We start from the raw sequence: 288358 nt of genomic DNA, 5'->3' as shown, positions 1-288358 counted from the left end.
GTGAGAAAGAATTTGGCTGCTTATTAGTCTCAATCCTAAAATGTGCTGGTTTGTTGGTAAAATAATAAATTGAGGCGGTATCTTTAGGATTTATGTATTTATATATGCAGAAGTATTAGTAATTATTTAGATCTTTATCATGTTTGTGGTCCTTCCTGGCGGGGGGGCGGGGGGGGGACATGGTGAAGTCACTTGGATCCAACTACATCAGTCTCTTGAGCTAGTACAATTATGCCAAATTTCTCTAGCTGTATATTTTTTGTAAAGAGAATTAGCCTCAGGTTTCTGTTTTAATGCTTTGAACATTTAAGATGACTATTTCTAAAACATGTATGTTCTTTTTTGTATCAAAATGAAAGAGATAGCACTTCAAAATAGCATTCTAAATTACATTGCGTATCATAAATCTTTTAAGTAAGCAATAATCTTCCTTATTTTGCGGCTATACTTCTGGTTTGCTCTGTAATGCAGTGTGCTTTATGCAAATTCACACTGTAGTCAGCTCCTAACATTAATTATTTCAGATTGTTGCTAACAAAGGTAGTAAAATAGGTTTAGCAAATTTGGTTTGAAGGAACAGAATGATGTATGTTGAAGATGAACTGTATCAGTCTTACCTGAGTCCTAAAGTGCAAGCTAATTTTTACAGTGCCTTTTTCTTGCATCTTTTGAAACAAAGAATTTTCTTCTACTTCCTTTTAGAAAGGAAATTCACTCTTACTTACACTTATCTGCAAGGTTTTCTTCTGGTAGTTGCTTTATACACTGTTTTCCTTAATTTCTTTTTCTCCTGTTCTTTTCCTTTTATGATAAGGAATAACAGGTCAATCACACTGTGTGTGGTACTGGGACAGGTTAAAACTGATTTCTGCTTTCCTTACTAAGGCACTGAGAAAGGACTGAATACCAGAATTCTATGAAGTCACTAAAATAACTTGAGTCAGTCCACACTGCAAGATTTTTCTCATCTCACTTAGGTATACCTTTGCCTTTTATATTCCAAACATTTTGATTTTGACACTCCAAAGCTGCTCCCACATCTCTTTCCATTCAAAAGTTTTCAGTTCTGCAAGAAGAGATCATAAAATATTCAAGGAAAACATCCTTGCAGGGGTATTTGTTTACTCAATCCTTCTTTCACTTCAACAATGTTCTGCTGAACCTGAACAAGGAAACTAATGAATTATTTAAGTGAACCACCACCAAAATCTCATGTCACTGTGTCATAGATTTACGCTCCAGATTTCTGCTGTTTCTATTTTGCCAGAGGATGAGACATTGGAGGTCTGCACGCTTTCTCTTCCAGGATCCTCACTAAGGCAAGCTCCGCTAGCGCAGCTTTAGAGAGAAAAAAATTAATGAATAGAGGTTATTGCCCTGTGGGTCTTGCCAAGCCAAAAAGGCTGCTTTTTTTTTTTTTTTTTTTTTTTTTTTTTTTTTTTTTTTTACTCAATGGCACTTTGACAAACTAAAGACTAGATTATGGCCAGTCTTTTGGAAAGGTAGTTTCTGATGTACGTCAATCAAGAGTATAATTATATTCATCTGTGAGTTACTTAAAATGACTGTCTTGAAAAATGCATGGACTCTGGAAGTTGTCTCTGAGAAAACAAAGGACGATGGAAAGGGAAGCCTAGTTTTGCTACGATGCTCGAGTTGGCTGCTCATTGTGGCTCTGCGGAACGCCTGGTATGAGGTGCCGATTGTCGCCGCTCACTTCTATTGACTAAACTAATGTTATTTTAGAAATAAAACAGTAGTAAAAATAGCAAGTGTATTCTGGGATAGCACTGATATATTTTCTTTCTTTCTGTCAAAAAAGACAAAAGACTGAGTCATTCAGGATTAAGGAACTCTGTCTCTCTATATATCTATGTGCCCTTTTTGTTTTTGTTTATAAAAACCCAAGGAGAACATAAATCTTCAGAATTCAAGGATGACCAAAACTTAGTTCAATGAAGTTTATTCCAAATGTTGACATCTTATTCTTCTCGAGAGTGACTTGGCCTTGTTCTCTGACTAATTTAACTAAATGATGTAACAAATGCAGGGTTTTTTATATCTTTTTCCTTCATTTTTGGAAGCATGCAGTCTTGTACACGCTTTTCACTGAGGATATACTACTGGCTTGTTCACTTACCTCAGGAAGGAAATAGCAAGGACCATCCAAAGAAGAAGTACAAATAGGTGTCCCATTTATAGACGTTTTGTCATCACCAAAATTCACAAAGTTTAATACAATGCATTTTTGGCATGTTCTACTCTTCCTTGTGATAGTATCTGTTAACAGCAGAATTAATTGTGGCAACTGTTACTTTTATTTTTAGAAAACTTTGTTTCCTAATGTTATTATTTGGATCTCCGTATGCTTTCCTTCTAATCATCTTTGCTGGGAAAAGCAAAGCACAGAAGATTTGGGAACTCTGGGAGGGAACTGTTATGCTTTTCTGTCCTTCACAGGACTTAGACAGGAATTCCCATACTGACTCGGATCAAAAATCTACCTTGTTTGGTATCCTGTTTCTGGCAGCGATCAGCATCTCTTATTTCAGAGGAAAGGCCAACAGGAAAGCATCTTGTTGGCCATGTTTCCAGCACCTCCTCGAGGATATCCTACCACTTGATCTGACTAAGCAGCACTGAAGTCCTGCAGGAGGGATGGCAGTCAGCTTCAGAAAAATCAATCTTCAGGTTCACAAATGCAGAGTTGAGTCACTTGAGACAGAAGTTTCCAAACGACTGCTTTTAGCCAGTTCAAAACTCTGGGGTAAAGTGTGCTTAAATGAGTCTAGGAAGGGAAAAAAAAAAAAAAAAAAAAAAAAAAAAAAAGACCCTCTAGAACTGATCTTATGATTTTCACTGAAATCCCTCATAACTAACATTAGGAATTTGACTCGTAATCTTATATTCACATTTTGGCACCAATGTTGATTCCTTTCTTTCTGTGTAGCTCATTTTTCAGCTTCACAAGGTCTGTTACTCTCATTCTTCGTGACCAGAACATATTCTTCTCTCCCTCTTGATTTACTGAATATAGAGCACTTGAAACAGTCTTCCTCTCTGCTCAAATTCCTAACTTTTTTTCCTGACCTTTGCACAAAGGTAACTTTTCTCATCTGTCCATCAACACTTTTGATTTGGTTTCAACTCACTTGTGACTTTTCACTTCACATTGAATGTCTATTTTTTATTTTTAGCATCTGTTTTCTCACTCATTCCTTTACACCTCTCGCTTTTGGAGTGATAACTATTCCCAAGTATAACACACTTTAAACATCCATCTTCAGTTCCTTTCTTAAAACCAATTGTTAAACTTTAAGATACTTTCAGTACCTTAACTTTTCTTACCCCGCTCTTCTAATACTTTGACTTGTCTCTCAATAATAAGACACTTTGTGACTTTCTCTGCTGGTGCCAATGGCATGATCCTACTGTTGTTAATTATTTCCATTTCTTTCATGCTTTCCTTTTCTAGCTTAATCTTCTTTCAAAAAAGAAAAAAAGGAGGAAACTGTTATCCGCTCCTTTTTTTAAAAGTCTGCAAAATTGTATTTTTAATACATACTTTCTGTGAGGAGAACTAAAATAAGGAGGGGAGTTCGAAGTTGGTATTTCTAGGCATTTTTTTGTGAGTGCAGTTGACAAAACTACACAAGATGTGATATGATGTATGCCATCTATATAAATTTGAATGTCTCCCATAATAAGGAATTTTCTCTGGTATTAGGCAATTTTTTTGAAAAATGAGATGTGAAGAGATTGAGGAGCCTCAATTAACTAAGCACTAAAGCTCCTTCTTGTTTTGCACAGCTATGGGTCCACTTAGCATTTCTGGAAAAATAGGTCCTGACTGATGTGCCCAAGAGCTTGAAGGAGCCGGTGAGCCGTAAACTCTATAAAGCTGCTTGTGGATTTCTAATAAAGTAAATAAATAGCAAACATATTTTTCAGTTTTTCCCCAATTGTGTTATTAATTTGGCATGTCTTACAAAGCTTACTGGATGTAATTCAGCAAGAATAAAATATAACGCTCTCTGCTTCTAGACAGGAAAGATATTTTTAAGGTATCAGCAATGTCTTTTCATAAAATGGTAAGAATACACACGGAATCAGCATATGCTCTGTGAAGTCCAAAGAGAAGTCCAGTATTGGAGTGTGAGCACCATTTTGATTTCCAAGCGGTAAGTGTGTTATCCTTCGTCTTTCCAATTTTAAAAGTAGGCACACCAAGGGCAAGGTTTCCTGCTGCTGTAAAGCTGAGAACAGCCGTTCGTTCCCCCCCTGTTTGTTTCAGCTGGGGCATTTACCTCAGACTTGTAATGCAGACATACATAATTTTTAATCCTGTAGAATATTGCCACAGGGAAATTCAACTGTGTGCATAAAAATTGTCTTGTCTGAATCGTATAGTGAAACTCTTGTGAGAAGTCACTTGGAGGGAGGGAGGAGGCATACACAGACAATTCCACTGGTTTTCCATCAGAGAAAGCTTTTGGTGCAATAAAGTAGTCATTTACTCATCTTGCTACATTTTAAGTGTTAATCTATCAGTTTAAAAAAATCATAAGGCAACTTTAGCTATTGCAAAGGAACAGTTGAAGTGAGTTGCAAAGAAAGATTTTTACTTTAAGGGTTTTTTTATAGAAATGCAAATTGATTTGTTTGGAGTAATGCTTGCAGATAGCTCTGCAGAAATGACTTTGTAACTAACAGCTTAGAGTGGAAAAAACGGTTTAGCTGTTTCTCCTGAAAAGATGAGGGAGAGAACCAAGGAATCTCTTGGATGTGCCAAGCTTGTGGCAATGTGCTTTTTGAAGCATTTTTACGTGGTGATTTGAGATCTTGTTAAAACCTGGAACAACTCACAGTGCATATATACATATGTTGACTTCTTGGAGAACAGATTGGGAAGGCGACCGCCTGGCGCTGCCAGCGCTCCTTTGTTCGCTGCCACGCGTGCCATGTGCGAGCGAGACAAAGGTGTGGGTGCGATCCAGGCTTTGGGTGTGGAATGACAAGTAAGACGTAATCATGCGCCTAAATGTTCCCTTCTGGCTTTTGAGAAGATATTTAAAAATAAGGGATATAAAAACCAGATGAATGTTACAAACATGAAGCTACCACACATTCCAAGTTGACTTGTTAGCTTTGTTCAAACTTTGTCCTCCAAAAATAGTTCTGATGGTTGTGCCACAAGTTTAATGATGCCATGGGACTCTTTTTGTCACCACGCAGGGCAGCAGGGCAAAAGTTTTCTCTTATTCATCTTTTCTTTCTAAAGTAGGAGAAAAAGCCCTAAATGTGCTGTTCAAACACATGAAAGAATGCACCATCTTGTTCCTTAATTAGCAAAGGTTATGCAGGCTTGTTCTGCAGCACCAGCTTTTATTAGTAAAGCATTGGGATTTTTTGTAACAAGTCAGAGCAGCTACTTGTTGTCAGACTACCTGAGTAGAGCCCTGACCAGAAGTTTCCTTTCATTACACAGACAGTTAGTATTAGGAAACATGATCCCAATAATGTTTGAAAACTTGAAATAACTGTCATGAACCTGATAAGAGGCTGCAAAGTTTTTAAGGACTTTCCATCCAATGGTATATTTTCCATACAAAGCAACTACCAACAAGCCAGCCCCTTTCCTCTATTCTCTAACAAAGCTTCCAGCATCCAAATCAGCTCCAAATGTGCTTTCGTTCCTCACGCTGAAGATGATGATCAGATGTGAACAAAAGCTACTGTGCAGAGCTCTCAAGAAATCCAAACAGGTTTTGGAAGAACTTTTTATAGCAAGGGTTTGAGTGTTTAGACTCAAGCTGATAATTTTGTTCTCAAAAGTGGAATCCCACTATTGTCTCTCATTTTCCACTTGCCATTGCAGTATGAATTACTTTTTGACACCCTTTATAACTTTAAAAAAATTCTCCAAAGGACCAAGACTCCAAGTAGGAGTACAGATAACTCCTATTGATAGTTGCACGTCACGGGAGAAGACCTGGCTCCTGAAGTTGCTGCTGTGTGAGTAGTCATCTTGGGCAGCACATTGCTAACACCACAGCGTAGCACCCACCGCTGTCTAAAGCTCTTGTATTTCTCGTTGGCAGTGTGTCGCGTATCTAAATTTTCCTATGAAAGGGATACGGAGCGGCCGGGCTGCACAAAGTTCTTTGTTTTCCCCTTCCGCGCTGGCACGCACCAGCACTGGCTCTGAGGCTGCTTGTTTAAGAAATTCTGGGCCTCGGGCTGCATTCCTCCGTGTCAGCCTCGGGTAGCTGCAGCACAACATTGGGATGTAATGTAAGTTGAAACTGCAGTCCTATTGACTTGAATGTCAGTTAACGCTTAAAACATTCTCCGGTAGATAGTAGTTGCGCAGCATTGCTATACTACAAATACACTACACCTTGAATTTAAAGTTCCCTTGTTCATCATTGCTTCCTGAAACCTTAATTCCATCAAAAAAACTTATTTGATTATATTATAATATATAAGGTATTTCAAATCTTATACGGAGTCACACACAGTAAGTAAGTATCAGAATTTAGTCTTTAAACATGGGTAGTTGCAGAAAGATTAAACTATCAAGAAATTATGAAGGTAAATTTTAATTTGGCCACGTTCTTGCAGCATAGGCTTGGGCTAAAAACTGATATCGGTATTTCAATGTGCATAGCTAAAATAAAATATCACGAGGTCTAGAGGGAAGAGTTGTAAGCTTAGTCATCTCAAGAAGGTTTGACCGCTTCTTTCACAAAGGTTTTGTTGTATGGAAATAAATAGTGAAAATTACATCCTTTAATGACAGAATATGGACATCTCCTGATTAAAGATTTTTTTTTTTTTTTTTTTTTCACAAAAGTGTAAAAAAAAATAATCCACAAAATCCCCTGTTAGAAAACCAGTAGTTAATGGGTTTTCAGGGAAGAGAACTGGTTAACAATTACCATTAACAAGGACTTTTACCACCGGTGTTAATAGAATTTTTGTGGTTCTTGACAGTTTTTTCATTATAAATGCCTTTGCAATTCTAGCCTAGAAAAGGGACAAGGATTTGCCACATACCTTTTAAGACAATGGCATTTTTTAATTACTTTACCAGCCTTTTGCAGATGGAACATACAACTGTGGTTTTTATTTAAATAAGGAAACTTGATATAAGTCACTTCTTTGATGCACGTGTTGCATTTTAGAAGTTATCTTCAATTTTATCAGATTCAATGACACAATGAGCAACGTGGGCCTTGGATCCTTTTCGTCTTTGCATGTGTTCATGAGTAGTGTTTCTTAGTACAACAGTATCAGGATCCTGAATGTACAGGTACTACGTGGTAATGCTGCAGTACATGTTAGCAAATCTTTGAAAGAAAACTTAGAATTTCAATAGAACAGCTAAACAAAGGACTTTCTGCTCCACAGAATTCAGTCAGGTGGCATTTCCTGCAGAAACTGGACACTGCATTGAAAGAACAGCATTAGCGACTAAGATGTGATGAGATATTTCTTCATCTTTACTGCTTCTGGACAGTTTAATATATATATTTAGCTTGGGCACAAGTTAGCACTTATAAGGAAAATCATCAGACTTGACTGTTGATGTAAGAGTGTCAACTAATTAAACATTAAAAGGTAATTTTTTAATCATATTTGTTTGTGAAAGCTATTTCTCATAGTATCTGGTTTGACACATAGCATTGTTATTTACATCATGTATGTTAAAAGCTACTACATTAGAAGGTTGTGCCCGTCTATGACTACCTTTGCATTTGACAAACCCCGGAGAATCAGGTGTAATATGTAAAAGCTGACAACTTGGTCAGTAGTTGGCTTAGCTAAAAAATAGGCGAAAGTTGGAGGGTTTATTACTTCAGCAGCCATATTCTGAAATTACTAAGGGTGTGTGCGAACACAGATTACCTTTTACATAGTGCACTGAATCAAGGCTGCTGTGATAGTAGTAGTACTATTTCTATATTCTCCCATTACTTAGAAACCATTAGTAGATGTGACTGCAGCTTTTTTCACAATGGTTAAATTTGACACAGCGTTCAAATGGGAGAGCTTCCACAGAAACTGGGAGGCGGTGTGCCAACTTAGGCTAGGAAACACCTGGACCTTAAGTTTTGACTTCCTTGTTTAGTCTTCAACCTTTCCCATTTGGCCTCTCTCATGCTGTTTCTGGGCTACTGATAAGCTCTACATTTTTTTTAAAATAAGACTTTTTTTTTTTCTTTCTTTTTCTTATCAAACTGTGGCAAATTTATTCAGAATGCAGAATTTTCCCCTGGCTGAATTTGGTATCTTAATGTGGACTTTTTAGGACAAAAGCTGGAGAGTGGTAAGAAAGCTACCGTCTGTTGATGGTGAGGAAGCACATCTTCAGCACTGAAAACATGAATCCAGTCTCCGTAAGAAATGAGGCTGTTATATGCATGTCACTGAGACTCTGGAATCAATTATTAAAAATAAATCAGCATTGTGTCACTTAGCTAATGAAATATATTGCCATAAATTGCTCTTTTTTTATTTTATTTTTTTTTAGATGCTGGAAGTCCTTTTTGATTTACTTTACCAGAAATGACTGTGCTAATATGGTGGGTTAGAGACATTCAGCCTCTGTTCTTATCATGCAATCTTTCTGCAGAACATAAAAATGATCAACATAGGCATAACTTCACGGCTAATTTCTTTTCATGTTGTGTATTCCTCTATCAATAACCTTTCTGACTCCCTTTCTACTTCATTAACATGATGGAAGATTTTTACCTTGAAATATGACAATACAGATCAATAAGTACTGGGTAAAATGTTCTTTGCCTGTTTTGATTTCTGTGTTTGCAGTATCATTGATTCCTTTCTCTATACGAAAAGAGTGTTGTTACAAGAAACAAAAGCTCAGCCTTTGCTTCCTTGAAATCTTGGAACAGCGAGTTTCATACTCAGCTTATCTGTAGTACAAACACGGCATTTTCCAGAAGGTCAAGTTTGGACTAGCTAGCTATGCAATGTCCGAGCCAAGCAGAGTCTAAGAGAGAGAAATGAAACTGGTACCCTCGCTCAGAGAGGGACTATAGATTTTTGTGCATTAGTGGTCCCTGCTGTTCACCGGCTTCTTTGGAGTCCTTTGGGGTTTTTTGTTTGGTTTGTTGGGTTTTTTGACCTTAAACTTAGCCTCGAGGAAATCTAAGGAAGCTGCTTCCACCAAATGGATGCAGTAACTTAGAGTTTTTTTAATGTTTTCTCTTATTAGTATTATTTTCACCCTCAATGCTCGTATTGCAACTACTGTGTTGTGATTCTCACCTTCCCTAGAGGGAATTTGAAATAGAGAAATGATGTGATTGATAGTTCAACGCACCCTCTTTAACATGAAGAATGAAAAGAAACACTCATCCTTCCAGGGTAATTTTATTTTCTAGCAAAAAATCTTTTTGGATCAATTCTGAACTTCTGCTGCAGTTGCATGTAATCTTTGTATAGCATTGTCAATAAAAGACAAGTTCTTTAAATGTATACAAACATGGTTTGTTTACTATTTTGTTTTGAACTTATTTAATTTGCATGATCCACAACAATCACCTATTAGGCTGATTTTAATTTTCAGCCTAAGTTATAATGGCTTGATATGTATAACTGATTCAAAAGGTAACTGACCTGCTGTTTTGGGAGGCAAGACAACAAGGTGGACCCACCTCTCCCAATGTGCCTTTTCACTGCCCCACGTTGCTTTTCTGTGTTCTTCCTCCACAGTCAGTGGTGGTGTTCTGAAGGCAGGGAAAAATGAGAAGGCTTCTTTACATCTTCCAGGAATAGAGGGGTTTTTTAGGATCATACCAAGAATGTGTTTGGCGACGACTTGAGAAGGTGTAGGTGCTCGTGGGGGAAAGGTGTCTCCTGGAGTAGTGCTGAAGGACCAAGCTAGGAGTACGCCGGTGGCACGGTACCACTGAAATTCTCGGTTGGTAATCGCTGACCCGCATTAACTTCTGAATAGTGCAAGGGATTTGTTTGGGAGTACCATTCAGCATGCCAGAGACTGTTCTAATAACTTACTGTCTTCCACATTAACAACATCATAACAAAGACCATCACGTGCTTCTGCCAACAGTTGTTTAATTTGCTGGTAGAGACGTGGCCGTAGAACCTCAGTGTGTTGAGGCTACACAGAAAGTATGCTCATTCAACCAAAATGTCATTGGCAAGTGTTCTTGTTGAATTCCTAGTCTAGAAAGGATAGAGAAAGCAATTATAGGGACTGGGGTTTGCACTCCGAAAGGCTGCTGATGGGACTTTGCATGTTTTGTCCCGTGTGCTACATTTTGTACTGCTTAAGTTTGGCGCGTGGGGGAGGGGTTTTTTTACATTAACAGCTACTTTTCGTGAGATAGACATACTTAGCATTTATCTACAGCATTTATAATATGACAATAAGGCCTTGGAGAAACAGATCTTGACACTGTACTTTTCATGCCAGATCTGTTCCCCCAGAAATTGCCAGATGGGATTTCTTCCTGGAGGATTAACTGCTTCTTCCTCTCCCTCATCCTATTCTCTTAAACCAAGTACTTAAACAACCCAGGAAGTTTGACAAACCCCAATTCTTACTGAGTAAGCGTTATGTTTGTCTTATACTAAAGTCTTGCTTAAGGATGGTTCCATAGCATCTGGTTAAAGTTAGCCTTTTCATTTCCAGAATTTCGGATCTAATGTTTGTGTTAATACATTCCCGCTTCACAATGGTCAGATACCAGAGGGATTGAGTTAGAACTCTTGTTCAAATCATCTTTTTCAGATTAAAGTGGATTTGCTTGTTTTCTCACTACCACCCCAGTCTTTGTTTAAAGTGATCTGGCAGTTCCTACTCCATAAACTGAAGGACTTGCTTGTTTAACCTGAAGGTAGAATCTATTGAAGGTTAAAAATGTAAATGCAGTAGTTCAATGGGAATTGAATATTTAGGTGTTTTGATTATTCCACTCATGCTCATTTTAGGGACCTGAATAACTTGAGTTAATCTCACTCTTATGATTAAAGATGTAGCTGCATTATTAAGTGTTTCAGGGAAAAGCACAGGGCAGGTATATAGTGTATTACCTGCCCTGGTAGCTGCTTATCTGCACGTTCTTCCTCTGCACTACCCGCTGCACTCTAGCTGCAAATTAATCATCTTCTCTGTGATCTGAATGTGTACATGAGCAGTTACCACTGCTCTGCCCTACGTGGTTTATTCAGAGTTTCTCGTGTTGATTTTTTTTTCTTAACACCAAAAAGTTTCAAAAAACCCATCCCTGCTTTCTGTCTCTATCTTTTGATTTGAGCAGTAAATTGGAATAACTTCTCTTTAAAAACTTGAAGATTAATATTTTGGAGAAAGATTTATTTTTATCATTTAAATGCTCTGCAGAAGGATTTTTCTTGTTTCTTTTGTTTGGTTTGTGTGGAGGGGGTTTTGTCTGATTTTGAAACTATGTATTTATTTGATAGTATAAATATTAGCCTGAGTAGTCTCAGGTATCTGCTGCATAGAAATTATTTGTTTTTACAGTCTTAACCTTGGCTTATTTCCTTCTATAAAACTCAGCTTTTGTCTTGATTTAAAATGATCACACACTGCTTTCATGCAAGTTTCAGTCTTCTGGTAAAGTTAGTCATAAAGATGAAAGCACAAAATTCTGTCAAGTTCCTTACATCTACATGAAGTGGATCCCTGGTTGCTAAACACTCAAATCCCTCCCCCTCAAAAAAAATTGTCTAAATAGATTTCATAAGCCTTAACCTTTTCTGAATCACTCCTTGTTACAGATATTGATACATTTCAATGGCCATAATTTATCAACAAATTAAAATAGCTATTATAAGTTGATATGTTTATTATATTGGGGGAATTTTTTCATTAGATCTGCCCACCTTCACCCATCTTTGGTGTTGGTATATTTTGGTATATTTTGATTACACACCACAAGGAAGTTTGGACAAAATTTATGCACTTAATTTATCAAACAGACTAGATGTATAAACTCATACTTTTTCATACTTTCATAACAGTATTCAATATATTTTGTTTGACTGAGTTAATATAAATTAATCCTAACAGAACAATAAGTTGTAGTGCACTCTGTACAGGGGGAATCAGTACTTAGAGACAGACAATCCCATTCAGTAGAAGAATAGTAAATGCTAAGATATGGTTGGAAAGAATGAACGTTGCCAAAGTGGTATATAGTGTTGTAAGTATATGTTATGGCATGCTTTCTGTTGAGCTTAAGCAATATGCAGGAAAGTCATGGAGAAGCCTCATATTTAGGATTGCCAATGTTTGGAAAACAAGAAAAAAAGGGACTGTTTACGTTTTCTTCATTTTTTTGAAGTGCTCCAAAAAAATCCAAAGTACTTTTTAAAATGAAACTTTTTTAATTAGTTTTTTTGTCTAAGAAGCAAAATTACAGATTTTCTATACCTTTCTAAGTAATAAAAGAGGGAGATAGGAAGCCTGTTAGCAAATGGAAAGGCTTTTATTGCATCCATGTCGTACGGCTACCTCGCAGAGCAAAACACCTCAGTTCTTCTCTTACTACTTGTATTCCCAACTGAAACGAATGAGTCTGAACAAATACAACCACTATGACAGCACTTCATTTTACAATTTTTATCATACATTAGTCCTGTTCCCAGGCTAACGTTTATTTGAAGCATGTATGTCTGTTCTTGACTGCACCGTTGCCTCCAGATATATATGACTACAGGCTGTGAGGGGCTAACGACAGTCCCTGTATTAAAGAAAATGTGTTTTGTAATGTGTTTTGTCTAGCTCGCTATCAGTGGATCTTGATCATTTGTCCCTGGAGGCCCTTATGGTGGCCCATAAAAACATTACTGGCAAAGACAAATAAAGTGGTGCCAAGAATTAAGATGCTGGAGGGACACTGGCCCAAGAAGCGTAGTTTTAAATTTGAATATATTTGATCATATATACTTGATAATATCATTAATGTAATTTTTTCGTTGACTTTAGTTTGGCCTGCAGTTCTTTAAGTCACAGAGACATCTTTCTCACAGAGAATTTTTCTGGCTCCCTTTTGACACCAGAAAGTAATACTTTGCACTGCAGGATCTCCATCAGCCTTGACTGTGTTGTATTAGTCAATGCTTAATATCTAACACTATAAATTAAATTGATTAAAACTTGATTTTAGTCAAGTTTTAAAAGTTTTGTTTCTAATGGTGCTAAATGATGGCTTCTAGCATTTTGATATGCACAAATGAGAACTGAAGAAGGGAGCACTCTCTCATTCTGTGGTGATAAACCCATACTAGTTTTGAAAACTTGAATACTCTTCCTATGGCAACTTGGAATAAAACGTGCAAGCCATTTATCTGAGGGGGGGCTGGCGAAGGAACAAAATGAAAGCCCACAAAACTCCCCAGGTCTTTCGCAGATGAGATTTTTTGGTTATCTTGCGTTTTGAAGGTGAAACAGAACAAAAATAGAATGATGATAGTTTTTGGCAGAAAAGGTTGCCCTATTTATTAACATGTTCCACATTGTTAGTTTTTCTTTTCTGATAAGACATTCTGGGAGAACGTCAGAATATGGTTATATGTTTAAGTCCAATCTAAACAGACCTTTTCTTCACATCACAATAGGAATTTTTTTTCTTCTTCCATGTGGCTAAAAAATAATGTCGTTCTAAACTTTTGCCCAAGTGATTGGCTTTCTTCTGTATAGCCCACCCTTGTGTGCTACGGTTCTGGTGTTCCTTGACTAAACAGCAATTTAAGCCAGCGTCAAACTCAACTGTGGTTGATTAACACATGGCACTTTTGCAGAAGATCGGATCTCATCTGTAGTGCTCTGCTTGGCTCACGTTTGTCTGAGATCAAGTGGTTAGGTGTCTAAAAAAGACAAAGGAGTGCTTTACCATATCATTTCTGTATTGTGGTAATTGGTTTCGTGGTTCACATAAACTGATTTTAAAATGCTATCTTTTATGCTATCTTTCATCTTTCAAATGCTATTTTAGTGACAAGAATGGTATTTTAGGATGCCTATGCATCAAGGTGACTCAGTTTTATTGTTCAGAACAAGTTTTAATTCTAAAACCTGGCCTTTGTTAAAATTTTTAAAGCATTTTCATGTGATTTTTCTGCAGTGTACAGTTCTGTAACTTTTAATATTCTATTTACTATAAGCAAATTTCATTGTTTCCCTAACAGCAACCTTCCTCCACAAAAGGGATTTCAAAGCTATAATTTCACTAATATCTTTGTAACTAAATTACATTTTAGACAAGTAGATCTCACGAAGTAATAAAAAGTGTATTTTCAAAAATTTAAAAGGAATTTGAAAAAGTTTTGTGGTGCAGGACTGATTTTCTGGACTGAAAGCTAGATTTTCTTTGGAAATATTTGGGGTGCCAGAAAAGCTCTTTTCAATATTTTTATTACCACAAATTTCAATTTGGTTTCATTCCAGTGAGGCACAAGGCAGTTAATGAGTATTCTTTTGAACCTATGCCTTTAAATTCTCTATTTCCTGCACATAGTATGAATTAGCATTATTTATTGCTAGTTGCCTTTTTTTAATAGCATTCTCTTTTTGAAAGAGGAGTTCATGACTGAGTGACTTATGGTTGAAGACCATTACTTTAACTGACTACCTTGAGACTGTTCATGTGGCTTTCTCTCTCGTGTTGCTTTGGAAACATGAAAGCGGCATTAAAAAGGATGGAAAGGGTTCAGAAGGCTGGCTGGATGTCACCTCAGCTATTGCAGGACTGACCTGAAGTTTCGTTACTGCCCCTGCTCTTAGTCCTTACCCCAGGAGAGACCTTGACCAGACATCACCGGCGTTTGGCTATTTTCAGGCCCCAGGAGTCAATGTGACAGTAGCCTGAAGGAACAAATGGTGGAACTCGTTAAAAAAACCTGTCGTCCTCAAGTTCTTCCTGACCCAGATGCCAGAATGAAATGACTAAGAATTTCTTGCTAGGGTGTAACTGAACTTGGCTTGACAGATGTCATATTTCAAAAGCCTGAGCCTGTCAACGGTTGATAAAGTGCTGTCTCTGCCTTTAAAATAAACAGAAACTCTTCTGTGTTTAGTTCTTGAAGGGAAGAATTGAATACAATTAACAGTTTATGCATTATGTAAACCACATGTTAACCTTTTAAACCTAAGGTTTGCAGACTTTAAACAGTCTAGAAAATTTCTCAATAAAATTATCTGCTTTCTTTCACAGTACGTAGAATGCAGAGAGATAATTTTCTCCAGGGCACCGTTCTTCTTTCCTTGCACGCTTGAAGCCTGAGCTTGCCAAACCGAGCTTTTCTGCGGCTGCAACCATGCAGGACCTGCTTGTCGAAGCCGCTGCCCCAGTACAGCTTGGTGCTCCAGTAGCACCGTGTCCCAGGGACAGAGTCCTCAACTGGGCTGGAGCTCACCCTCCGGGGAAGCGTGTTACCTCTTGGTAGCATCAGGAGGCTTGGGGTTAAAGTATGGTCTGCTACAAACAATGCCCCAGTGAATTCAAAGCCATCAATGGGCTTTGGATGAGAGCCAACGTACATAAAAGGCAGCCAGCAATGATTGATGATGGGATGGAAAAATTCAAGAAATCCCCTGCCGTCTGGTACTGTTGATAGTTTGCTGGCATGGTGTCTTGCAGATTCCTGTACAGGCTGCCTTTGAGAATGGGTGTAAATATTGGTCTCTGCCATTATCAATACGAGATGTAAATACGTTTGGGAGGAAGGGTGTAACAATAAACTGACCAAGATCAGTTATGTGCAGAGAAAAAGAAAGCAAGCCCTACTTCGAAGTAACCTGTAGCTATTATCTATTAACAATTACAGCTTCGACAGTTAACTGTTGACAATACTTGGTATGTAGCGCTGGTTACTGCCATTTTCCTAATGGGATTACATGACCTTCGATTTATATTACCACACTTTCAGCAAGGGCTATTCTGAGTTAACAAAAAAATTCTGTAATCTCTCTAGCTAATCCAAGCATAACTGTGTAGAGCATGGAGCAACCAAGGGTAAGAGATTGAGTTTTATAGGCCAGGGTGCAGCTCTTCTGTTTTTGATTGTGTGAGCCTTTATTATGATTTTACTAATTGATCAAAAAATAAAATAAACCAAAAGATCTCTGAATCGGATGGAAAACTCCTTTCCAAACTCCGATTATATGAAGATTGATTGCTGCTTCATGCCTAGCTTTTTGCCTCGGTGTTTGTAGCAAAAGGCTCATGCATACAGAAGAATTTCAAATTCAGAATAACACGACAGTTTCTGAAGTCAGAATTACTTCATAAATTGAGTGGTTTCATTACTACTGACAGCAGGCTTAAAATGCTCATTATCGTAGTACAGATGTATGGTGTGGAACAGTTAATGTGACTAATACAATTTGTACCAAACCTACCTGACAAATACCAAGTGCCAAGTTCAGTAGCAAACAACTTTTAATCATTTCACCATGCTACATGCTTTGAAAGTACATATAATTTATGCTGCAGATGTGTTTTCCTCTATGAAGCACTTCTGAGGAGAGGTAAAATGTGTGGTACAGATAGGCCAAACCAGATGTTTAAATTATACCTTTACCAAAACCACCTGATGAATGATGTGTGTCTGTCATCCACGAGTGGTAGTTGTTGAGTTCAGATTACTCTGCATGTGTAGACGGCAGTGAAATACTTTTAAGGACGCCAACGAAGTTTTGTGAAAACAGATCTATCCAGTGTACCAAAACAGATGGAACGTGCTGTCCAGTGCTTCAAGTTCATGAAAGAAAGTTTCCCAGGTAAAAAAAAATCTAGTGTATGCAAAATGAAACAATTGCAACAAAGTAGGCAATGAAATGTTGGAGGTCTGTTTATTTTGCATTTATTTTGAACTTGGCATTTTTCATTATTCTGTAGGAATGGAAGTTTGCATTGGTGCTCATATGCATGTATTCATGTACCTGTTTACAGCTATTTATGCTGTCAGTTATGAATTGGGGGAAAAAAGTTAGTCCCCTTCATGGATTTATACCACAGCTGTAACTTCAACACAGCCACCGGTATTGTCAAGCTGGGTAGAATACAGATTTTCTTTCTGGGGAAAAAAAATTCAAAGGACATGGGGTTGCCTTATAATGTTTAGGGCAATAAAAATTGTGTGGTTTTTTCCTAATGCAGAAACTAGTAGTTAATATTTTCATAACAGTCATAGTCCATTTTCACTTTGCAAAATTAATTGTGCACAATTTTTCTACAGAATTGAGTAATTCATTCTAGATGGTATTTCTTTTAGTAACTGATGAACTGTAGTATCTGTGTACTTGAATTTTATGTGTGGTAGTAGTGGTGATTTGTGCTCTGAAACATTTTGTGAAGCCTTGGGGTTAATCTGTGTTCAATTATGTCTGTCACCATGTAAGATGACTGGAATGTGACTGTACAGGAATATTTGCTTTCATTTTTAGAGTTTGCATGGTCAAAATTTCTGTTCACTTCTCTGAACTGACTTTATAGAACACAGATAAGGGTTCACTTAAACCAAAAACAAAACAACAAACAAACAAAAAAACCCAAATTCCTTAACAACAAGCTCTTGGTATGTTCAGCTCTTATGACCACTGTGTTCACACAGCTGTACTATCTCCTTATTAGTATTTTTAGGTGAACTCTTGTAGTCTTGGATAGAAAGTCAAGTACTTTGAAACATCAGCTCCAATGATCTAGAGATACGTAGGGAAAATGGTATGATATGTTCTCCCATAATAATTCACTGGTATTTGTGATTCAACGGATTTATTGGAAACAAAATGAACTTTATGGGAGCTTAAAGTTGGCTATTGCATATAGTACTGTAAAAAAATCTTTCATAATTTTAATTGTGCTTGGAAGCAATGAAGCCTCTAAATTTGGTATTTCCTCTAAGAATATTATGATCTCAGGATAATGTCACTAGAACTATTCCCATTTCTTTTTAATCCCGTATAAGGGAAACAAAAGAAAACTAAGACTAGTAGTATTATGTAAGCTATCCAGACTAAAATTCATTCCAAATGCTTTTCAATTCAGCAAAGCATTCCTTTCATCTACTCAATGACAATTAGAAGTGAAAGCTGTGTAGTTTATTTGAAAGCCATCTAAGCAATGTCCAAAAATGTTATAAGCAGTGATAGAAATGAGATTTTTTTTTTTTTTTTTTTTTCCCCCTGCTACCAGCTACCCTAGTATTCTGCCTGCTTCATGTTACTTTCTAATTTAGCAACTCAGATATTTCAGGTACATTTACTGTGAAAAGGAGTAGCAACAACACTGTAAAATCCTGCATGTTAGGTTTTATTTTATTATTACTTTTTAGGTGATGTGTGAAAATAAGATGCCTCTTTAAGCAATTGCTTTGGAATGAAGACATTGATAAAACAGAAAGATTTCCTCAGATAAGGAGTAATAAAACTCTGCATCCTTCATTCAAGCAAAAAGTGCCTGAAGCATCTCAAAAAAACATTAGAAACGTTAGCCAAATTGAGTCTTAGACTGTGCCCGGATAATAGTGGTTAACTGAATACAGAGCCTAGGATTTTGCATAACATCATGGAATAAGATGATGATGATAATGACAACTCTACCCTTTTGATTGCACAATTCATTCAGGTTTAATAGTAGCAGTATTAACAAACATAAAATTAATGAAAGCTCAGTATTCGTTCATCTGGCAAAATGCCAATGCCTTTATAGAGAAGAACGATCGCGCTCTATCCTGCTAAACGTTTGGGGCCTGATTTTCCAACATGAAGAATTTAGATTGCCTTTTTATCACTAAAATAACATCACTAGAATAATATAGGTAGCACAGTTATGTTTCCCTCTCTCTATAACTTCATTTAATGCGTTGCAGCATCCTATCCTTTGGGACTTTCTAGATTGCTGAGTCAAACCGCAGCGCTGTTGCGCTTCCGATGCCTAGATGAAGATACTGGGAAAGGATGTAGTTTGAGTCAAAGAGTATCTCCCAAAACCTAGGAAACATTTAATGCACTCAGAAATACTGTAGGAAGTATCTGGAATACTTCTAAGACATAGCAAAGCTACTAGGTAGAAAAATATACCTGTTTTCTTTATGAAGGTTTTTCCCACTATTCAACTGAAGCGTGTATTTCAAACTTTCCCATTAACTCACACACAATTTTAATATTAAGAAACATCCTCTTAGCAGAAACGGAATTGATGCAGACTAGGTATTTCCATGGCAAATGGTCTGTGTTCTGTGGTGGGCTTTATGCTGTCTAATGGCTTTTTAAAAATGAAGGTGTATTTAAAACAAACCAAACCACAAATGGTACCCAAAAGGTATGTTATCTTGAAAATATCTACCACCTTTTGGTATTTGGAGGGAGTTCAAACCTTCAAGACTGTTTCTCTCTTGATATCCGTAAAGACTCATCTCTGTCTTTGAACACATGAGGGCATGCGCTTACTTTTGCATTCATTTTTTCTGTAGCTTCAGACACAGCTGGCAGGGTAGCTGCCAGCTCCCTCTGCTAGGCTGAGACTTTTTTTACTGATCTGTCACATACTGCTCCCTGAAAATGGGAGATACAGGACTGTGGCAAGGGGGCAACACCCAGGTCTTTTCATTTGTGCTTATTAAATTCTGACTTTGGATGTATGACACTTTGGCTTTGGGTTTTTTTCATATTTTTAGCATTTTGGATTTCCTGTCATATTCATGTCTTAATCTGTCACCGTAAGGTACTGTTTCAGGTCACTTGATTTTCTTTTTGCTTAACAAATTCCAATTCTCTTGTCTGAGGTGACACAGGCTCGCTGTCACGGAAGGTCAGCACTGTTCCCAACACAACTGTTTGCAAGCCGAATGGAAATGGGTAGGTGAGAGATGGCTGCAAGCCTCATTTCCACGATGAATGTTCAGGCTTTCCTAGGCTACATTAAGTTCTCCAATATTTTTTAAAGAGAACCATGCCTTTTCCTGGGGCTAAATGCTGATGTGTACGTGAATGTTAGTATCCTCTCTCTGATCTGCTGAGCTACATCGGGTTTATGTACTATACTAACTTAAGACATTAAAGAAAGTAGAGGATTTGAAATAGGAATTACTGACTCAATTTTTCAGTGTTTTTTGAGCCTTTTCCCCAGCCATGCTTTTGCTTGTTTAACTCATGTGGTTTCTGCTATAGCCAAGTGTTCAGAAGCAAATGCAGTGAGAGTTCGTAGCACCAGCAGTATTTTAGGAAAACACTGATGCGATAAGTTTGCGCGAGCTTGCTGGACTATAGCTGTGTTGATGGCTTTGAGTTTAACGGCACGTTATGAAAGGAAGGCACGTGGCCTAGTGATTAGACCAGGGCATTGGGGTTTCTCAATTCTCTTTTCAACAGTTCCACCGTCTTGCTCGGGTGGCTTTGAGTAAATCAGTTGAGCTTTTTGAAGCTCAGTTTACTCATTCATAAAACTGCTTTAATACCTGGGATCTAAGGTTGCTGTGTGCCTTCTGCTATTAAAATTAAAAACTTAATTGCCGTATATTTGTATATTGCTATTATTGTTAATTATCAGTGCGTTCAAAAACTGAGAGAGGGAATCAAGTTACAAAAATGGGCTACTGGTATCAGAAAATAACACAAAATGTAATTACAATTACAGATAATTTTGACAGTGAATGAAGTACAGTACAAACTGCCAGTGGTACATAACTGAATGTCCAAATCAAGAGAAACTATAGGGCTATCTAGAATAAAAATAGTTAATAGCTATTTATTATAATTTTCTTTGCACCAGTAAAACTGGTGTTGACCTTATTTTTGGAAGTTTATTGTCATTCTATGTAAGTATAGGTCAGTCCATTTGAAGGGGTATGGCAGAATTCACTGTCTTGAAATACATTTGGCTTTTATTATTAAAATGAAACGCTATTGACCTTGGAGCTACTCAGCAAAAGTTAAACTGCATCCGAAAAGCCTAGCAAGCCATATACAAAATAATTTTGCTTTTGCAAATATATTTTCTTTCTATATTTTTCTGGCATTACGTGGTATTTTTCTGTTCTCCGATTTAATACATCGGGAACGTGGATTTCACAATGACGTTAAGGTTATAAGGTGACATGCCCATAGGACTTGTGACTTTGTGATTCTGGTGGGTTATCACTGAAGTGAGCAGCAGCCCAGTTACAGCAGAGAGGCTATTCTCGCTCCCCTTCCCTCCTGTTCCCAGCGTTTGCTCCCACATCTCCCATCTGCGTTGAGCCCTTTAGTGAGCTGCTTCACCATGCAAACCCTGCAGACAACCCTTTCTTTTTTTTTTTTTTCCCTGCTGATTTAATTTTTTGTTACGTTAACTAACTGAAATGGCCCAGAGAGGAATCTGATGGATGCCAGAGCAAAAGCAAAGGAACAGGCAGGAGCGTGTAGCTGGAAGAGGGGGGAGCAAGTTTGGTGGGGTGCAGAAGCAAAATGCTTTTGTGACCAGCTGGAATGACTTACTGCTGCCAGAACTGTATATAGCTCGTTCTCTTCCAATCGGCAGTTTCTCATTTTGTGGCAGATGTCAGTGTTGACAGATTTTGGAGTCTCTTTCCTTAAGTTTGCAAAGAACGTTTTTTTCTTCTTTCTTTCATTTTGTCTTCCTTATTTGTTTTTTTTGTGTCTTTTTATTGTGACCATTAAGTAAAATGATGATGCAGGTATAACAGAGTTTATTTAATAATCCCTTATCTATACACAAAGGCGCTCCTCTCCTCCCACTTTCTTCATACCATCCATAATCTCCAGAGGGAACCCTGTGGTACATCATTTCAAGTGGGTGGTCAGCCTGTGCATATTTGAGCCCTCCCAGATTTGCCTGTGGAAGCTGGAATGTCTGGAGTGTGGGCTCTATTGTTCTCCACTTTCTAGAGACTTGTGAACGACTGCATGACACAATATTAAAAATATTCCCGACTATTAAACATTTCTTGACTTTTTCGACTCTATTGGATTTTGAGCTATTTCCACTTCTTAAGAATTTTCTACATAAATGGCAGGCTAGATAATCACTTGAGCACTGGGCTATACTTGGCCTCTTTTTGCTGTCTCTGTCCATAAACATGGGTTAATCAGGTGTGACTTGCAAGGATTTGCAGAATCTGAAAGATACAACAGCAGGGATGGAAGTTTCCCCATAGAAATGCTTGAGCTCATATGACAAAGTAACTGTTTTTATTAGAACTGCACTTAAAAAGAATAAGTATTGCAATACACTGATTTATGGGGCAAAGCGTGACAGAGCAGTTGGCCACATTTTTCTGTTACGCTTTTATCTTTTTTAAACTTTAATGGCACTTCAAAACATGTTTTCTTGTTACCCTTGTACAAGCCAAGGGTGAGTCCAGTACCATGTAAATCCAGTTTGTTGTAATCTGATGCCGATACTACGTAGAAGTTTCTTACTCGGTCTTTCTTTGTGTCTCAGGTGGTGTTAAAAGTATTTTCTCCCTGATAGCCTGAAAGAAGCAGAAAGAGCTGTTACCCTCTGATGCTTTGACCATTAACAAAACACTCACCATGACCGAGAACTTTTATTGTCAATACATCCAAGCACAGAGATGAAGAACTTCATTAACTTATACGGTACTGTTGACTCTGCGCTGTTTGCGGCTCAGTCTAGCGTGTAGGAAAAGTCCTGGTGAAATCTATTTGCTTTGTGCTTCTCTTCCTTACAAACTACCACACTTGCTCTCTATGAATGGGAAAGCTGAGATTTTTATTGTATTCCTGCTGAATTAGAAAACGTTGAACGGTTCAATCTAGGGGAACATCCACTGTCCTTGCAGAATCTTGGATCAGGCAATACATAAGGATACTCAGTCCTTCAACCTTCAGGTTTTTCAGACTTCTCAAATCTTTCATAATACAGCAAAGTGAGTAAAATTGCCAGTTCAGCCACCACAAGAAAGATACTCTACTTCCAGTTTGCAGTTTTAAAACGTGTAGGGATTAGATACGCACCTCTTCATGAAAAGATATTGCTAATATTTTTCTGTCCTTCATTCTACAGGAGATACGTGCTTTTTGTATGAATATTTTTTCAAATGTTAAACTACCCATTTGTAGAGCATTGATATTTTCTTTCAAAGCAAGTTCTCCTAACCAAGCAATGGCAACGTCCATAAAAATCTCTTGAGGGCTTAGTCCAATTTACGCTGGCAAACTCAGCGTTACGCATCTGCTTCCTGAGAAGACATGGTGCCAGCGACCATTTCTTTTAAATGTGTGCTGACATTAGTCTTAAATCCTTGCCTTTAGGTTATTTTCACTTAAATTACATTGGACTGTCATCCATCAGTTTTGAATATCTTAATTAAGGACATTATTAGGCACATCTGGAGGCTGAGTAATGCGGGCTGGCTGGGCCCTGGGGAGGTCTCTTTCCCAAGACGATGCTGTCAGTCGGGCTGCCCGCCGGGACAGACCTGGCATGTCCTGAAATCCCCCAAGGATGAGAGCCCCTTTGGGCAACCTGATTTACCACCCGACTGCCCTCATGGGGAAAATGTTTCTCCTTCTACCGAGCCTAAAACTCTGTCATTTGAAACTTGTCTTTTTTCCTACTTCCACGCACCTCCACAAAAAGCCTGGCTCCATCTTCTCCATCTTCTCCATCTTCTCCATCTTCTCCATCTTCTCCATCTTCTCCATCTTCTCCATCTTCTCCATCTTCTCCATCTTCTCCATCTTCTCCATCTTCTCCATCTTCTGTGAGGTGCCTCCAACGCCATCCCTTCTCCAGGCTGAGCAAGCCCAGCTCTCCTGAAGCCCAACTCCCAGGGCATGTGCTCCAGCCATCTGACATGCTGGTCCAATAAAGCTGCTGCAATCGGTGTTCTGCTTACTAAAAGTTTCCTGATTTTTGGTATGTACTTGCCGTGCCCCTACTTTGTAGCTGTTAATTTCTATAAGTGTTTATGCAATGTTGTTGCTGTTCAACGCAACAGCTAAATACCAAAAACTATTGGATTACCTAATGGATTACCTCGAACTACTTCAGTTTCTATGGTGATAAATGGTGCCTACCCGTATTATGCAATTCCTGTGGAGAAAAGTGTCATCTGTACGATGCTATATTCTCTGTGTGGTTTTGGGGCATGCAATTGGCTAAATACTGAAAATATAGAAAGCTTTGTGTGGTACCTTGAAAACATAGTATCCCAGGTATTCCTTATGGTATTATGTAGTGACAATTTTTTTAAAACTTTCATTACTCAATTTCATATCTTAAATTTTTTCAAATTATGCTCTGAGATGTAAAGTTTATGAATTTTTACACTGTAAAATCTGCATGAATATTTTCCAGGGTATTTTTTTCTTCATTTTACATGAAATCTGAAAGGTAACAGTGATGATTTTGTATTCTACTCTGCCACATGAACAGATTATGGACAATATTTAGGTCTTTGTTAAAAGTATATTAAAGAAAGTGAGAGTCAGCCTGACTGCATGCACCCTAACACAACTGTTGATTTAACCAAAAAGCTATTGTGTACAAATCAGATTATTTGCTTACTTAAACTTAGTCTTAAAACTATTGTACAACTACTGCTTGACCAGCTCCACGTGTGGATAATGGTCAAACACGGATAGCTTGGATTTTGTACTGGAGGGACTCCAGCCATTTGCATCATTTGACTTGTATTTGTACATGCATTCGTATTGACCAAGGTATTGTTTTCAGTCTCTTTTATTTAGAATTTATTGACAAAAAAACCAAGAAAACTAAAGTAATAATCATGTACATATTGAAGTGAAAGAAAATGTAAAACAGCTAAATTTGACCAGTGTTTCAAATTCATGCTCTTTGAAAAATTGAAGGTCAACATAAATATATTATCAGATGCACATTTGTAATAAAAAAAATGCTTTTATCCCTATCAAAAAAGTAGCTAGCAGTTTGAAGATACATGAGGTTTTATTGTATACATCTAAATCCTTTAAGAGAGCTAATCTGTATGCTTTAGATGGTGAGATCTAAAAATATGTTTATTCAACAGCTAGAATATGCTTCTACTGGAAAGAAAAAGGAGTAAGAATTTTGGTTGTTGAAATGCCCTTTTTTCTTTAATTCACATAGCTTACCAGAGCTTTTCATGTCCTTTTAAAGCCAATGAATGTTCTGGGGAATAATACCTCTTGCTTTGAACTGTCCAGATGAAATATCGGACTTCAGATAAAAAAGCTAAAGTCTGCCAGAGAAGAAATCAATAAAATCCTGCAGCTTTATGGTACAATACATGCATGAGTTGAGGTGGGTTGGAAATAAAGGAAGGTGAGGTGGACTTGAGTATTTCCAGAAATATCACACAACGGATGGTACAAGCTTTACTGTTTTCCTCTATCTCCTATATCTAGCTGTGTGTGTGCCAAACGGTATTTTTTTCATCGTGTTGTTCCAAGTAAGATGAAGTCGGTTGCACTTTCTGAAGTGACTAATTTACCTGGTGAATAAAGGGCTTTCTGCTGACCAGTACTTCAGTTTACCATGTAAGGAAACCTTTCATCTGGTCTAATGGTGTTTAGTACAGCTTAGTAGTCTTGGGCCTATGACATCATCCACTACACCATATAAGGCTTTCTTGGGTAGAATTACTCATTGACATTTTGTTCTGTTACTGCTTTGCAGCGATACTGACTATTTGAAGATTTTAGCTAATTATTTGTCTTCGACTTAACTGTAATAAAAATTGTAGTCAAAAGTTAAGTTTCTTATGACGATGCTGAATTGCTTATCTGACATAGTGAACACTAAAAATAAGAATTCAGTAATCTAATCATAAAGGATGGTTGAGTTCGCTTTACTATGGATAACTTCAGCTATCATTGTTCTGTCTCGCTTGATAGTTTTCATGAGAAAAGGGGAAGCCCCATTTGTCTGCCAAATTAACTGTATTTTTTTTGTTCACACCTATCTTTATTTTCTATTCTTCAAAAATTATTTTGGTAACTCCTGCACTTTTTAGATCCTGTCAGGAGCACAGCAATCGCCTCACATCACAAGTCTTACAGGCTTTAATCCATGCATTAGAAGAGCTCCAAAATCAGTATCTAGCGAACTCCTTCCCAAACCTCGCTTGAGCAAAATACATGAGAGAAGTTCACCTTGTAATGATAGCACAGTTCTGGCAACCAGTTTTACAGTTTACTTAGCCTTTTTATGAACATGGTTTTGTTTGGTTTAAACCCATTTTTGAGAACTAGGTAGAGGGAGAAAAATGTTTCTGTATCGTAATGCATTGTTCGTATCAAATTGGAAATTCAATGCTGAATTTCACCTCACGTTTTTTTTTACCCAGTGACTCAGCACCATGAGATCATTCTGCAGTTCTTCCTTCTTTGTCCTTATAATTCTGTGAATAATTTATTATCAGCAACAAATGCTGTTACCTCACTGTTCACTCTTTTTTTCCTCCTCATGTACAAATATCTTGAGCGGCTTAGCTCCCAGTACATTATCCACTAATAATTTTTATGCTGTTATGAAATCTATCCATTTCTTATCTTTTGTTCCTATCTTTTAAATAGGTATTAAACTATAAAGAAAAACTTTGTGTGTTATAGCACCTTAGCTGTTGGGGTTTTTAAAGAAACTTTGAGAGAAATTGTTGAAAGGTTTTTTGGAAACAAATATATGCTATACCGGGTGCTTCATTCTTGGTCATGTGCTTGTCTGTTTCTAGTAGCTTTGAGAGGTGATTTTTATGCTTGAGGGTCATGGGGTTTTCTGTATTTAATTATCTACACATCTACAAAGTCTAGGTTTTGTCTCATTATTGGCAATATATCAGACTAGGAATTCATACTTATTGCTTCTAGGGTGTACCAGGCAGATGTGTTTAAATAGCAGTCACCTTTGGTCTCCACATCTGTCGCATGTCGGCCATTTCAACTGATGGAGTAAATCACTACAAACAATCCTCCAGTTTATTTACCTTTCTAGAAAACCAAACTACAGAATATGCTATTCTACTGGTGATTTTTTTACAAAACAAATTATCATCAAGATATATATTTGGGGGTTTTAAGGTTGCAATTATTTTGATGCTGAACACTATTCTTAGCTCTGCTTCGCTGAATATATCAAAGGCTTAGAAATATGGGCTTACTTTTTACTATTAACTTTTATTCTTTTTATTTTGTGTTATTAGTCCAATAAAAAAATAACACTGTAAGGCACTATCTCATTTGAAGCATGCAAATAATTCAGATTCAGTGAAATGATGAGCGCCCTTAGAGATACGTTTGTGCATTTTTTGCATATGAATTTTGACAGATAAGATTGGTACCCTCTCCATCTTTCCAGTGGTTTTATGGCATAAACTGTGCATCATGAGTTGTATACCTCCCCAAAATATGAACTACAGATCTGTACAGGACTTAAAGCACTTTGAGACCAAAATCTGCTTAGCATCCCAACTTAGCTGGGGACTTCGGTTTGGTATTTTGTTAAAGGGTACCCCTTATGTTGCTCTGAAATTTTTCCTGTGTAGAGTCCTGCTACCAATTGGAAAAGAATCTGGTCAAATGAATATTGTTTAAAAAAATCAGACAACTTTCAGAGACTCAAATTTCTAAACAATTCTGGCATGCAGGAGAGAGTTCTGCTTTTTCCTCAATTGTATTTACACAGAACGGTCACATACCCCATAAAAAACAGATTGTGTCTTTCTCTTTAGGAGAGAGTGATTTCTCCCTTTTCAAACACATAAATCTTTGAATCTTCCCGATTCCACAAAAACCGCTGTGTACCGCAGTACAATTAGAGCCGTAGGGGAGTTAATTTTGTAAGCAGCAGGCGGACAGCGCGAGCGAATGGCTGTGTGCTCTGTATTCCGCTGTTGTCCTGGCACAATGTTCCTTGCAAACGGCGGATCAAATGTCACTTCAGTTCAGCGAGGACAGTGGAAAGCAATGTTAAAAGAGATTTCAGTCTCGGCTAACCTGATGTTTTACTTGTGGGTCAAAAAAATGTTCATTCAGGTTTGAATCACTGTAAGATAGGAAAGGATGGTCATAAAAAAAATGCTGTTACATTTTAAAAATAACTTGGGAGGATCATAGAGTAAAGAACCCCCATGAACAAGCCAGGTATGATATTGTAGTCCCAAGTGTCTGCTTTGTCCTTTTGTGAGCTCACACTAAGTTAATGGAAGTTTATATGCATATCTCTGAGTTCTCATATTATGTTAAATTAGTAATGAGCATGCTCAGATAAACCAAAAATCTCCCCAAACCCTTGGCCAAATACCATAAGCAACAGATTTACAGATTCGGGAAAGAATACGACTTCATTATGGTATGCTGTTCCGGGATTTTTTACAAGTACTTTCCTTACTGTGTTGTGACATGTATCTGTAGCATTACAAAAAATAAGCTAAATGCGAAATACAAATAAGCAGCTCATGGGATCAGGACTTCAAGTATTTATCACTCATTATCTCAAATTATGGAAACATACAGGCCACCCAGAACATGTGTTGTCCATATGGGCAATTTCATGCTAAAATTAAAAAGTAATGTCCTCTACCCAGTAACTTTGTAAATTAGATACTACATTTTTGGTAGGAACAACTAAAATCCTAATTACAAGGCTTAAAAGATGGGGATATTTTGGAAAATCCCTGCAAAAATCAAAAGGGGTTTTTTTTTTCATAATATGTAATACGTATGTGAACACTTCTGGCAGACCTGGAGCAACATACAGATCTGGTGGGTTGTATTTATATATGGTTAGACCTACCAAGTCAGTTATTTACTAGCAGCTAGCTGGCAGAATCTTGCTTTTATAGTAGATAAATTTATGAATGACATGAAAATGATAGGACCAATCTTATGCTATTGTTAATGTGCCAGTGGAACTATGCCAATTTTTAAATCAGCTGAGGATTATCCTGGTCGTTTTCTGTTGTTCAGTGTTTCTTTCTGATGTAGTTTAGAATTTTCAGGCTCTGAAGAACAAAAGGCTAAATTTTTAAACACGATTCAACAGGAGCAAAAGGATTTGTTGTATCCTTCAGATTAGTCGGATAAATCTCTGAAGCTGTAACTTTGGCTTTATGTCCTAAAATGCCATTATTCATTGTCTTCCCGTATTTATCAAGTGCAGTGAAATCTAGAGTACTACTTAGGGTGTGGGACATCTCTTACCACTGCTAGGAAAGGTGATCAAAGAAACAAGATGACTGAAATGAAAAGAGATTATTACGGTAATGTTTGGTGATATACAAAAGTTTATGTATATGAAAGGTGAAAACACCTAAAGCTAATAAGCTAAAAAATAAGCTAAACTTATTTAAGGTATGGAAAAAGAAGTATTGAAGACTAGAGTAAAAGAAATATTCTATTTTAACTAGCTATCTTTTCTGATGTTGATCTTGTCAGCGAGAGTTAGGACTAAAAACTGAGCTGACATATGACTATTACAAAAACAATTTGTGTTTATTAGGTGCTGCATGTTTGAATTAATTTGTAGCTACTGATTTTATTGGTACTATGATTTGAAATTTAACTGTAATTGAGCATATTTTAAAATGTTGATGGGTACCATGGGACAAAAATGATAACACAATCTTTCTGGAGCAACCTACAGATGACTTTGCGCAGCGTGGTGCTAGCAGTCTGACTGCCTGGTTTCTCAAACCAAAGTCATGCGCAGAAAACAGATTGAGAATTTTTGCGGAAAAAAAATTGAGAACCAAACAGAAAGCATAACAAAGCCATGACGTAAAGCACTGCGTGCAGCATCCTCAGTCTGCTGTGTGGGCCTGGATACTTCACCTGAAATACAGCACAGCAGAGCTAGACGTACCTGGGAAAGGGCCGGGATCAGAGAACGGCCGCTGTCCCAGGGAGAAAGCAAATGGCTAAAAGTGGTCGGACTGGGAAAGAATCCATCAAACTAAGACTGGAAAGAAGATTGCAAGCAGGGATCCATTATTTACTCCTTTGTATAACCCAGGGATTGGAAGATACTCCGTGACAGGATCAGATGAGCAGAAATAAGGCAAAATGAAACACAGAAGGACACGCTTTGCCTTGCTACTATGTGTTGTAGAGCTCGAGATTTGAAAGGGGGGTAAAGAACCGTGAAGGATGTGTCAAGGGCAACAGAAAACCTGGCCCTCGTGTTGGAGCTCTCCGGGCCATGCACCTCGGGAAGCCGGCAGGCCTTGCTAGCAGGATAATCAGTCTCCATCCCACCTTTTTCCAGTAACCCTATAATGATATCCTTCAGAAAGATGGTATTAGGCTAGACAGGCATTTTCAAGAGCCAGTACGTCCTGGCTAACCAGGTGAGGATTGATGCTACGTTAGGTCAGCTTGGCAATGGCTGTTCCTTTAAGTCTCACATCCCCCAGGATCTTCCTGCCTGCCCCAAAGCCTTCGGTGTCACCAGCGGTCATTGGAAGACATTTGGTTGTCCCCTTGCTTCTGTGTGACCGGTTCCCCATACGTTGATCTAGACGAAATGGGGGTCCATGCCATTATCTTCTACATACGATGCAAGACAGATGATGACAGCATTTATTCAGGTGTCCTGGGTGTTTCGTTTGGAGACATACTATGCTTAAACAAGGAATACTTTTTACCTTAAATGACACTTACGGCAGGTTAAGGTAAAATGTTAGCAAAGACACTCCCTCACAGTGAGGTCAGCTGTGCTTGTGGGAGTTTTGCTGTTCAGGTGCAGCACAGCCAGGATGCCACCTTGCTCTGCTGCAGAGGACAAGAAAGATGGGTCAGCTGTTCCTCACTGTGAGGCATTTGTGAGAAAAATGGTGCGATGGAGCTCTATGCTTGCATCTCGGGGAATTCACAGCGAGTGAGCAAACGTGCCTGAAAAGAGGGGGAGCTTGTACACGTTAAGCCGCATGCCCTTCTCAACAACGTCTGCACCAGGACAGCGTTCTTCAGGGCTGATCCCGAGCAGTCCCACCAGCAGCTTCTGGGTTTTCCTCTCGCTAGCGGGATGAAGGAAAGCGTAGATTCACAATAACAGAGCATGTTTTTTTTGCTTACAAGTGTGACAGATGACTGGACTTAAAGGTCTTGCCCAAAGCTTTCTTGAAATCAATGTAAGAAATGACATGAATTTAAATAAGCTTTAGCTAGAGTCAATGCCTCTGCATCCTAAATTCGCGTGTCATACAGGAGACAGACACCAGCAACTGCGAGTGAAGACAATCCCCCAGACATCTCCCATATATAAGGAAGGATTCTTTTTCAAAAGCATATTGATATAACTAATAATGCATATAAAAATTAATCGGTCATATTTCAGAGTCTTTTATACCAGCTTTTTACGCTTTTATTTGATATTACTCTTTTTAGAAGAAATGAGCTTATACAATGCAACTTAAAATCATCTGAGAGTACAACTCTAATAAATCCCCCTGTTCTGGCTTTGGCTGTAGAAATGAGATGGAGGCATCTCTGGAGCCGTAAGTTAATTTCAACTGACATCACTGACATTTGCAATTTGAACGACTGAGAATCTGAATTTCCCATGGGAAAAATCTTCCTTTGGAGAAGCTAAGCGGGCTTGGCCCGAGTGAGCTTTCTGACTTCTGCTGCTTACCTAATCTTCTGATGTTTATACTTGTCTTACAGAACCACAGGAAGTCCTCCTACACCATCTCTCTTTGTTTTCTGTCTTTTACACATGATATGAAGTAAAAAGAGGCTACCCACTTAAATAGTAGTGTATGGTTCTTATCAGGCTAGACTTTATCATAAGGTATTTGTTCATATTAAACCAAGGTAAACTCTAAGCACAGATCTTTAACCAGATATGGCAAATCTTGATCGATAATCAAAATAATCAATTGGTAATCAACTGATTTAGTTTGGCTATATCAATACTCAAGACACTTTGCATAAACGTTTGTTATATGTCTGTTCCCTTTCTTATGAGTCGTGATTCATATTCACTAATAATGGGACTGGAAGAGGTTAAATAATTTGCTTTACTGTGCAGCATGTTCCTTGCAGAACCGGGACAGGACTTCAGACGCCCCATCTTCCAGAGTCACTGTAGAATTAGTCCCTGCGTTAACATTCAAATAAAGATTATAAAAAAAATTTTATGAGAAAATAAAATGTAATGTCAAGCACATCTATCAGTTTAATCGTCTACTACATGAGTTTTCACTGTTAGAATGAAGAAACTTCTCTGTGTTTACTGTAAATCATATTTATGCATTCCTTTCTAGCCCCACAAATGCCATAATTGACCTTTAGAGGAACTGAAAGGCTCCTTATTTGTTAAAGCACCGGCTTGCATATCTGGTTTTTGCTGCCTCAGCTGACAGTGGTTGTAACATTAAATGTGTTCACAGACCTTCAGTCTTCACGCTGGTGATGCTGTTTTAAGATACCATTACCATGTTAAACTTCATTTTGTGTTTGTTGAATAAATGAGAGTAGAACTCATCTTTATGAATAAATTTCACTCTGCATTCATTTTATTAATTATCTGAGAATTTAAGTAGTTAATATCACTACAGTTCACTGTGTTGGGATAAATTTTCAGTCTTTCCTCCAGACTGAATAAATTTTGTTTGAACTATAAACCAATATTTAAAAAAAAAAAAAAAAAAATCATAGCAGACATCAGAGTTTTACCAATAATGAAGACAACTCATACAGCAATCTTGTATTTTCTCATTGCTTGGAGAGGAAAACAGAAGGAACAGTCTCCAGTAAAGTTTCTTTGTTTTCATATGAAATTAGCTAACATATTACTATAAATATGATTTCAGATTTGTGACGGGGAGTTTAAAGATGTTCTTCTCTGAGTGCTCAGATATTGGCTTTTTTTCATGCTGAAAGGTTTGATCTTATCTAGTCTCTCATTCTGATCACTGTAGTGTTGTGGTACTTAGGCATATTTTATATCTAGAAATTGCCATCTAGTCTGGATTTAGGTTGATTATTAAAATAACTATTCTTCATGGCAACAACAAAGCTAGTGTCTCATTGGGTACTGTTGAGTTTTCATTAAAATCAGAATAGCTGTTAGGTTTATTTTTTATATTTAATGCTATTACCTCTAAAATGCTATGAGAACAGCTTAATGTCAAACCCGTATAACAAAAATGTAATGCAGAAATAAAAGTATATTGATTAAATTTTTTTTTAATGTAATTATAGAATTAGATGTGTTAAACTTGTTTCCAAAAGACAACAGTGCTGGAAAGGCTGCATCTGGTCTACTTTGGAACTGTAGGGTCAAAATAATTTCATGATCCATTCCTAGTAATTATCCCATGATAAAAGATTTTACTCTGAAGAATTTCTATTATGATTTGTTAGGGACGAAAATATACATCCCGCTTATCCTAAATGTACAGGTGTGTAGTGAAGACAAACTTAATTTCAATGAAGACGGGTTTTGTTGTGAAACAAGTGGCTGTGGCACTGCGATGGCCAAGGCAGAGAGTCAGTATGTTTTTACGTGATTGAATTAAAAATACAAATTTAAAAGCTTATGTTACAATAATTTTGCAAAATCAAAATGTCCAAAACTTTAAAAATTGTGCTTCTGAAGTTGACAATGAAAAAAAATCTTCTTCTCTGTGAGATGAACCTTAATTGCATAGAAGGCAATGTTTTTGCCCTACATGAGTGAAAAAGTACATGCTGCTATGTAATTGCAGACTGTGTCGTAACAGATGCAGAAGATGCTAATTCAGATTCTACAAGTAGCTCTAAAGTTGCCGTTCCCAAGTGTTCAGGTACTTGATTTTCCAATTACCATAAAGTTGTTCAATAGAGTTTTTTGTGAATTTTTTTTTTTTTAAATTGAAGGTATGTGTCAAATGCAGTACTAATCCTAATTTTTATCAGCTGCCTGAAAAGTATTTCAGGATCTCAGCAGTACTGTGAGAAATGCAGGCTGTATAATAAGGACACGCAATTCTAAATTTTGTGAGACTTTAAATGAAAGCAAACTGCACAGACTGTAAAAATAATCAAGCTGACTAATGCAGGTATATTCCTAAAATGCATCAAGGGTTCAGAAGTACTGAAGTATCTGCTGCTTCTTGTGGTACTTCATTTCAACACTTTTATTCATTCGGGATGCAAAAATAACTCAGGAGCTGATGCACTTTTTATCTTTTTAATCTGAAGTATGGTCAAGGACCACTCTAGAGCTGAATTTGGGTTGTTCTGTCTGTATTTATCTATGTATCTGTCACAGTAGAAATTATTTTTCTTTATTTTTCAGTTTCAGAAATTCCTAGAAGGACTGTAAGCCTTTAGCACTAGTGTGTTGAAAGATTCTCTCTTTTCAGTTTTTGAGTTGATGTGACAAATATAAGGGGAACTGTTGGAGCTATGCGGTGAAGTAGAATCATGCTGTCAGAGCCTACCGCTAAGAAACAGAAGGGAAGGAAATGATGAGAAAATGAGCTGTGGGGAAATTTAGCATTTATGGCTTTCATTTTTTTCCCTATATTTTTATCTTTGGTGTTCCAGAGGGCCATTGAGTTTCCTGTTAATTTGCTCCACTTTTAGGTGGTCAGATGGTACTGTCGCTAGAGGACATAAAAATAACTGTAGGTCTTATCAGAAGCAAAACCTAAGCTGAAACACAGGTTGAAGTTCGATTTTTAGCTTAATTTACAGGTCTGCTTGAGTACAGCACTGAAAAATTGAAAGTTAGCAGAGCTCATGGCTAGAAAAAGGAAGAAAGTTGTAACAAATGCACCTGCTGGGTCATTTTGATGTTCTCCAATCCTCAGTTTACAAGTGCTGAAGGACTTAAAACCTTTGTGCTACAGAGGAAAGCAGAACTAGAATTTTTTTAAGGTGGATTTAGTTAGCCAATAGGAAAATGGTTTTATATAATACACTTAAAGATATTCAGTTTGAGACGTTGAAAACTAATTCTATGAGACAGTATGTTACTGTCTATGATGAAATTTGTATGTGAGGTCAAAGGAAAACTGGTCATCTTAACGATATTTCACAGTTTGATCTGTTTTTTTTTTCCCTGAAGTATCCTAGGGTGTGGATTTTGCAGTCCGGCCACAATCCTGTAGCTATTTGTTAATACATGAGAATAAGAGATTGAGATGCTTGGAAAAAAATAAATAAATAAAAAAAAATTGACCCTTTAATAGTTAAAATGCCTTGTTTCTGAGTCTTCAAAGAATGGTGCTTAGATGGTATCGCTGGGAAACAGCCACTGTGCCTCACCATTTCCTGGGGGGGGAAATGCTCCCATTCAGCAAGGGCTTTTCCCTGGTTAGCGTGTATATCTTGTGTGTGTTTTGTTTTCTGGTTTCAGTCTTTCTCATGTATATGCATAATGAAAAAAACCCCACAACATAGATATGAAAGTATGAAAGCCATAATCACAAATTTCTCTGGTCGCATAGGTGGCTGCGTGGGTTCACCTCCTGAAAACGACACACTTAAATTTCTCTTGAAGCCAAGTAACCTGCACAAGGGTCTAGATTTCAGAAAGGTATTCGGTCAATGCTGACAAGGCTCTCCTAATAGATTGCAAGAATTAGAAATTTCTATTAATTCAGTATCACGTGATGGGGAGCGCGAGCTCTGATTAAATGGTAAGTGATCTTTGTACATTCAGTAGCTATTAGGCCATATGATCATTTCTTTTGGGCTCTGCTTCTCAGAGGTTACAGTGAAAATCTGCTTTTTCCAGAAATGAGGATGAAGAAGGATAGTGATGGGCAGTTTTTTGACTGATGGACAATTCTTCTACAAATGTGTTCATCATCAATCCTTAATACAAAATTTTGAAGCCTAAACATCTCAAAAGTCATTCAGATTAATGAGGTTTATAAAAAAATACATTGATTTCCATAGTTAGAATTACATTACTTCCTTACCTCTGAATCTTTCTACATAGACTCCTGTTGTACCTGCTCTGGGTGACATAAGAAGCAGTAATTTTCTTTTTTTATTTTTTTTTATTATTTTTTTATTTTAATCCTTGGGATTTGTTCAGAGATGCTCCAGCCTTTCACCCTTAGCATCCTCTGCTCAAATGTTCTGCAGGAATATCCTCTAACATGTCAGCAGTGCAGCCTGCTCAGGAACTCGAGCAAACCTTGTACTATAACCTGAAGAAGACAAAGTGCAGATTTTTTTGGTGTGTATTCCAGAAAGATGATTCTCAGTCCAGGAGCTGCTGTTCAGGCAGCTCTGCCTCGAGTTCTCTTTAATTAGCTGTCTGCTCTTATTGCAAACTGCTGCTGCAGTGAGCCTGCAGATGGAAATTTTCTCTAAGACAGCGTTGCGTTGCTCCAGCGATGTTTTCTGGCTAGAGCAGAGCTGCTCTGCCAAAGCCCTGCTTGGGAACTCGGGACCAGACACGGGGATGGAGGGACAAGCCCTGCTAAAGCAGCTTAGCTGTAGAGTCAGTGTACCACTAAGTGACTTATTTTTTATTTTCCTCTTTTCTTTCTTGTGTCTCTGCAAATTGAAGACATATCTCTGACAGAAAGATGGCATTCGGAAAGAAGCAGCAGCTTCCTTAGTTTAGGGAATTTTAGGGTGTCTGAATATCTGTCCCCAGGGAAGCCCTGGAGCTGCTCTGAACACATCAAGGATGAGCTTAAAGATACATCGGTCGCTCCTTTCTCCTAAATCATGTCTACTGTAATACTTGTTAGCCAAGGTCTAACAGAAAAAAGTGTTGTGTAAAAATCATGACAAAGATGTGTTTGGTAGGACTGGGGAACAAGTACTGGTCTTGCACAACTTCCTATTCCATTTTGCAGATGATGCTAGAAAATCTGTGTAATAGTTGAAATATGAATTCATTGGAATTCAGATTATTTGATTACTTAGCTTTCTGCGAGTATTTAAACTTAAGGGATATGGTATTAAAAAAAATTTTAAAAAACCACTATCAGGAATGATTAAATACATAATCCCATCATATACTGTATTTCTGTGAGTCCCTATTAGATTTCCTTGGCAAATCTGGGATTCTCTCCCACAGCAACGTTCTGTGTTATGGTGGCTATAAAATGTCATGTCTTCTGGCTGAGGCAGTGTAAAAATGAAATGAGAGGCCTTGTCTCTGAATTATGGGGGAATAAAAAAATAAATAAATTATCCAAAGAGGTAGCAAGATTCTTGTAATCTTTCACGACATCCCATGAATACTGGAGTGAATCTGTGGGTTGGTTTGGGGTTTTTTTTTTCATTTGATTTGCTTAGTAAAGTAATGGGATAAAGAGGAAAATATTTAAGCTGTTAAAACTACCAAAACAAATTATGAGATCCCATACATGCATGCTTTCCTAGTTATAAATAAACTCGGAGCTCCCTCTAGTGAGAGTTCAAAAGACAATTATGTGTTTTTTTCCTCTGTGTTAGCAAGTTTTAAAGTAAAATCGAACATTCCATTAGTGCATCAAGCACAAATAATTAAACAAATACGGATAATGAATTTAAATAATTTAGGAGGTGCAAGATTGTGGGAACGTTTCCTCTGCAGTTCCCTGTTTCTCACCCCCCCAAAATGTTGTAACTGATTTCCAGTCAGTGTGTCTCACTGTTTCTTTCCTCTTTGACTGCCTTCATGGGCTATTTATAAATGAGTTCCATAGTTCAGGTTCAGCTTGGGAATCATAAGCCATTTTTTTTTTATTCTTCTGAAGTACAGTATCTCAATGATTTGAGCCTGTACACTTGCCAGATGTGTTTTCTCATGAGTTTTCCATTATTTCCTGCTCCCAGTCATTAGCGTGTGAAATGCCTTTCCTGTGATATTTTGGTGCTTCAAGGCCTGATTGCAGTAGGAATATGAAGAAGCATTGACAACTGTGAAGATGAAGAATTGTCAAGGAGTCCTTCAATTAGGTTAATTTTGGATTTGCTTTGAGAAATGGGGGGGAAGAGAAGGCTCAGATTGTCAGTTGATATAAATAAACTCTATTTTAGGCCCAAATCAGCTCTGTCCCAAGTCACTTAGGGGTGAGCAGTATCCGGTCTGCCTATATCTAGTCATCTTTTTTCACTCTGTCAATGCCCAGAGAGCCCAAACAAAATCAGATGCTCGCTATAATAGGAAAGGCTCGTACATATTGTATGAGAAATCACCAGTGCTCCAAAGTCCTCATGAGCTAAATATAACATAGATAAGACCTAGGAGAAAGGAAAGCGGTATTATCCCATTTGATAGAGGGGAAAAAAAGTTGCTACTATTTCCATAAAGGAATCAAGGATTTGACCTCGCTGTTGGGTAGAGGTACGTATGGGCTCGCTCTACCTAGCCCTGAGCTTCCTTGCCCGAAATAATAAAACCTACTGGGAGGAAAGGTATCTCCGTTGGCGTACAGTCCTCTGTCAGTGTGTTGAAGTCTGCGGGTCCACAGCAGGCTCTTGTTTTGCTGCCTCAGAAACAGATGAATCAAGGTGTTTGTTGGCTGCGTCTGCCTTGGATGCCCCTCTCTGCTAATAGGCATTCTTCGGGTTTTATGCTGCCAACAATTTGTAGCCTTAGCTTAAGGCTGAATCCAGACAAGCTTATTTCTAGCTGTCTTGACTGTAGGCTTTGACCATGCTGGCATTCATTAAGCATGCTTCTCCTACTCAAAAACCTCAGTTCAGACTTTCTTAGGGAAGTTCAGAATTTAATTGCAGCTAGTAAATGCTATTCATCCCTGAAACTGCATAAGCAAACACCTTCTAGAGTTCACTTTTAAAATGAAATACTGAAAAAGTTTGGATTGACTGAGGGCCTGTGCTGAATTAACTGTTTGAGGGGGACAGAAGGTATCAAGAAGAGGTTCTGGGGTTTTTCTATGTATTTTTTTTTTAAAGAAGTACGTTAATTTTTTCTCTACAGGATGTTCTCTCTTAAGTTATCTACCCTTAGTTAGCTTCACGAAGCTAGTCCGCATTCACTGTGTTATTAACTGATGCTTTCAGAGTCATTTCTGCTTGAACTGATTTATACGACTCCCTAATCATATCACATCTCTGCGGGATAAGCAGAGCAGTGCAGCTCGGCCATGCTGATCTTTGACCCCAGTGTATCTTTATGTCAGAGAAATGGAAATACCATTTCCAGTAGCTGTTTCTGGGAGATTCGTTGCAGTACCAGATTCATTCTTTTAGGGAATTTTTGTTTGGATATCTGCAGGAAGACTTTGGTACTTCTTTATTTCCTATGTGATTCAGTCAGACATACATCTGACTGAATCAACATTATTTAGGCTTCAGCATGTGATGCTTTATAGGCGCGCTTTTTTTTTCTCTTTCATAGTCTGCACATACTCTGGGAAGAACATCTGTAAAGTTGATGGGTTTATGATATGTTTTCCTTAGGAAGCATATAGCACTTATAATGAAACTGGCCTTTGACTTACATTCTTTGCCTTAAGTTCATTTTTAAGGTCGTTTCTTGTACGAGAGTTTCACATGAAATTTTTTTAGTGGGCATTTCCCAAATGAACTCTATGAAGAACTGGTGCAGACTGCAGAAATAAACAGTTGTATTGGGGATAGTTGTCAGGACTTTGTCCTACTGATTTCTTTCCAAAGGTGCCTTTGAGGACCCTTTCTATAAGGTCATGACATTTAAATGTTCGTAGTTCTGACTACTATTTTGGTGTCCTATCCAAAGAATTTGTAGGAATAATGTTACTGCAAACTATCTCTCTAATTTATTCAATAAGGAATAAATAAACCTGTGTTATTTAAATAGAAAAATTTAGAGAAATTTTGGGAAGAAGTTTTTCAGCAGTTTTCTTTCATGCTATAATGCTATCTCTTGGATAAGGGAACAAGAGTGTGTTATTTAAGTAAAAAGATCATAGAAAGGTTTGAATGTGGTTTTTGCAAGCTATTTTAATTTATCCAAAATGAAATATCTTTCAATAAACTTCTGCACAAAACCAACTTTCTGGCAGACTTCCCAGGAGAATGGCCTTTGGACTATTTTAGGTGAAATAAGTCAGCTTATGTAATGTTGAAATAATAATTAGAAAATGCACAAAGGTGATGTTTGTTGCTTACATCTGGAGTGATGTTTTCGTACATTTTACAATGGCGGAGTTCATCTTTTGACTCCTGAGAATCCAAATGACAATGGTTGAAATTAAGACTTTTTTCTGTCTACATATGGTATCACGAGGAAAAATATTGTTGTTACTGAGCCAAATATCCTGCTAACCAGAGGCAGCAATTTTTCCCATGGTAACACAAAACCATGAAGAGGAGCTGATGTTTTCCATTAACACCAGTGAGGGTAGAACTGTTAATTTCGTTTGATGTTTTGATCTGCTGCTGTAAATTTTGTGACAGAAAGTTGCTCTAAAATTTTCCTTATGTGCTTATTGGCTAAATAAATCAGAGGCTGGTAAAATTATGATCAGATAATCATGCAATCGAAAAAGAACACGTACAGAGTACAGAAGATCAACATTTGTCTTCAAGCGCGATTGAACTTGTACGTAAAGTAAAATAAAAATGTGTTTCTATTTCAGATTAATAAAGTAAGGAGATCATTTAAGTTGATGCCGTTGAAGTGACAGTAAACATGAGAAAAACACAAGAGCATGCTGAAGAGCCGTTCATTCCCCCTGAAGCTGGAGTCTCACAATTTTCCATCCAGCTGATTGGAGAGTAGTAGAAATCACTTGGTCTTGAGGCAAGATAACTCTCAAATAGTAATAGTTCAGGTGTTCAAGCCAGTCTTGTTCATTTCTAACGATTACTGGCATGAGTGAGCCAGTTTTAAAACTTACACTGTTCCCTGGAAATTCATTCTGAAATAACCATTATATTCCCATTTTACTTAAATCATTTTTCCTTTAACAGAATAGTGTTTCATACTTCTTCATTTTCATACCATTAGTCTACACATTGAGAATAGATTCAATTATCCTTTTGGGTGTCTACATTTAGATTTAAGTTGTAATTGTGATAATGGATATTATCAATCTTTCCATTAGTTTCAATGCTTCTAAAAAATATCCAAATGAATGTATGGGAAGATTTAATGAAAACTGGAGTGTAATCTATCCAGATCAAGAATGGTACATATGACAGTAAACAACATCCTTTACTTTTCTGTTCTTTGACATTATCACTTTTGACCGTATCACCTGGGCACATCCTCAAAACTGCAGGTTCACACATAGAAGTTAAACTCATATGGCTGAAAAGAATCTCATGGAATTCAGCATATCATAGTTTCTTATTCCACTTTGTGTCACAGGCTTTCTGGTTTGCCAGATTGTCAGCAGCTCCATTGCTACTGCCCTCCCCCAGATAGAATTATTTAAATGTTATGATCTTCATACGAACACTGCAGAAATTATTTTCCCGATAATATTATTAACAGAACTATCCAAGGGAAACATGCCATTGCTAAAGGAACCAAAATTTCTTCCATTGGAGATTTATTATTTGCTCTAATAAATTATGCTAAGGTAGTATCTTTGACTCTAGCTTTTATCATCCTAGAATGATAATGTATGTCATAAATCTCAAACCACGTAAAGGAGTGTGCTTTTAATAAGCCTGACTGCTTCCACTGGAAGTCTACCTGAGCTTCTACAGTGTTTTCCAAAGTCCTATGTTTGCTGATGTTCCGACCTATTATTTTGATTTACTTATTTAATAGAAATGAAGTTCTTTGAGAATCCTGATTTTATTCCAATATGTTGTTCTTCAAATTATGAATGCTCTCTGCTAAAAGTGAACAATTAATAATTACAAATGCTGGACACACCTCCAAGATGGTCCTTTTCTAAAATGCTTATCTAAACAGACATTTCTGTTTCGGAGGGGGGAAAGCTGAAGCAAAGAGAGAAGGAAGTGTCATATGAACTGCATGGATTCAAGTGAGCTGTTTGATACGCTTCCAGTACTTCCCAAGTCCCAGGGCTAATCATAGAATGATAGGGTGGTTTGGGTTGGAAGGGACCTTTAAAGGTCTTCTAGTCCAACCCAGCTGTAGTGAGCAGGGCCATCTTCAACTACATCAAGTTGCTCAGAGCCCCGTCCAGCCTGACCTGGAATGTTTCCAGGGATGGGCCGTCCACCACCTCTCCGGGCAACCTGCTCCAGTGTTTCATCACCCTCATCGTAAAAAATCTCTTCTTTGCATCTAGTCTGAATCTACCCTCTTTTAGTTTAAAACCGTTACTCCTTGCCCTATCGCTACAGGCCCTATTAAGAAGTACTAAATAAGAGAGGAGGAAAGCATTACTGCTATACTTTTGATCTATTGTTTGCGTTTTTTAAAAAAATGTTTATTGCCCAACCTTGAGAAGAGCTCCTGATGAAGCAGCTAGAAGGGACCTTCATGCTGACTTACGCAACATTTTCCAATGTTAGATGTGCAAAACCATGTGCTCTGTGTGTGTATGTGTACATACATAGGCAGTCCTAAAAAACTTCCATTGGTGATATATGGAGATTACTCAGTCTTCTTTCTGACTGTTCCCACTGGCAGTATAAACCATGATATTAATTTGTCTTGGAGTAAATTATTTCAAAGTATCTCTAAAAGACTGTTATTTGAAACCCCTTTTCATATAATTTTGTATAAGTGAAATCTTTATGTGGAAAAGGTCAAAAAAAATCTTAAATGCTCTCTAAGTGTCTGTATTTATTACAGATAGCTACCTGCTTTTACTTTCTCCTGTGAGCTGACTTTTTTGTGGGATCGATCCATGCAGTGAGTCAGTCTGTACCCCATGATTACAGGACTGGGGAATTTGTTTCTTTTTTTTGAACAGTTTTGTGTACTCAAGAGTAGGGGAACAAGGGAAAAAAAAATCTGTGGAGAATATTTAGTGATTTGATACACCTTTAGAAGTCTCTTAAAAAGTAAATACTTCGAGGTGCTTAATTTTGGGGAGTTCCTGGTAGACACTGAGCTGGTTTTGTATTTCCCAACACTGTCCTCATCCAGCTAATGACAGTCTGAAAGAGCCAGTGTTTGGGAGCAGCTGTAGAAATACCCATTTTAGAATCTGTAAAAAATAGGACGGGCAGAAACCAAAAGGGACAATTTAGATGTTCCCTCTTTTTATCATTTTTAGGAACTGGTTCTATAAATGTCATGATGTTTTAAGGATTTAGAGATGATACAGTTGCATACCAGAACATATCAGGAAAAGAAATCTCTGGAATTGCTACCTTTTAAAAGAATTGTCTGTTATTTCTGGATGAGGGAACCTGGAGTGTAGGAAAGCAACTGTATTGGAAAGTATTTTTGCTGTGATAAAAATGAAATATTTAATTTTAGAAACTGGAAAATAGAGTTAGATCTTATATTACTGTTAGGAACTGCGTAGAAGGTTGATTTAAATGACTGACTTAGCATCACAGAAGACTTGTAAGGGAAAAGAGGGGTATTCTCCAGTACCATATGTACTTACACAATTAGGTTTTAGACCCCTAATATCCTTTTTCTTTCTCCCAGTTTCATTACTGTTATTCAATTTCTGCAATTAAATAAAGGGAAGACAAATCTTTGTTACTGTACAATCCCAGTTCAGCTCTAGAGAAGATCAAGCCTAAGAACATGATTCCCATTCTCTGCCACCAGTGACTTTCACTAATTAAATTGTATATAATCCCTTTTCAGTTTAGGTCTGACATTTTTTTTCTCTAGATACTGGCATTGTAGATGCTTGAGCAGTTACATATAACCTCAGTATAAATATTTGCCCCTACTCCAATTTTTCCTTAGTGTTCTCCTTATAAGTGAGGTTCGAGTTTATGAAACCACAATTTATGAAAACTCCTTTTTCTTTTTTTATTGCTCTAATCTTTCAGAAGAGTTTAAACTTGATGCATTCTTCACAAAGGAAGAGGCTGTTTGCCAATGGCTTTGTTTCAAGAGTCACATTACACCATGTTTTCCAATTATTCGAAATATTAAGAAGCATATAGAGGGCAATAAAGTCTATAAAAACCTCTTACTTGCCTTTCATTTATATATATATGAATTCTGTTTTCAAATCTATTTTCCCAAGTATTTAGTTTCTTCTTCACACTTTTTTATATTTAATGTCATATAGTTTCCACATCTTACCTTTTTTCTTTCCCCTTTGTTAATTGCCACCTGTGTATTTGGAATCCACCTCAATTCTTTAGACTTACAGGATATCAGGGCTGTGCATGAATTTGCATGTCAGTGAGTGTGTAATCAACTTTTGCTAGTAATTACAGATGATATTCAGGTAGCTTACCTTTTTTTTGCTCTCTAAACGTGTCTTTCTTTTGGTAGATGCTTACAGGAAACATGGTGTTGGAGAGATGCATGGGAGATTTTTGCAAAGATATGGCAGATAACTCAATTGAAAATGGAAGTTAACCGCCTTTCAGACTTTGCGGATCTTCTCAGCACCACCTGTGGCCTGAGTCCAGCTGAGTTCCTGCCCCAGTTTCCATTTCTGTGAGCAGACATACCCCAGTCAATCCCAGTCCCGCCCGTGGGCAACCCCACGCTTATTTTATTGCTGGAGCCTGGTGCTGTCGGCGTGTTTACACAGCCCCTCAGCTGAATGTAACTCACACCCAGCACAGCTACTCAGGGAACTTTTTTTAATGCTTTTAGCATGTACGCACCAGCATTCCTGCTTCAGCAAAGCAGCTGGGTAGGTCATGGGCCGGGAAAAGAAAAATGTAGAAGCTGTCATAGCTGTCTGTGATAGCAGGGGGACAACACCGTGTTCTTAAAAGTTTCATTGAGTGCTATGTCTCGGAGCACGTAGTGGAGTGTAAACCTCCCAAATTCCAGGTGTCTTCTATCTACCAGATGTTTCCTTTTGCTCTTACCAAAGCTGTTCTAGGAGGCACTGGTTTGTATAAATTATTAAGTATTTATCATAGCAGCAATTTTCACCCAGCTGAAATCACATGCCATCAAATACCTTCTCCTGTGGTGAGATAAATATTTAATTGGTGTGAAATGGGCTTGGGGAGAGCAGAGATTTGAATTATTTCTTACACTTTGTAGAAGAACATTTATCATGATGCTCATGGCTGGCTGGCACTGGTAGATGTAGTTCCATTAATAACCAGGGGAAGGGGGAGGAAAACCTAGGACTGAATGCCCAGGTGTCGGTAGGGCGCAGACAGACGGGTCCAAGGTAAGGAAGGCATAGAAAAGAAAGATTTTAGTTTCTTTGAAAATTACAATATCCTTAATATCTTGTTTGTCCCTCATTCTACTGCTTCTTAAAATAGTGATAACAGCACTGTTGTTCCCTAGAGGACAAAACTCATGGATCATAACAGTATGTGGTTTTTAAGTTGTTCCTTGCAATTATTTGTAACTGGATTATTTTTATCACATCTTGGTTGTGAATTCTGGTTTCAGCAGCTTCTGTTTCAAAGAAAAAAAAAAAAAAGGTGAGCTTTTCACATACTGGTATCTCTCTCAAAATACAGAGCTGTGGTTGAAAAACAAGAACCAATAACAGTGGATGGTTCAGTATTTTTTAAATAAGGCCAGATAAGGCAACAGAAGCAGGGCTCCTTCATGGAGGGTGGAATAGTTCCTACCAGCCCCTGCCTTCTGCAAGTGATCATCTACTTCAGCCCACCTAGCAACAGGAAAATCTGCATCCGTGTTATTGTCATGCTACCTCTGTGGCATCCGTGTAGTCCTCTCGTTTCAGGCTTGTAAGGGAAGCTACGTCAGTGTACTTCATGGGCTGCTTCAAGTCCTGTGTCTTACCTGGTTTTGAAAATAAATCCATCTGTGTGCCTAAAACGCTTTAGGTGCTCGGGGGATAAAGCTGCACCAGCACAGAAGCAGCGCGAGCTACCCCTGGAAAGGGAGAAGAGCAGTAGCTGTCAGCTGTTCTCTGAGAGGGCTAATTCTTTTATTTTTATCACTCCTGGTTGAGTTGGTTTTCACCAAAGGGAGGACCCCATGGCACAAATAACTCAGACAAATCATTAATTGATTTATCTGAAATAAATCTAAGGCTCTCCAGGAAGTTGCAGCATGCTTCCTCCTCCTGAGGCCTCTCCCAAAACCTGCATCTCAGACAAAAGCAGTGGCATAAAAATGACAAGTGCCTCATATTCAGACAGCTGTTGCAGGGAGATATCAGCGAGCATTTTCCTCCCACCATACCTGAGCATTGTTTTGCATGTTTAATTTCTCCAGTTCTGACAGGACAGACATGAAAGTCAGAAAAAAGTTCAACCATCCAAGCCCACATTCCTCGTTTACCTCCCATTCTCGCCTGCTGCTCTTTTCTGTGAACACAGGCTCCTTTTCACAGTGTAAACAGTTTCCCCGTTGCTACTCCTTTCCTGCAGAACAATTCAACAACACCAAGATTAACTGATTTATGTTATTACCATTTTTCCTGCCACATGTCACCGGGGTGGTCCTCCCTTTTAAGCCCAGGAAGAGGTCCAGATACACAATGTTTGTAGCAATAGAGATTGTCTTTAAATGTGTACATTCCTAACAGGATAGACAGTTTGCAGAGAGTATGCTGTGATTTTTCTTGGGTGGGAAGGGGGGGGGAAAGGATGCCAGAGCCATAATTTTTAAAGGAACAGTGAAAAACTTTAACTCCACTTAACCATTCTTGACAGCGTTAGTTGTGAAGCTAGATTAGTTCTCTCAGGCTTATTCAGTTTTTGCAGCATTTTACTCAGAACGTGAATACGTCTATATATTGTTTTTATGCACATTTTCCTTTTTTGCTCCTTTTCCATTTAGTTCTTCTATGAGCCATCAGCAAACAGGAAATGGATTTACAATCTTTCTTTTCTCTAAATTTTACTTTTACCTGGTTTCTCACACAGTTTACTTCTGACTTTCTTGCACTGTGGTTATCTTGCAACCTCCTAAGCTTAAACCATCAGCTGATCTTTAACAGGGTGTATTTCCTCTGCTCCTCACCCTCCCTACTACAGATACATGATTTGTTCTTGCTGTGGTTTATCGTGTTAGTATTATTATGCTGTTATGATACTGTCATTGTCACTGGTTTAAATTTGCCTTCATAAAAAGGGAATCACTTTTTTGCAATATCCAGAGTTTAGTTCAATTCTAAAATGCCAAGAAATTCTACTTTATTATTTTCTTGGTGACTGAATGACAGAAAAGCAGATGTCTTCAGAATAAATAAATATCTGCTCACCGTTACTAATTTTTTTTAATGAAAATTTCTCTTCAGACTAGTTTTGTTTTGCTGCTATGTTCGATTTAGGGGGTGGTTGTTATTATTATTATTATTATTGTTGTTGTTGTTGTTGTTGTTTTATTTCCTTACCTGAGGAGACCAGGTCTAAATGTAAAATGTGTGGTACTACAGTACCATAATATCTAATATAGTCCATGTTTCACTGGACATCGAACAGTCAGATTTATTTACTTTAATCCTAAATAAATCTTTTTAGGTGTTTAAAGTCCCTATCAGTTTGATAACCAAGTCCTATTCAGCAGAAAATAACCTGGCGCTATTTACATTGGCCAGTGGATGTCACTGTTCCAATGCAAATATAACTAAAAAGTGCCATGGATAAATTTGACTAGTGATACCAATGAATTGAAAAAAAAAAAAGGCTATGTTTCTTAATACGCCGTTATTGCTGTGAATCATTAAAGTTGGGGATAAGAAAAAAATATAGGCAATTAACCTATTCCACCTCTTGGTTGGGATTCCTTACTCTGGTGTGCGCATCCTGCTGCTCAGGGCCGTTAGGGATAAGGTAGAAACAGGCTGTGGCTGAGGGAGCCCCTCTGGCAATCTTCTCCTTACAGCTCCATCATCCTGATGTGACTTGGAAGCATTTTTGTCATGTGCATCCAGTCATGCGACGGGAGCCATCTTTTATTCAGAAGCTACATTTACATTCGAAAACATGGCATTGGATGCTATTATAAACTCTATTCCATAAATAATGGGCAATAAATTTGTTTGTTAGGGTACAGAATCAGCATGGGGTACTAGGCTCGCATATTTTCTTGGCATCTTTTTTGCTGCCTTTTGTCAATCAGCTACTAATCACATAATTTATGGCCTTCATTGTTCATTGCTGTTACACCACCAGTTACTATAAACAGAATGATCACTTGGAGTGATGACAAATGTCTCATACGCACATACACACATTTTTTTAATATATATACACACAGAGATATGTATATATCAAAAAGTATGTTTTTGTCCCAACTACCACTACATGACTCAAAAAGTGGAATGCTTGGAGATGGAGAACTGGCAAAGAGTGGTCAGAAAAAAATCTATGACTTTCAGGGGGCTCTGAGGATTATTTTTCTCCCTTCTCCTTTCCGCACCTCCACCTGCCTTTCCCAGAAGAACCTTGACTCCCTACACAATGCCCCGCTGCACTCTATAGCACAGTCTGCTAAAACCTGCTATGTTACTGTCATGCTTTTCCTGGAAGAAGTAGTGAGAAACATGCATATGTATACTTGTACATATATATTTGTGTAAACGGGTGTATACATATAGATACAGATATACAGAGCTTGACTCGCTAAAAATTTGCAGAGGCAGCCTGACCTATCCTACCCAAGCCTAGCGGACAGTTTTCAGAACCCCATGGATTCCTCTAGGCTGTTCTTGACTACAGGGTTTGCAGCCGTAAAGTTTCCCAGGTAAAATTCTCACCTGATGTCAAATTGAGCTTTGTTTGACTTGTAAGACTGTTAACAGCAGAAACATGGGAAAACAGGGGGCTTTTCAATTGGGGTAATATTTGTTTAAAGCGAAAACTGCTAATAATGTGCCCTACTTCTTTTAAAATGTTCAATTTGTAGTGATCGTGCTTCCTCTCCATAAGCACGTCTCCATTTGTCATCTGAGGTTCTAGCATGTCTTGCTTCAGTCACACCAGTTAACTGAGCTAGAAACTTAGGTTTTGCCAGTGATCTGGCAAAATATTTTCCTGAAGCAGTTAAAAATATGATGCTGCTTCTCTGAAGCTTAAAATAGATGGTAGAATGGCTGAAACCTACCTACCTACTGGCTTTTCCTATGTGCGTGCAGGCTGGCAGAAGTGGTATATTTGCCAGGTTACCCTCTTTTTCTCTACACACGCTGTATTGGGGACCTATCCTTGAGCGTTCTGCTATACTGTTTTGGGGAACCGAAGGATCTGGTTCAAGTGACCCAGTCTACGCTTGCAACTGTGATGCGATCTTACTGGAATGTGATTTCTTTACACTTCTAAAGGAAAAAAGGGAAGGAGAATGCTTCAATAATAATTTTAAATAAATGTTTTGCCACTGTTCTTAAACCTCTGAGTGCACATCATAAAGCCATCAAGCTCTTCTGCAGCGCTGACCGTATGTGCTTTTGAGATAAATGGTGAAACAAGGAGCATGTGACAGACGGAGGTGAACTGGCATTTTCATTCTGAGCAACTGCAGTCCTCGCATTTGGACAACAACACAGAAAAGTACTATATACCTCTTGTTTTCAGTTAGTAGAGGGAAATGATAGCTATTGATTTCAAGTGCAAAGCTTTTGTATGTATTCTAAAAACAAGAAGTTCAAATGAGTATGTGAAAACAATGTGCAGATTTTGCCTTGGGTGCATTGAGACTGACAAATATTTTTCTGCTCTTGACAGCTTACTTAATCTGTATAGTTCTAAATGATGCTGAAATAAGATACAGTATAGTCAGTCAGTTCATGTTACTTCTGCAGTGGTAATAGTCAGGAACAACACTCACTTAAAGAGCAGCACAAACCGCTGAACACCACTGAACAGGCTGTTGAGATGTAGCATTTTACAGCATGCAAAAACAAAACGCTATACACAAGCAAGAAGTAGGTATGTGCTGATTTTTTTTTCTATTTTCTTTTTGTGATGATCATGGAAATAGAACCGATTACCCACGTGTCTTCATGCACTACCAAATATATGTTTTTCAATAAATAAAATGCATGCAAATAAATTGAGAGATCAAAACTGCTAGTGTCTTACAGATGAGCATTTTTTTAAAGTTTTTAATTTACAAGAATATATTTTCAGAGTAACTAGCACGGATAACTTACTAAGAACAATGAAGCATTGTGTAATTAATCAGTAAAATTCCATATTAACATAACAATCATGAATATATACATTACAAAAACATTGCTATTTCTAAAGATTTTGAATGGCTAGAATCCTACCTAATTCAAACAGAAAAAGTAGTGTTGGAAAGCTGTGTCTGTGCATACACTATTATTACCTTAATTTACAACCATCTTATTAGTTAAAATAAATGCAATTCCACAGTGTGCAATTCCACTTTGAAAATAATCAGCCTTTTTGGGGGTTGTTTAGAATCAGGTATTGAATAGCTATTAAATTTATTTCACATGAAAGCCTTTTAAAAATGGATTTGGAAATAGAGTCCTAAATTGTCCTACCAACTTAAAGGTAAATAACCTGTTATACTTAAATTGAAGATATTTATTATATACAGTGCTTCCAGCTTTCTGTTAATTCAGGCCTGCAAGGTAGCATAAATGAATGTAGCCAGTAGGATGAAGCAAGATGGAAAAATTGGCCTGAATTAAAATAGATTATAGATTCAGTTATTCGGTAGCTCTATTTACGTATATAATTCTGTCATTTGTGTTAAATGAAATGAAGATAGTTAACCATTCTTAAGGAAGATAAAAGCCTTATGAACTTTTATCCTAATCTTGAACTGCAAACATCTCAGACGTTCTTAAGCTTCTCCATCAACGCAATCCCACCTCAAAAGCTAGTAACTATAAAACAGCATAGTAACAAATTTCTCAATAGGTTTAGCAATCCAAACTGTCGAAAGTGGGTTTGGGAAGAAGCATCCATTATCCCTGTTTCTCTCTTGAAGTCAGATGGAATTTGAAAGTCTCTCTTCGCCAGTGTGGGCCCTGGCAGCAAGCTGGTCCGCTTACTGAACCCAGGAACCTGTGGGAATGCCTTTCCTACTTTATGTCCTATATAAAGTCTATAGGCTATACATAGAGAGAGATATACAGATAGTGCCTGTATGTATTCCTTCATGTTCTAAATGAAAGTACATCATATTTCTTGCATAGATGCCTTATAGGGAAAAAATGAGAGGAAGGGAGGCAGAACAAATTCTTTGCTTACTATTTGCTTTGTCTAAAGAACATCATGTTAAAAATGCTTTATGCCCTTCCATCTGCTGTAAAAGCTAAAAGAAAAATGCCATTCTTCCCTCAGGAATAAAAAAATATATTTTATCCTTTGCACTAATATTTGCACACTTTCACAACTTCTCCAATCTCAATTGAAAAGGAGAGGAAAAAAGAGAAAGCTAAGCTAGAAATATCCTCTTCAGAGAAGAAAACCTTTATTTCACTGTAATAGCTTAGAAAATTATACTTAAAGGTATATGAAGCCAACTGCATTTTTGTATTCATTCTGTGGCCACACACAACTCATTTTTTCAATGTATGACATCTTTTAAATGCAAAAGATTCAGGATAAGAAAACTAAAGGTGTAGAACACTGCCTGAAACTGAAAAGAATAATTTAAGTTGGAAAAGGAGGAGGAGGAGAAAAATTAAGAAGAAATCTGTTTTTTTGTTAACCCTGATTTACATTCTGGTTTTGCAGGTGTGTCTGGTGAATCGTCCACAAGTCCCAGCATTCATATTCCTCTTTATTATTCTTTAACAGTATATGCTACATGTTCCAAGATTTTTTTTTTTTTTTTTTACAGTATTTGGCATGTAATTACTATTTTTCTGGGATACAAGTAATATACAAATATCCTGTCTGCAGTGAGTTCATTTGGCTCATGTAAGAGTCATAGAAATAAATATATCTTCTGAGGGTAAGCCATGTTTTTACAGACTAATAGACTATCTGTGTGTGCATAGGAGCAAAATGTAATCTAGAGATCTTTTAAAATAAATCCTTGAGAATATTGACAGCTGATTTGACTGGAGTCCTTTTAGCTCATATGGAGCCTATGATATTGCCATTAAATTAGTCTGGTGTTTGTAGAGAAGGAAAGTGATCCTTTCCCATCATCCACTTCCTGACGTCTATTTTTTCCTCAGCTATCGTGCACTCCTGCATTACTTTGACTTTCTGGGTTGCAAATCCAACAAGACAGTATTCAAATTCTGAAACATTTGTTCTTCATGACTCTTTAAAACAGAAATATATAAGCTTTTTTTATTATTTGAAATTTCCAGAGACATTGATAAATCATGACCAAATTAATCACAAAGCTTGAAATTCTTCCCCCGCTTTTCCATCAGACTTAGGTATTTTGAAAATCTGCATAAACTACTCAGTTATGGAACAAAGCACTGTACTTTTGTCCTATAATAGAAAGAAAAAAGGGAAAAAAGCTGCTTTTTTTTTTTTTTTAAAGCCCACATTATTGCATTCAGATGTGATGTTAAGCACACTCAGAGAGCAATTTTATAAAAAAGCATCTGCAATATTACTATTGCTTATCTTCTTTTTGTGTAATAGCATAGCTCTTCCCAGGTCAGAATATAGGCTCGCTAGGCCAGATGGCACCATGCTAATTTCTCTGCAAAACATTGTCTACAGCATTAATGCTAGGAGACATGAGTCTTGTGGGAGTTCACCTGGTATAGCCAAGCAGGCAAGTTCTGTGGTGGTGGAATGCAGAATTCTGTGGGATGGGATAACCCACCTCAGTATGTTTCTTCCAAAACGATGGGGAGGTGATTGATGCATGGTAAATATGCGTGTGGGCTTGCAGCTCACATGTTTAGCATCAATCCGCTCTCAGATGCCGCTGTCAGAGAAAATACATGCCGTACTTCTAGTGGAGAGCTGGAATGAGGACAGAGTACCTGGCCTGGGGTTTTGCAGCCATGAAGGAGTCTAGTAATGCAACAGGAAACGAGGCCAAAGCTGCATGTAAGCGTGATGCTGACGAGAGAAATTTCTGTGAAGATGCTAATTGAAACACCCTGTTATAATTCCACTGATGCTGTTGCGATGAAGAAATAGTCATCTTTGAAGAAATTCTCAGTAGTTCCTTTGCTTTGGAAGATGGCAGGTTGGCCGACAAGGAATGCAGGCATGCTGTGAGATAAATTTAAAATTACCATATCTGAACTTCAGTGTTTTACATAAGCTGGAAAGAAAAACTCTGATATTGCTATGCAGTGACTTTACATCACTGTGCTAGCTACTGCCAAGAGGATATCCTAATGTTTTTGTTGAACTATTTTGTTTGCATTACTGTAATCCTAGGACCTTCAGCTGCGGGCTTGGACTTTGCTGTTCTGAGTGCTATAAAGAAATGTATAGCAGGAAAGACTGTCTCTCCTGAATGAACTGTATCAATTAATTTCACTTCTCCCTCGTGTGCAGGTAACATGTCAAGTTCACATACTGTTGCCATACCATTTCCATTTTGATGTGCATGGAAATAGCCAAATGACACGCAGGTAGAAGTTTTACATAGTACGTGGCTGGCCATGTTCATAAACAGTGCTTATTCCTCCCATTTCGCCTTTTCTTGCTGCTCCTTTTAATCATTTGTAAGGTGCCTTTTGTCTTTTTTTTTTTTTTTTTTTTTTTGTGGGAGAGAGGGGGTAAAAAAATGTAGTTGGGAAAAAGACCAGGTACATGGCCAAAGAAATCCAAATAGTAAGAACTAAGAGGCTCTAAACAGAACTAGCTTGGAGGTGATGAAAGACTTGGTCGTCAGAAATGCACTGAGCAGTAACAGAGGGTTAATTTCTAAACCAAGGAGCTGATGACCCAGGAAACAATAGTAAATCTAGGAACAAATACCTAAATTATAACTTTTATTTTTTTACTGTAAATGTAGACTATACAGCTAAGGACTATGTTAACATCTTGTTTCTAAAAGTTTTTACTACTGTCACTCTTGAGGCTCCTGTGCTGAGAACATGGTACTAAAGAAAAGATGCACAGATTTGCAGAATAGGTCCTTACAGTGGAAATATAAATTAGAATATAGATAATTTCATCATTGAAAGTGATTTTTTTTAGTCTATCTGATTATTTTCTTCTTTACTTGACAAATTAGACTGCTAATCAGTAATAGAATTATATCGCAGCAGTTTGGTAGTTGGTACTGAAGAGTTGGGTAACAATAATCTTTCTTGCTATTTTCTTCAGATAAAATGTGATATAAGAAAACTGAGATGTGTAATAGAAAAGAAAAATATGACTATGTAGAAGGATGCCTACCCGGAAAATTGGGATAGGTGTGTATATTAGGTGCTGCTGTTATAATTCTGTTTTTTTCCTCTTCACCTGTTTCTTGACATTAGTGCTTTCTTTATAATCTGTTTGCATTATTACAGAAGGATTTTTTAGCACACCGACATTTCACCACCTTTTCACTTCTGTATAGGTCTGTTTCAAGGATTCCAGTGTATACCAGGCACAACAATGCTGAACTCCTTAGAATTCTAGTTTGGCATTTTGACCTAAGTATTTTAGAACAAAGTTGAGCTGCTTTGCTGAGGGGAATTAAATTTTCCTAAACGTATGAACTGTAAGTTTCTTTCTGTTTCTTGTGCGAGCTGGATAAGTTAAGGCCAAAACTGGAAAAGTAACTCTGTTCAGGGAGATGATTAGGATGCAAACATGAATTTATAAAACACAAGCTTAAAAATAAGCATGCAATTACGGTGAGCTATGGAATCAAGGCCCAAACACTTTATATCAATCAGAAAACACAGCCAATTCCATGAATATAAGGAAATTCTATCTAGCCAGAGAGAAAAGGCCTTTTAAATTACCATAGAAATGAAATATTAAAACATGGGAATCAGTGAGATTTCAAGGGTTAGTGTCTTAGCAACACAAAGTAAAATCTTTATAAAAATGTTCAATTTTTTAATTCACCTACTATACACTTTAGCATGCTCCGTGATCTGCTTTCTAGACCTTCTCCATAGTGACCGACAGCTTTATCCTCGTGCTGATGTCTGTGGCAAAATTCCCATTGTTTTCAGCAAGATCAGAACATTTGCAAATAATTTTACTGCAAATATTGAACAAGAAAAATTTTTGTATTGCAGAGCATTAAATAGTACAGAACTGCTCTCCTTGAAAGAGATGGACTCAACAATGCTGTAAACATTAATTTTTCATGCTACTTAAATGTATTACATAAAAATTGATAGAAAATCAATAATTTGGGGTGCTGCTGTAAACGTTTAGTGTCCTCACTCAGACAACATTTTAAACTAAGGAATCACCCTGATCTCAAAAATCTTCTTGCAAATTGTTTAGAAATTGTACTTTGCAAGAAATTTAGAAATTGGTATGTTTGAGAAAGCATCTCTCATTCTGAATTTATATTAATGGTCATTTAGTGTCATCTTGCTATTTTGTGCTTTGATGAGTTCCGTAAGCATATATTCAATGAAATCCTTCGTTACAGATACGAAAAAATAACATAACTTTATAGTTTGTTTTAATAACAGTTCAAAATATTGCAACTCTACCTCCCAGTTTGAATTAGTCTGGTTCCAACTCCCTTTCATTTGCTTTATATTACATCCTCTATTATAACCATTGATGGTCAGCTAATCCAACCTTCTGTTCTGAAGCTTTACCGTTGCCATCACCAAACTGGGTCAGACATAGCTTGGTCAAGGCAAATTTTTAAAATCTTCAAGGATAGATATTTCACTACTTTGTGGGTAACCTGTCCTGACAGTGCATTACCAATGCTGTAAAAACCTACTCTTAGTGTTCAGTCTGAACCTTGCATACCATCATGTGTGGCTGTTGTCATGAATCAGGTCATTTAGCACTAAAGAGTTTGGTACCGTCAGCTTTGTAAGTGACTTTCAAGTAGTTGTAGGCTGCTGGAACTCCTTAGTTTATTTTTCCGATTAAATAAACCCAACTTCTTCATCTTCTTACAGTTTATATATTGTAGACTCCTGACCATCTTGGGTAGCCCTTTTATGGACCATCTCCAATTTTCCAACCCCCTTCTTGAATTGACAGGATGTGAAGCAGGAAAGCTAGACACAAAATTGCAGGTGCAGCTACAGCCATGCCAAGTAAAGGGGATTAATAACCCTTTAATCTGCTGGCTACATTTCTCCTAAGGTTTGCCTTATTTGTGATGCAAGTGCACAGTTGGCTGGTATTCAAGCTGGTGTTTCCCATAACCTTCAGGTCCTTCCCATCAGAGCTGCTGCTCAGCCTGAATTGATGTATGGGTTTTTTTCAGGTGCGGAATTTTGCACTCACTGAACCTCACGAGTTTCTTCTGGAATTAGTTTAGTCTTCCTTCTGGGCAATAGTTAACAGCTGGCTATAATTAACTTTTGAGATGGCTATATTTTTTAAGGAAATAATTGGTATATGCCACTTATCACAGGGTAATTAGGTTTTAATTTAAGGTTCTATTTCATGTGACTTTCTGAAAAGCACTATGGAAGTACAAAATTTAGTTTATAACATATCTCTCTTATAGCCTATTTTAGTAGCAAAACAGCTTCCTGATAGAATGTAAATCTGGAGACTCAGTCCTCCTGTTCTTACCAGGCAAAATTTTTACAGATCCCAAGTAATACAGATGTGCATAGAGCTACACATATTAGGATGAAGTGAGACCAAAATAGCACATCTTATTTTCTAATCTCTCCTGACAAAGACTCTATCTCATGAAAAAGGCATGTCTATCTATCAAACAGACTTAATGTCAAAACTGAATACCTCAAACCTGAGCAAAATCTCAGTAAGCAGCTACATCAACTTTAAGCTATTGAGTCATGATTTTGGTTCTGTTGACTTGTAGAGATACAAGGGTTAAGTCTCTTTCTGTTTGATGCTGATCTCTTCACTAAGTCCAGAGTTTTGATATATTTAGAAAAGGTTTATAAAATGTTACAGAGAGATAATGTGAAACTTAGCTTAATATAACTCATGATTTTCATAAGAGTATTCATTAGACAGTGAGTGTGAGGGTAGATTTTTATTTTAATAAGATTCAGAGCCAATATAGCTCGTGCATATGAAACTTAAGAATGTATGCATTTCCTGAATATCTTATCTATCAATTTGTAATTGTTCTGTTGTCTGCACTCTAAAAATACTGTTAAACTGGACCAATCTCTCCTTACTTACTGAAGGATTATCTTTCCAGATTCTCATATTATCATATTCTACAATTATCAAGCTTAGTCAGTTGACAGTGTGAAGAATTTAATTTAAAACACCTTTGTAGAGATATTTTTTCCTTCTCTTTGCAGACCTTACCTCCAGCTGTCATATCTGTGGTTTCATGTGCATGTGCTATCTACTGCTTAAAATAGAGCTTTATTATTAAGAAACAAGTAGAAAAATAACTCATTTCTGTCCTCAGAATAGGGTCAGATAAATGTTTGAATTCAGGAGTTCTGTAACTCTCCATGGAGGACTGTGGACCAGAAACCAGAGGACTGCTACAGATGGATGGATGGCCCTGAGTACCAGGCAGCTGACAGCCTCTTTTCCAAGAGTGTGTGAGACAACCTCTTTAGGCTATAATCTGACTTATCAGCACCTTTTCTTCCCCTCTCTATTTTGTAGATTATTATCGTAAGAGAGCAGATAATGGTCCTCTTTTGTTTTCTTCTGGTAAGAAAGGGAGCATCATTTATGCTGCTCTTGTACTTCACCTGCAAGTCAAAGGTGTCAGGCAAGGTCTCTCGGAGAAATAGTTCTGGCCTAGAATCTTAGTAGTAGAAAGAACTATACTTGCTGTTTGCAGACTGCATATCGTTATTAACTACTAAGTTTATAGTTTGTATTATACTTATGTTTTTTTCCCTGGTGACTCTCATCTGCTGGGTATAGATTGGGTTTTAATCCCTACTTATTTGTTCTACTATCTACATTAAAGCTTGAAAGTAAACAACAAGGACTTGATTCTACCTCTTCTTTTGGCTTGCTCCTGGTTTTCAAGCATTTGTTGATCAACAGGAGCCAGTCTGGCTGGTCTCCACTTGCCTTATTCTGCCATGCAACATCTATAGTGCTGTCTCTCAGCAGGAAAGAGCTGTTCCCAGCAGTTTTCCTGAAATTGCAGGAGTGCAGAGGAATGCCTCATCTATTACCTTCAGTGTGCAGAAAGCCACCGGAGACTGACAGATGAGTAGGATAATGTCTTCACAGCACCATAGCTTCTGCATCTTTTCCTAAGCTAACTAACAACAACACTTCTGCAAACGTTCCAAACAAAAACAAATTTGGTCAGCTATCCTGAGGAGGTAAGGTTATTTTTTTCTCTTATGGTAACAGTTGGATGCGTCAGCTGAGCGTTACATAAGAGCGATGTCTGGTATACTCTTGAAAAAAGTGCTGGAGAATACCTCCCTAGTTAGGATGCAATGTTTATTTTATCTATCTACCTATAAGAGCCTTTGTATGGATGTATTGGTTTATATATGACTGTTTAGTAGGTTTTCATAGTGGAAAAACACCCTTGTACTAAAAAAAAAAAAAAAAAGTGTGTATTCATAGTGGTTGTTTAACTAAACTGATATAGACAAAGTAGTACAACTTTATAGTACAGACTGGCCTGTAGTAAGGGGTGGCAATCATGTAATTTTTTAAGCAGATGGTATACTACAAAACCCCAGTCAACTACAGGAAAGTTCTATCTTTGCTGTCGGAGGAAATCTCTGGTGCATCTTCTAGCACACAAATGGAGCCACAGACTCTGAAGGAACGATACAGATTTTGCCACTAGCTGCACAGGTTATGACAGGTGATTTAATTAACTTCCGTGGAGTAACTACTGTGTGTATCCCTAAATGGAGAAGAGGAGATAGATACTGCTAGACACAGGCTGGAATGTGGGAATGACTGGATTTAGGAGGATTGGAAAAAAAGATTATTGTGGTAGAAAAATTAAAACATTCTGTAGAACGCTGAATGATACTATTGTGAAACTTACTCAGAATCCAGAGAGAATAACGTGAGTGGAGGGAGACAGGGAAAGAAATTACAGACTTAAAAAATTTAATCTTTTTTTTCATCTGGAATGAACCTCTTGACATACACTGTGGAGAAAAGGGAAATTATAAGACAAACAGCAAAGAAATGGGCCACATCAGGCCTTGAATGTGGGATTTAGTGCCTTTTTGTAAAAAGCTATCTCCAGTAAGATTAAGACTGTAAGTTTTATAACATATAGGAGAAAAAAAGCTGGTGACGCAACGCGGGTTTGTGGTGCGAGGACAGGGCTGGAGGGGCTGAAATACAAACTGCACCCACAACGCCTAGATGTAAACGCACCTATTACTACGGAAGGGAGGTGCGCTTTGTGCTCGGCTTCCCTTCAGCTCCCCGGTCACACCTGATGTCTGTCAGGGACAGACAAGGGTGACGGGGCGGCAATACCAACAATAAAACCCGCCCGAGGACGGATTTTCGGGCGATGCCGGGGCTCGGGCCGGCACTCCCCTCACAGCGGCGGGGGGTGAGGGGGGAGCCCTCACAGACTTTCCCGCCCAAAGGGCGGGCGCCGTCGCCGCCGCTCCCCTCTCCGGGACGGCCGGCGCTCACTCCATTCCCCTTCCCCGGCGGGTGAGGGGAGCCGCCGGCTCCGAGCCCGCCCCTCGCCACGCCGGGCGCCGCGTTACCGCTTCTCCCCGCCAGGCTGCTCGCCGGCGCCATTCCCTCGGCCTCCGCGGCGCGGCGGGCCGGGCCGGGCCGCTCCGCCCGTTGCCTGAGCAACGACGGCGCCGGGGGGCTGCGGGCCGGGCCGGGGCGGGCCAGGCCGAGCCGCTGGGTTCCCGCCCCGCCGCCGCCGTCGCTTCGCAAGCCGGCGGGCTGGCAGCTGACGGGCTGCCGTCCGCCAAGATGGTTCACCATTCGGGCTCCATCCAGTCCTTTAGGCAGCAGAAAGGTCAGTAGAAACCCCTCCGGCGGTCATCGGGGCGGCCCCCGCGCCGCTGCCCGGGGAGGGAAGGGGACACACACGCCGCCTCCAGCGTCCCCGCTGCGGTTTCGGTGCAAGTGACGCCCCCGGGGGGGGTGTGCCAGGTGCTTCGTATGTGGATGCCTACACACACGGCTGTGTGTGGGTCCGCATGCGGGCTGACAGCCTGGGTTGTGCTCCGGAGGCGCGTTGATGCTGTCGGGTATTTTACCGGTTTTCAGGTAATAAGGCTGCGGAGTACGGGGAGGACGCCCGGCGGGGCGAGACGACCGACCTCCAGCGCCCCGGCGGGGCCGAGGGGACCCGGACCCGGTCCCGGTCCCGGTCCCGGTCCCCGCCAACCGGTCCCTCTGCGGGAAAGTTTTTCTCCCTGAGAAACGGTACCGCTTGGTTGTTTTTAGTTGTTGTACAGGTGACTTCGGTGAACGTCCTCACGCGTGATGTGGACAGGTCGTTCACCCTCTGGAGTTTGCTGCTGCTGTTTCTGGTTTTAGTCTTCATATCGTGCTGTTATCCAAGTATAAATCTTGATAAAGAAGAATTGTGGTAATGGTGAGGGGGGGGCTTCTGGCCTTACAAGTGTACTTCGGTTCAATCCTGCTATCTGTTCGTTTGTTTGGGGTTTTTAATTGCCAAACAAAAGCTTTTGCTGGTCAACAAATACAAAGGTAAATTTTCTGTTGTGATTACCATCGCTATAAAACCTTTGTTGTATTTGTGGTAGAAAAAAGGTAATTCCCACAACGAACTTTATTTTTTTTTCTTGATCCTGGAACTGATGTTTTTACTACTTTTTTTTTCTCTCTAATGCTACTTTGACAGAAGATGAAATCAAGATTTCTTTCGTTATGAGCATCCCCTTGCATTCTTATTGCTGTTTTAGTTGTTAACAAACTCTTTTTTTTCTTAGAGTACAGTATGCTATAAATTATGATTTAATATGGCATGCTTCATACATAAATCATGGGTTTGCTTATTGGATTTTGCCTCATTCAAGTTCTTCTCTTTGAATGGTTAGTGGGAAATAAATAATTCAAAGCACTTATTCCATTCTGGTAATTCCATAATAAATTTAGCTCCTTGCTGTAGAGGTTTTGCATGTAATGCCTGTCTTGTGTGCAGTAATGAGCAGTGCTGTTTCAAATTGTAAAATGTCTAGTTTAGTTTCAAAGTTAATTAAGTTGTATAAAAAAATCTTTTTTTTTCAACTGTCATAGATACATTTATAAAAGCATCAGGTGTCTAGGAGCAACAGTGTTAATGCTTAGTTTTTCATAAGAAAATATTTCTTACATTACAGCAGTGATTAGCAAGTTCCAGAGTCCTTGTCAAAGCCCTTCAGGAGCTATTCAGCTGTTCTGTAATAATCTTTTTAAGAAAAAAAAAAAAAAACACCCAAAAACTAACTTCATTATGTTCAAGTTCAGGGTTGAAATTTAGTTGCTTGAAACCAAGCTACACCATGTGATTTATGAAATTGTATGTTTGCGGTAGTCGCAGAACTTCATAATAACCTAGTAGTTTTTGCCAGTTATCAAGAAGTAGATTGTTGTTCTCTTCTTCTTCCTGAAGAAATCCTGATTAAGGTATCTTGCCAGTCATAAGGCTTTGGAAAAGAGAGGATGCTCTTATGGACCTATGGAGCTTGTACAACAGTGACTAATATGTATATCGCTTTCCCTAATGTCTCATGTGCAGTGTGATGTGTGCTAAATCCACCTGAATGAGTTCGGTTTCTGTTTTTCTCAGCCTACAGCTTTTAGGGATTAGGGAGGACAGCATGAAATCTTGGGCAAAAGGCTATAGAGAAGCTAAGCAAATATACAAGAAGTCATCATCTAATCATGAGGTATTTAAAAGAAGCTGAGAATCTGGTACACTGAAGTTCATAGGCACTGATCTCTCAGCAGCAGAGAGCATCATGTCATTTTGTGTAGTTTTTTTCAAATTTGGTGTTTTATATCACTCTCCTACTTTAAGATTTCAGTTACTGTCACTTCTAACTTCCTGTAGCTGAGATTTTGACTAAAACAGTAACCTAAATTCCCTTTTTTTACAGAATCAATGGTAATCCTCATGAAATGGCCAACTGCCCATCACAGCTGTGCCTTGTATGCTTCACTTGCATTGAGACCAAGCTTCATTTCTTTGGGGGGATTGAAAGGGCATTATTTTTATGTGGATTCTCAATTATACAGGATATAAATCACTAAGGATAATAGTTCCTGAAAACAAATAGAAATTAATTTTAACCTTTTTAGAAACAGAGCCAGGTAATTTATTATTGTACTTATTGCCACGTAACATAATATTCAAACTCACTTGCTGAAGAGAGGTAACTTTTAAGATGGGAGATAGAATGGCCTAGAGAGCATTTTGTTTCCTTACCTACTCTGAGCACTTTGTTCTAGCTGAGGAGACAAGTAGTGGTTTTGGTACCAAAGCTGTCTTCACGAGGCTTGAAAGAATAGGACCAAGTTCTCCAGTCTCTTGGGTGTCTAGGAATCTTCAACAGGGAGGAGAAAAGAGGAAAAAACGCATTTATATCCCAAGGGTTTGCCTCTGGTTAGAGGTTTGGGGGGGTGTTGGTTTTTTTGTTTTGTTGGTTTTTTTTTTTTCCTTTCTTTCTTTTTTCCTTCTTGACAGAGTGAGGAGGCGTTCACAGTAGGAGGCTGCCGTTATAATGTGCCGTCATGGTTTTGTCTTGCTCTTTGTTCAGATTATGTATGCAGAGTGAAACCTTCAGTTTTCAAAAGCTGCAGTAGAGTCAAAAGACACTGAGAGTTTTGAAAAAACCAATCTCATTCTTCTTCACCCCCACAATTTTTGTTGTTCTACTTGTGTTTGAAAGTATGCCTATCAAAAAGAGCAGTGTCCTAGAGGTAGACTAATCTGTGTCTTTGCACAGTAGTGTGTTAGATCTGTTGAGCCATCTGTATAGCATTTTGTGGCTATTTTTAACCTCTGCTGTGGCAGAAACTGCTTTTTCTGAAATTAGTTTCCTCAGGAATATTCTCAAAGATAAAAATTTTATTATTAAATATATACCTTTATACTTCTTACCCCTTCAAAAAGTGATGCAACCTATGGCTTCTGAAGAATTATGTCTCAGGAAAAGGGAAGAAAGGTTTCTTTTTTACTAGTTTTCTTCCAACCATCCTTTAGAAAAGAAAAATCTCCATTCTCGGACATTAATATACAGTTTTGCTTAAAACTGCTAAGTAAATAGTACTCAGCAAGGAGAAATAAGAATAAGATAATGCCAAAGAGAACAAAGATCATCTCCATACAAAATTTGTAGTTTAATGATTCCAGGGAAAGACAGCTTATTAGGATTTGGTATTTGATCTCAGTCACAATTGTCACTCTTTTAAATGCAGGACATAAAAGTATATGGTAGGTAGCCTTACGGTAGACTTTGTGTTTTCTGTAATGGGTACGGGACTGGTGCTAAGCAATTGCTTGTTTTATTAGGGAGCTCTATTGAAAAATTACATCCTTCAGAAGGAAAGGCAATCTAATTTGCAAGAGGTTCTTCTTTTAACAGATACTTAATGGTGAGTGGGTTTGAATGTTTCTGGCCTGACAGAAGGTAAAACCCGCGTTTAGGGTGCAGGTCAAGGCAATTACGATGCTTAAAATTTTAAATATCTAGGATTTTAGTCCTGATACACAGACTCCAATTTTCTGCATACTCTGCTGGGTGCTTTTTGACTATTGTTCTTTTTAATACCCCGTCAAAGCTTTTTAATGAAAGAGTTCAAGGCTGGGAAAAAGAAAAGATGTTTATGCCTTAGAAGTGAGTTGCTTTTAGCATGGTGTATGAGTTTTAGGAACATGGACCGCAGATTAAAAACCAGTGGCTAACTTGGGATGCTTCTCATGCTTCCTGTTCAAGGTGCATAATGGGACAGGAAGGAGTTCAGCAACTTCAGTATGCATTATGTCTCTGATGAGAGTGCTGATTTAGCTTCTCAAGGGATTTATCTCAAAATTGCGTGACTTCTGAACAAATTAAGTATTTCTACAAAAGGCATATTCCTAGATGTGAACTTCTGATCAGTGCCAAGTATTTTGTTTCATTTTATATATTGGGCGTCTGAAGTTGTAACATGGTTTAGATGGATTGAGGGTTGGGTTTAGAATCTCTAAAAAGCTACAGTCATTCTCTCTTCATAGGGGCACGTGTTACTTCATTAACTGGTCTTGTTAAGCTGTTTTGAGCTACTTAGAGGACCACTGCTGTCTGTACCGCTCCAGAGTTTTCAGTATTCAGAAACTTGGACTTGTAATTAAGATTCTCGTGGAGAATTCTCCAGGGGTGTTTGATACTTCAGTGGCACCAGAGGACCTAGGAAGCTTAATAACCCAAAGAGACTGCTGAAATTACTAGAAGATGCAATTCTGTCATACAAAAATTTATGAGGGATTGTGACTCTTCGCTGTTGTTCTCCAGATCAGAAAGACCAGGTTTCCCTGTCAGCATGGGTAAAGGAATTTTTAGGGCTCAGCTCTTTCATTTGTATTCCAAAGAGCACTAACATGTACAGAAAATTTCAAAGCTATCCTCATCTTGACGCTGAATGCTGACAGCAATGCAGCTATTAATAAGTACACTCCCTTAAAATGATACCGTATTCAAATAGTGCCATTTCTAATGCTCTTTCAGGGAACTGAAAAGCAAGGCTCAATTTTTAATGAGGTTTATCTGGCTATATTTGCTCTTATTTCTGTTGCGTGGTACAGCTGCACAACTTAAGATGCACTTCACCTTTTTCAATCAGACACCTTAGAAGGGTCCATAATGTCTTTTTATTCTGGATTATACTCTTGTTGGTTGTAACTTCAATAAAATACAGAGCTTCATTGAAAATAATTGTTAAATATGACATATTAAACCTTATATTATGCAGGTGCATGAGTGCTATAGAAATAAGTTAAATATTGGCTTGGGTTTTTTTTTTTTTTTCACTGAATGAATATTTTAATTGAGAAAGCTGAGGGAATCAGAAATTTTTGATTTGTCGCATAACTCTGCTATCTGACTACAGACGACAATGCTGTGGTAAGATGTCTGGGCATTAGCTTCCTACGTTCTGATTTAAGTATAGCTTGATATAGTAGTATCTGTGGAAAAACCTTGTACCTATTCCAAAGCTTTTCAAAACTTCCTCAGTAAGGACCCGTTAAAATAGGCAACCCCCGCCAACGCTGATTTTCTTTAGAACTCTCATTTTACCATTTATATTTCATTGAGTATCACCACAAAATTGCAAGTTCCAGTTCTGCCTTCATATTTTGGTAGGCTTATTCTGCTTTTTGTCATTTTTGAAATCTGCTAAATGAGGATGATAAATGAAACAACTCTGCCAGTGTAAATTCTGTTGAATATTTGTAATAGTAGCTTCAATATACCAGATTCTGTTAAAAAGTTTTGCAATAAAATTAGCAGTAGTCAACTTATTTTATGATTAAGGTATTTTACAGCTCCAACAACCATGAGAAATTGAAACATTGTCTTAACTAACAGTACCAAGAGCCCTGCATACCAAGCAATGCAGCCAGCTAGGTAGCAACTGGAAAAGTAATGGTGTCTTTTTATTTTCCCCCACTGAAAAGTGAGGAAAAAAATAGCCATTCATATTTTAGACATACTGTGATAGCAGAAATTAACTATACTAAATTCACAAGCTTGCTGAGCAACATGAAGATCCCTTGTTTTCTGCTTGGGCCTGTCTAAGCTGAAGGGAGTATCTGTGTTGTCTTGAGTCAGACATGCAATGAGGTTTTCAGAAGGCATCATACGTGGGGTTACTCGTGTTACAAATCTTAAGTTCCCTTTACCAAGCTTGTTCGAGAATTAGTTCAGTTCTGTATATCCTAAAGCATATGTTACAGCCGATTATTTATCGGAGACAAGTGTAACTCAAAACTAAGCTACAGTGTACAGCAATATGTTTTAACAACTCTGAGCCTCAATGAATGCAAATTCATCACTGTTTTCTCAGAATGAGATTCTGAGTCTGCCTCAATTTGGGTTATCATCTGGCTTGTGAGGGCTTGAAGCCAGTGCGATTACTTAAGTGAGGAATTGTTCATTTGTCTGACTGGTGAGGTCACAGTTTAATTCACAATCCATTTGACTATTTTCAGTGGGGCTTTGAAGAAGCTGATATCTTAGCTATACTTTTAGGTCATCTCAAATATACAATCATCAGGCAAATAGTAACATTATGATGTAACTGATCTGCTTAAAGGTAGGGTCTCTTGAGGGAAAAAAAGAAACCGTGAAAGCATGCTGAATTAGATTCCATCTCTGCAGCTCAGGAAAAGGAAGTGTAGTTTGAAGAGCATCCCCTGTGAAAAGTATCTGCAGAAACCCCTTTTGGACAACAGATTGCCACTGTTGGTATGGTTTTTGTTTGTTTCTTTAGTAACGACCTAGGACAAGAAGACGCATGGGTTTTCTTGCTTCTTGGCTGTGATTCTTACTGGATTTCTGTGTAGCGCTGGTAGCTCAAGAAGGATACACAAACAAAGGACGCTAGAGAAAATCTGCCTTGAAAAATTCATAAGTACATCACAGTTACTGAAGAGCTGTAGCTAGTCACGTATGCTCCACATAACTACTGTGATGATGGCAAGCTCTGGAGTTAGAAAATGTTTGAAATGTCATATTCTATTCACTGCTTGTCTGATTCAGTAGAATTACTCTTGCTTAAAAAATTCCTTACTCCTTACTGTTTGTTTGTTTGTTTAGTAACTTCAATAGTATGACTTTCTAAGTCAGAAGGTCTGCTGTATATAATATTTGCATTCTGTTATCTTTCTGCTTCAGTAAACCAGTGGAGTTAGTACTTTTAATGAATTAATTTTCCTGAACCATTAATCACATATTGGGGGGGGGGGGGGGAGTCCCTTTTTATATTTGGGCTATTTTGCAGCAGTCCATTAGATTCCTTTTTTTTGTGTGGTTATTCTAAAAGTAGCTTAATAGTATGAGAAAATAGCAACAAAAGAGCAAAGGGGATTAAAACAGTGAAAATGCTAGGAGAAGCAGGCAGTCCTAAGAATTTTGAAGATTTATGAATGAGTTGAGAGATTATAGGGGAGAATTTTTAGAGCACAAAAAAAACCAAACCCACCAAAACATAGAAAAGTGAGTATTGATGCAGAGACACAGAAATGGTAGGTGGGTGGGTAGATAGATAGATAAAACAATACCAGGTAGCAAAAGCAGACTGAGCATATTGGAACAGTCTTCTATGTGTAAGCAGTGCTCCTTAGCTGATTATGCTGAAGTAGGACTGTACACCAGGGATTTGCAGATATCTCAACGGAACCCTCTTCACATAAAGCCATGTCAGCAGCACCAGCTTTAGCACTGAGTATTGATTTCAAAGGGACTTGCTAAAAGAAAAGGGGACAAAGTAACTTATAGAGACAGACGATATTCACATTTCAAAGAAGGTGATACTGTGAGTGTGTGAAAAATAATGAATGTAAGCATGTATAGAGCCAAACACTTCAGAGAGAGAAATTCAGGTACCACCTGAATGCAAAATCCTTATGTCTGAATACTCTGCGGAGGCTGGATCTTTCAGCTGAAAGAAAAATGCAAGACCTATGCATTACCATTTACTCTCACATAAAATGTTTCTGGTTTTGTGTTGGCATCATACCTAAAATTGAAACATGGTAAAGCATATTGCTGGATTTTGAATAGACTCAGTGGAGAGGCCTGGGGACCTGAATTCCTCTTGTGCGGAAAACTTCCATTTTGCTGATACATTTAAAGATAGATGAGAGATGCATATTTATATTTTTATATATTTTTAAAATTTACTTTTTATGTGAATTAAGCGTTCAATAAACACTTGTACATCTCTGAAGGCTGATCCTTTGCAGAGGAAGGTTGTCATTTCGAAGCTATTTAGGTGAAATTCCACTGAACACTGTCACAGTTGGGGGGCTCTGAATCACTTACAATCAGATTTTTTTAAAAGATTTTGCACAGGCGCAGGCAAGTGCTCTGTTCGATAGTGCTTAGATACATAACAACACAGCAATTGTTAGGAGTTAAGCACCTAATGCTGTTTGCAAGGTATTGGAATTTAATGCATTCCAATACTTTAAAAAGCTTACCCTAAATATCTAAAACTTTTTTTTTTTTTAAAACAAGTCTGTGTTCACCAGAAAATTTAATTCTTTCTTAAAAATATGAATTTAGACCTGAATAGCTATTGCTGGTTACCTCTTTTATAGATGTGTTTGTTATGGTGTAGTTCAGGCTACACCCAGAGTTAGCCCACGATTCTGGCTTAGGCAAGCTGCAAGCTTCATCGTAAGTCATCTAAGCCTCCTGAGTACAACTGATAGTGTGTCTATATCAGTGAAGCAACTGCAAACTAAAGAAGGTATAAAAGCCAGGGATTGCTGGCAGAAGCTCTCTGCAGCACATCACAGGCTGAGTTGTCCCTGCCTGGGGATATGGGAGACATTATGGGATGCAGGGGGAGAGCATTTGAGGACTGTACAAGACTTGTTAGGGGAGGAACCAAATCAGGGAAAAGGGAATCAACATGCTTTAGGATCGACGTTTTACAATCACTGCAAAACCTTTTTCTAATATGCAAAAGCAAGGATTTTTCAGATAAAATGTTTTGCACTGCAGTTTGCTTATATTACAATATTATAAGCAGGTGCTGCTGTCTATTCAGCAACTACCAGTGCATTGCTCTCGCTATTGTGAAGTGCCTTGCCATATAGGGTTCAGTAAAAAAGGAGGAGAAGGATTTTCAGAAGCACAAATAGTTGGTAGGAATAAATGAATAATGCACAGGAGCTTAACCATGTTGCTATTAATAATTCACACTTTTAAGAAACGCAGGACTTTGAAGTTGCTCTTTTAGAAATCCAGCATCTAAATAAAATGGAAAAACGGAGTGGAAAAACAGCCTGTCATGAGAAAGCACTCGTCATTACTGCTGTTCTTCCTGAAACGTGGTTGGACTCAAAGGTATTTCATGATGATTGATTTGGTAATTATCTTGAGTATACTTGAACATAAATAAAACTTTGCCATAAAGATTTTTATGGATGTAGTCTGCACAGAAGCCCCACGTACTCTCACTGATAACAATGGGATTTCAATGGAAGTACCTGAGATTATGATTGGATTTGATTTTATGGGGTTTAGCTATGAATAAGAAATGATGTGTCCTGTATCTCATTATCAAATGTAAGTAGTGGGTGAAGAGGAATTAAAAGATTGTATTAGTCATGCTCCAAAATGATAAGGAGAACAGGCTAATGAGGTGAGAACAATACTTCAAATTTTGGCCCCATGTAAATTTCCTCATCTTTATCTTCTGGACTGTCAGAGGTTTTTCGAAGGCTGAGGCATGAAGTAACTACTTTTTAGGATATTACTCTGAATTAAATATAATGTGTCATTAGGGAGCAGTCCTAACTTTCTGTTATTTTGTACTGTAGGAAAGGAGCATCTCCAACTTTCTATTATTTTATATTAGAGGAAATCTAGAAATAAACATGAGATTGACTTGTATTCAATCTGAGGAATAAATGAAGTGTTTTGAAATTTGCATTCATAAGTGCTTGTACTTTACTGAAAAGATTTTCTTCAGAAAGAAAAATGATCCTTTGTGTCCTAATGACAAGGCTTTAGATCTATTTGTCAGTCTGGACTGTTTTCCATCTTGGTTCCCACTTGTAGCTTTCTGTCCAGTTCTGGCACGTTGGTTCTGGAGTAGGTTATCTGAGGGGCCACAGATTTGGTTTCTGAGGTGTTTGCGATTTGATTGTACAGAAGATAAGTCTAGTGCCTAGTATCCAACAGTAGTAGTACTGTAGTCATTGTGATTATTCAGTGATACGAATAATCTTTTACTGTTTTGCCTTTTATTAGACTTAGTGATCAGTTTGGTGAGATTTGGAAAGTAAAACTTCTCTTTAGATCACATGGGACTTCCCTAGAGCTTCCTGATGCTGTTGTGTTTCTCAGAAGTGTATTAGTTGGTCAGGTAAAAAGCCTCCTTCATGTCTTGCATCGCTTCTGTATTATTACTAGGCGTGAACTGCAAAGAAGCAAGCTGTGCTTGTTACCTAAGAGTGCCATCATCTAGTTCATATAAAATCTCTTAGAAATTATTAATTTCATACCTATGGCCATCCATACGTATTTGCTGTCAGACTTTTTTGCCTGGGCAGAAGGAATCCAAGTTTCTTGACAGCCTGGAATGAAAACAGGGCAAGGCAAGGAATCAAGAAATTGATTAAACTGGCTATTCAGCAATTTTTTTCCCTTTAACAAGCTAAAAAGAGAAAGAGACAAATGCCTTCAAAAGAAATATTCCTTTAACTTAGAAAAGCTTTTTTACCAGTGCTAAATTCTGTCTGAGGTTAACAATCATCACTCCAATCCTGCAACTGTTTTAAATTTTTTTGAGAGTAACCTTGGGCTGCTCTGAAAGCCTTGTAATATGAGGAAAAAAAGAATAAATGTCTTTGGTAAGGATGGTTAATGAAAATTGCAATTAATAAAAGTATTAGGCATGACTTCCTGACAAAATACTATGTAAAATTCCAGGAAAAAGCGAGAGATCTGGGAAAAGAGAGAGAAACACTTGGAAACTTGATGTTTTTTAAGGTGAATATTAAAACTGGTTTGTGCTCTCTGCTTACTAGATCTCATATTGTGAATAGATGACGACTGTGTCTCATTAAAATGGGCAGTCGTTTTTATAATGCACTGAGCAGTATAGAAAATGTGGGGTTTTTTTCAAAACAGTGAATATTTTTTTATGTGGCTGTTATTTTTTGTTCAGTTCTTTATTATCTTCTAGGCAGGCGTTCCTGTATGCCATATAAGTTTCAAAATTCAACCATAAAAAAAGAGCACTGGGGATGTTTTTCAGAGTCTTTCTTTTTTTAGCATGTAGAACAATTAGTTCAAAAATACCAAAATCATTACGTAAAAAAGGTAATAGAAGAAATAGTAATGTGATGCTTGTCCATGAATTAAGGGAAGAAAAAAAAAAAAAAAAAGGATTTTGTAGTTTAGAGTACATCAACGGGACATACTCCCCCCTGCCTCCTGAAACTCTGAAGCTGTGGCTTTTTTAAAGCTGCTGTAGAAAAAATTAAGAAGTAATAACACTTTTTTTATTTTCCAACTTTTAACTGTGAACACTTTTCTTGTTCACACAGAAGCTCCCAGGAGAAACGAATTTTAAGATGTCAACTTGAAATGCTATGCAGAGGTGGAATAATTAGGGTATCATGATTTTAATTTTCTTTCTGGTTTTTGATAATTATTCACTTGTTTCTACTGCCAGTCACTTTCTTTTTACTGGAATTTTAATAGGCTGTTTTGAAAGCTGTGTTAGTGTGACTGGTTGTAAGAGTTGATCAAATTTCAAGAAAATTCTGGTCCCATGAAAATTTGGACTTGCTGCTGTAGTGTCCCCTTTTTGAGCATTTCTGTCCAGTTCTGTTGGTAGTGTTACCAATTCATGACTAGGCAGCTAAAAAGAGGAAAGTTACAGAAGGGTTGCAAAGCTACCTCACTTGGTGTCTGGTCAACTAGGAAATACTGTGAAAGAAGTATCTTCTAAATCGAAGGTTTAAGGTAGATCCTCTCTCTTTTGTTCTCTGAATGCTCAGATAATCTAATCTGGTAATGCTGGAGGTGTTCAGAAAAATACCAGATAACACCAGATAGAATATATAGAGAAGAACCAGGAGAAAATTAGTGTTTTTATTCTGTTACCTCTATTGAGGCCTGAAATGGTAGATGTTTGAAGTGATGAAGTGACAGAACATGCTCCACCACTCCACCAGGGGCAAGACTTTATTGCTAGGTTTCCCTACCATGCAAATAATCTGTTTGTGGGGTTTTTGTAATTAGGTCATTCTTTGTGACCACAGTATTTATATAATTTATTCTTTTGTTAGAGATCAAGCTACCACCTTCCTCCCTTCACATCCCAGCTTTCAGGTTTTCCAGTTGCCCTTTCAACTTTCCAGTACTTTGTGCAGAAGACTATGCCATTAGGAAGAGCATATCAGAGGTACCTGTTCTTTTGTGCTTATCAGAGCCCTCTCATAACTTAGAGAGAGGTAGGGAGAAAATAAGCAGCTGGAAGGAAGGTTGAAGCTTTGGTAGCTGCCTCTCACTGTTGAATATGTGAAGCTATTTCTTCCTCTGCACTCATTTGGGGATCCTTGAGTGACACTGGGGCCTTGAAATAGCCCATTTCTACATGGTTATGAGATTTTAGTTCATCTCCAACATGCTTGTTAAGCTGCCAAATGTACATTTATATTTTATATGTCCGGTATATGTGTCCATACCTCAGAGAAAGGAAGCAGCTATCAGTGAAGAGATGCTAGGCTCTTAAACCATCACTCTTACATTAATTATGTGAGCATTAATGCACCATGAGGAAGCAAATGATGGCAGCTGAATTCAAACCAGCAGCAGCTTTGTCCAGAACATTTCATGGCTTTCATCAAGAATATCCTCAAAATGTATACTCTTATGAAAAATACATTTTAGCTTAGAGGTTTTAGCTTTTTAGTTTACATTAGCCTATTTTAGCTTCATTAAGGTATTTTCCTCTTCTTTTTTCCTCTCTTCATTTGAAATTCACTGTTTTCAGGAGGTGAAGGGCTGGAGGGGAGAGGGGCAACACTCCATTTTGTTGTTGCTACTACTTTCATTCATTTTTTTCCTCTTTGTGTTTATTAGATGATTCTTTAATACAGTTTCCACTAGAAAGTGTGTATTAATGTTGTTTTGGTTAAGTGCTTTCTTTCCCATGCTGTTTTGCTTTTCATTTCACGTGCTCATTTTTCTTGTAATGATCTATCTTTTGTAAACACAAGGTTTACCTCACTGATTCTGTTGAATTAATTATAAAATTTCATTTTATACTTGCTAAATACTTGAGTGCTGAAGTCACAGTAAAATACTCTAGCCTAAAAATTGACTATAACTATTGGATGAAGATATATTTTATGCTACACAGTAATTGTTGAGTTACCAATTTTGTGATTTATTTATTTTTTTATTTTTTTGCTAATAATCTCTTACGTAGCAGATACAAATCTGCATTACTATTGTAAGCTTTCTCACAAGTAATTCTAGATGTTGCTGGACACCTGAGCTTCTAGATGTGAGCAGTTCATTATATGTTGCTAATAAGACTTCACTCTTTTTTTTTTTTTTTTCTTTTTTCCTAAGAACTGGCATCATGGATGCTAATAAGATTATAACTGCATATGAGGTCCTTGTATGCTGAGAAGTGAACCAAACTAATACATTTGATGAGAACTACTTCAGCATCTATCAACAGCACAGTAGAGCTCTAGGGTGCTGATAGCAGATTGCCTGGTTTTTTGCCTGCAAATTGTCTGAGTTTTAAAATACCACAGCACTGATGGTCCAATTCTCTTCAGCTTTGTAAAATATGCTTTTACTTGTCATTTTTCACAAGAAAACATAGCTAAGAACCTGACCAAAAATTACATATCATTCATTAATAGTGGTCAAAAAAAATCTGAAGATCCTGATTAATCTCTCTCTTTTTTTTTTCTCTCTTTTTTTTTTTTTTTTTTTTTTTTTAATAATCCAGTAATCTGGGCATCCAGTAGGTAAATAGTCTATCACACTGCTTTAAGGAAGCAGACGGAGACTGAAATACTGATGGTTCCCATCCAAGAGGCTGCACTAAGGGAGGGTAAAGGTGTGTGGGGAAGAGAGACTTGAGAGACTGGGAAAGGGGAGAGGATCCTAACCCTGCTATGTATATCTGTGGTAATAATTTTTCCCAATGCAGGAAAATATACTAGTCAGAATAGGAAATGACACTTTTTGATAAAAGCCTTATGAGAAGTTATTCCTATAAAGAGATTATCAATTCATGATCATCTTCTTTTCCTATTTTTCTCTCATTAATTTCTCTCAGTTTAATGCAAATCTGCATTGTAAACCTTTTATAAAATCATGCCAGGGGTTAGGTTTTGCATTAATTTTAGTTCATGAAGAAGGGGGTCTTGAGGACAGTACCAGGAAATGTGTGACAACTGCTTAAGGAATAGAGCTGTTTCACAGTCTCACAATTGTAGGTGCTGAATGAATATATGGTGCGAAGTCCATTTTCCACAAATAATATTTTTTCCAGTGCAGGAAGTCATGTGAAAACGCAGTCTGTAATAGTGGGGAAACTGACTGTCCTAAATACAGCATAGTTTCTCTTTCTTGGTGAGCAGATGGTATTTGCACAGAGTTGTCACCTTGCTCTATTTGGAAGTTGTTGTTTCATTGAGAATAGTTGCAGCTGGAGTATTGCATGCTCCTACAACTGCAGAATATAAGCAACTTTGTCCATGGCCAAGTTCTCCAAAACAGACATACATATTTTTAATAAAAAAGTGCAGGAAAAATAGCACTTCTCAATAGATCACTTAGGTTAACCTAAGATTACAGAGAAAGGACTCAGAAGTTCCATTTCTTTGGTTTTACAAAACCTTTACATTTTCGGCAGTACTCTAAAATAAGAAAGTAAACTAAACTATGACACGGTAAAAACTGCATGCTTGCCTTTTGTAGTACTTATGCAAATTTATTTTAAAATCAAGAATGAGATACTTGAACAGTAAAATATCTCTTACAAACGTTATGAATATAAAAAGAGATGTAGTTCAGTGAGACCATCTGCCATATCAACTTGCAGCTTTATCTTACAGCTACAGAAAGAAAAGCTTTGTATTTTGATAGGTGTACCTTCCAATAACAGCCACCTTGAATTTGCTGGATATCTGACTAGCAAAGGTAGGTTCCTTTCAGGAACTCTTTAAAAGTGGATATGATTGTGTCAAAAGACATCTCTACTCCTCTGCATCTTTTTATTTCCTTATTTCCTTTCTCTGTTAGTTTGCAGAACTCAGGAGTTTCTTCTTAATCGACTGTTTTTGACTTCTCATTGCCACTTCTGTTACCATATTTTGAACCTTCATCAGTGCCACTTTTTTAATATATATATATATTATTTTTTTTTAAAGAAATCTTTTGTCTTCGTTCTGCTGTAGTTGCTTTACTAGCTTAACTCTTTCTGCAGGCTTCCCCCCCCTGCCCCCACCTTGCTCTGAGGAAAAGCTTCCAGAACTGTATAAGAAATTAGGTCGGAAGGTGTCTCTGGAGGCATCTAGTCTAAAACTCTGCTCTAAGCAGCCTGACTTCAAAGCTAGGTCAAGTTGCTCAGAGCCTTATCCAGTCAGGTTGGAAGATCTCCAGTCCACAGCCCTCTCTGGCCCCGTGCTTCACCACTCTCCCCGGGATGAATTATTTCCTTATGACCATTTGAAATTTTCCACATTGCATCTTGTGACTGTTCTCTCTTGTCTTTTTGCTGGACACCTATGTCTGTCTTGCTTCTCTCTGTAACTCCCTTTTTTAGGTAGTGGAGTTATCTGCAAATAGTGGCCTGGATGTGCACCTAAGTTGTCCCTTAGACTTCCCCAGTGAAGTGTTGTTTCACCAGCTGCTCTTCCTGTGCCGTGTGCTCCATCTTTTTAACTGTCTTAATAACCCTCCCTTGGACTGTCTCCAGCATGTTAAGGTCTCCTGTGCAGGGAGGCCCCGAAACTGGGCACTGTTCAAGATGTGGCTGCAGGAGGGTCAACTAGAGAGGAATAATCTCTTCCCTTGATCTCCTGGTTTCACACTTGTCAAAGCAGCTCAACAAGGAACCAGCCTTTGTTTCTGCAAGAGCTTACTGCTGACTCCACTGGGAGTCGGTGTTTTGAGAGGTGCACCATCAGTTGTTATAGCCAAACAGCCATCACCATGAATTTCTAAATTAAATTGTTTTGTTGGTTTCAACTAGTACTAAGGCTTTCACCAACAAAGTGAGCAGGGAACTATTCAAAAGAAGTACGCGTGGCTCTATGATTTCATATGAATGATTTGGCTGCTGGAGTGGCTAATGTTTGCCTCGAGAAGCAGAAGTTTGTGACGTATTTGAATAGGTAACAGGTCATATATGAAACTTTGTTTTCAAGGCTCCAAATACTGAACACCTTCTAATTTGAAGTCCTGGCTGCAGTCGGAAGTTCGCACAGGCATAGATGACTCATGGAACGGCAGGTCACCAACTATAGATGAGGTCTGCTATTTTTATTTATTTTTAACCCAATACAGTGAATGAATTGGGCCTCAAAAGCTGCCATCAAAAAAATAACTATAATCAAGTCATGTAGGCTACCAGTAGCCAAACAAAAAGAGCAAAAACCCCTCACCCTCCTCAAACCAACCCTTTGGGGCTTTTTTGTGAGGGGTGAAAAAAACTCCACTAATGGGGGACTTCTTATCAGTTTGTCAGTTTATCAGTCAGAAATAGGACTCTAGCAGTGATTTGAGTACTTAAGAAAACTGGGTTCCTAGGGAAAGTGGTCCACCCTCCTCGAGTGAAATAGAGAAGCGCACAGAGTTTACAGATAGAGCTTTGGAAGAAGTTGAAGGCAATTGAATGCACTAAAGAGAACTAGTCACGTCTAACAAAAAAGGCTCATGAACCTCAAGAGATGCAAGATATGTATCTGTAACCATTGTCATTTACCTTGGTGTGTAAACCAGGATGATTTGGGTGTTTCTGGATGCAAGGCAGAATTATTTGCCACAACTTTCCAGGAGGAAATCTGTTTGGGGTTTGTTTTTGGTTTTTTTTGGTTGGTTGGTTTTTTTTCCCATTGGGAAAAAAATCTTTTTACTTGCCATGTTTGGCTTTTTTAATTTTATTTTTTAATAATTAATTAAAAGCTTTAAAGCACTAGTAAACCATTCCATTAGTGTCCACTAATCACACCTAGGATTCAAATCACTTATGAAAATATTTACTGGCTAAACCTGAAGTTATAATATTATCCTTTTATTAACTGTGTTTGGAAGAAAAGGAAAACTTTGCAGTCAGTCTGTTTTTGTTGATTAATGTTAGCACTGACTCTATTGAACAGAGATAGCTTTACTGGAGTTTTACAAGAATTTTAATTTCTTATTTATTTTTCAGTCAGATCAGGATTTCACTTTTACTTGACACAATTTTAATAGATCCAACAATTAATTTATGGAATGATGTTTCAAATCGCGTAAGTAACATCCATTGTTATAACAGTGATTCGGTGAAGGCAGGGAATATTTTACATCTGGTTTGAGGTTCCATTTAATAAGCATTCAAAAGTTAATTTGCTAATCTGAGTTCAGTGACCATTCTGTCCTCCACACCTGATTGAAGATCTCTAAGAAAATTTTGGTTCTTTAACTGTGAGCTTTCTTGGCACTGCTTCTTCCAATCTTGTTTGATAGTTTTAAAAGATAGGGAAGCACAAGCGATTTTTCATTCTACCATTTTTTTCTAGGAAAAAAGAGAAGCTTTGAAGAAGTTTAAATTTTAGAGTAGCAGAAGAGTGAAGAGCTTTTTTTCCTGTTTTCATTTTAGAAGTTCTTTAACTTAAAAATATAAACAAAGGATTTTTTTCTATTTAAATAAAATGTTTTTGAGGCAGAAATGAATGATTTTATCTTTCAGGTGTATCAGAAAAAGAAGACATTAAAATTAATTGAAAGAATTGTATACATTTGATTTTTTTTCAGGCTAGTTGCTTGTATAACTCCTATGTAATTTCTTTACCATTATGCAGAAGCTAGTTCTGTATGGCCTTGTCAGAGCTTTAGAACAGAAAGCTGTTCTTTTGCATTTGCCTCACTAAAATGTTGCGTGAATATTATAGGAAAGCATGGTGCTTTTAGTTTGTTTTAAGAAGATACTCTTTTAAGTTTTATTTTTCAGATAAAATATGTAATATTTATTTCCATTGTCATCAATATCTCTTTGTGCTTCAGTAACTAGTCCAGCAAGAACATAATCAAAATGAACAGCTACAGTGACAAAGTGTTTCTAATGATAATGTGCAAAGGTTTTCTATCAGCAAAATTTATTTCCCTTAGTATCTGGAAACAACTTTGGAAATCAAAGGCTGAAAGATTGTGGAGGTAGACAGCTGGAATCACTGCAGCAGAAAACGTTTAATCTTTTGGCTTCCCTGCAAATACCGAGTAAGATTATTTTTTATTTTATCTGAAATTGAATCTAAGCAGTTGGCCGGATGTAGTATTATGGTATTAATTCAGTAGCACAGCTGAAGATCCATTTGGTAAATTTGGTTCAATTGGGAAGTTTTAGATTTCTTTTTATGATGGAAGTAGAAATGTAGTTCTCATTGGAAGCCAGTTTTAATTTTACAAGTGCTGTCCAAATTTCATATAATAAAGCAAAATAATTGCTCTTATGTAAAAGCAAAAAAATGAGAGGAAGAGTAGAGTTGAGATTCCCCTTTTTCTTTTTTAGAATGTATTCTTATTTCTTTTGCTATTTTACCTGAAGGAATATAAAACATAATAGTGGGTGCAGCTGCAGAGCTTTCAGCTGAAGCCAAGAAAGAATACAGAAGTTTTACTGGATCAAGGGAATGTTTCTCCTACTGAATTGCTTCACAACAAATGTTTTCTAAGTTGATTTTCCCCTTGTTTATCGCAGTCGAACTCCAAAACACTTTTAAAAACAGTGAATACATAAAAGTTATTCCCCAAACTCCTGTCTTCCTTTTCTCTCTCCCTCATGTAATAGCATCTCTCCCCCGCCCCTGCTTTGCCCTGTTGTCTTTTAGGCAAGAAAAACTTACCCAAATGTCTTAGGCATGAAAAATAATCATTCCTTAAAACCAATTGATGATTGATATTTACTGGGTTGCCATTTGATTTTTGGCTTACTGGTATATAGCTCTCCTTATCCCTTATGATAAGGATTTCCCTTGCATCCTTTGCATCCTTTGCATAAAGTTTTCAGGTCAAAAGAGAAGGATGACAAATTTCTTTACCGAGAGGGTGGTCAAACACTAGAACAAGCTTACTAGAGAAGTGGTTGATGCCCCAAGCATCTTAATATGCCCTTAGTAACGTGCTTTAACTTTTGGTCAGCCCTGATGTGGTCAGGCAGTTGGACTAGATGATCATTGCAGGTTCCTTCCAACTTAAATTATTCTATTGTTCTATTTTATTCTAAATTTATTTTTTCCTGGTGAGACTAGGAAGCTCTTTCCTGCCGGCTTCTCTCTGGTAGTGGCAGTCGTCCGGGTGTTGAAGCTTATAACACGAACCAAGAAGTTTTACGCTCTTTCATAATACCCAAGGCATTTCACTTTCTCCTAATACAGCAGCAGAGTGTGCAAATTAGCTGTCATCTTTAAACTGCTCTTACTTCACTGGAGTCCTGGGCAGCCCCAGGGTTGGAGGTTCCCACGTGGTACTTCAGACAGCCTTGGCAACGCACTAGCTTGTGAAAAGATCTAGCTCTGCAGCCTCCTCCTCATTAGTTTTCTTTTGCCTTCCTCTCCCTGAAAATGCCTCTGTCCCCTGCGAACAGCCTTGGAAGGATATGGGCTCAGTGTCTTCTATAATGACTTGACTGGAACAATCTCTCACTGGTCAGAATGGGACATTTAAGGCTGTTGAAAAGGCAGCCTGCTGCTTCTGTGGGTGGGAGGACAGGAGAAGCAGGAAGGTCCATAGCTAAGTTCTTGGCAGCCTAGCAGGGACTGTGTCATTACAAGTAATTAAAAAAAACTTCCAGGTATGAAAAAAAAATGGAAGGCAACTTTGCCGTTTTATTTGGATGACACTTATTGTCCTACATTTGAAGTGTTGTGTGTGGCTCATGAAGTGAAAGGAGGCATCTATAAATATAAATTATTAGAAAATAGTTTTCAGGTTTTGTAAATCATGGTTTGTCATTGCTTTGTACACTGATGCTTAGAAATGGTTGTCAGCTGAACATTGCTGCCTTTAGAATTAATTTATCATCAGGCTTTTTGTTGAAGTGTACTTGGAAAGAGCCTTTGTACATTTTCACTCTTTTTCTGTTTAGGGATATGTTTCTTTCAAATAGATTATCAGCCCTGGCAATTTATTTAGAAGTTCTGTTCCTGTTCCTCCTATTTTGTTTATTTTATACTAATCTATTATTTGTGACGGGAAACAAGATTGCACAGAAAAAGGAGGCACTGGGACATCGTCTTTCTACTTATGCTAATTTCATATTAATTACCATTCTTTACATATCCAACTCTAAACAATATGTTATAACCTCTAGAAGAACAAGAGGTTTTTAAGTGAACCTCAAATGCCAAGTAAATTTTGCATGTGTGTGTGTATATATAGAAAAAAAAAGAATCAAGTTCACGTTTTACATTAGGTTTTGTGACAGTACTTCCGACAAAAGATACTTAACTTTAGAGGTGTTCAGCCCCATTATCTTCAACCAAGGTAACTAATTTTTTATGGGTGATGTCAGCAAGAGCTGTTACATTTAGCCTAGCTGGGGACCTAAGCAATATAAATCCAGAAGAGTGCTATAAAGTTTTGTCATTGCACCAGATAAAATTTTGGACCCATTTTTGTTGTCTTAGCAAGTTGTGATAGAAAGGCAGATTTTGGTAGGCAGTTTGATGTAATGATTTGCCTATATGGTGGGGTGAAGAAAAGAGTGGACAGTGAGAAATGGTTTGGAGTCCTGTTAGCAACTGATCTCATTGTGTCTTCTTCAGCATGACCCCTTATTAGGGATATCTGTCAGGATGACAGCATGTCGGCTGAGATGGCTAGAAGTATATAGACATAAAGAAGCGTTCTTTACTGGACATAGTGGCTGAGGATGAGTATTCAGAAAAAAACCCAAACAAAACCAAACAGACTTCAGGCTAGCAAATCTCAAGGATTGAATTATCTTTATTTCCGAAGTCCTGATATGGTTGATCCATCTACGGTGTATTAATACCTTGTTATATTTGTTCATTAGATGTTAGTCTGCTGTTTAATCAACATTTTCCCAAGTCAGCATCTTTCTCGCACCTTTTGATTTTGGTCCCTAGGTCCACACACTGTGCTGGGTGGTTAGAATGGGCTTTTTACTTAAGTTTCACTCATCTGAACACTGCTTCAGGCAAACTGGATCGTATTCATATTGACTTATGCTAATGCTGATAAATTTGGAAAATCTTGAAGATCATTTAAGTCATTTCCTCTTTTACAGCAAGAATCCAAAGCTTGTGACATGATCCATTGCTTGCATGTATGCCAATGAAATTGCTGGGTTCTTTGTTGGGAGCAGGTTATGTGCTTTTCCAGGTAGGCTCGGAATGATTCTTCTTTGCGGGTCGGAGCTACAGGGACAGTATTATGGTAAACAAATATCATTGCATTGCTTATTTCTAAGTCTGTCTTTAACAAAAGTAGGAAAAATTGAAAAAATAAACTCCATTAGGTATACGTGTCTTCCCATTGAGTGAAATGAGTTAGTTGCAAAGCGTGAATTTTGCAATCTCATTAGTGCCAGCTGTTCGTACTATTATATTCACCTTTTTTCACCTCCTTAAAAATTAAAGCTTTTTTTTTCCCCCCGCCCTTTCTTTCCACCAAGACATACATAAGTGGTTTCCAAATCCTAAAATGGAAGCAGTAATTTTAAAAAGGCCCATAATTACCTATAGAAAAGCTTTCCCTGGATTTAACATAGACTCCGATTTTGTGTTGGATATGATGCCTCTACATTTAATTACACAGAATACATAACAATATAATTCTAAAGGCAATTCTCTAAGACTGAAAGTGAGGCAAGTTTGGCAGTGATAGAGAAAATATATTTTATTAGCTAGTATAATTAGAAATGTTAGACAAGCTTCTAAGCATGTACGAACTTTTTGCAAATCTGAGATAAAAGCTGTAACTTCAAATGTAAATTAAGAAATTGTTGTGAGATTAATAACATCCATTAAACGCAATCCGCTATGTCTTCTTGCAGATGATCTAATTGATTTAACTGAATTTTAAATTAATCAGGGTCGTCTTGGTATTTGATAACTGTTATTCCGCTATGGTTAGAAATAGTTACAATATTATGCTGTGATATTACAAAGTTATGCATGCACACTTGTTTTGTTATAGGAAAGTTTGATGTTAATGAATACAATTTACACAATATTGAGTACCTCTTGAATGTCTCTTAACTTTGAGCACGAGTAGTCCTCTCAAATAACACATGGGACTACTTGTTATTAAATTGAGGCTCTATGTGTTGCACTGTAGCAGTTACTGTGGTAAGTGCTAACCTAGAAGTTAGGTTGAAACTTTTTCAGGTTGCCTGTCTCCATTTCTAGGTATGAAATCAAACAGTTGTGGGTTAATAAAAGTATTGACATACAATTTGAACTGTTTCAAAGTATGTTTCACTTACAGAATACCTTCCATTAAATTTTATGTAACTCCAACTCCAGTGTCTGCTGAGAGCTGCACCTTGAACAGTACTCAAGCTACTTTTTGATGCATATTTGAATTTAGTATCTGTGAGTTTTTCTGCCTATCCTATACTCGAGTATGTTCCCCAGAGGCAACTTCTCTTTCTTGTGTTAAACGTGATTTTTTTTTCCTTCTCTGCCTTATCTTCATCTTCACCTTTTTGTAAACTAATGCATTCTCTGTTATTGAATATTCTAATAGATAAACAGTATAGTAGCATCAACTGTGATTAATTTTTTTCTTTTAATGTTAGATAACTGTATAGCCACAGGAAAAAAAAAGCATATTTCCTCAGACATTTGATATGGTGTGATGTTCCAGCCATTTTGCTGTGCTCTCATCTTGTTATAAACTAATTCTGTTTGATGTGACAGCAATACACTGCATAAAAATGTGTTTAATTCAAAAATTGCCAAGCAAGGAGAGGAACGTAAACTTTTATTTTTAGACTGTACTCCAAATTCTTTCTAGAGTAAAATGTATTTTCTTGGGCTTTCTAATGTCTTCACTATCCACAGGCTTCAGACCATGAAGCTACCCTTATCCTGCACTCTTAAATTATTTTTTGCAGGATGCTAAAAATACAGAACTTTGAAAATATTTTGAGACAAAATTTTGAGTGCTTTCCTGGTCCCCAGTTCCTGTATGACTCTGTTAATAAGATGATTAAATGCATTCTGTGATACTGATTCTTGTGAGATCCTGCAATCTACTTTAAAAATACATCTACGATTAACTTGATGGTATTTGTACCTCCAAGTTAAAAAAAATAATTGAAGTTCTCCAGGTATTTCAAGTTAGATAGTGAGACAATTCCTTATTTAAACATTATGTTTAATAAGAGAAACTGTGCACTTATTTTAAATTTATACTTTGCAGTGGCCATCATTTTATTTTACGTAATGCAAAAATCAGTGAAGCTAATACTCTTCAGCCTGTAGCTATTCTGGAAAACTTGTTTTATGAACCATTTTCAGTCATGCTATCTGTAATAGCTGAGCTTGTGGCAGTAACACGTACTTAACGACAGCCTTGCCTCCCTGTAGACCATAGTGACTACCACCTCTGGCTTTCAAGGTGGTCCTGTAGCTTCTTGCTGTACAGCTTCCTTGCTACCAGGAAGGGTGGAGTTAATTTATGTGAAAGGTTATATGACCTGTGCTAAGTGGGAGGTCAGACTATGGTCTTCTCTAAGGAAGAACGTAAAATCTGTACCTTAATATGTTTGATAGGTTCAGCAGAATGCTTCATTTGCGGTTACAATATAGTGGCAAAGATAAGGTCAGTCTTTGTAGCTGGATTAGTTATGGTGTGTGTGTTCAGTGGAAGGGCATTATCAGGAAAGATGTTTTGTCACTTTAATTTCTCATATGCGTGTGTGTGGGCTAAGACATGCATCCTGCAGGATGCACAGTTCTGCAGCATCTCCTGAACCTGTTGCAAATTGCATCTTTTTCTACCACAGGCACTGAGTTGGTTGGAAGGATGTTCCAACTCTCTATGAGAGGAGATGCAGTGGCTATTACAAGAAGTGACAAAATAATGGTTAAAATGTATTTGCATTTGGGTTTGAAATAGAGAAGTAAAACTTATGTTCTATATGAGCAATTCTGTAATTTCATAAAGTTATGAAACATTAATAAAAGACATTATTCTTGATCTGTTAAAAGACATTATTCATTAAAAGAAAAAATATCTTACAGTAATACTGAAATCTAAATCAGGTGCAAAGATGAATGTAGAAGAGTTGCATAGTTCTGTACATTTTGCTTAATCGTGTTTGTTGAAAGGATATCATTTTCTCTTTAAATCATAGGCTTTGAAAGGGCACTGGTAATTTTTTTCCAGATATTTAACCTTTAGAGTTTTTAAGTGCTTTAGTAATGATCTCGACTTTTCCCCTGTAATTTAGGAAAATTATAAAATTACAGATTTTTAAAATAGCTCTGTACACCTCCACAGCATGTCTCAAGACACATTGAGCTGTCTACGTGGGCCTAATGTTCAGGTAGCTGACTTGAGTTTGGTACAAAGGTTGCGGAAGGAGGCTAAAGAAAGCCATCTAATTAACACGCTTTTTGCTGTATCTTGCTCTAAGCAGCCTTTGTCACACGCTAAATCTCGTCAGTCACTGAAAGCTAACAGGGAGCTACACCGCAGTTGGTAGAGAAAAAAAATCACTCAGTTCTTCAGCATCACCAACTGTAGTGATCTGCAGGCAAATTCAGGCGAGCAATAGTTGCACAGTGATGAACTGCCAACACATGATGAATATGGGTTTCATATATGTCCCATGAGCAACAAAATTGCATCTTGGTTTGTTTCAGTGTGTGCAAACAAACGTGTGAGAAGAAAAACTGAATTTCACTTTCATAGGGGCAAACTGGCAGCTGGGGTTAAGGAGAATCTTCTGTTCTTCTAGGTGTCACAACTCGTTGATGCTTCTGGGTCTCATATCAACGTACTGTGTGCCTCTTGGTCAGCCTTTGTGTGTTTGCAACCTCAGACATGAAGTCATCAATCTCTGTGTCTTACCCAAAAGCATTTAGGAGAGAAATGTATGTAGCTCTGCTTCTAGTGTTATGGGATTCTGGGGTTTGGCTCTGTAACCAATGTAGACTTTATGTGAAAAATGTGTCAGTTACAGAGCTTCCATTTTAAAAAGCTCAGGAGTTATCCTAGATTTTCACGTGAAAAGTAGACCTATTTAATAAGAAAATTAAAAAATTATGGTCTTAGAAGGGCTCCTGAGCTTGCTTCATCGTGTAATGTTTAGAACAATCTATATCTTCGTCCAGGTGGAGCTACCGTCTATGTAATGGAACGTGAACACAGTGTGTTTAGCAGTATTTAACAGGAATTTCTGTTCCTCATTTCTTCAAAGCAGTTCATACACAACAAGAGTAACGTTACCCATACTGAATGGAGGATACCGACATCTTTGGTTCAGAAAAATGGAAGTCTTGTCTGCCTGAGGCTCCTTAGGAGAACTTGTCTGTGCAGTAAGCATTTCTAACGTTCTTATGTACTGCATTTTTCAGTAATGAGATGACTGTTAAAAAGATGTCTTTTTTTTATTACATACATTATTAATTAGGAGAAATAAATGTTTTCATGAGATAGTTAATTGGCGTATCCATTAGTAATGCCAGATGTGAAGGTCCCTTTAAGGTTTCAGATCCTTGATATTAACCTTACAGGCAGTATTTTTAAAGAGGCAGTAAAATACATGTACTTTTTCCTCAAAAACGTTTTAAGACTCAAATATATAACCTAAGTGTTTCAGATAACCCTCTGACAGAGGAAAAAAAAAAAAAAAAAAGACCATAGCAGCTGAAAAACAAACTGCTGGTATACAGAGTTCTTAAATAAAAAAATAAATACGTTAGATTGAATTCCCTCAAGACTAAACTTGGTTATTTATCTACAGTGTAGGTGCTGCATAGATAGTAGTAGTTTCAGCTACCTACCAGTACATATACTCTGCAATCTGATGGACGTCGTTCTGGGGAATCAGTACTAATTATGCATGTGACTGGGTGTTGCAACAGTTTGGTGCATCTTTTTATTTTTTTAATCAGAAAAATTGGATACTGATAGAAATAACTCAGCAAGTTACTGAAGCAAAATTGTTACTTTTATAATAAAATAAATGGATGAATGGTGTCTTTGACACCATAGGCGATCTGGAGAGAGAGATGATTCAGAACCAGAGGATCTGAAATGTTTAGAAATTAAGCTTCTAAATACTTAAATGGATCACTTATGAGTATATGGCACAGCTCAAGAAATCATTAATAACAGTTTTGCTTTTATCCTGTCTGCTAGGTCTAGGCAGGAAACGTACTAGAAGCAGGTAGGAAAGAACCTAAAAATTATTTCCTGTTAATATGGGAAGAAAAAACATGACGATTAACTGGAATATATACAATCTGCCAATCCTTTCTCGGTCACATCTTATAGAAGAAATAAGACTTTAAAATATTCTTTATTTCTTAACCAGTAACAGATAAGTATAGTTTTGGGCCTCCTCTTGAGAGTTAAAAGATGTCCGTAACATTATCATTCACAAGAAAGACAGTGACTTTGTGCAAACAGAAGATAGCATCCATAAGCTATTAAAACCTTGTAAAATGAGCCATTTAAAGCTTTGAAGTATCTGCAGACTTAATCAACTAAAACATTAAATTTATATTGGGAAGTATTAATAAAAAATGGAATTGGTTGAGGTCATCCTGGTGGTTGTGCATAAAGTCACAATTCCAGTAATGCAGAGGAAATTACTCTGGGTGAAACTCCATCAGAATAAAAGGGGACCATGGGAGCAGCACTGAAACACACACGGACTGCGTTAGAAGGGGAAGCGAAGAGCAATGAAAATAAGATACCTGTGTAAAATGCAAATGGCTAATAAGGCAGCTAATGTAAAACCAATGGTCAGTAGGGTTTAAAGGCAGCAAGACAGCATTAAAGAAATCTATTACAAATGAAATAAAGTGAACAAAATGCTGCCACGAGGGAAAGAGCCCTTAATTGTTACAGACTGAGATTGTGAAAGGCTATACAACAAAAGTCAAAATAATAACTATTTCTGTAGTTGGAATGAAGCAGAAATCATACATCCACTTCTGTGATGCTGTGCAAGGAGTAGGAAGTTTAACTTTTGTAACAAAGGGTGTTGTCAGACAGCTGTTAAAATATTTTTAAATCAGCCAGCTTGGAAAATTTAGACTCAAGACTTAATTTAGGTCAGTTAATTTGGTTAATTTAGACTTGGTGATTTAGACTCTAGGCAATGGGTGCAGATAGTTGCACATTGGCTTTATCTGTGGTCTAAGCCAATGGGATGCAAACCAGCGCCAGTAAGAAATCCAGACAGATTACGTTATGGTTGTGGTGAGCCTGTGCTTTGCCTTTTGCAGTGCTTAATGTTTTGGGATATGCGTAATGCTACCAAAAGAATGGATTAAGTTTTGCAATAGAGGACTCCTGTCTGCATCTGGTGGTGTGTTGTAGTCCTGTCTTGCACTGCCAATAGGTGGGGTACCCCAGGCTGTGTGGGGTCTTGTGCTGCCAAGGCTAGGCAAGGCAAGGCAGTGCCTGAGTTAGCATGCTTGGAGATACAGCACGTTGCATTTGGCGCTGTGGTCGTGGATCCAGTCATGGGAAATGCCATTTGGAGGAGGACTTAGTGAAAATAACTGTCTCAGCTTGGGATCTGTGTTTGGCAGGAAGAAAAAAATAATAGCGTGACCAAGGGATGGATTTAAATATACAACTAAATACTGGAATGATTTTTGCTTCTGTAGGTTAGGGAGCTGGGAGGGTACGTTTGGAGTACGTGGCAGTAACTAGTTGCCTCAAGTAGAAATAAGGTGACATCTAGTCTTGTACTTTCACCACTACCCCCCAGTATTATGGAAAATGGATTTTCTGTCAGGATACTTGGAAACGTCCTAGTTAATGAAGCACTTGTGATGGGTACCATAGGTGCTGACTGGAACAGGGTCTCCTTTGGCTTGGTGGTATGTATAAGAAGTGTTTTGAGAATAGGCACCTTACTTTGGGGCTCGACCTAAACTAAGGGGATGAAATTCAGGAACTTGCACAGTATAGTGGCTTAGATTATGTGATTTCAGTCTTTTGAAATTGTACTTTCATAGTGGGAAAGGCCAGACATACTAATCACCTCCCTGCCTAATAGCTTTTCTGGATTGGTCTCTGCACAGAGATGCTTGAGTCTCCTCACATTCCAAGTGCTGCTGGCTTTCCCAGTACCCTCTGGATGCACCTCCTTTGCGTTCAGGCTTTTGAAGTAACATTGTCGTCTTTTCTGTGGTAGTTTTATAGAGTAGAAGATGGGTATTTTAAGTGTGTAGACAGCTATTCTGGTATATTGTTCACATGTGGTTTGCTCCATCTTAATGCAACTTTACAGGACTTAAAAAATAATGCAATTACTTATATTTCAGTATATTTCTATCTGCTTGGCATAACTAAAGTATGTAGGTAATGTTTACCATTGCACTGTACCCTATTGCATCAATCCCAGACAGACTCAGCCTTAGGAAAGAACTCTCCAGCCAGAATTTGTTATATTTGAACCTTGCTATACCCTGAGTCAGTGGATACCTGTCTGAACAGCAAAGCATGTTTTGTAAAGTCTAAAGACTTGAAAAGCTTTGGCAATATTGTGCTATATGTACTCTGTAGGTAATCCAGGGAAGTACTATTAAGAATAAGAGGCAGGCTTCATTTTGTTTTGGATTATTTTTCAGTTTTCACTGGAAATTTTTCCAAATATATAACTGATATTAATAAAGACCATGGTAAATAAAGTAAAATTGATTAGTGAATGTGTACGTAGAATTTAGAAGAAATTTTTCTTGACTGCAGGAATTGAGATATATATTGCCCTTAAGACATGGGAATTGGAGTCAAACTTAATTATCATCCTGAAATGCCAAGGATTATAACTTCTTTCCAGAATTTGTAAAACTGTTAATGGTTTTGAGCCTTCAGGAATGCCAATGCTATGTAAATATCAGCCATCCAGTGTCCAAACATCGTATTCTATTAAAAAATAACATTAGTAGTCCAATATCCCTCTGGCTTAAATGCTTGCGAAATCAAATGGTGATGACTCTGTCATGCAGACGGGCTGTATTGTGGGTGTTGGTTGCTAGCTCAGAGAAGGGTGCTGTGTAGTGCTGTGTTTGTTTCTCGGTTTATTATTTTATGGTATGGATGGTTATCGCAGCTCCCTGCATGCAGAGAGTGAATTTCAGAATGAGAGATGCTATGATAATGCTGCAGAGATCATGGCTATTTTCTGTATGCTGGATGTGAGAGAGTGTGGCTGTTCCTTGCAAACATATGGGCAAGCTTCCGTATTTCTCCACTGCCTCATAGTATTTTGAAGTCACTGCTGCAGTTCTGCAGCTTTTCCTTCTTTCTTGGAGAGTATAACCAGACAGCGATCTTCACATGGGCCTCAGGTTAAAGATCAGACTACTACCTTACATGGCATGTTTAAAATGATAACAGAAGAGCTGTAGAATTCAAAACTATGAGTGAAAGTGGTAAGCTCTTGTTTGCAGTTGGTTTCTTATAAGTGTTGAGACCTTGACAGGATGCCTAAGCTGTCTGCCTATTTGTATCCCTTGCGATATGCACAGCAAATTCACCACAGTGCCTGATGCAGAGCTCAGGATTGTCTGGCTGGTGCTCTGGTCTCCTGACTTGTCAACAGAAATCCAGCTTATGTTATCGAGTCAGTGTCATAAATGACCATCAAAAGAGGGATAGTGTCAATAGTTTTTTAATGATTTCGCCCCCCTGCCCCAATACAGTACAGAGGGTTTTCTGACTGGTTTAAGAGGAGCTTTTTAAAACAAATTTAAAAGATGGCTGAGACTTATGCCAGATTCAAAACACTAGGACAGCAATGTGTACATATTGTATAAGACATGAAATGCAGGTTGCAGTCATTCAAATACATTTATTTGAAAATTCTCATTCCAATCTAGATGATGTTTAATGAAATGTTGAAGTACTGTATCCCTTAACCAGATAAAATTAATAGCAATCATTTATAATACCTCATTACACATCTCATCCATGACATATTTTATCCAATTTCTTGCAAAAACAATGTACCAGCAAAGTAGGAAGTGTCGATGATTTAGTACTGAGCACCGTGTAATACTGCATCTGAAACAGATGTATCTTACTTTACTCAGAAGCATGCTTAGCATACAAAGTATTCCCTCACAGAGATCAGGCAGTAGTCTGTCACTACTTTAAACCTAAGTACATAAAATAATTACATAGGAGGGCAAGTATAATAATTTGTACAGGTACTAAGGAATCTGAACAGAACTACTTCACTTTAAGCTATAGGAAAATGCAAGAGGAGAACGAGTTACATAATAGCGGCTAGAAGTCAGAGTAAAAGAAAAGTCTCCTCAGGGGTGATATTAATGTTTACAAGAGTAAGAACAGACTTTAAAGATAGTCTGGCGGAGTGCCAAATACCAGCTCCCATTGACTTTCTCAAAAACATGGGCACTGACCTGTCTTCCAAACAAGAGAACTTGAAAAATGCATGCATAATTGATTTTAAAAGCCATCCAGAATATATTCCCTTTCCATGTGGAAATGGAGATGTCAGAGAGTAAATGAGACAAAAGGATATATCCAGCCTTTCAAATTTAACCCAGGCATTTCTCCTTTCCAAGAATTCCTCTGGGCATACTCTTCCTCCTCCTATCACCTCAGCAATAATAAAATAAAAATAGTAGCACTGGAACGCACTGAACCTGGAAATTCATTAATAATAAGAAATGTTTGCTTAAACAACTCCGCGTTTGCCTCACTCCTGATTGTGTGTTCTCCTGATGAACACCCCGTTATAATGTAGTCGTCCACCTCCGTGCTAATATCTAAAGACAGATGTATGCTGAGACTTCCTCAGATTTTAAATTACTTTTCCCAGTCCTCCTCTGACCGCACAGTCAATGCTACTGTGCCTTCAGCAAGTGTTTGACTGAGCAGAGCGATGGTGGTAGTGGACTGCAAATATAACCATTATCTGGCACTTCACTTGACTGGCAGAAATTCTCAGAAAATGAGCAGAAGTCAAACTGAAAGTTCATTGCTTTCTGGAGCATGTAGATATTCAGTTTTGTAAAAAAAATATTTGGAATCTATCTCGATGATCCACAATGTTGATTAAGTAGTCTTAAGTGGTCCAGATGAATACAGCCAATTTATAATAAGAGATCTTGGTTTTCTGTCTCTACTCAGATTTTGCTGGAATAGCTTGCCTCTGTGTGACAACTTTTTTTTTTTTTTAATGCTACATTCCAATGTTATCTTTAGTACTATAGGCCTCAATATTTCTCTCCTTTCACCATGTTGAAAGCTCTGGTACATGTAGAAGTCATGCTCAAATGGGCACATAAATTTTGCACATTTTTCAGAAGACGTTTATTGTCTCAATCTGTGCCATCAACTGATTCACAGTCAAAGGGAACAGGAATGTGTCTGAGGGTGACGGCTTATGGACAGTCTTGCTTTGGGAGCGTAACAGTGACTGCTGGAGGTTAAAACCTCAGGAGAGTCAAAAACAGGAGCATATTTACGTTGTTTTGGCTGCTTCATTACACAGCCAAGTGGTTTTGCTGGGGCAGACAATGAAGGCGGGCTAGACAGCAAACATCGGGTTTTGAACTAAACTGGTTTAGTGCTGCCGTGCTTCAGTTTTTGTAGTGGGGTAAGTAGCCCTCAACAGAGGGGCAGGACAGAAAGGTGGGAGTAGAGGCCTTTGAAAGTGATGCAGCTCGTTTCCCTTCAGTTTGGAAAGGTGCACTTATGTATTAAACTATTATATCTTCTCAGTGTAGGGTGAATTAAGCTTTACATGTACCAATAATCATCCATTTCTAAAATTGCTGGTTTAGCTTTTAATGCAATTAGAAAGGACAACAGAAGTAATAACAATCATGGGGAGATGAAGAGCAAAAAGCCCCAGCAGTTTTCTCTGGGTTTTTTTTTGGTTTGTATTTTTTTTTTCAGATGTGAACCACGTTGCTAGGCGTATGCTCTAGTCGTCTTTAACAGGTTTTACCTCTAAATATTTTATAAAGGACATTGCAGATTGCCTTCCTCCTGCACGGCACTTAGATTCTAAATTATCTTATGATAAATCGCTTATTGTGTATCTAGGCTTGAAGATTACTAATTCCAATCAGAACTAAATCCAAACATCATCTGTTAAGATAACAACCATAATTTCTGAAGGGAGAATTGACAACTTTAAGTATATGTGCCTTAAACAACAAAAAAGATGTATTATATGAATGTGGGAGTAGGATTGTAGTATTTCACTAGTGTTATCAACTCAGATTCTGGCTGGTTTTCAAACAATGAGCTAAGCCCTCCTATACACAGAGCAGAACAGTGTAGGATGACTGAAGGTTTAGTCCTTTCTTTGTTGAGGACACAAATAAATTCACAGTGACCTTTAATTTTCCCCAGTAAATACTTCTCAGTGCATGTAGACTTTGAATTAGTTTTTCATACAGGAGGACTGTAATATTTCTCCATTCATCAGAGATTGTCTATCAGTGACAGATGTGCAAGAAACCTAGTTTTTCTGATCCTGAACCCGTATCTTCACTTATCTGCCCATAAGTAACGGGTAATATAATTTCAGCTTGCATGTTCATTTGAAATATTAAGAGTGATTTCAGTATGATTCACCGCTTTTGTTCTCCTTTAACAGATTTGAATTGATTTCCTTTAATTGAGTTTACTCTTCATACACTTGAGAAGTTTTTCTTGCATCACCAAATAAATCATGGTGCTTCCTGGTCTCAGCTCTATATACATTTTGTCTACTTTTATTATGTGTTCATTATCATAGCAGTATTTAGAGGCATTTTGAAATGCATATGACTATATAAATACATATTAAAAGTCTGCACAAAGAGCTTTGAAGCCATTAGTAGTGTCACTTCTGTAGATAAGTACTTAGGGATTCTTAAATCCAGGGATTATTTGACTGCTTCACATGTTGAGCCACTAAATCCTCATGTGAAATGTAGTATGAAATTTTTGGTGATTATGGATTAGCTTATCACAGAGTTTAGCAGCAAACTCATTTGTCCTCATTGAAAGTAGAAGAGAACTAGTTAAGTTAAGCAAACAGCAAGACTGTCTGATCCTCCGCTGTGGAAGCACACAAGAAAAAGAAGAAAGAACAAACCCCTGCAGACGCTTCATTTCTCTCATGTCTTACAGTTCTTCTGAAAGGTTGGTCCACAGCTTCCTTCTGAAAGAGTTAAAGCCTCTAGCACAGTTTTGGTTGCTGAGATAAAGCCTGCCAGGCTGTGAATCCTAATGGAACTGTTGTAAAAACTAGGCCATCTGCAGGAATGACTTTGCTTGTATCAAACCCTTAAAAGCACCATGTGAGCACGACTGCAGGGATGGATTCCTCCGGCTTCTCCAGTCTTTTGTATTTCTCCAAATTGTATTGACTAATGTATTTTTTGTAGTTTTGTGTACCAGAGGCTGGAGAAGAACTTTCCCGAGTCATCTGTTGAAGGCACCTTAAAAATGATATCATGATTTTAGCTTAACATGCAAGGTAAAGGGAAACTAGAAGATGTGATCTCAGTGTGTTGAATTGAAACCAAGGAGTTCATGGTATTAACTCAGAAACAGCTCTTAAAAGATTATAAAAGTTGATAGGGAAATTACTAGGAACATAAATAGTAAATAGCTGATATTTTTTCATATTGTATTTAATATAAAGCTGTGTTAACTCTTATTTATTCAGTTATTCCTGGAATTCCTTTCATATGCTATTACTATTATTTTTTTGTAGACTGTACAGTGCTACTGAGTTCAGAAATGCCAGAACATAAATGGCTTCGGCAGCCTTAATTGCAGATACTGTATAGCACATCCTGTTGGCATTTAATCAGCTGCCTTGCAATTGGCTGCAAAAGAACCCACAAACTCAGAGGAGCGTGATGCAAACACTCCTGAAGGATGCTGAAATCTGAGCCACTGCCAGCACGCCTAATCAGCTAAGCCTCAAGCCTCTTAACAAAACTGCAGCATGTCCTGAGTGTGGCTATCATAGCCTAGGGCTGAAAGGGTCCTCTTGACATCACTAGGCCATTCCTCCTCATCCACAAGTTAGGATTACTACGTTATTTCTAACAGATTGGTTTTTAACCTTTTCTAAACAAGAAAAAAAGGAGTTTTTTAAAAAATGTTATTATGCACTCTATTTTAGGGCTAGCTAACATCTCTTAACAAGTTTTTCCTAGTGTGTAACTCGGTTGGTTTTCTTGTGACTTGAGCTCATTACTGTTTTCCATGACTGCTGTGGACAGGGATTTCAATTGGCTTCCCTCTCAAATATGTAACAGCTTATGTATTTGAAGGCTATTACCATGTATTTCTTCATTCTTCTCTTGACTGAACAACCCCAGTTTGTTCAATGCTTCTTCATTGGACATGTGTGCTAACTCTAATTCCATCCCATATGCTCCTTTGTAGACCAAGTGATCCATTTTTCCCTTCTAAAATGAAATGCTAAGTATTTCAATATATTTATCATGTCATACTTTTTCAGTGGAAAAAGGCTATTTTATTAACCTTTGTTTAGAGTAGGGACCAACTGCTTTTGAATCCATGCTATGACAGTTTTGCATAGTCTCTGAAATCAGAATTCCATATAAAATATAATCAAAAGCCTTACTAAATTGAGATAGAGTATATATAATATGCTTCTGTCTATCTGTGAGGCCTCTTATTCTATTTTAGAAAGAAATAGGGGTAGTATAATCAGATTTGTCCCTGGGAAATACATACTGGTATCTACTTGTCCTTCTGTGTTCCTTCTAGTCAGCAGTACGCAACCAGTCGTCTACAGATCCCAGCCATCTGAAGAGGTTATGACAAATAATTAATGTAAGCATGCCGTCTCTCAGAGAATTATATTCTCTTTGTGACCGGTGCTTGTATTCACAGCGTTTGTGATATTGCCAGGGTATTTTAATTAGGATTCCTTTTTAATTCCATTTCATATGACTGCAATCGTATGCCTTTTTCACCCTGCGTACTCCCTGGGTGCCAGCAGCATGCTTTCAGCTTCTTACCACAGAGTTTCCCAGCGTACATATCGATAAAGCTGGACAAAAGGGCTACCACATGCCGGAATTAGTAGTGTGCAAGTTTAAAAATGTGGAGAGTGGAGTGGATGAAGCACATGGCTTTGGAACAAATTATCTAACATATACTAGAGATTTTTTGGAGTTTATACTTTGACCAAATGTGGGTGTATTTTTCTGCACATTTAAAAGGCAAGGCTTTTGCAAATTCATATGCCCCATTCTAAAACATGTGGGCAAGATAGCTCTTCAGTGAAAATGTCAGAATTCTTTTTAGCATTAGCAAATATATTTTTTCCCAATGTTTTTGAAACAGCTAAAGCACTTTTTTTTTTTTTTTTTTTTTTAATTGAAACTGGCAAACATTTTAAAAAAGCCTTGGGGCACATGCCTGCTGTCAAAATGGATGGAGTTAGTCAAAATTTTATGAAACTTAAAAATGGAAATTCTTGACTGTTAAACTATAGGAGGTTTTAGGCATCAATTTATTTTTTATTGGTGTATTTTGTAATTCATCGCTGGTGTTGGAATATTTTGGAAAAATATACAGATATACATACCATTGCTGCTATTTACTGCAAGTTATGAGAGGAACAACTACATAACAGTGCAAGGAAGATGAGAAGGTATATATTAGAAGTGATGTTCTCCCTTCTGTGGTACTCAGTAGCACAGCTCTTACCCAGAATTGTCAGTGCTTTCCGCAAGACAGGGCGGAGATGCAAGTGGTGTGAGATGATCTAAACGCTTTGTAACCTTCAAGTTCCACTTGCTGTTACAGTAAAGCTTAGGTTTCTTGGAGGGACCTGTAAGGTCCTACTTAGCAAACAATATCAATCTTATTTTCAGTATATGAGTAACGCATTTAAAATCTGGTTGCATTTTGTTGCCTGCTGATGATGTTGGTGACCATCTTTTGATTTATGTAACTAGGTTCTGACCCTGAAGTCTTGACTAAGGAAAGCGCTTGCACCGTAACTACACACATGATTGTACAGCAAAGAGTATATGGTTACTTAGTTCCTACAGTTTCAAAATGTTTATAACTGAGTAGTGACGTGCTTAAATCGCATGGCTGAGCTCTTTGCAGGATTGTGTTCTGTGAGCAGCGTTCCTGCCATGGTGGCCAGGTCCCTGGACATGTGAGGAGAGACGGGTAAGGTACAGCACCTTCTCCCTGGTGACTAGTTATTAGGTCAATGCTCCCTACAGAAAACACATAGACCCTTTCATTTGCCTACACAGTATAGATGACAAATCAGTGAAAAGCTGCTGGATGAGTTCCTTATCTTCCTTATTAAAAAAAAGTGATTTAGAAAAGTGACGGGGTAATGAATATAAAAGAGCAGAAAAGTGTGAAGCCTCTTTATTGTATTAGTATAATGTTTAAATAACAGATTTTAGTTTCAATGTCTTTAAAAATAACTTGTTATGTCCTTGTTCATGCTCACTAGGTTAAGCTTTTGTTCAAGAATACCTACATGTGTTACCGTCTCTTAGAAATATTTAAACAGTGTGTTTATTTGGAACTTGATTTGATTCATAATTAGATTTAATTAAATCTTAGTAATTCTATTGCCATAGTATGACCACAGGGGCTAAATTAGAAGCAGTAAATGTGTATGCTTTTTTTTTTTAACTGTAACAAAGATCTGTTGTACTGTAGATATTTATACAATTTTATTGACAGGCACCTATGCTGCAGTAAACAATCTAGAAAATGAAGAGTGTGTATGTTCTTTCATTACCCTTTGCAAAAATTAAAATCACCATGATTTTCTTCTTACAATAAGAAATAATTTAGCCTTTCTCCTATTTTCTGACAGAAGAAAAGGGTCAGTGGAAAGAGAAGTTGAAATGGTAGTAACCAGTTTATAACTGTGATAATAGCTATAGGTTAAGTTTAGAATTAGTTCTGGAATTAGAAACAGAAATAAAAAAAAGGATGACGAAAGATTTAAAAGGAGGAGGGTTTGAAGATTTGGCAGGAAAAAGTGACTAATTACGCAATTGTGCGGTACTGCTTCCATCAAACCTATGAACTTTGGAATTGGTTATTTATGTTCTCTTTTAACTTGTATTTATAATCTGTATTATACTTTTTCAGTAAGATGTTGCCATACTGGCCTGGAGATATTTTTCAGTCATGGATTTATTCTTTTCTGTGGTTTTGGCTTTTTTTTGGTTTTTATGTGTTTTGGTGTTTGTGGTTCGTGTTGTTTGGTGTTTTTGGTTTTTTGAACCTGATTGAATTTTTTTGATGAGGACTTCCGCTTGGAATGGATTGGCTGCCTTGGAGAAGGAAGAAAGATAGATAAAGCTCTTCAAATTATTTCCTAGGTAGTTTATCTTACTGTTGCTAGCTTTTTTTTTTTTTCCCAACTACCTCAATCTAAACAGCATGTTAATGCTATTAGATGTTTTCTTTTGACTATCTCATCTTAGTTTGTTTACTTTGATACTGCTCTTTAGGTTGTATGTTTATTTTGGACCATTTCATGCCTCTTTAATGAGAGACCTACATGCATGAAAGTGAGAATGCTTTTTTTTCACATTAATTACAGCAATTATGATATAGTACTATCTTATACCAAATTTCATGTTTCCTTCAGTAAATGTTTATATGTATTTTACTATTTTCAACCATTGAGGTTGCGGTTATACTTGCATTTAAAAAAGATAGTTTATTTTACACTGCAGTGCTTTATCCTCTGTGGTATTCTGTAACCTGCGTGGTCACAAGAAATGCTACCATGCTCAGCTTTGAAAGTGCCTTTTACAGGACTCCGCGTTCTGCTAAAGGACCATCCATTCTGCACAGTGCACAAAAGTCTATCTTTAGCAATATACAGTGCTTTTAACTACTATATTGTCAGTCCAGGCAAAACTGTCAATTACTGTCTGCTTTGATCTCTTTTCATCTTAATATTTTTGAAAAATGTGAAATGTTCACGGAGCTTTTTTTTTTTTTTTTCACAAAAAAAATGGTAAATTTAATTATTTTTTTTTTTCACTCATTTGTTTCCAAAGTTTATAACATTTGTATTTTCCACGATCTCTTTTGTTGCACCAATCCATCTGCCAGGTATGTACTAATCCTCCTCAAAAAGGTTTGGGTTTTTCTTTGAGAATACAAGTTTTATGGTTGTTCTCCAGTACACTCAAGTATAATCCATAGCAGAATATTATCCCCAAACAAATCTCTTCTGGCATGAAATCAGTTTTTTAATCAGTTTCATTGCACCACTTTTCCTATGGGAATACTGTAAGCCTCAGTCATTGTCCTGAGTACCTTCCACCTAACTAATTTTCAGCTGAAGTTTTGCAGGCATCAGTTTTTCAATTGAATATAATCAACCTATTGGCAGGTTTCCTTTGAATTGGAATCATAGGACTGAGAGCTTGGCATTTCTTATAAACTGCAGCTAGATCCGTCTCTGTAAATGAAATCTGGGGGCGGGGGGGTGTTTTGCCAGATCTGACTGAAAATATATAGAACAGTATTGGTTATGACTGAAAATATGATGACCAAAATAAGTGACTTCTGTTTTTTAAGTTGGTAAATGCCTAAGCACTGTTGAGGGCAAGATCTGAAGCAGCACCATGCACCTGATGTATGTGTAGTTAACCAGATATTCACAATTTTGAATCAATTTCTCCAATTGAAATACAGATTGCAGTAATCTGCAGGTTGATTTTTTTTTTTGTTGTTGTCCAAGTCTCTTACAGAACTAAATTCCAGATAGATTTGCGCCAAAGGCTGAGGAACATTGTGTTATTGCTACTCTACTGACTGAGCAGCTCTTTTTAATGCTGATTTGCTCTACATAATGCATTATCCTTTTTACCAAAGGCAGATCTCATACAGTTTTTATATATTGTTCTGTGAAGATATATACAGAAAGCTGAGGAAAACCAGAACTTTGTAATCATATTCCTATTAACTTTTTAGTTAGGTACACAAAATAACATGGCTTGATAATATACTATGCCTTTTGTCTTACCTGAACACCTTTATTGTTGCATCAGTTCTAATCTGAATTAGGTCATAGGACCCTACTTCTAATTTGTTCATTTCTAATCTGACCAGTTGTGACAGAATACAGAACGTGAATAAAGACATTTCGCAATTCATCTTTCTCATAAAGGAGCTGGTTGCTATCAGACCTTTTGTCTCCTAAGATGAAAAGGGAATGGAGCCACTTGGATATGCAAGTGAGAGAAAGCACAAATATCTTGAGTTTTATGCCTTCTTGGGCTGCTCACTCCAGTTGTTTGGTCTTTTGTTTGGCTAGCAAATAAATATTATAACTTGGCTCAACCCCCTCGATGCCTATTCATTTTATGCTTGGTACATTTAAGACCTATCTTGCTCTATTAAAAGGCAATAATGCACTTTCTTCCATTTCTGTAACCTCATTACCTTGTTGCTAAATCAAGTCAGTCATACCAGTGCCTGTCTCCTGAGGCTGCTGTGAGAAAGCGTTTTCTGAAGAATTTCAAGAATGAGGCCTGGGGAATAGGCTACTTTGATGAGGACATACAGCCTTCCAGAGATTTACTGTGTTATTGGGTTTGGGGGAGAAAATAGAGTATTTTGTCGAATTTCCAATGTTTTCTGGCAGATATGTTTGTAACAACTTTGGAGATCTTCCAGACAGTCAGCAGCCTTCTGAAGCCTTTTAATTCCCGTGTTCAATTAAGCACAAAAATATTTTGCTTTATTTGCACGCATAGTCATGGCATTAGTCAGGCACCAATTTCATTCTGTTAAAATTCAAGTTTAAATTAGGTAAGACCAGATATTTATTGAGATAAACTTTATAAAAGGTATTGCAGGAAGCTTTAGAATGAAGTCGCTATTTAAAGCTATTTACTTTTGTTAACTGTGCTTTTAATGGCAAGTAGACCCCCTTGGCAAAAAAATCTACTCTGCTTGTCTGAGCTGTTCCTTACTTCAAAACTGTTTCTCCCACTTTTATCAGGAAAGATCAAATGTATTGGCTGTTACCTGCAAATAAGACACATAAAAGTGCTTAAAGTACATCTCACTAACACGGGTAATGTCAGGAAAGTGTATAATCTTGTTTGTAATAGTAATCATGAGACAGTCTCAAAGTTTTGTACAGAATTAACAGTATGCTGTAATGTGTTAAATTTGGTATGAGTCCTGCCTTACTGATGCACTACTGAAACCAACATTTTGTATTTAACTTGAATATAGGTTTTGTAGACAAAACAAAACAAAAAAAATCCATTTTTCCTTTCCATTTTGATGTTCTTCAAAAATCCATAAACTAAAATATGTTTCATTAAAAGTAATTTCCTTGTGGAGAAGTTGAGAAAATGAAGTCTTAAAGCATTCTCAATCAGATATAAAGAAAGAGTAGATTTGGGACCTGTATCAGATAATCAAGAAAATAGGGTGAAGTGGTAAAAGGTGAGGATGTAAAAAACCTGCTGTTTTCAAAAGTTAGCTGAACCATATTGCTTCCAAAGTAGCTTATGTGGTTGTACTTAGGTGGGAATACTAACAGTTTTTATGTGTATACATGGCAATCCATGCTATACAGGGGCCTAAAAGGCTTTGAGTAAGAGCTATTGGGGTTGACAGATGGTTGTCTGTAATAGAAACCTTCACTTTTTCCTAGTTCTGTGAGCATAAGGTATAACAGGACTGCTTAGAGATTTCTTGAGATAAATATCTTTATTTCCCCCAAAAACCTCAAAAAAGATTCCTAATCCTGTTTCAATACAGCAACCCTTAAGTCTTGGCATCTTATTGGCTTCTTCCATAAATGTTGCAATTTGGGACAACTCTTGTACATTTTGTAGATACATACTTTCAAATCACAAACGGAAACGTGTTTATACTTCCCTTTTTTATTTTATTTCTGTCATCCTATGAGTTCATTATGTAATTTTTATCAAGGTAAAGCTGTTTAAAGGAACAGACCTCATTTTAATTTTACAGCTGATCATTACAAGAATTATCCTGCTAGGTGCCATGTGGGAGCAAGGCCAACCTCCTGCTATATTTAGAAGGAGAGGTTTGTGCAGCTTGCAAGCAATTCTTTAATTCCGGCAGTTGAATTTCCTGCTGCTTCCACAAGGAAATAGGTCTTTGGTTCACTGGCCTGAGTGCAAGAGGTATATAATGGAAGGAACGCAATTTCTCATTCTCTGCGGAAGCGCTGTAGTAGGTCTGTGCTTGGGGTTTTGTTTGTTTGTTGTTTACTGTCCATTTGGCATACTTATGAGACAAACAAGGCCACGACTGTTTGAAAAGAGTTTACAATCAGAATTGCAGAAACAGAGAATCCTGTTTGCAAATGTAACTTAAATGAGAGGAATGTCTCCAATGTTCTTTAAATCCTTTGGTTTTGTTGCACTGTTGGTTTGTTTCTCCTGGCACAAAGGGAAAATGCCTAGGTGAAGGTGAAGTCACTAAGGAGTAAAGTGAGTCCCGTATTAATGGGGATATCACATGCCAACCCAAACACGAATATAAAACTTAAAAATATTAAACCAGTTATTCATGAGTTTTCTAGTGGAGTCCTCTAGGGACCGTTTTGAACCCTAGCTGGTATTCTTAGGAGTGGCCTGGAAGTATTTGTAAAATCATCACCGTGTGAGCGTGTAGAGGCTGTGAGGACTGAATCTCTTCCTAAATTGAGTGCTGGCCAGCAGTAAACATTTCAGTAGAGAAGTTGGAGACTTTTCCTGGGAAACAGTGTCTCAGGGATTTCTATTTTTGCAAGGGGCAGCTATTTATAAAAGAAAATCACTGTCAAAAGGGCTAATGTGACTTTTAAGCCTTTGTGTTTGCTGTTTTAACGGTGCTATTGGAAAGTTGAGTGCTGTTCTACTGTCAAGTCAAGAAAAAAGCTGAAATGTTGATAGGGTGAAATTAAGCCTTCCTTATAGTGCTATACTGAAGTAGTTCTTTCTAAATAGCTCATCAGAAAATTAATTTTGATTTATTTTTTGAAAAAGAAAAGGTGATCTGGTATCAAAATCTATGGCTATCTAAATAAGGAGAGTAATCGCTTTCTATTTCTTAATCTAATGGACAAAGTACTATAAAATAAAAAATTAGAAACTGAAACTTGCACAAAATGTTGATACTATTTACAAGCTCTATGGGGAAAAATTCACCATCTCTGAAAACTGTTATACCAGGATTCAGTGTTTTTCAAATAATCACTAGTTGAATTAAACATATAGTTTTTTAAGTCCTGCTATGTGTGTTTTCTTGGAGAACTTCCAGGTAACCCCAGAAATTCCTTTCCCTTTCATTAGCTATGTTTCTGGATTGACGGTTATTTCTCACGTCTAACTTGAGAGAAAAAAAAAAACCACCACAAGTCTAGTCATTTACAATTTACTTAATTGTTTATGTTCCTCTTCACGATATTTACAACTGCAAAAGGTTGAAGTAAAATCATGGTATTTAATGGAAGCAGTCGTCAAAGGCATGATTAATGATCTCATTAAACCTCATATTATTTCATAAACACCTTCATAAATCAGTGTTATTTCCGTAGTGGGGTGAAGTTTAAAAATATCACAATGACTTACTGTCATTCAGGATGTATTTATTGGCTAGTCTAGGAGTTATACTCACCCAAGTGGCTACATTTGAAACATTTAATGGGAGTAATGTTGGACTCAATCTCTGGTTGGACTTGATGATCTTAAAGGTCTTTTCCAACTGAAATTATTCTATGATTCTGCAATTCTGTGTTGACCTGTTCACTTCATAATGGAAAAGGCAATGGAGGTGATCTGAAAAAACACCTTTAGAAAATTGGGATTCATAAGCTTTCATGATATACTGATAGTATTGAAGAGAAATAGGGTTCATCCTTGAAGGCTATTTTGTCCCATGTTTAGTGTGTGTCGTCCTTTTTTTTTTTTTTTTTTTTTTTTTTTTCCTTCTCAAGAAAAGGATTGGTTAATTTTCTCCAGTTTTGATGAGGCTTTTTAGTGTGTTTGTTAATATAATAAGAATACTTGATGCTGGGTATTTTGTGGTTTTTTTTTTTTTTTTTTTTCTGTAAGAATATAAAACAAATTCAGAGGTTATCCAGTTTGATTCTACCTTTTATATAAAAAATGAAAGTATGGGTACATTCCTGATTTACTCAAATATTGGTCTAATATATGAAACTGAATACCCTTTGTATTTGTTGAGATATTAAAATAGATTAGAAAACTTCTGCTGTTAGTGAAATAATTTATTATTTCTCTATTACTAAGTATCTTTTGGTTATGGTTTCTCAGAATTTATTAGAGTAATTATCCTACATTAAGTTTTCTTTTGTAGATTGCAGCTGCCAATCAGAGTAAGCTCATTCTTCAGCAGTAAGTACCTGTTACATCCATTGAGTATTGAAAACTAAATGCTCTTCAAAATTGAGCTGTTTTATACTTGATACTGTAGAAATATGTTTTCACATTAAACTTAAATGTCATGAAAATCATTGCAAGCTTTTCTTCATATTTTATGTGATTAAAGATTCTAATTATGATGATGCCGTTGACAGAAACATTTGAGATTTATCAGGTTCTCAGTCTGTTTTAATGTGTTTTATGAATGACATTTCATTTTAATTAGTGATGTACGTACGGTATGTGAAGCCAAAGGCTTTACAGAACTTTTTTTACAATTAAGAAGGTATTTTTATCAAGCAAACTCATGATGATGTGAGTAGTCGGTAAGACCTGCATGTTGTTGATATTGATTGTGGACATGATTATATAGCATAACTCTATAAAGCTGATGCTATTGATCTAACTTGTATAGTAGCTACTCCTGTTTCATGCTAAGGCTTGTGCTGGATTAAATGGGCAGTAGTTACTGGGCTGTTCTTTTTGAAATTAGCACTGGTCCAGCCTTGCTAAGGGTGCTTCCAGCATTGGGTTAACAATGCATACTTTTCCTCATCTAAAATTAGGAGCAAATGAAAGGCTTTTTTTTCTCTTAATAATAAAGAAATTAAAAACTGTACCTGTATTTCACAGAACGAGGCATAGGAGAATTTTCCCTTTATGTTTCTAATGGCCAAAACCTGGAGGCATCTAAGAGCTGGCTTCATTTAGAGTCTTTCTAGATTGGCATAATGTTAAGCATGCATTAAATTGTGCATACTGATTTAATGATAAGAAAAGCTCATCATACTGTAGCTCCATCTTTCCTGCCTGCTCTGCCAGGAACCTGTGAGATGGTGTAGTACAGCTGGCTGTTCTGGCTTTGAGCCATGTAGGGATTTGCCTACATAACAGGAATCCCCATCTTCCTCTCGGAAGGAACACTTTCCGAGGCAGAAGTGCTAAAATAAAAGGCAGGATCTGATTAAACCATAAACTTTAACCACCTTTTTCTCCAATGTGAGAAATTTCTATACTTATGGCATACTCATTTCCACACTCATGCTAAGTGCCAGAGGAATATTTTGTAGGGAAAGAGCCAATAAATGCAGTTCAAGTAGAAAAACAAGTTTATTCTTTTTTTGCTAAGTGTATGTATGTCTTTTATTGCAGATCCAAATATCCCTGAACAAGCAAGGTCTGTGTAGCAAAGTTCTAGTTGGAAAAGTACAGATTCTAGAAAACACCCCTATGGAGAAGAGAGGAAGGAATAAAAATAATTTCAGTAAACAATTTAGTGACCCAGTTGATGATGTCAACCACAAGCTGTTTGCGTGCCAGAGCTGGGTAAGCATTGGCATGGAACTGCAAATGCCACCAAAACTAGCATATCACAGAACTGGACTCTTGACACACTAGCAGAGAATGAATTAACTTGTTAAATTTGAATCATGAGGGTAGATCATACTACTAGCATAACAGCAAATGTGCTCTGAGGTTACTTTGCTGTGACTCACTCTTTCCAAGCAGGAGCAGCATGGTATTAAGGAATCTGTTTGAAATGACACAGAGAAATATACAGTGAGAGAGAGCAAAAGGGAGTAATTTTCTTTTAAATTGAGGCAGTAGCTCATGAAAGAATTATACTCTTTTTTTGTATGTATCACTTAAATTGTTGTTAAAATTGAATGACAGTGTGTGTTATTCACATTACCGTAAATTTCTGTGGTAATAAAGTGATTCATCTTGCTACACGCAGTGACTCCAATACAGATGCAAGAAACAATCTTTTTTGTCAACAGTAATAATTATGCTGTAGGGTCCATAATTACTGACAGTGTATCACTGCTTAAGAAATTGATCATTAAAGCCATCCAGAACAATTGCAAAATACATCATTTTACATATTAGTCTATATTACCCATTGCTATGTCTAACTACTGTAGACTTTGGTCTCATAAACACGTCCATTCAGGAAGAGCTACAAAGAATACTTCTTGGAAACCTTGCAAGTAGTGTAGCAGCCATGATGTAGCATTGTGGGTGCTATAGCCCAGTGCCACTGCCTGCTCTGCTGGCACAGAGTATCCATTTCGGAATCATTGAGAAGCAGAGTCCTTTCTGCTCATACCTATTTAAAGACCTATTGCACCTTCTGAGGCGGCAGCAGCTTACCTCAATCTACCTTAACCTCCTATTAAATTAATACTTAATCTGTCTGATGAAGAACAATCACGCTGTGTTGCAGATCTGGAAGAACTGTCCTCGTTGGACTAATGAAGTTCTGCATTTCTTGATAGAGCAACACTTACACTGAAGTGTAAAGCATGTTCTGGGAGCTTGGGGAAGTTTTTAAATGAAAGGCCCTTTTCAACTTTAGCTATTATAGTTAAATATGGGGAGTATCCTGCTAATCAAAGGACCTTCTTTGTGGACTCTTATGTTGAGATTTAGATAAGAGAGAGCCTTGCTGAGTGTGACGTTCTTCTTCGAGTGGCACAGATTTTGATGGGGAAAATTCCTTGGAAGTTTGTGGCTCTCCAAGCAGCAGAAATGTTTAGATTACTTGTTTGTTTCTAGCACAGTCAGAGAGAGTTAATATATATCACTACGAGACTAAGATTTGTAAGAACATGCTGCAGAGTAAATTGTGCTGTCAAGCAGAGAAATAGTGTAGAAAACCAGACTCTCTATGCTAATCTTCTGAGGATCTTTGACAGTGTGTACAGCAATCACAGAAGATCTGCTGATCCTGTACAGACAGGAGGCTTTAGCACTCTTCATAGCAAACTCCATGTATTTAATTTTCCTTGGCATCGAAACCATAGATATTTTGTGGGGTTTTTTTTTTCCTCCACCTTACATTTCTGCTAGAGTTCAATATTAATGTATATCTCTTCATTTATGTGAATATCCTTGTTCATAAAGATTTCCCAGATACTTTGGGGACTATTTTTTTTTTCTTCTGCGGTGTGTTTCCACATAGTTCACTTTGACAGGAAAGGCAGCAGTCTCTCAGAGGTCATGTTGGATTGTTCTTGGTGGAACAACCTGAGGCATTTAACCAAGAGAGTAGCAAAAATTTCTGGCATTAACTTCTGAATGTATCTACAGGGTCTGGCCGGGATGGAGATAGTTTTCTTCATAGCAGCCCGTACGGTGCTGGTTTTTGGATCTGCGACTAAAAGTGTTGCTAACACCCCAGTGTTTTGGTTATTGCTGAGCAGCGCTTGCGCAGCATCACAGCCTTCTCTTTTTTCCCCGCTCTGCTCCACTGCGAGCAGGCTGGGGGTGGGCAAGAGGCTGGGGGGGGACACAGCTGGGACAGCCGACCCCAGCTGACCAGAAGGATATCCCATGCCATAGAGCATCGCACTCAGCAATAAAATCGGAGGGGCAGGGAGGTTGTCATTGCTCAGAGACTGGCTGGGCGTTAGTCTGCTCGTGGGAAGTGGTGGGTGATTGCCACTGCATCGTTATTTTTTGGGGTTGGGGTTTTTTCCCCCTTCTTTCCTTCACTTATTAAACTATCTTTACCTCAGCCAGTGAGTTTTTCTCACTCTTGCTCTTCCCATTCTCTCTCCATCCCGCTGTGGAGGGTCAGCACGCGGCTGCTGTGATGCTTAGCTGGTGGCCGGGGTCAACCCACCCCAATGTACAACGCATTTGTCTTTGAAAATGCATTTCTAATTCTGTGAACAGTTTAAAGCTTCATGAAAAATTAAGAATTCCTATGAATCATGCAAGTAGCTACTGAATTAGGGTAGTATGAGACCTTGGCAAATAGGTACAAATATGTTTGCTTTTTTGTAATTTTATTTTTAAGTTGCAACAAGCAATTGCCCAGTGGCAAAGACCGACTTGCAGAGCTGTCTCTTGTCCTTCGTGAGTTCCCTCTGCTCTACCTGTGGCCTGGCTGCTTGCTCCCAGCTTTACACCGTGGTTCCTAGTCTGCACAAACTGCGTGTCCCCTGCTGTGATGTGGCTCTCTTGCTCCCCAGCTTTCAGGCACGCTCCATTAATTAACTGCCTCGTGGGACGGCTCCGTGCTCCAGCATGCTCTTTCTGCCTGACCTGCCGGTGCCTGGGGTACAGTGTGACTGTAAGCAAAAGCAGGAGAAACAAAGCCTGTCCATCATGGAGCCGAATACAGTAGACTCGCTCTTTAATAGACTTAGATTTTGCTCAGTGTTGAATTACTCAATTTTTACAAGGGTGCTGTGCATCAAGGCCCTAGATCGACTCAGAAGGTGTATAATATTGAGTTTCTCTTCCATGTAAACGGAGGAAAGCTACTTAATTTCCTTGTATCTCAGAAACAACTGTAAGAATGGGGCTTTTTCCGAATCATTGCCCAACTATTTTGTTCTAGCTGACTTTGAAATGTGGAGGGTTTTGCCACCATGTGCTACTACAGTGTTTTTTCACAAAGGTTACCTAATAGGTAAAAGGATTAAGAGCATTAATATAATTCCATAATGGTGAAGGGGAAATGAATTTTGTAGCTTTGAAAGGAAAGTGTAAATATTTTACAGAATGAAATACTCAGCTTCTGTATTTTGGCTGCTTTTTTTTTTTTTTTTTTTAAACTAAATTCACACTTTATAGTGTACAAGAGCCTTTCAGGAGTAGATTTACTTTAAGTTTTTGTAGTGCCTGTAAGCACCCTTTGTGCCAAGTACCAGAATACAGTATGATGCATACTTATTGCAGTCACAGTCGTAAATTCATATTGTCGTTCTATAATCGTTATTAAATACTTATTTATGATCTGCCAAACATGAACATTTAGAAATATATCTAATTGTAATTACTGAAGTGGAATAATGAGCATGTTTATGGATAATGTTAGCTGTATATGGCCTTGTTTTTGCAAATATTGACAGATTCAAATTTTGGTTTTCTGACAAATTCCTGAAATTCTGGGAAGAAATATAAAATGGGAGTTAAATGGGATAAATGTTGGTAAAATTATCGTCTTGAAGGGATAGCTGTATTTTTTTTGATTGTAAATAATTATCACACTCAGAGACAGCCAGTCATACAAACAAAATGTGCTAAAATAGTCCATACCTCCTTGAAAACTGACTTGTTAACCAGTGTAGCAGGTCAGGTGATTTAATTGTTTAAAAGTCTTATACTAAATTTTTTAGCAAGAATGTCATAAAATAGATTCAGTATTATAACTGCTAAGTAATTTTTCACAGTCAGAGTTTTTAATTTCAGTGAAAAAAATTTCATAAAGCCAATTTTACGGGGTTTGGTTCCTTTTCAAATATAGAAATAGAGAAGTTGTATTGTGTGTTAATGTAGTAATAAGAAACAGTTAACAGAGTCTGAAGGTCAGCAACAGCAAAACACAGGAGTAAACCCATCATTTTTTCTAAGAAAAATCTGACTTTTGATATTAATTTTAATCTTATTAAAATGTGGAGTTATTTACGGTCAAGCTTAGATGTATTGATATTTCTTAATTGGAATTGGGGACTGAAGACCTGTGTAGCTGATAGCCTTATTATGTTTTTGCATTAGAAGGCATATGTGAGAACAGTGGGAATACTCAAAATAAATGTGGTTTTATATATACAAGTGATGTTTTCCAAGGAAGAAACTTGTCTGCCATAGGGAAAAATAAATACTAGGCTACTTTTCATTAGCCTTTGATCCAGCAGGGATGGATAGTAGAATGGTAACAAAACAAAATCTGCTTGTTTTCATCACTTGTTCATTTCACAATAACATTTTCAATATTCATGAATTTCTGCAGGTTTACATGGGGGTCTCATTTTATATTCCTGTTCTTTTATGAAATACCTTGTATTAAGTGAGTGTGTGGATTTGAGTGCCATTAAATTTTCAGGCCTACAGTTTTGTAGCTTAGTGTAATTAAAGTAATATTAATGAGAACACTTTCATAGTGCTGGGGGTAAAAAGGAAAGAATAATGTTCTCATGGCACACTGTCGCACTTTCTAAATCTTAAGCGATAAGGGTGATAATGTCAACAAAGTTGATAATTATTTGGTGTGCATTGATGAACAATTCTGCACTGGGACAGAAAATCAGTTCTTTTTTCCCCTTATTTCTTGTCACTATTACATCATCAGTTGTACTTTCCTAGACAAATGCACTTTGATTATTTAGTGTTTCCCGGTGATTTTTTAGAAACAGTAGAAATTTTAGAAATTATCATTACATTATTACAATTTAGTGTTAATGAGGATCACAGTTAACATAAAGGGAATCTTTGTTTCAAGATTCAGAGAGTTAAAAATAAGTTCCATACATTCAAATGACAGATAATGTTCTAAATGCCTGATACTGTATGTGTAAGTTTAGGACATGTAGCCAGTCTGTTGTTTGTGTACAGGCAATACAAGCAGTTATTACATTAAGTTTGTTCTGTCACCGACAAGGTGATATAATAGAGACCATGCTAATTATAAAAGATCTATGAGAGATAATTTGGAAATACAGACTTGTAATGTTAAGATGGGAGAAACTCAGAACAGGGAATGATTTTTGCATCATTTTTAAAATGACACATTGAAAACAGGGATCCCCAAATCACATTTTTTGTTTAAATTAACAATCCGATTTTTCAAACATTTTCACTGATACCACACAGTTGACTGGGGCATGCCTGGATGTAGGTACCTGAACCTAAAGCCAAGCAACACATATGAAAACCCAACACTGGCGTGTGTCCCAGAAGAAAAACTAGAAACAGCTAATAGATTCATCAGAACTTGCAAACAGCTGCATTTCAAAGGAGAAGGTGTTCATGAATCCTTCAGGAAGCTTGTAAACATCTTTTGCTTGTATTCGATTTTTTTTGTTTGTTTGCTTGTTTGAGGGGTTTTATTCATTTCTACCACTGAATTAAAATGTTGTTTAGCAATCATAATGTGGATGATGCTAGGTCCTGTCATTTGCTTCTGAATGACTGTATGACATATGTACCACAGAATCATCAGATTTAGAATATTGTGAATTTGAATTATGGGATGTTGATGGAAGGATAGGTGGAGAACTCCTGGATTTCGTTCCCTACTCTGTATTCTTCTTTGAACTTTGAATTTTTTAAACATTTTTGTTTAGTTGGAGAGTTGCTTATTAAGTGGATGAATCACCTTGAGCTTTCATAATTAGCCGTCTGTCTTTGTCATTGCCTAATATGGCAGAACTTATGTTCTTTTTTTTTTTTCTTCTTTCTTTTTTGGCTTTTTCAGGCATGAATACAAGCAAGAGTGAGACAGTGAAAGAGCATCCACTGAAACCCTCTAGAAGATCTATGCCATGCCTAGCCCAGAGCCAAACACATCCTCAGAGCCTGAGCAAGCATTCGTCATTTCTGCAGCCAAATCGTGTACAGCCACAGCCCCGACCTCAGCCTCTAAGTGCAGGGACATCTACAGCTACAGTGGATGTAGTGTCAGAACGAGGTAGGAGGTTTTTCTTTCAGGCTTGTTCCAACACTGGGAATGGAGGGGATCTATGGAAACATAATTTGAAGTTTTGTGGTGTTTTAGATATAATTTTTTAGCATCTTTCATTAAATTATAGGGGCATCTGATAAGCTTTGATTTGTTTAGATATCTACGGTTTGTTGGAGAGATGGTTTTGGACAAAACAGCTAGAAGAGCCATGGTACCGAGTCCTTGAATCAATATCTATAATGTTTGAAGTGACGCTTAAACTAATTTTTATTTTATTTTTCTGAATTACAAGATTATTTCCTTCTCACTGAAAACAAGACAAGAAAGTGCTCCTGTATGCTGGCGAAGAGCATGAAGGTTTCTGTAGTCCATCCTAGGAGAGAGAGATTTAAAAAAATACTAGGCTTTTGGCAAGAAATGTCTTTAAGTATGAACATGTAGGAGCAGATGCATTCATTCATGAATAGCAGAATCAGGGAAGAGTGGTGTGGAGAAGAGTGGTATGGAGAGAATGAGAGAAAAGGGAGAAAATCCCTATGAATTTTAGCTTGTGTTGGAAAAAGGAACTACTTTTATTTTAGGATTTCTATTTTAACAGATAAATATGCCTTAATAGAGACACTAGTCTAGTTGGAGATCCCAGTTGCTGTGTATGTCACCTGTTGCCAACTATTGCCATACACTATTGCCAACTGTGTGTGAACCTTTATAGAACAAATTAACTCTGCTGGCTTCTGCTACTAAATTTTGATAAGTCCTTCCTTAATGTTCATAGGCACTAATTATTACTCTAGTAAGTTATTTCACCAAGTTAAACTTATCTCAGGAATAGAGTGAAAGTCTTCAGTAAAGTGATCTTGTTCTTTTTTCCACCAATGGAAAGTGCTCTTCAAAATTTCAGCATAAAGTTTTTTCATTTGAGTCACTGACAGCTTTGGAAAGTGTTTCTTTTACTTAAAAAATACATGTGAATGCTGATATGAATATTACATTTATTCCAGCTAAAGTGATGGAGACTTTGGAAAACAACTTGCTTAAGCTGTCTAATACAGAATACAGTGATCCATTTTTAGGTAAGTTTGTGTCTGAACTGAAATAATAATAAATTAATGATTCTTTAATTACACTTGCAATATTTAGGTGTGGAAAGGCCATACTTACCCTGAACTGCTAGTTTTTTTGAAAGAGGAGACTAAATGTGGGTAAAGAAATATGTGCTGTCATAAATTTCCTGATACTTTCTCTCCTTTTAGACTAACGGTAAATAGGGGCTAAAGACAGAGAAGTATTTTTTTCATACATCCAGTGTAACCTTTTCTCATAACAATCCTTCATAATACAATCACTTGGAAGCATGTGTTTGAAACTGCTTTGAAATAGTTGTTGTTGTTGTTGTTATTATTATTATTATTATTATTATTATTATTCAGTTATTATTATTCCTGTATAGCCATGTTATTTAGTATTGTCATGGCTGCAGTTATGTTGGTTTTTTTGCTTTAGATAGTCACGTATATTTGCTTTAGATATTCATGTATAAAAAGTGTTAAAATTAGGGGGGGTAATGCAGAAAAATAGCTATGATTTGGGCATCAAATATGCCTGCATTAATGCCATTTTGATACTTTAATTAAGTCAAAGAAAGTAGGAAAGGAGTTACTCTTAGAATAATCCCATCCTTGCAACTGCAAAATGAGTCTGTATATACACACACGAGTAGTAATTTGCAAGTTCCAAAATTAATTAATTTTGAAATTCCCTGGCTGTGTGTTACCCATCTGAAGTATACACAGATACTGCTGCACCTTGCACAGCTACTGTGAAAGATCTTTTTGCTCGCGGTCAATGTAGCATCAATGTAGAAATTGTATCTTCATGCTGAAGGAAAGAGATCTGCTTTCAGAAAGCTATTTCTGCTCACTTCTCACATGTTTTAGCATTGATTTTTCTTGATGCCCAAAATATATGATAGATAAGAGTCTCTTCAAGGTCTCCTAAAGAGGTAGCTACTGGAAATGTGAGTGAAATTGATACTTCCTCCAAAACAAAATCAAAATGTTCCAGAATAATGGCACAGACCAAAAATGTGGTGTGAAGATTGTACAAGAAAAATAATGTGTCTCACTGAGGTTGCAGTTGAAGCTACTGCACTATTTTGGTGTAATTGGTTTCATTGGGTAGGCAAGCACAGGTACTAGATGATTTCACTGTTATAATTTGCTTCAATTTGTTTTTATAGGCTGCTCTATTTTTTACTAATTGCTTACACATACACGTGCTGATATTACTGCATATTTATGTATGACAGCAGTAATTCTTTCTCATAGTAAGTGATGGACTGTTTTTCATTCACATCACCTAGTTTTAACCTGAAAAGTAACGTGGAGGGCTCAGCGATTGAGGAAAAGATAGATTGAGTCTCATCAGCTCAAAATTGTATTAAACTTTGGTGTGGATATTTCTCCTCTGCTCTTTGAAGAGGCAGAAAAAATATTTAAATGGTAGCCCTTTGCTAACTTGATTCATTAATTTGCCTGTGTTAAATGAGTCAATCCCAAATTAGATCACTGAAATCCGTGAAGTTATTCTGTATTTACAGAAGTGTAACCGATTAGGATGTTCAGCTACAAGCAAGAAAGGAAACAGTATTTTTAAATAAATCCCAGAAGTCAGTAGTAAGAATTGCTTTAGATAAAAATCAGCATTATCAGTTAGGTTCATGAAGAGAAATCAGGAACAGTTAAAGGTGCATTTAAAAAAATGGCCTTTCTGTAGGCCTTCAAAATACGGTTTGTTTGTGCTTAAGGATCGTATTTATGTGGGTAAGAATTTGTCTCCAAGGCTAAAATTTTTTATTTTATCCTGAATCGGGGGTGGGGTGGGGTGAAAGTTCAATTAGCAATAGTCTTCCCCCCCCCATTTGATTGCCAAATAGGTGAAGACAATGCAGGACTGCTGCATGCTTTAGTCAGTACTCTGGCACTTTGATGGAGTTTGCAAAATAGGCTGATTAATGGATATCATCTTCTTAGTGAACCTTTTCAAACTGCTCTCCTGGGAACATGGAAGAATGTTGACTTAAGTGAATGTGGTGAATTTTTAATTAGACAACATCATGGAACTGTACATAAAATAGGCCAAATGGCTTTCTCCCCTTCCAGAATTCTGTCCATCGACAAACGATCTCCTCGTGAGGAGGGGATTAACAGGCATCAGATAAAAGTCTTTGGTGGAAAGTTTCTTTTTTATTTCTGTCGACTATAGATGAGGCTATAAATCTGTTGGACTTGTTTAGTTAGTGACATTGATGGATTTATGAAGTAAGAAGACAATGTATTACACCTTTGTTACTGCTAACACAGACAAATGGGATCAAGGACATTATGGATTTCTGTTCTCTTCTCTGTCAGTTTTAGGGGGTAAGTAGTGTTTTTAGGTTGAGGAATCAGTAAATTCAAGCAAAGTAATAGGCATTGAGCTTCTGTAGCATATAGCATGAACTATGAGGTTTCAGAAGTGCTGGAATGCTCAGTGCTTAGCCAAAGCTTTATGGAAATGTCCACCCAGTGAAGGTGATGAGCAGGGGTTTCCAAACTTACCTAGGTGGAAATCACCTATTGCTTGGATCTGGACATTCAGTAAAACGTTACGCCTTGCATTTCTCAAAGCGTGGTTGTAGAATTTGGTGTTCAGTCCAGAGCAAAATCATGTTATTGCTTCTACTTACTTGAAAAAGTGTTTTCTTTTCCTATATGTTTGCATTATAGAAGAGTATAAAGTTCTGTTTAAGTGATCCTTGTCACTTGTTGAGACCTGAGTTCACAAGAGATAAAACTAAGATGTGGGTTCCCAGTTAACTGAAGAACATTAATCCCTCTGGCTCCACTGCAGCTTCTTTAAGATTCTTACTCATCAAATCAGTGAAAGATTCCTGCTTTTTGACTGTTCAGAGAATGCCTTTTTACCTAAGAACTTCTCCAAGAGACCAATATGCCTGCTGACCAACATAATACAGTTAGTGAAAAACTAATTACAGTGAATATATTCTCGACAACAAGACACATTTATTTTTGTTGACTCATTTAGCTGCAAGTAGCTAGTCAAATCCTATAACCACACACATGGGGGAATTTTCTGAATAAGCTTTTTGATGAGAACATTCCAATTTGTCAAGACTCCTTCAGAAATGTTTATACAAGGTTAGAAGAGGGTAGGATTTCTTGCCATGAGGGAGACCACTGCCGAGTAACCAGTACCTTGCTGCTGAAGCTGTGTGTCAGGGAAGCGGAAGACTGAGGTTCCAGTTACTGAATTGTACAGGAAAGACCAACTTTTGTAACATCAAGTAACAGACTGTCTTGAGGTAATACTTGAAACTTTTCCTGAAAGGTGCCTAAAGTTTTTGGTTTAGTATGAAATATGAAGACTTCAGAGCAGCTTTTACCGAGGCAATAGAAGTATTTACTGCCTAGGTATATAACACAGGAGAGATGCTTATATGAGATGACAGAGACAGTCAGGCTGAGCCTCAGTGTGGTATTTTAGGTAACAAGAACAGTATACCTGTGATACGTTACTTACCTGGATTACTCTCTCATATTGGTGCAACAGTCACAAATACCTGAAAGGTATAGATTTAGGAAAACAAGAAAAGACTTTTTTGTACTTCTTTAGAATTGAGTGTCAGGACTTTATAACAGGTAAATACAAGAAAAAATGAAAAATACTTGTATTTGTAGATACATGTAAATTTGTGATACACAAGAACCTGGACGGTAAAGCCTGAACTCATTGCTGTAACAGTATAATTCCAGTGTAATCCATTTTTTAATACATTTGAAAGTCACACCAATGACACTCAGACATTTGACATTCATTCTCTCAAAGGGAATTGAACGTTATACTTTTTTCAAAGTCTTCTGTCTGTGGATACTTGCTTAAAAGATGTAGTGTATATTTACATTCCATTCTGTTTTTACTGTGCTTTGTTTTTCTTCTGAAAGGCATGCTCGGTAATCACTTTGATTGTGCCAGCTGGATTTAAATGATATCGCTTTAACTTCAATTACTGAATTTCTGGCTTTACTGCAGCTACCAATAATAGCTTTTGGCTCTAGGTGGAGCTGAAAAAAATGAGTGGGGAATAGTTAGTTCCTAGTAGCTATGTAGTAACTACATACAGAGAGTCACATTAATAACAATCTGTTTTCCTCTAAATATTTTTAAGTTCTAGAAACATAACAGAATTGCAGACAAGTTAAGATTAACTAATGAGTTAGTTAATCGAGGAGCCGCTCCCCTGGTGTGGGGGTATGTCTGTGTGCACATGCATGTATAAAGAAACAGTAACTGGTAAATTTTTAAAATTATGCTTTTCTTTTTCCTTAAAGGCCACCATATGCATAAAGGGAATGAACCTTACCTTTGAATGATCACAAATTTGGCTGTCTGTCTTTTCTAAAAGAAATCTGAGTGTAAACACTTTTGATGAAGGTTATTTGCACTAGAAGTTTATCTCCATGAACAGTTGAAAAACCCTGTTCAGTAATCTCTGTTAACATTATAGGAGGTGGCTACTACATATCTTTTGGAGTTTTGAGTGTGCTTTAGAAATCAGTTGACTGAGATTAAGAGAATTTAGCAGTTCTTTATTGTTGAACTGAAATTGAAGTACTCTAGTTAAGCTGAAGGAAATTTACATGATTTGCAGAATTTGTTTTACTTTCTTTCAGTAATAACTCCTCTTTTCTAAGAGTGACTTTTTTCTTGCCATAACTGTAATAACTGCATGAAAAAACTTCTTTCAGTGCTCAATTACAGAAGTGCTTGTAAGTGGATTTTTATAAAGTGATGTTATGATAAACCAAAATGGACAGAATAACCTGTGCAATATATACAATGTTTATGTGAAAGGAGAGACTGAAATGTCATGGAGGATATGACTCAAGAAGACCAGGTTCAGTTTCTGCTTCAACAGAAATGTGATGTTTCCATTGTGAATTCTAGAATAATTTTTTCAGAAGCTTGCGTTCCTTAGGCAATGCCTGCATAGGTAAGGGCTGTCACATCTATTCTGACTGTGTTGTGAGATGGCTGAAAAACTGCATTAGGACTGCATGAGAAACATTCTGTGTAACGGTTACCACTGTCTGAAAGCTTATGAGAAATTGTACATTAAGAAAAGCCTGCGCTTGTCTGTTATGGTAGGTTTTGATATATAAATACACATACACAGGTAGCTGAAAAATCTTCTATGTTACATATATAATATCGTATTCCAGGTACACAGCAGAATAAAATAAGCAGACCTAAATCCATCACAATAGCACTTATCCAGGTGTCTAGTGATATCCCTCTCCAGGTTTTTTATTGTTTCTAGGACTAAAACTGGGACAAAAGAGGATTAATTTCTTGACCAGTAATCCCATTCTTAATAAAGCTTTGCAAGGCCCATCCCTAAATGTGTAAAGGCTCAAAGAATTGACTCGAGTCATCGTATCAAAGTTTGTGAAACAGAAACTATTTAGGAATAATTTTTATGTTAATTTTCCTTTCCATAACTATGCCACATTTTAATTGAAAAACACTTGCTATCCTACACTACAGTTATCTAAAATATATTGGTGGATTGTGTGTTGCAGAGAAATTGGGACAAGTGCTTTTTAACCTCTGTCATAAAATTAAAATGCGCTCCTGGCTCTTCAGAAAACTATAGTAGGAAGAAAGGTAGACAAGCAGTTAAGATGACCCAAAAATGAAGATGCAAAGTGTAGGCCAGAAATCAATTTCTACACTAAATGCTTCTGTGTTGTTAGGTAAAAGACTCCCAGTCTCTCCAACATTTTATCCTATAAGTGCCCTTAGGGCAAACCTTCCTGTCAAGCATCAAGCATAGCAAAACTATATGTCAGGAAGTGTAGATAGGTTTTTGTGATGTATGAAAACTGAAGTTACTCATCATGCCTCTGTATTACAAGAGAGCAAATCAAAGCAACTACTAGGATGAAGAGATCTGTTATCTGCTTGAATAATGCTTGAATCTTTTATAAATCACTTTACACTTGAATGGGTATCCAAGGTGATGGTACATATTACTCAGTTACATGTTCAGGTATGCTAACAATTATATGGGTGCATCCACTTTAAGTATGTACCTAATTAAAGATAAGTCCTTGACTTATTGAATTGAATAGTGAAATTCCCATTGACTTCATTGAAATATGATTTGGTGTCTGCCTCTAGAATTAGAGGCTGTCACACTTTTCTATGCTTTAATATCCTCATCTTTATTTAAAATCTAGCCTTTTTTTTTTTTTTTCTAACTTTTGCAGTATTAGGGAAAGCTACACAGCTTAATAGAGAAACCTGCCTTTTCTGACTTGAAGTCATAGTAGTATATTAATTTTCCTTTCTTTAACAGATCACTTGGGGCTTAGAAATTGTATATATAACTTTAATGATTTTTTTAAAATAAAACTTTTTATGTGACAAAAGTTCAGAAAGCTCTCGACTACCACCTAAGTTTTAATTAACATAATTGAATAAGTCAAATATATCAGCAAGATACTGTCCATTGGCTACAAGAATTGTTTAAAAATGCATTCTAGTTGCTTTGTATCGTTGTTTACTCAGTTCCGCAAAGACATAGTCTTTTAAATATAAGATTTTGTAGGAATAATATTTAAACCTTTCTCCGGCTTTTAGTAGGTACGCTGAAAACTCATATAAAGAGGTCGTGTAAAGGGTCATGCACATTCTGTTTGCATTAGCAATAATATTTTACCTGGACAGCTCTATTGGGTTTCCATGGTGAGGTTTGGTAGCGGGGGGATCAGGGGTGGCTTTTGTGAGAAGCTGCTGGAAGCTTCCCCCATGTCTGACAGAGCCAAAGCCAGCCGGCTCCAAGATGGACCCGCCGCTGGCCGAGGCCGAGCCCATCAGCGACGGTGGTAGTGCCGCTGGGAGAATAGAGTTAAGAAGGGGGGGAAAAAACCCCTGAGCAACAGAAACTGCAGCCAGAGAGAGGAGTGAGAATATCTGAGAGAAAGAACCCTGCAGACCCCCAGGTCAGTGCAGAAGGAGGGCAGGAGGTGCTCCAGGTGCTGGAGCAGGCTCCTGGCAGGACCTGCAGCCCCGTGGAGAGAGGAACCCAGGCTGGAGCAGGTTTGCTGGCAGGACTTGTGACCCCGTGGGGGACCCACGCTGGAGCAGGGAAAGAGTGTGAGGAGTCCTGCCCATGAGGAGGAAGGAGCAGCAGAGACAACCTGTGATGAGCTGACCGTAACCCCTATTCCCTTTTCCCTTGTGCCGCCAGTGGGGAGGAGATAGAGAAAATTGGGAGTAAATTTTTGCCTAGGAAGAAGGGAGGTATGAGGGGAAGGTGTTTTAAGATTTGGGTTTATTTCTTGTTATCTTACTTTGGTAATAAATTAAACTAATTTTGCCCAGGTCAAGTCTGGTTTGCCCATGACGGTAATTGGTGAGTGATCTCTCCCTGTCCTTATCTTGACCCACGAGCCTTTCATTATATTTTTTCTCCCCTGTCCAGCTGAGGAGGGAAGTGATAGAGCAGCTTTGGTGGGCACTTGGTGTCTAGCCAGGTTCAACCCATCACAACAGCCCTGAAAAAATTAATAAAAAATTGTGCAAGGACCTCAAAAAAAAAAAAAAAAAGAGAGAGTTGATAAGAATGAAGGCAAATGTCCTTTAGATGTCCTTGTCACTTAGGGAACGTGGGCATGAACATACGCAAGTCCCATCCTCCCATTTGCAGTCTTCCCACTGCAGCAGAATTTTTTTTTTTTTTTTTACAACAATCCACCCTACCACACCCCACCTCCCCCTTTTTCCTTTTTTCTTTACTTCTCTGGAGGTTTCACAGAGTCTCAAAGTTTTTCAGGTAACTCTAGATCTGCCATTTACTTTAACATTAATGTAGGAGAGCTGGTTTTAGCCAAGAGTCTCCCCTACAGGGCAGAAATTATTTTATGTGTTTTGGTTTGGGGTTTTTTGATCCTGCAGTAAAGGAGAAATGGAAGAATGCTTCATAAACAATTATTACACTCTTTACCAACTTTGCCATATTTTTACATTGACTAAAGGGTTTTTTTAGACATTTCTGAAAATTGCTATTCACTCTAGTACCTTACTGAATTAATACCTGCAGTGTAGATTAACTAAAAGCTAAATACACCACATCTGTTCAGCTGATATATTTCAATATATAAGCATTGATCACTGGCTGTTGTAGAGCAGTATTTTAATGATCAGCCCTACTCAGCTGAGAATCTGATCAACTTTTTCTAGCTCTGAAGAGAGGAAAAATAACGAAACCCCCAAACCTAAAAATGTTTGATAAAAAAATTGCGAGCGCTTGGAAGTCCACTGGTGTATACGAATGGGACACTCCTGGCTTGTGTCTTTCAGATATGCCCAGCAAAGCACGGGTGGGATGGCTGTTATTAACAGCAGAGAAGAGAACATATGCTTGGGGAGGGGGAGGCAGGCAGTGGTCTGGGGTCTGTTAAGAAGCCATCTTCCTGTTAATTGGTGTAAAAGCCTGAGCTTCTGGAGCAATATGAATTGGATTTGGGTTTTTTTTTTCCTCCTATGGCTTCTTGTCTACACCCTCCCCCCTCCCAAAGTCAAGCAGGCTAGTTGTGTTGGTTGGCATTAGAGCCCATCCAAGAACTCCAAGAGCAGGGAGAGCTGGCAGTTATTCTCAACAATAACAACCAAATGAGTTGTCATAGGCCAGGGAAGGCATGATGAGAAATAAAAAATGAAGTAAACAGTAGCTTTCCCACAGTGCAGAGGGAAAGAGCTTGAGGCAGGCAGGCTTTTCTCATGACATTTTGTGGAGCTGCAGCCAAGTAAAGACTCCATGTTTGAATTTAAAGATGGATACTCATAATGCAAGTCAAAATGCAAGACTGTTAGTCCATGTCATTGCTTTTGGGATATGTTATGTTAAAAATATTCTTGGGCAGTTTTATTTTCTCTCCCCTGTCCAGCTGAGGCGGGAAGTGATAGAGTGGCTTTGCTGGACACCTGGTGTCTAGCCAGGGTCAAACACTCACAACAGCCCTGAAAAAATAATAAAAAATTCTGCAACTCTAGCCATGACATTCAGGGATGCTGTCTTGGTTTCGCTTGTGGCAATCCCAAGTGGCAGTTAAAATGCAAAACAAGTAATGGAGATTGTGGAGGAAAAGATGGAAGAAAATAGTGTTACTTTATAGACAAACATTGTATAAAGATGTCATGGAAGTTTAGAAACTGCAGTTATTGAGGAAAGACTTAGAGTCAAATCACTGTATTGTAGCGTGCATTGGTGACACTAGAAACAATCAAGCTCAAGTTAATTTAGGTTGTGTAAGTTTATCTTTAAGGGAATGCAATTTTGGCTTGGTGGGTGGGAAAATTACTGAAGAGAGACTTCTCTTTTATTAAAAGTGGTGGATAACTTTTTACAGAAAAAGCACCAGGTCATAGAAAAATACAAAAATATAGTCAATGCTACTAGTGGCAAAGTTTCTTTTTCGTCATCATCTCGCAGGATCTTTTCCTAAACCCAACAAATTTCGTTCTCTATTCTTTAAAAATTTTAAGACTAATCAAAAGAAATTTACAGAAAGTTCAACTTAAGAAACAGAATGAGCCTCCCAAAACATACACGCTTTGAAAACACACACGCGTTGCAATTGTTCTTTCTAACCTGTTCTGGTATAGAAATATGATGCAATCCATTGAACTTTTTCTTTCAGTATAATTATTTATATTAAAATTTTGTTTTAATATATGCTGCAGAAGAGGTAAATGGGACTACTAGTCTATTCAAAGTATCTACAAAGCATACTTTAGGTGTTTTGTTGACATTAATGTCTAAAACTACGTGAATGTTAAGAAAAGTGCACACTATTGAATATACTTTTAAAATATGGATTGTATGCTACATCTCTCAGCCTGACATTTTTTCAGACAGGTGTAGCAAATGCTTATTCAAGTGCAATGTTTAAATGATACGTTTTTAATCTTCATTCCTCCCCTTTTTACTGTATTGATACCATTACTTTGTGGGACAGTGCTTTAGGTGCATAAAATAAGTCATCAGCTGCTGAAAGATACAATAGCAAGTATCGTTAAATTTTGTATAAGAAATGTACCTTTTAAATTCTAAATTTCTCTATTTTCATGGGGTTTTTTTGTTGCCAAAACCTTTTTTGACTACATTTCAGGCAAGACTGCAGGTGTCTCTAAATGGAAGGCAATTTTTTTTTTTTTAAACAGAAAACGCATGCTACAATTTAAAAGCTCTGTCCTTGAAAACAAAATGTTTAGCAGGTAAATGTATGTCGAGCACTAAGGGAAAAGTTATTTCATAACTTTAAATTGTTTAAATAAGGCATTATGTACTTCTGCAAAGGTTTTTTTGCAGTATTAGGTGTACTCATAATGTCTAATCCTGTAAAACTTCCCTCATAAAACCAGACTTTTAATGTAAGTAGAGTCTTTCTTTCAGCTTAAAGGGCTTATCTAGATACAAGAGTTTAGGTTTCATAGGCCTGCCTCTTCATTTTACTGGCTTCTATTACAAGCTCTTCATCTTTAGTAAAGCTAAGAGCTCATCACATCTGGGCATGAGTCAAATCTGCAAAGTTGATTAAGTCTCCTGTTTCCTACTTTGTATACCTACTATTTGAAACCTTCTTCACAGTCTTTTTACTACATTCATTTTTGTTGACCAGAGAGTAACCTATATATTAGGTTAAAACATTGTTTAAAATAAATAAAATCTCTGAGTTTGGTGCTCTGACAATTAAAACAGGCTATTCTGTATATTAAGAAATCCCTTCACAGATTTACTGAGGTTAATATCAATATCAGAAATTACTAAGGGCTCATTTTGTGTAATCATTATGTAAGTAGGTAAACTGCAGAAAAAACCAGCTCTTTGTAAATGTTCCAGTTTAATATTCCATCTCAGAAATGTTTAGGCTACATGAGATAATTGTGGTTATTTTTTTTCTGTAGTACTTAATGTGGGGAGTTTAACTGAACAACTTAATGAAAAATACTTTGTTGTTGCAGATGAGCTTTTATGAATACAAAATTCAGGAAATTCAAGATTGTGGTTCCCACAGCAACCATGACTTGTTTCTTGGCTTCTTCTATTTAGGGCTTAGAATTACTGGGCTAAATGCTGTTCCCATTCCCCCTGACTTTTCCCATGTTGACGTGAAAGCTGAGATGAGAACTTGGCTCAGGATTTGTGGGTAACTTTTTTGTCTGAATATGTTTCTATTTCCAATTTGTCCAAGATATAATTGTGTGGGAATAATTATTCCATCTTCTTCATCTTTAAAATATTTTTTCAAGACTAACAATTTTCCAACATTGTACAGACATTACCACTCATTTTACTCATGCTGGGTATATACGGTAAGTATTGTCATAATTTTTTGATGGAGAATGTGCACAGAAATTAAATGTCTGGAAAAAAGTCACCCTTCTGACAGAGGATGTACAGTGACTCAGAGACTTGAGTCCTAACGTGCTTGCAGTGGTGATGCAAGAGGAAATTTGGTCTTTGAGAGTGGGTCGTAGGGAGCTTTGAGGAAGGTCCTCAGTCACGTGCAGCTATCTTAGGATACTCAGTTTTTATAAAAACTTCTGTTGAGCAATTAAAACAAATCCAATTAAAAGGAAAACACTTTCTTCATGGTGTCAACTATCTTCTACCACCATCAGGTACACCTCTTAAAATGTGTTCTGAAGTGGTCACTGCAACACCTAATATGCAAATTTTCAAATACCGTATCTAATGATGAGCAGCATGTATGTAGGGGAATCAAGCATTTTGATTGCTTGCTTAAATTTAAAACATGAGATGTTACTCTTGTCTCCAGGATGCACCTGCCTATTTGATAACACATTTTGAGTCCCGACAATTGTGAGTCAAGCACAAAAGTGTTTGAATATTTGCTTTATATCACGTTGTGGGGTTTTTTTTAAATACTGTAAAGAATGTTGTGGGCTTTTTTGGTTTGAATGGTAATAAAAATGTTTCTATAAGCCTTCTGCTAAAAATAGAACTCACTTCTAGTTTAAAACAAACATAATGACTTTTCAAGTAAAAAACTTCTGCAGGAAACGATAGAATATAAGTTACTGAAAAGTGGATACTTAAAAGGAATATTCAACTGTGGCTGTAACAATACTGTTAGTTTACCATAACCTGAAATGAGCCCACTGTTTTCTTCTGTTTTTCCTTCAGACATAGGAAAGGATAAAGACACATACACAGATGATTCAGAACATGGAAATTATGATGCTCGTACAGATCAGTCATTGCTTATTCAAAACAAGCTTACCAGACAGAAGACAGAACCTCGGACTAAATCATCTTTAAAGGTAACAGACACATAAAATTATCCAATGGTATCAATAGTGAGAATGTGCTTAAATATTTTTAAAATATAATTTTTAAGGGATTGGATAAGTTGCAGCTTAAATAGGCATCTCATGATAAGAAATTTAGGTGGCTCCCCTATTACAGTTTGACCTACAGAATCAGTGAATGGAGTTCTCTGTACCAAAAGCAAACAAAATTACATAGAATCAAGGATTCTAATGATTCGTATCGACTCGTATAAGAGACAGCAGCCTACTTTCAAAAAATATATATTGCACAGAATTTAGGACATAGGATTCCCAGTGTGGAGTGAATTCATGTCAGTTGGGAGGCCTCAGGAAATTATGAGAGTGGAAGAACTAAGTTCATGTAGCAAATGATCAGTTGAGAGTGATCTGAAATGTAGGATTGTCCTTCTAAGCAAAATCCAAAGTATAGCTAGACACATTGAATGAACGATAAAATTCACTTATGTGTAGGAGAGTGTAGGAGTATTTTCAGGAACCTCAACTAAAGCACTGGAAAAGCCATCTCACCAGATAAAACTGACATGTTATCTTGCTGAGTAATAACCTAATCAACAGTATTCATCACAATGCATTTTCTACAGCAGTTCATCTACCATAATGCCAAAGAATTATGATGGATTTTCAGTTCCAAACATGTTTGGTTTTTTGTTGTTGTTCTTGCTGGGACACCCTTAATTGTCTTTTCCATTAAGCATAATTGTTTGTAAATATATGACAAATGACCTAACCTCAAGAAGTTCTGAGTACTTTTCTTCTTCAAGCATTGGAAGTAGTGTATTCTGCAGCACAACTTTTTTTACCAGCAATTCTCTTTTGGTATATAAAGGCATGAATAATCCCATGCTACAAATCTAGAAATGCTTTAAATAGCTCTAAGTTTCTGTGCTTTGCATACAGTATACTCTTCAGTAGGCCATTATACAGTTCTGTCATCCATTATGCCTGTGGCAGTTTGTGATTTTAGCATTGAACGCATGTTTCATGAGAGTCATGTAACTGTTGTAAAGCTTGTTTTCTCAGTCATGCTGATCTTCATTACTACAGGATTCTGGAACATAGGTAGCAGGTTGATGTGATCTCTAAGACTTCATTTCATGGGAGGCTTTTAGAGAAGAACTTTTATAATAATAGCTATCTAATAACTTTTATATAGGTTTACAGTTAATTGTATTTACAGATTGGAAATCTGTGATGTGAAAATGAAACTTTGGTAATGACAGAGAAGGTTTATATTTTAATCTAAACCATTGCAGTGAGAACTTTTTGTGTTCACAGGTGTTTTGTCTGTTTCTGCAAGGCTAGCTGAATTAAGACAGAAATAATAATGGATATTCTTGTTTGATTTTGTTGATTAGGTAGACAAAACCTTTTATGTTAAATGTGGCCTAAAAGACAGAAAAAATAATGCAGAATTTGCAGGATATAGACTATGTTATAGAGCATTATATTTTTAATATTTTAAAATATTTTTCATAATGGGTAAGACTGCTACCAAAAAAATCTGGTAACAGATTATCTAGTAACAGGCATTTCATTGTGCTAAAGCAAAATATTTTTTGTATTTTCATGTAAAATATAAAATCACCAGTAGCTGTGTGTTCTCCAAGGCCTGCATTCAGGACTGATGTAAAGTTTATAGGCAGCCAGTATGCTAACTTTCTTTCAGAGTTTAAAGAGGAGCCTTGTATTTGTATTAAGTTTAAACAAAAATGCACTTTTTATGTCTCAATCTTCTTATGTCCTGACCTACTGAACAAAGTGCTTCAGAGTTTAAAAACAGTCTTCTGAAGCCACATCTGGCTTTTAGCCTTGACAACTCCTTTTATCACAGCAATTACTTTGGAAACTTCCTTCTGCTTTTATACTGTTCTTGCAAATGAGGCAACCAAGCAGGATTCTCCTGTTTACTGTTCGCCTGCCTCCACAGGAAAAAGGCAGAGGGGATTTAGATTAGTCTTATATTAGAAAAGAAAGTTACTATTTTGCCTTTGGATTATTGTACAAGTCTTTGTGGCAATTAGTAGATGTCCAAGGGAAACTTCTTCCCCAAATGGATATAAAACTAGCAAAAGGAGGCTTCTAATTCTTTTCGAGACTTGTTGAAAGCACAGAAGACTGCTCTACAGCTTTATAGCTGGTAAGTACTCTCATATATTTGGAAGAGAAACTGATCTATCATGATAAAGAAAGTCTCAGTCTGACCAGAGAATGAAAATGAGAAACACTGCATTAGCAAAAGCGTACAAAGATAAAAGCGTATTCTTCTTCTCTGCTTGTTAATGATTCTAATTTAGACTTGGTTTGGAAGGGTTGTTTTATGCCTGAGAGACTCAGGGAAAAATTGCTAAAAAAAATTATTTGCAGTTAATTCTTGGTACTGTTATCTGTCTCAATGATGAGCTACTTGAATACTTCCGCAATAACGAACTTGTCTTGCTGACATGATGAAAGCCAATACACCTTTTTTTCAGGAATTGTTTAGTGTTTCAGATCACATATATGATGTATCACTTTCCATAAATCTGGCTTGTATTGCTGCAGTTTTAAAGCTTTAGAAATATCAGATATCTTTGATATAGCATCTGGATGCCAACATTCATCTTGATAGTCATCTACTTTTCTCATTTCCTTGATTATGATTTATAAGTCATCATCTCCTTTAGTGTAGGCTGGTATCATTTCAGAATCCACAGATTTCATACTGAAAAATCGTGAGTCGTTCAGACCCATTAAAAAACTGTCTTCACTACCCATCTCTGCCATCTTTTCATTACCAACTGCTGTTGAGATTGTGTAGAAAGTATGACTACACGTATGTGATTCTGCCAAGGGATCTCATGCAGAGGAATGACACCAACAAGTGGCTGCTGAGCAAAGTATGGAATGAGTAGTATCTGCTATTGCAAGGGAAATGTAGGAAATGAGAAGGCCCCTGCCTGGAATGTTGGTATTGGACATGTTCTAGTTTCACTGAGAAAGGAAAGCAGGTTTAAACAGGCTTTATCACTTGAATGGAAGACAACATTTGTCCAGAGAAGCATTGAAGTCAGTAGCAGTGAATTCTTTTCTGTACCGATTACTATCATGTGTACAGTGGCAAGATACGAATATTTGAGAAATTACTCTTCCATTTCCCTTCATTCACTACATTACTGTTGCTCTCTTTGATCTGATGAATTTTTTATCTAGGTAGCGTATTTTGCCATCTGGCAAGGTAAAGAAAGGATTTTTAGAACAAGGTTCACATATTATCACTATGGGTTCAGGAACTATAAGGAAATACTGCCTACATAGTAGCCTAGTTTACTGCTTTTTTCTGGTGTCTACTGATATCCGCTATAATACTGCATGTCCAGACTAGCTTTGTGTTGGATAGGGTCTGAAATGATTTCTCTTTCAGTCTCCAGAAATGTTACATAACTTCGAAGGAATTTTAAAGATCTTAAATAAGCAATTGGCGAAAACATATGGAGAATTGTATCTAATGAGCTGGACATATTGCTGAAAATTCATTATAATTTGAGCAAAACTCAGTATGTTCAGTGTAGATTATTACAGTGATTATTAAAGGATAAATCTACCCGTGAAAACCTGAAATATATTGTTTAGGCATTTTATTGGATTCTTTGTGATTTTGAACATACCCATTCCTCTCTCTCCTGCAAAACAAATATTTCACTTAGAGAATTTCATGGTGGTTTTGAAAAATGGAATAAATTAAATGTAACATCTGCAGAATAAAAATATTCTTCAATCTTAATATTTCATTTTCCACCCTTTTGCAGGAATTTTCTGTTTTCATTTTTTCCTGTTTAAGTCCATGACTTTCAGAGCTGCACAGATTTGTGCTATAGGTTCTAATCCTGTCAATTTATCACTAATTTTACATACACTATTTCACTCATAATCCTGCTCCTGCGTTCAGTGGAAGCCAGGCATGCATGCTGAAAGAGAAGGTTTAGCTATAAAAATGTTTTAGGGTATAAATAAGAACAAGATGTCAGCTGACAGCAGTGTACTGGAAAGGAGAATAGCAAAGGGAGCCTGATAGATAAGGAGTAATCTGCAAATGCAGTCTAATAACATAAAAGTAAATAAAGTTTAAAAAGAATGATAACAGATAAAATCATTATCCCAGAATAGAATGACATGGTAAAGTGCAACAAAAGTTAACTTCATGTTTATGCTTCTAGTGCATGGTTCTCATCTGCTGTGAGGTTTTGTTTAAAAAGGAAAAAAAAAAAGCTCAGGAAATGCAGGGAAAGTAGTAAGTACTTTTATAATAAAGATGAAAGTTTGAAAAAATAAACATGTAAAGAAAAATTTTCAGTGGTCATGTCAGTATGCTTCTTATTAAGGCCTCCCTATTAGCCTTAAAGAGCAAATAGAACTGGTTAAGTACTAAAAATGGGAAGCCTTCTCCTGCCTCCAAATGTCCTTCATTGCTATTTCCTCATACAGTAACACTGAACAGACTTCCTTTCAAACTTTTGCATAAGATCACCTAAACCTACTCCTTTCCTGAAGCAAAATGTATTTTTCATATTATATACAAATGCATTTTTCATGCTTACTCTGTAAGTCTGAACAGAATGAAAGTGGGAAAAAATGTTCTCTGTGAAGAAGCTAAAATAATTACTAATACTTTAGTTTCCTCCTAAAAAATTAAACTGCAGTTTTATTAAGAAGATCAGATATTTCTGGAAGTCTTCCTCTCTGTTCAGAAAACAGCTAGGTTCTGCACAGTACAGTGCAGTATACACGGAAATACATTAGCATGGGTAATTATGGCAGCCTGTCATGTTAACCAGGCTGTGTTGTCTTTGATGCCCAAGATAGTTTGGATATCTTTGCATATGCAAATATGCATATGCATCTTTCCTACATTGTTAATCTCATGGTTATTTGCAAAAGAAAAAAAAACAAAACAATATACACTTAAAGTCAATCTATATTTTTGGAATTAAGCAATTGAAAGGATGAATATAATAAATCTGTTTCTGACTTACCCATTCCAAAACCCTTCGAACACAAAAAGATGATTGCTAACTTAGTCATGTGCTTAGAAAATTTCCCATAAAGCACACCTTAGAGTCTTCTTAATCAGAGTATGATTTTTAAAATGTGAAAAATGAGTCCAGTACTATATTTTAAAGTCTTTTAATGTATTTTCACAGCTAATTCCATGTAACTTGAGAAGTCTGTAACCCTGTTGGTGTCCCAGGTTTGATTTTTAAACATCCTGAAACAAAGCAAGCGTTAATTAGGAATCTCACTTTTGTTCATGGAAATAATCCCATTGTAGTTAGCATCAGAAATGTATTTGTTTCCAGAAAATACTTAAAGGTAAGAGTCATAAGCTCTGAATGTAGACACTAAGCACTGAAATGCTGGCATCCTTCAGTGTGAATATTACTGAAGGTGTTAATGCAAAGTTCATGGTAACAGTATTAGAGAAAATTAATAATCAAAATAAATAAGGTGGTTTTCACAAATCAGCCAGTAATGCTTCTACTTCATAGCATCTTACGAAGTTCCAATATAATTTATTATTGTTCTTAGAAGAAAGTTTTCTTTTATGAGAAATAACCAACCATTCTACTCAGAGTTAGAACAAGAAAGCTATTTATGTAGATTTTGCAGGTTTAGGTAGTGACAATGCCCAAGAATTTCACACATCAGACTTTATCGCTGTCAAAATTCTTGCCCTAGTTCCTCAAATTATTTCCATGGTTACTTCTGTCTTTTTCATGATGTAATACCCCTGAACTCATCCATTATTAACTCTAAAACATCTCTTAAAAACCAAGACATCAAGAGACACAGAAAACTGCTTTTCCTTGCCCCACCTCTGATAACCAGTGTGGTTTGCACTGTAAGCTTCGTTCTCCCCCTCTTACTCCTCCATTCCAAGCTGATTTTCCTTGCTAGTGTACAAAGTGATTTTTTAATGAATATGTATATATATCTATATATGATGTTCCATACAGTCCTGTCTGGGCTGTAAGACTCCATGCCAATAAACTTTGTGGTGGCGTTTACAAAAGTTCTATGAGTCAGCAGTAGGTCAGTGAACATGTTGTTGTTTCCATGAGGAAGGAAATACATTTCAAAGTCTGTTTACTTGTCTTTCATCCTTCCTCCAATGTTTTCTGGTTCTACAACTTTTCCCTACATCTTTGTCTGTAAAAAATGCTACTGGTGAGGTGGTGCTGTTATGGAGTGGTGATGCTGGGACTCAGTGCTTGGATTCGGTGCTTCCATTTCCAGCAGTAGCACCACTTTTTCTGCTGGTGGATTCTTCCCTTTTCTTCTCTTCTTATAGTTTCCCTGGGAAAAAAACCAAGACATTTGAGTAAGTCTCTCTGGTATGTTGCTTCATTATTGGTAAGAGTTTATCAAAATGATTTTTCTCTAGCACATTTAGCTGTCAGAATTCACGAGCTGTCTTAGGGAGGAAATGAATTTTGTTCTGAACATCTTCACCATGAAATAAAAAGATTTGAGGGAGAGAAATTTAGCAAACTTGGGGTGCAAATGGTAAAGAAAGAATCCTGAGGTCCAGCTGTATGCATCCATCAATCTTTTTGGATCCCAGATACTAGTCTGTTCGTATATTTACTTTCCTTTACATAGTTCTACAAATCTAAATCCAAATTACACCACCCACACAGAGGAAAGTTGAACTTCATCCTGTCTGCTGTAGAGGCAAAATAAACATATCGTGCTGTGGGGGCTTAATTCTTGTGTACTGTATCAGTCGGCACTTATGTAAGTGAATGCTCCTGTTGTTGATTATGGCTGAGAATTTATGTTCTCTATATGTTCATATAAATGTGAAACTTCCTTATGTTCTTTTTATTAAGGAAATGACAGTCCTTGAAGTTAGAAATTGAAACACAGACTCTCCACTGCCTGAGCTACAGCCCAATGTAAAAGTTGTTTCTCCCTGTGTGGGTACCTTGGGTCGGAATAACCTGCTTCAGGCTGAGTCCAATGCGCTGTGTGCGTGCTGCTAGGCTAGCACTCGTGTTGTGCTTTTATTGATGTTTTAACTACTGATTGCAAGGGTAGTGGATGAAAGTATTTTTTTAGATATGTTCTAAAGCAATGTACAAAGTGCATCAGCAGCAAACTACTAACGGATGATGTGAAAAGAAATAGTTGTCAGCCTCTGGGTTTACGTGTACATGTGTATAAAATAAGTAGAAATCATGCTCATTTTCATTGTCATTGCTGGCAAATTTCAGGAAGCTGTAAAGCAAATCATAAAATATAATTATTAAAGATCTTGTACCCTGATTTTCATTTGGCATTTATATGTTAGGTAATGGTAATGAAAATCTTATACATGAAATGAACAGGTTAGACAATTTCTTTCATGTCAGACTTGATTTACTGGATGTTGATAGTAAGTTAGAATAAATTCATTTATTAAAATAAAGACATGTAGAACCTAATAGTGCAGCTTTTCCTAGGCTAAATTCACACTGAAGTACTTTGAATTTTTTCCTTTTAACTATTCCAGCCGGAGTCAATAATAGCATGTATTTAAGTAGACATCGAGTTGATGAATCAAATAGGTGGAAGTAAAGCTTCACAAGCTGGGATCTCAGTTTTCTGTATTATTTCATTGTATAAACCAATGCCAACATAATTTAAGAGCCCTCAAATGGCTTTTTAATTAATGCCCTAGAATAATTAAGACAATACAGACTGCTAAGGGCTATTTCCAAAAATTGGTCAGTGGTCAGATGAGTAGTGATTGAAGTTGCAAGCTTAAGATGAGGAAGTGGAACTCCACTGAAGGGGTGGTTCCTTTGTATTGTCAAGGTGAATGTTACCAGAGGTTAGCTTTTTGCCTTGGCTTGAATGCTGTTAAGTGTGGTTGAATATTAAAATCTGACTTTAGTCGACAAAATACTCCATATTTTATATTATTAATACAATAAAATACTAGAATATGCTATTGCAGTATATAACATATGAATAATAACATGATAATGTATGTATCATTAACGTATTAATATTTCCTCTACATTAATATTTTCTATTAATAGGTCATGTCTGACTAGGTAATTGTGAAGTTTAGTAAGGAAGTGTTATGAGAAGAGGACTGTACGTGTTTGGCCAAAAAAGAATAGTGATTGCTTTGAAAATCACTAATTTTTCATTTATATAGTGTACATTAGAGGTACAGTTAATTTTAGGGGGATATTTGAGTCAAATAGTTAAAGTAATTGTATTATAGTAATGATAAGGTCCTACAAAGCTTCAGAAACCACATATAGTTGTTTGTAGAATTATAGCCTTGAAGCATCAAATAAAACTGACTTGACCTGAATTCAAAACAAAGAAGAGCAGGCGGCTCTCCAGATGAGCTGTGGAAATCCTTATCAAAGGTGTTGTGGATTCTAAAAGATTACATGGATTTGGGGGCAGCTGGACAAAGTTATGGAAGAGGAATTCCATGGAAAGTTATCAAATACATAGAAACCTGAGCTGAAATTGGCTGAACGCTGGGCTGGAGGTAGAGGGAAATAGTACATGTGTTTCCTAGTACATGCTCTCTCCTAGGCAGGTTTCTTTCTGTAGCTTTTATGTAGAAGCAAATTAGACAGAACCTTTCCTAGTGGTTTGAATGTACTTGAGGTTTTGCCATAGCACAACTTAAGTTGCAAACATTTGGACAAGTCAATGGGAATTTGCTTATTGATTTCAAAAGTAGCAGAGTTAGGCCCAGTGTAACAAAGTTTAGTGAGTATTGGGAGGGGTTGACCCTGGCTGGACGCCAGGTGCCCACCAAAGCCGCTCTGTCAGTCCCCTCCTCAACTGCACAGAGGAGAGAAAATGTAACGAAAGGCTCGTGGGTCGAGATAAGGACAGGAGAGATCACTCAACAGTTACCGTCACGGGCAAAACAGACCTGACTTGGGGAAAATGAGTTTAATTTATTACCAATCAAATCAGCGTGGCATAATGAGAAATAAAAATGAGATCTTAAAACACCTTTCCCCCCACGCCTCCCTTCTTCCTGGGCCCAACTTCACTCCAGACTTCTCTACCTCCTCCCCTGAGCAGCACAGGGTTGGGGTCAGTTCATCACACGTTGTCTCTGCTGCTCCTTCCTCCTCAGGGGCAGGACTCCTCACATTCTTCCCCTGCTCCAACGTGGGGTCCCTCTCGCAGGAGACAGTCCTCCACGAACTTCTCCAGTGTGGGTGCTTCCTACGAGCTGCAGTTCTTCACAGACTGCTCCAGCGTGGGTCCCTTCCCCGGGCTGCAGTCCTTCAGGCACAGCCTGCTCCAGCGTGGGTCCCCCGCGGGGTCACAAGTCCTGCCAGAAAACCTGCTCCAGCCTGGGTTCCTCTCTCCACGGGGCTGCAGGTCCTGCCAGGAGCCTGCTCCAGCACCTGGAGCACCTCCTGCCCTCCTTCTGCACTGACCTGGGGGTCTGCAGGGTTCTTTCTCTCAGATATTCTCACTCCTCTCTCTGGTTGCAGTTTCTGTTGCTCAGGGGTTTTTTCCCCCTTTCTTAACTCTGTTCTCCCAGCGGCACTACCACCGTCGCTGACGGGCTCGGCCTCGGCCAGCGGCGGGTCCGTCTTGGAGCCGGCTGGCATTGGCTCTGTCGGACATGGGGGAAGCTTCCAGCAGCTTCTCACAGAAGCCACCCCTGTAGCACCCCCCGCTACCAAAACCTTGCCACACAAACCCAATGCAGGTATATATGGAAATGCAATTTCATGTAGCAGATAAAGCTGCAATATGGAGTAGATGAGCTTGGGAAAGGGATGGAGAGGAAGAATTTGGAGCACCATCCCCATGCAAATCAGAGGACCGAGAACTGTAAGCCGGGAAGAAAGAGAATATCCACAGCCCAGCTAGGTGTTCTCTCTGCACTTAGATACTTCATGGTCATGCCTGTGTCTGAGAACAATGTAGTCTGTAAATCACACATCCAAGAGGAAATAAATAATCATTTAAAAATCATAAAAATGTGTACACCTATAGAGATTTAAGCACTTGCTGTTATGTTAGCCTTGTTGAGAGTTGTCAGTGGTTGAGTGAAGGTGAAAGGAATGGTTACAACAGATACATTGTATCCGTATTTGGTTCTAGTTAACCTCTGAATTTACCTATGTAGTGCAAATTATTCACTAACTTAAACATTTTACTGGTATGAGATGAAAAAAGAAGAAGGTATGCTGATATATTATATTACAGTGCGTACCATGTCATTTACTCTTACATAAATCTAAAATGTGCTTACTATTTTCGGAATGGTTCCAACTCACTCTTCTAGAATATTTGTGTCTATGTATGGCGTGAAGAATTGGAAAAAGTTTAATCTACAGAGCAGAACAGTAGACTGAAATCAGTGGAGTTGCAGTAGTTATAATTTCTGCGAATTGTGCTATTTAAATTAATTGGGGAGGGAAAGAGCCTGTAAAAGAGCTGTTCCCACTTTGTAAAGAGGGTATTGCTTATTAATTAGGATCTGAAAAATAGTTTCTTGAAAAAACCCTCCATGTTGGCTAAATGCAATGAAATTCTTGTGCCACATTTGAGTGGAAATGTACTCTCTTTATTTTATAACTTTGCGAAGTATTTTTATTATACTTTTCTTTCACTTGTTTTGCTTGAACAAAAGCTTTTCTGGGTTAAACTGATCAACTTGTTTTGTCTTGTGTAAACTGTAAACTTCAGTTGAATGATAATGTGAGTATTTTGAATTTTACACTGTTTCAGACTTCAAAGCAGTATGTCACGTTATTTGTTGTAATAATTGCAAGCTGTGAATCAATGAAAAAATGTTGACAAATAATAAAGAAAACCAAAGAACTGCAACAGATCCGTAGTGGCAAAGCCTCAGGTAATATTTTACTCTGATGCAAACCAGTGTGTTCCAATTCTGCATTATGAGCAAGTTTACTGTTGAGTCACAAAGCGCTTCACAGCCTCGGTACACAAATAGATAAAATTTAAAGTTCTTGTATTTAAAGGCTTGTGAAGAACAAGGTGAGGTTAAAAAACTGAGTTTGCAAGCTGAACTGTACAGCAATACTCTAAAAGGAATTTTTCAATTCAAACTTAAATAAGTTTTCATATGTGTGTAAATGTAGGAAAGCTGATTAGGTGGATACTGTTTCAGAAAATCTGGAAGACTAAGAGGGTAGAGAGGATGAAGCGGATTAGAGAGAAAAACAAACATTGATGAGTCGTTTTTATACACATTTTTCAGGTGAAATAGGAAATCTTAAAAAGAATAGAGGAGAGTAAGGGCTTTGCACAAAATATTTCTTCTGATGCTTTTCTCCTCCACTGTGTCGAGAAAAAGGTGAAAGAATGAATCAGAGATTTATTGGTCCAAAACAGCAGATAAATAATAAATATGCTTTGCCTGAATGCCCATTGTACTAAAAGACTGATTCACTGTGCTGGGTGTAGATAATAGCCAATATGCCTTGACTCATACATTTAATTGAAATTATTGCTCCCTGTTCTCTGTACACGTTATGGACCTCCTTCAGATCAACCGGGAAAAAAACACCTAAATCACCAGATAAATTCTTTTACTGTTACAGGTATTCCTGCTAATATAGGTGGACAATATTGCTTGAGAATTGCACTAAAGTGAAACTAGCTATGCCAGTAGCATTAAAGTGAATCAGTCCTGAAATCAATCCAGTATAGGTCAGGTTCACTGCACGATTGTGGTTCAGGTGGCTTGACTATTGAACATCTCTGCCTGTGGTGGTAGTACTCTGAAAGTGGTCTGAGATGAACAGATGGAAAATTTCTTTCCATTATCAGTGCAACTCATTACTTATTGAACATGGCCCCCAAAGAATTCTTTGTGGTGCAGATGAATCTGAGGGCATATTTGCTTACTGTTAATTTGAGAGAGAAAACATGTTTTTCCAAGACTGAAGAAAATCCCATGTTTTAGCAATGAGGAGAGAAAGGCTCGAAATAATAATCCAAAGAAAGGTAGAAGTGTTACAAAAAGGTAGATCTAATTTGTAGAATGTCTGTATAGAAATTGCATCAGCAGAAATTGTATAAGAGAAGTTTCAGATCTCCATTTTGGGGGAATTATGGCCATTTTTGTATCTGATTTTGCCTGCTTCACATACCAAAAAAGCAGCTCTAGTCTGCTTTTGTGAAATACTTGTGCTGGATTTCTTCATTGTTGAAGAGTGGATTCATTGCTTGTGTCTTGAACCTGAAAAAAGTTTGGATATTCAAAAACTTGCATATTCAAACCTTTAAGCACTTTCAAACCTTTAAGTCTACTACCTCACCTTCAAACCTCTGCATCTTGTATCTTTAGATCATTACATCTATGACATTTAAAAAAAGAATAAATATTAATGTTTTTATTACTATCCCCATTCAGAATTCTTAGAAGGGTTGACAGACTTTATATTCAGTGCACTAATAATCTTGGTTCATGATCTTGACTACCTTAATTTGGACTTCAGATACTATTTATCTGAATACCTTGAGATAAGTAGAAATAGAATAATGTATAAAAAATAAATTATTAGCGTATAGGATATGCTATTCTTCAACAAAAGTTTGATACACTTTTTTCTTTATTTTTTCTGTTATATTTAACTTAATTTCTTATGGGAATAAAAAAGGAAAATCTGAAGTTAAAAGCCAAGCAAAAGGAAAGGATATTTCCTATTCTCAGCAAACTTCCAAAGTAGTTTAGGATTGGAAAATTATTCTTCCTATGTCTGTCTATTTCTCCTAATTATTTTCCAGTTTTCGTATTGTTTCTCTTGATTACATTAGACATCTTGTCTTCTCTGCCATTGTTCTTTTCTCTAGATTTAGTAGTTTGGGTTTGTTTGCATTTTTTTAGTTTTTAGAATTTTTTTGCACATAGGTGATCTGTATAATTGATTCTAGTTATATTCTTAAATTCAGGCTAATAATATTCTGTAATATATTAGTTGCTTCAGTTTATGTTACGTTTTCTGTGATTTGGCCTGTTTCTTGACCCGTCTTAAATTAGCATTTCCCCTCAGTTAGGCTAAGGGCAGGTATTCAGAGGTTTCTGAATTTGACATTATCTGTTATTTTGTGATGGAGGAAAGGCACCAGTGGCCTGGGTGTATATGAGGAGGCAAGTGTGGCAGTGATCAACCAGCACTCGTACACCAAAAGCCTCAGTACCTGATCTCTGTGCTGTGCCCAGTAGCCCTGAGTTAGTTACACATCTCACAGCAAGTTGCACATGAAGCAAATAGAAAATTCTGAAAATTACGAATGTCAATTCAAAGAAGAAAGAAAAGGATACCACCTTTTTTGCTTAAAAATGAAGACTTTTACCCAGGTAGTAGAAGACACAGGTTAGTTTCGGCTTAGCCTGGAGGGATTTGAATTCATCTCTCCTGTGTTCTAAAGACTGAAACTGCTTCCACATCTGGATGGTTGCATTTGAGGCAGCGTATGAAAGTGACAGCATAACTCTAGCCAAGTGGGACACAGTTGAGATTTCTAACACCCATTTTGTATTTACAGACTTGTTCCTAAAATACATAAGCAGCTGTGTACCTTGGAGCAGGTAACAGAATGTTTTTACGGTTAGTTTCGAAAAGTGTCATCTGGAAAAGACAGACAATTGATGCCATCACCAACTGCTGAGGGGTAAAATAAGCTTAATTGTGCTCTAAATTGAAGTTTAATGTACTTAAGTAGTGTACCCAGATGTGTGATGGTGCACTCCTTTGGAACGCTAGGTGGTCTGAGAATGACTGTTCCTTGGTTTTTGCTTTGGGAGTTAAAAAAGTAGAGAAAGAGAAAGAATCTTGTTAGAAAACTTTAGGTTTTGCAGACTGAGGAGTTCTCAGAAATATTAAGTATGTAGGAAGTTGGCAGTGAGATATGTGGGAGTAAGAAAAACCTTTCACGTAGAAACAAGCGAGCTGGTATCCAGTATATATATTGCTGATATCATGCACTAACACTTGGTTCTATTTATCAATAGTGTAACTATTGGATATAACTCTGAGTATTATAAATTTCATATCAAATAATCCAAATGGGATGAATTTCTAAGACTAGCATCCTATTGACTAAAAGATGCAGCATTCATAGACTTCTGGTCCCATATTTATAATGCATCTTACTTCAAACTAACATGCTTGTTCTGGACAGTTTGTGTTAAAATGAGTGCTGCATTCTCCAGAAGATTATGGTAGTTTCTCAGTTTACCTTTTCAGATTTCGTAGTCTTCATAGTCTGACACCAGTTGATACAGTCACTGTCTATTCTGAATCATGCAAAACATAGAATGCAAAAATAGCTTGCAGCAGCAGCGTGTAAAGCCGAGTTTTCCATATCAAGGTCAGAGAATCCCTTGTGTTTGCAAGCATGGTGGGCAGGAACTAGACAAGATTTAAACGTTGCTAACGTGGCATTGAAAAAGCACTTCAGCTAGAATATCCAGGAAAACATTCCAATCAATAGTGTATCTTTTTTTCATTTTTTAGATTTATTTCTTTCTTGGAGAAAATACAAATATGTTTGTTCTATAAAATTTGCCCAGGTACGAAGCTGGGAAACTTGGTTTAATTTACTTGCCTTTACTTTTTTTAATTCCTGCTGGAAAGTAGGGATTAACAGAAGTTCATATCAATACATACTACACAGTAATCTTAAGGTTTTGCACAGCTGAAAGAAATAGCTAGAATATGGGGTTTGTGGAGCTATTTTATTTTCTTTTGTTCTAATTAATTTGAAATCCTGAGCAACTGAGGCAAATGAACTGCCTGTTCCTGTGACTTCTTTACATATTCATCCTGCAGATACGTGGACATTTCAATGCTCTAGGAAATGCTGTGTTACATGCAGTTAGTGATGGGGCTCTTCATCTCTATGGATGCCATATTTAGTGTATTTTTATTTATATTTTCTAGGCTGATGCCATGGCATCATCAGGACTCTTCTTCAAAGATGGCAAAAAGCGCATTGATTACATCTTGGTCTACAAAAAGTCAAGTCCACAGGTAGAAAAAAGAAGCACTTTTGAGAAGAATTTGAGAGCAGAAGGGTTGATGTTAGAACGAGAGGTGAGACTTTTAGCTTACGTGGCATAAAAAAACCCTTTAAAATACTGTCGTACTTTACTGAAATTATAAAAGATTCCTGACATTCTTACAAGCCTTTCCAGTCAGGCTGTTCCCACCATTTGTTTAATACTATTAAATTAATGAAAACAATTGTTTCATAATGTGTGTTTAACATGTTTTGGGGATGCATGCTTGTACACACACACACGTAGCTTCCACACAGGTGTAGTGCAGTGTAGATGGAAAACTTCCAGCTCCTTATGCTTGCAGACCAGAAGAAGCTTCAGTAACTCTTGTGGTTGCTTTAATATATAACCTCTATGCTTTTCAGCAGAATGCAAGAATGCATGGTACTAAATGTCTCTGTTTTTCAAGGGGTTAAAATTGTCAGTGTCAAGTTAATCCATCCCTAGTAATGACAGTATTAATATAAAAATTAAGGAAAACAGAGCCAGGAAAACAGCCTTGGATTTTTGCATCTTTGTGAATTACTTCTAAAACAGGCATTTATTTAGTCTATCCTGAAGTAAACTCGTATACTTTATGTGTCTTTCATCTTGTTTTATACTCTTCAACTTAGTAGAATCACCTTACATGTTCTGTGATTAAGGAATGAGCTTTTAACTGTTTTGAAGTCCTTGCAAGTTCTAGCTGACAATGTAGCATGTTGAATATTCATAAATAAATAACTAACCTGACAGTGGATTAAAATTTGGGTTTAAGGCTTTTAAAAATTGTTACAGTCCAGTAGGAAAAATATCTAGTTTTGTTCTGATTTCAATAAATATCCCATCTCAGCTGGTGTCAGTTCAGAAGTACTGGCACTTCAGGAAAAAAAAAATGTTTTTATAAGTTTATAGATCTAGATATGAAGTGTTTTAAGTTGTCTTCCAGTAGTATTTTTTTATTCACATCTTTTGAGAAAAATAAAATCCTAGAAGTAGTATTATTGAACTGTGATATGACTGTATGGAACTGGCAGGTAGAATTGTGAACATTTTAAATTTTATTAACCTTTCAGCTAAATTTTCTTGTACCTTTACTTACCGAACCTTTCATTACTCAAGTTTTTGAGAGGCTTTAATCAGACTCAACTCTATCAAAATATTTACTTATAAAAACTCAAGCAAATACATCTGGGAGAAAGGTGTGAAACTGAAGTGTTCATAAGAAAAGATAAATATAGGAACCTGTAATGCTGAAACCACTGTCTTATGTACAAATAAATTAATGATGAAAAACATTTGTGTAGAGTATTCCTTGTAATTTTACAAAAAAATCTCAATTCATGCAGAGATCACATTTATTTAAGCATTCCCTGGAATTAACATTTTGGCAGTGGGACCTGCAGCCTTCTCTCAGCTCTTTTTTATGTCTCTAGCAGCTGAGCACTCTTCTCCTTAAATTGGAGACACACAGAATGGTCTTCAGACTGCTCATCTAAGATGACTTTGAGGGGATTTAAAATTAATTCATTTATTCCATGTCAAAAAACGCCACATAAAGCCTTTCTTTACTTCTGCTGTGTTTATGAGCAAAGATCTGTCCTATGGATTCCTTTTGACAGTTATTAGTTTACTCATATTACAGGGTTTGGGAGAAAAAAAAATTATTCATTTTCCTTTGTCTAGCTGAGTGTACTTACAGCGGTTTCAGATTTGCAGGGCTACTTCAGGCCTAAAAGCAGAATTTGACCCTGAAGAATGATTTTAGAAAGGTGAATGCCATAGAGTTTGAATTATTAATATGTATTTGTTTGTTACCACTCTTTACAGCCAGCTGTTACAAACAGTGATATCATGTTTGTTAAAATTCACTGTCCATGGGAGACATTGTGCAAATATGCAGAAAGAATGAACATCAGGATGCCTTTCAGGTATTGTGGAAACTATTTTAAGAAACTTGTAATTTAGAGCTTAATATTAAAAGTTCATTACTTACCTTAAGGCTAAAATGCAGTCTTTGCTACATTGTGGCCAGGCATGCTTATATTTAATTTAGTGAGGTGACAGGGAGAGAGGAGAGGAAAAAAAAAAAAAATAGGCATTGTTCTTTTCACATTTACCTGTGGTACTTATTTTCAAACTTACCTTCCAAGTCAAACGGAGCATATGTCTTTAGAAAATACTGTTAGCACTTCACACATTGTTTTGGATGTCCTTGGCAGAGTTTCAGATATTCTCCATCTGAGCTCAAGTATTCTCCATGATTTAGGGTATTTCTGTAGTCTTACCCAAAGGCAAGTGAATGACAGAAATAGCTGGTGTCTTCTGTGTCCCAATATAACACATATCGTCATACTTTGAATAAAATGAGATACCTTTATTTCTTGGTCCTCCAGCTTTCCTTTGGCAGAATAATGAACTGAACTGAGTTCCTTGTCTATATGCTAAACAAATTCTGTGATATGTTTTTGCAATAAATATGTTACTTATTTGTAGGACAACTTAATCTCCTGCAATAATACAGCAGTTTTTAAAGGAGAAAATGTCCCTTTTCAAATCAATTAATAATGTTCTTCCAGAGAAAGAAGAGCATGTAGTGTGCTATAAACCTCATCAGGAGTTAAAGTGGTAACTAGATGCCAAAGCTGTGTGACTCACGGAAAATACCCTTACAGCACTCCTTTCTCACTTGAATTGCCAAGTACTCTATCTTTCATGTCCCTGCTGATTTCAGCTATCGCAGTGTGGCTCTCTTGCATTGATCCTAAGCCAGAAGCAGCCATCATGAAGCATCCTTTGCTCAAAACTTGCTTCAAATACCCAGTTCTATACTGAGTTTCCCCATCTTTCCATTAAGCCTTCAAAGTCCTTTCCATAAAAAAAATATTTTCTGTATGAGTCATCTTCCATATGTTTGAGAATGTTATTATAGTGCCATTTGAGCTTCCCTAGTTTGAATAATACTTGTCAACATTTTAAATATAGAATTGTTTGTATATGTGTGTACACACACAAACCACCTAAGTTCCAATTCAAAAATAATTCTTTCTTGCTTTCGATACTTGAAGTCACAAAATTAAGTTAGGATTTAGCAATGGTTTGAATTCTTCATCATTTTAGTAACTTCACAGATCAGTAGCACTCTTCAGAAAAAAAAAAAGGGGGCTTACTTTTACAATGCTACTTTATTTGGAAGGCATTCAAAGTAAGTTTTGTTTATTATTAACTGACATGTAAATATATTTTTTTTCCAAATTGTCTGATTGATATTTCTTTGTTTCTGGGCTGTTGCTTTAGCTTCTTTTTATCCCACTCAGTTCAGCCCACCAAAAGTAGATAAAATGCTAAATTTTCCTGCTTCACCTTGTTGGCAGTTTTGCTGTAGAATGAAATACATTTATTTGGTAAGAAAAGAGCCCATTGTCCACCTCTACCTCCATAATAGAACTGTGAGAAATAGTAAATTGATCACCATTTCTTTTCTCTTTAAAAAGATTTTAATAGGAATGTAAATGAAATTGCAATCGAAAACTTGTGTGAATATTTTAAACAGGCTATTTCTTTAGTTTCCGCACTTTTTAATAAATAAAATTCAACACAGTTTTCTTGTGAACGCAAAGTGGACATAGCAGAATAGAACCAAAGTCTGTCTTGCTTTGCCAGCAGCCTGTCTAAAGTGTCCAACACAGAGGCAGAGCAAATCTAGAGCAGTGTTTTGTGATGCCTTCTCTCTTTGCGGAAGGCTGTGGTTCAGAGGCTTTCTGAGGCAGAGTTCATGTCTTCATCTTTCTTTATATTAGCCCCTGATGGCTTTCCATGGATGCAAAAATAGCCATCTACAGAAGTGTAACAACATCCTGTGATGACACATTTTATAATTTGATTACATGTTCTGTCAAATGCACTTTTGTTTGTTTTAAGTCTTAAGCTTGCTTTTTTAAATCAAACCTTTCTTAACTGGATGGCATATATTGTTTTCCTGCGCTAACCATTTTCTCTATTCAGTTGACAGAGGAAGCTCAAATCATACAATTCTCCCACAATTACAAGAACTAGAGTAGTTCCCTCTCAAGAAGTTTTAGGTAGTCCTGCAAGGAGCAGGGCATTGGACTCAATGATCCTTATGTGTCCCTTCCAACCTGAGATTTTCTGTCATTCCAAGAACAGATTATTTCTCTTAGCCTTTATCTGATTAATCAGTGGTTTCTGACTGTCCATTTTAATACATAATCGAAGAAAAGAGCTAACCTTCCTTGCAGTACTTTAATGGAGTACACCCTTGTTCTCTTGCACAGCGTTGCAAAATTTTGGCTTTTGGTTATGGTCACTAAAATATACCATATGAATAATACATGAAGAATTAAACTCTTACTTTTTAGGTTCATTTTGCTCAATCCAGGAATCTAAACAAAATCAACAGAATTATTACACAGGTTAAGAAGTATTTCTCTCTGTTGCTGAAAAGTAAAAATGCTTTTTTCTGACCCAAGGGACCACCCAGTATCCCAGAACTGTTTTAGTATGGCATTATATCTACATGTGTTGGCAGATATATAGTATACATCATATATGTAATATAGATGGAATCTCAGTGTTTCAATTACAAAAGGAAATTTTCCTCACATTTCAAAAGACCAGTCTGTGGTAATCACTGTTGTCTTGTATATGGTTTCAAACAGGATTTATGTTAGCACCAAGGTTAGATCGTGACTGAATTACGCTTTTTTTAAACAATTTATAGATATTTTTGTTAAGTATATGGTCTGTCAGTAGAAATAAAACTATTAAATATTTCTGGAACTTAGACAAAAGTTTGATTTTATCTGTGTCTACAAGTACCTCTTGTGACACATAATTACTATTGTGTGTAATGAATAAATCAGTTATATCTGTAGCTTAGCTGGACTCCATCTGTGCAAAACAGCTAAGGACAATTGAAGGGAATGAAGGAAGGGTTTTGTTACAAAATGTAATGTCTGAAAATCCTTTAATAATTTTTCATTGCTCCATTTACAAATCTGCCTAGTAGTACCAAGTATCCGGCTGCCAACAGCCTGCAGTTACATAGTTTTTCAATGGCCACGTATTTTTCCAGGCAACATTTCCTTCTCACTCCTTTTAATGTATTCATTTAATGGTTACTTTAATGTAAGTAATGTACTTTAATCAATCTCAAATACTGCCCAGATGGGCAGTTGCAGATCTCGTTAACTGTGTACGGTTCTAGGCTAAGAAGTGATGGAGAAGTATCTAGAGTGAAAGTACCATTTTTTTGTGTGTTAGAATGGGGGGGAGGAAGGAGGGATAAAACATCAACTGAAAATAATGTTCAGCTTTTATAATAACATATCCAAATAAGCTTGGTTTAATTCCTCCTAAAAAATAAACCTCACAGAAGCAGAAAGGATTTAGGCAAATTTTAAGTAGAAGATGAACTAAGTGAGAAGCAAAGCTGAACTTCATGTCCCCAGATGAGTGCTGTGATAAAGATACAGACACCCCGAGGAATCTGCAAGATCGAGGCCTTCTTGCGGTTGAAATGAACTGATAGGAGGAGGCCAGAAAAAAAACCTAAAAACCTCAAACTAGATGTGCAAAATATTACATTGCAGCAAATATGTCTCCCTATGGTTTCAAAATAACTGCTCTCAGAAGACCTTACTTGGAATTTCTGGCCTTGTTTCTCTTGAGTGTCTATGAGCAGTGAAGGGTGGAGAGAAAAGAACTGTTAACTTAAAAGTTGTTTGTTGCAGTTAGTACTCAGATTTTTAGGGCCATGTATTGTTCTTCAGTTGGATGCAAAATGTCAAGGGAAGGTGATGATATACCACTTCAGAGAATGAAGATAGTATCTACTGGCATTAAGTGCTTACAGTATTTAATGCATAAAGCATTTAACAGCATGGAAGCCCTGGTAATTCTTCTAAAATGAGTTCTATGAAATAAAAGCTAAGAAAGATCACATGAAATGAATACTAGCATGGCATCATTGAACCCTGTCTGATGGGTGTCTTATGAATGAATTATTGATTAGCTATTATTATTATTATTATTATCTACAAAAATAAAACTTAATTTTGACTCAGGAACAAATTTCAAACTTGAAAATATGTGAAATTACAGCATTTTAATGACTTACTCTATTTCAGTTGACTTTTTAAAGTGTTTTTCACCTTTCTGCCTATGAAAATGCATGTTTTAAAATGTCCAATGTTCTTTTATAATATATGTGTCCTTTTCAACTGTCTCCTACTTGATTATTCTCAGCTGATTTTTGCTGTTCTTTCAGGAAAAAATGTTATTACACTGACTGGAGGAGCAAAACCATGGGCAGGTTGGTGGGTGATGTGTAGCTTCTAATTTTGTCAGATAGTCACCCTGCTAAAGAAAATCCATTCGCAGTTGTAAATTTATCCAGGAAACTTGGAAAATTAGATTATTTTCCCGAAAACTCAAAATATGGTAGCTCAAAGTGTTAAAATATTCATCTGTAACAAGATGCAATGCTTTAAAGCTTTGCCAGTTCTCATTTTAGAAATGCAAAAATGTTTATGCCAGGAAAAAAAAAAAGGTCTTATCCTGGCAGCAAAGATTTAATACTGGAGCTATCTCTACAGTTATGTCTGCTGTTACCAAGGCATATTTCTTTAGCCTGAAAGATACTTTTGAGCCTATGTCTCGGATTCTGGTAGTCAGCTATTTCCTTAGACCTGCAAACATAACTTCTCTCATGTTTGGCCTGGTGAGCGGGACTAAATCAATGCGAAGGCTGTTTTAAATTTTTATTTGATAGCTGACAGAATCACTTGTACTCTGCAGTGAAAGCTGTTGAATTCTCTGGGAGGCAGACACATGCAAACCCTACCTGTGGCTGCTGCTGCTGTTGCTGCTTCTGTCAACCAGGGGAAGGGTACAAGAGGCCACAGCAGCGGGCAAAAGGAGCCTGGGGGAGTGAGAACCGGGGACACTGAGCTCTAATCGCTCCCCGTTGCTCTAGTCAGACATAATGATGTCTTGTAAATCCTAATTACCTTCGGAAGATTGGAAAATTTTTCCTTTTTTAAAAAATATTTTTTCATTACAGGGAAATCTCCTGAAAGAGTTTTCTATCATGGGTTTTCCTGAGATGGATCTTGAGATGAGATTACATTTGATTTGGGTTCTCCTGTTGTTACTTTAGATGATGAAGAGCTCTCATTATTTCTCAGGAACAATTTAGGTAGTCTCATGATATCCATTTGCAAGATGATCAGCTAACAAAAATAGAGGAAGCACTGTTGAATGGTAAAGCGAGAAAACTTTGAACACATAAGCAGATAAAATATATTGAAATAAAACAATCTATAGCATAAATTTACAACTGCGTTTTTTCCTCTTCCCAGTCATTCATATGCTTGCTCCATTTTAGTGTGCATTATGAAAAATGTAAGTGATGTGCTTTGTAATGCAAAGGCAAAATCAACAAGCTTTACTGCAAAATTGTCTCATTTCATCTGTAATCCACCTGGTGAGTCCTAGATATTAAATAAATTTATTTTCCTTATTTAGAAGGACAGAAGTCTGAAACATGCAACTGAAGTTGCATAGTACCTGTGAACCAAGTAATGAACACATTTTGTGCCATTGATTTTTTGATTTGAGACAAATGCTTTTATGTGTGTTTTACTTTTGTGAGAATTTGGGGATTAATATTTTTCTGAATATTTTTTCTGGCACTTCATATAATCCAGTGCACAAAGGAATAGTGTGAAAAAAGGAAAAAAATAAAAAGCAGCTACATTTAAAAATGAAAGCTAACCCTGAAATTGCTGACATACACATCTCATCATTTTAACTACTACTACTGTCATTGTTTTGTTGCATCTTACAACTTTTCAAACTTAACTGCTTCTCTGTAATTTATCAAATCTCTCATTAATATTTCTAAGTTACTAAGTAGCGTTTACAAGAGCTACAATGAAGAACTATATTAAATCCTTGTATATCGAAGGTAAATTTTAAGGCTATAGAGTTTCTGTAATTTAAGAATATGAGACTGCTGTGACATGTACACTTCTCTGAATTTATTGACATAGTTATATGCTAGATGTGTGTATCTATAAATGTCCTTTTAAAAGTCTGTAAAAGATTATTAGGAGCATGAATGGACAGAAGATGAATTTAATGCTTACTGGTATACTCTCTTTCTTACATGTGATACCTATGTGGTATCTCTCTCTTTATTTACGTACCTTAAAAAAAACCCTTAACATTGTACTTAATCCTATGAAGCTTGAATTCTATTCATAGGGCCACACTACAGAAATAATTCTGTCATACTCCTTAAGAGCAATATTTGGAAAGGCTTCAACAAATCTTTTCAAAGGAAAGAAAGTTGCTAAAAGTGGAATATGCAGGTAAATAATGTAGGTATGAAAAATTGGCTGAACTCTCAGATTTAAGATGGAATAATCTAATGAATCAGTCTTATATTTGCTATATCAGGCACAACAGTTTCATGCTGGTTAAGAATGACACTGAGGAAAAGAAAATCAAAAGATAGCTGCCTTAGTATGCAGCTTCACTCTGCCCACTGAAATGTTGAAATAATTTTATACTTATAAAGATCGAGAACCAAAAATGACTGTTTAGCAACTGAGCTGCAATAAGTTCACTTTGCAAAAGAACTTTAAAACCTTTTGGATTTCAGTCTGCACACTGAAGTGAAATTGTTAATATCATTCCATTGAACAAATATAGTATCCTTTTTTTCCTTTTTGGGTGATGATTGTGTCTATATATTGAATCTGTCAACCACAACACGTTTCAGATTACAAAACATGGAAACATACCATGCCCATGTAATTTGGCACATGGTTGACAATTCTGGCCAGTCTTGAGAGGCGCAAACACCGAGCCAACTACTGGGTGGTGACTGCTGTCAAAAATACCTAACATGACCAGCGGCAGTTGCTTAATTCTGGTGTCTTGTTCCATGAGTCTGATCAGATAATTCCAAACTCACCTGTACTGTGTTTCTTTGCTTTGCAGTCTGCTGAGTAAATGTAATCTGCAAGGATTTTTGAACTAACTCATTCTGCAAAAAAGAACAATCAACCAAATAAAACTGAACAGTACAGTTGAGCATGGAGGTTGCACAAAGCTAAAATTACAGGCATCTTCATAAAATATTACATTTTATATCTAAGACTAGAATGTGTATGTGTTTCAGAGTAATATCCCATAGTCTAAGGTGCATAAAGTTGCAGTAGCGCCAGGTGGAGTGATTTCAGTAAGAGCGTACCTGAAGTAGCAGCCCATATCTTTGCAGCACCGTTCCACTGGGACATTTTTGGTCTCATTGCATGAACTCCTGACTTCATGAGTAACTTCACCAGACCAGCGCTGTCTGCTTTTACTCTTATTAAATAGACTACATTGAATAGATTAAGTCAGGAATTCGTTTAAACTGCTACTTTTGACCTAGAAAGTCACTCTGAGTAAAAATCCTAATAGGTAGTCCTATGATTTAGGCAAAATTTTGTCTTAAATTTGTTATCACTTTGAATGAAAGCTCCATGAAACTTCAGTTTCCTCTTCAGCTGTAAAAATAATGTAAGCCAAGAAAAGAGGTCTTTCTTGTTGGATTATTTTTGTACATGGGGGGGGGATGTACTTTTCAGTTGAAATATTCTGTGCTATTTGAAGACACTAAGTTTTGGAGTGATCAGCCGTAAGTGATGTAATAAAAAGCAATCACACCTTAGATAAATAGCCTTTTTGCCTCAGAAGAGAAATTGCAAATGTAATGTGGTCATCATTTTTCATTTATTCCAATGCTGTTCTTCATTAGTTTGCATGTTAAAAGGAGCAGACAAGAATTTTAAACAAGAGCTAATTTCTTTTAAGATAATTATTATCTACTGGTTTTGTAGATTTTTGGAGGGGGGAAATGATCAAGACTTTTCACGTAACCAATTTTAAAAGAATTATGTAAGAAAAAATCTGAAATCAGACGCATTGTTTTTCTGTTCTTCTTTCTGATGCATCTGCATATTTTTGTCATTAAAGAAAAGCCTGCATTTTGACTCTAAAAAAAAATCAGCATGTGTACAACAGAAAAAAAATGAAGAAAATTAAGTGAAAACTGTACTTATATACACTGTGTATCACTTTGTACCAAGAGAACTTCCACTGGAACTAATAAAGATAATCAACTCACACAGTAAGGTATTATTTGAATAAAGGATACAATTAAGGGATGCACCTGCCTGGGAACCGTATTCTGTGTTTCAGCTTTATGAACATAGTTATGTTCTTTGGCTCATAACGCTTAGTGTCAAATAGAGTGATGTCCTTCAAGTGCAGTACCAGTTACAGAGTGTGCACCAATACCTTGGCAATATATAGCAAGAAGAAAATTTTGAGAATTTGAAATGTAAATGTAAAATTCTGATCCCACATTTGGCTTAGATTTCTGTCTGACACTGCATCAAGTAAGGGTAGAACATTTTTTTTGCTGATGTTGATAATAAGAGGTACATTTTCACAAAGGTTGCTTTGCTGCCTGAGGGCAACATACTGTGTCATCACTTACTACTCTTAATTATGAAATGGGTAGCTGTGCTTCTGCTTAGCACAGACAATTAAGTAGTCACCTCAGATTAAAAAAAACCTGATACTTAGCTTTTCACTTTTTATGGATATGAGATACATATGCTTTATATGTTATGCATGCATATCCATTGAGTAAGGCCCAAATCCTGCTGAAAAAAATACTATTTAGGGAATGTTTTTCTAAAATTTAGACTTGTTCTGGATCTCTGCTATGCTTACAGTGTCATAATAGAGCACTTGTTTAATATGAGACCTACTCCTTAAATACCCATATTTCATTGCAGTTGAATATGAAGAAAATATAGGTCAGCAAGGAGTGCAAAACTGGAGTAGTAAGGAGGTAACTTCTAGCATTTGCTTGAAAATTAACTGCACTTGACTAGATTTACCCCTATATAAACTGTGTCCCGAGACACTATTTAGGCAAGTTGCCAGCAGAAGAAAGCCCTTTATGTTACCAGTATACAGTCTAGTAGGGGGTACAAAAATTATGCTCTTTTTGTGGTTTATAGTGTCAATTTTTAGGAAACGGCAGGAAGCCATACCTAGGTTTTTTGTCTAAATGCCATATAACCATATCTGTATAATGTATCCTTTACTTTATTTGGTGTTTAGGTATACTGCTTTGTAAGGCAATATCAGCCCTCGGATTTTGAGGAAAATTCTTCAGGGGAAGGCTTTATTGAAATCAGAAAACCATAGAAATTTGATCCTGAGCAGTCTTGTATTTACTTGCAAATTTCATGAATTTTAGTGTCCGAGTTGCCAGGCAAGGGAGGGAGAAGGAGTTCCACTTGCTTTGTCCATTGGGGCTAAAGGAAGTAATTAGATAAGTTCTTGAATAAATCATAAGCGTCCACAGTTCTGCCAGATGAACTACCTTGGAAAACTATTTTCCCCAGACTCAATACTGCAGTCCCATCTCAAACCATAATCCAGCTAATTTTAGGACGAGTTGTGCTCAGGTAAAGTGTGCAAGATAGATCACAAATAAATACTGTTAATTTTGCTCTTTAACTCCTTATTTTCTTTTAGTTACTTACTGTGGAAATTTCCTGCTTTCATTTCATTTCTAGTATGATGTCACTAAATACGCAATGTTGGAGATGGAAATAACAAGCAGTTGAGAGCATGTAAATCTGATTTCTTACTGTCTCAGTTTGCAGAGGAATATGAGAGAGCTGAAAAGTTGGTTGCCCAGAAATCCAATGAAGCTTGATAAGGAGGCCCTACCTGATCTGGAAGAAACAGATTGCTACACAGCACCCTTTAGCCGTGCACGCATACACCAGTAAGTGCTAGAACTGGAAAGGCAGTGCTAGAACTGGAAAGGCAGCACCAGAGACCACAAGGATTTTTTATTTTCTCACTTCTTCTAAGCAAGTGCCATAGAGGCAGCCGTTAACAGATGGTCACTGGGAAATACCCAGTATCATATTTGATATTTTCTATGGGTTTTCTCTTAAAGACAAAATCTACTGTGTTACTTGCTATGTGATGGTCACTCAGTAGTATAGGCAGAAATTTGACTGAAAAATGAACACTGCCTTTTTGTTTTAGATGTTTTTCTTTCCATTACATGATGAAATGCAAATACTTGCTGAAGTTTGCTTTGCTTAATTACATATTTTACTTAAGCAAAACCTGAGACAGCTGTTGAAATTGGGAACACCTGGAGGCAAGCTAAAACCAGTGATGATTTTTTCCTCTTAGCAGATCTGCATTTCAAAAGTTTCTTTTCTCTGAAAGTATAAATACATATACACCAAATAAAAAATGTATATGTTCTAATCAGCATGTTGATGGTGATGTAGTTAAACTGTGCCATAAATTTTTTCAGGACCCAAGAAGTTAGATTTTAAAATTCTGGGTGTTTCTTCATTTTTAAAGTATTTTGTGATAATTCTTTTAGGAGAGAAAAGTTCATTTAAAGTTGAAGTATTAGCTTAAATAGGATTTTTTTCTTCTCAGTGAAGAAGCTATATGCTAGTGGACTGACTTTACCCTGGAAAGACAGAGTAATTGCATTATAATCTCAATTTTTTTTCATTAATTGACTATATTGCATTGGATCAATCACCTGGTTTTGGTGTTATTTCTCAATCAGCTCAGCTGATGTTACCAACTGTAATAGTGTCACTTTTGGCACAGCTGAGTAGGCAAAAGCTCCTGCATGTCAAATTTCTGGCATCTGGAATCCAGAGCCATCTGGGAAAGGATGCTTTATTTGGCTCCATCATAGGATTCTCTAAGGGAACGTGGTTGTGGAGCTGCTACTCAACTGTCCAGTGCATGGATTTTTATTTTTTTTTTTTAATTTTTTTTTTTCTAAAAAGTAGTTCTGGTACTTCCATGACACAGACATTTGCCAACTCATAAGTAACTTGAGTTTGAGAACAACTACTGCTGCTAAAGATCTTTTTTAATGAATTATATCCAGAACAGAAATGACCTAGATAGTAGGATATTTTAGAATTTAGTTTTAGTGGCTCTATTTTCCCAACAATAATCTGTGATGATGATAAGTTTATTGGACCTGAGAAGAGGCTCTAGGGATGCAAAATCTACTATCCTGTGCAGTAACCAAGGAGGGTAAAGGTACAATAAATCACTGTAAGAAGAAAATACTTGAGCAGCTATGTTTCAATAACTGTTCATTGTTTTGGGTATTAAAAGACATTCATTATTTTAATAGCTTTACAATAAACAACAAAGACAGCTTCTTCAGCAACTCCACAAGAAGTAGAATCGTGCATCACATGCTGCAGAGAACTAAGTATGAAGATGGAAAATCCAAAATGGGTGAGAATGCTGTGGGTTTTTTCCTAACCTGAAGCTATAAAAATCGTATATCTTTACTTGCCTGAAGAAGTATCATTTGAGTAAACTCAATTAATTTTGCCATTCCTTGAAATCTTTTTATTCACTTAGAAACTGAGTTGAAAGAATGTCACATCAATTATTTTCTTAAATAACTTAGTGAAAATTGGCAACGTATTTTTTATCTAATTACTCGTTCCTTAAAATAAATTGGAAAGATTATGATAACTTTACGTGATCAAGAGCCACAATAAAGATAACATATACCTCAGAATATTGTCAAGTGTTTTCAAGGACTGGTCCTAGTAGTTTTGCTACTTCCCAGCAGTTCCAGTCCAGCAGAATCAATGTGAGCTACACTTAATTTACTTGAGGTCTCTGTGCAGCTCAGAAACAGTTGACCTGAAGACTAAATTCAGTTTATATCAGCACTCCTATTACAGTATTATTTTTTAGAAGGTCTAACTATTCATTTTAATTTGCAGTGAACAGGGTATGTATGTATGATTTCCTATTTTCTTTGCAGGAATTAAATTAAGAATTAAATCGTATATAGAGACATGTTAAAACCTTATACTTACAAAGATGATAGAAATTACAGAAAATTGTTGCTTGAGTTTCTGAAGAAAAGCAGTAGTAAGAAGAACATAGAAAACAAGCATTCAAATCTAATGCCTTTGAAGCTAATGATGGCAAATTTCATTACAAGATTAGCTTAGCATAATTTGTATATTTGAATGGACAAATCTGAAATCTGTCATAAGTACTTATTTCTTGGGGAAACTCTTGGCTACAGGTGTGTTCTCTTACAGGCTACTGAATCTTTTTATTATAATTATTAATGGTTGGTTTTTTTTTTTTTTATAATCTGCTTTGATAATACAACAAATCTGTTTTTAGGAAGACTCTAGGAACTGATCCAAAATGCTGTAGCCAGTATGGTGCAGAGCACTGCTCTGATACAAAGTCCTTCAGCTGGCTTATATTTAAAAATAACAACAGGTTCGCTTTTAACCCTGCAGGGGTTTTGCTGCCTCAAGGATTGTCTGTCCATACCGCTCTCTGTGTATGTCAGATCATCTGGTCACCCATAAAATCCATATCATATGCTCTGATGAATACAAAGTGAATGTAACGATCTTCTCACACTTCATATGGCACGAGCACCCGACCCTGAGAGAAAAGTTGCAGATGTTGGCCCTCAGAAAGTTGCTCTAGTTTGACAGAGCCAGAAATCTTGAGGGATCAGCAAGACCTGCAAAGACACAAGATCAGCAAGACACAAACAGTTGGTGGGATTATTTGTTATTGTAATGTTTGGCAACATCCTGAGCATCTAATATTAAGTTACATTCTCAATATGTAACTTGAAAATTCACACTGCTTGAAATTAGATGTGTATAAAAAAATTGCTATCTCAGCTAATGCTTTTTTTCTTTTTAGGTATTAATAGATTACTAAATAATGGAACATATGAAGCAGCATTTCCACCACATGAGGTAACCTGTTTAATTTTGTATTTGTATTTATATTTAGATTAAAGCTTGCACTAATGTTTTGAGATCCTACTTTAATTTTGTCCTGCAAAGTTTTAATTTCACTATGTAATCTGTTGAGACTTTTTTTTTGTTTATAGCTCTTAGTTTATTGTTGGCTTTAAAAATTTTTCTTACGTAATGTACTGTAATAATTTCTTGGAGCATTTGCTTGCCGAACTAGAATATTATAATTCTTTTTTTATTCTTATGAACTGGACATTGCCTGTGGAGTTCTTAATGAGAATATCAGTTGTTCTGAGTTGTTCCAATTAGTTGTATTAAATTATTTTTGCCTGCCACCAACAAAATGTTCTGTTTTTCTAATAGCTTGTGCACTTGATCACAGTTAGGGAGATTGGTTAATTATTTCCTGTTTAGTCTTTTCTGAATAGTTCTGGATAACTTCTACTTGACAGTATCTTTTTCAGTAGGTTAAAGTCTACTGAAGACTGTAAACCTGTGAGGTAAATGAAAAATGTGTTTGACTTCAGATAAAGACAAGATTGTTTTAGACAATCTTTGTGTATTGAAAAGCAAGAAGCAAGCCACACATCCTCAGTCATTTTAACTGCTCATCAGTAGCATGGTAATTGCAGCTGTGAACTCTGTGGTTGCTTGGGCTGAATATTGTGACTTGGTCTCCTGTTTCAAAGGACTGACCTGTGCTTTACAAATTGCTGAGAGTAATTTTTTTATATGGTATTAATAATTAAATGCTGGCAATATAGAGAAGGAGTATTTTAGATAAATAATTGAACATCATTGTTAACGCTTCAGCTGTGCATTACTGACTTCAGGGAAAAGCTGCCATACTACCAGAAAAACCTGTGAAGCTTTCTCTGGCTGTCAAAACCATGCTGTCATCCATTTATGTATATGTTCCTTTGTTATGGCATAAGCTGCTGTTTCAAAGTTTCAGTTAAGGTTAATGAAGTCATATTTTTAAGCCACTCTTACCTTAATTGCTACTTCACTGGTGCTAAGGGTTAGCGGTTGAACAGTCTCAATTTTTTCTTTTTATTTTTTTTCTTTTCTTTATCACACAAGCAAATGAGAGTGAAAATTCAGCCCCAGTGGGAATGCTGAGACATGAACTCTGTTATGGATAAACAGTGCAGAAAGAAGCAGGGGGAAAAAAAAAAAAAAAAGATTTAAAAATATGCAATACTGGGTAATGCTTCATGCATTGCAGTCCTTCATCCAGGTGACTGTGAGAATAAGTTGATGTTCTGTTCCTAGGTGTTCCTAGACATTGCAAAGGTCACACTCTTGTGTTGACATTTTTGGTATGCTGCTTTGCTGACTGTAATGAGAAATTAGTAGAATTGGACTCTCTGCTATGTTTAGCTTTGTTTTTAACTCATTCTTAAACCAGAGGGTCAGCAGATTGCAACAAGTAAATAGTGTTCATTCAATTGCGGGGAATGCTCAAGATTTCAAATAAATGATAAAAATATAAATGGCTAAATTACATGGATCTGCCAGGGTCAAGAATCTGTCTGATTGCCAACTCTGAAGTACTGCTCTGGGGAATTCTGGTCTCCTCCCAAGAAATTATTTGGTTCGCTTGCAGTTGCTTGATGAAAGATTTTCTTTACCATAACTGAGTGATGGGGTCTTTTGGAGGGGGGGGGGCGGGAGTTAAACTAAAGAAAATGTCCTGCTTCAGAATTGGAGTAAAATTACAAATACAAGAGATTCTGCTTAGGATGGTTCTAGCAAATCTGTGTGTTACCTTTTGACTGCTGAGCCTGAGGCTATTCTTTCAGGCTGTCAGGCGGTCTGTAAATGTCAGGCGTGGCCTGGAAGGACTCCTTTGGGGTCAGACTGATTCTGTGTTTTTCTTTTAATGCCTCTGAGAGTCCTGTGTAGCTTCAAAATAATGCCAGTTCTGTTGTTTCCATCACCTTAGAAAATATGTAGTAGGGAAAAACTATGGTTTTCTATACTTTTAAACAGAAGGTAAAGTCAGTCATAGAAAATGTCTAGGAGAGGAGAACCAAGCTGACTTACCAGAAATTTCTAAAATTTTATAGGAGAGGAAAAAAAGATACTGCAAACGTGTGATGACAAATTTTGAAAAATTGAAATAGGTAAAAGCATACAAATAAGCATACATCAGTGAAATAGAAACACTGTGCTTGAAGCCATATAAAGAGTTGAGTACTTCTTTATATTAAAAATAGTGAACACCTCATTTTAAAATTATATTTAAAAATACATAAGAAATTTATATTTTTTCCATAGTGCCTAGTAATGTACCTTTATTTCTTTGTGTTTTTTAGGGAAGCCACAAAAGCAGACATCCTATCAAAACACACGGAGCTCAGAATCACAGACACCTTTTATATGAACGTTGGGCACGGTGGGGAATGTGGTACAAATACCAGCCTCTCGATTTAATCAGGTATTAGTACTTTGAAGAGTAGCTTGCTCCTGTGATACAAACAGCATGGTAACAGTGTGTTAACTGTACTGCTAACTTCCTTGTGCTTTCCTGTAAAATTTAGCTATTCAATATTATCAGATAAGACTGGAATTCTCTAAGTTGCTTCTTTTCGGTGGTCTTTTGTGCATGGCTGTTAATTTCAAATGAGGCTGCATAAAAGGCACGTAGATCCAGCTGCTTGAAAATTTGCAGTGTGAAACTTAAAATACAAACCCATGCCATGGTTTGCTGATCAGAGAGACTCACCCTTCATGAGAGCACCTTTGAGAGCAAAAACTGTTGCCACATGTTGTCCACACGGACAATCAAAGTTACCAGATCCAGTGGAGTGAAAATGCAACCTAATTGTTACGTTTCCATGTGGGTTTAAATAAACTTCTGTTTCTCTATCTTATAATTAATGTCATAGATTACCAAATGTAAAGCAGAGAAATATATGTAATTGAAGTTAAATAATTGTGATGTTTGGGTTTCATGCTTTCCTCATCTTTGACATTGAATACCAATAATTCATTTGTCCTTGCCGTCAGTTCTTATTCCTGATCTGACAGTCATAACCAATCATTGTGCCCAGTATTGTTCCACTGAAGGCTCTGGAGCTAATCGTGTGCCATGGGACAATTCTGTGCTGATCAAATAGTATCCTCCTTGACTGACTTTCTGATCACTGCTAGTTCTTCTCTTCTAGCAACTGATACCCAAGTTTTGAAGAATTAAAGCTCAATCTTCAGCTTGTGTTTTCAATCCATTGTTTTCTCTCATAATAGTTTGAAATATTGCGTGATTATCTATCATAAATGCTTTTTGTAATGGAATACTTAGGTTATACTGGCTTACTTTATCCCTTTCCAGAAATTGTGTGTGTGTGTGTATATATATATGCATGTGCAAATAAAATGTCCTACATTTAATAATGTTGAAACTAGAAACTACATCTACTTAGTCATTGCAAGGACATGAAAATTACAGAGCGCTTCAGTTATAGCCTTAGTTATATCCTTATAAAATATATGTTCTGGTAAGTCTGCAATTAGTGTCACTAGAATGTTATGCTAGCCTGAAATAAAATGTTTTCGTAAACTGACAGTAATTTTACCATAAACTCGTAATGGTAGTTCCTCACTAGAATTATTCTACTACTGTGAAGATAGATAGAGGTTGCCATAAGTTTTAACTTTAAACAATGTATGTGTTTCCTTTTCATGTAGGCGATATTTTGGTGAAAAAATTGGACTGTATTTTGCCTGGCTGGGATGGTATACCGGAATGCTTATTCCTGCTGCCCTAGTTGGGCTCTTTGTTTTCCTCTATGGATTATTTACAATGGATTCCAGCCAAGTAAGGTAAAATCCTATTTAATAACATATAATAGCCTGTTGAAAATTAAGAACAGTCTGACACAACTTAAATCATTATACTTTATGTCTTTTCCAGATACGGTAGTTATGTAAAAATAACCAAATAGAACTCTGGGTTCCTTCAGTCAAGTGTATTCACTTTGTATATCTGTTTTGCATCAAGCTGGATGCCGTACCATTTACAGCAAGTGTTCTTGCCACTGCATCTGCAGTGATTCCCATTCTGTCTGTAAGGAAAAACAGCAAGTACCGATTCTAATGTCATAGGTACTGCAATGGTTGTCATTCTAGTCAAGACTAACAGATGAAAAAAACCATCAGACATATTCCCTCTTTACCTCCATCTTGCCTGTAACTTCTGGAGTGTAGTAGAGTTGCTAAACTTCAGCTTACTTTTGACTATGCCTTTTTTTTCCTCCCAGTGTTAACAGTGGCAAACTTGAGCCTAACAAAATTCTTAACTATGTCAGTGTAAACTGCAGCCAGGAGACCCAGCTTCAGGGAGATACAATCACATGAAATGAACCTAGTTTTCAAGTTTCCCACTGTTGTGATTTTGCTCTGAGAGGGGTTGATGTCAATTTAGAAATAGTGATGAAGGTGCTTAAGTTAAGTGCCGACGGTATTTTAGGAACTGTTTGACTCCTCACTGTAATGAGGATGCACCCTCATTACAAAGTTTTCCATTAGATGTCATCAGACACAACAGTATCAGGGCTCTTAAAATTGCAACTGTTGGCCCAAGCAGTTTGGATGCTTAGGTTGCAAGTATACTGGGAGTCAGATTACATAGGAAGTGTTGTTTCTCGGGCTTTGAGTGGGACCATTTTAAGTTTTCTCTATGGAATTATCTTTATCTTCTATTTCACAGTGAGTTATTATATTCTACAGTGCTGTAATTAAGGCTTTTTTAGGCTTGCTTTTGCACAGCAAACTCCTGAGAGACTTTACAACTTCAAACCAAATTAAATGCAATTAAATGCAATAAATGTATCAGCCAGGAAACTATGCTGTCTTGAAGATATTGTTCTCTGTATTAGGATTGTTTTGTACAATAAATATCCATATAATGCAATGGATGTTAAGTAGAGGATCAGCCTGGTCTTAGAGCACAGGCACTAGAGCTGTTGAACTAGGAATCTTGTATTCTTCACATGTACAATGGCACAGTTTCAACAAGGGGGGAACAAGGGGCCGTAATCTACTAATATCAGGGTATAGCTTAGTATTTCAGGCACTCCTCGTGGAAGAGAAAGATGGGGCATTGATGCTCCCCAAGAGAAAGAACAAAATTTCTAAGAGTTTATTTTTTTCAAGCTGTAAGCTATTATGTGCTTGTGTATGTGTGATACGTTTCTCCCAAGAAGACTTGGAGATAGGACTCCTGCTTAGATCTTTTAATAGAGAGATGCAGTTATCTTGCTTGCTGAAGGTTGCAGGGTATAAATCGCAGGAGCACAGACATAGGCTAGCTTTCATGTTTTCCTGTCCTAAGTTTCTCCTTGGCTGCGGTTGAGTAGCTGCAGACAGAACACGCAGTTTTCAGTTTGCTCCCCGTGGAGGCTGGTTGTGTTGGGTCCCATCTGGAGGTGCCTCAGTGTCATGCTGTGCTACGCAGAGCACCAAGATGACCATCAGGGGCTCTGGACTATTCCAGAAGCAAGAGCCTGAAAGTTAGGTGATACAGCATATAAGCTCTAGATACCTACAAGGGGAGGGGTGTATTTATGTATTTATTGTAGCTAATATTAGCCAGTGTTCATTTCAAAATACTGACAGAGGGTGGGTTAATGCAGAAGCCCTAGCCGTGTGCTCTGTGGCAGTCCCACATCTGTAATCTGGATGTGTTAATTCTGGGCAGAAGGTCCTCTCTGCCTTTGATGGTGTGAATCCGTGCAGTCCCTCTGGTTAGTTGTGACGCAATACTGTCATATCAGTGCAAAGACCTGCTGTGAGACGTGGATTCAAGAACAGAGTTTAACTAACTCAAGGTGATTGTGACTGGCCTGATAAAATGTAGGTAGATGTTTTCCGTATCACCTTGTGTACTTAGGCAATTCTAAAGGCCAGTGATAACAGATGCAGCTCCTTGCCATATTTGCTTACTTAGCTTGGAAGGAGTTAGTGAGGATTAGACAGAAACCTCCTGCCTAGAGCAGACAGGAGTCGTCCATTAGCAGGCAGACAGACTGCACAACTTAAATGTTCTTATTCTTGCCATATTCTGGGGCTGTGAGATTATTTATCTAGTGTTCCTGCAGTCATTTAAAGAAAACTGCTAGATAAACATCTATAACAGTTTTAAAATATATCATTTGATTTTGAGCACTGCAGCTACCGCAGTATGCAAATGCAGCGTTCAGCAGCCGTCAGGAAGAAACGGAGTCGGGTAGGTTATTCTGACAAAATCTAGACACAGGAAACCCAGTGGCAATTAGGAATTTAAACCTAGTGCCAGGGCATTATGGTAACGTCATAACTGCCACATTGCCCCAGATTCGGTCTTGTTCAGTGTAATACTACTTCATGGGAAAGAGGTTTCATCCTGTTATTAGGAATCAGTGGGTGTTAGTAAGTGTTGATTTACAGTATGATAAGTTCTGTCAAAAGCCCTATTTTTCATCGGTCTTGTGTACCACAAAATCTGAACTTAGCGACTGATCAAATCAATTTTGCAGAAGCCTGCTTTCCTCAGTGATGTCCCTTCACCTCTCAGGCTGCGGGAGCTGCCCTGAGCCCCCCTCTAGCGGCTGCAGCCAGAAATCCATCGGTTCCTTCTTTTTCCACCGAGATCCAGCGCAGTTTCAGCAGGGAAGGAAGAAGCAAGTACACGGGTGTACATTGCCGTAGAGCCAAAACGTTGCTTGCGATGCCACCCATAGGTTTTGTGCAGCAATAATTCGAGGGCCATGCAGAATTATGTCCCATCCAGAAACTAGTTTGTCTTGCTTACAATGTGTACAAGTGCCTGCCTCTGATCTGTGCTCGGAGTCTGTCTTGACACCAGGTGGCTCTTTTTACATATATATTAAAAATTATATAAATATATATGTATCTCAGCCTGTGCCAAGACCCCATCTTAGCCCTGCATGAGGCCATCAGTCCCTGCTCCCAGTGTAAAGGAAAGATGCTCTGTGTAGTTCATCTGTGGCTGCCACAAGCAACTTGGAAATTGAGCATATTTGCTCCCTTTTGGTAATATCCTTCCTTCTTTCCCAGCGCGAGTGCCCCTCTCACACTGCCTTTTGCCCCTTGTCATAATCTCTCTCTGCTTTCCTCAGTTACAGTTTTAGGGAAACAATAAGCTTTTAGGTCTTATTGAATCATTCAATGACTCAAATGTATTGTACTGGGAGGAGGAAGGTGAAATAAGATGGGAAGACAAAAACCCTGCACGCACACTGTCATTTCAGGAACTAGACACTATTGTAAGCAAATATGCATGTATGTCCCATGTTTAGAAACAGAAGTTTCTCCATTCTACCCAGTTAGGGACGTTTTTCTTTCGGATCACAAAGCAAGTGCATAAGACGGGCAGTGTTACTGAAAGAATGTTGGAATGGAGGATGTTCTTTTTCTTGCATGGGTTTGGAATAAAGCTTGGTAGTACTGTGGTTGCCAGGAGCCAGGACTGAGGTCCCCCAGGGTCCTGAGATTATCGTGTCAGCAGCTTGTTGCAGGATTCAGTTGTGAGATAAAGGTAACCAGGAGAAAAATCCAGAGAGTCGCTGTGTAAGAAAGTCCCCAGTAGCTTCCAGAGTATTTGGATTATTTTCGTAGGGCTCAGACATGCAGAAATAAAAATGCGGAACTTAAATTTGTATTTCTTGTTTCATACAATTCCAAATATATTTTGATCCATTTGCCCTCCCTCAGCTAAACTGGGGGGAATGTGAAGTGGTAGTCAAATGGAAGGGCTTAAATAGTCCTTTAGAAGTGCTTTCATCTGGGTTCTTTTCTTTCAACAAATTATGTGCCATATCTATTACCTATCTTTATTCTCAAGTTAGATGCCAAGCTATTACGTGTTGATTAGTCTATGTAAAAATAAATCTGATGGTTTTGAAGATCTTGGTTCTGATGGGTTTAGACATACCATTAATTATCACTGTTGTAAGTTGTCCCTTTGTTGTCAGTCAAGCAGAAAGACCAGGCATGAATGCAGCATAGCTTGAGGTGTCTTTGCACCATGTGCTGTAGTCAGATTTCAGATATATAAGTGAGGACAGTACAAAGAAGCTTATTTTGCTCTGTTATACTGAAGATTTGAGTTGCAGTAACAGTTAACATAGCACCTGTCACAAACACTTGTGTAACAAATGTTACTGCCTTTGCAGAGTAGTGCTAAAGCATGCAACCTATCACTGTCAGTATAATTTTGTGAAACTTCATACGTTATTAAAAACAAACCAAGATTTTAACTCAAGATATATAATACAGAAAATCTAACGTTTATAATGTTGAATTTAAATTCAAAGTACAGCACAGTTTGGCCTTATATTTGACAACAGTCTGCATTACTGCCAAACCATTACAACATATTGTTGAAATATGATTTTCTGTGCTTAATCGTTTGAACGAAAATGCAAGCAAGAAAATTCTCTGATGTGACACACTGTAACATTTCTGTTACGCTGCGACTCTGAAATGACTGGTTGTGCTCATTCTGGCTAAGGGTTACTTAGGACAATTCGTTGTCAGATCCATATTAGGTTGTAGGGTTTCAGTGAATTAGTGATTCTGATGTTATGTGAAGTTATGACTGAAGATTACAAAAGTGGCATCTAGGCAACTGGAATCTTTTATTTCCACTTACTGTTATGTCAGGATTTAATAGATGCACTCATTTGGAAATAAGCATAATCTTCCATACAGTATTAGCACTGTAAATTCAGCTTTTATGAGTGGGATAGTGAAAGCACAATATTTATTAAAACAAATTAGTAGGGATTTCCTGGTATTTGTTTTATACTGCTACTTTCCTAGTGTGTCATAAGATCATTTCAGGCATGTCAACATTGCTAAAGGATAGGGAAAGGCGATTGCTGATGTTCTTTAGGAAGCTTACTCACTGCATTTAAAATTTGCCTTAAAATTCATTTTTGCTCTTCTGTTAATTCTGTTTTGCCTTTTTCAAGATACTTAATTATGTACTACGTTTTCAAGTAGTAAAGACAGTGACTTCATCTTCCTAAATCTTAGGATCCTTAAACACTACAACATGGCTTGAAGATATTTTCCTCCAAAATAGAATATTAAAGTGGTTTGGGGTTTTTTTATTAGCCTTTTATGTAAGTTCTTCTGTAGGAAATAAAAATGCAAAGGAAATACTACTGCCAGAAATCCCTGTCAATGGGTTTTTACATGTGACTAACTGATCTAAGCGTGCATGCGATCATCATGTGGAACAGACCTTCAGCTGCTGTAAACTGGGATAAGTTGATTGAAATCAGCATAGTTATACCAGTGATGTCCATCCTCTTAACGTTTGGTATCTTCTACGTCACTTAGAAAAATATGCAGTAAATGGGTCGGAAGGTAGTGAATAATGTTTTGTTCTTCTGTTTGTGATATTTGGGAGAGAATGGGATATTCACAAGTGTGAGAAGTGTAGCATGATGCCCAAAAATATTGCATACTACTCTAGGGCCCATAGTTTTCAGGTTACTGATTTGGGATTAGGCTTTTCAAGCCAAACATTCACTTTTAATTTATTTTATTGAGCCAGTTCTGTGGTGTAAGCATATTGTTAACAAATAGAGACCACAAATGGCATAACCTCAGAAAATCTTAGGAATGCTAAAAGCCTTTTTATAACCTTTATTTTCCTGTCTCCTACTAAAGCAAAGAGATCTGCGAGGCAAATGAAACCATCATGTGCCCTATGTGTGAACGCAATTGCACACTACAAAAACTCAATGAAAGCTGCATATACGCCAAGGTAATTATTGTCTTATCCCTATCGAGATATTTTTTGTCTAAAGATCCACTTTCATTGTGCAATGGCTACCCTTGTTTCAGCAAAGATTCCTGCAAAACGTATTGTTTCTCTGCAGAGGTTTTTTTTCAGCCTTTGTAATTCATGTTTTCTAATAAGGGAATCCTCTGAAATGATCAGAGATAATTTTACGATTTGTTTTACTTTCTGTGAGCATTTCCTTCCTAAATCCTTATTATTTTCATCAACTTATAAAGTTCTCTGAGTAATAAAACTTTTTTTGGAAGGTTTTTCCAACTTTCCCCTATAATTAACTACTTACTCTGTTTCTTTTGCTTCATGATTGAATTTCTGCTCCTCCTAAAGGAGTTGTCTAGCATAATGTGCCTGTGACGTGCTTTGCTCTGTCAAATGAATGCAAATATTTTACACAACTAAATATTTTGCTACAAGAAGCTATCCTTCAAACTTAAATAAACACAAGTACCTCTGTATACGTGCTGTGTTTTCAAGTAAGCAATATATTTTGATGTGTGATATGTTCATAATGCTGGAAAAGCAGCCTTGGCATTTTTCTTGGAATTCTTTAGCCATAACATAAATCTTGCTCAGAAGCCTGTATTTACAAAATGTGATTGTCTCCGGGCCATGGCATTACAACAACACTGCAGCAATGTGAAAGAGAATCAATTTTGTGTTAGATTTTGAAATTTCGTATAGATAGGACCAATGTTGAGTAAAACTCAACATTTCTAATCTATCTGTAAAGGAAAACTCTAAAAATATTTGACATTTATAAAAATCACTTATATTTAGATTTTACAAATTCAGTTTTCTATTTTATAATGCCAAAAATAAAAAAAAAAAGCGACAACAGCAATTAATACCATTGAAAATGTTGTACTTAAGGCTAAACTGGTTTTCATTTTTAAATACTGCTGTAACTCTATAGCAGAAAATGGCTTTGTGAGATTTTTTTTGTAACCTTTTTTTTTACTAATTTCTTTTTTTTTAATGTGTGCACTGAAGCTAAGAGCTTTCTTAATTGAAATAACATTATGCAAACTGTACAGCCAATCCCAGAAATGCCTCTTTTTAGAAGATGACAAGTACCTCTTCAGCAGTCCACTGCATTTTAACAGGAAATTAATACATTTGACATTGTAGCATTCCTTTAACTTTAGGTCCTGTTATTTTAACATCCCCAGTTAATAAGAAGCAGGTTTTGTGTCTTATATTTACACTGACATCATGTGCTTAAATCATGTAAATTTCACATTTAATGTCACATTGTGAATAATTCACTGCAGCAGAAAAAAAAAATGTGGCAGTCCATCCATACTTCCATGTGTTTTCAAACCAGTCCCCTTGAAACAAATTCAGATGACAACCAGGGAAGACAAGCAGTAACCACTTGTATTTCATCTTCGCAGGCACCCTTTTCTGATGTCTGCAATTATTATGGAAATTCATCTAAGCTCCCAACTTTTGCTGCCAATGCTTTTGGCCTGAAAAACTGATCAACCTTAGATTGGAATACAGAAAACAACCAAAAATTGTCTCCTTTCAGGATTTGTCTGTTCTGGATCTCCCCCAAGCTGGGGAGAGAGAGACTTCTTTTTGGGAAGGAATGGGATTACCATCTGGCCACTCAGTTGGCAAAGAAAAAGGAAAAAATAATAATAAAAAAAACTCAATGAGGCTTTTTATAACTCCGAGGTTATAACTGTAATGCCTTCACTCACCGTGTTGTCTCTAAAGAAAAGTTCACTGCATCTTCACTCGTTACCCTCTTGCTAGGAAACATCTGGTTTCCAGCAGGGATTGTGATCCTGCTGGTTGCCACTGTGTTGCTCAAGTTGCGTAGCAAATATCCAAACATGTGTCAGCACTTCCACTGTGTTTATACCCAAATTGGTGAATGAAAACAATCTGTAATGTTAGAAAACTACAATCTGATTTCAAATCAAATGCTCCTTTGTACTTTATGAAGCACTTAGTAATATAAGTAAGTGGAATGAATATATTTAAAAATAAGGCATCTGGGAAAAGAAAATGGCATTTCCTGCTTGCTTTCTTGTTCCTGAGATGGAGCTCGTCAGCGTTTCCCTCTGGTTTTGTTGTTGTGAGAACATAACTTATTCCTCTGTCTTCCTTCCACACAACCAAAGAGCTGATATGCAAGGGAAGCTATTCCTGATTCATTCCGGGCACCGGCACCCTTATTCTGGAATAAGTGTTTTAATCCGTACTCATTCATATAGTTCATTGTACACGAGTACATAAGCATTGAGTTAATTAGGAAGAGTGTGTTCCTTTAAGTGAAGTTTATCTCCCCAAACCTGCTTATGTCATGGGACCTGCCTCATTTATATAAGGCCTTGTGCTCATATTTCACATTATTAAAACTGTTGTCAGGGTTTCTTTCTTAAATATCTGCCAAGTTTCCCTTTAGAGGAGCACTTCAGACAGAACAAACTAATGCCGGAAAAATCATATACTTCAAATGTTTTTTCTGCCAAGTTTTTTGTAAAGCTGGAGACAAAATACAAAAGATGCCTTTTTCCTTCTTGTTACTGCCCATTTATTTCATCCCCTCCCTCTTCATTCCATCTCCGTTTAAAAAGGCCACACTGAAGCGTAATTTATAATTAAAGGGAAAGGCAGGTAACACCTGAGTAGCAATCTGAATTGCTGAATGCCCAGGCTGTCATTCTTGTCCAGGTTAAATGGGCTCTTTGATCTGTGGGTGATCAGGGTGGTGCACCAGGGCTCTTGGGACTGATCCTGCGCCCAGAACACCTTGCCCTCGGGCCCCAGGGCAGAGTGTTGATTCAGGGTGGAGTCAAAGTGCCTGGAGTCTTGGATGATGATGATGATGATGATCAGTCAGGTATGCTGACGGACTAGCACCGAGTCCTACAATATTTCACCTCTTCTTAGAGGCCTTTGGTCAACACAGAGTCTCAGACTACATATTTAGCCTTTAAGACAGTCAAATCTTAATTCTAATTGAGTGTGGTGCTGAAAGACTTTCACCCAAACACTTTTTGTAAAGGCAGTGCTAGATCGGGAGCCAGGTACATGTTTTCTACTTTTAGCAACATTAATTCTGCTAGGTTAGGTTTGGTTGGTTGGTTCATTTTGTATTTCGTTGGAAAGATGCACTCTTGACTGAGCAGAATATCCAAAATCACATCCTCAAACGGATCTGCATTCAAAACTGAAAATGTTCATCAGATTTATTGTACTGCTTTTGTTCACCTCTCACGTTTTCAGTTTCATACCCATTAGGTTTGTGTTTTCCTTTATGGAAGCAAGAGAAAAACAAAGCAAAAGACATATTTCTGTGTACAACTGATCCCACTGAATGATTCATGCAGGGAACACATTGGATTTATTGATATCCAATACCAAATAGTCAATTCCTATTTCAGAACCTTAAAAAAAAGAAAAACAGAACTGACATACAGATAAAATGTATTTGTTTTTAATAAATTCTCACAATATTATAATAATTTTACTCAATAAGAAATAAAATAGAGGCAAGCAACACTGTTTCTATTAACTTTTTGTGCTTTCCTGAGTTAGTTTTCTTAATTTGCGAGGCAGAAGCAGTAATGCCAGCCTTTTCTAGAAGAATGAAAATCTGTCAGCAGGATGAGTTCTCTTTGCAGCAAGCAGCTCTCCCAGGAGCGGGTTAGGTAACCTGCCCAAGGCAGGCTGTCAGCCCCAGCATCCCGGCACACCTCGTGTATAGAACATTCCTGCTGCCCAGAGTAACTTGAATATGGTTACCTGCGCCCTTCGGTTGGCATAAGGACAGGATTTTTTCATGATAAAAGCTTAAAAATTGGTCTGTAAGTCAGCAACCAAGTAACACCAATGAAAGTAAAGTCTTTTCAAGAATATTCTATTTCAAGACATTCTCTTCTTATTTCAAAGGGTGGGAAATCACCATGAATTTTCTGGATGGTTTAGGATGATACATATCAAAGCCATTTGCAACATTTTTTCCTCTGTCTTCAGATTCTCTTTCTAACAGATGCATGTTGATGATAAGTTGGTTTGCTCTATTTTATGATTTGTGCTTTTTTTTCTAATAGGAATTTGAAGCCTGTGCTTTGCTTACTAATGCTCAACAACTTCTTAAACCACCTTTCATTAGAGGAAATGTAGGCCCATCATCCCTGGATAAATTATGTTGCTGTAAATTGGTACCCTTAAATCTGTTGAAGAACATTGATCTTAATTTCAGCTTCCTAAATACTGTTTGATAGTATGGCTTGAATATTAGAAATTCTGGATTTTCGTAATAGAAATTGTGTTGTTTTCATAATAAGTGAGATTTCAAATTCACCCACTCAGATACTTAGAGTGATCCATAGTCATGCAAAAACTAATTATTACTTATTTTCTATTGGTAAGCCTTGGACTTTGCAGCAGAATATCTGTTCTGCCTGAAAAATCTTATAACAAAGAGTGGAATAGGGATAAATCCAACAAAAAGGAGAGCATTCATGTGGAGAAATTAAGTGCACAATTTAGAATTATGGGGAGGTTTTTCGGGGGGGGGGTTAGTTAGAATTTATTTAATTTTTGTTGGAGTTTAGGGACACTAGCCTTTTAAGAAGGAGAATATGTCAATAATTTGAGAGGCTGAGATGTCTGGATAAAAAGGAACATATACTATTATTACCTGCAGAGAAATTGCAAGATAGTTTGGGACAAGAAAATGGAATCAAAGAGACATTGGCCAAGTAATATACAGAGGAAGAAAAGTGAAAAGACAGAAGTTATTTAAGCTTATAAAAGCTTAAAATAGAAAATGTTGAGGTTAAATTTGACCCAGCATATGAGATGAACTGTGGAGGAATTTTTAGCCTGTCTTGACATGGACAGAGCAGCTCGTGGTGTCGTGAAACAAATAGACTGAAGATGCATGAAGTGACAGTCTGTAAAACCAGAGTTCAGGTTATACTGAAAGACAGAGTGGGACAAACCTTGGTAGAAGAAACATGCAAGTAGGACTTCTCATTAGAATGGTTAGCTTTTAGTTTCTGCCACCACTTACGTACTCTGGGATACTTTGGGGTAAAGATAAGGTGGCAATATTATTTGTTCCTGATGATATTTATTTTCTATTCAGGTTACACATTTGTTTGATAATGGAGGGACTGTCTTCTTTGCTATTTTCATGGCAATTTGGGGTAAGTACATTTTTATTTGTTTTGTATTTTTAGTTCATCTGACCCTTTTATATGATTACTGGTTAAACAGAGATTATAGCTCTTCATAAAATTTAAAGAAGGATTATGATTTTGTCACACAAACTTTTTTTTGTCCTGTTTTCATCAACTTCAATTTCTATGCTAGTAGTGGGTGAAAATAATACCTTTTATCATTAATGTAATGACTGTCCTTAGCGTCTTAAAAGTCTTTAAGCCTGAATTTTAGATCATGCATACAGAAGTCTTTTTAGAGGCAAACATGTAGGTTAATTTACTGATCTGGAGTCAATATAAAAATCACGTCTTGTAGAGAATTCTTACCAAAAAAATGAGAATGTTTTTGTGGGAACTAATTAGAGGGAAGTATAGGAAAGATTTGATGTTAAGTGCTTACAGCAATTGACATATTTATATTCAAATTCTCAGTCTGAATATCTCATTAAGTTCACTCTGACATCGCACACATCATGTCATGGGCCCCAAAGCTGAGCAGGGTGATATCCGCAGAGGTCACTGTTGAACTGGAGTTACCAAGAACAGTCTTGCCTCTCTTAGAAGGTCAGTGTAATAGTGCCATACAAGACAGATGTAATGGTTCCAGCTTGACGGAATTAGCTTTCACTGAAGCTAATAGTATTTTGCTGCTGGAAAGTAGGGAAGACTGGTATTACAACAAGAGATAATTAATTTTACCAATTCAAATATTTGTTTATGTAAACCCTGAGAAAATAACACCAGTTCACATACGTACAACGGTCTGAATTCAAGCCAGAGCTTTACAATTTTAAATAGAGTCAAATGGCACACAACGGCTTTATTTATATAATATGTATGAATAAGCATTAATGACTCTAACTTAGTGAAGGATGAACAAATGTCACAAATTTTGGAGGCTGTCCTGGTAAAAGCAAAAAACAATATACAAACAACAGCAGAACATCAAAGAGATACATAGACAACACAAGCACATGCACATACATGCAAAAATTATAATTAGATTGTTAAAAATTAACACAATACAGCTGAAGGGCAGACTTTAATTGCTTGCCTCAGTGATATTTCTTCATTGGCTCCTAATCTTGCTGTCATAGCCTTGGAATTACTAATAATTAGTTTCATATATTCGTAAAATACATTGTACTTGGTTATACAGTACCGATGTAGACAACGCTGGTAGCTTCTTAGCATCTCTTTATCTCTACCTTTGAGTTCTACTTAGAGACAGCTCTTTCCATTTTCATCTGAGGCCAAGGTTCAAGTGTAAGGAGGAATTTTGGTTCTATGATACTGCTTTACCATTATCAGGAAAGATGGCATAATACGTGCTAAGGAAGATGAAAGCCGAACATTACATTTTTCTTAATTTCAAGCAGCAGAGCGATACTCTCAATATAGGTGGTTGTGTCTCAGATTTTCAGTCTGCTATTCAATGTGCTGGGTACAATGTTAGAAACCAGGTTCTGGTTTTGACGGGAAGTGTGCTGTTTTCATGACTGAACCCTGTAGGAATGGCAACGCTGCACATATGCACTCAAGTCTTTAATCTTTGAAATAAATGCCTGTTTTACTCATCTGCAGTGTGACTGCCATTGTTTCTCTCTGGGGGGGGTGTGTGTGTGCGCACGTGTAATTTTCTCGCATATCAGATAAACCCACATTGCAACATTCACAGCCAGTTAGTGAGATAACTCCGTGGACATGATCCACAGTCTTTACGCTAAATAAAGCATTTTAACAGAGTTACAGTAACAGGCATGTATCGGATGTGAGTAGTTATTTTCTCTGCATTTTATTTTGTTTATTCTAGGCCTTTATAGCTGTGTCTTTTTCATGTTCTTTCATTCTTTCCATTTAGACATGTCTAGTAATTGCAAACAGATAAACTATGCAATTATTTGCATTATACCGCCATAATTTTACTCTTTAGCTGGAGAAAACCGGACCATGCTTTTTAGGATATCTAATATACATGGCAGAGATAATTCCTTTTCTTTCACATTAAGATAAGTATTTCTTCTAATCAACCTGTACCAAAACCTTTTACATCATTTCTACAGATTCAGCCTGCAATGCAAACAACAGATCAGTCTGATAGAGGAATAGAAGCTTGTCTTCTTTTTTTCCCTTCGATAGTGATTTTAATTGTGTCATCATAGTCAAAGGTTAAATGTAGTCTGTGTTACTCGGTAGTCTCATTCTCCTCAGCAAACTTCATCCTCTTAGTAATCCAAGTAAATCTAATTATTTTTGTCGTATTCAGTGAGGAAGGCACAAATGTAGAGTGGGTAAAATAATGTCCTGAGTCATTTATCAGATAGAAATGATAGTTGGACAGAATATTTTCACCTCAAGGTAGTTAAATTTGGGAATTTTGTATTGATACTATAATATCCTTGCAATCCTAGTCAAATCTTGCTCTATTACAATGTCTCCATTCTTGACCAAAGTTACACAAGGCAGAATTTTACCTGGGTGCTATTTGTCTATATTATTTCTAAGAAAACAAGTATAATATCCTTCCAGGAAAACCACAGGTTGATCATTTGATTATAAAGTAGAAGACTGATGTGTGCTACTGGACCCTAGCTGTTGCCTATCAGTGTATCTTGTGATTTTCCCCTTGCTTTCCAAAACATTGTTTGCACAGTAGTGGTGGCAAGATAACAGCTGCCGTGTTCTTTTGGAAAAAATGAAAGTGTGTAGATAACAGTTGAGAGTGTATAATCTGAAGCAAACTTTATGGTGAAGGGTGGGGTGGTGTCATGTCAGCCATAGGAATGCCATCGGATGGGCTCCCTGCGTTGTCTTCCTCTGCCTTGTCTGCTGGGCTGGTTTTGTCGTCTGATGCACATCCAAAACTCGTATCGTATGGTCCAAGTGAGTTGTCTAAGTGGAGAACTGAAAGGATAATGTAATTATTTTTTATATATTGCTTGAAAGATTCTTATCTGCATACACTGGGTATCTCGCGGTTTAGTTCAGCGGTGCCTCACAGCTAAATCCAGTTAACTTCTTTTTTATGTATGGGTGAGCAAAAGATGAAGGCCCTGATTCATGATCTTCTGAAGATAACACGTGTCCTCCCAGTAATGCCCGTTCAGCACTACATGGGTGGTCGACTTTCAAAGCTAGTTCCTAATCTGATGTTCTGGCAGCTTTCAGCTCTTGCGTTTAAGCCAGAAAGGGCGTATTGCCAGAGTTTTATTTTGATTTGATTTTATATGAGAAAAAAGTGTGTTTAGCCTCTCAGTGTTTGTTTAAACATTTAAAAATAAAGTCCAGGAACATGATATAAATGTTTGGAGACTGTGTGATTACGCTGTAATACAAGTTTATACATATTCATGGAGTAGAGAAAAGCAATCTCCTTTTTAAACCTCTTAAAAATATTTTTACTCCTAAAAACAGGTATAGCTTCGTCCCTCATTCTGTAATTGAAGTTGGATGAGTAAGGAGTCTAGCCTTTTTCAGTTAATCAAAGTTTAGGAGAGCTTTTGAGCTCTTTTATAGTTTTGAATTCACCCGCAATTCTTTGAACAGCTTCACTGATATTAGATACAGTATTTCCTGATATTTCAGACATTAAAGAAATAACTTGTAAGGAGGAGACGTAGAGTTAGGGGGAGTATTGGTTAAGCTAAAATTTAAAAATAATAAAGTACTGTCAATTGAAAACTAGTTTGACTGGAGTTGATGATGTAGTTCCTAATAATTCAGTAAGACCAGACTATTTAAGCACCTCTGTGTAGAAATAAAAGATGTTCTTATGCAAAACACTTGTGCTATTCCTTACCTGGGTCATTCCTTGTATCATCATAAAGCCGTCTGTGGGAAAATGACTCAGACCTTTTCTTACCACATATAAAATATCCAATCAGACCAATTAATATAGATCCCAAAATGGCTCCTACAATGACACCAACTATCATTCCTCCTTTGTTGGTTTTGTCTAGGAGAGAAAGAAAGAAAGAAGAGACAGTTGAATGAGAATAATAAATCTGTAAGATCAGATACTTCACTCTCACTTTGTAGCAGTCGAGGGCTTTGTGGAGTGAGACTTTTCACCAAGGGTCTGAAACACTTTGCAGACTATGACTAAACCAGCCTCTCTGCAGAAAAACTTTCTGCCTTTATAAAAGAAAATAGACATCTCCATCCTTGATTTTCAAGGGAATAACTGGGGTTTAAAAAAAAAGAAAGGCGGCTAAATGAGTTTTTGGTCAAATAAAAAGGTTCCAGGTTTAATTACAGATTCAATCACTTTCCTTTTATTTAAAGAAATAAGCAGTAATCACTCTTTGAATGCAATTATTTGTGAGTATTTAAGCCTGCAGTTAAATTTGCAGCCTCTGAATTTCAAGTGATTAAGTTTTAGAGTACCAGTTTTTGAGTATGCAAGGTAAGAAATCCAATAATGCTTTCTGCACCTGTTCAGTTAGCAGAATAACTGCATTCCTCCAAGATTTTCCTCAGATTTCCTAAAACTTTTCTTCAAAGTATTCTGTTTTCTTGGAACTTGCTCTCCCTCCCCCCTTCCTTTTCAGTCATACTATCTAAAAATCAGGTACATTGTAATTATTAGAGCTATGATTGGAAACATGAAAGTCTGATGCTCTTTCAGTTCTTAGTACAAACTGTACTCTACTGGATATGATGGATAAGCCTTTCAGTCCCGTGTTAAAAGCGTGAAAGCTAATTAATGGCAAAAAATTACTGTCTCTTTTGATCTTTCTTTTTCTTTTCCTGAAGACCTGATTCAGAACAGCAGGATAGAGAAGTGCCATGACAGTTTTATGCTCCATTGTTTTCCCACGCATACTCAACTTGATAATTAAATGCTTAATGAGTAATTCCTTTGGAAGTATTTATAAGAAGTCATCTTTGGTTACAAAAGTTTCTGAACTTAAATGAGTTGACATGTTACATGTTTTAAATGTTATTTCTACACAGCTGCTTTGAAGGTCCACTCCAGTGTGAATGGGCAGTACCTGTCGTTAGGTTCCCCCACTCTTGGAAGTGTTAAACAAACAAGCAAACAGCACATAATTTTAAAAAATATTTTTTATTTTGAGTGAGTTTTAGTTTTAGTCTGTACTAAGTCACTTATTAATTCATACATCTTATAAAGCCTCCTGTTCAATGAAAAAAAAGGGTTTAGTTCAGCATTATGATTTTATTAAACCAGTTGGACTTTAGTTGGATGCTTACCTTCATTGGCATCTTTGGAATTAGATGATGGAGTAGAATTGCTGAAATTATGATTCAGCTCTGTTGTCTGCTGAATGGGGTTGAAGTTTGGCGTAGGACTGTCCCGCTTCACCATGGGTGATGTCAGAGTGATACTGGTGGGGGATGATGCGGTGGGGTTGATTGAGGAGTTATCACTGGGGAGTGTCGCAGCTGAAGGGGTACTGTAGGTGACTGTGGAGTTAATTGGTGTCGCTGTGGAAGCAGAAGTAGCCGCAGCACTTCTGGTCACTCCATAAAAGTCAGCCATTGTTGTAAATGTCGCAAAAGACGTTGGGATTCTGTTGAAGTTTGTGGCAGAGTTATTTATTCCCTCTTTCGATACCATCGTGACATTTGAAGATGAAGTGGTGCCATCAGTGGACCTCGGGGGTGTGCTGTTTGGCCAACTGCTCATCTCTGCTCTTTTCGACAAATTTTCTTTGGCACTGGCAGTTGTCGGTGCAGCATGACTGATGGTAGGAGGGTTTATGGCAGTACTCGTAGGCAGAACAAATCTCTGTGAAGCTGGTTGCACTGTAGACCGATTGTTGTCTGTAATTGTGCTATTTCCATTATTTGTTTCGTTTACTTTTCTGCCCTCGGTATTGCTTTTATTCCATTGCAGCCTTACAAGCAGAAAAATGAAAATCATTCCACAGGAGGGTTGCATGGTGTTGACTTCAAAGTTTGTTTTGTTATATACAGAACCTGCAAGAAATTCACTTTTGTCCATTATTTTATTTTGCAAAACAAAGCTACCCAGTTAAGACCCAAATAAACTGGTAAAAAAGTTAGTGTAATACTATAGAAATCTCACTAGTTTACCATGTGTTGATGCTGAAAACTTTACATCCCTGAGTGTTAATGACCTAATATGATATTGACGATCAACAAAAGCTTTTTGCACAAAAAAATGCCATGGTTCTGTAAACAGGCCTCATATTCAGAGGGGAATAATTCAAAACCATTTTGCTATAGAATGAGGTAATGATACATATTGGGATGGCATGCTTGAGGCAACGTTTTCTGGGCAGGCAGCAACTCCAAGAGCATGCTAAAGAGTTATGCTCCATTGTGAAGAAATATAATTGTTGCAAGTAGCCCTGAAAGTTGATGGATAATGTTTTGTGACCCTGAGCAGTGACCGTCATATGAATGCTGCCAGGAGCAAATTGAAAACTAAATCAGTCCGGGGTTTATGGATGATGCTGAATTTGTGTGGAAGCTTCTTTTCCTATAGGAAACTAGAAGCTGTATATTATATATAAATTTTTCAAATGTTAGATTGAGAAGGATGAGAAAAACTCAACTTGAAGTCACATGATCGTAGCAGGTACGCTGTTCTGTATATCCGTGGGGTTTTGGCGGGGGGGGCCGTTCTACATATGGGACAGGTTGAGGTCATGTAGTTTTTAACTCAAACACATAACCTCTCATGTGGCAGCACAATAAAAAGTATAATAAGTTACATCTTCAGCATCATTACTTAATTAGGTGTCCATGTATGTAGGTACTTTACCGCCTGAAGAAAGGAGATATCCACCTGGAAAAAGGAACTATTTCTTTCATTTTCAGCCTCCCCTCCTACGTCTTATGCTTTTTCCTGTGGGTGTTTTGTTTGGGTTTTTGGGAGGGCGGGGGGGGTGAGAGCTGTTTTTGTTCTCTTGTTTGGTTTGGGGCTTTTTGAGTTTTTTTTTTTATTTAATTGTGCATTTACCCCAGGTTAGCTTCTTTGTGTGTAACACTGTCAGAGCAATGGAAAGTGCATGTACAGTAACAGTAGATAGCAGTCAGCTATGGGTAATGTTATATCAATGGGTAGACGATAATTAAATATCCTGTTAAGGTATCTCATTTTATCTTTATTCTTATTTCTTTCATGGTTAGAAGATGGTACTATTACTTGAAATGCATGTGTATTTGTAAAATGCTATTTAATCTGCTTTTTAACATATATTCTGTGTCTCAACACTGCTTATTTCCCAAGTTAAGGTCAGTTATATGGTGGGAAGGATCTATGCTTGGAAAGCATTTGTAACTTATTTAGCGAAAAATAGAACAGAGAACTTCTGCTTGAGTATCAGTCAAACTCATGATAACCACTTTGACCCCAAACAAGCAAGCCAAAGAAAACTCCTTTGGAGTTCAATTATCAGCTCCGATTATGTTTACAATTTGAATGATACGGCTCCACCTGACTATGAAATGCTGTGCAATCTGAATATTAGATTTTGATTTGTTAGTACTAATAACTGCAAAATAGTGAAGAAGAAAAAAACCTGTTGTATTTTACAAAGTTGTCAAACACGCGCTTTCTTTTTAACAGTATTGTTGTTTTAATTCAGTGGCATGGTCTTTCCTTCCTTGTATTAATAGTCATTAGTGAACAAAGTGGGTTTGATCATATTGCTCATTATGCCTTCACTGTAACTAAACTACATAGGAGAATTACGCTTTCACTTTAACTATAATTTTAGTTTACAGAAGAGTGTACAAAGGAGTCAATATCCTTGCTGAACAAATTCTTTGTCATTTTTTCTGATTGGCTTACTTGTGTAACTTTCCTCATAGCGAACCATAGAGAAGAAACCTCCTTGCTTTGAAAGTTGTGTGCTCTAGTTCTCAGGCTGTGATGAACTGCTTCCTGGAAATCCTTTTGTGTGTAATAATGAACTCTTCTTTTTCTAGTGCAACATTAATGTTCATACAGTTTAGAAAAACACTGAAGTTCTTCAAAGATACTCATTGCCTTTAGAGCTTAATATGCAAATAGTGCTATTGCAGTAAAACAGCAGTGCTATAGATTAGCCAAACTTGCAGAAGAGCCCAAACCTGAAATTAGGTGGTCAAGTAAGTGTATAAGGAAGCTATGAACAGATTATTAATGGGGAAAAAAAACCAGTCTTGCTTCTTCATTCACTGGTATTCACGTTACTCAGTACTAGCTCAGTGGAAATCAGTGCAGTAGGCATAGCCTGAAGTGAGTAGAAACAACATCAGTGTGGGATTAGGCTGCAGTTCAGTTACCTAGATTAGATCTAGCTTTTTTTAGCATAAAAGAAGAGAGGTTTACATAGGACAGTCACCACCATGTTTTTTCAGTGACTTTGCACTTTGCGTTTGGTTCTGTGCTGCTAGAGTCAAATTTCATGAGACCTATGACAGCTGGGTAGAAAACAAAAGCCAACTCCAAAAAGGGGAAGGGTAAAATTTCTCCTTCAGTGTATGGCTTTATGAAGAGATGTAGTGGCCCTTATTCAAGGAATTCACCAAGGTGTGAATGCAATTTCCCATGAAAATGGCCCTCCAGCGTGAACCTGAGTATGCACTGATTGTGTCTATACTGGAAAATGTGTAGCCCGGTTGCAAGTGATCCACAGAGGTGCTGAGGGCTTGATACTCACTCGTCACACGTTTCTGGAGGGGCTTTACTCTGAACTTGCCACAATCTCTTCCCTTTGACTGAGGACCCTTTAGAGCTGGCCTATGTTAGGCTGCTCCTGGAGCACATCACTTAGCTTACTGACAGGAGGGCCCAGTGGTGTAAGCCAAAGGGCAACAAGTGGAGTTGATCAGGAGACTTTAAAAGCACACTGTGGATGTGGATTAAAATACTCGTGTAGGTACAGCCACCTTGAGGAGTTTGAGATTCTATATCATACAGACTTCTTTCTTTTAATTGAAGTAAATTGAAAAAAGGCTACAAAACCCCTTGTTATTCTGTAATTAATAAAGATTAAAGTTGCTTTACAGCAGAAAGTATTCAGTATGAAGCTGCTAGTGCACATACATGTACATCTGCACACCTACACTCTGGATGAAGCCCTGGTTCCATTCATATCAACCTCCCCTGGGTCTATGGACTTCACCGTGAAGGTTGCATTGATACTGCATCTGGCTTTGTCTTTTCCTTAAACTGCTCAGATTTGTGCTGCATATTTCTGCAACACAGAAAAAAATGTCCTAATAAATTCTTATATGGCGATTTTCATATAAATGTATATCTAGTGGTATTTTAAGTATTTAAAAATAGATTTTTGGCATGATAAAGTAACTGCAACATGTATTTCCTGAACACAACCCAGCAGCTGCCAGTGGTAGGTGTAATGTCTGCAAAATCTTTGCAACTGTCAAGAATACAATCATTTCAACTTCTTCTTCTGGGTAGATGATACAATCTTCAGCACTATAAATTCAAAGGACCTTCTTTTGCATACCAATAAATTGAACCTTGCACTGTTTCCTTCCCTTACAGGAGTAATTAGAAAGTACTTTATGTACTAAACAGTGACATGATAAGCAAATTATTAATGGCACTTCTTTCTTTCTTGTGGTCTGGAGTAACATGTTCCTATTCGCAGAGCTTTCACACTTGCTACGCTTTTTAAGCCGCATAAAGCAGATTATTTTTACCTTTACATCAGTGATCCAAAAATAGACGGAACAAATATAAAGCAACATATAGAGAATTACTCTTCTAGAATTCAGAAAGAAATAACAGCAAATGATGGTCCCAGAAACTTGTTGGGTTTTTGCTCTTTGCTCTAAATTTTGGATTGCTCTCCAAGGATGAGATACTTCTCAATTTAATGAGCAATGAATATTAAATTTTCAAGATTAAATATATTTTAATTTTTGTACTGAGAAAATAATTTGTAAGTTTGTAGTGAATTCTAAGGAGGAATATAAATATGAATTGTATTCTATAATTAATTTAATTTTTCCCCTCTGTTTCTAGCTAGCAGCCTGACAAGTATAAGTATACTGGCTGAGCTTCCTAAGTGGGTATTTCCGGTTCATTTTCAGTATAACTAAACTCAGCAGAAGCAATAACAATGTAGCAATATGTTTCCTTACAGAAATTTGGTATAAAGTAGCATACACAGAATGCTTCCCTTCACCACCACCCCACACACTTAAAATGGCTCTGAACTGACTCTGAGAGAAATTCTATACTTGCTTGGTAAGGAGCATAAATACCCACTAAAGAAAAGTATGAATTTGAGTGAAATACTGCAATTGTTTATGGTTGCTACTTCTCTGCTTTAAAGTTTGAATCACAAAATGGGGGGTTTTTTCCAATTATTTTCTCAGAAATACACTCTAAGCAGAATTTGGCTACAACAGCACCGATTGCCAAACGCTGTATAAAAGAACACCATGATTATTAATCAGATCCACTAATAAACATTAAAAAAAAAAAACCCATCAGACTTACCTTTGAGCTCTACGAAATACTCAAGAACCTGTTGAAATACTGCTATGGCCCAGGGTGCAATTAGTCTGGTGGGAAGAGGGGAGCGCAGGTCCAATAAAGGCGGCGGCGGCGTAGGACACGGGTCAGGAACGTGCTGTACAGGTGAGGCGAGGTGAGCTGGGGCAGCCTTCGCCGCACGCACCGGCACGTCTGGGACCAGCCTGACCGACTGCGCTGCTCTCGTGACTGAGCTCTGTCATTACGGAGCCCGCAGAAATTGCAGTATTTATGGCAAAGTGGGTAGGCAGTGCATATTGCTTAATCCTTTGAAAGTCTTTGAACTGGTATTTCAGAAGGGTGACTGTTTTCTGTAAACTATAGAAACTATTGTTCCGTGTACTATGCAACTATTAATTTAACAAAAGATAGCTTCTTATTATCACAGAGTTTCCTACGGTACGCTTTGTGAGATGAAAACAGGAAAAGGCATATCTTCTACCAACTAAAGCAGCTAAATGAGTTCTGTTAAGAAAAACGTGCTGCTAGAAATGGGTCTGATCCTATCTCCAAATATGTTCACAGTTGCAAGAATTTAAGATAAAAATCTAAATGCAAATTTTCTGAATTTATCAGATGTCATTAATTTTTACTTTGGAATACATAACTAGCTGGGGATCTGAGTGTTACAACTCTTACTCCTCACTTCAGGTTTTATACAAACAAGACTGAATTAAAGTAAGAATGAGGAAGTCAAGCATATCATATATACCTTAATATGCTGATCTCGTCAACCCATGATTTTTTTTTATTCTTTAATTCTTTATGTATATTTATTCTAGTCTGGTATGTGGTGAAGAGCGACTCAGAAATGTTTCAGTATGGTGTGACTGTTTGAGTGGAATGCCATGATGTTGTTATCTGTTTCCACTTCAAATTTTTAAGGAATCAAGTGCAAATACTCTTTCATAACTTATCCTTGAGATAAGTGCTGAGGATATGGCATATACAGGAGGTGTTTATATGGGAGCAACTACTGGTGTTTTCTTGAAAATACTGCAGTGACAAGTGGAAGGTTTTCTGTGAAGTGGATCGAGTTCTACCCTCTCTAACATCCCTTTTGGGGAAGTAAATTATTTGCGCGGCATGATGTGGGGTGGTCTGTGAGAGGAGGGAGGACAGAGTCTGATACTGTGGGTTTGGTTTTCTTTGGAATCTAGCATTCTCTGCAGTGTGTATCAACAAGCTTCCAACTCATATTTATTGCTGTGTCTGGGTGGCCGTGCATCCAACAGATTGACCATGAGATCTGAAAACAAGCACCACAAATGTGTGTCCAAATTTGGATCTCATGGAGCATTAACCAAATGACAAGTGATATACTAAGGTCAACAGTGTACTTCACGCCAGCATGCACACATTATGGTGCTGAGAAGCCTTTCTGATAGTTTTTTAAAAAGAAAGGTTATTTGAATAGATATATAATATTTGATAATAGCAAGACCTTAAATATATAGGCTGCAGTCCTCTTAAAATGTATCTATTATAGTGGTATGAAAGTCTAGTGCTGCCTTTGGCATTGGGCTTGGGAAGGTGTGTGCTCTCACTCTCTCTCTCTCTATTTGTTAGCAGTTTAATTCATCTGTTAGGAAAAGTAAAAACTGTTTACCTGAGTGACTTGACACCTAATGGAAGATGCTGTTTGTGACTCAATTCTTGGCTAAGTGAGGTACACCTGCAGGGTGCTGGCGCTGAGTGCTGGCCCACTGTTCCTGGAAGGCAAAACCTCCAGCAGCGAGCCCGAGCGTGAACAGATTCAGAGCTGTGGCCATATGGAGGCAAGGTGGTTCAGAGCGCTTCAGGAGCGGGAGGTGAGACTAAGCTGTCATTCAGCTAGAGCCTGTGTTTATTAAGCGGCAGCTTCAATTCTGAAGAGTGTGTCTCAGTAGCAGGTGTGGTACCAATTCTGTAGAACTGGTTTTATTGCATAGCTTTGCTGTAAAGGAGTCTGACTGAATAAAACTGAAGAAGTAATTGAGCAGAGTATTCAGAAGGGGCCTGGCTGGCCACGGCCAAACTCTGCAGAGGGGCAGTGGAGACAGTCCCCTAGCTCCTTACTGAAAATCCTCTTGGTCATAATTTTTTAGGGAATAAACACAGGATTCATTTTGACACAGTGACTCATCTAAAACATTCAGAAGGGATGTGCTCACATAATAGTCTTGGGTTCTCTGGGTTCTTCGTTTTGTTTGGGTTTCTTTCTTTCTCTGGTCTCTTCTTTCCTTCCATAGCATTTAACAGCAGCCATTCATCATTTCTTCTTCTTGACGATGTCAAACTCCTGTTTTACTTAAGATTATATCAATGCACAACCAATCTTTCCTGTCTGTCTTAACCATCAAACATCACCCTACTTGTCTTCTGAATGATTAAGAACTGTGTAAAGCACTTGCCTAGAGATTTCGGTTCTTCCTCAGTGCAAGTACTGGCACTGTAAGGGCAGTAAACATAAGATAACTTAAATAAGAATTGAAAGAAACTTTTAGAAGTGTACAACGGGCAGAACTGCAGACTGTATTGCAGAGCACTGAATAACAAATCCCTAAATGAGCAGGTCTATACCAAAATGCTGTACAAAAAAAAGGAAGTACACCATATATTATGGGATTTTAAATTCAGGGCAGCAATTGGAGCCATAAAGTGGGAAGCAGCGTGCCTGGGGAAAAGCAGGGGAGGCAACAGATAATGTTTTCTGTAGGAAGCCGGAAGCTTGCATATGACCCTCTAAACCGTAAATTATCCAGAGCTCTTGAGCGGTGGGATTAGGCAGAAAGAAACCCTGCCAGGTCAGAGCAATGTTAGAACATGAATGTTCTCATCCTGATGTTCAAATGGTTGGCTTAGTCATCTATTTTATGTCTTGTTTTTCTACAGAAGTAATTGATAAAAGTCAAGGCTTAGCATTTTCAGAGCTGGGAGATCAGGGTAAGAGATGAGTCACTAAGAAGAGCCTAGCAACTAGGACTTGATTGCATGGAGAGCAATCAGGGACAGGTGGCGTTAGCAGTGAGATAGAGTAAAAGAAAGGCAAGCCAGGAAGGATCCAGGCCTGCTGTAGAACTGGGCAAATATTGGAATTTCAAAATTCTGATGTTTTTTCACTGTCATTTAGACTAGAAGTTTATACCGCAAGAGAAGTTTTGTGAATTATTTTTTTTTCCAACATGCTTTTTTTTATATAGTTCCAGCTTTTGACACTATTTTCTCAGTAGCCTTGTAGCACAGTAAAATTACCATGAATTCCATTCTACTGTGTGAAAGAGAGAATTCCATCATTTTTTAAGAGCTTAGGTGAGTCTGGAAAAGGTGCTTTAGTTGGCAGGTATAGTTAGTGAGTGGGCCTCACCTCTTCATCTAGATGGATGATTTTCTTGATCTTTGCATTATCAAATGCTTTGTGTACATAAATAACATAAAAGACATTATTTATTATTATTATTCATATTATACTAGAGCCTATTATTCATGCTATACCAGAGCCTGAAAACCTTAACTGCGAGGCAGATCTTGATTTAAAGAATAAGCAAGTTATCCCAAATCTTAGAGGACAGACAGAACAAAATATATAGCAGTATAAGATTAGTGTATTTTCAACTGAGGACACCATTTGTCCACAGTCTAGTTTTACTTCTAGACCACAACTGCCTCATTTTATTTCCAAAACTTCAACGGATATTTACACAAGCTAAAATACTTCCCAGTCCAAAAAAGTAGTCCACCCTTCCTCATTCTTTTCTTCAGTAATGGTACTGGGGGAAAAAAGTCACTAGTTCACTCGCTTGGTTTCAGTTTCTCTGATTCAGGTATTTTAAGTCAGTAGGATTTAAAATTCATTATTTTATTCCTGATAACTGGGCCACTTCCTTAACTTCTATTACTTTTGAGTGTAACTAAGTGAATTATTTCACTTGCACAATTACAGAATTACCACTTTTGGCACAGGGCTGGTGGATATCTTGTTGCTTCCTACCGCAGCCGGACACGCAGAGGAACACCCAACACCGTGTTTTGCAGAATGTGTTGTATTTCTCCTATTTGGTCACATGAGAAAAGTATTGCTTGTTTTGTGTATAGCATGGCCTTAGGTTACTTCTGAGTCCTTGCGTGTCAGGAAGGGATTTCTCTCGCAAGGTGGTGTCTTCTGTAACATTTCTGAGTCTTGCGCTGCACTGGTTGTGATAGCACTTCCAATGACAGTGAGAAAAGGTTGTTTCACCCTTGGATTACTCAAGTGCAAATCCCACTGCTGCTTAAATAGGAGAGCTGTGTGCTGTCCTTGTTAGGAGCATCTGAAACTTAAATCAAATCTGTGATGAAGACAAGATCCATGCTTGGAAGAATAAAAGAACATACTACCAGAAATAATATTCAGGGATGAGTTCCTTTCATTCAGCCATCCATTATTTATGGGTAGTGGTATGGTGAACTTCTGCTAACTTCTAGTCATTGTGCTTTAATATAGTATATGGATAAATCATATATTTATATATAAAATGATGATAGCTATATAATATATAAAACCAGTAAGATGTTAAACAATACAGAAGTATAGAAAAAGGTAGGAATGTGAGACTATCCTATTCAGTTTGAGTTAGAAATCCTCCTTCTGATCAGTTGGCTTGCCAGAAGGAAGCAAATTTTCTCACGCCCTATTTGAAATCACTGTTTTACAGGGAACAATTGGACAATCCCGCATTTTGTCAGGAATCCCACCAAAACAAGGTGTCTTAACCTCAGTGCAAACGACAGTGTTTGGGAAACTTGGAGTCATTTACTGGTTGTAATTATTTGTATACGACCTACTGAAAACACTAAGTATGTGGAGAATCTGATTATGATCTCACACATAGATTAGAAATACTTGTTTAAAGACATATTTTACCAATGAAGCTACTCCAGTATAAAGCTGGTACAGCTGGGAAAGAAGCGAGGTTGTGTTGATTTAAAACAAATAAAATGAGATCATAATTTTGCTCTTTATTAATAGATAACCATTGTGTATGCCTATCCTTGTTTCTTCAAGGAAAGATTTTAAACCATATATGTTTTCAATAAAATTATGTGTATGCATATCCTTGTTTCTTCAAGGAGAGATTTTAAATCATCTACGTTTTGAATAAACTTATAAGCAAAATGATGATCTAAAAGGGATGGCAGTGTCTCATATTGACAGGTACCTATGTCTGTACAGATATAGCAGACAGCAAAAAAAAATGATTCTTAGATAAATATTGTAAAACAGTGTTCCAATTTTAACAGTGATTATCCTGAAGTTACTCATAGTTTTCAGATTCTGTGGGGAAAACAGACAGAAAGTGGCTAATGGCAGTTATCATGTTACATATTGCTGATTTTCTTGAGATCTGCATGGCCTTTTTTTCTTTCTTTTCCATAATTAAAATGCAGTTGATTTCCACAGCTACAGTCTTTCTAGAGTTTTGGAAAAGACGGAGAGCTGTATTAACCTATGACTGGGACCTCATAGACTGGGAAGATGAAGAGGTAAGACTAAACAGAATTAACCTGTAAATCTTGCTGTCAGTGTGATTTAAGTGTAAATATGATTACATATTGTATGCCAGTAATCTGAATTTGTTATTCAGATTATATTTGTATTTATAACACTAGTTGCAAAACAAACAAGTACACTTGAGACTATGCAAGTCTGCAACTTGCATTATAATTTCAAATATAATTCTACATTTATTAAAAGCACCCTTTGAAAAATTGAGTGGAAATACTCCCCGTACAGAGGACAGGAGCTACTACTGATATCAGCACAGGTGGCTTTCAATTCTATGGCTTCTCGTACAGAAAATTCCTAATCCTGCCTAAAAACAGGACCAAGACAAGCAAAGGGACAGAAACTAGACGTTGTATCCTTCTGAGAGGCATAACTTATCCTTTAACATTCTGCTATCAGCTTCAGCAATAATAAAATTATTCTATTACTTTACTTCATAAATCATTAGTGAACATAGCTGTAATTGAACTATATCAGTGATTTAACTGCAGTCTAAGTCAATACAGACTTTACCATTACTTGTTTTATAGCTTTCCATAGATGTGTAGATACAAGCTGGTGGCTTTTAATAAATGGTTTCATATCACAAAAAGCACCATCATAACTGGCATCAATTTCAAGTTTTCTTATCAATTTCTGCAGAGAAACTAGTGTTCAAGTCAGTATTATGACCCATGATCCTCTTAATACCCTCACATAGTGGGGAAGGCTCCTGCAGTTTCTGTTCCTTGTTCATCCCTGGCACTGTTTCCAAGGATTTTCAAAAGAGCAAATGATTTGGATATTTGAGTTGGAGCATTATAGAAAAGAATTTGTATCAATATAGATTTCCTACTTTAGACCACATACATGTCTAGGTTTTGTTACTTCAGTGAAATATGTAGTACAACAAATTAAATCTACCTTGTCATTCCAGGAAGAGCTGCGCCCCCAGTTCGAAGCTAAATATTCCCAAGTGGAAAGAGTAAATCCCATCACAGGAAAACCTGAACCTTTTCAGCCTTTCCCTGATAAGCTCAGTCGACTGATGGTGTCTGTCTCAGGAATATTCTTCATGGTAATGTTTAATAATATTGGAATTATTGTAGCCTTTAATCTTAATCTGATGTAAATAGTAAATCAAGTCCTGAGTGCATTCATTAAGATTAGTGGATTTACATAATATAGGCAAAACCGATTGTCTGTCTTACTGCTTGCTTATGGATCTCTTTCTTTTAAAAGATGTAATATAGTTATATTGCAAAAGAACAGTAAAGAAATGTTTTAATTCATCAGTCTAGTATTTTCATTCTCTCAAAGTCGGCTCACCAAAACAAGTGGCAATCTTTAAAACACTTGTTAATTTATTAAGTCAGTGGAAATTATTTCGGATATGGTTTATTTTGTTCTAATATCTCTATTCATAAATACTTACCTGTAGATTTCACTGGTCCTCACTGCAGTGTTTGCAGTTGTGGTGTATCGTCTGGTAGCCATGGAACAGTTTGCTTCTTTCAAGTGGTATTTCATCAAGAAGTATTGGCAGTTTGCAACATCTGGAACTGGAGTCTGTATCAATTTTATGATCATCATGTCACTCAATGTTGTAAGTCTTTTTTTAAAGGAGGGATTACTTTAAAAGAGTAATTTTTACAAGGTTACTGAGTTCACTGTATATCAGATATATACATGTTCTTCCTTATTCATATAGCGGTGCCTGAAGCTAGTATTTCAGGGGTTTTTCCTCTAATACTATGTCAATGTTTTTCTCTAATGCCTACTTTGTCACTACACATCTTTGCTTATATCCCCAAGTCACAGTGGTACAGACTACTGCTTCCTACATTTGTGGTTTTGTTTTTTACATTACCTTTTACAATAAATCTGTTCTGTAAATGGAACTACATTATTTTCTTGCCTGAGAATTTTCTTTCTGTTTTTTTTTAATTGATAACTTTGAATTCTTCCGTTTCTTATTTAAAGTGCAGCGGTGATATCAGTGTTGCACAGTCCTAGAATCACTGCGATACCTGAGTTTGGTTTAAGCTTTTCCTGTCACGTAGCAGCACGGGTTTAATCATATGCTATGGTAGCACAATGTACATTGATATAAACTCTATTGCTTCAACTGCAATATAACTTATCATTTTTCTATTCCCGTGCAGGCACAAACGGGTAAAAAGGAATAATAGCACAGCAAACAGTGGCTGTTAATTCTGCTAAGGAGATTGCGCACTCACTGCAATAAGAAAACAATCTCCAAAACAGACTGTCATGTATTTATTTCTGTTCATTAAGAGAACCGTTGATGTCTGAACACTTCTCTTGATTTATTGGCTCTCAGTTTACCTTTATTGTATATTTAATGCATATACTTACATACATACATACATTTACATGGATAAAGAGAATGGGATTAAAGTAGTTCAATGAAGTCTTTACAGAAAACTATACATCCACACATAGCTACGACATCGCCCTCTCTTCTTTGTCCAGATAACTTGATGCTGTAGGGCAACAGAACACCTATGCTTTTGATGCTTGTTTTCATTCTGGATTTGACATCACAACAGACAGGATGCGCTATACTTACACCATCTCTTATTTCTGTTTTAGGTATATGAAAAGGTTGCCTATCTCCTGACAGACCTAGGTATGTAGGCCTTTACTAGTGGTATGATTCTTGCTAGCTGTGGCATAAACCTTTATATTTCCATAAAACAGGGTTTTGAAAACTTCATGTATGCATAGTACGATTCTGGCATTTCCCTAAGCAAGTGAGAAATGTCAGAGAAAGACATGATATGTTTATTTCACTAAGGAACTAATAGAAAGGAATTTATTCTTATACCTCTACTTTTTTTAATGTTTTATAGTATAAATAGAAAAAACTATCATAATGGAAGAAAAGTCAAAACATATTCTTTCTTAGAACGCTAAAACAGATCTTTTCAATTTTTCCCAAATGCTTGTTTATTTGTTTTGCGATTTTTTAATTTGAACTTTTGTATGGAAAAAATGGGCTAAGATAAAATTACATTATCCGAGATAAAAATGTTAAGTCATAAATTTTAAAGTAGCTCCAATTCTGTCACATTAAAAATTTATACTGAAGCTTCTAATCTTGATTCAGTCATAAAGGTGAAGCTTTCTAGCTTATAGAAAACAAGAAAGCAAAGACAGCATTTAAGATCTTCTACTAGGTGAATATGTTACCTTTTAGTGTTTCTTCTTACATGCTCTCTTTTAGTCCGTGTCAAAATATGCAATTGATCTTGTCATGGTTTAAAAGCAAGCTCACTGCTTAAATTTAACAGCTCCCTCTTCTGGTTAAAGTACTGAAGAGCATGCATTAAACAAGATGCTCAAAACTTGGGTTTCAGACAACAGGCAGTTGAACAGGTTAGAAAGATTCAGAATGTATAGTCAACTTATTCAAATTATTAAAATATTTTAAAATACTTCTTCAGATCACACTGATTTGTATTCCTACTCAACTTTTTAAATATATTATCTTGTTATAGACCAGGGAATGGGAAAGAAAATAATCATTTCATTTAAGTATACAAGCTGATTTTTCCCAAAATATATGAAAGAATTAATTCAAGAAGCTTTTTTATTATTATTTTTTAAGCATAGTGGAGCATCAGGTGTTTGAGCTAGGTAGCTCACTCCACTTCCTAAGGTGTTTTACATCAAAGAGAAGGATGACATCTTAACTTCTGGGACCAAGTGTTCATATATAAAGCTAGTATCCTGTATATTTGTATCCTAATTTATTCATCATTAGACCAAAGTAACTAGTACAAATTTTAACTGAAAAATCAAGGCAGTTTAGACTTCCAACTCATATATGTGCTTTAATACTTTTATCGATGTACTATATTCGTTTGACACATCCATCAAAGAAATTTGAAATTTGAAATTTTTACCAAAATAAAATTAATTTAATCATTATCACCGAGTTCTAATTCAGACATAAATAATGTTCTAGAAACCACAAGGAAAATCATACAAGGCAGTGCAGACTCACACAGAATACTTGTAGCCCTGCTACACATTTCTACATTTCTTTCAAACAAAAACCAAAGAAGGACCTCCATCCTTTCCTCATTGAATTATAAACTGTTTAACACTTCACAGGCATTATGATAGGGAACTCTTGAGGATGAAGTAGTGGTCTTACAAAAGTATTTAGAAGGCAAGGTGCTTGGGTGAGAAACCAGCTGGCTCTTGGTTGTCTCTTTTCCCTCTGCTTTCCTTGGCAGCCCCTGTCTATTGCTCTGCTGATGCCAAGTGCTTTTGCTTTTTGTTTGGGTTTTTTTTTTGTTGTGGGTTTTTTTTGTCATGTGGGTTTTGTGTTTTGGTTTTTTTTAATCAAGATACCTGTAGCCTTAAAATTGATTCACACTGAATTCAGAACTTTTTCATGGAAATGGAACAGGTATCTTCCCATACAGTTGTGACCTATTCTGTACCAAGAGGTTTGTATCCCCTGTTTCCACGTAGAACCAACATAGTCTGAGCTGGGGCAATGGTTTTGTGACCTGCAGACTGAACACTCTGAGGGGGGGGGGGGGAATTAATTTCAACCTGGTGGGGCACCATGAAACAATTGCTTGTTTTGTTAGTGTTGATTGATCTGTGAGCAAAGTTAGGCATAACTTGATTTCATTTTCATTTATATGATGTCTATTATGTCTTTCCGCAGAGCACCCTAGAACAGAATCTGAATGGGAAAACAGCTTTGCCTTGAAAATGTTCCTCTTCCAGTTTGTCAACTTGAACAGCTCCATCTTTTACATTGCCTTTTTTCTTGGCAGGTAAATTATCTTTGCTAACTGCACTTAAAGGAAAACTTGCACAGAACTCGTAATCCTTGCTAATTTTATACATTTGAAGAAAATAAGGTGAAAGTTTGAACTGTAAAATTTAGATGCGAGTTAGTTTCTGAGGATAATTCATAACACTAAATTAATATTTTTAACTGTATGTGAGGGTTGGACCCTTGAAATCTTTACTCATGAAACTAGACAGTAAAAAGTCTACTTTTAAGTGGGTCTATGTACGTGACTTTCCTACTCAATGAGAATTCGGAACCCTTGAAAATACAGCTACTTCCTAAATGTGGGTCTGTATTTAGCCCTGCGCTAAAATGCTTTATTAATTCTTGTTTATTCCCCTTTGGTTACATTTCCCAGGATCCATTTCTATAAATAGTAAATATTCTCTGGCAGGTCTTAGGCAAGAGTAGGAGGCAGAAATTCTGGCTCCAATTTTTGTCTGTATCTTTAGCTGAGAGCATGAGGTACTGCATAGGTCTAACCTTGCTTCATCTTCACTTCAGTTTCGTTATGATCAGACTTATCATTCCTGCAGAACCTACAGAGTACTTCACATTACCTCCTATAAAGTTTTATAGTATAATTTCTGTTTAAGATTGTTTGGGGAAAAAAAACCCAAGCTCTAGTAAAGACTGTTGATAATATTGGCTTGTTACATCTGGTGGTGCGTTTGCCATACAGTTTCTAAACTTCTTTGTATCTTGCTGTCTCCTGTGTCTAGTAGGACCAGGCATTTTCTCTCTCTTTTATAACTTTCACTGAGGTCATTAAGAATTTTGATTCAATTCGTTATACAAGAATCTGTTAGATCTGTAAAAAGCGTTTAGTTATGATGCGTTTAGAAGTGATTTTGTGCTTGTACATCTGAGGGTGCAATCCAGTTCACACTTCACGTGGGCAAGCAGATCCCTGTGCTACAGTAAATTCCTATGTATTGCAATGGCCTATCTTCTTAGAAGTAGATTAGAGAGTCAGAATATCTAACATCTAAAACCTCTGACGCTGGAATTTTTGTCCTGGACATAATAAAAGCTTAGGATCGCTTGCAAAATGATGGTCCGTGTTTGCATTCTGAAACTTCCATATCCTACAGATACCAGATTTAAGCCTGTGTGATTTCATCTGTTTCTATTTCATGAGTTTGCTCAGTGGATGTTGTGAAATAACTACTGATACAGGGTGTTCTTGGAATGTCCGCTGAGAAACAGAAATCTTATTTTCCAGATTTGCAGGCCGCCCAGGAAAGTACAACAAGCTTTTTAACAGATGGAGACTGGAAGAGGTAAGCAATCCTTTCTTGTGTTCCTGTGAAATTTCCATGAGTAAAAAGGAAATGGCTGAAGGACATGAATTATGTCCAGTTTGAAAGATTTATTATTCCATCTAAGTGCAGTTAAGAGTAAACTCTTATTTATAGCAAAGGGCAGGAAACATGAGATGTGTTTTCTCCTTCTGCGTTCTCCACTGTGCTGAGTGACTGTGCCCGAGACACGCAGTTCTTTCTGCCTCTCTCTTTGGGAAAGCAAACAGTGATAGTCCCTTACCTCACAGGCACTACTAAGTCCTACATGATTGGAATGTCCTGGGTATATGGAATTTTTGGATGGAGGACATAAATATAATGCCATCAGCTTTTTTATCAGCTTCTTAAGTTTCTGCCAGCACAGGAAAGATGTGGACCTTGTTGGAGGAAGTCCAGAGGAGGGCCAGAAAAATGATCAGAGGGATAGAACACCTCTCTTATGAAGAAGGGGTGATAGAATTGGGGTTGTTCAGCCTGGAGAAGAGAAAGCTCCAGGGAGACCTTATTGTGGCCTTTCAATAATTAAAAGGGGCTTATAAGAAAGATCGGGACAAACTTTTTAGTAGGGCCTGTTGTGACAGGACAAGGGGTAATGGTTTTAAACTAAAAGAGGGTAGATTCAGGCTAGATATAAAGAAGAAATGTTTTACGATGAGGGTGGTGAAACACTGACGCAGGTTGCCCAGAGAGATTGTAGATCCCCCATCCCTGGAAGCATTCAAGGTCAGGCTGGACAGGGCTCTGAGCAACCTGATCTAGTTGAAGATGGCCCTGCTCATTACAGGGGGGTTGGACTAGATCACCTTTAAGGGTCCCTTCCAACCCAAACTGTTCTATGATTCTATGATTTCAAAGAAGAAAAATAGTATTTTCAGAATTTAGCTTGAAAATGTGTTAGAATTGCACCTCCCTGGATATCACTAGCACGCTGAAGTTATCTCTTATCTCTGAAAAACAGGTTTCTTTTATTGAACCTTGGTAGCCACAGAGTAAAATACCATAACTTTGTAGTCCATGGTCTAAAAAAAGTTTCTGTAATTGCTAAACATTTTAATATGGCAATTTATAAAGTTAAGATACCAGTTTCAGTGATTCAGCTACTAAGTCTCTGTTTGGACTTATGATATTACAAACGAAATATTGCTCCATTCTTTTGAAATGAATACGTATGTATTGGTCTAAGTGAAAGGGACTATATAATTTATCATACACCTAGCACACATGCCCTTAGCTTAGGTAATACGATCTAGTTCTCCAAGAAATAATATGTCTAAAGGTTGTTCAACTAAAGTCTGTGTTAATATTTTTGTTATTAATATTTCTTTCAATATTTCCGTAGCTGGAGGTTAGTGTTTTTCACCAAAGATATTTGAATATTTTTCATTCACCCTCTGAACAAATAAAAATGAAAGGACTTCTCTGATTTTAGTTATTGATCTTTTTCCATTCCATTTCAGTGTCATCCTAGTGGCTGCTTGATAGATCTATGTTTGCAAATGGGAGTTATTATGGTTTTAAAACAAATGTGGAACAACTTCATGGAACTAGGCTATCCGTAAGTTTAGATGTTAAAATTTGTTTTACAAATAGTGATTACATATTAGTGTGATTCAGTAATAGGTAAAAATGTTTTTACGTTAGAAGAATGTTTTCACTTTTTGCGTCTCACATGCTGTAACTTTATTCCCAAGGGAAGCATTAACTGCTGCTCTAAGATAAAGCTTCTCAGGCTATGTTAACCATCTAAATTGTTTATTGTGATTTCATTTTCCATAATACAAACAGAGCTGTTCAGCTACTGAAGAGAGTAATGGGCTAAGAGTCTTACAGTTCTCTTGAAACTGGAAGAGTGTGTTTTCAGTAAAAGGTTGCTCATCAAATATTAGTTTAATCAAAGTCTCAACCTTGAAAGTATGTCAGAAAGGGTTATGCTCACAATGTGCAATCATTCTGCAAATGAGGGGCAGTGTACTGTATTGTTGCGAGACGTGGATTTCTGAAAAGAAGAAACCTACTTGGAAGTATCAAGCTTCCTGTCTTCTCAGCCCACCAGCATCTTAACTCTGTCTAGAATTTCTTTTAGAACATCCTTATATTCCTTTATGGAAGTAAGTGTTTCGTTTAGACAAAACCATTGTTGGCAACCAAGGCAACAGCTGCTCTTTCAGTAAGGAAATCGAGCTAAACACTAAATTAGCTTAAGAAAAAATAGCAGCCTCTTAATAAAAATAATTACAAGAAAATTATTTCCCATCTTCAGTCTCTTTTCAGTAATATCTAGAAACAATAGTCTTTAACTGCCACCTGTATCAGTACTGGATAATATTTTTCATTTGCGTAACACTTTAATTTGTGAGACTATTACCTACTTAATATTTGTAACTACTTTGTGAAAGGATCTGTGCACAGCTTTGTAAAAAATAGTCTTAAATATTTGCAGCTTCAGCAACACCTTTTTAGACACTTTTTCCTGCTTCAAGAAAAAACTATTCTGTAGACCATCTAGATTTTTAGGTTTGTTCAAAAATAGCAGATGTGTTCTACTATTCAATATATTCTGGTGTCACAGAGTTCTTACTGAGTTCCACTTACTTGGTTTGTCTTTTGCAGGATTAAAAATAAAGTATTATTTACTTTTTTAATGCTCTTGCTATGCGTCACTTTTTTTCCTGTTCTTTTTTTATTTAGGCATGCAGGTAAAACCTACAAAAAAAGTCTATGCAAGCAAATTCCATATTCTGAAAAGCTTATTTGTACAATGCCTAACATGCTACGTTAAAGACATAATTAAAATCGTAATGCAGAATTTTGAGAACTTTTAGAATGTCTTTGAATTGTATCTTATATGATATTGTACATATTTTCAGAAAATACCTGAGTAAACATTCAGGTGTTATTCAAAATAGACCCGCCCACTTCAAAACAATACCAGCAAGTATTGTAGATTACTGAGCAAGTACAGTCAATAATGCTCTGTTTATCTAATAGTTTGTTACAGAATTGGTGGTCACGACGCAAAATGAAGAGAGGAGGGCAATTAATGGAGCATAAAATTTCTCTACCTCAGTGGGAAAAAGATTGGAATCTGCAGCCTATGAATCTCCATGGTTTAATGGACGAATATTTAGAGATGGGTGAGCAAATTTAGGGAGGTGTCAGTTTTCTTAAGAAACTGGAACTATGTTGCACTTTAAAACATCTTTTGCATTTCCAATTTCTAACCATAGAAATGCCTGTCTAGTTTTACAGTTTGGCTTTACCACCATCTTCGTTGCTGCCTTCCCACTGGCACCTCTCCTGGCATTGCTTAACAATATCATAGAAATAAGGTTAGATGCGTACAAGTTTGTCACTCAGTGGCGAAGACCTATGCCTGCAAGAGCAACAGATATAGGTGAGAGAACCTAATGACTGTCACTGTCAAGTGCCATCTCTTTGTGTTTCCTTCTTTAATGCAGCTTAACCCTTGAAATATTTCATGCGTCAAGAGTGAAATTGATAATGTAACCTACAGATCTTAATGACAACTCTCCTGTTAAGCAATAAAAGGCTACTCAGTTGCTTAGCTAAGAGGACTCCTTGAATTTGCTTTCCATTTCCAAAAAGGGATCATAATAGTTGCAATTTTGAAAACAGGCTAAATAGTATTTTAGGCTTCTGATTTGTGGAACTCTAGGACTAAAATGCTATCCAAAATGAATTGAATTTAGAAATTAAATACAAGGACTAAATTCACTTTTGGCTTAAAAGTAAATTAAATAAAAATAAGAAATCTCTTTCCAAAATCTTCTATTTGGCCTTTATAACCAAAGATTATGGTTATACCTTTGTTGCTTAGCTATTTCTTCTCAGCAGAGTGTGCCCTACTGTAAGACTTCATTCAGGTGGAGCCAGCGGGAGCAGGGATTGTGGGGACATGGCTTAATCTCGACTAGCTTTTCTGACTGAATAATTCTTTCTCACTAAGAAGGGAAAACTGTATGACTAATAATGACTTCAGTATCACTAATATGACTTCATATGACTTAATATGACTAAAAAATTAATGACTTCGTTGTCATTTCTCTTGTTTCTAGGTATCTGGTATGGGATTCTGGAAGGAATTGGAGTTCTGGCTGTCATCACCAATGCCTTTGTTATTGCCATTACTTCCGATTACATTCCACGTTTTGTCTATGCATACAAATATGGTCCCTGTACAGACCAAGGCTACAGACAAGAAAAGTAATTAAGATATTCTTCATATATATATATGTGTGTGTGTGTATATATTTCAGTGGAAGCACACTTTTGGTGCTGTTTTTCTGTGTTAACATACTTAACATATATCAGTAACGTTTTACCTTTTACAACTGTGCAGACCTTCACAGATGTTAAGTGCAAGTAACTCGGCCATTCCGGAGAGTTTGCAGACTAACTCCACAGTTATATATGTGGAAAGTCACGTCTTCCCTTCTGAATGCAAACAACAAAGTTCAATATACATGGTAGCAGTTTTCAGGCTTTCTCTAGATAAGCTTTTCTTCTTTTCTGCAATAGTTCTGGACTGTCTTCTCCCACTACGCTCCCACACACACATATGTGCTCCCAAACCCTCTTTTATCCTAAGCCTCATTCATCCTCAAACTTCCCTGCCTGTTTCTCTTCAGAAATGCTTGCAGCCAAGCTCCAGCAAGGTTGGCCTTGACACTGTTGGCCTAACTCCACCTATAGTGTATCTTAGCTTCCAGCAAGGTCTCTTGCCTATCTTTGCACCACCAGGCCGGTTTCCTGCACTTCTCTCCAGGCACTTACCGTTGTCTCTGAGCTGTGGGTCCACCGTGCTCTGTCTGCATTTCCCACTGTCTGTCATGACCTTTTACATGATCTAAACAGATCACAGTACTCATGGGCATCCTCTCTTTCATTTGGAGACCAGTGCCCTACAGGTGGTTTTAGGGGCTGATTTTGGAGGGTTTTTTTGGTTTTCTTTTTAATATGGGAATCAGGGTTACCTCAAGAAAAGGAAGCATCGCTTTGCTAATACTATAGCACGTCTCACAAGCACAATTTATCTTCTTTATTGCACAGGAGGAAGGATAAGAGTGAAAGCATCAAGGCTTGTCCAGCAAGCCAGTACCGCTGCATTCACAGAATGTGCCTCAGCTCAAACCACAGGGGTCTGTCCTTCTTTCCCTCATTGCTCCATCTCTAGTGATTCAAAACAGAGATTTACTTTCCCTGTGCTGTCACAGGAAAAGATAATTTAGGGCAAAAAGAACAAGGCAGGATAGGATGAAAAGAGACAATAGCAGAAAAACATTAGGGCTTAATGTGCACTACCCATTTAATAGAGAACTATGTAGTTCTATTTCTTCTTTTGCCAGTAGTGATTTGAGGTGTCACAGCAAACCTGAAGGTTCAGGCGGTATAATAGGATCCCTGATGCATCTCTTTTTAAATGTTCTTTGCCTTTCAGAAGGCCCTTTGTTAAATTGCAGGGCAGATTTCCAAGAAGATGGGATGTCTTATGTGTCCGTGGTTTTCCAGGAACAGACAAAAATTTCACTCCTACGGTCATAATTCAATGTATTTATGTGATTTCTGTCATTAATACTAATAAAATGTTGCCTTTAAGATCGCTGTTTGGTATATATGCACTGCTCATTTTACTGTTGGTGAAAATTCTTCTTTGATTCAACTTGTAAAACCTGATATTTTTTGGAATATGCTGCATGACTGGTGGCAGATTCTGCAAGGATGTTAAGTTATCCTCCTCTCTGCCTCTCTAGCCATCTTTCTAAGTTAAGTAATTTTAAGAGACAGTGAAGAACACTAGCAACATTTTTTGGTTTATAGCTGCTGGTAGATAAGAAGTGAAACCAGAAAACGTGCTGAAAATAGATTTTTAAACAGTGTTATCCCTGGAACGGATGTTATTTGTTTCTTTCCAATAAAACTTTGCTTCTCTGCTTAAAATTTTAGAATTGCTTTTGTCCAGATAAGCAAATAAAATAGTATGCTTACAATATGTGATAGCAGAATAGGTTTACATACAGGATCTATGCTATATAACCACTTTATGAAGAATGTCCTGACCCTATGTCTTGTCTTTTTTCAGATGCTTAAAAGGCTATGTCAACAGCAGTTTATCAGTATTTGATTTGAGTGAACTTGGGATGGGATACTCGGGATACTGCCGGTATGTTTCGATGCTCTCCCTTCTTGTAATACAGGCATAGATGTTAGTACAGTCATTAAATTGAAAGTCAGTGCTTAAATTACTGGCAGAATAGTTTATTTTTTACCTGTAAAAACATTGGAGTTCAAGTTTGTTCAACATGGAAGTCTCCGGTGGAAACACTGTGTGGTAGGACGCAATACTAACACATTAGAAACCTGTGTTCTGAGTTTTTCCAGGATTCTTGCAAGCCCTGTCTTTTGTACCTCTATTAATTATTTCATTTCGAAGTTTCCCCAGCTACCAAGAAGGGTAAAAATTCTCATTTCAGTTTTGTTAAGCATTCTGAGGTCTATTAATTAAAATACACATTAAAACTTTTGTTGTGGCTCTAACCCAGGTCAAGATCTCAGTTATGCAAGACAAATGCAAGAAATTCAGCATAATAGTTACATACAACATTGCATGCGTGCACTCCTTCTGGTTTCAGATTTAGTTTTACAGTGAGAGTTAGCTTGAATTGACTAAGAAGTTACAGAATCATGTTACATTTATGCAAACTTTGTCTAGAGAATCTCAAAGGCTTATAAGCAAGGACAAGAACCAATTCAGAGTCAGCACGCTTGAACTTAACACTCCAAGGTGTCAGTTTTGTAACAACAAAAGAAATTGTTTACCCTGGATTTTTGGAAACAGAAAGTGCCATCTTATAAAGCAGTCCTATTTAATTGCCTGTATTGTGGACTATATTCTTCTCCTTTTCTGTTTAATTCCTCTTGAACTATGCTTTCACTTGAGTTTCTCTCCTTTTAGCCAGATCTGGGATAAACTAGAGAACTCTTCACCGTGCTCAGGTTTTTGAGCACAGGCTAACTCACAGGGTTTTTCTTTGCTTTACAGGTATAGAGATTACAGAGCCCCACCATGGAGTTCAACTCCATATGAATTCACTTTGCAGTTCTGGCATGTCCTGGCGGCACGGCTGGCCTTCATCATAGTATTTGAGGTTAGTCATGGAAAGGAACAATTCCTTTCTATCTCTTTAAAGTCTGAGTTGATTTTCTACAGTAGTCCCATAAATAAATAGTCAGTATTATCAACTGCTTGTTCATCACAGTCAAGAGAGAGGGGAAAATAAAAAAAATTGCCCTCCCAAACTGTTGTCAGTCAGCTGCTGTAAACTGAATTGACTGAGCAGGCACAGATTTTAGAGTCTCTCCAAAATCGTATTTCCTTAACAGTCATCTTATACATCTTGTTCGTTCCCAAACAAGTCTTTCATGTTTTATTGAAAAAGAAGAAATGCAACTTATGTGTACATTAAGCACAGTTATTACAAGTTACAATCTGTGTCAGGAAAATGGTACATGTTCTAGCCTAATATAAAAGTAGAAATATGTGTATTAACTTTGACGAACATATCATATACTGTCCAGGAACCTGGTTATTTATTTCGATTACAAGCTCTTAACAAAGACTGCTTGTAGGTAGTGTTGCTGTTGTTATTCAAACTAGCATATCCTGCAGTCACATCTTCCGTTAGGTCACTAGCTATAACCTTAGTTTTACTTTTCAAAGACTTCAGTATTTTCACGTTTCTGATAGACCACTCATTTACTCCCCTATGTGTATGTGTATATATAAAAAAACAAAGGGGTTGCTTTTCAGTCATGAATTGAATCTCAGTTCCAGTTTTGCCACAGACTTTCAGGCCCTAAAATGTGGTCCTAGAAATTAATATTTATGCATCTTTGAAGCAACTATTTTTGTTCTTCTTTTCAGCACCTTGTTTTTGGAATAAAGTCTTTCATTGCCTACCTGATTCCAGACATGCCCAAAGACTTGTGCGACAGAATGAGGAGAGAGAAATACTTAGTCCAGGAAATGATGTATGAGGCTGAACTGGAGCATTTGCAGAGAGAAAGGAAAAAGAATGGGAAACAGTATCACCATGAATGGCCTTAGTCACTACCATGCTGCAACAAAAACGCTGTTTAGAAATTGAAGAGTGCAGTTACAAAATGAAGTCAGAGTCTGGCATCAGTGTGTGAGATTCGCAGTGTATATATGTTCTTGCTGGGCAGTACAGTTGCAGGCTTTGGTGGGAACTGGAAAATAGATGCTTCCAATAAAGAAAATGAAAAGCCTTACCTGTAAGTGGTCTGTGGTGAGCACCAAGGAGAATTGGCACTCAGGAATGTGCAGACAGATTAAAAATTTGGACACTCTGGTTTAAAAAAAGGCAATGAATTGTCATGCTGTTCATGAATATACTAACAGCATAATGAAAATAAAAAATTACCTGTGAACTTATACAGTGAGGGCATGACTAAAACCAACTTACATGATATCCACTACTTCTACAGCTTCTGATTGCTCAGCTCCATCTGTAATGCCTCTGAAAAGAGAAATTGTTGCCTTTGTGGCCATAACTTGATATAAATGATCTTTCAGGCTTACTGTTTTGTCAGGTTTGTCCTAGTCTCTTGTTGAGATTGTGGATGTGGTTCTACCCTAAAAAAGGGGGTCTATGGCTGCTTAATATATACTATGCAGTTTAAGATTTGCACATCAGTGTCATTAATTTATCCTTCTAGTTGAAAACCAAAAATTCTAAATTCAAAGAGAAAACAGCAGCACTAAGAGAACACATCACATTGCCCACAGCTATATTTGCAGCCCATTGCAGCTATATTTGAAAATGACACGGCTGTTGAGTTGTCTTTCCACTTTTGTGTGCAGAAAGGCCACCTCCACATACTTGCAGGATGGAAGAACTGTCATTTTCATGCTCCGATGTAGCATGCAGATGTCTAAATGTGTTACTGTTCCCTTTGACCTGTCTGGGCAATGATTCCATGACTTCACAGAATGCTAACTTGAAATACTCTCATACAGTGACTTCATCCTGAATATAAAATTAACTCTTTATAGTATGCAAGCTTATGCAGATATGTATCAGACGTACAGTATAACATTGTGACTTGCTTGTTCAGGGAAGGAGAAGCAGAGCACTTTATAACAATGCTCTTCTTACTGTAATAGTAAATGTTCCAGTAATGTGCACTTCTTTTATTGGCCTAAATAAGTCAAAGCATGGGAGTAAGATACAGGCAGATATGTATACAGATTGTATATAAATGCGTACACACACAGTGGTTACTTTTAAATTTTTTATTATTATTTGTATGCCTTCATACAGTTTGGGGGGGCTTTTTGGATAAAAACACTATAAAAGGTAGATGTTCATATAACGAATCAAATTTCAGTTTTTATGTGCATACAGCAGTGTCGCTTTGGTTATAGTCACGTTTTGGTGATGAAATTGTCTGTTTCTAACATTTCATAAAGTAGGAAAAGATAAGCACTTAATTTAAACAATTTAAGTGTGCAGGGTTCACTTGCAGAAAAGGGAGTGGAGAAAGTTACAATCATTGTGTTTCTCTTGTACAATTCTAAGTAATGCTTCTTTATATTGGATAAGAAAAATCTAAAAAGTGAAGAGTCAACAAAGCACAGTACCTATAAAGGCTGCAAATTTAAACATTATTTTTAGGGATAAAGCTGCAGCAAAATCACTGCTGACAGATATGAAAAGACCTGAATTATTACTACTTACAATACCCTATTGAACCAAAAGGTGGGGTTCCAGTATTCACTTGCACGTATTAGCAAATCATTTTATTATGCCATATAAAATTAATTTTAAGAGTCAAGACCCCATCAAAGTGGATGAGTATGATCTATTGTATCCAGGGCCCCTAGCATCAGACCTGAAGTTCTTTAGTCGTTTCACCATATTCATGAGATTTCTTGGTTAATTCCAGCTCTCTGTGACCAGGCAAGGCAACTATAGGACTATCTACAGTATTGCACAAAGGAGGAAAGGAATTGGAAGGTATGGTCTAATCAGATATATTACCCATTAGTTCTGTCATAAAGGGCTGGTGGAACTCAGTTTCCCATATTTTGGAAAGGCTGTTTTGTTCCTTCATATGCTGGGTTGTGCGTTAAGTTCTTAAGGGAGTCCTTATCAGAAATAATTAATGCGCTCTCCTCAGTGCTTATAAAATCACACAGTTTGATTTAATTTATTGTGACTCTATTTCATTCTGTGGAATATCAAGCATTGTTTGACAGCATTAACCATGTGTCATAGCTTCTGTTTCTGTGCCACGTAGTGATAGTACTTCAGTTGTTCAGAAGGTCACAGATGAGCTCTCTGTTTAATGTTTTCTCTAAAAACATTAAAAAATGCCTTGGCTGGCCCAAGGTATAAAGATACAGGATAAAATTAGGCAAAAATCAGAAATATTGATTGATTATTTTATACTTTCCTGTTTCTGTTGTGGATATTAGCAGGTGTCAATACATAGGCAAATTCCAATTGGACTTAAAAAACACATAGGAAAGAAAACCTTTTTGTATTTGAGATTTAAATATATATGTAAAATTAATGATTTTCAACACTGGTGTATAGGAGTATATCAAAGGCAAGTATGTGGATCTGGCATTGTGCATTTTATGCACTGGAAAAGCACAAGACGTTTTGGAGAAACACTGTGTGTGTTCCTTTATTTTTGGAGGATATCAACAATGGCTAAAGGTTTTGCCACTATCTAGCCACTTGCTTAAGCTGAGAAAACTTTTTGCTAGACTTCGTTTAGTATGCCGTTTGCATTGACTGCACGTTATTTTACTGAAGTATAAGGCACACAATGTCCTCAGGAATAATGTATTTTATGAATGGTGAATGATCTTTTCATATTCTAAATATTGTCTTTCCAAACAAATGACCAGTATGAATAGACTGTGCATGCAAGCTGCGTTTGTGAAATCTGACAAAGCTTTAGAACTTCAATTTGTGCAAAAATGCTTTAGATCATTGCAGATCTAATCTATGACAGTTTTGCTCTATGCATGCGCCCTTAGAGAGACTGCATGAGCAACTAGGTATTTTTAAATACAAAGGATTAGTCCAAAATGTCTTAATTATTCCTAACCAAATTCCATGTCTTGATTCAGACAAAAGAAATTTCCATTTCAGAAATAGCAAAAAGTCCGCATACATTATACACATCTCATTTCTAATGACTTTTCATTCTGAATTTGTGCCTAATGTGTGAGACCTGAATTCTGGTGACTAAAAAAGGAAAAAAAGAGTTCTGCTTCATTAGCCATCCTAATGAGAGGTTCCTTCTTAGAGCTCAAAGTCTGCCTCCATAGAGAGGGATGCATTAAGAGCTCAGTATTCACAACTGAGCGCTAACAGGGTTGCCTGATGATTGAGCACAGGCTCTCTGTTACTCTGTAATTCAGTTTCCTTACCAGAAAGACAGCACAATGATCAGGCATTTGGAAATAAGGCAAACCACATGATATCTATTTTTTTATCCTTTTTTCCCTATCCCTTTTTGTTAAAGGATTTATAGAGAAAATTCAGATGAACACTGAAGTTAATATTGATGGTGACGAGGGTAAAATTTCTATAGTGATGGTGGACAATAAGTGGGTTTTTGTTAGATGTTTTTTGGAAGTACGTACCTTCATTACTACCAAACACACATCAGCTGTTGCTATGCCCTTTTCCAACAGCAACTTGTCTTAAATTGTGTTCTGAGGATCAGTTAGGCTCAATTGTGTCCTGTGGAAAGCTCAAAAGAAAAATGTCTGGAGGGCCTAGTGAAAATAGGTTAGTAGGTACATATCTTAATGCATAAATTCGTAAAGCTCCTGAGGTTTCCTTCATAAAAAGTTCTGCAGAAGGAAAAATATCTTGGGAAACGTAGCTTTAGGGTGAGTGTTAATATGGGGAAAGGCAAGAACTTTGGTAATATTTTATTCTTAATGTGCTATTAAGATATCAGTCTAATCTAAGTAGTGCACATCTGCTGTTTCCTTGCTGCGGCTTCTTCCACTGGAGACTCCAAATGGGAGTGCTGCCAGAGAGAATTTCTGGAGCTGTGGGATCCAGTGGCATTCACCTGCAAAGTCCTACATGGCATCACGGGACACATTAATCTTTTGCATTATGTCACAGTTCAGTCAGGGGCAAATTAGTACATACATATCTTGAAGCATCATATCATTTTGATTAACCAAAAGTCATCTGTGTCCATAAATTGAAAAGAAATGGTTCGTAGATAGTTAACTTACAAGTGTCACAACTTTTAATTAAAATTATTATAAATGCTGGGCAATGGCCATATCAATAAAACTCATTTTATACAAACAGCTAAATGTGAAGGCAGTAAAGTTAATGGAAAATCAAACAATCACATTTTCTATCAAGTGTTACATAGGAGAAAAGAGACAGAGATAAAAATAGTGGTGTCAACAGTCACTTACAAAGTAGCAGTACCTCCAGAAGCATTTTTTTTTTTTAATCCTCATAAACTACTGATGTTGCTTATTTGGGGGTAAAGGTTGAAACAAATGTACAGCCAACCTTTCATAATAATGTTTATTTGGTGTTAAGGCTGACTCTAGAATTCAAACAGAATTCCACATTTAGACAGACTTGTTATTTTGTTAGTTCCAATGCATACTTTGTCTGACTGAAATGCATACAGTGACACTTTTTGAAAGTGTTTAAGTGCATTGCAAACCTAAATTCCTGTGGTGGAAAATTTAGCAGCTTGAAAAGATCCCTAAGTCTTTTCATACTCAACCTCATCCTCGCAAAGCCCATGTTCTACGGGGGCCAAATGCACCGAGCCAGCATGTGGAGGCTGAGGATGAGCAGAGGAAGCAGGGCCTTCCTCTTCACTTCAGCAAGTTTTTCTCCAGAACTCCGACAGGTTCTGCAAAACAAGGGTTTGAAGCTGGAGCATGGTGGCAGCCCTCCTGCTCCTTTTCTTTTTCCCCTCTGGCTCATTCTTTACTTATCCTTGGTGTTTTATTAAATGATGCCTTCTTGCTGACAGTCCAGCTTCCAGGGCAGTTCTGTAACTGCGGAACTTTTTACAGGCTCTTTTTGGATGTCCCTAACTGAGCAGCCAAAGCAGAAAGTGCACAAATACTAGTTTGTCTGGTGCTTTTTACAAGTTGGTATGCATTGGACGGAGCGGTGCGAGGAAGCGCGGCGTGCATCTACGTGTGCGGTTAGGCCACCCGTTTCTGGATCTGTCCTTTCAGCCGCGTTCCAAAGCACTAAATTTGCACTCCTTATGTCCCTCCCTACACGCGCACATGCATCCTAAATACCCTACACAACCCTAGCGTTTTTAAATTTATATAATAGGCTCATATTGACAATTTTTCTCTCCTATTGACGTTGCAACCACATTTACAAGAAATTTGTATTGGCGTGATTTTGGCATAATCATGATAGCACAATGTTACCACAGCAGCACAAAGTTCTAACGGCACAACCAGGAACTGCAGAGAAATCGCTATTCCATGTTGTACAGGAACTTTTAAAATCCAGGACTGGGATTTAGTCTTGAAATGTTAATGCTATATTCCCTCTTCATTGCACTGGAAATTACCTTGTGTTAGTTCTGTTGGCTTGTTCTAACTTTTTGCCATAACTTCTATAATCTTTTATGTTCTCCGCAGTTTTCATTCTTATTGCTGTGAGCTAGTTGTTAGGATGCTACTGGGTGAGAAATTATGATTAAACCCAATGCAGTCTAAAGCTAACGAGATTCTAAACACTGAGAACACGACGATTTTTCTGTTAATAATGAAAAAAAATTCAGATCACCTTTTTATTTTGTGTTCTATTTAGATGGCTCAGAGTTTTGTATTAAAAATCTTCCAAACTGTTGGCTCTGATTTTTACCTAGAGTAGTATCACTGAAATTTCAGTTCTTTGAAATAATCTCATGTAAAATCTAACTGAATAACATAGTTCAGTCATTTTTTACTCTGATAGTCCTGGCTAACTTGCAATATCATGATCGTAAGAGATTTCTTAAAATGTGTATATATTTGAAATTTATGTAATATTTAAATACAACTTGGTTTCTAAGTAAGGAATAAGAATAAAATTTCAACTATTTTTTCTATTCATAAATCCACGCTTTGTAAGTAGTATTTAAAATAAGATTACCACAGAGTGTTTCAGAGAAATTGACTTTTATGCACTACAAGCTAGAAATTCCTCTGGCATGTCAGCTTTCGGTTTCTTTTGTGTTTTAAGATTACTTTTACAAGCCGATATGTACCCCAGAACTAAAAAAATTCACTGAGGAAAAAGTTGTTGATCTGATTAACTATTGTAAGACACTTTTGGCATAAATTTGTCTTTGAGATGCTGTTTACTTTATCAAGGTTTACATGTACAAATGCAACTACTTACTGTATCATACACATTTGAATATTGCATTTTTTCAGTAATAAACTTGGATATCTTTGAAAGAGGCTTTGAGCTTTGTTATTCCAAATATTCAAAGTTAATTAAAAAAAAAAATTTGTACACTTGGAAAGTGAGTGCTCATGAGCCTTCAAACCATAGTATTGTAAGGAAGTAATTTAAGGGTTAAACTTGGCTCAGACACTTTTAACAATTAAATACTCACTCATTGTGGTCTCAAGGCACATCTAGATTCACTTTTCAAATTTTCAATCATTTACAGTCTATTGCTTTCACTAGTGAGTAACAATTTCTTAAATTTAAGGTCGTGTTTTAGAATTTACATGTTCCTAGTTTCTTAATCTCATTTTTTCGAATCAAGTGCACAGGCTAGCTCTTTTCTAGAAGGATCTAATGGCTCAGGAAGTAAATGAAACAAGAAGATAAGATAACTGTAGATGACACTGTCCTCAAATTTAATCAGAATGGTAATTCTTCTGAATTCCAGGTTTGCTAGGTCACATCCTTAAATCTTGGTGGAAGACTGAATAATGAACTACTGATTAACCGTTTTAGCCGTCATACGTAAGTCCACGTGTTGGACTTAGTAAAACCTTGTGGAATGCCTGGCTCCTTTACAAATACAGAAAACACTTGGGCTCGATGAGCAGCTTTTGCTGAAACAAAACTGGTCCAGAAGTATGAAGTTAAAGAGAAATTCTTCAGGATATTTCTCTAAAGGCATTTTGAGAGAATGCAATTGTAGCCAACCTAACTCACTTTTTTGGACACTGAATGGACAAATTCAGATTCTCTTTTGTGGCAAAGGACTTGGAAGGATACTACGTCTGTAGCAAATCCAACGCAAAGGTGTTGCTAAACTTGTGAAAAAATACAGAAAAGTGCAAACTATGCATCTTGCAGCATGCAGAGCATAAGAATACTGCAAAAGTAAGTGTCTCAAGAAATATTCAGAGCAGACTTGGTTGTTTTCACAGTTAGATGTCTCTGAATCAGATATCCTCCAGCTACCAGTAGAGAGGGGTTTTTGTCCAACATCTAACTGTGTAGCTTCACATTGATGTTTTGAACTACTTCCACTCTGGAATTATTTTACATCTTAAGCATGATAGCTAGGCTTTCTTAATATAACCTAAGCAATAATGTGTGTGGCCATGCGATATAAATGATACAACAGTATTATTTACGGAGTTTCCGTCTCTGCCTTGATATCCATATCAAGTATGGAAGCATGACCAGAAAGCATGCCACGTGGGACAACAGGCTGCCGGCCAGACTCAGCTGTATGCTTTTATGAGATTATATGAGCTTTATGAGATTATAAAAGTGGTGTAAAAGGGATTAACACAAATATTGACTCAACTCTCAGTTTGTTGACCAACTGTCCTGTGCAAGCAAGGCAGTGTCTTTTACAGACTGCTATTTCTGTTCTCTGATTGAATATCCTGAGACCGTTCCCAGAGGTAGGGCATGAACACAGACAGCGGAAGTAACCTCAAGAACCAGGCTGACCTAAGTCCACATCACAAAGATGGTCCTGATAAAGCAAAAGCAACAGCTGGGTTCTTCAGAGCAATATGAGCTAAATATCAGTTGGGTCCATAACCCACAACTGAGTCATCTTTGATATCTTCATTCAGTTGGTTTCATTCAGTTGTGAGTTTTGTTTAAAAACAAATACATTCATCCAAAAAACTACATCCAGAAGATTATCAAGGTGAGACGTGGTCTATTGAGTTTGATTTACATCAGGCAAATTTTAGAGGAAATGTGTTTCACTGAAACAGAGCACTTAGTGGACTAGGTACCTTCTTCCAAGACATTTTACTGGACAGATTATTTTGCCTAGTCACGTGCCTTTTTCCAAAGTTCAGCGTGGATTATCAATTAGGAGGCATCATCATCAAATGTAGTTTTATTTTCTTTATTGCATAAAGGTAGTAGGCGGATCTTTTTGAGCTGAAAGGATGTCTTTCCAAGACTAACACGGATAAAGAGCTATCCTGAATTCAAAGTAAAATTTGTTACTCTCCTATAGCTTTTACAAAAGACATTATAAAGAAATCTTAGTTCCGCAGAAGAAGCAAACACAATTAACTCAGTCACTAAAAGACCAGTCCGGTCTATACAACATTCCTGTGAGGAGGCTTTTTGCGATACCAAAGAATGGGCAGAGACTAGCTCAGCCTGACCTCCCCGCTCTCCCTGGGGATTCCTCTATCAGAGGGCAGTTCACAGTCTCAACTGAGTGAGAGACCTCAGAAACCTCTCCGAAGTCTTGATTTATCTCAAGTTCACCTTTGCACGTTTCCCTTCAGTGACTAATTACCGAACAGAGTACGTGATAGAGACGTGTTGTGGCTACTTCCGAGCAGGAGCTTCCACGACAAGATTCATGAAACATTTCTTCTGAAAAAGCAGTGCTTCCAAAACCCCCTTCTCCGATGATTTCCCAGGTCTGTCCTGAAATGCGTAAATAAAAATCTGGCCTTTATTGCTATAGAGAGCAATCGTTCCCTCTTGGTCATCTACAAGCTGGTAAATGCGATAAAGAGAGCTCTTCGTTTCTGAAGCTGGAGAAATAAAGTTTGATTAAATGTCCCTTGTCCCTCGGCTTCTAGAGACGAGTTTCTCTGCTCATATTAGTATAGGAATTTTCCTCAGGATTATAATCAGGGAACTGGCGTTTGTTTTCTTTGTTGATATTATTCTTGAAGGTGTCATCTGTTCCAGTTTCGTTTGCAATAACTTTATGCAGATTTTTTTCAAAGTCCACCTGAAAAAAGAAAGAAAATACCCTAGTAGTTTGAAGACTGCTTTTTTCCTTGGCTTAAAGGGTATTTTATTGCATTTTGAAATTTTGACATCCTTTCTTACAAATCTGAGGAGTTACTTCACTACACGAAATGACTCTCAGACCCACAAACAGCCACAGTTCAGCGTGTGTCTCCTCCATACACAACCACTGATTTTTCTCATTTCCCCGTGGAAAATCTTTGGCAAAAGCAACAAAAACAACTTTTCAAACTGCTTTGTCCATGTAAAAATCTTGAAATGTGCCCTCAGTGCATTCCCAATCACTTAAATTTAGTTTTTCATTCGCATATTTATCTACATTTTAGTGGATTGTTTTTTTGTCTGGCCTACAGCTTGTCTTAGTGGCTTCACACTGCAACTGCTTGATTGATGTTGTCGTTCTACATTTTAAGCCAATACAAGGAGATAAATGCATATGTGGGGGGCTTTTTTTACTGCTTTTATAGAGGTGATTTTTTTTTTCTCCAGAAAAGTTCTAGACGAAGTCTGTGTTGAGCACCTAAAAGCCAAGTGAAACAGCTGAAGCAAATCTAGAGCCACAGCTGCTCTCCAAATTAGATCGTTAACTTCAATGCCAAATTTAATGCAAGTTGGGTGGAAGGATAGTTTCTACGTTATTGCCAAATACTGTGAGCCTTGCAGCTGAAAGATTACTTTCAAGGTTTAAAGGTAACTATAGAGTACTCTGAAGGAGCTGAAAACGTACATATTGCTTTATGTCCCTTTTATAAACCTAGCCGATTCCGCTAAGATGCGGCAATGTTGTTTCTCTGCAAACTGTTAACAGCAATGCAAGAAAATGAGGTGCTCGTTCTTTATGGCTTGTTAACGAGCTACGAAGCCCTGAGACACCTGGGGAAAAAGCTGCTCTTCTTTCTGCCGAGGAGGCGGTGGGCAGGAGCAGCCCGGCTGCAGCTCTGCTTGACGGACCGGCTCTGAGGGTGAGGATGGCAGGAGAGCTTCGTGGATGTGTAAGTGCTAAAGTTTTTTCGCTCGGTGGGAGGACGCAGGAGCTCGGTGAACTCCTCTCTGGGGTGTAAAGTGCGGTTTTGTCCCTGCTCAGCTGCTGGAGCGGGGAGGGCAGGGAGAGGGAGGTCAGTCCCCGTTTCACGGGCTGCTGGCCGTCCCGAGGGCTGGTCGTCTCCGGAGCCCCCGAGTCCCCGTGTGCTGCGCAAACAGGGAAAATTGGTAACTTATTACTGACCAACATGGGTTGGGGTTTGGCCGATCTCGTTTCCAGTCTGCGGTGCCTACGTAGCATCCCTTGCACAGCTTTAAAGCGCGATTGCCGAAAGCTCGTCTGCTCTCGGGGTGGTGGTTCGGGAACTCACCTCCAGGCTGTCGTGCTGCACGCCGCACCAGAGAAAAACTTTGAGCCTTTCGGACCAAAAGCAAAACAGGTTGCAGACTGGCTTAATTAACACTGGTGGGATGTCTTGTCCTTTACTAGGGCCTGAAAGGAGAAAATAACGGTATGTAAGTCTATGGAAAGGTAGGCGTGAGCTTTGGGAGCCTCACCCGTGAGGTGGGGGGAGCGGGATCAGAGCATCCCGCTCCCCCCGAATCTGTGTCTCACAAGCTGCTTGCAGGAATTCTTTAAAACTCTCTTAATAGCTGAGTCAGCTTCTTGTGCAAAAGCATTTATTTTTTTTTAGTATATATATGCGTGTGTATATACATATATATGTAGAACACCAACCTGTTATAAAGCTTATCAAGAGCCCTGCGATGGCACAGACTAGGCAGCCGATGGCACTGAAGTACAGGTAGGACAGGGAGTACCAGGTATCTGCCAGCCAAGGCCTGCGAAGAGGTGACAAAAGCAGCTGGCGCTGACCGACGGGTACGTTTAAGCTGTCTCAAACCCTGCCAGCAAAACGCAGCTCACTGCGGTTGGCGTACGATGCTGCAGCGGTCCGTGCTCCCAGCCTCCTCGGTGGGCACCGGCCGCAGGCTCGGGCTGCGCGCTGTGCCAAAACGCAGGCTGAAGCGGTAACGACAAGGAAAAGAAATACCTGTCGGGAGCTGCCGTCGTCGCCGCCGTCGTCAGCGCCTCGGTGCTGTTAGCCAGCGTGCAGTTGAGAGTCGAGAGTTGCAGAGGAATGGACTTTGTCGGTGGGGCGGGGTAAATGAAAGAGCCGGTACCAGCCCAAAAAGCTAAGGTGATCCCAGTTAAGAGGCCTCCGATGGCACCCTTGGCAGGTATAGAGAGAGGCTGTTAAAGGCGATGGGTGGGAAGTGCTTCTCTGAAAACGTGAATTAGGCAGGCGTAGGTGATGACTGGTTACGGGGTCTATCGCTGTAAATCAACTCTGTTCTCTCTCAGCCCAAGTATAAAATGGTGATTTATTGCCCTCTGGTAATAAAAGTTGAAGCAAAACTGTGATGATCAAAACTGCAATACGGAGTTTAGTTCTACTTCTGGGTAAATGTGATGGGACCGCTCATGGGGCGATATGAAATGAGCTCATGTTGTGTTTTGCCTAAGTTATCAGGGGCAGAGCAATTGAAATCATTCTGTGCGTCCCAAGGTAAATATAGGCAGGGGCGACTATTGAATTTTTTTTTTCTTTTTAATGAAAGAGAAGAAACTCAGAAATAAAAATAATTTTAAAAAAAAGAACAACCCTCATGTGGATCTAATCACCGATTATTCCACAATTGGGTAGAGTTAAATTCAAACGGGATAAATTCAGACAGTGAAAAGGGACCTCTAGCAGATCTTGGACTTCTCAGGCTCTAAATCTGAAAAGCAGCCCAGAGACTAAACCTAAAAAATCCGAACAATTTTCAAGATGAAGTTTTAACCAAACACCACCAAGAGATTTTCTTTTAGGTCAGGGTTGGTTTTTTTTTTTCTTACCTTCCAGTTAGCACAAGGGAACACAATTCCCAGGGTAAATAATCCCAGCATGGGCCCCCCACACATCCCATGGATGGAGAGGGAAGCCTGCGGATGCAGAGAAGAGACAGGAGCTTAGTGCAGCAGCTGGAGGGAGCGTGCGCCGTTCTGGTGTCGGTCTGTAATTTTAGTGGGAAATGGTGGGGGAGAAGGGACCAACAGTGATTTCAGTGCACAACTAGAGTGAATCACACTCAGTGTTGTTCCCGGCAGTGAGCAAGTAGTGAAGGAGTTGGGAGATTTATGATTTTTTTTTTTTTTTTTCCTAGTTGCTCCTCTCAGCAGAGCATCCGCAGGAATTGTCCGGGTAATCTAGCAGTCCCCAGGGCTGTCAGCATTATTTGGTCAGTGCATCGCATTTCTGAAGCAAGAGATACCTGCACAACTCCTCCCAGCAGCGATGCTGCCACAGCCATCGAAGTGCACAGGACGCCATATAATATACCTGGAAAAGATCAGGCAGCGAGGTTGTCAGTGCTCGTTAATAGTGTGGGCGATTTCGAGTTCATTTAGTCTGAAGGGAGCGGGCAGGATGGAGGAATTTGCACTCTGGGCTTTGATGCTTAAAGCAAACCATTAAGCGCCCAGCTCCAGCATCTTGCATGAAGTCTTGTTGGGTTTTTGGTTGGTTGTTTTTTCTTATGAAGCGGAACGTAGCAATGAAATTAATTTAGAAGTTATGCCTCATGTAGAAATGTTTCTGTTGCCTTTAAATAACACTTTTAAAATAATCTAATGGATTAATTGAGCAATGATAAACAGCACGGCTTTCTTCCTTTGACACCAGTTTGAACTTTGTGGTAGGCAAAACTCTGCATGTAGTAGTCTTGAGGAAAGCCAACCAAAACTCATCTTCTGTGCTAGCACACCTTGGTTTCAGAGGTAAAAATGATCTTTCTAGGTCCTGAGTGCAGGAATTGAGTAGTAAGTGGAAAAGCAGGAACAGAGAAGGTTGGAGGTGGTTACAGAGAAAGTATTGGTTTGGCTCTTCTGCGATCTTTGCCAACATCAACAAATGGTTATGATATTATTACAATACTTATAAAAGGGTTATGGTATTACTGCAATACTCGTAAAAAATTCAAATCCCTTTGGACACATTTCATATTTTGATGGTTGCTTTTTCATTTGTCTTTTTTACATTTTTTCTCTGAAAAACTGAACAATCTGCTTATGTGATACTCTAATTTTGAATAGAAGTGTCTTGTCGTACTACTATAAAATAATAATATTTAGTAATACTACTATAGAGTAATGTGGTAATAACTACATTGATATTCTTTCTGTATTGTAAAGAAGATCCCAGAGTGTTCCCCAGTATTTTCAGTAGACAAAACTTTTCAAAGGATTTTGGGTAGTGCACCATATAGGGCACATGCTTAATTTTACTGAAGTGTCATGCTGACATTCATCCTTAGAGTTTTTTATAAAGGGTTATGCTCCTGCGGAGGTTTCCAAAGCACAAGTGTGTTTCTGAAGTAGCGTCCTTAGACAGCGCTCTTCACCACTCACAGAACTGTTCTCCAAGTCAATTGAGAGTCTGAGATTCTCAAGGCTTCAAGTATATAAAATTCTGCCCTGTTTTCTCCTGTAGTAATTGCAGCTGGGGGGATGGACATCTTTGCTGTTAAACAAATGGATCCCACCTGAGGTACCTACATAAGCCTTTGCTGATCCACGTGCTTATCTTCTCGGAGAGGTTTGGGAAACATTTCTTGACCAAGTCTTCAAAGGTAACAGTTGCTAAAGCGTTGATGCTGGCAGCTACCGTGCTGTAGAAATGGAGAAAAATGTTAAATAGGAAGCAATGTAATCTGAAAGAAAGTTGTATTTATAGAGAAATGCTGCCTCTTGTTCAGCACTAATACTATAAAATGTACAGTTCTTGAAGAGTATTCTTCACGTACGCTGCTGATGCAGGTGAGGTTTCTGTTTCTTCTGCAATTGCGAGGGGCCCTGCTTCACACTGGCACAGAACAAGATAGGAACTCGTCCTAATTGACCCCTCAGTTTACCAAGCTGCAAAGACCTTCAAAATATAGACATGTTCCAGAATAAAGATATTACTCCCTTACAAGTTAAAGGATGTGCAGTGACCACTAGGGATACCCTGTTCCTCCACAAAATGCCTCTTCTGTTTTCTCTCATAACTGAAAAATACAGAATGGGAATAGTCTGACTGTTAGGTAGGTGAGTTAACCCATATTTGGTGAATACGATCCCCGTGAATTTGTTGTGACAATGTGGCAGTGTCAATACCTACAGCACAGTATTTGGTACTCGGTGCCCTTAACTGTGTTCTTTTAGTCTCCTGTCAGGAGCAGCCAGTGCCTTTTATGTTATGCGGGGGGTTCTTTTATTTTTTTCCCCTGTTTTGATAGCACTTTCTTGCTTTTTCTACAGATAAGAGTCTTTAGAAAGAGCCTGTTGGAGATTGACTCTATGGCATTTGAATAATGTCACTGTGAACTTGAATCTTCTCTCTTTCTAATGTCCTAGGAAGTATTGATGTTTGGCCTGTAGAGGTAGAACCTACAATAACATGCAGCACAGTTTCCGAAACTTCTCTATGCAGCCATGTCTTTTCCTAGTCTAACGCAGTTTCATGTGCAGATAGACTTCTTGAGAAGCTCTCTGTCCCGAACTATGGTATTGTGGCTGTCGGGTTGAGTAAAGGCAATTTCACCACGAGCAGCTCCAAAGGTATTTCAGGAAGCTGAACTCTTTTACAAAGAGAACGGGTGTTTCTTCAGCTTTTATACCCTTTTGACTGTGTTCATAATGTTATTCTAAAATGTATTTGGGTTAAAAACATACTGGAGAAGTGGAGCTAGACTTTGGCATAAATATAATGTAACTCTACGAAGCACTACTGCTTCTTCCTAGAACGTGCTAAGAAAAACAGCTGGGCTTTTTCTTAGGGTTTCATGCTATAATATCATTCTGGGTCCTCAAGAAATTAATGGTACGCAGCTAAAATGTCATTTCAGGTTCACAGACCTTAGCGTTCCGCTGAATGCACAGGCAACAAACAGTCCCGGGACTCCTGGCATCGAAGAAAAAATGTCCATAACAAAATATGGCATGAGCTGGGGTAGAAGGAGCACAAGAGCAACACGAGCAATTAGTTAAGGTTTTCCTGGGTAATGGAAGAGAATTAGCTGCTTCGGAGCACGTTGCTAAATTCTGGTTTTGTTCCAACTGACGAGGGGTGTCAGATTTTGAGCAAAGGGGATGTCGTTTGGCAGAAGTGGTCAATCGGATTAATACTGCAGGAGTGCCGAATAGGTATACTCTAGCCCTGATTTGGCAACCACCTTAGTGCCTGAGCGCTGAAAGGACGTAAAGCATCCCACAAAACTTAAACTGTCTCTATAAGTGCTATGTCTGGGCCCAAAGCAGCTCCGAATTATAGTAATGGGTATCTGTACCTGGTCAGGTGCTGAAATGAAATCGGCAGTCCAAGGATCACAACTCTTGTAATGAGTGTACATCACCAAACCACAAAATACCGCACACACCAGAACTGTCCAAAGTCCCAATAAATTCAGGTAAAGTGCCCTAGAACAAAGGAGAGAAACTGTTTAATACAAGATAAGTAACTTGTAACAGCTTTTCTATTTTTATTTCTAATTTTGGGGGGAGACACCTTAATCAAAGCTAGCTATACAATTCATGGATTCTGTCGTGGCTGCAATGTTATTTTTCACTAGTCCATGGAATGGATGTGGGTGACAGCAGCTGCTGGGGAGGTTGTGTGGCTGCGGTTCAGTGATCCCGGAGTTCCTGAGAGCTGCCGGGTTTTATATACCCTACGTCGTGTTTGGATGTCACCTTACGCAAAGTCTCTTGCTAGGGCCAGTTCAGAGCTGTGCTACTGAGACCTGAAAGTCTTTCAGAACTTGTTACTAGTGATGTCCTCGCTGTTGTGACTTCCAAACGTTTTTCAGAGACTGAATTTTCCACAGGATAAATTCATATAATCTGTCATGACCTCCAGAAAAATGAGTGTGATTATTTATTGATTTAATTTCATTTAAATAATACCTTGTACTGTAGTGCTCCATTAAATCAATAACTGCTTTTAATGCAATACAACATAAATACAATTCCAATAAATACATTTTCCAATAAAGCTGTAGATAGCACAACTTCTGTGTGGGCATCTTTTCCATACTCTGCTTCTGAGGATAAGTTTGGCAGCCTGACCCCAAATTTCTAAACTGCAAGAGATAGATAGCTACCTGTTTTTCTTTCTGCATTTATTTATGTCATTTAGGGCCAGAGGGAGTAAGACCAGCAGAGCAAAATTAGCCTGCTACTACCCAATGGGATCCCGATATTTAACATAACTGACAAACTTAGTGTAATTCCACGACAGTATATTTGATTACTAGAATAGGTTAATGACAGGTAACTTACAGTTTAGCATGTTTTTCCGATTTGCAAGAAATGCATCTCTGTATTGTGGACTGATTAACTCCATAGATCCCTAGCCATGTAAATGTTCCCCCAATAACAATTGTCCAAAAGGTATGTCGTCTCAAAGGATCGACATCGAAGCTAGAAGAGAGAAAGAAGCAATTCAGTTCACTTTAAACACGCATTTATTTAGCAAGAGGTAGGTGATTTTTCAGAAGTATCTGCTATGTCCTACTCTCTGAATCAGAAGCACTGCATTGGTAATACTGTTTTCCAGCACAGACAACTATTAATGTGTTTAGGTTTGGAAGGGGTTTTTTTACTTTTATATTGGAACACATTAGTATCAAGTCAGGTTAAACATATATTATGCAGAGTCAGTCGAGGACCAATTAATTGCGATAAATCACACTTATAAGGCTGCTTATGCTCTGATTTCAGATCTGTGTCATATTGCAGCAACAGACCTGCAAGCCATCCTGCCTGGGACCCCGTCCTCTGCAAGGAACAAAGCCACTTACTAAACTCTAAAAATTCTCCAAGCTCTTAATTACATCATCATGACGTGTTATTTCCTTTACAAGAAATTGCTTCAGGTGTAGTAGTATCATTTTTTTTTTTTTTTACAATGAAATTTCATTACTCAGTAATTCTAACCAGTACAAGCACATCTTTCTGTCTTGCATCTGTCATCTTTGCAATTCTGCTAATCTTGATAGGTATAGCAGATAACATTTGAGCTTGCTGCTAGATTCTGTCAGTGACTTGCCTTGATCAATGAACTTTTCAGTCAATGCCACAAACAGCCAAAGGAAGGCCAGTTTGCTGTCCCAGTGCACTGGTGCACCATTGCTAGCTGCTGTGGTGAGTGTACTTAAAGTCCCAGTTTTATGAACAGAAAAGGAAAGATAAATACAGTTGGAAGGAATAATCGGGCTGTGTTTGTAACTACACCAAGAAAAATGGCAAAGCTCCCTTTCGGTTCAGCAGGGCTTTGATTTCTTCCAAGAGGGTGACAGAAAGAGGAGTTAAGCTCTCCTGAAGGTTAACTGCATTCCCAGGAACTGAAGAAATAGGGAGTGGACTTCTCTGAGTCACCGAGGTTGTTCACTGGTAGTATAATAACATGTCTGAGTATTTTTGGCTTATTGAGGGTAGGGTTTTGTCCTGGTTTTAGCTGGGATAGAGTTAATTTTCTTTAGCTAGTAGCTGGTATAGTGTTATGTTTTGGATTTAGGATGAGAAGAATGTTGATAACACACTGATGTTTTTGGTTGTTGCTAAGTAGTGTTTATACCAAATCAAGGATTTTTCAGCTTCTCATGTGCAGCCAGCAAGAAGGCTGGAGGGGCACAAGGAGTTGGGAGGGGACACAGCCAGGGCGGCTGACCCAAACTGGCCAAAGGGATATTCCATACCATGTGACATCACTCCCAGTATATAAACTGGGGGGAGTTGGCCGGGAGGGATGGATTCCTGCTTGGAAGCTAACTGGGCATCAGTCAGGGAGTGGTGAGAAATTGTATTCTGCATCACTTGGTTTGGATATTCCAATTCTTTTAATATTTTTAGTATTGTCATATTATTATCATTATTATTATTTTCTTCCTTTCTGTCCTGTTAAACTGCCTTTATCTCAACCTACGAGATTTACTTTTTTTTCTCCCCAATTCTCTCCCGCATCCCACTGAGTGGGGGGGAGTGAGTGAGCAGCTGTGTGGTGCTTAGTTGCCAGCTGGGGTTAAACCACGATAGATTTCTAAACTCTAAATATACAAAAAGAAAAGTTTTGCACCATTTGTTTCTTACTCAAATATGTTTAGTCGTGATCCTTCATAGGCAACTTCCCAGACCTTGGTCGATCCACCGTTCAGAGTAGTTCCTCGAATCAAAACCGTCACGAAGCCAACCACCATGACAATCATTTGAAATGCATCTGTCCAGACAACAGCTTTTAATCCTCCCTAAAACAAACAGAAACTCCATGCTCTCATCTTCTTTCCTCTTGTTCAAGTACAGCAAAAGGTAGAAAGACCCCTTATTTTGGGAGCTCGTGAGCTGTATGTATAGCATCTAGCAAATCAGGACTTTGCTTTGTATTCTCCCATGAAGGTTGTATTTTTGCAGGTCAGAAAATGACACAGCCTAAATGGTTTGTCCACAGTCATATGAGAATATTTGACCTCCGGTTAAATGCTTTTTTTTTTTTTTTCTGCCTCCTTTATATGCATTTGAAGGATATATCACGGTGTGGATCAAAAGCTTAGGGAATACAAGCTGGCCTGTTTGTACTTCCCATAGCACTCTGTACAGTTCTCAGAGCCACAGTGTCCACAATTAGCCTAACGCAGAAAACTAGCTCCAGAAAGTTTGCACTTCGGCTTTCTCCATAGCTACTTTTATATTTGATCAAATCTGCACTAGAGCAACATAATAAGTGTTTTCAACGAGGGTGGACTGCAATATTGAAAAAAAAATCCTTAGTGGTAATGAGAACAGAAACTAGGTTGTGTCCTGAGCCCCAGGGCTCTGCCAGTTCCACTGCGATGTTCAGCTTTTTTGTAATCTGGGGTCTCGTGTTGCTTCCACCCAGAAGCAGAGCTCTCTCTGACCTGTTGCTTGTCCTTCCTAGCTTTTATCACTCTGTTCTTGATCTGGGCTGACACCAGAGGCACATTTTTCATTACAATGTTTTTTCAGTCTGTAACTTGTAAAAGATAACAAGAATAGTCTTTTCAAAAGATTTAGTGTGGCAGGGGAAGGTTATCGCCTCTTTATCTGGACACTGCCTCAAGCTGTTGGGTTTAAGCCTTGAAACGTACAGCAGAGGATTTGAGAGGAAATATTTTTTTTTCTCCAAATAGACTTAGTTATACCACAGAGCCTAAAAGAAATTTATCTCTATGTTCTCCTACTTTAAACTTCAGTCACTCGGACTGCATTTAGAAGCCGCCCTTCTGCAATAGCCTGTCGTGTATGAAGGATGGTTGAATTAACAATCTGTGTTCCAGCTGTTCGGTTATGCCTGTTACGTACCAGAGTGCAATAGAAAGTGCAGACCATTCCTGTTGCAACTACAGAGCCCCAGAGATCAAATCCAGTGACTGTGAAACCAAAGAAAACCAAATGGTTAGCAAAATGGAGGGAGATCATCTGGATGGTAACAGAAAAGCTACGATCCTTTAGCCTTAGAAGGATGGGAGTAACTATTAAAATTAATCTTGTGTCTATTAGACACTTTGCTGGATTGCTCAGGTTTCCTAACACTACTAGATACCATGTTGCGTTGCTGCTTTCTTGCAAATTGTATTTAACTAACTTTGAATGGTGTGCATAAGTAATACGTAAGAAGTATAATTGCACAAAACAAAGACGTCATTCCTATGGGACACGGCTTTATAAGCAATGCTTTCCTTCTGTTCTTAGTCCAGAATTTTCTCTTGAGAAATCAAGTTCTTCAGAGATTTCCAAAGAATCCGAAGAAAAAAAACCAACCCCAAACTAAATTCCATTCCCTGCAACTAGGAACAGTTTAACGCTAAAATGTGCTGCATTAAAACAATTTTTCATGTTCATTTTAATTCTTAAAGTTACTTTACACAAGATGTACACATTTTGGTTTGGCTTATATTGAAGTCTCTCCCACCAGGCATAGTCTGTGAAGGCAAATCTATTTGTAATGGTTCTTTTATTAGCAAAGTTACCATGGCCCAATAATGAACATGAACTGTCACATAAAATTCAGTTGAGCTCCAGAGGAAGGAAGCTCAGTGCTGTGCCAGAGGTGGGATTGGGCAAACTGGATGCAATTCCGATGACAAACAAGGAAAAGAGCCTCTCACTCTCTTCCTATCGATTTTGGTGAAATGAGGAGTTAGGCCATGCTATTCCTTATGCCCTGTGGCAGTAAAATTACTAGTCCCGTCTATCATGCTGGATGCTGTACGCCTGATTTGCAAAGATTAATTAAAGAAGCGTGTGGACAGACAGCAGCACAGCATGCGGCTCCAGCTAAGTGGAGTTCTGCCCATGGGAACCTGAACACAGGAGATGGGGAAGGGGGGAATCAAAGTACAGAGTACGGTCTTGGATCGTCAGCTTGTACTGTGAACTTTGTCAGGACGTTGAGAAATTGTTCGTTGCTAACCTCTTCAGGTGGTTACTGAGTGCAAAGGAGAGCAGAACGGCAAACGCCAGGCTCCTGCTAATGTACTGGAGTGAGAGGGATCTGGGGAGGCAAAAATGCAGAGCTACGACGTGCAGGCAAAAATCTTCTTACCCAACTTTTGAGGAATTTTTTTTTTTTTTTTTTTTTTTTAGACTTCTTCATCTATTTTCCTCACTTTATTCTGACAATCTTGTGGTGTGATTATTTGGGGTAGCCATGTAGTGCAGAATGGGAACTCACCTTGGTTGAGTGCCAGTGATGGAGCATAAACCACTATTCCTGTGTAAAGGATCTGAAGGAGAAAAAGTTCATGAAAAAAACATGCATGTGAATGCTCAGTGATAAGGCTTCTATTTAGAGTGGGGCTCAGAGCAAAATACCAGATCTAGGGGTTCCTTTAGATCAGCTTGTATTGTATATGGCTTTTCTGTTTCAACCTTTACAAAATAAAAAATCTTTGCTTTAATTCTTTTCTGCTGGAAGGACCATTGGCTGTCTCGGTATTACTTATTTCACCCATTGCTAAGATGAGTAGATGACAAAAATATCCTAGTCAAATGGAAAGAGGAGCTCTCGGGAAAACATGAACCGTGATGCAGAGATAACTTGGGTTAATCCTGGAAATTCAACTTCCCTTGTTCCATTCAATCCCTTTCAAAGTAGCTGACTCAGCGCCCTTCACGTGTATGTTCTGACAGAACTGAGGGAGAAACAAAGCCTGGAAGCCAATACGCATTCAAATCTACTGCTAAAGGGTTTGGAATTAATAAAATGGAATTAATGTAGAAAGAAATGTCTGCCAATGTCCCAAGACTTTCCATCAAATACATAACTAATGTAGCCTTTTGAGAAATTTGGTGAAGCTTTAAATCAAAGGGCAAAAAAGCTATTTGATGTCTACAATAATGCGTTGGGTGGCTCTTTAAGTTTGGCTTCTTTTGGTAAAGTAAGTAGGTAAAGTTCAGTAGTAGTGGTAAAGTGGTGCTTTGGGGGGTAAGTAAAGCTGGTGTCTGCTCAATCTCTCCATCCGAGAGGCAGGAGCGTTATTTATGCTGTGCACCCAGGGCTGTGGACTGGCCGGTCAGGGCGTTATGGTAATGCAGAGCAGTACGCAGTTGTGGGGTCCGCACACCCCAGGCAGCGGTTTCTGCCCCGTGGGCTGGGGGCTTAGTCCCTGGGAGCCGGCGCTGGGAGCAGCCCTTGCCACGTGCAGCTGCTTTGCGATGGGACAGGCTCACCCCGGTGTCGTAAATGGGTGACTGGTGAACTAAATGTACCTAGTACAGCTCATCTAGCTTCTCAAGAAAGACAGAATCTGCTCATTTGGAACAAGAGAGGCTTCAAGGGAACCTAAGGAGACCAAGAATCTGAGAAGCATTTGTAATCCTAAACAGGAGCAAGCTAGAAAGTTAGGAAAGCAACCATTCTTTCTTTTTAACATTCACAGTCCAAGTGAAAAAAATAAGAAAAAAAGAGTACTCGTTAAAACATCTCATTATAAAAAAAGCACAGTCTGAGACTAGTCCGTCAAAATAAATGTTGAGTGAAATTAGCATAAACAAAGAGACAGTGTCTTCCTACCGTCTGCAGGATGTAGATCAATGTTGCGGCAAGACGGACAATCTTGTTAAATCTTAACTCCAAATACTAGGAAAAAGAGGAATCTCGGTAAATTGCACATGTAGCATCTGTGACACAGCTATTAACCTTCTGTTCTCCCTGAGTAACAGCTTGCGATGCAAGTAAAATTACTGGCAGCTGGCACTGCTGCTATGAGTAATGAGCAGGAGAGCATGTTTGTTATTACACATAGCAATAATTATATTTAAGAAATATTCCTGTCGGTAGCGTGTACTTGAAGTTATGTGTTGGGTTGCAGTGATCAGTATCGGCTTTGTATTGGGAATAACTGGAAGAGCCCAAGGGCTGCAAGGAAATTAAATTTAAACTTCAAGTGAAAGTATATTCCAACTATATGAAGAGGAAACTAGAGGTCATGTCTAGGAGAAAGAGCATGGTTTAACTCCTGGAGTGACAAAAGTGGTGGTAGAGCAGGTGGAGAAGCAGCAACATATTGTTTCACAGTGCTTGAGCTAAGCGGGCTTTCTCACCGGCTCTGTCTCAGTCTAGAGCCAAATCTGCACATCAGCATTAATGTGGAGAGGCAAGTGGGGTTCTTGGGGAATTCCAGGTGGATGGAGAGAGGTGTTCCCAATTACCCCACAACTGCAGGGGTGAGTAGATCTCTAGCCCCAAAAGCCCGTTTTTTAAGCCTGAGTCTCTCTGTAGAGTTGACCAAAACAATTAAATCTGCGTTGCTAACTCCATGGCTGCCTCCCACGCAGCCTTGGGTGGGCTGGCTTTCTCCTCGGGCCGTGGTCCCGTGTGCTCCCCAGCAGACACCAGGCACAGGCAGTACTAGTCTTCTCTCTTTTACGAGTCTCTGGGCGTAGTACTTCCAAAGCAGCTGCTTTCTTATTAATTTTGTTCATGTTCCTCTTTCTTGTGTCTCTTGCATAAGCCCTGCAGTCTGCCATGCAAATAAATAGCTAATTTATGTAACTTGACTTGTTTCTAAAAATTCGTGAAGTCAGCAGAGTCATCTTTCCAGCAAGCTTGAAGGGACTCTCTGGCTACAATGACACCTTCGGTGGTTCAGATGAGAGAAGTAGTTCATTCTCTGATCTTGCATCAAAACCAGCTAGAAAATGCAGTTACTTGTGGCAGTGGGAATCGATGGTCAATTTTGCTTTTTTCCAACCTGTAACTGAAGTATTTCTAAATACCCAGGCAGAGCTGTTTGACCAAAGCCCCTCCTTGTATTCGGTCTTACAGAACATGAGCAGCCTTTCTGTTATCACGAAGCTCCTCGCAAACTAACGCGGCTTTCTTCATCCAATTCTTGCTTAGTTGAAACTGCCCACAAACAGGAGCAACCAAATTTGTGGCAGTTGATTAAAGTGAATGAAAGGCTATTCCCAAATGCTCAATAACTGCCCTATGGGCGTGCGGATGATAAGGGCTGCACTCTGTGCTCCGAACAATAACATCATGAGGACTACTGATTTTTATTTTTTTTTTTTAAATTCTGAACTGTCATATGAAGAAAATAATGTGTTCCAGGAGGAATGACAGGCAAAAACCTCCAGAAAATTCAGAGGTCGTTCATTTCATTTCCTAGAGAATCCGTGAATTAATTCTCCAGCTCTGACTACTTTTTTTTTTTTGAGAGACCTGCCATCTTCTCCCTCTTTATCCCTTCCTCCCACCTCAGATTTTAGATATCAAATAGTCCACTTTTATAATCAATTGGACCAAATTGCCAGATCTACACCAAGTTTGAATGGGATACTATTGAATTTTGTTCTTAAAGTCTGTCTTTAATACCTGCTCTCTAAACCAGAGTGGAATAGTTACTTGTAAGATCAGAAGCATTTGGTTGTGCTTTAAATATTTTCCAGCTGTAACTTAATTTGGTGCTGTTGTGTAAACCTGTATCCTGTCTTTGCCATATATGCATAACAGGTGCTCTGACCCTTAATTTGTGTTTTTAACTTACACAATATAAATAACAAGTTTGAATAACGCAACCCGTTTCTAAAAATAATTAAGGTATCAATAGACTTGTTCTGTAAAACACTGCAGAAAGTCTTCTGTCAGAGATTTTTCTCTAAAAATATCTATATGCATGATACTGACTTTTATGTTAGAATAGTGCAATAATTTTTACTTACCTCATAAGTGCTTGTAATGCCAGATCTGTAAAATACAGGTAGAAAAAGTTCAGCAGTAAAAATGATGACAAGCGCATACGAAAGAAAGAATAGCACGAAGGATGCCCCATAGCGATAAACTTCGGAGGGTGTCCCCAGAACAGTTACTGCTGACATGAAACTTGTTGTGAGAGAAAAAGCGATTGGTCCACATGTCATCTGCTTACCACCCACCAAAAATTCCTTTGAGGTTTTCTTTTTCCTCTCTTTAACAGCAAAAAAGACTCCAATGCTAGCACATACTAAAAATAGTGCTGCAAAAACAACATAGTCCCAAGCCACAAATTTTTTGACTTCTGGAGCTACAAAGTTTGACATAGCACCAGTTGGACAATTCTCTGATGGAGGATTCTGGTTTTCTGTAGCTGTTGCTCTGAACCAGTTAGCTCAGTCGACAGCAAAGTTGAAGCTTATCTGTAGCTCATCAATGACAAATAATACACAGAAAGACTATTCAGCTAGGAGACTTTTTCTTTTTTTTTTTTTTTAATCCAGTTCACTTCTAAGGAGGAAAAAAAAAAATAGCTAAGGATGAGTTAGGAAGGTGCTGAATGCACTTAGACCCTAGTGCTACTGATGCTTCTGTCAGGCAGGCTGGAGCAGGGGACTTAGCTGTGAGATCTGTAGTACACTCCCTTTTTATCTGGGAGGTTTTAATTTAAGGTTAAACATTAGCCTGACACATTGACTTGATCTGACTCTTTTCTAACCTCTCAGCATTTTTAAATAATAATATGAAAGCAATAAAGAAATAAATAAAGGCGAGTGAAATGAAGGAAAGCTCAGCGTACGGACCTACGACCTCACTGATGAGTTTGTTTTCAGAGGAGCAATTCCCTCGTATGCTTAAAATCTAAACTTGAACATCAGCGATGGGGTTCAGAATTCTCCTTTGATGGTCTAAGTGTGCTCGTTGGTAAACCCTCTGGAAGTTAAGGCTGCCTTAAAGAACCGGAGCCTTTACTGGTTAAAAGTAGCTGCGGTGCTTTCCCCCGCCACCGTAGCCCAGCCCTGGTGTGTTTGGGAACCCCGGGCATCTCCGCGTGAGCAGAGGTGCAGGTCGTGCTACACTTTTTGAGGATGACATTCAGTTAGAAACTGATTTTTCACTGGCCACCGACAGCAATTTTCCTTGTAGCTTATATGGGTTCGTGTGAGAGGTGGCTTATTCTATTTATCTATGTACAACTTGGTTGGACAAGAGGGCCAAAGAGAAGCAGATTAGACAACAGCAACTGTTTTCTTAACTATGTCTTTGATATAATTCATTGAATTTAATTAATTAGGTTTTCCTTGTGTTGTGTTTGTGTTGGTTTTGGTTTTTTTTAATAAGTGAATATTCATTTTCTCTCTATGCCATGACAATATGTTTTCCAAAGAAGCAGGCAACGACTCGTCATCCCGAAGGATTAACTTGTACAAAGAGGTAGTGTGTGTAGTCGTACCCTCCACCCTTCCTTCAGGGCTGCGTTTTGGAGACCATCAAGAAAGAGACGCGGTGACTTGGGGTGGCCTTTAACAGCAAAAGTCCTTCTCTTCAGCCTTGTCTTGGCTGGGGATGGATCCCTGCTTTTTCTTCTTAAGTCATCAGTAAACAGATGTACCTTGCAAATTAGTGGGTGTCCAGACCTGAAGCCCTGTCTTTTCCCATCTGTCTGCCGAGGAGAAAGGGGAGTGCGTGTACGGCAACCGTCCTTGCGTAGCGCAGAGTCAAAGAAAGTCCAGGACAGCCTATGGCTGGAACCGACGTCTTCTGCCCATGTGTGTCGTAGAGATTGTGCAATTTTTGTGGTTGATTTCGGTGAGACCAAGTGTAAAAGGGGGAGTTGAAGGGCCTATTTCTGCTGCAGAATGTGAATTAAAAATCAAACAAACAAACAAGCCCCCAAAGGATGCAAAAATACTTCTTAAAAGGCACTGCTTCATTCATAGCTGAAACACTTTTAGTCCCCAGAAGGTGAAAAAGTGTGAAGTGCATGTTTGTGAGGTATGATCCAGCCCCCTGCGAAAGCCGGGATGTCAATTAAAGCTGCCATAGCATTTTTTGTGTGCTGTAACCTGCGGGTAGTGCGACGGAGGGACCAGATGAGAGAGCGATAAACCATTCTGCATTACTGTGGATAAATCAAAGTGAGACAGTATAGGCAATGCTCTCTAAATTCTCATACAACCGCCTCATAGTAATTTGTTTATCTAAGTCTAGCCCCATCGCTAGTTAATATTTCTCTTTTGTACAGAACAAATGTCTTAAGGTGCGTCCACTCTCAAAAAAGCAGCGACTTTCACTTGCCAGGCATTCATCTGCTTTTGGGGGCAGGGGGAGGTTGTCCCCCCCTTTTTTTTTCTTTTTTCCTTTTTCCTCTCTCTCCTTATAACTGTTACAACATGGATGTTTTCTGCAGGTTTTACTTTATACCTACAGAGTCCGATTAATAAATGTCTCGGGCAATGGTAAAAGCCATGCTATTACAATGGTGAGGTTCTAGGGTCAACCATCAACCCAGGCTGGCAGGAGGCTAATTTAATGGGGGATGAATGCAGCACGTAGGGCTAACCAGGCAAACCACGTGCGTGCTGCTTCCCACAAACCACGGGTGATCGCTGGCTCAGTCACGGTGACACCAAGCGAATTCACAAAAATCTGCAAAGAAACAAACTTGAGGGTATTTCTTCTTAAACTTGAGCCACTGAACTGCACCGTGTGAGTAAGACTGCATCAGTCTTACTCACGTTGCTGAGAGGGTGGAGAACTGTTTGTGGGGCCTGCGATAAAAATTAGAAATAAAAAAAAAATTAAAAAAAAAAAACCAACAAGATTATCTGGGTCAGAAGGTTTCTGTACCAGTCATGTTACCAGAGAAAGTCTAAGGGGAAGATCCCTGTAACATCCGTTCTAGGAAAATAAGTGTAGTGTAATATATTACTACAGGCTTGAACACATTATTTAAATGGTCTGTTTGCCATCAGCAAACACTGCTAATTAGCAGCTGGGCTAACTGCGCTGTCACACAGTGATGAATAAAGCTGCTTGTCCGCTCACATGGGCTCGGTGCATAGCAATTTGGGTTGGATTCCAGGAAGCTTTTCCAAACAGCAAAACTCCTATTGATGTAAATGTAAGCCTGTGGGGATTTTTTTAAATTATTATTATTATTATTGAAATTATGAATGGTCTTTCTAGCAGAAAAGTACTTTTGGATGATAGTAATTTACACAAAGTAGAAAAAAACTAGTGGAATAATAAACTGGAAATCAAGTTAGAAATGTAAATTTATATATTTATCTTGCTATAGCCCTCTAATATGTTTTAAGCATAGCTTCATGGTGTTGTTCAGAATAGCCATTTTAGCTAAATCTCTCTCACATAGAAGAAGAAATAATATACTTTAGAAATACAATTTTGGAAGAAGAAATATTATTTTAAAAAAGTATGAAAACATTTGTTATTCTGTTGTGATGACATTCCTTAGCTGGGAATAATTGAAATTTTTATTTCCCTGAAATAATAAAAGTAGTTTAATATTTTGCTTGTGAAAACTCCTGTGAAATAAAGATTTAGCCAGGGTAACCAAAGGAAGAAGCTTGATTTCTTGAAGCTTCAATACCCCTTTCAGTATCTGACTGGGAACCGAGAATCTGACAAGAGATCCAACTTGAGTGTTTGGAGAGATGGAGGGAGTTCGAATGAATGCGTATCTGTCACTTGCATCTTTGAGATTAGGAATTTGGTACGGGAAGTGGACTGGTGGCATAAAGTGTGGTGGGATGATCCCCTCCTTGAGCAGCCTCTCCCGCTTACTTGCTGGTATTAGGGAAAGCCATGACAAAACTTTTCTACAGATACCTAGGACCAAACACAAACAGCAAAACGTGAATTGCCCCCAAGGTATTGACCTGAAGTGACTTTCCCTCTGCCATAGAGAATTTGCTCACAAGAAAGAATGCAACTTTATTCCTTACACCTATAAAGGGAAGGCAGAGAACTATATCCTGAGTTTCTGCTATCTGGTTCTCCCTTATGATGGAGAAATTCAGGGTCCCGCAGATAAATTCTTTTTCTTGTATGATAATGTTGCACGTAGCATTGAAGAGTCTCAGTCTGGAGGTACACCACCTTCTTTCTGAGCAGGAAAAGTTACGGCACGGTGACGCACAGCGAGTGCTAAAAGGCTTCGTGCCGAGGGCAGAGCTCTGCTGGGGCTGCAGGTGCCCACTGCTGAAAGCAAACACCACCCGCGGCCCCGTCCAGCAGATAATTCAATAGGCAATTGAGGATATCTAAGAATTTCTTCCCATATGTTACTAGTCAACTTGTGTCTATTTATTATTGATAATGGAAAAACGGGAAATCTTTTGTGTAAAGTAACAGTGAGGGAGGGGGCTGGGGAAGATGCTTTGCTTATATCCCAGAGACTGAGAGTATGAATAATTGAGAAACTGAAATGCGAGCTCACAAAAGCAACCACGTATCTGAAGAGAATGGGCAGGGAGCTTTTTAACATTCTCTTTTTCAAACACGTATATGAACTACTGAATTTGACAAATGCCTTTTATGTATTTTGTGTCTTTTTATACTAAATGATATGTACAGTGCAATTCATGGTCAAGTCAGTGTCTTCCAGTATGTACACAAGCTGGCGCACACGCACAATCTGCTACTCTAGTATTTGGAGTATATTTCTTGGTGGTGTTATGAGTCTTTGGTATGATTCTTATTTCTATAGCAGCTCCAAAATTTCTGCTTTTGACAATCAAATATTGGTAGCTGTACTTGCATATTGCACTATTTTGGAAGTAATAATTTTTGATTCTAACTGTACCTTTTTTATTTCTTGATATGAGAGCTTTCCCTTTGGAGTAAAATCCAGTTTCAGATAACAGAAGTCATGCCCTTCTGAGACCAGACTAGCATCAGGTAGTCTGATGCTTGGACCATGAGTATTTTCACTGGCTTCAGCTCAATTAGTCTGTTGAATATTTTTGTCGTGAGTGACAGACCCAAGACCTGACCCTTGATCACAGACTGATCATTAGTACTGACAAGAGCTAAAAATGAGTTTTGATTTCCTAAATGGCTTAAAAATTTTGTAGCTTCTGCACTCACTTTAGTGCTTGAGTTTAATATTTGAGTCTGAGATTTGTCCTTTATTATAAACATAAGTGTCATTCTGGAAAATAATATCAAATCACACATAAAATTGGATATCAATTTGTTGGTGTTGCTCCAAATACTTAGATTTCTACATGTAAAATATACCTGACTGAAGTTTCAAAATTAAGGTCTTCTCGTGGGTGCATACTTTGTATAGTATCCATAAAGAGCAACAGCATCTCTTAATAGTATTATAAAAAAATAAATATTGCCCATTTTTCACTAAGCACTTCTTTTCTAACACCTAGATCAGAAAGCTCCTCTCTTTAGTATATGCTGTTTTCACTAAAGAGCGTTTAAACTGCAGCTGTCAGGTAAATACCTGTGCAGTACCTCCAAGTATTTGAAAAATAGTTTTTCCTCCTGGTAATGCAGGTAACAGGATCAAGCCTGGGAATAAACTGTTTGTTTTGCTATGCAGTAGACATGGGTTTTACCGTACACTTCTACTGAATTATTTTTTAGCTTCCTTCTCAATATTTTTCAATATATATATGTGAAAAACATGTGAAAAATTCATAGAAATCAGCACCAGAGGATTTAAGTCACATAGTTAACTAGGTGGCTGAAAAAGAAATAGTAACTAGTTTATTGAGGAAAAGTAAATATCTGGAGCACAAAATACACTGAAAATCAAAGGTGTATCACTCAGAAGTCCCTGTTAAATTTATGGGTTATTATCTTGCCTTGACGGTGGACTTTGTCTTTTCTGAAGAGGCTCCTCTTTAATGATTACTCCCTCCTCAGAAAGACGTGCTCGTTTATCTATACAAAGCTCATTATAACCCAGTAGCGTGGGGAACTGGAGGTATTGCCTATAGTTTCAAAACGGATTATTCCCCGGGGACACGGAGTCCTCCCGCGGGATCGCTCTTCCCCGGCAGCGCCAGGTCGCGTCAGGGTCCCCGGCAGGACCTCGGCCGGTGCTAAAGTCTTATCCCATCCGTCTGCTTCCATCGACTTCATTTTGCGTCTCGGGATGCAAAGTTTGCGGAGTTACTTGCAAACCCGGTTGCACGCTTCGCGGAGTCCTTGCAAACCTGGTTGGGCGCTTTGTGAACCGTGCAGAGGTGGGATTTGATTGCATGCCTGCTTAGGGAGAAAAACGCATGGTTGGCACCGAGAACTGGGTTTTCTTCTACAAAGAAGGGGAGCTGTGTGAGAAGAACATGCTAATCTGAAACGCTGGGTTTCAAATAATCATATTCTCAAAAAGACAAAAAAAAAAAAAAAAGATTAAAATCATATGTCGGTTATTATTTACCCCTCGTAACCCGTAGTGCGGTGGAAGAGGGTCCCTCTCTACTGGGTGGCTGCAGTTTCCCAAGGACCCTCACCATCCTTGCAGCTCCCCACTGCCTCTCCCGTGGGTTCCCCCACGGCCCCCACCAGCCACGCGTCGCAGGCAGCAGCCTGGCTTCGCTCCTTCGGCTCCCTTTTTTTGGTAGATAGAAAAAATAGCCCATGGGAAAGTAGTTTGCTACTTTTCTACCCAGGGTAATGATTCATTTTCCAGGAATGGCACCGATATGATGTAGAAAGATGTTTGTATCCAAATATCAGTCAAAATAAATGATCAGATACTGCAGTCGAGCTGCGTAGCCCCTGCAATAGCTCCGTAACAGGTAGCAGCTGGGTGGAGGCACTGGGATGGCTGGTGCTGACCTGGTTGCAAAACAGGACGAGTCAGAAGGGCTCCTGTACTCTCGGTGAGGAGAAAATATAATATGAGAAAACATAACTCATTTCTATTTGGCTTGCGGGTAGAACTAGCTTTGCAAACTAAGGTTGCCAAGTTGGGTTTTTCATTTTATTAGCAGAACAAGTTAACAGGTATTAAAACTTGTGGACTGAGAGAAGGACGTGCCGTCTCGATGCCAGCATATCTCACCAAAAGCCAGCAGTCCACGGCTGAATAAAATAGCAGCGTTACATTCTAGTTTTGCTGTACCTTATCCTAACTTTAAAGCAGAGTAAGGCACCTTATACGCTGAAGAAAAAGCACTTCAAGAAGTATGTAGCAGCTGGGAAAGAAAGAGGGAGCTGAGATCTCACTGCAGGTGATTTAAGGATAAAGAAGCACAGAGTGCACTTCAAAAGGATGAAAAAGTAATGTGTTCTTCGCTACTTCTGTGCCGTTAAAAGCTCCAGAAACCAAAATCATCTGTGTCGGTCTTCAATTGTTAATAAGTAGTAGAAAAACTCCCTCAACCCTGCAAGAAGCATTTGGAAAGAGTTTCACAGCAAGCTCAGGGACAGAAAGATGATGTGTACTTAACAGGATCGCTGTTAATGGTCTGTACAAGGGGTCTGTGCTGTTCATGGACAGCTTTAACGAGCATCCCTACTTACAGCAAAGTTGAGGATCACAACCCTTCACTCTACCTGCATGTTGCCCTACTAAAGGGAAAGGGGAAATTCAGGCACTCCCTGAGGAATAAAGCTGTTTAACACTAACTTGGCCTGGCGTCTTTCCCCGGATTAGAGGTTTCATGCGTTCCAATGAATTTGTGTTATTAAAAAAGTACCTTTTTCCACATCATAGAAAACCCAAATCAAAGGAAGACCTTTTTTTTAGTAGGACTTGGAGATCAACCATCTTTAATAACTCTTTTTTATTTATTGATTTATTTATTGTATCGCTTTTCTTTAATATACTTCAAAGGGATCTCTCCATCCTGTTTTCCCTATATAATTTCCCTTTCATTATGTACTCACATCCTTATCTTGATAAAGATTACAGCGCAATATTACCACACTGCAGAAAGGTTTAATGCACTTTTCTGCAAAGAGAATAGCTTCTCTTGAACTGTTTAACTACTCACGTATTGCTTGTTATCATTGCGCTCCCCAAATTATTATCCGTTCTTTTTTTTTTTCCTAGCTTAAAATAAATTAAAATAATCAGAGATAAAGAGCTAGTCATAGTTAAAATAATCCAGCAATAAATTTAAATAAATAAATAAATAAAGATAATTTTGCCTGTGACTTTACATACCATTTCTCTTGAAAGAATTGGGTGGAAGAGCTGGCCTGCTCCAGCCTTGCCTCTAACGTGTGTGTGAAGGGGCATGACATGAGGACGAAAGGAGCTGGGCTGTGGCTTTTCTGTAGGTCTTTGCCCTGAAGGACCTTCTCTCCTGTCTCCCATCCGAGGGGCTAAAGCTCTTACTGCTTTGCTAAAATCTCGTGATTAATTTAAATTCAGGTATATGAGTTTTTGCATGAATCTTTACTTGTGCTGTCTTTAAGGCTGTAGAAAGCTTCTCTTACTCTTCCCTGAAGGCCCAAAAAGCTGAGAGAGGGGGGAAGACTTCTGGAGGGCACCAAAAAATAATATGACATAAAGCAAGCGTTGGGAATTGGAGAAAATGTATTTGGCTTAATGGAAAACAGACTTTGCCCCTAGCCAGTAGATAGTAGGGGAGGTGACGTGCGGTGCCACGTTAGCCTGTTTTTATAAGAGCCGAGCGTGTGCTCTGCACCTCATGCGAAGCTGGACGTGTGATGTGCTGCCACAGTAATTGCTTTGAAATCAGGCAAAGGGACATCATAACAGCATGAAAAGCTGTAAAAAAGCCTCTGGAATTTGCTTATGTGAACAGTTACTCCTACATCTGTTCGTTCTTTTTGATAAATTGCTCAGCTTTTTACGTGCTGTTGACTCCCGTATGGCAGGGACGCTTTTGTTTTCCTTGTTTTGGGAAACCAGAAGCGTAACTCAGGGATAACTGATGGAAACTTGTGCCCTGCTTGTCTGGGGCGGAGGGTGCAGACGGGGGAAGCAGATTGCATTTTGGAGGCAGACTCAAGAGAGCATCTCTGAACAGGTATCACAAGGACTCCAGCGGTACCCGGCGATCTTGGTGAGATAAGCTAAAGCAATATCTCAGGGTCGCCCCGACTATCGTGAGCCATAGCGAAGGAAATGGGGACACACATCAACAGCCCTTTTTATTTCCCGTACAAGTATATAAATAACAGCTCCCCGCTCAAAAGCGAGCACTCTCCTGATGCCAAAAAGAAGTTTTTGCAGGGCACCAGGGCTGCGCCCGCTGCCCGTCCGCACTCGCCCAACCTACGGGCTCCGGCACGTGGCGTTTTTGGCTTGGGATCTCCAAATCTCACCGGCGAGGGGTTGGGCTGGGATCGCATGCTATGGGAGAAATCCTCATTTAAATTAAAGCCAGTTATAGCGAAAATTAGGGCTCCGTTCTGCTGCTTAACTTCCCCGCTTGCTGCCTGCTGAAGCTTTTCTATCATAAGTAATGGAAAAAGGAGATCAATCGTGTTGGCGCCTGGGTGGCAGCTTAAATCACAGAAGTTTTGCTTCATCATTTATTGGCAATAAGTTTGTGGTATGCTGGCAAACGTCCCAAATATCATATTGTGTGTGATCGTGTCTGTATCTTATTATATAAAATGTGATCGTCTCCTGGCTACCTGGTTCCTTACCTTCCATTTTGTGTCTCTGTGTGCACACATGTGTGCACATATATACATATAAAAAGTACTTATTTATGACTGTGAATTAGAGGGGCCACGAAGATTTGGTGTGTGTTCCATCTTCCATTCATTGTGTTGGTTTTGATTTGGATTTTTTTTTTTTTTCTTGTACATCAAAATATTTTGGAGTGGTTCTCAGTGTAAGCTGTAGGGAGTTGAATGTTATTTTTATTCAGTCTGAGTCATTTACTCGTCTGAAAACTTGACTGAGTACACATGCTGAACGGTTTTGGAAAGCTAACCCCTGAAGTTAAGCAGGAAAAAGAAAAATATTATGACAGTAGAATTTGGCCTGTGAATGGTAGTAAATTAGACATTGAAATTAAGGACATTAGAGATAAACCAAGGTTCAGCAATAAATTCTGGATCTAGATGTTTGCTACATACGAAGGCCAACAGCAAAAAAGCTGCTGTTTTAAATGCAGAATAGATTGTTCAAGAGAGGTGAGTTTTCCTCCTCACATGACACATGGAGCATTTTAAACACAACCTTTAAGAACAAAAGCTTCTCCTTTACCTTATTTTATGCAACTGAAAACAGGACATTTCTCTGTTGCATCTTTGCTCTATGGTGCCTTGATGGACTGAAAAATTAGAAATTAAATAAATCTTGCCTGTCTACTGCAGACTTGAGAATAGATCTATTACTTTGCTTTGTTTCTATTCAATGTTCCTCTTGAATGTGTGACAGGGTAACTGAAAAATTGAGGCTAAGTCGCTTGCTGTTGGGAGTCTGATAACTTCACTGCCAAAGTATTTTGGACATGGGGATGGCAGGAATTGTTTTTCAGCCTTCCGGTTTTTGCAATTCATCTCGCTGCTTCTCCCTCTTTTATGCACTGCACCCAGTACAGAGTAGCAGTACGCAGAATTTTTGGATAATCTGTTTACTACTGTTGTTTGGGTTTTTTCCTGCTTGTTTCAAAGTCTGGTAGTTTTGTCTGGGGATTTTTTGCTTTGTTTTTTTATTAACATTTTTGTTGTTTTATTTTTGGTTTTGTTTTGCCTTGTAACATCTGTGGAACAGTAACTCTTTATTGCTTTCTATTTGGAGGAGTGAAGGGAAAAACAAAAGCGAGTCAGCTGTCTTTTTCAGTTTTATTTTTCAAGTGTTTGTCTGTGGGTGAAGACTGGGAAACAGGACTTGTGATCCCATGCATCACTCCTGCTGATTGGCTGCTTGGCTCCAAATTAGTAATTCAGTCTTTTATCTTCCTTTGCCACAGGAAGGGAAAATAAAAAAGACCAAATGCTTAACTTGAGACGTAGGAAAAGGTGTGACTAATCAGCCTTTTAATGGGTAGCCAAAGGTTACTGTATCTAGTGGTGCTGCACGGGGAAACAGTTTCAGACGGGTCCAGATCCCACTTGCAATGCAAAAATATCTGTGTCGCTGTACCCTTGCTCCTTTCCTCAGCTCCATCAGTAGATTCCGACAGGCGTCCAGAGTTACGACCTGAATACTCTTTACAGGCTGTAAATCTTTGATTTATAACTGTAGGACAAGCTGTAGGACACTTTGTTCTCAAAATGTTATCTAATCTAGTAATTTAATTATGCTAATACAGATGAGCACTCGCAGAAGTGCTGCTCCTCTTGACTCCCACAGTGTGCATTAAACATTTGTGAATTCATTTTGCAACGTGCATAGCTCCTTACCATTTTTCTCCAGAAGGCTTGGTGACTAGGCACAGCTCCATAGCACAGGAACAGCTAGCTGACGTCTCTGGAGGAGAAACGAGATAGGAATAATCTGGAAATGATAACACAGAAATTGCAACAGAGCTGTATTGAAGGCTTGCTCTAATACTGGTTTAAAACAAGTGGCTGGGAATGAGTCAGTTTTTTCCTGTTGGGACTATGAGTGAAATTTGTAAGGGCTTGATCTCCTTTTATATTAATCTGATGGAGACTTAGGCAGTGTGATTAAGCATCTTCCTTACAACTGAGTAGTAGTAAGACTATCACTCTTGCACTTCGCTTTCATATTCACATCACAACTTAGGAGTTGGCTAATTTAGAAGAAATGACATGAGATGTCGATATAATTTATTGAGTAAAGACCTTTATAGTTGGGGTAAAACATCTGTATCAACACCATTTTGCTGTTTGTGTTCCAGTGACTGTTGTTTCTGGGCTTTGTGTGGGCACAGCTCAAAAGCAACGCAGCGTATGAAAGGACACTGCCGCTGAGCAGCATCTTTGAAAGGCAAGCCATGGTTCATGTGCCGAGCCTTATTTTTGGTGTAAGAGCATGGCTTGATTCTGAAGGTGAGCATCCTACGTTAGCAATGATTTGGTGACATGAATTAGAAGTTTTAATGGCTCTGTTTTCCAGATCAAGGCAAGTAATTATCAGTTGCGTGGAAACAAGAAGCCCATTTTAAGAGTCTTGATGTAATGAATGAGTTCACACATGCTCAAGTGCATGTATATGTTTTGCTCCTCATTTGTGCTTAATTTACATGAATGTGAACAGCATTGAGATGTGTAGCCATTGGAAAATATATTCCAAATACTTAAAATTTGCAACTCACTCTGTTGGTTTGGGGTTTTTTTCCCCCCCAGTCACATTTCTTCTGAACACCGTTTGATTTTTGTTTTGCTTTACCCAAAGACTTGTATTGAATCTCAGCTACAGTTAAACCTTAGGGAAAAATACATGTACCTGTCGTCTCTAACATTTATGGGCTACAACAGTAGTTTCCTAGGTACAAAGTGTGTAGGGAATATCAGAGATTTTGGAAGGGGCTACTCTGTGTGTACATGCATGCTTGGTAAACAGCAGGGTGAATGTGATACATGAGGAAGTGGAGGTGAGGGGTCATTTCATCTGTGTGAAATACAAACCTTTATGGAAGGTGACAAGACGACTGTAAAATGGAGGAGTAAAATCATTGCCTTAAAATAATGGGGCTTCATTCCCATTTCTTCTGTTGACAAAACACAAAACTCATTCCCATAGTTGTTTAGCACGTTCAATTTCTCTATTTTCAGTAAGAGTACCTTCAAGGTGTAATATTTTATAAGCGATGCCTTGACAGGGACTCAGCCTCCAAAAGTCTTAATTTCTTGTCTTATCTGACTCCCACGTAAGTGGAAATGGAGAAAAATGACTGCAGGTAAGGAGAGGGTCACACTTGGGTTAGACCGAATGTAACCGGCTCAGCTACCAAGGAGGACTCGGATGGACAGAGAGTCCCTTCTTCCACAAAAGTCTTAAATCAAGGTCAGCCCTCTGCATATACATATGCAAGGATAATGGCATGTCTGGTTTTGTAATTCTCTGGTGCTGTGTTCATCAAGGTCTGGCATTTTATTTCATTTTTTAAACTTGTGCAAAATGCACGAGACATGCATGGTGGGTTGTTCAGTTCATGTCCTGGAACGTCAATATTCAACACGTATTTTATTCTACTTGGAAGTTAATCATTGGGTTACTAAATTCTTCTTATTTAGTTTAAGGAATAAATAAATAAATAGTTTCAAGTTTAGACAATATTAAATGTTAAAATATAACCCCATTGCCACACATTTCACATAGAGGTATTAACAATGATTTCATAAATAAAGGGGTCAGATGGGTTTGTATTCCATTTTTCTATGCAACTGATAGACACCTGGGAATCTGCAGTGGAACTCTGAAGGAAGAACATATTAAATGCAACAGTAATCACCAAAATTAAATACCTATGAGGTAGTAAATGATATTATTGAGAGTGTTTTTCAGTACTTGTGATATTAGGAACATTACATCCTGAACACCAGTATATCAGAGAAATTCCCAGCTCACGGAGATAAGAGGTAGATAAAGTACCAACCTTCTGATAACACAAAAAGGGCAGAGGTGAGAGGAGCTATACCGACACATGCCAGTCTAGTGTCTGGCTCTGTATCAGCATTAGATCATTCACTGAGAGCTCAGGAGGAAAGCGCGGCCACGTTTTGTTCAGGCGCTCTCCAAAATAATAGCTTAATAGAAAATACTGAACTCAAAAGCGTATCAAGTTTTGATATCAGTTCCTCTGTTTGGAATAATTCAAGGTAGGGATATGTTGCATAACAAAATCAGCAACTTCCCACAGTATTAAGCAGAATCAATCAGTAGTAAGGAAATAGCCCTTCCCTATCTTTTAAAGGTTCGCAATCTACTTGACACTTAGTATAATTCTACTGATGTCTGGCGTGCCAGCAACTCAATATGTTTTATCCTGTCCAGCATCTCAACTCCCTAACCTAGCTTTTACAGGTGTGGTGACTATCTCAGTAGGAATGGTTCTGTGCAAAGAAAGCTGTCACAGACCTGTCGAGACTTTGACTGGAGTTATTTGAATTTAAACATTTAACATACAAAAGCTAAAATTAATTTAGGTTTTGGTAAGCAATAATCAGAATTTTGTCCAAGAATGGCATGTGGGATGCTGTCCTAATATTAAAGTCATTCCTAAGATAACTCTAAGCTAAAACATGCTATTGATGCTCAGTGAAAGATTTTGTGATTATCGCAGTTCTGTATGAAGTTTCTTGGAAGAGGGCAGGTGATGCCCCACACCCCACCTCTCCATCCCCTCTGTTGGACTGAAGTCAGGATCTGTCAGGAGATTGCTTTCCTTGTAGGGAATCAGCTGCCTGGATTTGCCACGTGATGATGTGAAATGAAAGAAAAATTATTTCCCAAGACAACCTTGGGTAATGCTTGGAGGAGAAAAAATTACAGACATTTATTTTCTGTAGCGTCTCAGTTTGGAAAAACTGGGAACATATTATCCTCAAGATACCTCAAAATGAGATACTGCTGCCCCATCTCATAAGCTCTGAATTCTTCATGGTTTTAGTGCAAACTCTGCTTTCATTTAAGTCCTGTGTAAATCAGTAGGAAACATTTTGAAAACAATGCAATTGCTTTTTAATTCCACAGACTGGTGTGCAGACTATTCTACTCAGTGCCACAATAAATGCCACCATACATTATTTTGATTTGTAGTCGATGGTATTTTAATTAATTGCACAGTCTTCTATACATAAGAAACTAAAAATTGAATATTTCTCTCAATTTTTACCACATAAATTGTCAAAAAGCCAGTGGCATTCACCACAGTAGTGAGTTGACAGTGGTGGTTACCATGCTTTGAGGATGATTTTGCAGCTGAAATACATTCATATGAATGCGTGCTTTTCTCATGCTCAACTTAAACATATCACGTCTGCTATTTATTAATTCTTGGTATTTTTTATAGGGTACTGCAGTATGTTTTAATCCTTCAGTGCATGAAACTCCTGGTATTAAATCTCATACTGATGAGGAAAATCCATGCATCAAACCATAATGGAAGACTTGGGGGCATATGAAGAATATCCTACATCTTATGTAGTTGTCTTCATTCTCTTATTGCTTCATCATGTCTCCTGTTTCGCCTACCTGTCTCCACTCATTTTCTTTGCCTTTGTAAAAGTTGTAAATTCTCTGAGGAAAAGGACTCATATTATTTCTCACAGAGGCATAATTGTACACTTATATTCAAGTACAATGTTAGTTTTAAGTATTTGGGATTAAAAACAAAAAACAAACAAAAAAATAAAGTCCCACAAAACCAACAACAAAAAAAAACAAATCAGTGCCCCCCAAAAGCACCTTTAAAGGTCAGTTTGATGCATTGAATGGAAGTACTTAATAACTAGTGAAAATATCAGAAAACTGCCAATTATTTGGGCCGACAAATATCTCCAGTAAAGAACAGCAGCCATATTCGTCTCCTGCAACACTTGGCAACTGCACAGAGCAAGTCTGATTTAATCCACATTGTAATTGTTCTGTCTATACCTTTCATATCAAGTAATGAAATTAGTGTGTCATTGGCCATTTTCAGAAGTAGAGGAGGAAACGAGAGCCCCTGGGGTCCCTTGCTCAGAAGATTTCACACAAAAAAACCTTGAAATTCTTTCTCAAGGAACTCAGTAGTGTCCTTGATCCTGCAAAACTATTTCCATACGGGTTCCCTTGTGATGGTGAGTGTGCATATGTCATTTTTGTGAATATACATCACTTGCACGAAGCCATTTGTAAGGTAAAACAGAAGGTGGATCAAGGCAAGAGCAGATCTCTGAGAGGCTGTGATTAAAATCCCCTACGGGGTAGAGTATGGAAAAAAAGACTGCTTGGGTGCTTATAGAATTTACAGGGTCTTGGTCTAGGTGTTTTTTCCTTTGGGAGGTTAGTAAGTTTTAGGGCAATGTCACTATAAAAGGAACAGTTGTGACCTATACTTTATGAAACTACTTGCTATACCTTTACGGGGATTATTTTAAATCACTGCTGTTTCTTTAAAACTCTGAGTGTTACAGATGGTGTTATCACGGTCATCATAAATAACTAGAGCTGGAAAGCACTCGTGAGTGTGTGTGTGAGAATCCCTGCCAGGCAGGTTGCAAAATGTTGCTTGGTGAGCCCTTGGTGGTTTACAATTAAAAAGAAAAGCGGGTGGGGGGGCGAGGACAGAGGGAAAAAATGGAAATACTTTGTTATACACTACTGCAGGCAGTATCTGCTATTAATGTAGTTGTAAAGCTTAAAGTCTCCTGAGAAATCTTCAGTGAAAGCTTTTGAAAAATGTTCATATGTGGCTACAGCAATTCCTCAGGATCTATGTTAATGCACATCTCTCCAAACCGATTCCAGATATGAAGTCGTTGCCCAGGGAAAGCAAATGGGATGAGCTGATTGTGTCAGTCGAGTTTCAAGTGAAGGGAGTGTGTCCATGTGACAGGTCTGTCGTTATCAGCTGGCAGGGACATGGAAAATACAGAGCATTTAATCATAGGCATGTCCCACGTTATTGCTGAAGGTTGTCGATATGATCTGTGATCTTAATTGCTCTAGAAAAATACAAGATGTAGAAAACACTTTAAGAGAAATTTTATTGGGCAGATGCCTTTCCTGAGTCATCAGACAGATGTGCGTGTCGGGTAGATGCAGATACGTAATATTTCAAAATATTATACTTCCATCAGAGTATCCTTTATTCTGCAGGCCACAGGACATACGTGGCTCTGGGATTCGTACTCTTTAAAGGCTGTAGGATGCCACACTCTGATAGATATGAATGCTCAAATCTGCTATTTTTTAATGCCTTTGGCCAAGGCACCTGAATTTGATCATTTAGATGTCAGAAGTGGATTCCTCGCTTGCAGCCCACTCACTGAAACAGTTTCACCATTTTAATTATTAATATGAACATGGGGCTAAAAGAAAGAGAAGCTGACTCTTTTTACTAGTACCGTGTAGATGCACATAATGTTAAAAGATGTCTTCCTGTGCTAGTCTAAACAGTTCAGAATTCTTGCTTTTTCCAAATGCAATCTGAGCTGTAACACTTCTTGCATGTGAACTGCTTGACTGAAAGAAGTCCAAACTTAATCTGTGGGTTGGGGGGTTTTCTCCTAATTTAATGTGCAAGGTAATATACTGCAAATGTTTGCTTCAAAATCATAAGAAAGAATGCATCGCTCTTCAGCTTCCAAGGTGTTCATGCAAATCTATTACACAAAATCTTGTAGCAAGAATGGTTGTCGTTGTAAGATCTAATCCAACTCAAACAAGATGCCTTCACACACAGGAAATCTGACTGAGTGCTCATGGCTGTTCATGATGGTCTTGTTATTTACATATTTATCTTCTTCATTACGTTATTTAAGCTGTTTCTGTTATAGCTGTAGCAAGGAATTTGTGAATCTTAGCAAACGTTGCATGCAGCTATTCCTCAACGCTTCCAGTTTCTGCAGCAGAAACTAGAAGTTTCACAAATACATGGAAGATCTTTGGGAACTCGGCAACAGGCTCAAGCCTTTTCTTGACACACACCCAGAAACTGTGCCACAGAAAATGGGAGCTTTCCCTCCTGCTGGGAAGAAAATGCTCAGCCCCTCGCAGCATCGTGCCATAACGTGCCGAAGTCATTCTTTGTGCTCCAGATGGTCCTGGCTGCATGTGTTGTCTTTAGGTACGGCCACATAAATTCATTTTTCTGTCCTCTGTTCTAACAACTCCTTGGGCAGACAAAATAACCCAGCAGGAAATAAGACACCATGCTGAAAAATTGTCTGCCTTTTACAGTCCTCTGTCTGGAAAATAAATCAGGTAGAAAGAAAAACAGTAAATCAGGAACAGTGGGGACTTTAAAAAATGAAGTTAATGTTAATTTAGTTAGGAGAGGAGACTACAGAAATGATCTTTCCTTCTCCATTAATTTTTTCTGCGGTCTATTAAATGTCTTTTTTTCAACTCCCATCCCTTCACTCCTCATCTGGAAAACAGAAAATCAAAAGAAATAGGAAAAAATATTACTACTGAGCTGGGAGATCTTAGCATAGGGATCGTGTAACCTGTTTTTCCAATTACATGAAACCCTTGTGTATGTGTGCCTTCGGGTTAGAAGCGGATCACTTTTTCAATACTCTAGCCATTTGTGTTACTGTTCTCAATCTGTCCGAGTCCTGCGGATGAGAACTGGAAATAGAGTTTGCTCCTGCACACCAGGGCTTTGATTCTCCTGCCGCAGTAGACAAGTAAATCCTATCAAGGTTCATGGAGATTTATTGATGCCTTGTTGGGGGGGAAATTTGTGTTCCTACTTGCTACCTGGGCCTTAAAGAAGGGCTGAAGAATGGACTTCATGCGCAGGGAGAACTACAGGGATTATTTTATTTTTTCCTTGTGTGCAAAAGGTAAACTTTGTTATAGTAGTCCAAATTCTTGTTTGCTCAAAAGCTTGTTGAGCACCCCTCTTGACTGCTGTCATGTTAAAGCAGCCTGGGTAAAGCCTTTGTTTTCTTTAAAGGAGAAGATGGAGCAAAGTGCTCTGCTTTCTCCAGAGGGATTGGAAACGTCAGCTGATGCTTTGGAACACAGATTTATTTAATCTAAATTATTATTGCAGATTAGAAGCATTGCTGTTGTGGGTTAAAAGCAATATAATGTTTATAAACAAGGTTCATAACATATTTATAAAACTGGTGCTGTCAAAATAGATCAGCCAGGAGATAATTTTATCTTGTAGGTGCTTCTTATAGCCATATCACTCAACTCATTTATCTTTCTGGTCCAAGTTTTACTAAATCTGAAACAATAAACAGAAATCTTTTTTCCCCCCTCCTGAAAAGTGATAATAACTGAGCCTATGAGATGTAGTAAGAGTTTGTGCTTTTAATGGCTTCCAAGCCCCTGGTCTCACTTCAGGAGTGATTTTGCTGGGCTTCCCCTGGGGAAGACCAGGGTGCCCACAGACGTGCGCTTCTTGGAAGCACAAAGCGCTGCCCCAGCTCGCTGGGGACAGCAGAATCTCAACTTTTCACTGGTTAAGCTGGTTTGAAGTCTCCCAAAGAGCAATGTGCTAAATTCACAGCATTTTAAATGAGTAAATTAAGTTGAGCCATGGTGGTTTAATTAAAACTTGGGACGTTGCCTTTGCTGCAAAAAATGTCTTATGCCACTGGGGAAGTGCTCAGAAAAAAATTAGGGGAGGGACAAATCTCGGATTATCAGCGAGTTTACTAGCATGTTCATCGTGGGTTTTGAAAGGAGATGGAGAAGGAAAGATTTGGAGGTAATGAAAACCAACAAACTTTCCCAATTCATATGAGGTTTCAGGACATTTAGATGGCTATAAATGTGGTACCAATATTTCAATAATTGCTGGGGAGTGGAGGGGCAGTTTGAAACACTTCAAACCATCAATTTAGCATCTGTATCTTATAAAAAGCATGGAAATAATACTTAGGGCAAATCAAAAGAGTACATATGTTGTAGTAATAATGTAGCAGAAGACAAACATTCCTTAGGAAAGAAAAGTTTAGTGCCATTTTGTTTGAATTGGTACGTGCACTATGATATAAAAGTGTTGTAATTAATATTGCATTTCAAAATGAGTCCAATAAGATTTCAGCATGAGAGATTTTCTGTAGTGTGAACAGCAGATTAGGGACAGAGTGACACAGAACTAAACCACAGCTGTCTCTTCTTCTAGCCTACATGGTGACATCTTCATTCTCTTGGAAATTCACCCTTTAGTCATTAACAGCAAAATTGCTGTGAATATTAGTTCAGATTAGAAAGCATATTGTAATAAGAATATGCTGTGACCTTTCTGTACTTTCAATTTTAAAAATTAAGTTCTGCACGTATACTCTACTAGCTTGTTTTTAAATAAAAAATAACTGTAGACACAAACATTTGCTTGTAGCTAGTTTAGCATTGTAAGAGTTGTGGTTTGTGCTATCATAACTAATTACATGAACTAAATGGGAAACGTCTGCTTCATCGTCCCATGGCCTCCGCCATACATCAAGAAAATGTGAGTTGCTGTGAATATTCTCATGCCACCAGCTTTATCCAAATCCCTTTCCAAACCACTTCAGCAGAATTAAAAATATGGTATGGCTTAGAAAATAATGACAGCTTGAAGGTCCACGAAGAGCCTCTGAATAAATCCACCATACTTTTCAGGGACTGACTCTGAAGTATTGTATTCCTCTATCTTTTGTGAGGGTTATAATGTATTGCAGGGAGACCTGGACCAGCAATAGTTGTTGCTCTCACAGGAGAGAGGGTTGGCCAAAGCAGTGTCACTGGTGCTGACCCGGAGGGAAGCTGGAGAGGTGGTCTCCTTTCCCAGTCCACCTTTTCTCTCTCGTATCCATTTCGATGGTACTTGGAGATCTGGTTTTCACCATCCTTTGGTGGGTCCTCAACTAAAGAGAGCCTTTATCTTCTCTGAGGTCTTTCAGAGTTATTGCCAAACACGACTTGAGTAAGTCACTTTTCTTGCCGTAGCAGACTTGGACGATAGAGCCTCTGTGGCACAATACTCTAAACATATGCGTAGTACTCCTACAAGCTTGTTCGCAGCTGGTCCGGATTTGGATTCTATGTATAGTGCCTTGGATCTCGAGCAAGGGAATACTGTCGGGGCTTGGGCAACATTTGGTCCTAACTCAAAAATAATCCAAGCTGTATTTAAATGCTTACTTGGAATATCTCACCGCTTGGAGATGTTATGCTGGCAGTCACATGAGTTATCTAAATTGTAGAATCATGGAAAAAGTGTATTCTTATTGAAAATTGGCTCATTTTATTGTAAACTGGCTAAACCCCAGAATAAACTGGCTATAAGATGAACTTGTTCAAAATGGAAAGATATTTTCAGTTAACTTTTTATGGGTATTCATTTTTAATTTCCAAGATTTATTTTTTTTTTTAATTTCTAAAATTGGCTCTGTCCTTCAGCTGTTGTTGTTCACTGCCTGTTTCTTGCTGACCGCAGCTGTTCACAAATATGACTTTAGCTAGCATTTCTTTATGGATCATTACCAGACTACCTCTCTGTTTTGGAGCTGACTTCTGCTCAGGCTGAAATCTCCATTTCTCTCAGATATTTCCCTGGACCAAGGACTTGGTCTAAATTGACTGTGACAAAACATGGACTCTAAAATTTTCCACCCCCAAAACAGTCTGTGCTCCTATATGCTTCTCCTCTTCGCTGTGAACTCCAAGGACTTCAGAAATGTAGTCTGGTCCTCTTTGATGCTTCTACCAAAATATTACTGGAAGGACAGTTTTCCTGACTCATGCTATACGTTGCTGGTAAGACTACGAGGATGCCGTCAGCTATTTTATACCAACTAGCTGTCTTTATAGCTTCAGGCCTGTCCTGTGTCTCTGTTGTTGACTGCTGCTGTTTTGCCAAAAGGATGGAAAGATGCCCTTTCCTACATAGGGCTGAAATGTCTCAGAGGAACTTGCAAGGCAACCTTTGGCCATTGGACTCCATGTCCAGCAGCCATCTCTGTTGTGACACTTAAAAAGAGGAAAAAAAATCAACCATGGACAGGCAGATGGTGTGTTGTGATCATGGAGCTCCTCTGAATTTTCTGACTCTTGCCTCGTGTTCTTCCGTGTGTTCCTTGCATTTACCTGTTGCCTTGTTCCTAGACAGTAAGAGATGTGAGATGGGACACACCATGAATTATTTATGTGCTCAGTGTGCAGCATTATAAGGCTGGAGCCAGTAGGACTTGATAAGATATAATAATGGTAATCTGCTTTGGCTGAACTGAAGGTGAGAGAATACAACATCTTTACAGGCCCATAATGAAGAAAGAGGAGTTGTTCTCCATCCAGTGGGAAGAACTATAGAAGCAATATATATGTTTAGATATGTTAAAGAATATCCAGTAAGCCATATGTCAGAAAGAAAATCAGAAAGAAATCTAAAATGACCTTATTGTGTGTAAGAAAGAATTCGATAAAAATTTGGGGGTTTGATACTGCAGATATTTGCTCCTTGAAGTTAAACAGTTGGCTTTTAAATGGAAAATTAGTAAGAACGAAAATTTTTAATCTAACGGTAAAGCGGGTGATCCTGATTTGCAATTCTAACACAGTAAGCAAAGTCAAATACCGAATATGACCGTCTATATGTCTATAGATGTGTATAGATATACATACATGTAATATTATGCCCTACACATTGAAGGTTATATCCTGGGCACCTTAACCAGTTGCCAAATAATAGCACAAGAAATGAATTAATTTCAGCGACTAACTAAAACTGAATGCAGCTGGCAGACTCCTCAAAACAGCAGCAAGCTTTAGCCAGCAGCAAGGAGGAGGCACAATGTATCCCAGCTAAGTGTTTATTGTCGAAATTACAGTTAGTCTTCTCTTCTCCGATGCAAACTCCTACAGCCTTTGACAGACCTAATGGGAAAACATTTCTCTTGAATGTTGTCAGATGGAGCTCCTTCCAGCGTGTCTGAGCGCTGATTTCCCCAAGGTAAACAAAAGGAACCCAATTTTAGGGTCTGCAATGTTTTAGATTGATGGTGGTGTGTGGAAATGAAGGGGGGAGGGCTGGGGGTGGTTGTCCCCTGTGCCCTTCCTCCTCCCGCTGCAGTGACAGCTGCTTTGGCAAGGAAAAATCTTGGCATCTTGTTTCCAGGCAAGTGAGATGTTGATGACTAAAGTAATCTGGCAGTATACAGAGAGTTTATAATAAGGAATATAGTGAGGAATATATCCATAATGGTGAAGAAACTATCCTAAATTGCCTAATGGTAGAGAATCCATTTCAGTTGGACAGGTTTCTGGCACATTGCTGGAGTTCCGCAATTAGTCTCGAGAACACTCTTAAAGCATTTTTTGGAAATACGATCATAACTAGCACAAGCTAGTGAAGGATTTGGTCTGGAGGACTCTCATTCATGCAGCAGGTTGCCTTAGTACTTTCACGCTGGTGATCTGCACGGGAGCTGATTGAAAGATTCTTGATGCTGGAGATGACATCTGTATTTCTTGCCATCGGGTCCAATTAAGAGTAATAGAGAGCTGCCAGTGACAGCAGCCGCGTGCGCTGCACGTACCGTGCCGGAGCACTGCGTATGTGCCTGCGATGGCAGGGATGCAGACGCGGAGATGTCCACCTCTGACCAGGACAACCCGCGGTGGCTGCCCTGGACCCGGAGCCGGACCCGTCCCGCTCCCCTGGGGGTGTGAAGGACACCGCATGTGCGGGAGGAGAGGAGGAGGTCGAAGAGGGAGAAAGGAGCAGCATCCCCTTTTCCTAGTGCTGTCCCTGAGCCCCAGCTTCTGGCTTCAGGAGTTACCTGCGTGCTCTCCCATCCAGAGATCTCTGTGGCTTTCCCATCCCTGGAGATGTTTCGTTCATCCTGGAGTCAGGATTCAGGCCCACTCGGAAGAAAAGAGGGAACATTTCTTACCTATTTCTTTACTTTCTGTACTGGTTTCTAGATAGATTAGGCTTCTACTCACCTGTTCTGCCAAGCTGGCCTATATGTTTATGATAAACAGTCATAAGCTATCTCTTGCGCTGTAACATGTTCCACTTTCTTGGAAGAAAATGTGAAAATAAAATAAATTAAAACCAACCAAACAAACCCCAAACAACCAAAAAAACCCCAGCTGGTTCAATAAACTATAGAACAGCTCTCAGTCCAGGGAACGGCAGCTCCAAGGTCTGGCATGTTTTTATGTATGGTCATTCACTTCAGAAGCACCAGCTCATGTGAATATTGAACCCGAACAGCCAGGGGTGCTAGGCAAATGCTCGCAGTGCCCCCTCCCTCATTATTCAGCTCGCAGGAGATATTTCAGATACTCATTTGTACTTGGGTTGTGGGAGTTTTTGTTGTCTTTAATCTCATAACCTCTCAATCTGATGTTCCTGGCTCAGCGCACCCTGTTCTCATACTCCTCTTGCAGTCTAGCAAACCAGCAGCCAGCTCCGCTATTTTTCATCTGTGAAATGGAATAAACAATTTGATCTGCAGAAATATTTTTCATTTCGAGTTTCAAAGCCACAGATTTTTCCTAAGATGGTAAGAAGATCAGTGGGTTCGACACATGATTAGGGGGTTGTCAAATGCTTCTTAGGGTTCAAAAACTGGTTGCAGTGCTGCGCTGGGAAGTGAAGACAGCATGTTCTGTGTTCTCTTACTCCATTTCTGCTGTACAAGGGATTTTATAGAATATGTGCTTTTACTTAAGCTCCTGCCTCCTGTAACATCGTAATGGCAACCAATGAGTTGATGGTTGAATTCAAGACAGCCTTCTGGCTGCAGTGCTCTGAAGGAGGGAATAGCATTCCTACAGTTCACTGGAGCTGATCCTAAAGCAGAATTTCTTCCCAGTGAGGTCAAAATATTAAAAAATTTTATAGAAGAAAAAAGTCTAAATATTTTTAAGGCTGATTGTACCTAGGCTGGTTTTGTGGCCACTGTTTGCTAGGGCATTTTTTCACTCTTGCAATACCTACTGTCTGCAAGTAGATTTTGCTTGTCTCTGGCCCTTCGGGAGAAGCCCCAGTCGGCCTAGTCGTCCCGGGTAGGTTTCGGTAGATATCTCATTCCCTGCCCTCAGGGAGCTTCTGAGCAGTTATCTAGTGACAAACAGATGGATTTATTAGTAAATACGACACAACATTAGAGAGGACAGTCCCAAATAAAAACAAGTAGATAAAAATGTAAACAAACAAACAAAAAACCCCGCTGGCATTATATGTGTTGGTTTCTAAAGGCAGGCTCCAACGTACGGCTCTGTCAGATCTAGCGAGACCGATGACGGTCGCTGATCTCTGCTTGTGTCATGGCTGTGCTAATCACTAGGTCACCCCAAGCTACAGCCCTAATTCCTGGCAATTACACTCAACCTGAGAGAACACCAAATACCTCCAAGTATATGTTTGCAAGTAGGTCAGTAGGAGACTTTATGATCTTGATACGAAGGTAAAGCTCATCTTAATTTTAGTCCAGGCGGTATTAAACCACTGAATTTGATGGATGACACTGTTCTCACAGAGGTGCGTACCTTGCAGAACTGGATCTTGAGTCAAAGCCAAGTTCTGCATGTGCACACATGTACAGCTTTCATGGAGTGGAAGTTAAAAATTTTCCAATGTACCTGTTTAAATGATGAGGTGACTTTCCATTTTCAGTTTAATCAGGCCACATATTAATTTTGGTTGACTGCAAATGAGTGGAGTATTAGGTCCTTAACAGCTGAGTCGTTTGAGATGAAACGTTGGTGACACCTACCCTGTGGCCACAGAAACGTAAGTGTACGTTTAATTTCCACATCTCTGAAAGGCCCATAAACCCTTTTGAAAGATTTGTTAGGCAGCTTCCAGTAAATAACAGCAGATTTTTCTCTCGTAATCTTCAAACTTCTGTCATTTAACTGTATGTACGTAACCGCTAAAATGTATTGTATGTAAACATACACGCTCACATATACTTTGCGGTTTTCTGGCAACATTAGAAATGCTTTGATCTATGTAGCCGGTTTTATTTCTAATTTCTTGAATAATCTTATTTTCCACCGATCCCTCCGAGAGCTTCTATTAAGCCGCTCTTTCCTCAGCTCGTATGATGCGACATCCATATCCTCTCACCAGCACGGCTGCTTGGACACCAGTTCAGAGCAGCCAATAAACAGCTGGAGGGGCAAGTGGAAGCATGTGATTTTCTCATGTTTGTCTTGGCATTTTAGAGCAGTCTGAGCTTTTCCAGACTTGAGTATTCAATAATACCAAAGAGAGGAAATCAGTCGTTTATGTTAAAATAAAATAGAGAATGAATGCAGAAATAAATATTTTTGGCTAACTGTAAATTTAGCATAGCCGGGAGACTTGTGTGGGTTGAACAGAAGACCGTTAACAACAGAAAGTAGATAGTGGTTTTGGTTTAGGGGTAACACTGGCTTTAGCGTAAGGGAAACTTCTACGCATTGTGCTATCTACCAAGTCTTGGAAAGTGAAATGTAACTAGAATAAAACAGATAAGCAGTTACTCCACCTCTTAATTCTTACCCTTTCAATCTTGCTGCCATTTTATTAGTAAAGGTTTCAAAAAACAAGGGCGCAAAAAAAATAGTTGCAAAAAAATTAGACCTGCCAATGTTTCCCTCTCCCTCCACCACAGTCCAAGCCGTTTTCTGTTTCTTGCTCATGATCCATCGGTGTTAATGAGCCGTAAGAACGTGTTCAGAAAGCACACACAGCCTTGAGCATCCCGTGGAAAAAATTTCTTCTGTCTTCGTGTCAAGAGGGAAGTGGCTTTGATCCCGAGAGCTGTTATCGAACGGCCCCTTCTCGCTCCGCTCCTCTCTCTTTCTCACGGGGAAGGATGGGGAGTGTGGGACAAGGCGGTTCAACCACAGGCGGGACTGGGCCCTCCAAGGAGGTGGCAGAAGGGTTTTCTGAACGGAAAAGTCTGTAATTACTGGTCTCCAGGTGGAAACCCAACCTGCATGTGACCACCGCGCCTGCCCCATTCAGATCTGGACCCGCGTGTAGAATAAAAAGCACAAGTGACCCTCAGCTTCGCGTTGCAGCCCTTCGCCGCACCTCTCTGGTGCCTACTTTGTGGCCACTGTTTGGTCGGGCAAAAAACCCCACCGCCTACTTTAGGGATGCCAGAGCACGTCCTTGAGGCTATTTATTTTTTAGCTAGGAGAAGCGGGAGATTGCAACGCTCCTGAATGCGCCGGCATCTGGGGGATAGCTGCTTGCTGGTGCAAACCGATTACACCGTTCGCTCCAAGATGGTTTAGGATTCGGGAGGTGATTAACAGTTTGGAGAGAGGAACGTAGCCCGGCTGAGCCTCGCCAGAGCTTTCAGCCTCTCCCGCAGCACGGCAGCTCGGGTCGAGTGAGTTTGGGGGATTTTCTGGCTGACAGCGGGACGGGACTTACACCATTTGTTATTGCTGCCTATGTCAAATTGCTTTGGTCTAGCTGATTGCTCCATGGAAGTTGTAGCAACTTCTTTTAGTTAAATATTTGTGAATATTTATTTTTTTTAGTTGACACTTTGATTCTGGCTTTATCAATAAATAAACTTAGAGGTCTTTGTTCAAGCAAATGCACGCTGGTAGCTAGAAGATAAGTCTCTGAGAAAGGACTGTGTAAAGAAAGACCGAAGAGCAGTTTCTAAATCCTCATGTTTAATATTACTGTTTCTCTTTTAAATTGTCTGTTATTGTAACAGATTGACTCCTGCAGATTTTCAGTTTACAAGCTAGCTTGGAAATCACTAGTTCATGCTATTGAAACACACTCAGACAATATCGCCTAGTTTTATATGTCAGAAAGACTTGCAATTTCAACAGTCCAAAAATATTTAATTTACTATAATTTAAAAGCAGCTTCAAGTTACTAATAAATACATCCATATGTTTTTGCATGCTAGGCTGGTGAATATATGGGCTAGCAATAACATCTCAGTTGCTGAATACATCAATCCCAAAAAGTTCATCTGGAGATTTTTTAAATGAACAATGATTTCTATTGTTTCTCATTTTATGATTCACGTTACTAATATTTTAAACATATGAGTTGGGGCTCCTAATTCCTAATATTTTATTAAAAAAAAAAATTTTAAAATGTTTTTAGAAACATTTAAATGTTAAAAAAATAATAATAATCTTCTTTAAGTTGCCACCTCCACAGTCAAGAGCGTAGTGAAGCATAAATGGCTCTGGTTTCCAGGGTTTAAGAACACAACATGAGTATGACAGCACTTGTAAAAATGTATTGGTGCCAACACTGGTTTGGTTTTAAGTTTAAAATGCCTAGTTTAATCGATTACTAAATGTCTGAGAAGAACGGAGGCAGGCGGTAGGTCTTTTCTCTTACTATTCCAGTGGTGCCTCAAAGAAATGGGGGTGTAGCTCTGTGTACCCGTGTCCATGCCTGGGGGCACATTCCGGCCTGGTGGAAGGGGGGGGCTTGGGCACTGGTGGCACCCAGTCTCAACCTTTGGCTTGCTAGGGGGGCTTGGGGCTAGTATTGCAAGGAGTGGGGCATGTTTACCCCTAAGTACAGAATGAATTATATTTCATGTTTATAATACTCATTTCTTCAAGGTTTATATTTAATACAGAGATATCTTCTGCTCTGAATAGAGATGTGATAGCAGGGTGCTACCACAAAAGCTCTTCCAGGCAAGATAAATTATAGTATGGAATGCTATTAGCATATTAGGCTGAAATTAAATCATAATTGCCACAATAAGTAAAACCAGAGTACAATAAGCTTGATAAAAATCAAAGCTTTCCGTTATCTCCCAAGTTATCTTCAGTACATTGTGTCTTTATTGTAGCAGAAAGAGGACAGTTCATTTCTTATCACTTTCAGAAAACGCCAATAAACTGGTTGCTCAGCCTATAGCACTAAATATTACAACGCACGAATCAAAATTTGCTTAAAAATATTCCTCAATAAATTCAATAGATCATAAAGTTCTGGAATGTCCCTCTTCTAGGTGTAGGAGACAACATGAGGAAACTTCATATATTTTTTCATATTTAGGTGAAGGTTTCCATCAGTCTGATTCATTTAAAATGGACAGGAAACCATGATCTTGCATTTAGCATCCCTGGAAATATTTAAAAGACGTGTAGATGTGGCACTTAGGGACATGGTTTAGTGGTGGATGTGGCAGGGTTATGTTTACAGTTGGACTCGATGATCTTGAAGGTCTTTTCCAACCTAAACGATTTTATGATCTTCAGTCATTTTCTTATTGGCTTGTGCAAAGCTCCCAGAGGCTCCCTTAATGAAAGGAACTGCAAGATCTCTATCAAGCTTTCCGAAAAGCATCTATTGATTTTTAGATACCCCAAACCATTGAGTTTACCGCTTTTGAACCTTTCTGGAGGGATAACCTAGCCCAGACACTGTGCTGTTTCCGATAGTCAAGCCCGTCCCACCACATGACACTGTAGTCATAGGCTTGTTCAGCGAGCTTGGGTTTCTCCATGTGGTAATAATTTGTTGTACTGATTTTTTTAATTCTTCCAAAGAGTTCGAGAAAGAATCTGTTTTCTCCAGAAGACAGTCAAAATTAGCAATTGATGTTCGCTTCCTTGCCACTTTTCCAGTAATTGCTCAGAGCCCAAATGATTGTCCGCTTGCTCTTTGATGCCAAATCCTGTTTAATACTGCTGGGAGTTTATATAAGCTCTGAAGGACAAAGATGAACATTTGGCATATGTAATTATGCTTTTAAAAACACATTATAAACCTAAATGGAAATCATCAATCTTTTTTCCTTCAGAAGGAGGTAGTATCCACTGAAAATGGAAATATAAACTTGCCAGAGTTTCCAATCTTGAAAAAATTATGGGTTCCTGTTAAAAACTCTTCCAGTTTGCATAACACCTTTATTTTTCTACATATTCAGCTTCAGATAAACTTCAAATTACTGAGTCTTGAAAGGGCCTCCCTAAACAAGTGGTTCCTACCCATAGTATTATCTGACAACAACATCAGTGGTTAAGTTGGCCAAGTCAATGTTTACCAGATGTTCATTGCGTTGACACTTGCCAAAATATGTCCTGTAATTGAGACTTTTTCCTCAGCTTACAGCTTTTCCTGCTGTTCCCAGATTGCTTCCAACAGTCAAAAGGGGGATGCTACAGAAAAGCCAGCAGGACCATTATTTACGCAGGAGCCTGATAAGCTAGAAAGGCGGTATCAGGGTAGGTTTCTTAACAGGAATAGAGACGTAAATAACATAAATACATTTTTAGCTGCTAGGGGAAAAAAAGCAAAGGAAAACGTTAATTTACTTCTGTTTTACTTGTGATCAATTTTTATGTGATTGCTTTCCCACATTTGGAAGAGTTGAGAATCTTGAAGGGTTTGGAAAGTGATGTGAGCTCATCATATGAAAAATGTTGTTTGACTTCCACTGAGACCTGGATAGAGATCTGGTATGTTTTCTCTGTGGCTTATTTATCCTCTCTACAATGTTTTCCTCTCTCTTTTAAGAAGAAAGTGAAGACACAAGAGCACACAGTAATGCACAGACAATAACAGGTGAAGGCAGGCTGGCAGACCAGGGAAACTTATTTATTAGACAGAATCTGAGCAAAACTGGCTTGATTGAACAAAGAGGCACCAAAGCAGGCCAGAAGTAAGAGGGAGATAAAGAAAATCTTTGGGGAAAATAGGCAAGCTGTAGCACGAGCGAGCCCTGCTTTTTGTTAAAAATCACGTAACTGGCTAAGTGTGAATTTAGAAACTGAGACTGGTGCTTCGTTAGACTTGCGATGGGGAACCCACTCGGGAGCACCAGCCCACGGAGCTGGGTGTGGGTGCAGTTCTGATTACTGAGGAAAGGACAGCGCAATGCATGTTGAAGCACCTCTGGAAAAGACTATTTTTCCCCCCTTAAATGCCATGTAGTTTGTTCCTTAAAAAAAAAAACACAAAACAAAACAAAACAAAAAACCACAAAAAAAACCCAAAAAAACCCTCAACCAAACAAAAATAAACCTTCAAACCTCTTTATTTATATGATACTCATGTAGCTCTAAATATAAAAACATTTGTGCTAAGAAATTTCCTTGTACTTGTTTTGGAAGGTCATCTGCTGCACAATGCCTTTTTCAAGAGTACGAAGTGTTTTGCGCTCCATCTTTCTGTAAGAAGAGGACAAAAAAAAATAATAGTTTTATAACTGCAAGGAAACCAGAATTTATCCTCAGCCTTCATCACAACATAGGATCAGAAATCACTCGAGCACAGATTAGCTGAAAAGGAATAAATTAAAGCTAAATTGCTCCGCATAGACTAATAAATAAAATAAATGGCCATCATTCCAGGTGAAATACTTAGATAAGTATTTTGAAACGCACATCTACTTGGCATTTGCTGCTGTGCTGCAGCTCCAAAGGAGATTCACTAAGCTGGAATCAATGCTCAGTATCTCTTTAACTTTTTGTTCTCACGATCATGTTCAAAATGCAGAATTTCTCTTTCCAGAGTTGCGTTGGTATTGTCCCTAGTAAGGAAGAAAAATGGAACCCTCATGGGTTTTTTGTAAAGGGAAAGCTGAAAATTTTGGTTTTACAAAAGCCTGACTGAGCTTCGTAGTCTTTTCTCAGAGCCGTAATTTAGCTGTGCTTTTGATGTCCATCTCTAGACTGATGTTCAAGACTTTCCGAGCAAACTGCATTTGCCATTGAGCTTGTAAGACAACACCTATAGAAAATATTTCCTTCAAGAAGAATATATTCTCATGAAAATTAGTTGGCAAGAGAAAATTCCTGTAGAAATTGCCATTTGAGTAAAAGTAAGTAAACAAATGGGAAAACTACTATTTCTCTCAGCCATCTGTACAGACCACTATAAATAACACAGCTACCGATTTACTACACATAGCAGGATGTGTGTTAAAATTCACAGGTGTGGGTTTTGGTGAAATAATTTTGGTGAAGTGATTTTTGTTGTTGTTGTTGTGCCTACAGTTACTTGTATATGCATTTTTATCTGGAAATCCCATAACAGTCGTAGCTACTGTCGGCACTAATTTTTCCAAAATAAAAGCAAAAACCCACGAGCTTTTTCCTCGCTCTGAAAGTTTGCACTGCCTGATGCAAACAGCGTCCACCTCCAGAAGGTGAAAACTCTCTGGGTGTGCTGAAAAGCAGATGAACTGAGATAAGGCGTGCTCCCCTGAAACTCGGTGGAAAATCTTTTGTAATAAGTAGGGAATAAACCTATAAGCAATAGGGTTAAATTTAGTTCAGCATCTGCTTTCAGTAATTATCAGTGAGCTGTGGACAAGATTAACGGAGGGTATAGTCTTACAGAATTAGGATGAAAGTACTCAAGTGAAGATACTTTTTTTTATTATTGTTGCTGTTGTTATTATTATTATAGAAACTAAAATAAGAATCAGTATTTTATTTGTCAAATACATTTTTTTTGTAAGAAGCCAAATAATTTGCAAAAGCTAATCATTTAAAGTGCCTAGACTTAATTATCTGTAATCAGATAAGCTATGAAAAATCCAGAGAGATCAGAAGGAATATAGGTGCTCAACTCCGGGTGATCAAAATAATTTGTTTCTTAGTTGGCCGATCTAAGTACATACTGGCTATTGATATTCTTGGATATTCTTGTCCCCTATTTGTTTAGCTGAGTAATATGAAATGTACCCTAAAAGGGTGTGAGTGGTACATGTAGGTGCCTCTCATCCAGGGGCATATATTTCCGGTGTCAAATATTCTACAAGCAAATTCATTTTTAGAGTAAGCAGATTACAAAGTGCCGATAGAACTGTGCATTATCTTAAACCTATGCTGAAGAAATAGAAAATAAAATGAATAGAGACTCAATATGAATACACTACAGAGAAACTCAAGAGTATACTAAACACTCTTTTTTTTCACTAAATCATTCCTCAAGGAGGTGAACGACTTTATTTGGTGAGCTTTCTGTACAGGATGTTCTCCATGCACTTCTGACAGTGGTTTCACATCACTGATCTAAAACTGGTTTTCCTCTCCAAGTTCGTGTCCAGTTTAGCTACTGCGCAGTATGTTGCCCAGACCTTGCAATGGCAGGTCACAGTGAAGTTCCCCTGGAAACAATATCCTGCTGCCTAACTTTTCTCCTCCTGAAGTTGTTTATTGGGCCAAATCACTTCTCTTGAAATCTTTTATGCCAGGGACGTCTTTATGGTGTCAAAAGAATTCAAAATTTTCTTTCCTTTCCCAAATCTTCAACTATTTCTCCTTCTTTCTTTTTTTATAGTTCCCATATAACTTCAGCTTATTCACTTTCAGATTATAGCAGTGCTCTCCTTTGTGAAGTTATATCATGCCTAAAAGCAGAAATTCCTGGCCTTATTAAAAAAACCCAAAACACAACAAAACAAAAACGACCCCTGCAAACCAAACCAAAAAAGCAAACAAACCACTAACAAAAACTTTCCCCACCCTTTCCTGCTTCTTTGGAGCTGTATTGTAGCCAATGACTGGACATTTTTATTTCTGTTAAGTAACTACTTGATTGCATCACATTGCATCCTCAGAGAAGAAAATAAGGATGTTGGTAAATGTCTCCCTTGAAGCTGTTCCAAGTATGTGATTCTGGCTATTTTAGTTATGCAAGTTCTTTCTACCATCCCTCAGGCAATGTGATGATCAAAGACAAGCCAGAGTATCCCAGGAATTAATTTTGACTATTTTTAATACTAAAGGACAGGAAAATTAAAAGCATGACAGAACAAAATCAATAAACAATGATTGTTTCAGATACATTCTCTTTGGGAATGCCTATGAAAGGTCAGATCTGCCTGCAGTATGTTAACATACCCATTCCCCAAATGATCTGCAGGTCCTGTTTCACGTATAGACCCATTATGAAGTTGGGCAAGGGAAATTTTATTTTCTTCTAATTAGCTTTTTGTAATAAGAATAACCTTTGTAAGAATACAAATAAGAGGAAGAAAAAAAAAATTTCTTGTTCATTCCTATATGAGCAAAACCAGTATTTGTCAAAGCTGCCCTAGGGGACACAACCATCAAATTAATTCCCTGTGCCTCTCTCTGCTTACTGAATGTTAACTCAAGCTTTATCTCCTGCAACAACCGCAAAGTGTTTCAGCATTTCACCAGAGGAACTGCTGATAGTTCTTTATGCGGTGGAATTTCTGTTCCCTAAAACTCACTGCTAGGAGAAGTCGAGTCTAATTTCCCTGGCCACGCTTTGCAACCGGCCGGTCGGGGACGCGGAGGCTTCCACGTGGTCGTATCTTCTCTCCCCCGTTGGTTTCCTCAGCTGGGGGCTGCAGCGGACGGGACGTTCCCTGTCGAAGCGTAGGAGCGGGAGGATGAGGATTACTTGGGTTGGAGATTTCTACATCTGCGCAGAAGGGAACGTTTTTCCCCTCTGACTGGACTCTAACTTTGTGCTGGTTAACTATTCATCGGTGCAGTTTCGTAATAGGTTGGTCTTGGAAATAGCTCGAGGGTTGGTTAAATGTATATTCAGTGTATTTGCACTCCGTTGTTGAGAAAATAACAGTATTTTATCTTGAACGTTTTAACATCTTTAGCATTTTTTTAGTAACCTATTTGCTGAGCTTAACTTCCTAAGTTAAAACTATGTTTAAATTAATCCATACAGATTTATATTTTATATGCCTGTATTTCCAACTATAAAGTTGGAATAAGTTTTTAATATTTAATCATTTCAAAGCATCTTTTAAACTTAAGAGTAATTCAAGAAGCCATTATAATTTCCCTTTTTAAAATACTTGGATAGATAACACAGTTTTCTAACTTCGATGATGAATGTGCTTATAAATTTCCAAAAAGATTTTCGATTAATGTAAAAAAAATTACACATAGCTGCATAAAGCAATATAAGGGGGAAGCATCAGGTATTTTCACTTATTAATTTCACAATTCACATAACAAAGCATCAGGTTATTGCATACAGTTTTGTATGTAATACTTGCAAATATATATCTCCAAGAAAAACCACCAAAGTTAGTGTGAAAATATGAGTTAAGAAGCAGCAATACATTTGGTACAATATTTTCCAGTTGTTAGAGGTTTTTTTCAAGTTTGAGTAGTTTACAGTGCTTATAAAAGAATTAAGTTCTGATAAGACAATTTTTTGATTTGAAGTAGCTGCTTTTGTTTAAAAATGCAATATGAAAAATGTCTGAAGATAGATGTAGTTTACCGACACACAGCTCATGATTCTGATAACATCATCTGCGCTTTTTTTGGCACCCCTACTGCATATATGGAAACATATAGATAATGTAGATAATAGATTATTCTTGCAATTTAAGAAGCTGGGCCTCTCAGCCAACCTCGTTTCATTTAGGAGGTGCATATTTCCTCTCTGCCTACCTAGCGTCTTGTTTAAAAGCATCTTATACTTTGAAGATAGGATTTCAGTGTTGATCAAAACATGATTTTCCCACCTGTGGAAGAACACGTGCTACTTATAAATAGAAGAAGGGGGATTAAAAAAAAAAGAACTTTGTATAAGTCAAGGTTCTAATAGCCAGTTTTAGCACATACACTTCCAAAAATCAAGTAAAAGAGAACAGCAAAGAAAATTGAAGAGAAATAGAAGTAATAAAATCCTGCTTTTGAAAGACGTCACAAGCACAGTAGGAGATTACTGACAACAGTGGTTTATTTGTTCTTTCTTTCTTTTGGATGCTTTAGACTTTTCCTGTGGTGTAAACAAAAAAGGAAAATATTCCTGGAGTATTCTCTACTTGTCTGGACATCTAATTTAATAAAAAAGCAGCACTAAACATAAACAAGTGTAGTTAAATTCTTCAAAGATCAAATACACAAGCAGTGATCTCTTAAAGAAGTAAGTTATATGAATTTCATTATTAAACATGTTGTTGTTATAGCTACTGGGCTCAGGATTGGTTTTGGAACAGAAACCATCCAAGCACATTGACACTTTCTGAAAATTACACACCTCGCGTTTGAAATGACACAAAACTATTTATTGCCCGTCACCATGTTAACCTCCTATTCAATAGTATTTTATTTCGGTTGAAAATCATCATATACAATAAATTCTACCAGATTTAAATCTGACCACCACTCTTGAATGACGGCCAAAGAGCTTTTACTCTTATTGCAGAATAGGAGCAGTTAGCCAAGCAGCTAGGGAGCTTGGCTGTGCTCAGACCTAAGGCTCAGACACGGAGTTTGGTAATTCTGGCTGAAAGGAAGGCAGAGGAATGCAACTTTTATTTCATGTCACCTTTCTGTTCCAGTCCACCTTAGGGAGGTGAAGCAAGGAGCAATTTAATGACGTTTTTTTGAAAAATGGCTTGGATAAATACTGTTACATGCAGTGACAGTATTTTTGTGCATATATGTAATCAATAATGTTGTTTTCATGTCATTCAACGGTAGGACTATTCCACATGGCTCTTCTAGACCCATCCTGTGACATTACCTGTTTATCTATGTGTACATATGGATGTACATATTATGTACTGGATGCATCTGTCTTCTCTTAGCACAGACCTGTGCATGTATTCTTCGTGAGTTTAATAGTTTCTTTTTTTTTTCTTTTTTTTTTTTTTTTTTTTTTGTCCAGTAACAACTCTTTTAAGACCACATTTTAATCAGACGTGAGTTTTAAAACTCCAGTGGATCAGGAACTAAGAAAGGTAGATTTTGGAGCGATTTACACCCTAAACAACCAGTTTATGGGTAAACCAGGGAAGGAATTAGCGTGTGGAAAAGGAAGCCTGGAAAGAAAATTTTCTTAGCTGTAAAATGGATGGTACTGAAATATACAAATGTTACCTATACCTGCATCATTCTTTTTGTATCTTATAAGTTTTATGCTCATTGAAGAACCAAAGCTTGTGAGGCAAACAAAGCGATAGCTGTATCGGTTATTGGGAAACTCCTTGGTAGAAGCAAAAAGAACTTTGTTTCTTAACCTTGTGCCATGGCGTGCACTTATGCCGTGAGCAAAGCAAAGAATCTTCTGACTTCAGGGAACTAAACTGGCTGTCGGTGTCAGTGTTAACTCAGGGCTGGAGAAAGGTCTTCTGGTTTTGTTTTTTTCCTGTAGAAATAGAGTGTTTTCTGAAGCACACCAGGCATAAGAACCTCTCACCTTTGCTATGCAGCACTATGTCTGGGGTGGCTGTTGCCTTCTTTTCTGTAACAGCCCTGTACCCTGCTCTGCAAATCTGAATAAGCTAGGTTAGAATATTGCCTTTGAGCTCATAAATAAAGGTAATGCCGGCTAAAACAAAATCTACATGAGGACTTCTGCTTTAGAACTAGTGGAGGAAAATAGGCATTGTCTATGGAGTAAATCATCCCAATGCAGTATGTAAAAAAAGATCAGAAGCGGAAGATACAAGAGAAGTACCCCAAGCACAAAATATTACTTCAGGTACGCAAAACTTGTTACCCATAACCAGGTAAAATAGGCTTCACTCACATGTCTTAATAAAGCTACTTTAATAACAATTTATGATCAGCTCAAGCAGACTGCATAACAGATGTCTTTTTTTATTATTATTATTATTCCTTTTTTTTCTAATTGTTGCACCTTATTTTTATAACTGTTATATACTACTTGCTTCAGGCTTCTGAAATAGCTTTTCCATTACTGGGATCTGATAAAGCCCTTAAAAAATTACTCTACTAACGGTTAAGGAGCAGTTCTGTTAGGAGCATTTAAATGAAGGAAAAGACGTGACTTAGTGGAAGAGCTGCCTGAAGAGGAATCTGTCGCTAATATCCACACAGTACTTTATTGTATTTTGTTCATGATTAGGAGATATAATGTGGAATTCAGAGCACTTGGGGACCTCCTCAAGTTACACCACAGCCCTCTGCTATCTTGAGTTTGCATAGCATTCATCTCAGCGTGAAGGTTTAATCACCTGTCCCGTAGGGATGCTGCCATATGCATGTGTCTCTGTAGTGGTTCACGCAGACTTTTGAAATCTGGAAAATTAATCTTCCACTTCACTGCGTGCTTTAGCAGTCTGGTGTGACAATGAAAATAAGATATTGTGTGTGTGCAGGGAGATGTGAAGTTGGGTTTCAGAATGTGGTTCAGTCTTAGAGATTTTGCTGGCTGAGCAGTGACCGAACTTGCTTTTATTTTTCTATAGAGTGATTTGGGGCGTGTCCCATCAAACAACAAATCAGTACATGGTACAAGCAACTTAACGTGTTAAAAGCGGTTTACTGATTTCTCAAAAAGAGAGGCTAAAATATTTCTACAAGGGGCTAGGAGGATCATAGCAATGGAAACACAGATGAAATGCAACCCCGTGTATCTGGACATTTATTCAATATTGCTGGTCTAACCATTGTTACTAAGTATCATCTAAGAAAACCCTGTGGGAATGATCCTAAATATTCTGCTATATCATTTATTGCAAAGATGTTTTCCTGGTAACACTTTGGTAGACATATAGCTCGCACCAAAGGGTATTTGAGATATTTCCTAAGGCAGTGGGATAATATTGAAGAAAAGTGAATGCCAGGAAAAATTAACTCTTCTTGAAATCCTATATATTATTGTTCTGTATTCATGTTTAAACCTGCGTTTTCACTTAGCTCACTGGAGTTAACTAACCAGACAGCTGAATAGGTGGTTTGTCTTTGGCTTATGTGCAGCTTGAGCATCCAGGCCGGACTGCTAGTTAATGCCAAGGGAAACATTTTTTGCCTTTGACTGTGCCAAGTACTATTTGCACCCACTGGCATGCTGGGACAGTGGCGCACAATTTGCCACTGTAGCAATGACCTCTGAGAGCTTGGGTTAGGTGGGATTCTGATGAAGTAAGCAATAACAAAACGTGATTTTTCCTGCAGTGTTACTTGTTTGCTAGTTTGTACCTAAAAATGCTCATAAAGTCAGCATCAAGTCCATGTTCACCCTGTGGACTCTAACTCTTACAAATGTCTTTAGAAGGATTTAAGCGACGTAAAGAATGTCATATATATAAACCCTACACAAGGTTCTCGTTTTGAGTAATGCAGGGAGGGAAATGCACGTGGCCTTTGTGCCTCCACGTAAGAACACCGTACCCAGAGACCAGCAGCGAGGGGACTGCAGGCTGTTGAAAAACAGGCACTGGAAAACACAAATGCAACCGTCACAACTCAGTGCGCACCAAGTACGGGAGAACTTTCTTTTAAGGTATACAGATTTGTAAATATTTTTATAGATTCAAATCCTGATGGGAAAATGAAAGAAATCATGAAACTGGGAGAATTATAGATGTAAGCTATTTCTCAGCATGCCCTCCCTTACTTGGAAATGCAGAGGTTAAGAATCCACATTTCTGGTCACTTTTTTGCTGTTCCAATTGGGATTCTTTCTCTGAGTGTCATTATAATGGCATTTGTTCTGAAAGCTTTGTTATGGTTTATGAGCCTGCCTATGGGTTTGAGAGGTTCAAATGACTGTCAAAGTATGTACCAGCATATGCCAACATAACTTTAAAGACGTTTACGTGCTGCTAAAATTTTCTCTTCTCTTTGGAAGAGCTCTTCAGCATCTGTCAGTTGTTCTTTAGAACCAAATTAATTTCTTACTAATTTTCTGTGCTAAGAGTCCAGTTCCTCTTCATCTAAGGCAAAGCCAAGCAATGCAGTGAAGCTTCCTATTTGATTATCAGTTGAACGCTCCTGTTTTTTGCACTTTTCCTCTTCAAAAACATTCTGAAGCTCTTCACTACTTTTTTTCTTTTTTGTGTAGCTCACATCAAGTGTATAACTGGAAATAATATAGAAAAGATTTATAGCAGACCTACATCTATTCCTTTTTCCTAGTACTCTAAGTTTGGCATTCAGACTCATTTTCTTACAACTCCTTGCATTGTTATTCGGAATACTTATCATGACTACAGACTTTCTTCTGCAGCTTCACTAGTTTATCTTATAGTTGAATCTGTTACTTGTACTCATGATATGAAAACTGCTTCAGAGACTTGTACGACCATCCTTTCATTAGTTGTTAGATTATTAATAATTCATTCTGTTTATGCACTTGCATATCGGTGTCTGAGTTTCATAAATAGGTCCAAAATTTTAAGAGCTATAAAAATAATTGGCCCATAGGGAAGCTTTGTGAACGCTTTTTCCTAGCCTATTATTTAGATATGTCAGATCAAATTGGGAACCGAAATCTCATCACCCAAGTTTGGAAATGGTGCGTATTAAAAATGTTCACATTGCTACCGGGGTAGAAGAAGAGCAGATCTGCAGAGTGAGACGATGGGCGCTGAGGACATGATGTCAAAAATGGTATGCGCTTGGCAGGGGGTTTACTCTGGTCCGCTTCTGAGCTCCGCGATGGAGTTTGCCATGCTATTAATTTACTCATCTAGAAAACTCTCTCGTGACAATCCCCAGGGACTAATTAGGCGTTAGTGCTGCCGCAGATCAGCATTACGTGGTGGGGCTGAGGCGCGGGGAGAGGAGGGGATGCCCCATCGCTTGGGGCCAGGGCAGAGGCGCGCGCCTGCCGAAATCCTCTCACCCGGGGCAGCTGGGGAGGCTGGGGGTCCAGCTCCAGCATCAACCCACGGTGCCCATGGATCGGAGGGTTTTGGTGAAGCTTCAGCTCATTGGAGAGTTTCTGGGCGGGCATCGTCCCGCGCAGCAACCCGCAGCTGGGGTTATTCCGGCTTTTCCCAAACCCACCCAAACAGACATGTGGCTGCTTGGGCTCAGCACAACTGTTGGGTGGGAGGCAGCGGCACAGCCTCCTAAAAGATTATAGCCTTTTTTTTTTTTTCCTTTTTATTATTTTCTACCCTGCAATAGCTAAATAGTTTCATCTTCTCAGTGCTGTCTTGATAATGAATAACCTACACTGTTCTTGCCGGGTACGATGCTGCTCTCCTGGCCTCCCACTGCCCTGCACGCACACCCACGTGGGTACCGGAGCACAATTTTTATCGGACATTCCCACCAGCTAAAAAGCCTTACAGCCACTATTGTTAAGGAGCAATCACCTTTGGATAGTAGTCGATTTATCCTGATGGGTTATGCTAATTAAAGTCTACATTTTGTTTTTCAGAAGGAAAAACTGAACACATTTTATATTAAAGGTACAAATTAAATGACATGCCAAGTGTTACGTCCTGTCATAAAGTGTAAGTGTGCACATTCAGCAGTTTTCCATGCCTGTATTGGAATGTCTTCACCTAAGGCAAATTGTTTCCACATACATCTATGTCAGTTTTACATTCATTCAGCCAAAGAAGTTTAGGTAATGAATTTTACAATATGTAGGTGAAAGGTAATACCTAAAATATCTGGAGCAAATTATTTTTTTTTAAAGACACACTGATGTGAATCTGGACTTATCTTAATGTCCTAAACATCCGTCTTATAGTAAACATTGTAACTAATTGTATTTATAAGTAGCTGAAATTTACTCTAGCTTTCCTCTTCTTTTACTTTAAACAGCAGTGTTCATAAATATGGTTAAAATTCCATGGATTAGATTTTTATTTCCCACCCCCCACACATACACACCCCCAAGCATGGATTTCCCTTCTTAGTTTTATGAAGAGTTTAGAACCAGATATTTTTCCTTTCAGCTTACCAAGGGATTAATAATATAAAACTTGGCAAGGAAATTGCCGTCTGCGAACTGGAGTGAATATTTCTTGATGTAATCCAGATATAACAGTTCCTTGTGCAAGCTGTACCCTTTGCAGCATAAAGAACATAGGAACGGTTTAGTGGCCTGTGCAAATAGAGAGGAAGCAACTTTCATCTGTAGGCATGAAGAAGGGGGGGGTTTCTCCTGCTTCAGGCAAGGTATATTTAACACTGAGAAAATAGGATTTAAAAATAGTTCCAGTTTGGGGAAAAAAAAAGTCCACTTGAAAGAACTTAAAATTTGGGGTTGGGTTTTGTTGGGTTTGGTTTTTTTTTTTTCACTGATGCCTTTTAAATTTATGTTTGCTCTGGACTGAGATGATTCAAATCTCAGTGGCTGCCATGCCTTTTTGAATGAAAATGAAGTTAGCAGTTTTGGACTATGCCTGCAGTGAAAGCACAGCAGTAGCAGCCGAAATCTAGAGGTAGGCAACATCTAGAAGGATCCACTGGATTCCTTGCTTACAAGTCGTCTTGAGAGGGGAGGCGGGGGAGAAGCTGTCACCAGGCTTGCTATCAAAAAGTTGTCGGTGTGCAGTGTGAGGTCAGAGCACAAGTTTGGGCTTCGTCGCCTTCTGTTTCCCTGGAAATGCAGTCCTAAAACGGAGGCATTGCTCCCTTCCACACCCACACTGCTCAAAAGAAATGTACGTCTGTAGACCCAAACACTTCCTCAGCTGGGGTATGCAAGAAGGTTGCCTCTTATATTCTTGTTAATCTACTGTCTTTTTAATCTAAACTTTGAAGTTGTTTTCCCTATACATATAAAACCACCTTTCTGAGGCTTTTTTATTATTATTTTTTGCATATACTGAAGTATCTGTGCTTTCCTGTCTATGCAGCAATGATGTACATGATCATTTGATTTTGATCCAAGGAGACCAAGCTCTGGTTTATATATCATTCATTTGTACAAGCCAATATCTGCAAAACATCTTTCTTCATCCTCAAGAGGGGTAGGGGAATGGATTGGATGCTTAGCTCTGGATGAAGTCTTGTTTTTACATTTTCCTGGTGCTTAGCATTCATTAATACGGGTGTATAAATTCATCTCATCACAGCAAACTGCTTATCTCAGAGTGCTCGAGTAGTGGATACGAACCGCTATGCAATGCAGTCGTGATCTCACCTCCAAAAGGGGACGTGAAATCACTGCCTCCAGACTGGAGATGTGACTCTGCATAAAACCGGTTTGATGCCTTTCTGCGAGCACGTTGCTCCAACGCCTTTGAACAGAAGCTGCCAACCGTGGGTTTTACTAATAGAAACCAATTGTCTGAAACGCGTTAGCTTGCTTGCCCAGCGAAGGACAATCTCCTTCATTCATATGCAGAATATAAATAAAAAAAAGAGCAGCACAAGTAGTAAAATCAGCCAGACCAGGAAAAAAAAAAGGGAGGCACGTTCCAGTTCTATCACTTAATAAAGCACAGATATCCAAAAATTAAGAAAAGGGGGGTACAAGGTTTCTTACAGGCTTTGGAGAATTTTGCTGTAATTTGCCAACAGATTTTGTAGGTTTTATGTTCACAAACACTCATCTGTTCGCCGAAACACGTATGCGCTTTGGCAACGGGTACATCACGTGATATGCACCTTCCGCTGAGGGTTTTGGGTGCTGTCTTTAATAAACACTAACAGCAGCTGCGTATAATGCTGACTGCTGCACTGCCTAAAAATTATAGACATTATGGTGTGCTGTTATATACTTTAGTTACTTTTTTTCTACAAATAAGTCAAATATATGCTTAATGTTGTAATAAAACAGAAACAAAAATAGTCCTTGATTACACTCTTAGAGAAATAATTGGGAGCATGTTATTTTAGATCAAGCCTGTAAATAATAGAACTTCATAGGGATGTCCTTCATTGCTAAATACTAGAAGTTATTTTGAAATTTCTTGAATTCTCATTGATTATTATATGCTACACATTGCTTGAACTCACAGTACCTAATTTCTTGGTATCTTTTCCATTAAATGCTACAATAAAAAACATCCTTCTTTAGTTATACTTTCTCTCCTTTCACTGATCTGCTAAAAATGTTAACATGTTTAACAGGATGAAACATAGATTTTTCTTTTTATATACATATACATACATATATATACACACATATATATAAAAAAGTAATATAGTATATCTAGTATAAAAACTATTATAGTATATCTACTATTATATATATAGTACGTATAGTGTGTGTGTGTATATATATATTTATAGTTATTCCAAAAACTTTGAGTTTTAAGAGACAAGGGGATCTTTTCTGTAGGTGTTTTTAACCATTTGTACAGAAAAAATTTATAGTTTGGGAATCTCTTGAAGAGCACATCAGAAGGAGATATATTTTATTAAATTCTTTAGGCTTTTTCTGGCACTTATTTGAACTATTAGGTTTTGGTTTTGTTTTTGGTTTTTGTTTTTTTTTTAAGGAAAACCAGTAATGATGATTTTGGGGAAAACTTCCTGCAAATGCTGTGTATAGTTGCAAATTCAGCAAAGCATTTTAGCGTGTGTCCATGCCTATTTCCAATACCATTTCAACCAGTGTTTCACCTGGACCCCATATATTCCTTATGCAATTAGTACACTCCGACACCACAGAGTCACACACACTCTTGCATCCGTTTTGCCCTAACTATCCCTCTCCAAAAGGGAGTGCTCCACATCACTGAACTCAGTACTAATTCTTATGGCCACAGCACGAAGAAGGAGGAAAAAAAACATTCTTAGCAGCATGGGGGCCTAACTTGCCATCTCGGTGTCAGAGGGAGTTCTCTCCTATGTAAAATTAAATACGCATCTATCTTTGTAATCTGTTCAAAATGCAGTTGTATTGGAAGTTTGTTGCTGAGGGGTAATACCCGCAAAGTTAGGCAGAAAGACTTTGTTTATCCGAATGCGTTCTGCAGCTGTTACACCTCGCAATTCTTCCAAGCAGCTGCCTTTCCTCCTGAAGCATTTGCTTCTGTTGGATATTACTGTTTTCTTTCTTTGGCTCTTATTCTTAGTACTTGATTCATTCATTGTTGTTGTTATTTGCAAAAGTAGCCTCTTAAATTTTATCATCATCATAAGCAAATCAAATCATACATTCCCATAACTAAAAACCGCTGCACTTAATGCTCATTCTTCACTCATCGTTTGTTTAGGTTTTTTGTTGGCATTTTGCATGCTCAGGGCTTTTTTAGCGAGCGGGATGATAAATGTCCTGTGCACTCGGGGCAGTGGCTGGCTGAAAGTTATTTGGCAATAACCGCGGAGTTGTGACTCTGGCTTAAAAACCATACAAGTACTCTTTTTCACCCTTTGGTTACATTTCTTTAAACAATACAGCGCAAATACAGGGACTTGTAGTCAGATCTGGCACGATGGGCAGTTTTTGCTGCAGTTTTCATGCTGGCACCGTTGGAGGCACACCAGCGACCGTGGCTATAATGTGACCCTGCACATGGCAGGCAGAAATGGATGAAGGCTGAGTTATTCTGAATCTCGTGTTATTCTGAATCTGTATTTTCAGTTAGTTATTTTTGCTGTAACAAATAGAGCAACTTTTCAGTGGTGGTGAACTTTTCAGGATCAACTGCACTGAGATCAAAGGTGATGTCTTAAACTACTCATGCAAAGCTCAGGATCACGTTTTGCCAAGACTGTGAAGCTGTTTGTGTCATTAGAAAAATTACAATTGTGTAACTGAAGGAGCATAATTGCACGTATGAATTTACTTATATATGTGAAAATTGGTTTGTGTTCATAGTTATAACCGTTCCTCAGGCTCTTTCATACTCAAATGGTTTTACAGGCTGAGGGTTTTGCCATACTGATGCAAAGTTTGTGAATAATAATTAAAAATATATAAAAAATCTATTTTATTTTCCTTTGGTAAGTTATCTTCAATTTCCTTTTCATGAGGTTATGTCACTACATGTAGCACAGGGTATTTTTAATGGAATGACAAATGTTAGACTTCATCACACGTTAAGCACGAGTAGATAACTAACTATCTTCCTTCTTGTATCAGGGGCATTGAAAGCGATCAGAGCTTTACAGGAATGGGCCAATGTGGAAACAAAACCTGCTTTTTTGTGCCTTCTCGTGTCACTTGAAAGAAATTTAGCCGGCGTCAGAGAGGGGAGCAGATATTCATTGGATCATATGCATCAAAAATTTGATTTCATTCTCCTGAACGGAAAAATTTGTGTTGGCTAAATCTCTCCTGCCTTCCCTCCTACCCAAATGTGTAAAGGAAGGACATTGCAGTCCAGTGAATTCCTTTAAGGAGTTTAACAAGCTTTGAATTAGGTCCTGTGGCAATCGTAACTGAAATAGCAGCAGATCTTTTGAGACGCTCACTGTTTGGTAACAGCAGTGCAGTTCACTTTGCGGTCAACACACCACACTCTAAACCAGTCTGGAACCTGGTTTGGATAATTTGATAATTTTTCAGACATTTATTTGTTCTAAAACTACACTTGAGGGTATTTGCCTATGGGATTTATATAAAATAGGCTATGTCTACATTAGCAAGTGATATGGTGCAATAAATGAGCAGACTGAGGTGGTCAGTGCAAAGGCTCCTAGACCTACACCGTCAGCAATTTGTGTGTCAAGGCTTGCGCTGCTGCTCCTAACTAAAATGCTAATGTGGGCACCATGACAGAATTTTAATTGGATCCTCTTTACAAACAAATGAAAACATTTTTATTTCCGGAGCACTTCCACCTTCCTTTTTTATTTGATAGAATGCCCTTCACAAATGCAAGAGGCCAATTAGAATGAATTTTATTTTATTTCTAAAGAAACTGAGCATCTTGAGGCTGCAATCAAATTTCTTTCAGGGTAGAAATGGCTAGTATGTCGTGGGTCTAACAGGAAACAAATAACAAAAAGTATTGATTATGACGGGAGAAATGTCTCCCGAGCATGTATGCATCGTTCTGCTCCCCGAGGTCACTTAGCAGGAACAGAGGTAACAGAAAAAGCAAACCCTGATGTTTTCTAAAACAATTAAAAACCTCTGCTACTCTCCACTTCTTCATGCATGCTCTCACATTCACATTTCTTCTTAAAATCTCTGATACTAACACTTTTCTGGAGACTGTATTAGCCTTCCTGATCAGCACTTTTTCCTCCTTTGCTTCAATCTGTTTAAAAATTGCCACCAATTACATCTCCCTCCCTGCTACGTACACCATGCCCCATACCTCTGCAAACTTCTCCTTCATTAATAGGCAAATTGAACCTCATCATTTTCCTGTCAGTTTAGTAAGACTGGTTTCTCACCTTCAAGACCTTTGCTAGGTTTCTCAGCTGTGCCATTAGGGTAAGCGTGACACAAATGGCTCTAAACCACCTCTCGTGTTCCCCGTCTTTGGGACAGCAGCGGTTAGTTTTGGACGTAGGTGTTTGCTTGGCGTAGCGCAGGCACAGCCTTCCTCAGGCTCGTTGTGTGATCGGACATCAGTGGGATCTTTTGTGGCCTTTTTTCATAGACTCATGTTTTCCCGTCTTTAAAATGGAGCACTTCGCTGGAAGTTAGGAGGATTAAAGGTACGTTCCAGTGCTGCGTGCATAGGAGCCAAATCAGTGCGCAAGTCCAGGGTAGCCCTTGGCTGCTCCAGGTTGTGCTGAGCATCACTTCTGCACTGGCTGCCTCTCCGGTGTGTCCTGGCTCTCTGGTCTGGAGCAGAAGTGGCCGGGACAGTAGTATAGAAAGATATTGCACTCACTCTCCAGCGCCCAGCAGAGCTTCAGCTGCAGTTTCACGGCAGATCGGTGCCAAAGGGACGGAGCAGGATCGGGCACCGTCACCTTCTCATACCACAGCTTGTGCAGAGTGGTGCTGCAGTCTCTGGGCACAGCACGCTCTAGTCTTATTATTTGTCATTTACAGTCCTTAACAACTTTCATGGGAGAGTGAGGATTCCCCTTTGTCTTCTTTTGAAGGCTTCACTTTAAAGCATTTTTTGTCCAAGAGCAGCCTCAGACAAAACAGAGGAATGTGCTTTGTAAAGGCCAGCAGTTGCCCAACAAGTTGCCACCCCACAGCGGTAACGAGACTTCAAGTTCAGAAACTCAGAAATGAGTGTTTCCAGTTGCAGAATATTGCAGTCCTGGCACTTGGCCACCAGCCCGTGCTCGGGCTGCTTTCGTTTGTGCTGAATGTCAAAAGAACATGAGGACATTTATTCCAGGGTTTTTTTTTTTCTGAGTGAGCAAGTCATGCCGGTGGGGCTGTGCTGAGGTTAAGTACGTCTTTAGTTTTTATTCTATAATTAGTGGAGAAGGGATCTGGTAATAAAAGAGAGGAAAGAAGAAAGGACTGAGCAGTGCAGCGTTCACATGGATTAGAGGTTTTCTTTGGCAAAGTTCACGAGCATGACGTGTACTTGCATCACAGGTGTTTTCCCAAAGCATCTCGGCTGCCTAGACAAGAAGTAATGGCCGCAGCTCATCCGTGTGCTCCCTCCTGCTGGAGTAGGGCCAACATTTTGCCTAACCACAAAATAACTCATTCAGAGAAAAAAAAGGAAAAAAGAAGAAGAAGAAAAAAACCCAACCCAACCCACGCTGCAGTCTCAATTGTTTTCAATTACGAAAGTGATTCTTGGGGCCAGGATTATTCTGATTTAGGCTGTCAGAGTTCATTCTGTCATCACAGAAAACATAATCCTGAAGCTCAAGGCCAAGGCAGAGGGAGAAGATCCCAGGTCTGCTCTGAGCTTTGAGTGAGTCATTTTTATCTTTAGCTTCTCCCTTGCAGAAGGACAGCTGAGCTCCTGCCTCCCTCATCCTGTTAAGATCAGATCTGCTGGAAGCGTGTCCTTCTGGGCCAGGGGACATCTTTGACAGAGCCTGCTGTTGGCCAGTGTTCATACTGTTTGGGTCTGACCGACCACTTCGATAGCAATCATAAATAGAAATATGAACAACGTGTAAAACTGAGGACAGTAATGGGAACTGTCGTTGAGGCTCATCGTGTGGCTGTAAATGTCTCTAAAATCCTTGAATGCAAATTTGTACAGAAACTTATATTATGCTGGGAATACTCTCTCTGATCTGTAGAAGAAATACAAATGTGCTGAGATAGTGCAGTGTAGTAAGGTTGCCGTATTTTAGCTGAAACAAGCACTTTTTGACTTTCTTATTGCTCTGGAAGCTGGAAACAAAGTCAAACACTCTCCTCTGGTGTTGAATGGGACCATTTGTAAATGCCTGACACATTAGTGACTGTTTTCTGAATCTATTCCAGAAATTACATCAATCAACAGTACGTGCTGATGCATGAGAGTTTAATTTGATTAGTGCTGGTGAGCTGGTTTAGTGATGATGGCACAGTTTATCAATTATTTGCAACTCATAAGCTGATGTTGAAACAATCTTGCATGAGTACCAGCATGGTTATTTTCTGTGAAACTTTCACAGCTCGATATCTTTAATTAATATGTGTTTACTGCCAAGTGAGAGATGGTTTGGGGCATAACCTTTTATGAAACAATGCAGGAAGTCACAACAGCTGTTAATAACCCAGACTGACAGACAGAAGGTTTTTGTAGAAAGTCAATATTAATATTTTCAAGGGTTTGGAATGTTTTTAAATCATTATTATTATTATTATTATTGTGCTGTGATCCTCAAAAAGGATATTAGAAAATGAAGATGAATCACTATCACCATTTCTATTGTTTAGTATGTGTTCCTGTGTAATAAACTCATCCAAATCATATAGAGGATTTAGCGGGCATTTAATTTAACACAAGCGTTCGTGGCAATTTATACAGAGGGTGAGGGGAAGTTGCAGATATTAGACGAAAGGTTTGATTTGCCCCATAGAAGCTCTGTTGTTGCAGGGTAGCTACACAACGCAAACTCTGCTAGCCGCTGCGTGCCCCATCCTGTAGAGGGTCAAGGAGATCTTCGTCGGGGACAGTTGGGGAGAGCTGCTCTACCCAGGGCGCTCTCAGCACAGCAGAGCCGGGATGAATCCTGCCAAGTAATACCAGCAGAGCTTGACCACGCTCCGGTCTACAAAACCACGCTCTGTGGTCTATACAAAGTCATTGGGAGCTCCCCTCCTCTGTTTTTAATGAACTTGAAAATCTGTACAACTAATTAGGCCCTGAAACTGCAAATATGTGTGAAATTTTACCCTGTGAAGTTGCCCTGCTGGCTTCAGGGGGATGGTTTCATGAGGAAAGATGATAGCAGTGCACATGCTTATGTTATTAGGACCTTCAGCCTTCAATGAATAATGTATGGCAGCCCTGTAGTGATATTAAATTTCATGTCGTTACTGTTCACTTGGAAGTGCTGTTTGTGCAAGATGAGTTTAAAGAAGGGTACGTTCAAAAGAAAGGGATCTGTAGGGCTGAGCAGGCAGCACAGCTTTGTCTTGAAATTGAGAGATAAAAGAAAAAGAAAGGATGACACATAAGCACATGTTTCACTTTAAAGTGACAATGAGCAGCAACTCTGTACCAGGAAACCGTGATGAATTCTCCTGCAATATTACAGAGTGTCAGTCAAAAGCATCTAGGAGGACAAGGCAGCTGTGGGAGCTCCTCTTACTAGACATGAAACAACTGAAGAGCTGGCAACGTAAGGTCTGTATGTAGTCATCAGCCTAGTTGCTGCTGGGGAAATATCCTCTATGCTTTGGCATCTGGCCCCCGAGGTTGCTGGCCAAGTGTAGGACGATTTACCACCGGAGTGAGGCTGTTTGCCAGATGGATAAGCCCCTCCAAACGGAGCTCAGACTTTCTGACGGCTCCCACTTCTGCCTGTGCTTAGCTAAGAGCTACAGCTGGGACCTTGTTGAAGGCCCCGTTAATGGGAAATGGGATATGGAGAGTGCAGGTGGTACCCAGGGAGAAGCACGCAGTGCCCGAGCATCCGCTGGACCCAACTCCTGCGCAGCCTTGCGACACGGTACGTGGAGTACCTGCGACACCTTCTGTGCTCCTATGTACTTAACCCCAAACTAATTGCTGTCTAATCTGCAAGCGTATCAAAGCAACAATATATGCTCTGTAATATTGGGAATTACACATTATTCTCATGGAGTGTTAATACAATATAATGTATACACATATATGTGTATGTACATGTACATTTATATATGTAATTTGGGGGATTGCTACATGTCTCACAACTACTTGTTAGGATCCTTTTGCAGAACAAGGAGGAAAGGGAAAAAAAAAGCAATCTTCCTTCCTTTTAAAGCAAGTGCTTTGGAATCAGACTCATAATCATACCCTTTACTTTTAAAGCTCTACCTGGTTTGAAAGCATGCAATGCCAACTGCATAATACTCATTTTCTCTTTCCAGAAGGGAGAGTTGACACTCCTGGGATGTCAGCCTGCGGTAAGGCTATTATAACCCTGAGGCTTAAATCACAAAGCCACCAATATGTTTCAATCTTCTATGCAGCTTTACCATCCCAATGGATGGCTACCGGTTTGCAACTGAGAATTTACACAATACGGCTTCTTCTGTTATTCCCGTCAGTTGGGGGAATGGCTTCTTTTGTTAGTCCTGTCACTTATGAAAGCAGCAGGTATTGCTTTCCATACCAGGAGCTAGGATTTGGATCTGGGCTCGCATTTTAATTCGAAGCACTCCTAGAAGCTTGCAAAGCATGTTTTGTAGCCCTGCTCATTTTTTTAACATACCTCAAGTGGTATCTCTCCTACATTATCGTATACTGCAGGCTTGTAACAGAAACACAGCGACGGTTGTTGCTTCTGGTCCCCATCCTTCCCGAGAGAAGGAAAGGCCAGATGTGAGGAGGTGAGCTTTTGGGGAGGAGCAGTTCTCCCCCTCCCTTGGAAACAGCTGGAGAGGGGACAGCCCTGTCCCAGAGCCCAGGGACAGGAATGGCTTCAGCGCCGGCTCACCAGCACGTTTCTTTTTTCTGCCAGATGCCCCTTTTCTGGCACTGATCTGTCCACTGAAGGACCACGGGCTGAGACCAGGAATAAAGCCTCATTTCTTTGTTTCTGGCTGATTGCTAAACTGGATCGCTGGTGATCTGAGTGCGATTTAAACAGGTGAACAAGCATTTTGGTACTCAACACTCCCATTTTGCCTTGAGCTGCAAGTTTTCACGGTTCGTGTGTAATTAACTCGCTTCAGAACAAGAAGTCTCAAGTGAAACGGATTTTAATGGGAGGTAAACTTGCAACAGGCCTTGAGATTTCTGTGCATCCAGGCTCTGAGGTTGTTCCATCGTCATGAGGAATGAATTAAAGGCTAACAGGAAACTTGGGGGTCTGGTGGCATACTTCTCCTAATATTCAAAACAGAGAGAAGTGCTAGAGCCAGTTTTTAAATTGTACTTGTCCTTGGCTCTAATGGAAAGCAAATACCCGTCAACCCGATACCAAAAGCTATAGAACCGAGGGGGGTTGTCAGGGCTTTATACATGAAGCACTCAATCCGTAACTGCATGAGAAAACAGGGCATGTATCTGCACTAGTGTTTTTAAGGTTCCAAACCATTCAGTCTTGACATACCTACACACTATTATTTTGATTATTTTATAAGGAATTGAGGACCAGGTCCAAGTAAAATTTGAGCAAAGTGTTGAATTGGTCTGTACCCTTCCCCAACCAGATATTTAAAGAAGGCAACGCACCTCACACCAGGCACTCGAGCCTCTCCAAATACTGCAGAGTTGTGCAACAGAAGGAAACAATCTCTTAAGATTGAAGCCTGATGGAGAGGAACAAAACAAAAAAAATAAAAAATAAAGCTTTTCCATCTGATTTCTTTATAACAAACTGTGAAATATTATTGCTCTCACTGCCAGTCACCATCTTCTTCTAAAGCTCTTATAGGTTGAGATAAGCTATTTTAGGGAAGAATTTAGATTTGGCAGCTAAACTACAGTTGCATAGAGAAGGCATTCAAGCATGTTGGTATTTCACACCTACTTCTGCACCTGACTACCACAACTGACACCGCTTGGAAATGTCAATACAGAGAAGTTTAGCTTCCTAACTATTCTGCGATAGAGGTTAATAACTTTAAAATATAAATAGAGCTGTTCTTTGGATTTTGGGTTTGTTTTTTTTTTTTTACATGAGCAAACCAAAGACTATCCAACACATTACCATAGCTAAAGAGAAACAGCGGAGAGAAAACATTGCACCAAATTCTGTCTTCTAACCTATGTCAGGAGAGCAGTAAGTATGGCAAAGTGAGTGGGATCTGTGAAAACAAACTCAATCGTCCTTGCAGCCACCAAAAAAGCTCTTGAAAGATGATGAAATAAATTAAGAATAAAGAGTATCCTTGGCAACTATAACTGTAGAGCCAAAAAGTTGTAAGTCACTGATGTTATGACAAAGTTTTTACCCATACAGCTACCGTGGCTTTAGATAAGACCCATCACGTAAGCATCAACTGAAGCACCTATTGCTTAATTTAACCCAAGATATTCAACCACAAATAAAAACCTCCGCAGGTCAGACCACGCTGGGACTCCGCGGGCTGTTAGCAATGCTGTAGGTCTCGCTGCAAGAGCAGAGTTTACAGGGACAGCCTTTTCCTCAGAGCCTTTGAAGCAAACACAGCTGCTGTTGCAAAGCAGTGGCGAGAACATAAAAAGTGAGAAATCGGATAAATTTAGGCCCTGGTGAATGTGTATTATGGGCAGCTTTGTATCATGAGCAACCAATGAAAAGGTCTTTTCCAACCTAAATGATTCTATGATTCTACGAAAAGAAGCACAAGCTGTATTTTAGTGCTGGCTGCACTGAGTCGATTGGAAGAGCACACGCGTTGCCAGCGTAGCATAGCCCGAGAGGACAGGCGGTCCCTGAGCACCGCTGCCCTCCCCTCGGCCTTCTGTAGAAACTCGGATTTGCTTCTTGGCGCGTCGTTTCCATGGGCATCCTTTGGCATCCCAGTGTAGGTGAACCTTACTGCTCAGTATATGCCAGCGATTCTTTATAGTGCGTGGATTTTACATGACCGATTCTAAATCTATCATCCGTGATTGTTACAGAAGACAGCAACATCTTAAAAATATTAGCTTACATTTTCTGTAGAAGAGGTTTTGTTTGTTTTACGTAGGTGGCTCAATCTTACAACTTAGTAGAATAAACAGAAACTTTCTTATTCCTGGAAACTGTCTTCAAATTTGAAGGCAGGCCAAGAAAGGAAGGAACTCCAGTTTCTGTGACAGTCCAAGTTATCTGTAAGTCTGTGTTTATATGCATATCTGATAACTTTATATAGGTAATTTTCATCTTTTCTACCAAAAAAACCTGGTAACTCCATAATGGTCCTAGATAAGACCCCAGGGAGGACTTAAAAATAAGAGAGGAACCCTGGAAAGGAGAAATTTGCTGATAGCATAGACCTTGTGTTCAGCTGGAGCTCCAGCAAGAGGGGAAAAATCTCCCTCTGTCGCTGTGTGCAGGTGGTGGGACGAGCTGTGTGCTAGAGGGGCCACGGGGAAACTGCCTTCACCGTGTGCCAAAGGAATATGTTATCATTGAAACCAAGGAAAATAAAGGACTCTCTTGTTCTGAACTACCCTGGCTGCCCCAGAGGAGGAAGGTTTTCTGACTGGCCTGAAGGGATAAGCTTTCACCCTAAGGGGGAAATTGCCCTGGATCTCTCTAGCGAGGGAGAAGATGCTGCGGCGGAGAAAGAGCCGCGTGTTCCTGTGTGCCACACATCGGTAGCATGGGGTTTAGGATTTGAAACAATCTGTAGGATAAGCTTTTGTCTTGGGATTTTGAAAAGCGTTCACACCGATGTAATCACAGTGAACTAATCTGAGTGACATTATCTTGGCCTGTGACTGAATCTGACCCCAGTGTGTTTTACTTCCAAGTAGGAAAGGCGTAGGAATGATTAAGTACCCAAGAGTTCTTGTGAATTACGTTTAAAATTAAAGATACTGCTTCTACATAATGATTTACGTGCCTTGTTTTGCAGACATATGGCTCATTCTCCATGTGTTATATCATGAAAAATGTGGCTTGTAACTGTGCTATGAAGCAAGATGTTTGCGATTATAAACACAAATTACTTAATTACACCAGTTTTTATTTTCAAAAAATAAAGTAAATGGGAGCTATCAGAATATCTTCTGGTTAGGGATGGTAACAAGATTATGTTTTACATTATATATGTGTGTGTGTGTACGTGTATATATATGTGTATATATGTACGTAGCGTTCTCAGACAGCAGGATGCAGGTGGCTCTTTCTGAATCCCAAGAGCTGGATCTATATCCTGAAGGCAAGCAGATTTGATGAGGAGATGATTGGTACATAGGCTCTGTAAGGCTGGAAAACTGCGCCAGCAGTACAATCAGTTAGCAAAAAAATATTCATAAGGAACAGGTTGTCCAAACCACGGCAACAGCTCTGTAGCTTTCTTAGTGACAGGTATGATTTCATGGATTTTCCACATGTCATTCTGAAACTCAGACGAGCCCAGAGGGCTGCTAACGAAGCTGATCCTGTTCTCTTGAAAAGCCTGTTTCAGGAGCGCTCCGTGCTGCTAACATCGGTGTCAGGAGAATCTCGAAGTAGGAAATATTTATTTGTAAGCATGACCGAGTTTGGCGTGCTGCAGGAGGGCCGCTGTGGGAGCTGGAAGGGTGGTAGGACACGATCCCTTCTCAGGGTAGCAAAACCGGGCTGGTGGGACCCAGACCTCCTGAGCCTGCAAAAAGACACCAGAAATCTCACAGGAAAGACATCTGCTGTATCTCATCATCTCGAGTTGCTAGAGGAAGCCCAGAGGAGCTTCGGAGATTTGGCAGATCGGTAGAAGGTAGATAAGATGCAGCCAGGCACGTTAGGACTGGAATGCAGTGCTTGGCCCTGGAGATGGGGGAAGGAATCAGAAAGCGGATTTATCATTTCTTCAGATATACTTCACCTCTCTGTCTTTGCGTAATGCCCTCAGTGAGTATTCACTAGGCTGGAAATCGTCAGTATCTTGAGGGTTAGTTGCCTTTCTCCTTTATTTGCTGGTAAAACATGCAGTCACAAAGAAAATGTTGGTTGCTTGGATTACTCTAATAACAAGTGTTACAACCCACATTAATGAACTTCAGCATGAACCCTTGTTTTCCAAAGAGTCCTAGCTGCATTAGGTACAGGAGGATCCTAAATAAATATGGGCACCAACAGGACTTATATCCTGTTTTCAAGGTTTGAAACCCAGCCAATTAAATGCAGTGTGTCCATCTGAACGAACTAAGAAACATGTTAAGACCAAGCCCTAGGACTAAAGTAATTTGATGTCTTTTTCAGCCATATTTTTGATAAAATCCTTTGTGTGTTTTGGTCATGAGGTATTGTCCCCACGCTGTTTAAGTGGGCCCAGGAGACTGAAGTAACCAAGGTGAAATCAAAGCACACAAAGTTGCAGGCTAAAGCAAATCCAGGGTAGAAGTTCTGTTCCTTTCCACAAAGCCAATCAGTTTAATACTGACTAAAACATTTTCATAGCTTTATATTTTTTTCCTCCAAATGAGGGCAAAATCTACAAGTGAGATGACATTAAAGATTAGACTTGCATTATCATCAATATTTTATTTTAAAACAGTTTTTGTAAGTATCTTTTAAGCAGGGTTATTTTTGGCAGTACATTTAAGACTGACTGTGTAGAGATACCTGAACCAAAGATTATGTTCCGTATATACAAGTGTAATCATATTATCTCAACAGCCAGGAATCTCTTTGCAAGAAATCTAAAGGAAGTAAATAACTACCAAGAAATGAAACAGATTTGTTCTTCTAACACCAAGAAATAGGTTGACAACCAAATTATATTTAATTGCAAATTTAAAAACCAAACAAACCCATTTCCTTTACAAAAACAAGAACAAGAAAAAGAAATATCAGATGATTTTGTTATCATTTCAATGGGCAAAACATTGTCTAGCAAATTTGTGCTTGGTTCTTCTTGTTTTGTAGTAATAAGGGAATTGGTGTTAGAATCATGTCTTGACTGATCAAACAAGAATGACTGGAAAAGTTCTTTGGCAAAGATCAGGCTACACAGGAACTTGGCCTGTGTACAGTGAAAATACACTACAGATGTATAAATTACACAGGTTGGGACAGTGCTGGTCAAAGCCTTCTATACCGGAGTCACGTGGGAAAGAAAGTCTAGACATCATAGATTAACTTACTTCATCTAAAATCAAGCAATCTAGAAATTGCCTAAAACCACATCTGCACAAGTACACATACAGAATTTTGTAACCAGTTACGTTAACTAGATGTTCAAACAGGGAACAAACAAAGCGTTTTAGCCAGTTGGCTCTATTGGTAAAGCTTATGTACAATTTTAGTCATAGTTACAGCTTTTTAAGCAACCAATGAATTAAGCCAACCAGACAGACAGAAACAGTCTGCATTTTATTACAGAAAGTAGCTTGCAATCAAGTGTAAACTGTTACAGTCCTACATTTTCGTAGCCGCAAACAAACTTAATCAAACAAGAATCCAAAATCCTAATTATTGGCACACAAGGCCAAAACAAAATAATTTTATTTATTTAATAATTTTAGCCGAGGACTTAGGCTTTTCTGCTGGGGAGACAAAGTCAGGGTGGGAAGGCAGTAATGCAAGTTTGTTCGGTCACTCTTGGGCAAGGTAGGGAAGGAACTGTGTATGGAGCTACAGTCGTTTGTGGAAGGCAGGAAAAATTGGAGATCTGATAGTGAGACAAGTTTTACATATTATATGTTAAATGTAAATCCCTAATATATTATCTGTACGTTTCTAAGAGCTTTGGAGTTAAACTTTCTTAGCCAGGCCTCTTTTGGTGGTTGTGGAGGGAGAGTCTGCGAGGTTGTGCCACGTCCATGCCCATTGCAGACAGTCAGGTCGTGATCGCCCCTTTGGACCTACACGCTCAGTCCCAAGCAGAGATTTCAAGAGGTCTAAAGACATTGCCAAGGAAAAAACCTGTTCAAGCAACACACAGAGTACAGGGAGAACAGCGTGAGAACTCCCAAATCTGCTCAAAACTCCCACGGGTCTGCCCAGGATAAGACTTACCTGGACAGCCCAAAACTGTCTTCCATTTGGAGATTGTCAAAGAACCACGTATGGACGACAAGGCTGAAATGGCTGGCTCGGTCACCAGCACGAAGGTACTGTAGACGGGAGCTGCGCCGGCATTAGCTGTATTACAAGGCAGCTATTTAGGAAGATTACAACTTTTCCAGGTACCTTCTGGGTCAAGCCATCTCCCCCTGCCCTCAGCCTGCAAGGTCAGGGTCCGGCATGCTCAGCACCGCAGGCGCATCGAAGAATTCACGCGTTATGCTCAGACCTCCTTCCTTCGTGCTCTCAACTCTTGCCACCAAGGGTGATGCTAACCACCGCCGTATCCCGTCTTCTCGGATCTTCCCTGGTCACTTCCCTCCTTTCCAGGCAGCACGTTTTGGCCGTGCCTCGTGTGCCTTCCCCAGCCGAGCCCCCCCGCGCTGCCCCTGCCAGCCCCAGAGACGCGCAGTCACCCGCTCAGCTGCAGCATCGTCTAAACCCGGGGGCTGAGATTAATAAAAATAGTCATAAGTAGTTACCTTAGGAGTATACTAGTAAGTAGTTACCTTCTGCTTGCGGGGCTAACGTCGTCTTTATGTTTTACTCGATGCCCGACTGCTCCGGCGGCAGTGTGCGACTCCGGTTGAGGGGGCCAAGGAGGGGTGTCTGTATTTACCCACGGCGTCTTTCTCAAGATTGCTGGTCAGTTCAGACCAGAAGAGAGCACTGATAGCAATTCTTCCGAATGTTTTCGTCACTAAATGGTTTTGTGCTTTAGGTATCCTATGCTATAACACCTTTGTAATCGCGGTCCTTATGCCTTTCAACGCTGTCCCCCCAGCGCACGTTGAATCTGAGGCACCGGCCGTGGCTTGGATCGAGTTGATGCAGACTATGCCCAGCCCTGGATCAGCTCCTGTTGCACCGCAAACACAAAATCTCTCTCAGGTACACATTCAACTTTCAAAAAAACCAGCACGCTACCTGAAAAATAATTTCTTTCACCTTAAACTATGATGGGGAAGGTGTTTGCCAGGCTCTTTTTGACCAGTTCCCAGCTAATCTGGCCTCCACAAATACAAATATGAAACTGTTTACATGTCTAGACTAAAGCTACATTTTTAATTGAGAGGTTTTGCTAGCAGTCATAATGGATGTACCAAATTTTGACCAAACGTCTGGAAGAGAACTACACTAATGCCTGTCTTGAATGGCAAATGAACATAGGAGGAAAAAAAGTAGAAGAGGGAAGGAGATATGTATTTACAAGGGATGGCATGGTCTTTCAGAAGGCAGCAGAGAAACAGATTCCTCCAGTATTTTTCTGTATTAAAAAAAAAACAACAAAAAAACCAACCCAACAAAAAAAACAAAGACTAAAACCAAAAAACAGGATTTTCCTGAAAAGAAGTGACTTATCGTACTATACTGACGATGCAAGTAAGAATAACAGGCCATTACTGCCATCAGTTAAATTATTGTATGTTTGTGGTATAGGTACTTCAGGTGTGATAATGTATGCTGAGGCTCAGTACAGTTTCCTGCAAAGTCAGCATAGGAAAAAATACACTTAAGGATTCAGGGTCTGTTTTACTGGGAGAATATTTCAAATGCTGTAAAGCTTTAGTGTTTGGGCTGATGCATCCTTAAATGAAATGCTTGTTCAACTGGAAGTGAAACATTTGTGAGAGGCGTTTTCGTAGAAGACGCTGAGTGTTTATGGTTTGATTTTGATTCGACTGAAGTCTGAGAACCCAAGGTACAGAACATCTTGAAGTGCCCAGTGCGAGAAAACTCAGATCTGATTTTTCAATCGCACGTACGTTCAAGATGAAGTCCAGGTTTTCAAGTCAAGCAGTTGGAAAATAAACGCACAAGTGACCGAAATCATTGTCTGGTTGGTTTTCTGGCCAGCTGTAATTCACCTCTCCTTCCAGGGTCCTCCTGTGCCCCCTGCAGATGCCAGCGTGGCACTATTCCCCCCCCCAAGGGGTATTAGGGCATTCAGCAGCATTAACCATTGCCGTTCATCCCCTGTGCCGTGCTGGTTTCTCCGCGTGCCCTGGGGGAAACCGCTCCTCTGATGAGCGCCCACCGTGAACCATCCAGAGTCCTTGCGTTGTGTTCGTCGGTCCTTGGGCTTTTCCTTCACTCATCAAAATAAGCTGGATGAGCTCAGCAAGAAGCTGGACCGCGCTCCCCGTCAGCTCTCTGGCTCGCAGAAACCAGCTCCATATTACGAGGGATAACCATGGCATATAATTCTTCTCACGAGTTGCTCAACCTTCGTTTCTGAATTGTTTCAGTGCTTGGCCTGTGGTGTTTTACTGGGAGGACGTTCAAGAGCTTTTCTTCTTTGATGGCTCATTTCCATCCAGTTTATGTCTATTTACTATAAGTATGTGTGTATATGTAGTCATTTAGCTTAAATGGTTCTCACATGTTCCTAAGGTTTAGCTCACAGTGTATTTATGGAAAGCAGCTATATTGCTTCTCAGGCTTTATTTTAGTAGGCTTAATGCAGCTAGTGTCTTCCAGTCTCTGTCATAATACCAATTTTTCTGTTCTTATGCTTTTTTTATTATTATTATTTGAAATAAGCTTGCTTTAACAGGAAATTTCTGTTAACTCACTTCAAGATACAACCCAACTAATACTTTAACAATCACACTAATACTTATTTATTTCTGTCCAAAATATCTTGGCTGCAATACACTAGGCTCCACTCAGATTCCTCCACAGCTGCATTAGAGGGGCTTAGTTATCCTGTGACCAACTAATATCGAAAGCCTTTTCTCCTCTTCTGCCATTTAATTTGCTGAGTTCCAAGCTCAAGGCAGAAATTCTTGGTCTCAGTTCCAGAGTACATGTTTTTGTCCAATTTCATCCTGTTTCTATTTCTATGTGCAAGTTATAAATTCTTCTTTATCGTCCTCCTATTGATTATGCCTCCTAGTTTTAGGGCACCATCATACTTTGTTAATATCCTCTAGGTCTTTGTGCCAAAATCACTAATGAAAATATTAAATTGTGTTGGTTCCAAGAACAGTTCTAGAAGAACTTGATAAGTTATTTTGTTCAAGTCAGATATTCCTATTTTATTACAAGCACTTGTGGACCTGCTACTGCCCCTTAGCAACAGTTAAGTATTTCTGGAGAGACTTATCTTGAGTTATATAAGATTTGCTGATGACTTTAGGGGTAAGATTTTACCCCTAAAATCATAAATAAGCATTTCCTTAAAATATTAAATGATAAAATCTTAAGAATACGATGTGGGGTTTTTTGAGATAGTTGAGACAGGGTGACTACGCTGGAGACATAAACAAACCAAGAAGAACATCAGTCATCAACAAAAATGTTATTTGTAGTTGAAATCTGCCTTCCTTGTAAGTGTGTTTAGATGCTGGTGTACTTAATCTTTTCATCATGAATCTCAAAACTTTTCCAGTTTTCCAGCACTGCTTAGTGCGTGCAAGAGATTTGTCACACATCACGAAAAATTACAGCTTTAGATAATTTCACTGGGTTTGGCTTTCAGTTTTCAGGTCAATTGAAACTTCTAACTTAGCTTAAAATTCAAGGAGAATGAATTCATGAGAATTTCAGCTGCTTGCCTGACAAAGAAAGTGTGCTCTTCTCCTTCCCCTTTTCATTGTGAACCAAAATGCACAGTAAAAGGAAAGTTTTGACATGTTTTTCTTCACACATTTAATTAGTTAGTGGTCATGCTACCAGCTGCTGAAATGAAGGAGTCACAGCAATGAATTTCACAAAAACTGATCTGCATTATCTTATGAGAGAGAGAGTGGGCTGCCTTATTAGTGGATGAAGCACATCAGTGATATATCTTTTATCTTTATAGGCAATGAATAAATCCTGAAAAAAATAAGAGGTGCTTTAGTTTTTATCAGAAAATCATCACTGTACTTTGGAGTATTAAAGACATATATCAGTCTAGCTAAATGGGTCAATAAAGACCTAGCTCAAATCTGAAATATTATGTCTATCTTCAAAGAACACGGTGATATGTGAGCAACATATTCCATCTATTTCTAAAGGATGAGCTCTCCTTAGCAATCCTTTTCATTCCAATTCACTATTTAAATCTTGGTTATGATTTTGTTTTCTGGCAATTTACTATTAGATAAATATTTGCATGAACTGTGTCGTAAGTTTGAAGATGTATACACAAGCTCGTGTTTTCTGATTTCTGTACATTGCTTTGACGGCAACTGGCAACCATTACTGTAACACATTTGGGATTGTGGAATAGTCATTACTGGCACCAAAAGATGCATCTATAAACCACAAGATCTTCGTGTTGTAGTTTCTCTAACTCATTTTTAGTGTTCTAGATGGCTATTAGAACAGCTGTAATCAAAGAATGAAACATAGCGTAGCAGTTTATCATAGAGATGTAAAAATACTTGATAGTTGAGTAAAATGATCTGGCCGCTGTATTCGTCAGTTTAAGGTGGCACTCTGAGTTTGGCAGGGTGGGGGGGAACTAATTTTTTTTTTTTTTTTTTACCTGTACTGTATGAAGAAAACTAACAAACAAAATGGCCCAGTCAGAAATTGGAACCATCAGAATGTCAGAAGCAGAATTTTCCAGGCATTCTATCACAAAATAGAATACCACAAAAGCCCTAAAGAAGGCCTTGTTCTCCTCATGTTAGAAATACTGGAAATGGAAAACCGATGCAACCGAGATGCATGTGGATTTAGTTCTGCTCTAATCCTAACACTGTGTTAACTAATGATATCATTGCCTCTAATCCAAAGGCTTTTACCGTTATGTATGGGTACAATCTGATATTCAAGAACCAATTTTTTTTGTATGAATATTGGATTCTTAGGATGAAATTTGCCCTACAAAGAAGACAAGCATAAGCGTTAGGCAAGACTTAAGTGCCGTTTTGGCCTTTGAAATGGAAATGTAACTGGTGCCCAGATCTCGGGTACCCAGGGAGAGATCTGGGCAGCGGGAGCAGAGCCAGCATGTGGATGTTCCTTTAATTCTGGGAACTCACCAAAAAAAACAGGTTGCCTTTGAAGGGTGGTCTTTTAGGAGACCTAGATGGTTTCTTACTATGAGTGATGATTTAATAAAATCTGATCTCCTGTAAAATTGTTCATAAGACATTTTGAGGTGTCGGTCTTTGATGGCTGTATCCTGCAAAAGAAGGCGTGCAGCCAGGTTATGGAAAGGATTACACGCCTCGCCCCTCCAGCAGCCAAGGGCCAGCCTCAAGGATCCGAAATTCCCTTCTGGAGCTCCCTGAGAAGCCAGGTTTCAAGCCTGCAGGAAATTATGTTTTCCTCAAAGTTTAGCTTGAGTTAAATCAAAACAAATCCAATCCTTTTTTCAGCCGAGCAGCTCTTCCAGCTGCTCACTGGAGTAGTCATTCTTATGCTATGTTGTTGCTAATGAGTAATGTTTGTTTGTAATGTCTGCATCTCAACTGGGAATTAATTGCCATCGGACTGGGGAACCGCTTTTCCGGGGAGGCACGAGCCCCTGCCTCAGTTTCAGTGAAAACGGGCAGAAACTGAGGCACTCCAACGAAGCGTGTCAGGCCCAGTCTTTCATTAGATATTTTTGCCTGATTCTGGTCCTGTGTTCACCTTTGTGTTTGAATTCCTATCTGAATTACCTATGGCTAGTATAGCACAATGTTGTTTCAACTAATATTCTTTATTTGAATTCCAGTTGTACCCAGAAGAATCAACTACGTCCGTGAGCTAAGGCAGCACTAGAGATGGTCTCTGTCCCAGCAACTGGACTCCATAAGGTGAGACCCCTGTAGCATCTGATCAAGTTGTATTTCATCCCATAAGGTCTCCTCATACTGTGATACTTATAATCTGAATTTTTACATTAGGGCGTGAGTTCCAAGAGCATGAGATAAGCTGTGTTCCTACAAAGACTTGTCCTGTAAGGTGCTAAGAAGCACCCATGAGCTCTCAAAATATAAATAGTACACAAAATTAAGTGGCTTGTACACAGGTATAGAGCAAATCAACACCAGAACCAGGTAAATGTTGTTAGGGAAAAGTGAGGGATTCCTAACTCATGCTGTCTCAACCACTTGCTCTGAGCAGGCAGAACAGGCTCTCAAATTTTCCACCTGCAGACCCCTGTGAGGTCGAGTGAGGAAGACAGCCACTCCATAAATTATGGGTTACTATAAGTATCAAGGAACATAAAAAACTGATTGTCCTATGCAGTACATTTTCATAGTCCGGGAAAAAGAATAGTCTTTCAGCACCAAAACCAGTATGTAGTGGTGAGAGCGCGCACACAGAGCTATGAGAATGCAAGATTTTCATCCTTGAAATAAGGCAGGCAACCATCTCTTTGCAAGGGGGGAAAAACCAATGCACATGGCTGTAATCTGGGGAAATATTTCACTGTAATCTAATCTAGGACTAACTTAAAAACAAAACAACAAAAAAAACAAAAAAAAAAGAGAGAAAAACTGCATCTGTTATAGTAGCACTTTTTTTTTTTTTCTTTTTAAATACAGTCTGACGGCTGTGTACAAGTCTGTTGCTGTGGCACGGTGATATATGTCTGTGACTGCTCAGGGTGGTTACAGAGATGCTGGCCCCCAGGCCACCCCTGCCCCCCCCGGGCATTGCAGAGCTGCTGCCCCCTCGTCCCAGTGCTCCTGACCTGGGCTCCCAGCAGCAGCACTGGGCACAGCCTCATGCCACAGCGCAAAGGAGCGCGGTGGCCAGCGTCCCTTCTCTCCTGGGCTCTCGGCCAAGGCAATCAGTCTAGAGTCACCCGAGGTGATTAATCACCTTCTTGTTTCGGAGGAGGAGGCGGCTCAGCAGCGAAACCTTTATGCGTGTGATGCTCAGTGAACCCAGCAGGGAAGGTGGTGTGGGTAGAAGAGATAATGCCAGGATTTTCCAATTCTTTTTAACTTGCAGGGTCATAAGTGTCTTCCTGAGCAATAGGTATTTAGGCAGACCTACGCTCAAGCTAAGCACACGCATAAAGGTCGGGAGCTAGGCTGCATACTCCGCTCAGCATTGAGGTATCTCGATTCCATCATTGAGGTATCTCGATTCCATCATTGAGGTATCTCAATTCCATCATTGAGGTATCTCGATTCCATCATTGAGGTATCTCGATTCCATCATTGAGGTATCTTGATTCCATCATGCCACCTCTACTTTATTTCT

General features: G+C 38.2%; 3 protein-coding genes across 4 annotated transcripts; 1 reads left to right on the top strand and 2 right to left on the bottom strand.

Annotated features, from left to right (window-relative positions):
- The first annotated feature begins 52538 nt into the window (after positions 1-52538).
- ANO3 (anoctamin 3) lies at positions 52539-200943 on the top strand. The gene is given in 30 exon segments (XM_075048671.1): positions 52539-52625; positions 59497-59628; positions 59631-59823; positions 59826-59888; positions 110647-110859; positions 111855-111926; positions 124130-124266; positions 139233-139385; positions 141161-141261; positions 145620-145664; positions 151086-151217; positions 152622-152728; positions 154190-154245; positions 156570-156691; positions 157942-158076; positions 163936-164032; positions 169179-169239; positions 185163-185245; positions 186184-186324; positions 186688-186852; positions 187863-187899; positions 189958-190069; positions 191315-191372; positions 192851-192948; positions 194382-194527; positions 194635-194787; positions 195470-195617; positions 197494-197574; positions 198454-198559; positions 199336-200943. Coding segments are annotated over 30 exon segments (3417 nt in total). The 3' UTR covers positions 199519-200943.
- MUC15 (mucin 15, cell surface associated) lies at positions 170161-180055 on the bottom strand. 2 transcript variants are annotated; one of them, XM_075047107.1, is made up of 4 exons: positions 179708-180055; positions 174469-175197; positions 173054-173209; positions 170161-172158 (listed from the first exon to the last, which is right to left on the bottom strand). In XM_075047107.1, exons 2-4 carry the CDS (start codon positions 175157-175159, stop codon positions 171998-172000), a joined length of 1008 nt encoding a protein of 335 aa, XP_074903208.1. In that variant the 5' UTR covers positions 175160-175197; positions 179708-180055; the 3' UTR covers positions 170161-171997. The 2 variants fall into 2 exon arrangements, with proteins under 2 accessions (XP_074903208.1, XP_074903207.1); XM_075047106.1 differs by lacking the exon at positions 179708-180055 and having other exon boundaries at positions 174469-175344.
- A 7547-nt stretch (positions 200944-208490) lies between the features above and the next one.
- SLC5A12 (solute carrier family 5 member 12) lies at positions 208491-224273 on the bottom strand. The gene is made up of 15 exons (XM_075047105.1): positions 223917-224273; positions 221764-221829; positions 220423-220474; positions 219051-219118; positions 217824-217978; positions 216015-216155; positions 215024-215153; positions 214593-214681; positions 213252-213364; positions 211970-212037; positions 211554-211640; positions 210706-210884; positions 210390-210493; positions 210022-210143; positions 208491-208649 (listed from the first exon to the last, which is right to left on the bottom strand). The coding sequence occupies exons 1-15, from the start codon at positions 224271-224273 to the stop codon at positions 208491-208493; spliced, it is 1890 nt and encodes a 629-aa protein (XP_074903206.1).
- Positions 224274-288358: the final 64085 nt, after the last annotated feature.

This window comes from Buteo buteo, chromosome 16 (genome assembly GCF_964188355.1).
Source record: "Buteo buteo chromosome 16, bButBut1.hap1.1, whole genome shotgun sequence".
In the NCBI taxonomy this organism is placed as follows: Eukaryota; Metazoa; Chordata; class Aves; order Accipitriformes; family Accipitridae; genus Buteo; species Buteo buteo.
Note: the sequence above shows the minus strand (reverse complement) of the source record. Positions and strands in the feature narration are given on the sequence as shown.

Excerpts from the sequence above, each read along its gene's own strand:
- SLC5A12 (XM_075047105.1), bottom strand. The coding sequence starts at position 224,273 with ATGTCAAACTTTGTAGCTCCAGAAGTCAAAAAATTTGTGGCTTGGGAC. Across the intron at positions 220,475-221,763 it reads TGATCTACATCCTGCAGACG|ATCCTTTACACAGGAATAGT; the intron begins GTAGGAAGACAC and ends TTTCTCCTTCAG. Across the intron at positions 212,038-213,251 it reads GTGGATCAGCAAAGGCTTAT|GTATATTATATGGCGTCCTG; the intron begins GTAGGTACCTCA and ends GATCTTTTCCAG.
- MUC15 (XM_075047106.1), bottom strand. The coding sequence starts at position 175,222 with ATGGACAAAAGTGAATTTCTTGCAGGTTCTGTATATAACAAAACAAAC. Across the intron at positions 173,210-174,468 it reads TTCCAAAGATGCCAATGAAG|ACAAAACCAACAAAGGAGGA; the intron begins GTAAGCATCCAA and ends TTTCTCTCCTAG. Across the intron at positions 172,159-173,053 it reads TGATACAAGGAATGACCCAG|TTCTCCACTTAGACAACTCA; the intron begins GTAAGGAATAGC and ends TTATCCTTTCAG.